General features: G+C 48.0%; 10 protein-coding genes and 3 long non-coding RNA genes across 35 annotated transcripts in view; 5 read left to right on the top strand and 8 right to left on the bottom strand.

The window, feature by feature from the left end:
* btbd11a (BTB (POZ) domain containing 11a) overlaps positions 1-57,925 on the bottom strand; it is a 69,585-nt gene extending 11,660 nt beyond the window's left edge. For 2 of the 3 annotated variants that reach the window (XM_029825763.1, XM_029825765.1), the window contains exons 1-3: positions 56,599-57,924; positions 10,336-10,485; positions 314-521 (exon numbers count right to left, since the gene is read on the bottom strand). In XM_029825763.1, the coding sequence (XP_029681623.1) occupies positions 314-521; positions 10,336-10,485; positions 56,599-57,466 (1,226 nt within the window). In that variant the 5' untranslated portion in view covers positions 57,467-57,924. Of the gene's footprint in view, positions 1-313; positions 522-10,335; positions 10,486-56,598 lie in introns of all 3 variants that reach the window. The other variant, XM_029825764.1, reaches the window with a different exon arrangement.
* Positions 57,926-59,914: 1,989 nt separating this feature from the next.
* On the top strand, positions 59,915-67,398 carry LOC101072059 (cryptochrome-1-like). Its single transcript, XM_011613243.2, has 14 exons — positions 59,915-60,808; positions 63,627-63,735; positions 63,810-63,952; positions 64,027-64,211; positions 64,387-64,475; positions 64,643-64,783; positions 64,856-65,167; positions 65,377-65,528; positions 65,614-65,816; positions 65,901-66,002; positions 66,086-66,181; positions 66,282-66,359; positions 66,452-66,556; positions 66,681-67,398. Exons 1-13 carry the CDS (start codon positions 60,651-60,653, stop codon positions 66,550-66,552), a joined length of 1,869 nt encoding a protein of 622 aa, XP_011611545.2. The 5' UTR covers positions 59,915-60,650; the 3' UTR covers positions 66,553-66,556; positions 66,681-67,398.
* A 4-nt stretch (positions 67,399-67,402) lies between these two features.
* Positions 67,403-69,595, bottom strand: LOC101071832 (transcription termination factor 2, mitochondrial-like). The gene is made up of 2 exons (XM_003972746.3): positions 69,044-69,595; positions 67,403-68,691 (listed from the first exon to the last, which is right to left on the bottom strand). Exon 2 carries the CDS (start codon positions 68,682-68,684, stop codon positions 67,566-67,568), a length of 1,119 nt encoding a protein of 372 aa, XP_003972795.2. The 5' UTR covers positions 68,685-68,691; positions 69,044-69,595; the 3' UTR covers positions 67,403-67,565.
* A 2,077-nt stretch (positions 69,596-71,672) lies between these two features.
* On the top strand, positions 71,673-72,798 carry LOC101079990 (troponin T, cardiac muscle isoforms). Its single transcript, XM_074084901.1, has one exon. It carries the CDS (start codon positions 71,765-71,767, stop codon positions 72,590-72,592), a length of 828 nt encoding a protein of 275 aa, XP_073941002.1. The 5' UTR covers positions 71,673-71,764; the 3' UTR covers positions 72,593-72,798.
* A 4,434-nt stretch (positions 72,799-77,232) lies between these two features.
* Positions 77,233-84,537, bottom strand: syt10 (synaptotagmin X). 3 transcript variants are annotated; one of them, XM_003972696.3, is made up of 7 exons: positions 84,232-84,537; positions 83,324-83,717; positions 81,013-81,571; positions 80,194-80,314; positions 79,846-80,017; positions 79,632-79,761; positions 77,233-78,918 (listed from the first exon to the last, which is right to left on the bottom strand). In XM_003972696.3, the coding sequence occupies exons 1-7, from the start codon at positions 84,431-84,433 to the stop codon at positions 78,847-78,849; spliced, it is 1,650 nt and encodes a 549-aa protein (XP_003972745.2). In that variant the 5' UTR covers positions 84,434-84,537; the 3' UTR covers positions 77,233-78,846. The 3 variants fall into 3 exon arrangements, with proteins under 3 accessions (XP_003972745.2, XP_029681626.1, XP_029681627.1); XM_029825766.1 differs by having other exon boundaries at positions 84,247-84,537; XM_029825767.1 differs by lacking the exon at positions 83,324-83,717 and having other exon boundaries at positions 84,232-84,534.
* Positions 84,538-105,989: 21,452 nt separating this feature from the next.
* On the top strand, positions 105,990-116,722 carry LOC101071611 (liprin-beta-1-like). Of its 5 annotated transcripts, XM_029825346.1 has the most exons (27): positions 106,002-106,139; positions 106,415-106,589; positions 106,682-107,600; positions 109,812-109,891; positions 110,677-110,882; positions 111,352-111,432; positions 111,567-111,680; positions 111,775-111,885; positions 112,539-112,631; positions 113,068-113,185; positions 113,512-113,573; positions 113,643-113,706; positions 113,773-113,888; positions 114,009-114,079; positions 114,156-114,192; positions 114,349-114,487; positions 114,577-114,712; positions 114,784-114,903; positions 114,975-115,125; positions 115,202-115,310; positions 115,386-115,474; positions 115,548-115,670; positions 115,742-115,867; positions 115,957-116,145; positions 116,207-116,359; positions 116,428-116,493; positions 116,561-116,722. In XM_029825346.1, exons 3-27 carry the CDS (start codon positions 107,437-107,439, stop codon positions 116,636-116,638), a joined length of 2,796 nt encoding a protein of 931 aa, XP_029681206.1. In that variant the 5' UTR covers positions 106,002-106,139; positions 106,415-106,589; positions 106,682-107,436; the 3' UTR covers positions 116,639-116,722. The 5 variants fall into 5 exon arrangements, with proteins under 5 accessions (XP_011611541.2, XP_029681206.1, XP_011611544.2 ...); XM_011613242.2 differs by lacking the exon at positions 106,682-107,600 and having other exon boundaries at positions 106,003-106,139; positions 106,535-106,589; XM_011613240.2 differs by lacking the exon at positions 106,682-107,600 and having other exon boundaries at positions 106,003-106,139.
* Positions 116,723-116,724: 2 nt separating this feature from the next.
* On the bottom strand, positions 116,725-120,266 carry LOC101071384 (NADH-cytochrome b5 reductase 3-like). The gene is made up of 9 exons (XM_003972744.3): positions 119,951-120,266; positions 119,561-119,686; positions 119,356-119,428; positions 118,781-118,887; positions 118,581-118,710; positions 118,432-118,515; positions 118,187-118,272; positions 118,017-118,116; positions 116,725-117,213 (listed from the first exon to the last, which is right to left on the bottom strand). The coding sequence occupies exons 1-9, from the start codon at positions 119,969-119,971 to the stop codon at positions 117,041-117,043; spliced, it is 900 nt and encodes a 299-aa protein (XP_003972793.1). The 5' UTR covers positions 119,972-120,266; the 3' UTR covers positions 116,725-117,040.
* Positions 120,267-120,830: 564 nt separating this feature from the next.
* On the bottom strand, positions 120,831-206,550 carry syt1a (synaptotagmin Ia). 5 transcript variants are annotated; one of them, XM_029825600.1, is made up of 12 exons: positions 206,406-206,550; positions 180,995-181,036; positions 171,570-171,634; positions 155,482-155,569; positions 142,223-142,426; positions 137,003-137,175; positions 134,396-134,521; positions 132,183-132,350; positions 131,335-131,502; positions 128,703-128,820; positions 125,046-125,179; positions 120,831-124,298 (listed from the first exon to the last, which is right to left on the bottom strand). In XM_029825600.1, the coding sequence occupies exons 5-12, from the start codon at positions 142,395-142,397 to the stop codon at positions 124,092-124,094; spliced, it is 1,269 nt and encodes a 422-aa protein (XP_029681460.1). In that variant the 5' UTR covers positions 142,398-142,426; positions 155,482-155,569; positions 171,570-171,634; positions 180,995-181,036; positions 206,406-206,550; the 3' UTR covers positions 120,831-124,091. The 5 variants fall into 5 exon arrangements, with proteins under 5 accessions (XP_029681460.1, XP_029681458.1, XP_029681459.1 ...); XM_029825598.1 differs by lacking the exon at positions 155,482-155,569 and adding an exon at positions 164,975-165,042 and having other exon boundaries at positions 206,406-206,548; XM_029825599.1 differs by lacking the exon at positions 155,482-155,569 and having other exon boundaries at positions 206,406-206,549.
* Positions 140,569-142,203, top strand: LOC105417737 (uncharacterized). Its single transcript, XR_965261.2, has 3 exons — positions 140,569-140,970; positions 141,035-141,217; positions 141,285-142,203. It is a non-coding gene; the product is annotated as an uncharacterized lncRNA (long non-coding RNA).
* Positions 206,551-217,550: 11,000 nt separating the features above from the next.
* On the bottom strand, positions 217,551-246,258 carry pawr (PRKC, apoptosis, WT1, regulator). Of its 2 annotated transcripts, none has more exons than XM_029825443.1 (7): positions 246,104-246,258; positions 245,267-245,888; positions 226,642-226,767; positions 223,600-223,634; positions 221,284-221,392; positions 219,777-219,881; positions 217,551-218,783 (listed from the first exon to the last, which is right to left on the bottom strand). In XM_029825443.1, exons 2-7 carry the CDS (start codon positions 245,789-245,791, stop codon positions 218,697-218,699), a joined length of 987 nt encoding a protein of 328 aa, XP_029681303.1. In that variant the 5' UTR covers positions 245,792-245,888; positions 246,104-246,258; the 3' UTR covers positions 217,551-218,696. The 2 variants fall into 2 exon arrangements, with proteins under 2 accessions (XP_029681303.1, XP_011611538.2); XM_011613236.2 differs by having other exon boundaries at positions 245,267-245,891; positions 246,104-246,234.
* Positions 246,259-249,461: 3,203 nt separating this feature from the next.
* On the bottom strand, positions 249,462-278,464 carry ppp1r12a (protein phosphatase 1, regulatory subunit 12A). 10 transcript variants are annotated; one of them, XM_029825340.1, is made up of 26 exons: positions 278,194-278,464; positions 267,243-267,373; positions 265,008-265,126; positions 261,853-262,012; positions 261,231-261,375; positions 261,073-261,147; positions 260,877-260,968; positions 260,608-260,765; positions 260,396-260,514; positions 258,684-258,908; positions 258,503-258,594; positions 258,209-258,322; positions 257,524-257,676; positions 257,107-257,268; positions 256,860-257,030; positions 255,996-256,086; positions 255,710-255,889; positions 255,445-255,619; positions 254,760-254,884; positions 254,615-254,680; positions 253,993-254,009; positions 253,780-253,897; positions 253,564-253,668; positions 253,438-253,485; positions 252,416-252,466; positions 249,462-251,036 (listed from the first exon to the last, which is right to left on the bottom strand). In XM_029825340.1, the coding sequence occupies exons 1-26, from the start codon at positions 278,428-278,430 to the stop codon at positions 250,950-250,952; spliced, it is 3,216 nt and encodes a 1,071-aa protein (XP_029681200.1). In that variant the 5' UTR covers positions 278,431-278,464; the 3' UTR covers positions 249,462-250,949. The 10 variants fall into 10 exon arrangements, with proteins under 10 accessions (XP_029681200.1, XP_029681204.1, XP_029681205.1 ...); XM_029825344.1 differs by having other exon boundaries at positions 254,760-254,881; XM_029825336.1 differs by lacking the exon at positions 249,462-251,036 and adding an exon at positions 251,048-252,113.
* On the top strand, positions 277,405-278,697 carry LOC115246548 (uncharacterized). The gene is made up of 2 exons (XR_003885674.1): positions 277,405-278,055; positions 278,347-278,697. It is a non-coding gene; the product is annotated as an uncharacterized lncRNA (long non-coding RNA).
* A 613-nt stretch (positions 278,698-279,310) lies between these two features.
* Positions 279,311-284,378, bottom strand: part of LOC115246586 (uncharacterized) — an 8,307-nt gene continuing 3,239 nt past the window's right edge. The window contains exon 2 of the long non-coding RNA XR_003885705.1: positions 279,311-279,562. This is a non-coding gene — a long non-coding RNA (uncharacterized lncRNA). The remainder of the gene's footprint in view (positions 279,563-284,378) is intronic.

Below are 284,378 nucleotides of genomic sequence, written 5' to 3'. Positions count from 1 at the left end.
AGCTCCTGAGCGCGGAGGAAAGATGTTGGAATCTGTCCATCCGTCCAACCAAGTGAAGTCCCTGTTGTTCCCATCAATCTGTTCAACGCCCGGGGACGTGTCAGCGTCGTCCAGCCCACGCTGCTTCTTAAAAAACACTCGCGGAGGGCGAATGGTTTGCACGAGGAAGCCAGAACACCTGGACTCACCAGGCTGAAGGCTCACGCAGGGCCTCACCTTGGCTCCGTCAATAATTCATGACCCCGACCAGGCGCGCGGACATGTCAAACACGGCGAGCTGATGTTATAACAAAAGAATAAACGGCAGCCTCACCTCTCAGTCTGTAAGGTGACCTTGGAGGGCTCAACGTTGGGGTTCTCCCACTCCATCTGCGGGCAGTGCATGAAGTAGCACAGGGTGTAGAGGGCTTCGGGCTCCCAGTGGACCGTGGTGCTGCTCTTCTGGTGGACCGGGGTGCCATTGCTGGGGTTCTTGATGTGCAGCGGTTGGAGGTGGTGCATGGCCCGGGACACCAGGTCACCTGAAGACAGTGGGTAGCGATAGGAAGCTATATATTAGCATTAGCTACTGATGTGATGGAACTTCCTGTTCTCCATATTCCTGCACTTCTCATTGGCTGAGCCAGACATCTCTTGGTCTTGCCTTCCCTTTCTCACTGAACTATTACATTTGCCATATTTACAAATTGGTCAAATTGGTATATTTAACCCAAATTTCACCATTTTCTTAGTAAGTGTGCAGGTCCACAAAACTTCCACTTAAATCAGTTCTTCATCCAGGACAGAAGCCGGCCGCAGGTTCCACCTACTTCCTCTCAAGCAGGTCAGAAACTGGTTAGCTTAGTATGAAAAACGCACATGGCCACAAAATACTCATACACAAGAGAAAATGAAAATGATAAATTAGTCAAAACGAAATGAATAATTAAACCAGTTCTGTTTTTTTTCTCCTGCGGAAAATCCCGTCCTTCTTCTTGTCACGAAGCTGCGTCTGAAAACGGTTCAGATCCAGCGAAGGTCAACCGCTCGACATTTGGACAAGTTGGCGGCAGATTATTAATGATGTCATTAGATGCACTAACGACGCTGCTCTGACAGGAAAACCCCCGCAGTGTTGATTTCTCTGAAAAAATAAGATTCCCGTGTGATGTAATCATTCACAAACTGGGCGCCAGGCATCTCTCATCTGGCTGGAGATTAGCCCGGCATGCACACGTGCGCCCTGAACGATCGCAGTGTCCCATCGGTTAACTAAATTAACCAAAACTCTGCTGCAGAAGTCTCTGCACAGAACTTTTTGAGGGCTCAGGGTGTCTCTGTGGGGGTCAGCGTGAGCTAAACGCTGCGCTGCTGCCCTGAATATAAAGCAGATAAATGAGCCATTAATAATGATGAAGACAGGAAAGCTAAATATGCAAATTCGCGACAAAACTCCCCAGTTAGACTGAAACTAAAGAAAGTGTAAAAGAGACATTAACTTCGGGAAGAGCCAGCGCTCCCCCCAGGTCTGCGGAACACGTTCATTAATAATAAAGCGGTTTTGTGCCGCCACAGACACCGTGGGCGCGGCTAAAATGCTGCTGATCCTCCGAACTCAGGTTAGACTGAGAACCCCCCGCCGTCATTAATTGTTAATTGTTCAGGTGGCTTTGGTTTGTCAGCAGCACAAGACTTGCTGTAATTAACTATCGCTTCTGTGGGCTTCCTCTGTCTGCTTTTATGAATTAATTACAGGAGGGCGGCTAATGACTTTATTTAGCTGAGCCAAGTTCTTTATTGCTACAGACCAAAGCTGGATTATCGATCCAAACTTCACTAAAAGTCCTGAACTCGTCTGTCTGATCTCCCAAACCTGAACTGACAGATTAATGGATAGACATTGTATTATATCCCTCACTTAAAATGCTTAAATAATGCTTGGGTAACGTTCACCAGTGGGTTAGCATGCTAAAATAGAGACATTAGCAACCAATCACAGACTATTTTAAAGGCGTTTGCTTCTAAATTGTTAGGCTTTTCCAAGGTAATTGTAGGATAAGTGATTAGAAATCCTTTCTAATGTCTTCCATAAGCTTAATTAGCATTTCCTCCCTAACTCAGAGCACAAAACATCTTTTAAAAAAAAACGAAACAACTTTCTATATTTTTTATAAAGCCGGTCTCATTTGGTAAATGAAGAGTTCCAGAATTATAGCAGTAGGAATAATTAATGGGACTCCTGACAGTGTCGGGCTGCAATGAATTCAGTCATCCTGAAGCTGCTCAGCGTGGAGGCTCCACTGGGAAGGAGAGCCGGAATCCATCAACTCCAGCTTAATGGTTCTGCGGTGGATGAGACCATCACTGGGAATAATTCCACCCTTTAACAGCATCCATCCATCCACCCATCATCCATCCATCCATCAACCCATCATCCATCCACCCATCATCCATCCATCCATCCATCAACCCATCATCCATCCATCCACCCATCATCCATCCATCCATCCATCAACCCATCATCCATCCATCCACCCATCATCCATCCACCCATCATCCATCCATCCATCCATCAACCCATCATCCATCCATCCACCCATCATCCATCCACCCATCATCCATCCATCCATCCATCAACCCATCATCCATCCACCCATCATCCATCCATCCATCCACCCATCATCCATCCATCATCCATCCATCCATCCACCCATCATCCATCCATCCATCCATCAACCCATCATCCATCCATCCACCCATCACCCATCACCCATCCACCCATCATCCATCCATCCATCCATCAACCCATCATCCATCCACCCATCATCCATCCATCCATCCACCCATCATCCATCCATCCATCCACCCATCATCCATCCATCCATCCACCCATCCATCCATCCATCCATCCATCCATCCATCCATCCATCCATCCATCCATCCATCCATCCATCCATCCACCCACCCATCCTTTCCTGCCACTTCCCCTCCACGATATCAGGAGCCCCCCCCCCACCCCATGTCGTGGAATATGTCTTTTAGATTTAAAGTTGGAATAAATCAGACAGGCAGAAGCTGCCAGGAACGCTACCAGCGTGTCTGACGCCATCTTTCCCGGCTGTGTCACCTCAGTGACGCTGACTGTTTCTTATTCATGCAAAATCTTAATGATGCTAAAACATTGTCGTACTTAAAAAAAAGCAGCTGTCTAAAATGATAATTCAGTCTGGAATAATTGGAATAACCTTTCTTTCTGTTTCCTGAGGAGAGGAGTTTGGGACACAGGCCTGTTTCAGTGATTTAACTCTCTAATAAACATGTTTAACTGTTTGCATGAGAACCTTTCATATCTCCTGACCAAAATTAGGCAGAATCCGAGGCTCGTTAAGACTGACTGGTATAAACAAAGACTAAAACACACTTCGGATGTGCTTTGGGAGCAGACTGCATCAGCCTGAGCACTAACTCATAATTCAACCTGACAAAGTGAACCCAGCTGACTTCTCTAACGCAAACCAAGACCACTGAAGTGAGACGATGTCCTCATGGCGGGGGCTGAGACGGACGACTCCTTTATTGTCCTCTGACGCACCGCCGTGGCCCTTCGTTCCCCCCCGGGGGTCCCGGCTCGGGCCATTTAATCATCGCTGGGTAATACGAGCGACTTGGCGCTCGGCCCTGGGGGGGGGCATTAGCAAGTCCGTGGCATCTATTAATCACGGTCAATTACAGCGCATGTCATCATCAACACACAAGTAGCCAATAATTTCACCGCTTGAGCGGCTAATAATCTCCCGTATAAAACATCGTTAAGGCCGCGCTAGCGTCTGTTGATTGAAAGGTCGCAGCAGACGGGCTCAGGTCAGACGCTGCACTATTAACGCCACCACAAATGACATTGCTAAAGGTGTCGGGCGGCTTATTTTAAATGACAGACCACTAACGGCCGGAGCGGCATCTGTTTCAGGCCCACGGCAACAGAATACAGACTCACCTGCTGAAATATTTAGCTTCGAATTACAAACGATCTGCTGGCGTCTGAAAGGAACATCGCATTAATCCTGAGGTACGTGATCGAGGCGAGCCCGCTTTATTATTTATGTGATTTTAATGGAAGGTCAAAAATGCAGGCCTGTTATTTTACCCGACATCCTCCCCTGAGGACGTTTAACTCGAGGTGGAGGTCCATGATGCAAGAAGCTGCAACTTGTTGTTAAGCTCGTCTTTAAGAGGACCTTGGTGGGATTTTCTGTCAAACCTGACAGGATCTGGATCTGAACAGCCCGGTGCACTGACCTTCCAAAGAGCTGCGGCGGCTCGTGCGAAGCCCCAGACTTGCCTCAAGAAAGTTTGCTCATTAACAGCTGTCATGAAACTGCAGAAAGTAACACAAAACCTTTCACGTTAATGAAGTTCCGAGGGCGTGAAGAGGCTGCAGAACCTCACATTTATCTGTTTCTTCGCAGTCATTTCAGATATTTCCCGTATTTCTGGCAAATACGGCCGGAGGCGATCACAGAAACTGTCGTTCTGTCCTCGTCATCCTTCTTCTAACGCACAGGAGGAGACTTTTAAATGGTTGCCACATTATCCCCGTTAATGGCTCTTCTGCGGGCTTCAATCTGTGGAGAACAGCCGAACGCTGCAGTTTAAAAACAAATAACTCGCATATGTGCGGTCAGGGACTTAAATGGTCTTTTTTTTATCGTCAAGATGTTTGTAAATGTGCTGCTCCTCCCTTTACTGGAGCACTACAAATGCCATCAGCAGAAATGTGACATTTAAGTAACATTCAGGGAACATATGAGTGTTGTTTACAACTGTTGTTTGCAGTGGCTGTTGTAACTAAAGAGCTGGAATGACAAATCATATTCATATTCTCTTGATAGAAAACCTTCATATATTCAATCCCAAAACAAGAAATTCATGGCAAAAATGTCCTTTGAACCCTTGATAAAGAATTAATGTCCAGTTCTTCACTCCAGCAAACCATCCCAGCAAACCAAAAACCTCATACTCTATTAAATTAAAAACATTAAATCTCACCAGTGTAAGAACTGGAGAAATACCAGCATGTGTAAAACTGCCAGTATTGCATAAATGAGTAATGAGCAATACTGGGATGGAGGGCTGTTGTCGTGTTTCCAGTGCTGCAGCTAACAGCCATCGGCCTGCGTCAGCTGTCCCGTCTCTTCATTTGTCACTGGGAACAGTGGAGTGAGAGCTGGAAGCAGCCTGTTCAATTCAACGCCCTATTACCCCAAAACCTCCATTAGCACTTCTGGGCTGCCTCCAAAACACTCAAACCGTCTGCTTTATCTCTGCTGCTTGGTGCGGCGGCGGCAGCCTCGGTGCAGCGGCGCTGTGTTGTAAACAGCACCTGTCAGTCAGACGCTGGTGTAATGAAGCCAGGGGGCAGGTGTGAGTTCCACGCTCACCTGTCTGGTTGTTGCTAATAATTAACAAACGACATCTGTCAGTGGCTGTTGTGCTCCTCTGAAGTGGTGCCACGCACTCGAATGCTTACACATGCTGCAGGCCTGTAGGGTGGCTCCAATTAAAAGCCGTCACTCGAGCCGTGTGGCATCTTGTAGCAACGGCACGATCGGATACGCTCATGGGCAACAGGTGGAGACAAAGGTTGCAGACTGGTTGCACATGGCCAGAATCCAGAAAAACTTCAGCAACTGATGAGGAGGAAGCCAGCTTTGGTAACTTGTAGGTGCTAATTAACGCTGGGAATCGGCTAGCTTTGTTATGCTGTCGTGTAGTAAGCTAGCTAGCCTCACAGCGGAGCTAACAGCTAAAGCACAGCTTTCTTCTCAATGTAGGAAAAATGGTTCCATTAAAAAACACGACATTATGTAACAACTACAACATTTGTGTGATATTTGCTAAGAGAAAACCTACATTTACACCATTTACATACCGGTATGTAAAATCTTCAGTTTTTGTGCCTATCTTTATTCTAAGCTACACTCAGAAGGGTTTAAAGTGACACTGCTACAGTTTTAAAGGCCACAGTTCCAAGTGTCTGCTTGTTTTAGCAGAAACATTATATTTATACCGTAATATTGACTGTTTTAATCTGCAGTGTCCCACTGCTGCATTCTCAAGTCTGTTTGAGTCTCTGTTTGGACGCGAGTCAATCTTGGCTCTCCTTCTGCTTTCTGACACATCCTGAGTTGGGAAGTAAACTTTTTATCCGCCGTCTGTCCTTGCGCTTCATTTGTGTTTAGACGGCGGTCTTTGAAATGATGTCAATGGATTTCAGAGTTTACAGGGATGCTGTTGAGGATCTAAGGTCAATAACAAGTCCGAGAATGCTCCTCTCAGATGATTCTCTGCCATTTAATCTCCACTGTGTGCATAGAATCCAGTGTATATTGGCAAAGATCTATTATATTGTAGAGTACAGTAAGTTTATTTAGTTAAGTGCAACCATGCTTAGCGGCATAGCTTAAGTCATTTGCATACTCCACACATTCCATTTAAAGTTTATCATCTTTTTCTCCTCAAATATTCTACAATAAAGCTGGTCTGACTGCATTACTAAAAGATCTTTAAATACAGTCAGTCAGATATGTGTGAAGCTAAAGTTTGGCTATCATCTGCATATAGGGGGAGTCACAGAACTGTCTTCATCCATTCAGACCCGACCTTGAAGTGAGAAAGTCCTCTAGCGTGTGATGATGCATATCACAGTGAACAAAAAGGCCTCAGACTGAGACAGACGCTTCGTGTCTGAGACCGAACCCGGAGAATCAGGTTATACATCTGCCTTTTCTTTTAAAAAAAAGATCTATGAGCTTTTTAATGATGCTCTCATCTCTGTGGTGTGGAGCGACTGGTCTCCGGCGGTGACTGTCGAGGGACATTAAACTGTTTAACCAGAGCCAGCCCACTCTGATTTAATGAATACAGAAAGCAGCGTTCAGAATTTTACAGCATGTTTTGAAGAGGCGCAAGTCTGGAGGCCTGTTTGTATCAGCCGAGAAGGAAAATGGGAGACAGACAACGTAAACCCAGGGTCGCCTTCAGATTTAATCACCGCGAAAGCATGAAAACTGGAAATATTGGGACACTTTTGCCATTATTCCATCATACTGCTTACAGGGATTAAAGTGTTCTGAGATGGGGATAATATATAGCCACGATTGATCGTGGCGGCGTTAATTTAAAGTTCGCCTGCATTAAAAGCACAGTATGTGGGAGGTTGATCCCAGAGTCAATCCCACAAACCAAATCAGCTGCGCTGTGCATTTTTTGTGCAAATGTGTGAATTCCCGGAGGAGGGGGGTTTTAGTTAAACTGGGATACCTTCCTCAGCGGCAGGAGAAGATCCATTTAATTCATCCTTTTCCTTCTTTGTGCGCTACGTCCGCCAGAGGCTCGTGAGAGGCGATGCAAAGGCAAAGAGGGAGAGGAATTTAATGAAAAACAAGAGCAGCGTGGATGGTCTTGAGATGAAACATGACACCTCAGCCCACATGGGCGCAGCTCATATTAGCTCATATTCACATAGTGAATGTGTGATAATGGAGCAAAGGCTGCGGGAAGACGGTGTGCGTTACAGCCTTTAGGATGGGATGCATTAATGAAACCCAGGGTGCTGAAGAGCAAGGCGTTGCAGGAATAACGCCTGTTGTTGGGCAGAAAGAGCAAGTCCAAAAAAAAAGGACAAGTTTTCCAGTGCGGAAGGAGAGAAATAACATCCCATTGCTGTGTAATTTCCTGCACAACCCCTGCTGCTCTGCATCCAGAGAGATTCTTCAATTTGAGGAAGGCACTCACCCCTGAAGAAGAAGCTCTCCCCCTCTCTGCCCCTGCACTGCAGAAAACACCATGACTCACGCCTCAAGCTGGTTATTGTGAGGAAGATGAGGTCCACGCACACGGGTGACGATAAACAGAACCTCCCCCCCCCTCCCCCGCCTCCCCAAAACTGCTTGGATTGAAGTTGTAATCTTGGTTGTTTAATCCCGCCATCAGTGTTTACTCGATGGACTCTGCAGCTCACTTCACATGGCATTGGTTCTTTACTGTGCCTCGGCATTCCGAGTCCACAGCTTTGAGTTTTCCACCCTCTGGAATGAGGGTGGGGGGCTCATTGAAGGGGGTATTTCATTACAGGGTTTATTTGCCCGGCGGCTGCACCCTGACCCACAGGACGGCCGCCACACTGTCACACCTATATGTCAGCGGAGCGCCTACAGGTCGACACGCCACACGCCAAGACGCCCAGGAAGAAGGGCTCGCTGTCACAGGAATGAAGGGGCGGCAAAACACGAGCGCCCGAAGCTGCTGGAGGCGGGCGTGAAAGACGAACGGCGAGCTAATGATGACCTCCGAAATAAAAGGCGGATTTTCTTCCCCTTCAGAGGGTGGCGTTGTGATGCGATGATGAACGTCTCTGCTCTTCTCTCAGCCGTGAATAAGCAGACGAGTCAGGTGTGAAATTGCCCTCGCAGCTTTTAAGTGTTGGTGTTTAGGCCTCCGATACTGAACTAATCGTTTCAAATGAATTCCCATTCAAACAGATTCATTATAAGCAGGATTTAAATGCTTCGTTTGGGGTCATTACGCCGACTTCCTAACATGAGCTCAAGGTGGTGCGCGTATTTTTGCTTTTGCTAACCGGAATAATTTGTTTTCATTGGCCTAATCAGCCACAAATGTAGCTAATTTTTAATCACCTAACTAATTAATACAATTTACCAACAAATTGATGTAAGAAGTGTAATGAAATAGTTTTAATGTGCGCTCTCGATATGCTTCATCATGCCTACGAAGCCTCTGTTTCTGAAGGGGGATTTATTTCTTAGAAATCAGAAAGTTTTCTTTCAAACGGTCCGTAAATGGGACAGATGACAGACTAATGACCCTGCGAGTTGCTCCATCTGCTTTTGAAATGCCGACTTTTGAGTTCCATCCTTCACAGCAACTCTGCTCCTTCGAGGTTCCCGGCGTAGGCAGATGGCGGCGCGCGCCGAACGCAGCCGCCTCGACGCGCTCATCATCGGCGCCCCGATAATCAGACTCGCTGGTGTTGATCAGTGTTTTGTAAACTGCTGATGAGTCTCTTCGCTCGGGAGGAGGCCGCCTCAACGAATCCGGCCAAAAATCAAAGCGGCGAGCAGCTGGCATCAACAAACTGCATAGTAACCCCTGGCAACCCCCGACCCCAGCCCAGCTGAGGCGGGACGGAGTCAAAGGCACGCTGCATTAAACCTGAATTAAAAAGCAGACGGCGCCGGTTTATCTGCTTCCTGTTCCAACTGCCCGGCATTGTGTTTCGTGCGTGCTGATCTCGGCGGTTAGCATCATCTGAGTTGGTGAACAATTTAGCACCAAACAGCAGGCGAAATCTGCAGAGCGCTGAGATTGAACAGATTAGCCAATAACCACGGGGGGGTATTCTGATATTCTGCAGTCAGCCACCAGGGGGCAACTGCTCCTACGTTTTCCTGAATTCCACTGGGATATATTTTTAAAAATATATTTAAATATATATTTTTATCGCTGAATAATTGCAGTTGAGAATTTAATTAGCGGATGTCGTTGGTTACTAACAGGAAGTAGAGCCACGGTATCTTTCTTGCCCCTGCGTTGGGGGCGGAGCTCGGCCGTCCATCACTATTTGAATAATAAGGTTTGTGATGTGCACAAACTGCTGATGAAACCAAAAAGCGGCGCTGGATGGATGGATGGACGATCTAGTAAGCACCAGTGGAGAGGAAGGAGCCGGGGGTGGAGGGAGTTAAAGGTGGAACTCTTCCCTTCGGGTGGGGGGGTCATTAGCCTCGAAAGAGGTGACCTTGAATTTAAAGGTCTCCGGGGCAGGCCTCATAAACAGGTGTTAGAACAGCTGTGATAGAACGGTTCCACCCTCAGAGGGTGGGCGGGGGGAGATGGGGCGGGGGGCAGGAGAGAAACAGCCGACCATCACAACAGCCCACGGCGACAGGGCGTGCACGTACCTTCATACTAATGGATCTGTTCTACCCATAGTTACGGAAAAAAGTCCCGGAGCTGCATTAATGTGCAGAACAGCTCGTCAAATGATTGAATTGATGATTTAAAGCAAATGGACAGTGAAAAAAAACACAATTTATAAAACAATTATGAGGAACATTTGGGTGAAGCGTGTGTCCCTCAGCGTGTCAGAGGTCTGAGGAACCTCTTAAAAATAAGGATTTCACACTTGAAAATAGGAAGAGCCTCAACTCCCCTCACTAATCATTTGTTTTTTAACCTTTCGGTGCTAAATTGCGAGTTCGGAAAACATGTTTCTTGTGCTTCGGGCATCAATAAATGATAGTTTTGCCTGTGAAGCTCAGCCGGAGGGTTACTCACTCAGCTCTGCGATGCTGCCCACCCGGGTGGCGAGCAGCGACTGCTCCAGCGTGCGCAGCTCAGCCTGGGTGTACCCCTGACACTCCCCGCCCCTCCCCGAGCGCTGCTGGTCCCGGTGCAGGTTCAGACTGTCGGGGAGGCTCAGGACGCCTGCAGACAGCAAAGAGAAGATCAGAAAACAAGAATTACAGCAAATCCGGAACCATGGAAACGACGTTAGAGGATTCAATGCGTCAGCTGTCAGTGCTTTTAGTTTTATAGCAAAATGAATTTAAGAACACCCTTGAGAGCGTTGGGGCCTAACGGGACTAAATGACACGTGGAGGAAGACAATGAGACCCTGTGGAACTCAGAAAAAAAATGGCAACTTCGCATTCAAATTGAATTCTCAGAGCTTCCAAATTAACCTTCTGTGCGGTTTACATCACTCTGATGGGTCCCAACGTTCCTCTGTCAGTCGCATAGAGTTTGAAAACTGCTCATTATTCCCGAGCAGCAGCACCTGCAGTAAAATAAGCATGACTGGTGAGGTTATTCTGGGTCTACCGGGACTCTCAGGGTGTGTTTGTGCATCGGATAATGTTGGCTCCACGTTTCAGTGTTGGGACTGAATTCAGGTCATGTGACGGATGGGATATTGTATTTTCTTGGACTAAAGGTGTAGGAGAGCAGCCCCCTGCAGAGTGCTAATCCTGCCGAAGCGGCGCAGAGGAACCGGTGTGCCATTCCTCACCAAAGTGTAATTACAGACGTGGTCGATCTGTCTGCGCGTGAGACAGCACATGAGACGAAAACCTGGCCGAGCAGCCGGTTCATCGTTCTCATTCCGGAGGAGGTTTCCCTGCAGATTCCTCCCACCAGTGTCCCACCCTTACATTCCAGTACTCCCCAGCCTCCATCTTCCCACAGCCTTCCCAGAGAGGTCAGCTTTATTTGGTGCTTCTAAATTACGAATTCTATTACTGTTCAGCCGCAGAGCAGCTTTGAGGGGACAGTTGGACGTATTCCACGGTGGCTGCTCAGCCCAGAACCGCTTGCAGGTCCAATCAGAGGTCCATGTTCCTGGAATATAACCCGATTCACCCCTTAGCTTCATCATTGGAAGAGCTAGCATAAAAAAAGATATTTCTGACAGGAAATCAATAACGTTATCATTAGATTTGATCGTGAAATTCATCAAAAACGGAGCTCTGGGCTACAACCATCGTCCCGGTGAGGAGGCGTGCGCTGCATTTCAAAGCCGCGGGCTCGAGCGGCCGATCGAGGAGTCACACCTGCTTTGACAGTGAGATGAGATGCTGTGATTGAGCTGCGCACGCCACGATCGATCCGCCCCATTGTGCATCTACTTAGTGGTAACAACCAAGCTAGAGCAGCAGGGGGTGAGGACACAGAGCTGATGAACCCTCCAGAGCAAATTTGAATATAAAATGAAGTCGAACGTCCACATTAGTCAACGTGTCTTCGTCACCACAGCTTCCTGCAGGTGAAGGAGGAAGAGGTCTTGAGTGGGACTGTACATAAAGGCCAGTTATAGTTCCAATGAGCAGGGATCTACGCTGTAAATCTGGGTGGAACCCAAAGTTTTTTGGGCTGTCTTTTGTCGGACCAAAACAGTGGGAAAACATCAAACCTTCCAGAAAAGAAGAAGCCTGATAAGGAGCAGAATACGGGGATCCGCCGGTCCGTGTTCATCTCCGGCCCCTCGGAGGAGCGCGCGGATCTCTTCATCTTCACGCAATCCCCAAAACCATATTGCCGTTCACGGTTGAGAAGTTTCCACCCCTGCGACTGCGTGTGGACGTGTGTGCGCCTGAATAATTCACTCTGTAATCAACCCGTCCCATCATCGCCATCACCCCCCCACCATCTACTTTTTTACTCTTCAGAATAATCCTGGGGTGTCAGAGGGGGGCTGTGCTGAATTATTCAACCATCAGATGAAGATGTATAAACAAGTCTGCCCCCCATCCCCCCCCGCTTGTTATCTCTGAGCAACACTCCTTCGGATGGAAAAATAATATTTGATCGGAGGAAGTCAGCCCGGCCCCTGTGAAGACAACAGAGGACGGTTCCGGATGCTGACACGACGTCTGTTTTCTAAAGACTGACAGTGACACACGCTGCAACCTGACATTTCCACGGCAACGGTGTCTCTCCCATGCGCGTACGCGGCCGCTGTTGATCAGCGGGGTCGGGGGAATAACCCCTCGCAGCTTGAAACAGAAGAAGGGAGAAGAAGGCTTCGGTGTCGCTGCTGTCATCTCTCAAGAGGTGCACGTACGACTTTTAGGGGCAAGCAAAAACCTACTTGTCCTGTTGGAATTCACCAGATTTTCCAGTCCTGAGGGTGCTCTCAATTTTGGAATCTCGACATTTGGAATTCAAGCGATGTTACCTGTGTAAGACACTTGTTGCTGAACACAAAAGCATCTGATATTTGCTCCTATAATAATAAATGAATGTTATTTCTTAGGGCTGTAATTCATCTTCCGCGCTGCTGTTAGAAAACGCTGATTAATAGAAGCAGCTGAAGGTTGAACTGAAATGTCCTACACCATCTAACATTCTCAGTCCTTTCAGCAGCCCGGTGATAATTTAACTGTCACACAAGCAAAGACAACACGAAGAGCCTCATAAACTGGTGAAGGTTCTGTCATGTTCCTGTAGAGGAAGAAAGGACAGACTGTCTGGATGTAGTGAGATGACAGACTTCACCATCGTTGATAGATGAAACTCTCCTCAAAGATCCAGAAAGATCGATCTCTTCGTCCCAAAGCCACCAATGGGAACTCTCACCTCGTCCAAGTGGGCGGGGCCTCTGCTCCGAAACAAGGTGAGTGGGAACACATTCCAGTGCTCCCAGTAAATGTGTCTATGGTGAGATGGTGGCACTCTGCTGTCAGCGCTGAAAAATCTGGGCCGGAATATTAACAGGTAGTTGCCACGGCAACAGGCGCCTGCTGACTAACAGCGTGTAGCGATCGCCCGGGTTAGAACAGAACCATTTCTTTGAACTTTGTTGTTTTTTTGCCTTTTTTTTGAAGGGAAGGAGAGTGAAACCAGTGCTGGGTGAGCAGAGGCAGTGGTGTAAATGTGGCATGTAGAGTACCACACAGACATTTATGCCCTCATTAAAAATGAATGAATGTACTTTGGACTCAGACATCCTGGGGAGCGAAACGGCCACTGATTAAACATCAGCCCAGCTGGCTAAACGCAAATGTCAAGCAGCAGATCGGCGCTGATCGCGGCGTGGCGTTGAAACCGGTCCCTAGTTCGCCCTTTCTTCCACGTTTGTAGGTTTCGGTCCAAAATCATGAACTGTGTCCAGTCAGACTGAACCACAAGCAGTCAAATGGAAATAAAATGAGAATTCACCTCGGAGTAAGTTCATCTACTGGTTCCCTGCTGTGCTGAACGACCTTGTGGGAATTACAAGGATGGAGTCCAGACGCCAAAAGAAATTAGCAGCTTCTACATTCACAGAACAATCTAAAATAATTTTTGGGAGAATTTGAGATGCTATCTAGGCTGATGTAGCGCGCTAGGCAGGGATTGGCCTGTGTCCTAACGGCAAACATGCTGAAGGCCAATGTTAGTGAATATTTCTGGTACAAGTAGATAGTACAGAAGGGCTAAATGGGAGGTTATGATGTGAAAGCTGCAGAATGAACTGGTTGCAGCAGGAGGGTGGAGGCTAAGTGGACTGGTCATATTCCAGCTGATGCTGTACTTAACATTCGACCTTGACTGTGACATCCACCCTACGGGCTTTGTTATCATAGCCCCGCCCCCGAAAGCGTGGTCAAGCACTCCGCGACCATCATATTCATAAAACGATTCCCTTTTACCTGAACCACCAGATGTGTAAACATAATTTCACATTAAAATGTTACTGTAATAAGCGTTTATTGTCTCCCAGGGCTCCTAACACGGCTTTATTGTTGTAGGATTCGTTAGTCTGTATTATTTACTTCCTTGTAACAAAAAAAAAAAGCCTGTTAGTGAAAACTGCCCTCCAGGCTAGAATATTCTAACAAGACGGGTCCTCGTTATATTGGATAAGTAGATGAATCCAACCATGTAATGGAAACACATCCACATTTGTTTACTGGCAACGACTTCCCAGCAAATGCTCATCCAGTCTGACTTGTTCCCATTATAATCAGATATTTCTCAGAAAGTTTGTTTTTGCCTACTGAAGTTACAGAGAAGCGAGGGATTCCGATTAAATGACCTCAACCTCCATCATTTCTGCACCTCCACTGTGCAGAATGATGCAGCTCAGAAGCTTTGCTGAGCCCCATTATGACAAAATGCAGAACTTAACTCCCGCAATTCTGCCCTGTCTGACCCTATTTCAGCCCCGGACTGGGCTCCGAGGTTCAGTATTCAGGTTCGTCCTCCCATCCAGCCACCTGAGTCATCGTAATCACCGAGGGCGAGAAATAACACAAACAGAGATGATACAAATACAGTCTGGGAGTAATGAAAGGGGACGAGGAAGACCACAGAGGGTCGGGAAAGTGGGCTGGAAAGCCACATGAATTAATGAAATCCATTTAATGTCTGTTTATTTAAGCGTGACTAATACTACCAGATAGTCATGAATGCAGCACAAACTGAAACGCTCGTTCGCCGTTATGCTACATGCTAGCTTACAGCAACCATCTGCAGACACAACAGATGCAGCTTTCAGGACACATTACAGGAATATAAGAGTCTAACAGCACCAAACCTCTTTTTTTCCCCAATTAAACTCTTCTCCAGGCCTGTTAAACCCACATCTGGCTGTGTTTCGCCGGCATAAGGGCGCCTATATGTGACGGTTAGGGTTCTGCTATATCAGAAAGCCGATTTTATCCCCACGTTACTTTTCACAAAACTCCAGATGTTGATGCGATCGCGCGTTTGGACGACTCCCCATCCAATGTGCTTTTAATTACCTCATACGTGTCTTTTCTGGTTGGATTTCACTCAATCCTGAAAGACTGAATGCCAAGTCACAAGCAGCTGTCACACACATGCCAGCTTTCATAATAACAGCTCGGAAATGGTTAAATACCGTTTTTCCATCATTAGAGGAGAATAAAAAACTGCAATTAGGTTTTTATGCTGCTCTCTTAAACAAACATAGACCGCCAACCACCCCCCCCCCCAAAAAAAAAACACCCACGTGGGGACTGGCAGCTCTACTTTGTGGCAAAGTGACTTATTCTTGACATTAAGGTTGCCGACACGGCTGCTGCGACCATGCGGCGTGCTCACAGGTCACTGAGCTGCGGGGCACGGCGGCCAGTCGTGGCAGGTTGGGAAGCGGTTGAGGCTACGCAGCTGTGACTGGCCAGAAACCCTGCAGCCAGCCGGTGGTGACCTCACATCCCAGCAGTAGCAGGGGGAAAAGGGCGACAGAGTGTGAAAGAGCGACGAAGACGGAGAAACCAAAAACGGAAAAGTGACCGCCGGTTGCGAGGAGAAAGATGTTTGTTTTCGCTCTCTGCTACCGTTGCTAATCCCAGATTACTCGCACTATCAGCTCTCTCTTCCCTCGTCCCCGGCTGAAGGAGTAAAAGTGACCTGCAGGTCCCAGAATATCAGCCAGCCACAGTGTTCTGACATCCCCGGGCTGGCCCAGATGGTCGCCATATGTCCGCTCACCACGTACAGCGAGCCGGGAACGGACGAGGACAGATGGGGCCAAGTATCTGCACCTTGTCAGCGCTACATTTAAAAAAAAGAAAGAAGCCACGCATCCCTCTGGTGTATTTCACGTGTCCATAGAAACGCTGTTGGATAATGGCAGGAAATATGTTACCGAGTGTCGCTGGAAGTTTATGTTTCATTTCAGTGGTGGTTCAGAGTCAGTTATAAGGTCTGATGGGGACTTTAATGGCTATCAAAGCTAAAGCACTTCAGTGCTCCAAAATGACCTTTACACACAGGACTAAAGACACTTTTAGATTAAAACAAAGAGGCCCTGATGAGTCAGGAATTACTCTAAAGTAACAGGAGAACTCGTCCAAATCACATCAGGGACAATGAGGTTAGCACTAAGCTAACAAGTGCGCGCCTTGCACAGCTTTTCCCCAGAGGCTCCTTGACAACAAGGGCAAGTTTGAGCAGGTACTGTTGTGTAAGACAGGAACAAAGCTGCAGAGACACATCAGGAGATGATGATGATGTTCAAAGGATAAAAGTAATCTTTGCTGTGTTGTTGCAGAACAATAAACCAAAGCGATCAAAATGGCGCCGTGGTGAGATCCACCACCATGCAAGTCCATCTTTATGCTCCGAGGACAGAGACGTGGCCACATCAGTACGCTTCACCTCCCGAAATGAGGGACCAAATGACGTAGTTTCAGACAGTTCTTGCTTCTGAAGTTTTCACCCTTTAATTGTGTTTTCATTTCAGCCAAACAGCTAATTGATAGATCTTTTATTTTGCCGACACGATGGATTTTTCTCAATTACTTTAATATGCACTGGGCTCTGATTGTAAACTGCAACAATATGAGCTTTGCGGAAGTTAAAATAAATGATGATTCACAAGGTGGCTGTCTGCTAATGAAACACTTTAATTGCTTGCTTCATCATTGAGGATTTATAAATGGTTTGATTTTCATTTTCTAGCAATGGTTATCATTTTGCCATTGAGAAAATCTAAATCAAACACCCTCTAAGGGGAACTTTCTGAAAAGGCGACGAGCTGAGCTTTAATATGAAGAACAAAAACAAGAGCTACAAGACCACCAATACGCTGTAGTGCACATGCTGGGCCAGTAGTTGGCGGTAATGACACATACGTGGGACGCTTATAAAAAAGCAAAACAGCGAACATTTTTGGCTCTACGGCCATTATAATGGTGAGCACCAAGTCTTCATGATGACCAAGTACTTACTTCTTATGAGCAACCCTGAACTATAAAACCTGGGGAGAACATGGAAGGTGAGAGTCATGTTATTTTTCCTCTACTGTCAAAGTTCTTCTTCTACACTCAGATATTGTCTACGGCTAATAACGTCTGTTGTGCGCATGTCCGAAATTGAAGGAAACGCTCCGGTTTTGCGTTTTCATTCCTTTTTGAGGCGTTCTAATAAAAAGGTTGAAGGGAACTGAAGTTTTGCGTCCTCAGAACTTGAGCTCCGTGCTGTAATTACACCCCACGAAGGCCAAAGTGCGTCTCCTCCAACCCCCCCACCCCCAACCTCTTGTTGGAGAATTAGCCGAACTGTGAGGAGACTCAGAAAAAGAGGGGAAATATTACCCAAGTGTGCATATCACATGTCAGATTAGCATAGACGGCAGAGAGGGGGATGATTTGGCATGAACGTTGCGCTTTGAAATCTGAAATCAGACGTTCGCTGGCTCCATGTTAGCTGCTCTGACAGCCGCCCTTGCTTGACTTTGCCACGATGACACGCTGCTCGCTGTCTGTTGCGAAGGAGATAAATTCAGGATGGGTGGCAGAAGAAGGAGCGATGAGCAGCTTAGCGGTGGGCTCCGATTAAGCCGCAGCGCTGGCGATAAGCTCTCGGTGAACACGATAGGTCTGTCGCAGTTACACGGCGACGATGGGCCCAGCTGACAGCTCAAGCCTGAGTCTGCAAAGGTGTTGCTAGGGAAGCCTTCTTGTTGCTATGCAAGAAAAGTTGGACTGATTGAAGCTAAATATTGCTGTTTTCGAGGTACTATACTGCTGCCGGCCACCAGGGGGCTGTGGGATTGCTTCAAATCAACTGTTTTAATATCAAGAGTGACTTGATCATTTATTGTGTTTCTATAGTGATATAAAATAATATTCTGATGTTGATAATTACCACCAATGACAAGGTGAAGTTTTGGACTGCAAATTAATTCCTGCGAGCTCATTTCAAATGATCAAAAAGTAAAGAGTTAAAAATATCCAAAATTCAGACTAATTCTGTGCCCAATCTTTTATTAATTAGACAGCAGACGGAAGGTTTAATGAATACCTCACAAAAAGTGGGAGAAATGTTTCAATGGAAACAAATGCTCCTGCTTTTCTTACACTCTAAACATAGAAATGACCCCCGCAAAAAAAGCTGATTTAAAGGTTTGGGAAGATTCGCTGTTGCCATGGCAACATCATAAGCCTCAAAAACCACATCGAGGCGCCCGTCAGGCTGACAGCAGCGGCTGACCCGGGGAGCGCCCGGGGGGGGCCTCCTGGGAAGAACCTGGGTCAGTCAAAGTTGTTAGCTGGGTGTCACATCCCACCATTCCTCCTGCTTGTCTCCTGCCACGGGGGACGGGTCGTGCTGTCAGACCGCCAGAAAAACAGCTGACACGTCACCTTTGACCTCCGCTGTCACCTCCTTAATGGAGGCTTCAGGTAAGATACACACACAGGTCTGACATGTGAGAAATGAGGCTACAGGTAAGGCAGGAAGTGTGTGTGTGTGTGTGTGTGTGTGTGTGTGTGTGTGCGCAAGTGCGCGAGAGAGAGAACCCCGCTGACATCAGGTCTGCGGCAAACGGCGCCAAATGAGAAAATTACCGTGCAGAAATGGCGGGCGGAGGCAGGTGCTTCAGCCGTCGACCGTGCAATCGGGAAATTAAGAAATCAATCAGCAACCTGACTTTCATTCTTCTTCATCTGTCTGTTTCTCTCCAGCTGCGGAGTAAAGCGCCCTGAACTGATGGCGTGATGTCGTTTATTGTCGGTTATTCAGCCATTAAAGTCCGACTGAATCTCAGTTCTAGCTGAGATTTAAAGGCCCGGCAATCAAAGGAGTTCCTGTCGGGCCACAAAGGGGAGCAGGTTGAGGACTGGCGAAGACTTCCTGAACTTTCCCGAACAGGAAGTGGAGCCTGACAGCTGGGATTGATTTGTACCTTTCACCCTCACAAGCTGTTTGGATGGCGGTGGGCCTCGTCAGATCAAACCGTGGCGCTTCCTGCGGCAGCTTCCCCTGGAGGAAGACGAGTCTGCTCCCAGCTTCCTCTAACCGATGCGCAGACGAGCTGGGTTAAAGGCGAGCAACAACAAAAAAAAACCCCAGAAGAGGCAGAAAACATCTGTAAAAAGTGCAGCACGTTAGCTGATTTACGAGGCGATCCCGCCGCCGCATATGGGCGGCTATTAAAAGCTGTGGGGGCGACGCTGCCGTTGATTAAAATTCATGGCTCTGACCTACAGTTGTGACGCCCCCGCTCCGCCGATCCGCAAACACGACGCGATTCATTCTCGTAAGTTTCATTAAAAACCCGAAACAGAAACTCTGCGGAGCGGCGCTGAAGCCGAGGACGCAACAAAACCTACTTCTTCAGGGTGGAGCTACAGGAAACCGTCAGCAGCGACTGGCCTGATGTTTGCAGATTACATAATAAAGATATTAATAACGCATTTTTGACGATGTACAGATAATTAACACTTGAATCTTTCAGCAAAATCTAATATTACATCTATCGAATCAGATAAATATCCAGGATGACGATGATGGATCCTATAAATCCCGAAAATCGGACTTATTTCCAGCTGAATTAAATTCAGACCCTATAGATTTCTCCATGAGTAGAATTCTTATTGGTGGAACTTTTTAAACATATTTTCTTCCCTTCCGAGTGAGTTTTCCGGTGCGTTTATCACTACTGATGGTGAGCCAACAGTCTCCGTGACCCAGTTTCCAGCAGAAACTCCCTCAGCTCCCCTCTTTTTTCATCCGTCTCCCGCACCATATGGCAGGCGGCCCGACTGTGGGAGTTGAGCTCTGGGACGGCCAAAAAACCTCAGACTGGCCGTGGAACCATGGAGGAGGGTATTCCCTCCCAAAGAGGGGGAAAAAAGACCGAGAAATCCATCGCTGACCCCTCGAAAGCCCCTTGGGTAACATCATGACACAACAGGAGAATCTCCTGAGTCCAAGTCGCATCCTCTGTGAATCCACCTCGGTCGACCGGCAGCGCGGTTGCCTAGTTACCTGGCTCTGAATAAGAGCACTGAAGCATTGCTGGCTAATGTGGGGACCACTTCACTACCCACACCTCCAGCGATACCACCAGGGAGTGTGTTAGCTTGTTTTCTTCTAACAGGATGGGAAAATGGAACATAAACATTGTGGTGAGCACTGGACGGATGTGAAATATAGATAAAATAAGATACTTTTGCCTTGACTTCAAATGTTCCTGTGATTATTTATGTCCATCTGGCGAGAACTGCTGGAAATCCTCACTTTATAGGTCATAAAGTTGAGTTTTATTGGATTGTCTTTAAGACTGTCAAGATAATGATGCGTTTAGGTGCAGTAAAGTGGAGGCACCAACTGATGTACAGCAACAAGCTGAGGAGAGAATAGCAGAAAAGTGAAGCAAATGTTCGACTGCGCCCCCTAGTGGTTGGAACTAACACAAGATATTGACTCCGCCGCTTGCAGGATTGCTGCTGGAGAGGTAGAGTTGGGTATCGTCTGCGTAACGGTGGAAGGGGGAAAAGTGCGCAGTCTTGAAGTAACCATAACTGAGACATGTAGTTCTGAGACTCCACTCTGTCTCTCAGCAGGGAACCGTCCTCGGAGCCCAGAATCGCTATTAAGCGCCAGCACCGAGCGTAGCTGCAGCTTTTCATTAGATTTAATACGACACCTCTGGAGGGATCCCATCTCCCCGCGCTGTTACGGCGTTCTGTTGTGATTATAAATCCTCTTGAGTTGTCTTCCCTCGCTTGTGTTTAAACAGACCCCCCCGGCGCGGTAATGTTCACAGGCTAATGCATCTCCCGCGGGCTTCATCGACGGCGGCTTCAATTGCTTCCAACACAGATTCCAAATGTGGCACGCGAGCGAGCGCCGCGCGTGGAGATCGATTTCACGCGTCGCTTTGTATGAAGCGAGCAAATTGAAAACACCTGCCGCAGAATCTGGCTTTGTTAGCGTACACGTCAAAACGTAGCCGCCGATCCAAGGTGTCCCAGAAAACCCCGCTTTAAATCCCGCCACGCCCGGAAGTTTCCCTTTCACAATTGAAAGGCAGGATTGATTTCACTGCGTTTTGAGTCGGTGGGAAGAAAAAGGATGTTGGAGTCTGATGAAATCGCTTCCCTCGTGCTGGATGAACATTCTGCTGACTGCGAGGGGGAAAAGAAATCCACTTCTTTCCGTCCGTCTCTAACTCAGGTGAGGACGGCGTTTATCGCTTGCCCTCATCAACTCCGGGGTCGTCAATAAAGCACCTTTAGCCGCGGTGCTCCACGCTCCTCTGTTATTACATTGTTGCTCCATGCGGAAGGGCCAGATGTGAAAATTGATGACCTTTCTCATTCCCCGTGTGTCCACAGCCGGCTCTGCTCTAAAAAAGTGACCTTTGACCTGCAGACTGTGGCTTCTGTCTGACGCAGGACCCTCAGTTGAGGCCGCCTGAATGTTCATGATCGGAAGGTATATCTGGACAACTTAGCCGAGCGGCGCCCTTCACTTGATTCTCATTAACTTCAGGGATCGTAGAGGAAAAGACGGAGGTCCAGGTTCTGTTAACAACAATAATACCACATATCAAAGCCATTGGCTTTCTCTCATCCCTGCTTTTATCCAGACTTTATAAGCCTCCAGGCTCCGTCTCCCTTTATTGTTATTTATCCATCACGCCGACGGTCTACGCGCTTGTTTCTCATCAGAGGGTGCGCTTCCCAGCGATGACTTCAAAGTCACGTAACGGATTAAGGAACTCAGGCGTCCCTCGGTAAGACGCCGCAGGAGTAAACGAACACTTACGGGGCTCTGCCGCCGCTGAGAGGAGCCGCGCAAGATGGGTATTTAGTCAAAGGCGCGGAGCTGAAAAAGCCTCTTATTTTCCTGAAACACCTGCACTGCAGCGGCAGATTTGCCAGAACTTTCCGGGCCCTTCTGTTCAAGCTGTAAATAACAAGAAGTAACAGACGGTTCTGTCACTCTAGGCTCCTGGCTGACTCATGCCGCTGATCCACTCATGACTCGACACGGTACGGTTTAGAGGCTTTTCCGCTAGGGGTACCACGGTGGGGTAGCTCCTTTCTGGGTAGATACTCTTGGTTTTCCGTGCCGACTAGGTCCTATTATGCCAATGACGGTCTCGGAACGCTGCGATCGTCCAGGGGATTGGCACCACTGAGGAGTCACGAGTGCAACGCGGTTCAGAAAAGTCATACCCGCCGTTTTTATAACCACGCCAGGCGATACACCGGTCCAACAGCGAGGTCTTTGTGAGCTGGGCAGCAGATGAGAGCTGATGGAGGGTTCACCCGATCTTTGGTGGACGCTCAGAGGATCCAGCGAGCGTGAACGCAACCTCGAGAAAAGCTCAAAAAGCCGAAGATGAAAGGAAGGACGCTGAGCAAATGGGAAGGACTGGAAGGTTTCTAAAGACACCGGAGGGGCTTTATCCAAACTGACGCTATTTACAGTACCGACCGGGAGAGTCGTCGCAAAGTTGTTGGAAATCAGTTGTTGATAAGCTAAACCAAGTTGTGTTTGTCGTGTGCGTATTCAAGCTAAACTCTTGCTACGGTTTGGATTTCGCACATCAGAAAGCCTCCGAATTTTGCTGTGATGAAGAATTTCATGTCAGGATTTCCGTCAAGACTCTGACCAGAAAAGAGCAAACTACAAAAGCACCATTTCTCCAGATCCAACACGACTGAGAGTCACGGAAAAACCAGCGCCAAACTCTTTGTATCATCGTTAATCGTGAGCGTTCAAAACAAAAGACGCTAAAAGATGCTGAGGTTGAATTCAGAGTTGCTCCGCTCTTTTTCTTTGAGCATCACGGCATCCGAGGAGCATTTTCCACCTCCAGCCCCGATAGAGGCTGTCATCAACACACCGAATGGTTCAAAGCTCCACACAAAGGTAACCACCAAAACCAAAGAAGAAAAGTGGTGGATTTCAGTATTTCCTGGCCGGATTTACTTCATTCTGGATGCAACGACTGCGTAGGAAGGTTTGCGTGTAATACAAATAAGCAAAAAAAAAAAAAAAAAAGCCCTCTTGTAAATGGAACAGGATGAACAAAGAGGCGCCTCATGCTGCTCCGTCTTGAGCACCCGGCACTTCCCAAAGCACAGCACATCACCTCACACTAAAATTAGCCCTGCGATGACTCTCCTGATAGCTTCTTATTAGCTGAGGCAGAAACAGGGGGAGCACATCTGTAGCTGCGAGGCTTGTGCAGACTGTTAAAGCTAACGAACCAGATTAAGAGACAACGTGAAAAAACAAAAACGGCAGAGCTGTGCTACTTAGAACTTCTTGTAAATTAATCTGCAAAATCCTGTGAAATGCTGGAAACGGGGTCTGCGGCGCCGACATCCACCCGCCGAGGGAAGCGCTGCCTGCTACCAATTAAAAGTGAGGCGCAGCCGAGCTTGCAATCCGTTTTTTTGGGTTTGTTTGTGGTTTTTATGAGTTAGTGTGAACACGGCGTCATTTGCGGAGGCTCTCCTCGTTAGTTTGGGGTCGCGGAATCGCCGATAAATCACCCGAATGGAGGCATTTCTCCCAGAGTGCGCAGTCGTGCGTGCAACATCGCCGCGTCCCGCCACAAGTGCGCCGGGGCAACTGGAGGGTCGGGATTACGTAACACCTTCCAATTAGGGAGCTGGAGGACCAGCCGAACGTGCGAACAGGCTTCCTCTCGGGACGAGACTGTTTTTATTGGCCCTTTTTGGGCTCTGGGAGCCCACTCAGACTTCCGGGATGACCCCACCGACAGGGTTAGCATCGAGTACACACGGATCATCTTTAAATAGATGCAGAAACAGAGTAAAACCACCGAGGAAGTGTAATCTGGAGGTGTCAGATCCCGTTAATCCCAGTGAAAGACACTGATTAAAGCCACTTTCCTTAATAATTGAGGTCAGCGGGCCTCCTTCATCAACAACAAACAGCTCTATTAAGGTTGCGGTCGGCCGCTCACCAGATGAGTTCACGGCTCATTGTTCAGCCCCGGGTGACCTGCAGACCTGCCTCAACATCTGCTCACAGGATCAAATCTCCCAAATCTAACCGAATCTGGACGGAGGGACCCGAGGGGCGAGGCGGGAAAACCGTCCGTTCGCCTCGCGTACGCTTCTCCGCTGGCGCTGCTTGAAATGATGCGGTACACTTTTGACTGAGGCTCCAGCAGCGCAGGAAAACAAACAGGGCGATGCGTCCTGGAGTGAGAACTATAAATATTTCAGTTTGGGGATCTCAGACTTTCACTTCTGGCCTAAATCCGCTGCTATTACTGATCTACGCTAACGCAGTCTGAGAGGGCGGATGCTTTACGTAACACACACACGCTCACACACGCGCACGTACTCATGCACCAAATGACCAAGTGGAGAACCCCCAACCCCCCTTTTGCTGGCAGCATTTACTACAGCACTTTTAAGGTTTATGAAAGAACAAATCCCTTTTCTTAAATTCCATCGCGGCTCCAATCTTCATTGCCGATGAGCACAGCGGCGTTTCTTTTATTTATTTAGGTCAATCTAAGTCAAAGCCGAATGGCACCGCGATAAAATGTCCCCCAAAAAGAGTTTTTTTCCCGGCGGACCGCTCCGGATGCTTGGCGTTAGCGTCGTTGTTTGTTTTAGTCCCACTGACGGGAGACATCGGTTTCACGAAGGGTTCCTGTAATCACAGGCTGGGAAGTGAAAACCTGCCTGCTCCGAGGTCGCTGACCACCATCAAGCGATCAACGATGCCCAATTAGAGATGCGCCACCCGCACGGTCTCATTTCTGTTGTCGCCTAATAATCTTTCTCCTGGGAGTTAGCATATGAAAGCTAATCGATGCTAGCTCTGCATTTTGTGAAAAGGATCAGGTCTGGGTGTCGTACTATTTCTTTCAGTGACCCAGACGACTTTGGGCTACGATTCAAACGAGGGATCAAAGGAGTGGCGAGATTAATTAAGACCAAAACCCAAATCAATGCAGATTAGCATGCGGCTGATTGAAATTCAGTCCTCTGATTCTCCTTTAGCAAAGTGAGCGAACGTGTTAATGAAAAAAAAGTTTCAGTGAATGTCAGCATTGATCAATCAATGGGAGGGAGGCTCCAAAAGCATGAAAGCATCAAAGGAAAAGGCTTTGATGGGAGCAGACGTCCGCGTGTAATTCCTCAAATAGATTATTAGATTTGTTGGGATCGATGCTAATCTTCATTAAATTGTCTCCCGTCAAAGCAGCCTTAAATGAAGCAACAGAAGTATTGACGTAGCTAGCACATCCTAATGTATGTGCACGTAGGTGTCAGTAGGGCCACATGGAGACCTGTGTTTCGCACGTATGACTCACATACGGGGAAAACATGTTACGCCACCTTGGGATGCTATTGTTAGCGTTTGTTTTTTATTACTTCTTTAGCATCTCGTGCCACAAGAACGTCTTTCAGGGAAACGGAAACTTTTATTTTTTTTTAAAAAGCTCATTTGTTTGTCCACGAATCAGCTAACAGCTTGACTCTGCTGTAGCTGAACTGCAGAAACGATCCTCTAGTTAAGAGGAACACATTTGCAACTCAGATGTGCTCTCTGCTTAGAGCTAAATGCAATGCTAGCTATTACGTAGCATAGCTTTTATAAAGGTTTTACTATACTGACTGGCAGTTTAGGGAGGTGTGCAGTAATTGGCAGCACATCGCAATCTTTTACATTGATTATATTGGTAGAGACATGCTAAAACCTAGCAAATTTCTCCTATTGAAGCTGTTTCTGACCTCTTGAACTGCAAGGAGTTTAGCGATAACGCCGATGCGCCAACAGTGCCAATCAAACAGGAACACGGGAGCGAAGCTAGCTTTCACAGAAATTCAAGAAGACTTTAAATAGTTTAACTCTGCTCGACCAGTCTCCCGAGTTCACATCTTTCAACTCCAGACGAGAAAAAGTTTGCTAATGACGGCTTTTGATCTGCTCGCGTGCACGTGGTTCAACGCTAAAACCTTTAAGCAGCCAAAAGCGGCTCATCTAAGCAGGAGCTGCAGAAGCCTCTCGACACTCCCGCCGCTCCATCACAGCGTGTGCGGTTTACTAAAAAAAGGTGTCAGATCACAGAATCAAAACGATGATCAAAACAGCTAGTGCGGCTGTGTCGTGAGAGCTGGTCTTAACACGCTAACACAGTCAAGGTCGCCGATTAAAAAATGGACTGGAAAAGAAAACCAAGTGTTGCCAGAAGAAACTAAGATATTCTCGGTAAACACCTGCCGACAAAAACAACAGTCACGTTCATCTTCGTGTTTGGGTTTGTGCGCTAGCATATTTTTCATTAGGTTTGCTCGTGAGCCAAGGCTTGCTTTGATTAAACTCATTCGTAAATTTATCATCCCAAACTCAAATGTACAGCTTTCATAACTACTATTCTAATTTCAGTGAATTCATAATTTCTTATCTAACTATTAAAATAATAAGCTCTTTTTATTTATCATTTATCTACTTGAATTAGTCAAAGTAAAGCTAACTTTCATGCTACTGTAGGCAATACTTATCAATGCTATGCTAACATATTAACGTTAGCATGACCTTGGACGCTGGATTATGACCCAGAAGTTTGATTTGAGGTTTAAAACAGCATCAAACTTTCACATTTAAAACCGAGTCCAGTTCCCCCGGTTGGAATTAGTCAGAAGAGTTTGGTAGGTAGTGATGCGTGTTATTACATTATAGAAATCGGGTTCATTCTTTTGCTAATTAAAGAACAATTCTGTTCCCTCCGTTCGGCTAACTGCAGAATTCTGCCGTGTCCCCGCTTCACTTTTGCGGTGAAAACTCCAACACGTCTCTTATGTAACACTGAGTGAGCTGTCAGGTGAATTACAGGCTGCCACTTGACGGGGAAAATGTTTTGCTACGCCTGGAACAGAAAACCCCCACGTGGACCCACAGAGGCCGCCTGCCCGGCCCGAGCATCCCCATCAGCAGATTTGGAGCGCTGCCACGGACAGGCTGGGTCGCGGCTCGGAGCGGGCCGACTTTAATCACAGGCGCGCTTCCTTCTCTTCACCAGCGGATTCATGTCGGGATGAAAAGGAAACACTGCGCCCAGCGGAGCTCCGTGGGACCGGAATGAAAGGCGGGATTGATCCGGCAGACGGGCCGATGATGATGTTCTGCTGCAGAGGCGTTTGGGCCCGCCTCGGCTTTCACGACCCGTTTCCTTTTCGTCCAGCCCGTTGACGACTTCAATCGCAGCGGATACGGAGCGGACTGATGCGCCGAGGCTGCCGGAATGAGCCTTTTCCTTCAGGGCTGCTGGGAACGTCCGTTAGCGTCTGTCAGGTCGGCGTTCCCGGAGCGCCCTGCACTGTCAGCACGCTCTTCCCTGCAGTGATATAAATCTGTACAGTCACTGTACGTTTCACCCATTTTACACAGGCACCCTCAGAGGCAGAGCGCTACACGCTAGTGTGGCTACGGTCGTGTTAGGGAAAAGCACCCGGCTGAGCCAAAACTTCCTGTTTGGGAAAGTTAAACCCCAGCAGACGATTCAGACCTGACAAGATCATCGATAGTAGTTCCATTTTCTGACTTCCTGTCGGCACCAAAACCAGAAATCCTTCTAAATGCCACTAGCTAGCATGAACACAAATGAGCTAGGAGATTAAAACAGGGAGCAAAACAGAGCTTTTGGACTTTTTATGCTAATATCAGTAATAATAATAAAGCTTTTATGCTGCCATTCTCATTAGACGGCGTCAATGTATACGATGATGTGACTGGATTTAATATAAAATCCTGCATCAGGATCAACGTTATTGTGCAGCTCCCGAGGCCTAATGAAGCCTGGGGCGTTTAGAGACGCTGGAGCTGCCGGAGGGTTCGAGGACAGCGTTTGAGGACGACGAGGACAGCTTCCTGAAACCGTCCTCTGGACTCGGTGGGACAGAAACAACAGCCCAGCTGATGGTTAATAGAGTATTGAATCCCGCCACAATCCTGCTAATTACCAACTTCGGGTTGGCGCCGGCGTGCTTTTGTATAATAATCCGATTAGGGGGGGCTTTTTCCCTCATCCTGTTACACAAAACGTGCACGCGCGCGCACAGCAAATACCCCAGGCTTAAAAAAACAACAAAAAAAACGAAAAAGCTCAGAGAAACCCCCCCCAAAAAAACTCGGGGGCTGAATTCCAGAGTGGTTAAAATGGGGTTTTAGCCTCCAAACCTGTGAGGGAGGTAAAAACCGGAGCGGCGTCGCTCGGCTCCGGGAGGCGGGACGCATCTTAATTGACAGCCGGCGCTGCGGCGAGGCTCCCGGTGATGTCACCCCCTGCAAAATGGCAGCGCTCGTATCCCAGAATTCACCGGGCCCGCGGAACTGGGGGGGGCATCCACCCGCCTTTCCTGGCGATGGGGAAGTCCTTTTTAGTGCACGTTCCTGCGCGTCAGGAGCCGTTTCACCACGGGGGGGGGACCAGAGGTCGAAAACGGGTCAGAGTGAGCCGACCAGCGCCGTTTATGGGGGGGTCCTTCTTTGATTGTGGCTCTTTAGCGGCCCCGGAATGTCCAAAAGATCCAGTCGGATTTGAATCGCGCCGCTCATCTAAGCGCCCCCACCAGTAAAGACCCCCCCCCCCCCCCCTTACTGTCCTGATGTCCGACGAGAGAATCCTGCTGCTGATGGACTCACAAGTGTTTGTGACAACAGCTGGATCGTTCCGCTGGATCGATACATGTTTCCTCTGGCCAGTGGCCACTCTGGCTGGATGCCCCCCCGCCCCCCCCACGATCATTTTTTGCCACAACGACCCTCCCGGGATCAATAACGGCTCCTCCGCCGTCACCGCCCCCGTCCGGCTCGTACGTGGCTCCTGATTATCAGGCGATGCGCCGGGTTGATGCAGGTTAATGACGGTTTAATGATGGTTTAACCAGCCGTCTATAGCGTTGTTATAACAGGCTTTATTACCATCCGAGGGTTAGCCAGCCAGATCTGAGGGGGGAAGCGTTCAAGACCTGGAGACTCCCGTGCATGGGCCCCGCCTGCAGCGTTTGTTGCCCCTCTGACTGCTGTGGTTACCTCAGTGACCTGAGTCACTCGCTGCGTGAGGTCACAGGTCACAGGAAGGTCAAACCAAAACCCTCCAGGAGCTCCTCAATGGTTCCGCCTCCACATTAAAGGTCCGTTTCTCCTGTCATTTCCCTCCCACAAGGACAGCCTGTCTAGTGGAGACCTTCAGGGCAAATCTGAATCCCTTTACACGACACCCCCCCCCACACACACACACACACACACACACACACACTCTTAATCCAAGGGTCAAGCAGCGGCTCCCACGATCAGCGTCAGAAACTTTTTGATCGATCCCCTCAAGGTGAGTCGATCCAGAACCCGGTGAAGCCTGCAGCAATGTCTGACTTAATGCTACAGAACCCACCCCCCCATCCCGTCCTTTCCACCCCCCATCTGAAGAAATAATGACACACATTACTGTGAACTGTTGGAGGAGCCGGCTGTCTTTGTTCCAGAATCTGCTGGTTTCGCACCAGTAACATAATAAAGAGGAGGGTGTGTGTGTGTGTGTGTGTGTGTGTGGGTGTGTGTGGGTGTGTGTGTGTGTGGGGGGGGGGGGGGGGGGGGGGCTGCGACAGATTCTAATTCAACCCTTGCTGCAGCGCTCCAACCCAGTCAATCTTTTGTCCCCCAGCTGCCGTATCTGCGGGATCGCTTGTCTCGGAGGCAAAGGAAGAGCGGCGCCGGCGAGCAGCGGGGAGAGACGAGCGGAACGCTTCCTGTCATCGCCACATCGGGACGGTCACCACGGTTTCAGCCCCCGCCGTCCCTCCGCCGGAGCTGCTAATGAAGCCGGCGTTCGAGATCCTCCCGTTTAAATCATAGCCGTCGAGTGGCATTTTACTGTTAGCGTCGCGCTAATGGGCACGGGCTGCTAACGGTTTAAGTGTTGACGTGTTTATGGGCTTTTAGAGGGAAACTGCCCTCATAAAAGCCCCCGCGTGTGAAAAGGAAGGTGGAGACGCCGCGAAAGGCCTTCGGAGGTTGCGTCACGGCAGAAAAAGACACTTTATCGAGGCGATGACACATCAAAAGTTATGACCTTTCGCCAGCCGCAGCCAAAAAAAGGGCGGTCCAGGACCGGCGTTGTCGGCCCGGTGTCGTTCTCCGTGCTACGGGACACGCCGCTGTGGTCGCCCAACACGCGTTAACCTGCTCCGGCGAGACGCACGGACAGTAAAGCCACGACCTTGTGGCTCGGGCAGCCTCACCCGGCTGATGTGAGGAGGGCTGACAGCCCGGCCCGATGCGAAGGAACGGCGAGGCCGCGGGGGCATCCTGGGAGGAGACAGAGCGCTTCCAGGCAACGCACGCCGACTCAGTGAGCTCCTTCCAGTCGGAAGGCTGAAATCAGACCAGCGACGCCGTTTTCGGGCTTGTTCAGCTTTGTAAGCGTGACTCCCGACAGGATCTAAATAACCACAAAAGGCAGCTGAATCGGATGGTGGGCGGAGTTTGACACGTCCGCCCGGGACACATGAAGGAACCGCATCTGACATCTGAGAGGGACGGCGGTGCTGGCTGACCTCCGGGAGACTTTCCTCAGGAATGTTTCTGTGACGCGCGGAGGCGTCCGGGAGCTTCGCAGCATCCAGAAGTGCTGTGAAACATTTAAAACGCCGCCCAGCCATGACAGCGCCGCCGCTCTAGCGTTACGCAGGCGTATGTACTGCCGAGGTGAAATGCATTGTGGGATACGTAGTTGTCCAACACCCACACGAGTTATGTCCCGCGCATACTTGATGCAATGGGCGGGGCAAACACAAAGTGGGCGGAGTACGCAGAAAATGGGCAGAGAACGCGGTCCAGCATTGCTCAATCCCAGCCCCCCCACCCCCACCCCGGGGGCCAACGTACCCGTGTCCTTCACCAGGAAAGGCGGCGGCAAACTTGCCATCATCGCTGCAACTTCGCAGACGCGGCTGAATTATTCAGATGCAGAATTCCGAAGCTTCCTGTTTCGCTCCGACGTGTTTAGCAGCGGAGGAAGTGCAGGCGAAGGTTGAGGGGACGTGAGGGTGGGCCGGAGGGGGGCCACAAAGGCTGGATGGGTAATGAATGCGCATTCCTGTCTGACTTCTAAAAACATCGATACCCGCGGAGCTAAATCATATTCGGTCTAAATGGAATTACCGGGCTGGTTGCAGCTTGTGTTTCGAACTCTGCATCAGGCTAACTGACCTGAGTCAAACACATTCCATTAGCTAATGACATGCTTTTAAACAACAAATGCCGCAGACAGACAGCATCGACGGCGTGAATGCTAACAGGACCTGACTCACACAACCTGAGAGCAAAAAGGTAAAACTGGATGGAAAGACAGTCAAATCAGAAACAAAGAAAAACCGGTGGGAAGGTGGTTTTAATGGTGCTGAACGCCACATAGACCGGCTTATTAGCCAAATTAGCCTTCTGATGTTTGACAAACATATTTTTTTGCGAGCACCTGACAAATAAACACGTTTCCTTTGGTTTCTTTCGGCTCCTGTGAGCCTCCATTCTAACTTAATAAAAAAGCTAAGCCAGTGGGTGGTGCCAGACAGAGTGCGATTGTTGGTTTATTTATGGCCATCAGCTTTAACGTTGTTACAGCAATCGAAGTACGATTTATCACCTCCTACTTCCGCCTCGTACGTCGGGGTTTTGAGAGCTCACTTTCTCTTTAAACCTGTTTTATCTACGTGTGGACAGTAAAATAACATATTTAGGGATGGTACAGGTTTTCTTGCAATCGGAGCTAGCTTAGCATTAGCAGCTTAATGCCGCCCTTTTCCGTCGATTTTTTTTTTCTTTACACAAGCTGGCCACAGATAATCAGTGACTATTATCAATAATTATTACCACCATTGTTATAATTAGCTTGTCTGAAGTGGTCAATTTCTGCAGGAGACATGTTAGCATGGCGAGCATTCTCCATGTCAGAGTATAAAAAGCACATTTTCTGGCTTTACCTGTCCACTAACATGAGAAAACTCAAAGCTGACTGGAGCGAAGATGAACGACAGGGAAAGGCTCAGCGGCAGGAAGTGAAATATTGAGGCTTTTCCCATCTTGGACGCGAGCAAACAGACTGGTAAGTACGCGATGATCAACACTCCTGCAGCATCCATCATGCTAATGTCGTTCACCCGAAGTTTAGAAGCCTCGCGTGGGGACCGACAGCCGGAGTCCTGGGCCCGAAATCACTAACTGATGTGGCAGCGGCAGGTAAATCCAGAGCTCAGCGGCACAGCTGGCCTCCGACAACACCCCTTCATTACTTTTGCAGTATTCCCCCTAAATCAGTCTTTCAGTGAGAGGGGAAAGATTTCACTTTCCCTATAAAAAATAATCCCAGCTGGTGAAAAGCATCTATTTCTACCTGGCTGCATTTCAAGCACCCTTCTAGATGTTCTCTCCATCTTATTTTATTTCCAACAAAGCCTCTTTTTTCCCCCGTTGTTTTGCATCAGCAGCTCAGTAAGTAATTATTTTGAACGGTGACCAGAGCACAAGTGCTGAAGGCACATCAAAGCCTCAAATTCCTCCTGGTAGACGGCTTAAAAAAAAATCTGAGCACACAAAAGCTGCGAGGGAATCCAGAGGGACTCCCGAGTGTGGTCTGACCAGGCTGCTGAACAAATGCGCTAACACACATGACAACATTGTTCGGCCCGAGCTGTTCTAACAGAGGATTTATCCTCACGCGAACGCAGCCTGCTGCCATTGAAGCTGCAGATTCATAGAAATAAAGTGACGGCGGATTGGTTGTAATGTCAGTAATGCTAGCTTGGCAGGTAAACAAATTGATGCTGTGTAAACTTTAGCAATGCTAGCATTAGCACATCCTCCAGGCGACCCTAACCCTCTGCGTTTGCGTGATTACCTGTAGATTTTGGCGACATTCCAAGCAAACAAAAGGGACACATAAGCTACATAAGCATTAGCTACACGGACGCTGCATATAGAGGTCAGCAGCTGCTCCGAATCTGACCCGGACCGCCGGCACCAACTAAAACGCACAGCCGGCCCGTTGACGCCGACCTCCATCGCTTTGTTGAAACGCACTCTCCTCACGACGGGCCGGTTCGAAATTGCTGTGATATGGATCAGGGAGCGACTCCCACGGGGAGCCGGTGCGGTTCTTTATCTGATGCGCTCCCCTGCGATAACGCTTGTTGAAACAGCGGAACTGCCTGACAAACAAAATAAGACGGAGGATTAAAAAGACAATAGGAAACAGACAAAAGGCTGCGGGTGAAGCGTGAGTGGAACGACGGCCCAATAAAGAGACGTCGGGTCGGCTGTTTCTGCAGCTCGGTACCCACAACGTTCCCTTCTAATGCTTCCCGCGTCAGAGCAGCACACGGTACGGCTGGAAAACCCCGAGATTCCGCTTTCACTACTTGTTAGCCAGCCTTAAATTGTTTTTCGTGCTTGGAAAAGGGCCCGAGACACTTAAGCTGCAGGTGAAGTGAGGAGGAAGCGTCTCAGGCTGGTGTTAGCGCCACAGAGTTAGCTTACCTGTGGGTGGACAACAGCAGGAGCCAGCACGGAGAGAAACAGTTATGTTAGCAGGGATTACATAAAACAAATCCAGGCCGGGATCGTTCCCAGCTGTAGTTCCGCATCGCTCCAGCAATCCATCACTGCTGATATTTTAACTTTGCATCTCTGACTCAGAAATGTCCTGGAGGCAATTATCTGTTCACTGATAGCATTAGCATTAGCGCGTGATGAATGCCTTGGTTTTTGTACTTGGGACCCTCGAGGAAGCCGTAATGGTTCGTAATCAGGACAGAGTCCTGGAACGGGCCGATAAATTATTCACGCTGTCTGCTGAGTTTTCGCCTGTTTGTTTTTAAAGCATGTAGAGTTCACCATCAATCACATCAAACACAATATTTGACAGTTATTGGCTTTCTGCTCATGCATCAGAATGATGAAGGAGGGGTTTTTGCTAGTTTTGGTCCCGTTCTTCTCCATTTGTTAGCAGGTTCTTTACAGTTTCATATTTTTGCGCATTTCACCTGAAATCAGCATGTTTTCATTTTGACGTGTTTGCTTGTTTGTGCTTCTTCTATAAAGTTATTGTGTTTTATCATCTGTGTTACAAAATAAGATGCTCCTTTAAAGTATATCTCGGGGGACGATCCATTCAGTGTATTCCATTCAAACGGTTCCATGACCTTGAATACATTTAGAGCGTCAGAGCCCATAAAAATTGAATAAGAATCATTTAAGGCCAGCAGGAGTCACTAAGTGTGTAAACAAGCCCGTTCAAAAGAAACCCACTAATAATAAAGGCCTGCTATGAACATCCAGTGATGGAGCTGATTTCGCGCCCAAGTCCCAAAGAGATGTTCATCCCTCCGCCTCAAATATTCATCAGCCCTGAATTTTAACGAGTCATTTGACTGAAAATAGGAGAAGAAATGAGACGTGTCAGACGGAACCGGCGGTTCTGGCGCGAACGGACGTTCGCCTGGACGCCGCCGCGCCGTTGGGGTGAAAAAAATCCTTCCTGTTATTCTCACCTGTCCAATTATCCCCTGCAGGGGGGAGGGGGGGGGGGGGGGGGGCATTTCTTCAACTCCCCACAGATGCAGAAAGTTCCCAAGGAGACGGGCCTGAAGGATGACGGGAATACCGAGTGCGGGAGGAAACGGAGGGAGAGGGAAGCTTCATAATTGAGCTGAAGGTCAACGATTTGCTTAAAGCAGCGCGGGTCAGGAGGTCCACTGAACCAGGACGAGGCTTGTAAAGACACTGGGATACATGTGGAGTGAGGAGGAAGGCTGCTCGGGTCCGTCCAGGGGGACCCCTGGCTGATAGAGACGGAACCGCGGCGTCTTCCCAGAATATCCCAGTGTACGAAACGTGTTCCCGTTCCGAGCTTTGGATGATTGCACAGGTGCTAATTAAGTGGGAAAGACCAGCTGGACCAGGACAGAACCGAGGCGTCAATCTGTCCCGACAGCTTGATCTACCATCCCGGAACCTTCCAAATAAGGAGCGAGGAGCGCAGGCCCGATGGGGGGAGGACGTCCAGGATTCTGGCCTCTGCGCGCACGTTTCGACCTTACTGAAACGCCGCCAGCTGCCAGAACGGCTCCAGCTGATGCGACACCCTCAGACAGCCGCAGCGCCGACTGAAACCAGCCTCCGACCGTTGATCTGACGGGGACGAGGACGAGGACGAGGACGGGGACGGGGACGGGGACGGGGACGGGGACGGGGACGGGGACGGGGACGGGGACGGGGACGTCCCCGCCCAGAGAGCAGACCAGATTAAATATAAGCTGACCAGCAGCGCTGAGGGAGGAGACGTCGACTCTGCATCTCGCTCTTCTGTCGTTCCGGCCCTCAAAGGTCAGTACATGGAAGCAGCAACCGGCTAATCGCCGTGACAACCAGACAAGCTTTGCTCCTGCGGCTCTTAGGTGTGTTTGGAAAAGCAAAGGGCCACACTCGTGTCTCCGGGGTCGCTGAAAACGAGCCTGTTAGCTGTTAGCTTGGAGGCAACGAAGACGGCGAAACCTGAGTACGATGCGTCTTAGCTGCTCGTATTGAAGGTGACATTAGCGCCGCGTTCCTCTGGGCGCCATTTTAACTGCCTTTATTATCGCCCCTTCTCCCCCTTGTTCTCCTCTCTGCCAGCGGCTCGCCGTCGCTGCCGAGGACACGTGCGAGAGGGAGATTCCGGCTACGCTGTTTCTCTCACGCGGCTGATCGATCGGCTCGCCGGGTCAGTGATACAGCGCGCAGAAAGGCTGCGGGGCGGCGCTTTGGTTAGCACCGCTGCTGCTGGAGCCCAGGATTCTGCAGCATTTACACCCAAATGCAACACTTACGCTTCATTACGGCGCCCCGGCGCTGCGGCGGCGCTCTAATGTACTCACAGGCTTTAATGGTAACTGATTTGTTGTCCGCCGGCGCCTCGCAGACCTGCTTCAAACCGCCTCCCTGATTACGGCAGCCTGAACACACAACAAACAACTGGATTTCTCCGTAAAAAAAAATAACAGCTTTAAGAATTTAACAGATCCTCTCTGTAGAATAAACCCAATCCTGCAACGCGTTTCCTGTAAAATGGCAGCTTTTGCTCCTACTCCCGTATATTCTGGCTACTGTCTTCCCCCCGAAGCTCCGTTTTAGCCTCTGAAGTGTTTTCCTGTTGACTTTGAGCCATCGTTTGAACACCAGCATGTCCAGGATTGGCCTCTTCAGTCAGAAAGAAACCACATAAACAGTTTTTACACCTCCTCGCCGACACCCCCTGCAGAGAGCGAGGGCCCGCTGAACCGGCTGACCTGCTGGTCTCGGCTGCTGGGAACCATAAATGTCAGTATAGAACTTCATGTCTCGAGAGGGGAAAAAACAGTCAGAAAGCAGCAAGAAACCAGCTTCAAATGTCAGCAGCAGCTCCAGAACCTGTGTGACCCCCCCCCCCCCCCCCCCCCCATCCCTCAAGAAAATCAATATGGTTCCCTCATAAAACCAAGGTTTAGCATAAGTCAGCAGGTCCAACAGCACGCCGACCTTCACCCCCACCCCCATGAAAACCTCCCAGAGTGGCGTCTTCCTCACCTTCTCACCGTGCTCCCTCCTCAGGGCGCACGGGCGCTCAAACAGTCGTCCTAATAAGTGCGAACTGGCCGAGGAGCTGTCCCCGCCGGGAGTCTCGCGCCGTCTCCTCCCGCATCAAATGGAGTGTGAGACGCTTTGTCCCTGCTGCTTAGTGCCCGTTTCACTATAGTGCAACAGCGCGTCTCAGCGAGCAGATCAATTCAAGGACTTATATCTCCTCAACGAATCCAGAGCCGCCAAGAGGGGAACAATTCACGTAGCGGTAGTTTGGAGCAGCTTGTTATTTGGTGATTTGTCATAAATCGCGGCGCTGTGCCAGATACAACTCCGCCAAATCATAAGAAGTTCCTTCTGAACCCTGGTTGGAAATGGTTTAACCCGATGAGTCCTTCACCTTTACCTGATCTGTCAACAAAAACCGATTAATATTCATCCAACGTGCACAAATAGAGATTTAATACATCGGGTTGGTTGAACGGCCCTGCAGTCGCCTCATAATTACCCACAATTCATCACTTGTGTGACTCATTTGATTATGATGGGTCGTCCCTTGCGGTGGTGCGTGCGCGGCCCTGCTCCGGCGGTATCCGTTCTGCCACATTAACGTGCGTATGGTGTCTCCTGCCTTGGTTTTTTGCCAGCGTGGGACCAAACGGAGGGGAAATTAATCTGGAGCTACAGCGTGTTTGGAAATAAGCCCGGCCGTTCCTGTGTTCAGCTTTAATTGCATGATGTAATGGGGACCGATGGGAAGATCTGAGCGCTCAGGGTCGCAGAGTGTGTGTCTTTGACTATTCCCGTCACCATTTTGACAGGCCTTCACAGGGAGAACACGTCTTTCCAAGGGCTCCCCGCTCACCACTCAGCTTTGCAAGATTTGCGTGCAACAGTCCAACATTTGATCTTTAGCGTCAAACTACGTTGAAACCAGCAACGTTAGCTTTCAAACTAGCGTTCCAAATTACTTAAATATCTGTTTTCACATCCTAGAAGATGAACGGTGATTCCACTCCTACGCCCGGTAATAAAGGTAATGCTCTCATAATTGATCTGAATCTTAGCACTGGTGTGGTTGCCATGCCGCCGATCAGCGCTGAACAAAGCTTTTTAAACTCACAACTCTGACAGTATTAGTTGCTGCTGAACTAAAACTCTCAATATACGGCAACTATGTCACCACTAAATCACAATAATGTGTTTTTTCCGTGAACTGTGTACTTAATATTATGGATTAAAAGGCTCTAAACTATCTCGCCATACTGCCAAAAGCACCTTTTAATCTCTGCCTCGACAGGAGAAGCTCCCTCTGCAACCTCAGAGTTTTTTCAACTTTCCGAGCAGACGAGCAGATCTAATCACGATGAGCAGCGACTGACGGTTTAGGGTCAGGGCCATGGCCCTTCGATCAGCAAACTGCCCCATAAATAGACATAAACCTACATAGTTACAGCAGGACAAGCAGGAGAGGCTGATTGTTGTTGTTGACTGCGCTAGGTTAACATCCGTGTTTGAGGCCTGTCTGGTCGCCATTACGTTGACCTCCAGCTGCAGTCACCCAGCAAGCGTGTCGCCTTGTGCTACTGCTGCATCGATCATGCAGCAAATACGGCAAATTGACCCGCCTTCGATCCAGAGCCCACCCAGCCGCACAGAACGCTGGCATGATTAATCTAGCATGTGGTGTAGGGAAGTACGGAGTCCTGGCTAATGAGTGAATCTCCTGGCACCACGGCCTTGATGCGTATTAGCAAGTTGCTATGGCAATATTTGCATACCAACATTATTTTTTTGTGTAAAAATGTGTTTTTAATTGGCTTAATATCAAACTGTGCAGCGGGGATGTAGTTTCTGTGCCCCCTCAGAACACCCTTGGCTCGGGTTCCAGTGAAAACATTCGACCCAGCGGCAGCTACAAATGCAGATAAGTGCTCTTGATGCCAAGTGTTTCACTGAAATCATGAATTTAAACGAAACAGTCCAATCCTGACAGACAGAGCGGCCCCATTCATTTCCATAACTCCTGCATCTCCAGCGCTAACGGGAGTTGGTGAGTGTCGGGCTTCTCCTCGAAATGATTCATTTAAAAACATCGAAGTTTAAAGAGCCCGGGCTTAATTAAACAGGCATCAGCATGCTGTCGTGGTGCTGTCCGGTACGGAGTGCTGAAGTTCTGCTAATTTAGTGTCCGACAATCATAAAGTAAATGTTTGAAAAGGCCGCACGAATGCCGGCGATGCTAAAGTTAGCCAGTTGCTCAGGCTACTGCAGTTACAGGCTAAAGCTCAGTAAATATAATTATTCGGCTACTTTTGTCGCAGGGACCCCTTGGTGAAGGTAATAGCTTCATCAGAGACGCTTCATCCTCCAGCCTCACATGGTCTAATTCCCACCTCTTTTACGCTTTTATTTCATTTCATATTCCATCCTTTTTCTCACCCAGTGAAAAATAGCAGAAAAGGGGTTTTCTTTCCTTCCGAGTTGCCATATTTTGAAAGAGGGCTTTTGGAGAGGGCTCAGCGCCACATAATAGCAGGGCTTTTTGGTGACTCGGTATGGAGCCTTCAAGATCACACACCTTCTCTTTTCTCTAACCAGAAGCACACATTTTCTCTGGATGAGGCAGCAAATTAATTTGAATTAGAAAAGAAATTAATTAATACCGTTGCGGCTTAAAAACCTTTTTTTCCCCCTAAACTTGTCCATCACTCTTTTCAACGAATTCATTGAAATGTCGTACAAAAAGTCAAAAAGCTGGCAGGATAAAGAGTCCAGACAAGATTTGTGTTGCTCCATTTTTTTGAACCATAGCTTGCCCCCTAGTGGATGGTTGCAAGAAGTGAGAACTCTCTCATATATTACACATTTAGACATATTTTTGGGCATGTATGGTCCCACACAAGTAGATGAATGACAGGCGGAGCCGTGCAAAGCTGCGGAGCACAATAACAGTCAGTCAATAAAGGACCACTGGGGAAATTACAGTGAGGAACCGTCTGGACCAGTGAAGTCCAACACCTCAGCAACTGTCCATCATGCTCCCCAATGCACCCCCACCCCCCACCCCCCACCCCCTCTGCTCCTCTGTGGACTCACCCTGTTCTCTGGAAGGCTAAAGCTACGTGGCGATAAGGGGAGTGGATATGTGCTGGTGTCATAGATCTAGTGCCTGGAGATAAGATGGACCTGAACAATAGAGGGGCCTCAGAGAGGGACCATAATGGCGCCACTGACCCCTGCAGACTACAAGAATGAGCCACTCGCCTCCTTCCTCTCTGCTTTCTTTCAGGGGGCTTATCTACCGGGAAGGGGAGGAGGGGGGGGAGTGGCGAGCAGCACGCCTATCGTACTGTACCAGCTTGGCGGCGTTCCTGCGGGCCGATGTCGGCCCCTGAGGGACCAAAGCCCCTGGTTCTGTTTGTGTGGAGAACATGTGCAGGGAAAAGATGGTGGAGATAATCCAGCACACGGCATCCGCTTAGCACCCGCGGAGCCGGGAATGAGAAGAACCGTACGCAGACTTCTGTTTCCCTTTCGAAAATCCCACAGCAGCAAACTACAGACCCGGATGCAAGAGGTGATTATACTCATGGTCAATTTCTTCTCTGCAGAGGACAGAGGAGCAACGTCGGGGGCTAATTTAGGGCTGCTTTCTGCTGGTTGGTCGATTAACACCCCACTGTGGACTGGATTCAAATAATTTGGTAATTACTGAATGGATTGTCCTTGAATTTGGAGACATTCGTGGTGCCCAGAGGAAGTATTCCAATGACTGGCCCCTATTTCCACACTGTGATGGTGTCGGGAGCTTTTAGCCCTCTGTCAAATACAGAGATTTAGAAGAAAAAAGGAAGAGATCCACAGCAAGTGTGCCTCCGAGCCCTCCGTCTGACACCACCTGGGATCTGCTGCGGCTTGACTGAAAACGTCTGGCTCATTTTAGCCACATTAATACAAATTTAACCCATCTGGAGGCAGTGAATCAGCCAGGGACGCCTCTAAAGGGACACGGCAGAGCGGTCTAATCACAAGCCCGAGGAACAATTCCCGACCACGAGGGGGAAAAACTGCTGAATGAGTGACCTTTCAGGCACTTGTTGTGTCTGTGAGAGCCGTTGTGCCGAGCCGTGCCGGAGATGCCGCGGCGTCATTGTTCTCTGCAGTAAATCTGGCAGATGACACGTTCGGCATACAGAGTGTCTCATTAGCCTGATTTGTGGCACAGCGCTGGAACGCCGCTTAATGCTACAGCTAACAGATCCCCGGCGATGAGGACGGACGGGGTGGGGGGGGGGTTTGTGAGGAGCAAAAACACAAGGGCATCATGTGCGGACGTGTGGGTCTCAGGTTTGACGGAGGGTGGATGCAGCTGGAAGCGCCGTTGTCTGAATGCGGCGTGCAAAATAACATCTGGGCGCCTTCAGCACCTTTAGGGGATCGTGGAGAGACGCGCGCGCACACGCTGCTAAGTTTAAACGGACAAACCAGACGAGCGCAGACAACACTCCCGCCGCCATGCTGTACCCAAATAAAATGTCACCCGGGTTGCTCCGGAAACCGCTCGGCGACATGTAAATGTCAGGGCGGGCTGTGAGCGGCCAGGCTTAAGAGCGGCGCTTATCCCTCTCGCTGAGGATCACACGCGCTTGATCAGGTGTCGTCGAACAAAGGGAGAGCCTCGTCTCAGGAGTTAACCTCGGGGGCCCGTGTTCTGGTCAATTAGAGTATTAGGAGTGTCAGCCGGGGTCGTCTCGCCGCGCATTTGGGCCACGGGGCCGCCGGCGGTGGCTGCTGCAGAATTTCGTCTCTCCTCCTTTAATTTGTTTTGCAGTGGAGCTGTCCTCTTTTCCCCGGGACTTCGTCTGGACGGGTAACACTTCAAAAGGATCCAGGACCTGGGAGTGTTAGCAGCTGCGCTTACTATTTGCAGCACTTTCCCTGAAGGGCAGCAGCCTCGTCTCTCCATAATTCAAGAGCTGACGTGGAACAAAAAATCTGTGACTCCTTCGCTTCAGAAGATGGAGATGGAGGCGAAGGGTGACGGAGCTTAAACAGGAGTCTCAGGCCACTTTTATCCACTAAAAGATCTTGTTGCGTGAAAAAAAGGGTAGATTTATGGTGTTTTCTGGATCTTTCTGGTTATCTAAGCAACAGATTTAACAGTGGAGTAAATCTGGTGGCAACTACTTGTGAATTTAGTAACATAAACTTTACTTTAACTAGAAATAATAAGCCAGAAACATAGGGATTTCAGCAATATAGGTAGCAACTGTGGGCACCCGGATCTGAATATGGTAGATCATTAGCTTGTAGTTTATACATCTTCTCTTACAGGAACTTTATCTGGAGATAAACTTTGTTAAAACCCATAAAAGATCCTTTTTGGGTCACGGGGCCTCCCAGCTGCATATGGGTGAAGCCAGGGTGATCGTGAGCATTTGGAGCTTGAATATGTTGCTCAAGGGTATCTCAGCAGTGTTCTGAAGGTGTCCTGGCACCTCCCCCTACTAACAGAACCCCTCCCAAGTTTTGCCCACACCGGGGCTTGAGCCAACAACCCTCTGCTTCTCAGCCCTAGAGACAAGCAAAGATGTCTCTCAGATATCGTTCTGGGACTATTTTCTTTTTTCTGATCCACTTCTCGCCGTCTGCTGCTCCCCATTTTGGCTCGACGGCTTTATTCATCAACTGCCGCTGTTCTCCCAGTGTGAACGGGACACCGGCGTTCCCGTCAGACCCGCGTGACTGTCTCGTGCCGGTTGCGGCTCGGAGCGCCTGTGAGCTGCGGCGTCCTGACCACAGGGTGACAGCATCCCCTGCGCTCCGTGCTGGAGCCGTCTCCATCTGCAGTCTGTTTCACGCTCGCTAATGACTCAACACACTTTGCACCCAAGACGAGCTGTATTTAATGACTCCCACACACACGGCAGCGCACACACATGTTCTGATAGCAGAATTTTACCATCTTTTACACACATTGGCGCATGCAGACGTCACCCAGCAACAAGAGTAGATGAATCATATCTGTGGACTGAGCAATAAGCTGTCCTCTGTGGCCGCTTGTGTTAATGTCTCACCTCTGTGCTCATGGTGCCAATTGGACCGGTCCTTCTCTTGTGTGTCCCTGTCAAAGCGTGTTTGACAGCGAGGGAGACGAGCAGCTAAGGTGTGACTGTTTTCCACGCGGTTAAATAAACAGCTTTTGGCAGCAGGACAGACAGGTTATAGATCAGAGGGGCTTTAAGCTCCTGTAGGAGGCATTTTTCATGTCGCGATGCCCAGATTGGCATTTATTAGACAGTTTATATGGTTCAAATTACCATCGGAGAGAAAGGGAATCTGAATTTATCAATGAAGATGTTTAATCTTTAAAGTCAGAGCAGCAAACCTGACTGTTCCACTCAGGGTAGCAACAGAACTGACTCTCAAACAGCTGGTAAAGTACTCCAGTAGTGATCCAAAAAGCCGAATTATCACAAAGCTTCTGCGTGCTCGACATGATTTTAAAGCAGCAGCACATATTTTAATGGACCTGGATGAAGAATATGTGTAAGTGTCAAAGAATTTTAAGCAGTAAATCTGGGTCATCCGCTGCCGCTCAGAGCTGCATTCATGTCACTCATTCATGAGCATCCGCTCGGAACCTCAGCTTTATGCAGGGTTGGCCTTTCAGAAGTGGGTCAGAAATCAGCATTTAGAGCAGGAGAATCCTACTTTCCTGACTTCCTGGTGGCGAGTGCTCCAAACTGACCATTAAAAACTGTGAGATTGGAGAAGGTATGAAGTGAGGTTTTAGAACCGCATCTGAGGTGTGCTGCTACGCTACGTGACCCACCCGATGCACAACGGCAGCACCTCAGCAGCTAAACTCAACTCTTTATTCCTGATGACATGTTTGTGTAACTTCAGCACAAACATGTCGCTCACATTCCTGCCCCTCCCAGACGCCACTACCACCACATCCACCGCTGACTTCCCCTGTATTTCCTGTTAAATATGGCCGCCTCTCGGACCACCTGCGGTCATGTGCTTTCACTTTTCACAGCCTTCACCTCACCTCTGTTGCCCCCCCCCCCCCCCCTCCCCCCCGGTCCCAGAGGAAGGTGCTCACTGTGTGCCGCCATCCATCAGACTTGTCATCGGCCGCTCCGGGGCGGTTGGCGAGGACTACGTGGGACTCGGCTCATTTCCCCGCTCTGATTATCCCGGTCTGCTCGGCAGGAGCCGGCCCCTGCCGCTCCGGCCTTCGCCGCCTCCTCTTCCACCTCTTTCCACACTTATTCTTTCTGTCTACACTGCCGGAGCGCTCCATTCCTCCCAGATCTCGTCTCTGGCAGCGCCGATCAGCGCGTATGACGTCTGTTGTGCCCATATGTGTGACCACACGAGCGTGGAGTCACCAAGCGTTCCCGCAGGCTCCGGAAAAGCTGAATTTTATGAGAGCAAATGCTTAATAAAGGAGCTGGGTTGTGTGGGACTCCCTGACTGGTATTCAGTATTGGCATCTCATCATTTAGGCTGTTAAAAATGGATTTTAGCAGGCAGAATAAGATAACTGCCTGTTCCCGCTATGACAGGCAGTAAAAATAAAGAATGACAGTCTTTTATTCGTGTGACACATCTGGATATGGAAATAGTAAATATGTCTCCCACATAACAGAACAGTTGTTCAGCCTTCCAGTTGTAATTAAAGGAAACAACTGGTGCTCTGCTAACCTCTATTTTTTAAAGAACTAATATTTACAGATGTCCTCTGAAGTTTCGTGTTTCATGTATCCCCTGAAGGAGCAAAGAATATGCAAAGTTTTAAGCTATCTCAGCACACAGGCCTGGAGAGCTATAAATGCTTTAATGGGTAATTTTACATTAACATTTACACGACAGACTACAGTGACTACAAAATCACTTCCAGCATCTTTTTCTTTATATCTTCATTATGTCTTTACTCTCCTGGGTCTTTGTCATTTATCTGTGGGTGAATTCTCTGCGTTTTCTTCCATTTTTCTCTCTGTCTAGACCTGTAAATTCCACCCGATGATCTTCTGCCCACATCGCTCCAGCCTGCCTGTCTTTAGGTGCCAATCGTCTATCAGATCAGTTATACTTACACGCCCCATCATCACCGATAAATGTTCCCATCAATCACCCGCCACCAGAGGATTCTGTCCTCTGTTTAAATGATTAATATTCACTTGGGTTTATTGAAGGGACCCAAATAAATGTTGTAAATATCACACAAAATCCATTAAAACAAAGACAAATGTAGCGCCCTGCGCTGTTGGCAAACTGTTTTTCCTTTTGCCGTCCCGGAGGCTGTTCCGAAACTGCCGCCTAACGCAGCTACCAACCAAGTTCTTTTGACATGTCTGCTCCCAGGCTGGAGCTGGCCTATTTTCAAGCCCAGACATGGAAGCCAGCGAGCTAAATGGGCTTGGCTTTTCTCCACCCTAGAGCCTGTGGCCACTCTCGCCATCTAGAAGACCCAGCGAGGAGCTGCATCATCTGAATGCCACACAGACACAGCAGGTGACGGCGATCATCTGGGGCATGTGTGTATCTGTAACATCTCTAATGAGCACTAAATGAGCACTGAGGGGAAACAGCAACATTTCTCACACTCCTCACAATATTTAGCAGTAATCACTGATATCGGAATAAAGACTGGCCCTACCAAGGACTGTATATAAAAGATGGACCAAGTCTGCCGGCTCAAAAGGTGAAGCCAATGCGTGGCTTTACGTGTATTACCACAGAGGTCCGCAGGGGGCCGGCTGCAATAAACCCTGGCTTCAAGCTACTCCCATTCATTTTCAATCATGAAATATTTATTCAAAAAACTTTTTTCACAACTTATAATGGTGGCAGCAGCTTCATTTCATCATCTTAAAATATGACCTGGTTGTGCATCTGGAATGATTTCCATACTGAATTAGATATTAATCCCTAAAAACTGGAGTCGGGGCTACTTGATTGACATGGCTGACTTACAATCAAGACTGTGGTTCCGCCCCTTACTGCTCCTCCAGCTCCGCCCTCTTCCCCAAATATGGTTACCTCTGGCTCCACTTGTTTCCCACATAATGTCAACCTTTTCATACAAATAATACTACAGCAGCAGCAGCATTGGTCTGTAGCCAGGACACACAGGCTGGTGTATGACAAGTAAAGTAAGTGGTTTCCAGTAAGAACCAGAGCACAGGATAGAAACTGAGTCCCTTTTATCACAGGGTGGATGAGATGTTATTAATTGATCTATGCGTGGCTGTGAATGTTGGAGAACACTGTCGGCAGTTGGAGGAAGTTGAATTAGGAAGAGACGAATGTCCGTGTCACAAACACAGCACGTCCTTAAATACCAGGACTCTTTTCCCTGCTGCCCGGTATTTCTTCACCGCACAGGTCAGATGACTCCAGGTCCGGTGTATTCATCCACCGCTGGAAGTAGTTCCTTCCTGACTTCAGCAATTTGCTCAAACCCACAAGCCGTGTGATATTTCGGGAAGTTCCGTGACACACGCAGGACTGTTTGGTCATGTGATCATGCTGGTGTCAGGCTGAAGATATCTTGTTGCTATGGCCGAGCTGTTGCAGATCTTCCACCGTTCCCTCCACGTGCTGCCGAACTGGACCTCAGAATAGTCTTTTCCCATCAGTCCTCTGCTGCAAATTACTTTTCATCAAAACGCTGACGGCAGAACCGCAGCGAGCAGCTGCAGACGCCTTCACACATTAGCCCTACACGACACAACGGGGTAGTTATTATGTTTTGAGCCGGTCGATCTCGGGGCGTCAGGTGGAGCGGTTGCACCCAATGACGGAGAACTATTAGTACTAAGGAGGGACAGGGCGTATATTCCTAAGAAAACACATCTGATTTGCTTTTTTACGTGAAAAGCCCTAACGCCACGTGCACTGAGTGGAAAGCAGGGATGCCGGCAGTTTCAAACCCTCGGCCCAGCAGTGTTTCTCCAGGCTGTAGGAGGAAGCAAAGGGACGACAAACACGAGGAAAACAACACATACTGTGAGACATTTTCCCATAATTAAAGCAGGTCTGGACCAGGAGCTGTGCTTAACATTATAGGAAAGGATTTTTCTTACTTCAACGCACCGATTCAATATGATGTTTCATTAATGCCGAACAGCTTTTTCTCCTCCAAACCTCATAGTTTTTTCCCTTCCATCCTTTAGTAAAATCTAATATTGTTTTTAAACTCCCATCTGTTTAAAGTTGCTAGCAAACTTCATACATATTCACAATGAAAATCCCCAGAAGCTAAAAACAGCCATTTTAGCTGGTGCTTACTCACACTGACATTGCCCAACACCCACAATAACTCAGTGGAGTAGAACATGATCCTCACACCAGCGTTCAAAGGTTAAATTCATCTGAGATCGGCTCGGCTGACAGGAACAGCTTTGATTTCTTCAATTAATCTGGCTCTTCTTTTCAGACCGCACCCCATGTTAGAGACAGGATATTTAATTCAATAAGGTATTATAACAGAACATAGCCAATGTTGTTCGATCATCACATTTTCAAGGACAAACAGACGACCTTGGACATTCATTTTCTGCCTTCCCAGCGGTTCCCTGATGTGGGCTTTAAAAATAAATAACTATTTGGCATCTAATCCATCTCCCAGCAGGGGAAATCTCCTCTCTATCTCCCCTGTAACACTGACTAACCTCTGGAACGAGATTTCCAAGCACATAAATACATCAGCGCCCGTGTGCTAAAACACTAGTCCTTCCCTTTGTATATATCAGCGCACTTTATCGGCTTTCCCCCGTGAGGTTGCAGGGATTGAGGCGCCAGAGGAGGAGCTGGAAATGACAGCAGCAGTTTTGAGAGTCAGCTGGAGGTACGAGTGGAGGTAGGACCATGGGGACAGCCTAGGAATCGCAGCTATGATTCCTTCCTGGGCAATTTAACAGGCCTCTACTTCCAACAGAAGGAGGTGAAGAAATAGACAGTTCAGGGCGGAGACACGGCTGAAGAATGAATGAAAGCCAACAGCATCGTATCATCTGCGTATGGGGGTCATGGAAGTCTGATGTAGAGCAAATTTTACCCCCTGGTGTCACATGACTGTGCTCTTTCTGTGAGGAACATAAAGAAACTCCATCAGGGAGAGCAATAGTTAGCTTATCGGGCTAATTTACCGTCACGGTGTAGAATTATGACACATAGATCTATTCTTCAACCTCCTCTTTCAGTGTGTACATGTCCGAGCAGGTCACATTCTCACCGCATAGTCGTGATCTACTCATGATACAGTTTCCTCTATTTTGTTTTGTTAGCAGCTTCCTTCTTTCTCACACATCTCTGCTGTCTATGTAGTGCTACATTCATTACATATAAACATCAAAAAGGTGTCTCATATCCTTCTTTTTTTTACTCAACTGAATATTTGTGGGTCAGACGTGAGCGATTGATTGGTAGAAACCACCCCCGGCTTTTATGCATAATCACCCTGACTCAGTCTGACTCACCCACCTACCCCCCCCTTAAATCAAGCTTTCACGCAACAAAAATGCAGGTCAGAGTAAGAAACGCTACCACCGCCACCCCGATGATGCATGCATGGTGGAAACGCGTGCCAAGAAACAAACTGTATACTGACGGTGGCGGCAGGCAGCCTGTGGGACACGGTGGTGGATTGTGGGCAGTGATGAGAGGGTAGAAAACAGATCTGCCACCGTGAAGCCTGGGGGAACTATTTGCACCATGTAGACAGTAAAGCTGCAACGTGTAGGTGTACATGAGCCTGAGCATGGAGTAGGTGGGTAGGTAGGTAGGTAGGTAGGTAGGTAGGTAGGTAGGTAGGTAGGTAGGTAGGTAGGTAGGTAGGTGGGTAGGTAGGTAGGTAGGTGGGTGGGTGGGTGGGTGGGTGGGTAGGTAGGTAGGTAGGTAGGTGGGTGGGTGGGTGGGTGGGTGGGTAGGTAGGTAGGTAGGTAGGTAGATAGGTAGGCTGGCTCTTGGTGTGCTAGCAGTAAGCTAGCTTTGTTTGTAACAACGGCTGTGGTGTAACTGGCTGGGCCTCAACTTGTTTGTCACAACAGCCACACGGTGCCTCAGACTGGCCCGACTGGACAGACCACATTGCAGCGGTGAGCCAGCAGAGGCTGCAGAAACAGACGGGACCAGGCTTGGTGGCAAGTTGGAAAACGATCACCACACTGGTTTTCTCTGCAAGGAAGATGGATTTCACTTTCAGTTTCACAAAAACATCATTTGGGGGCCTCTAAAGATGTCCATCTGAGGACATTTTACTCTTTAGTTCTCCGAAAGAACTCAAGATCTGCATGTAAAGAGCCCAGATGAGCCATTTAACCTGTCCATTAAAACACCACAGCACAGGAAACTGACCAGATGAACCCAGCATATCTTCGAACCCCCTTCACGTGATCAGCGAGCCACTCGTAGGATTTCTCCTGCGTTCTGTCCCTCCATGAGCTGTCACAAAGATAAAACGGTCGCAATAAAGTGTTCCGGGTTTTCCGCGCAGCAACTTCGAGCCCCACAAGTCGGTTCCCTATTTTTGATGCCTGTCTTGTTATTGTTATGAAATTCCCAGTGTGAGTGGGAGGACGAGCTCCTGCCCACACGGCAGCGGTCCACAAAACCGCTGCGTCCTCACATCGGTCGCGTTGTGAGTAACTCAAAAAATACCGAGCGACTGTTTCACTGTTACAGTTACATTGTGAGGAGTCATTGAGAAACATTAAACCCGACAAAAGGCCAGTTCTTCTCACCAGAAGCATCCCAGGTCGGAAACCGTCGGCCCGGTTTGTGTCCCTGCCGCACCAGATGGTTCTCCCCAGAGATCGGCGAACAATTTCCCATCGCCATCTGTGAACAGCTGGAAATGGATCCCGCTCACCCGTTATTAATTAAATGGTGCATTGGCACATGGACGAAGATGTCCTGTCCCACTGGGATGCATTAAAAGACCAAAACCCTGTAGAGGACGTGGACCTGCCACATTTTAAGATAGCTGTCGTAGGTTAGGCAGCGTATCTGTCTGCAAATGACTGCAAAAGCTGTTGTGGAGGAATACGAAGATGCCGAATCCTCTTTTTTAAAGTCAAACTTTACAACCAAGGTTGTTGTTCAAGAGACAGGAACCACTGAACGGGACACGGTTCTAGTCAGGAACCTGTCTGCCTTGACTGGTGGGTCCAATCAAGGTTTTCCTCCTCGCAAAATATCAGTAAATCATCACCTGAACTGAGGAAACAACCATTTTTTTGGTACCAGACCAGTTCGGGGTAGTGTCCTGATGTAAAACATACTGATGTAAACGGACCAAACTGCTGACTACAGACTAGAACCTGGAGGAGGAGGACTTTCTTGCTACTTTTAAATATTCCATAAGAATTACAGGATTGAGCAGGCTGACAAATGAAGCGACATCAAGGAGTTTTTAGAGGAGGCTACCAGCTGAAGGAGGTGAGGCGCTGTCGAGATCATCCATTCACATCTTTGAGTCCTTTTGTTGAAAATCCTCCGTCTTTTGCAGCCAAACGAACTGAATGTGTAAGAAAAAAAATAAGAAAAAACTTGTTGGCCCGAGCTTGTTTCGTATCAGATACGTGAGGAGCGAAATTAAAAAGGAATTTGAAGGGATTTGATCTTGTTTGGTTGTGAGCAACATGAGGGGATCTGAAATATGTTGATTCACGCAAAGCTTTTAATCACTTCTGCTAGAACACGAAGGACTGCGGACGCCAAGTAATCGTGTCGCAGTTGGTGATGAACGGTTTATAGAGGCTGCGGCGGGGGGGGGGGGGGGCTGGCTGACTGTCGATCCTCACGATGGCCAGACGTGTGACCTGCAGGCCTGTAAGGACCAGCTGAGGCGAGGAATCATCGAGGGGATGACGCGCAGCTGGTGCGTATTACGGTCTCTCCACGCAACAACTGAGGAAAACAGCAGCAGAAAACTGGTTAAAAGAACTGTTAGCCAACTTCTCCCCGATATAGCAAAAGCTTCTCGCATTTGGAAGATTCATTTCAGCACACCAGCTCTCTCAGGACCCTCTCCCTAGCTCCACCGTTAAGCTAGCAGCTGAACCGCTCCTGGTTTGTGTTAGCAGCTACTGACTTCACAGAGAGGTTAGCAGGCTCGCTAAACCAAACAGGATGCCCACTAGCCGAAGCATCATTGCTTCATCACCTACAAAAACTCCTGTGTTTTGAAATTCCGGTCTAGCGGAGGTAAAACGCCGACGTGGAGACGCGCAGCGCCCGTCAGTTCAGTCATCAAGCGTCGACACTCCTGCAGAGGGAGCCGAGCTGTCAAACCCTCCTGCCTTTAATGCCTTTAACTTTGCACAAGCACAAATAACAACAGCAGAGGGGCGATAATGAGCGAGGGAGGAGCTCTGAGCGATGGCTGAAGCTTCTAAAAGCCGCCGGTGTGATCCTGGAACAAAAACATCCGCCCGAGTGCTGCCGATGAAGCGATATTATCGCATCCTGGTGTGATTCCCACCACCAAAATCATTTGACGACTGCCTACGGGGACCCTTTGTGAGGCTGATTTTCTTCCTCTGTGAAACGCAGCCACTTCTCCATCCCAGAGCGATATTACAAGAATCATTTCACAACCGTGACTCAGAGCTGCTCCAAAACGCCGTCGTTATCTTTCGTCATAACGTTTTCCACAGAGGTCACGACATCAGCTGTGACTGGGGAGTTTCCCAGAATTCTACATTCCTGTAATTTAACGCCATTTATGCAACAATATGAAAGATTTATTTTTTACTTTTCCCGCTAAATATTCATTTCAACTGCGATTCGTTTAGCTGTAGCACATCTGAGGCGGATAAATCCTGATCAAAAGTGGAAGAAAACTTTCTTCCTTGTTTCTCAAGAGAGGTTGTGCCCCCCTCTAAAAAAATGCCTTAAATCAAAGCGCGAGAATAAGGACAACTGAGGCGCTTCATGTGTACCTCCGGGGTAACAGTTGAATTAACTTTACGTCGTGCTGACAGATAACATCAAACACCTCAGTATCGTCTGACAGGCGCCGCCACAGAAATGGTGTCAGCATCAAAAGAGCCCGTGAGTCTCCAGACTTCCAGGATGTGCTCATAATCTTGCATCAGCGGCGTTGGTTTTGTGGCATTTTTGGGTTATTTTGTCACGCTCACGTCGTTTCCACGGGTTTGTGCCGTTCCCGATGGGGTGCTAGCTAATGCTACTGACCCTGAGACCTGATGGCCACCTGCAGAACTGGTTTCCCACCAATCTCAGGAGGTCAAAGGGCAGCTGACTGAGCTGAGCCTGACCTCTGCGTCTTCATGCCTGTCTATTTCAACACATTGCCAACATTTCACTTTAGAAATGCTGCCTTGGTGTATCAATGACCATTAAAATGCAGAAGGATGTATTATAATGGCTAAATAAATCAAAGCTAGCAAACAATAGACCTTTTTCGTGGCATTCGGCTATGAAATCATATATATATAATGAGTAGATGAGTAGAATATATCTTTTTGTATGTAATATACTGTAAATCCCAGTGAAAATAACAGCATCATTAGCAGCAGATTTTAAAAATGCATCCTAATATATAACCCGCCATGGAAAGAATCTATATTTCACCCACTAACAAGCTAGTGCTGTAGCCTCAAGGGTAACAGCAGAGAAAGCTAATGAATGTACATTATGCCATATTTGGATCCACGTTTCAGCAACACACACAGTGAGAACAATTAATGGAAGATTTTGAACTCTTTAATGGCTCTGTGAAGAAAACATGCTTCTATGCTGACGGCTAACCGTAGTGGCTAAAGTCTTAGCTTGGCCGTCTGACTGAGCATATTTTTTCACATGAAGTCTCTTAAATATGCTTAAAATTTATTTACTAGTGCACATTAACTCACTCTGTGAATGTCCACTTCATGCTAGTGAGCCAGATCACTAAATCCAGGCATGAAGGACCTAGTTCCTATGACCCTAAATTAGCTTAAGTACTTAGCATCAGCATGTGTAGCATGTGTATGCTTGTTTGTTGCTCTTTTTGATGCTCTTTTCAATAAAGTACATTGTGTTTTTTATCTGTACCTGAGATTTTTTGGATAATTTTTTATTTGAATAAATTTAAATATAAATTTACTGACTTTGTAAATATTCATTCTTTTATTTTAATGCCCTATAAATTGAGCAATATATTTTTATTAATATAGGTATGTGACATATGTGAAATGCTTACATAACTTGCATAGGAATAAATTATTGTTAACCTCTTTAATTACTCAGTTTAATTATTCAGTAGTATCCACGATAACAAAAGGCTTGGACGTTAACGATGTTTTACCTCGACCACACGGGCCCAGGATCAGACGTACTGTATTGACAGGGACCCGTGTAACAGGTACCGAAAAGGACAGAGATGAATTACCGTCTTTGTTCCCTTCAGCTAGCGCCCCTTTGCTAATTCCAAATCTTAATGACTAGCAGATAAGCACAAGTGTTAATTAAAGAGCTGCATAATGATATCTCTGAGGAACCTGCCCCCCTCACAACCACCTCCTCCAGCTGACGCTCCGGCCTGGTTTCTCTTCCTACGCCTTACTCCCTCACAACTTCATGCTTTCCGCGCGCACGCCTCTCATTATCTCCTCATGACCTCGACGCGTTCACCTAGTTTCACAGGATGGAAATGGATCCACACTCCAGTGACACAGAAGTAATGAAACCAGCATTGTTGGGCCTGGCCTCATAACCTGAGCAGGCTTACGGGTGGTTTTGGGACAGAAGCGCAAATTAAAGTCAATATTTTTTTAAAAGGCAGCAACTTGGCGGCGAAGCGGCGGCGGACGCAGCTCATAAACTAGCGCCCGGCCCGGGAAGCGACTCCGCATGACTTCACACTCGCTGATCACTCCTGGAAACGGCGGGAGGGGAAACGGGCGCAGCTTTTGGTCTTATGAAATTACCGTGCCATAAAGATCCATCACAGCCGGCCGGCCCCGCTCGCGTCCTCGCTGGAATAATGGCGAGCTGTCAGCTCATCTGTGAGTTCACCCTAAGGAGGGGAAGTGCGGCAGGAAAATAATAACAAAATGGACAACAAAAGGCTCTGCCAGAATCCCGAGCTTATGAGTTGAGCTTATTAAAAACACACACACACACACACACACAATGGAAAATAAATATGCAAACGCCGCGTCCGCCCTCTTGCAGAAACACAAAAAAAAATATGGTGTGAAAGACTGAGCGTGAAGGAGGAGGGAGGACAGACACCCCGCTGCTGATTTAATAAACTGGCTGTAGCAGCGCCGCAGCTCCATTATGTTGTGTCATCTGTCCTGCGGAGGCTGGAGCGGTCCCTCCGGGAAAGGTCACAGCGGCTGACAGACGCAATCAGTCGCCATCGCCAGCCGTTCCAGAGCCCCGAATTTGAACGGATGCAGGACGCATCCGACCAATACAGCTTCGGAGAAGGTCCAGTTGGGCCGTGAATGCAGCATTTGCATGTGTCAATAGCTCCAAAACTCCAGGGGCAGCACGCACTAACAACACCCCGCAGCAATCTTGAGATGGGAAGTGATTAGTGAAGGCTAGGTCGGTTAGCATGTGAGCTAGCACCCTTTACGATTGCAACCAGAATGAGGATTTCTTAAGAAATATGCGAATGCCCGCCTTCTCCGCGAGCTAAAGCTTGTCTCACAGAGTCGCTGTGCAGCTCCTCTCACCAGGGTCCTAAAGAGGAAGTAGACATTTTCGCAACCACCGCACTTCCTGTCATTGCAGAAACACCTGAGACCAAATGTCTGCTTTGTTAGGGTTAGGATGGGGTTCGCAGGCTACGCTGCAGCCAAGCACCAGGGGGCACCAGCTAGCTGGTTAGCATCTTCGAACGAAAGTATCTCGGAGAAACTGCCGATGCTTATTGGGCCTCGAGCAATTTCTTCCGTCAAAAAGCTTCAATGCGTCCCTGTAACGGGGACAAGCTGAATTTGCTTCTTTTTTTGTGCGAAGATAGAAAAGAAGCGTCGCTACATCAGATAAATGGAAGTCATCACACAACTGGAGGTTCTGGGGGGGGGGGGCCACCGATTCAGCTCCGCTGTGCAGTTTTCATCAGCTCTCCTTCAGCCAAGCCAATCTCAGCAGAGACGCGAACATGTGAGTCACCACAAGACCGATCGAGAGCTGCAGCGGTAAAAATGCCATTTCTGTAGCGTTGGGGGGGGGGGCAGGTGGAATTTAAGGACGCCGCCCTGCTCGGCCTCGCAACCGCAGCTGACGTGCGGTTGAGGTTCGACCTCAAATATCTGCTCCCTCCTCTGCAGGTGGCAGTTGGAGGTGGTGTGTGTGTTTCTGTGTGTGTGTGTGTGTGTGTGTTTCTGTGTGTGTGTGTGTGGTGGGGGGGGGGGGGGTGCACATAGAGCTGCAGGGGGGGGTGTTTGTCTTTTATTAACCACTAATAAATAGGCCAAGAAATCAATCAGGTCACAAACGGGATCTGACAGCGAAACCACCAACCGATGTTCTGAAAGTTGCCTGAAACAGCTGCTTTCCTGTCAGGTCGCCGGAGCCGTTAAGGCGCACGAGCGGGCGGCACATTCGGCGACCCGCACGGCCTCTGGGGCGAAGGGAAGGAAGCGAGACGGGAAGCCTGGTCGCGTACAAGGTGACGCTGGTGACGCAGCGCAGGCCCCGATGGGGCAACTGTGCAAAGGAACACCAGCAAAGCCACTCCGCGGCGCTTTGATCTTTCCCTTTAATCTGAGGACATCCGTCCACACGTGTCCGACGGCGAACTCTCTCCCCTGCCAGAGATTCAGGTTGATGAAGAGAACCAAAGAGCCCCGTTTGAGCTCGCCGTTTGCGGCTATTGTTTCACCTGGCGGCGGCTGATCCCACGGGCTGCGCTCGGATCAGGGGTGAACGTCGCTGCCGAGGCGTCTCCCCGACCATCCGCAGATCACATGATCTTGTATTTGTTTGTCTCTTGTTGGCGCCGGGTGAAGGAATCACACTCTGAGCGCCTTCTGCTTTGGAGTGGGAGCCAGCTTGTGTGTGTGTGTGTGTGTGTGTGTGTGTGTGTGTGTGGAGGGGGGGCACTGACAGCTCCAACACCTTCTGGAGGAAGACATTAATGACATTATCAACACGGCCCGTGCACATAATAAACATGGGTCCAGCGTTTTCAGGATCACGTGACTCTGTCATTAACACTCTTCACCCTAATCACAATCACCTTAAATGCCTGCAGATTCAATTATTCTGGGGGGTGGGGGGGCACGTCCTCTTGTTTTGGGGGTGTAATCAGACCTGATAGACAGGAGGTATTCCCCAGCACGCTCTTGCACTGCGGCCCCGGGTGACGCGGTTCTTTTGTGAACGCGGGGAGATCAAGAGGACCGGAGGTCCGTGTCGACGTCAGCGGGAGCCGCCGGGGCCACGACTGTGGTCATTTACGGAAACTTTTTCCAGCTTCTAAAAATCAATGAGGGCAGTTTTCTGGAGTTCTGTGACTCCGGGATGTTGAAATGTAGGCTTGCGTGACACAGGTGATATCAGAGTGCATTTTTGCTCAATTTCCACTTTCCTTTTTTAAAACTTATAGTTGAAGATTTGCCTAAATTCACTTCCCCCCCCCCCCCCCGTGGGCACACACTCGTGGTTTTCCACGCACGGATGACAGGAGAGCGACGGAACATTCGGTGGCGCTGCTCTTACCGCTGGAGTTCTTGCCACAGATGAGGTGCTGGTAGGGCTGCAGAAGACCCCACACCTCCGAGTCGTTGCTGATGGCTTGTTCCAGCGCCTCCACGGTCAGCTTGGGGATGCCGTTGTCCCTCTCCAGCAGCGTGCTGCGCAGGACGCGGCCGAACACCTCTCTGAACAGGCTCTCCAAGCAGGCGGTCAGGTATATGGCGGCGTGCTCGTGGATCCTCAGCGCCACCCGGCTGTCCACCATCCACCTGAAGAACTTCCCCACGGAGAAGACCAGCCCGCAGCGCTCCGACTTGCCGCGGCTGAACTTGTCCCCGGTGCTCATGTTGTAGAGGGAGAGCGCGCTCACGGCCGCCGTGATGCAGTTCACCGAGATGGTCCAGGACAGCACCACCTTGATGGCGCTCTGGATCTCGTGCTTGGTGCATCTGGCGTAGCGCAGACTGAGCCGCTGCGCCTCCCGGGCCACCCGCACCAGAGCGCGGCTGATGAGAGCCGACAGCCTGGCCAGGACCTCCGGCGGCGGGCTGCCCAACATCAGGTCCTCGTCTTTGGCCAGCGCGCCCTCCACCTCGCCGAGGCTCCATGGCACGTCCTCCAGCTCGGGCAGCTTGGCGCACTGACCCGAGCACTCCAGGATCTCCGTGTCCTCCGCCAGGACGGTGTTGACTGTGTCCAAACTGTTCTGCCTGCTGTGCATGGATTCCGTCAGATGCCAGCAGTTGTTGCCCCCATGCGAGACGGACTGATGCGTGTCGGAGCAGCACAGCGACACGCTGGACGACCTGACCGAGTCCGCGGCTCCACCATAACCAGAATCAAGCGTTAAATCCTCCAGCGTCCTCACGACGGTCTTACCCTTGCCTGCCATAACTGCACCGCATACTGTTGGGTATGCGTGGTCTCCAATTAAAAGCCACAAAGTCGTCTCCCCCCTCAACGCGGGGAGCTGGTTGTATTTCCCGGCAGCAGAGACAACGATTGCGCCTCTACTTGTTCCTCCCCTCCTCCGGATGACCGTCTCCTCTTGTCCACAACTTCACAGGCGTAACCCGGGAGCGCACAGACCGACTGCAACAAGCGCAGCGCGGGCAGGACTCCGCTGGAGAGGTGGGGCCTGCAGCCCCGCGGCCTGGAGGAAGCCAATCCGCGTCTCCGTCAGCGCTGAGTGACGGAGGACCTGCCTGCCTGCCCGAGACAACCTGATGCTGCCGAGCACGACTGCAGAGATTTAGAAGCCACCTGTCAGATGCGTGTGGCCCCGAAGCTGCGGCCGGAGCCTCGAGCACCAAACATGTGGATCATTGTTAATTCATCAACTGTGCGCGTAAAAGCATCTTATGTCTGAAATCGCCGCGTTCCTTTAAAGGCGCGGCTCGCGTTACACCTGCTGTCTCGTTTCAGCTTTGTTGAGAAGATCCTGGGTTTTGTTCGGCGTCGTGCAACATTTCTGCTGGGCCAGGAAGATTAGAAGTGACAGGACGGAATTCTGGAGGGCGATTGAAAGGAACAGTTGGCAGAATAATGATTCATCCTTTGTGCTGAGGCTTCTGTCTGTCTGTCTGAGCTGGACCAACCATCTGTCCACACTGCTCGTCACGCCAGAGGCCCTTTTCATATTTTCTTAGCATGAAGCTGCTTCCACTGCAGAGCTCCATACACTGGAGAATGCAGCAGCATGACTCAACAAGGACAATATATCACCGTTTGGCTGACACGCAGCCTCTCTTTTGAGTCATTTTGTCGTTAAAACGGCCGGTTTTTGCAGGTTTGTGGTGGGGGGGGGACCCAGAACTTGCTGTTTTCACCAATCCTGAGTGTGACAAAGTTCTCAAATGAGCAGTGGATTCAATCAGATGGACTAACTGCGAGGGGAGCGTCTCGGAGTTGGGCATGCCAGCTGCTTCTCCACGCTCAGCGTGGTCTTTCTGAGGCAGTCCTCACACTTAAGTGTGGTTGCCAGGTAACAGCAAAATTATCATTATTTTCCCAGCATGCCTATAGGCGAAAGTATTTGGACTCAGATCTATCTATCTATCTATCTATCTATCTATCTATCTATCTATCTATCTATCTATCTATCTATCTATCTATCTATCTATCTATCTATGCAACTTATTCATCAACACATCTAAAATATCAATGAAATATTTACATCCAAAATCCAAATATGTAAATCACGAATTATAAATTTGCCACCCACATGCCAAGTGTTTGCTACTGACGTGATTAATAGTTTAAAAGATATTCGGAAAAGCCATATACTTTAAAAATGTCGTCATACTTGTTGTCATATTGTTATGCTGCCACCATGTGGAAGCTTCTGTGTATTACAGCTACCGCAACGCTTATCTTGCATAATTGAAAATAAATGTTTTATATAACACACGAAGATTAACCTGTCCGGTGTCCGGTGACACTAATGCTACTTAAAAACATTAAAATGGCATATATGAACATAGACACGTACTTTATTTTTATTTCTTTATAAAAAAAAATCCATTAGGTTATATTCCTCTGATGTTCTGATATGTTTTCGCCATTAAATAAACAAAAATGCGCACATCTTTTTTTCATTTCTTTTTATTTGCTTTTACATGCACACGAGCAGAGAAGAAATCTGAGATTTTGACGAATCCGTAAAAAACAGCCAGCAACAACTTCCCGAAAGAGGTTAAAGAATTCGTGTCTACGTAAGTTTTGTTTTACTCGCTATAAGCGTAACGCAGCACCACTCGTGAAACTGGATTCATTTGGAACGAGTGCCTGTTTAAATACGTAAGCGCTGCAAAATTACACACGCACGTTGACGCGTGACAGCCGTGCGCTCATGCCAGACTTCATGTGCTTATCCGGGTTCTTTTATGGTAAACAAGCCTGTAAAAAAAAAAAAAAAAGTCTGTAAAATGACGATAGGCTGATTCCTCTGAAAATGTGTCACTCCATTAATGTCTACCTGCCATATTCAACACATTGAGGCGTCTCTTGTATTTTATTTACAATTTTTAATTAAGTAGGTCAGCTGCCACAGGGGGGTAGCGCGGCGACAAGGTTCCTCGATCAGGTTCCTCTCAGCATCTAGCCACACTCAGCGAGCATTATGTGACTGTTGCGTCGGCTGGAAAGACGCCACAGCTCTGTAACGTGCAGGGGAGCCATTAAACGGAGCCCATGTGTTTATCTGCCTGTTACAGGGCCGAGGGAGCACGCTGCAGAAACGTGACCGCGCCAACCAGGGCTCCCAGCGGCCTCCGCCAATCACAGGGCGCGGAGCCGCCTGCGTCACGCGTGGGCGGAGCCACGCCTGTAGGTGCGGTGAGGAGCTTGAGCAGCCATTCGTTTACAGCGGAGACGAATATTGGACATAAATACTCCAAACGGCGCTCGGAATCGACGGAGACGACGCGTACGGGTCCGGGGAGGATTTGCAACCGATAAGTGTTTGTCTAGGCGACGTTCGAGTGGCGGGTTTTGACAGAATCGCCTCGGAACCTGTATTTACATAACCAGCTTTGGAGGCTTGTCGCCACCGCGTCTTGTGTGTCGTCGGCGGCAGCAACGGTCTCCAATCTCCGGCCCAAACAGCCGCCTGTCGCGTCGATTCGGTTCGATTAGGACTTTGTGAGTCGGCCTGATTCAACTTGTGTTTTTTCGCCGTTTTTGTCGTATTTTCATTATTCACGAAAACAAGTTATACAACAAGACGCGCTGAGCGGAGCAGGTCCTAGAGCCCGCCGGGTCACCGCTGCTTGTCTCCGGGCCAAATGCTTCAGCTGCCAACCCTTTCTAAATTTCTCGAAATTATGGAAAAGGTTCTGTTAGAGCAAGGCTAAACACCCAGCGGAGCTGCACCATTTCGCCACGCTTGTATGCTAAATTAGCATACACGCGCTTCTCTTGCGACGTTTGGAAATCTCGGCCTCGCTTCTTCTTTGGTTTTTCTTTTCTCTTGATCCGGGAAGTTTACACCTGAAAGCATCGGCAGGCGTGAAGCGAGCACAGAGGACCACTTCTCCATCCAGAAAGAGCACATAAAGGACTCATCCAGTTGAGTGATGGTCATTAATACGATCCACTGGTTCAGGAAGGGCTTGCGGCTCCACGACAACCCGTCGCTCAAGGACTCTCTGCTGGGTGCCGACAGCGTCCGCTGCGTCTACATCCTCGATCCCTGGTTCGCCGGATCTTCCAACGTTGGGATCAACAGGTGGAGGTGAGCCAACACTGATGCCCCTGTGGGTGGAGGGTGCAAGGGTTCGAGCCCTAATACTCGCTGATTTGCTGCGTGCAGGTGTTTCACCTGGAGTTTCTCTTTGCACGATGGCAACCTAGGAAAGGGAAGTGACGCTTCCAGCCATGCTGGGCACTTCCTGAGAGAGCTTTCGGGATCTGTCTGGTCCCCCACCATTCAGTAATCCGTAATCATCACAAATCCAAACATCGGTTGTGGTTTCAGGGTGAAGATGATGCTCAGCGAACACAGTCTGTGACATCACGGACGTGGCGGAGACTCGTGTCACACGACACGTAAACACGTAAACAGTATTTAGGCGTGTTAGCCTCAGGACAGGGCTGGAATTAGTGTCAGTGTTTTCAGTATTTTTATCAGGATCGGTTACTAGATGCTGACCATGTCAATAACCCCCCCCCCCCCCCCCCCCCTCCTCCGATGCATTGTGGGGAATTTTCCAGCGTGCCACCAGTCCGCCCAGTGACAAACGTCTGCGTCCAGCCTGGGCTGGCCGGGCCCCTCAGAGTTTCCAGACATGAAAGTAATGAATGAAAGCCTCTCGGCGGGCTGAAGGCGGGGGCGGAGCCTCCGTCCAGGATCGCCACCTTTTAATTCAATTCTAAAATTTTACATAACTGACATTTCCCTGACGCGCGTGTGCGCGCGCGTGTGCGAGCGAGACGGGAACAGGCTGTTGAATCCTGATGCCGCAAACATTTGAATGAGGGTTTATGGGATGTGATGGAATATTAAAGTTATTTTAAAGCCCCAGTGTGATGGTGGGGCTCACTGGGCCGGGGGAGAATTGTACTGTTAAAGCTAATTCTGCTTTATTTCATCCACGAGAGCCCCAGCTGTCAGAATAGATCTGAATAGATCTGATCGCTGTCACAAAACCAGTTTTCTAGGGATCAGTGTAGATGGTTTCATGGGTGGAATGATGTGAGGAACTTGGCTTTATTTAAATTAGCGTGTAGAAATCAGGTCACACAGACGGGGTTTGAAAAAAACACCTATGCAAATGAGGTCTTTATGACGTTTTCTTTAACATCTTGGCGATTTATCCCCACTTGTTATAGTGTTGTTCTCTAGATTTGTGTAAAATGCTGTAAAAAAAAGTGCCAATATGCCTCGAACGCGTGCGACCTTGAAACCAAGCCGAGATTTAAACCGTAGGAGCCGGGATCAGCGTTGCTCAGCCCCGCTGGCTCGGCGCTTATCTTTCAAAAGAAATCGACTTGGTGAGACACTCCCACGGTTTTAGCTGCGACACCAAAGGAAAAAGTGGTTCCTTCTGGGGCTGCTGGCAGCAGGAACGCACCAATGGACGTTTCAGCGGTCTGACATTGCATCGCTGGGAATTTGGTCTTGAATTAACAGGATTAAGGCCAGACGGCCTTTCCACCACGCAGACGCTGGCACCGTTACCCACACCCACACCGTTGCTGTGGAATTGGCTTTCATTTAAGCCGTGCTGCTAAATGTTCAGTAGCAGTTGTTGCCTCCACTTTCTGATGAGAAGATAAAGCGCACAAAGGTTTCATTTTGAATCAGCCGTTTGGGTTTATGGCAGCGTTGTTGATGAACTGTGACACTGCTGGAATGTATATGTGTAACTAATGGAGGTCCCTTATTTAACCTTTTAGACTCCGTTGCCTATCATTTTCTACCAAAACATAAACTCTGCTATTTCAGTGGAGTCGCCATGACATCATTAAGTAGTGAATTGTGTGCATGTGGCGCCGCTCGTCGTGCCCTGCAGCCTCTGTAATTACCGCCAGCGCAGGTTTAGAATCCAAACAGCAGCAATCAGCTGCGTCCTTGAAGCCCTCAACCAAACAGGCCATTTCCAGATGACATAATCATAATAACCGTTGCCCCCCCCCCCCACCAGCGCGACCACGCACGGCTTAAAGTAGGTCAGTGTGTTAGTAGTGAGCGCTCCACCCTTCCTCGCCCTACTTCTATAAGAAAAGGCGAACCCCTCGGACGGGCTGCAGGTCCAGAGCGTCGCTTCCCGAAAATCCAACTTTAAAAAATGGAAAATGTGTCGGCCCGGGGCGATTTTTGGGCGCTGCGGCGGCACACGCAGGTCCCGGTGACCGTGGCTCGCATCTGTCATATCCCTCCTCCGTGGTCAGGACCTGGCCGCGGCAGATGAATGGGAGCGGGCGCGCCAACGATAAGCCTGCGGTGGCGACCGGCTGCAGATGCAGATGTTTAACCGAATCATATTTATTCAAAAGCGCCTCTTCTAGGTCGGGGGCGTTTGCTGACCTCACTCACAGCGGAGGATCAGCATTCATACGAATGCAGGTCAGGTGACTCATCTTCTGCCTGCGTGTGATGAGGAGCGTCCTCCAGGGGCTCAAAAAGGAAAGTGGATACTCGGTGACCCGCTGGAGCGCGGCGGCCGGGCCCTCCAACCTGGAGGCTCAAAACAGTGATGAGGAGGAGGATTTTTCTCCTCTCTCCTGGTAGATTTTGGCGGGAAGAGTCGATTCACTCATCAGAACACGAGCGATTTGAAATCAAGTCGCAGATTCTAGAGAAGCAAAGCGGAACACTGAGGAGCTGCGAGTGTTTCTTCTTCCACTGTAACGCTCCACGCCGTTTGGTGCGTTTCATGGCTGTGTATTTGGGCCGTTGGCTCACTTTTCTCACCCTCTGACTCATCGAGTCCATTTGATCAAATTTGGAGTTCGGAGCTCCAGAACCTTCACATCATTCTTAGACTTTGCTCAGCATTAACAGCACGCTCACACTTAAGTTTTTTGCTTGTTCCCGTGTCGTCCTTCAGGTTCTTACTGCAGAGTCTTGAGGATTTGGACTCCAGCCTGCGGAAGCTTAACTCCCGGCTGTTTGTGATCCGGGGCCAGCCGACCGATGTCTTTCCCAGGCTCTTCAAGGTAGCGTCTCCATCAATCGCACGGCCGTACGTTCCTTCTGAGTGCCTCCATCAAACCCCGCCTTTGTTGTCCAGGAATGGAATATTTCCCGTCTGTCTTACGAGTACGACTCTGAGCCGTTTGGGAAGGAGCGCGATGCAGCCATCAAGAAGCTGGCGTCCGAGGCCGGCGTGGAGGTGACGGTGTGCATCTCCCACACGCTCTACGATCTGGACAAGTGAGTTTCGCCTGAGTCTGCGCGCTCCTTCGCCGTGCCTCCAACACGTCTTTAAGTCTCTCTGTCCTCTGCAGGATCATAGAGTTAAATGGGGGTCAATCGCCGCTCACCTACAAGCGGTTCCAGACCCTCATCAGTCGCATGGACCCGGTGGAGGTTCCTGCCGAGTCCATAACGGCCGAAATCATGGGGAAATGCACAACACCACTGTCCGACGACCATGATGACAAGTACGGGGTTCCCTCCTTGGAGGAGCTGGGTGAGTGGAAGCAAAATCAGGGCTTAAACAGTCTCTGTCGCCACCTGGTGGTGAAATAAAATAATACACAACCTCCTTTTAAAAAAATCTTGGATATTTGATTCTGTAAAAAAAAAAAAGAAAGTTGAAAGTGTTTCTGATGAAGGTGAAAGCAATTGCTTGATGTTCTCCGCAGGCTTCGATACCGAGGGTCTGTCCTCAGCTGTGTGGCCAGGGGGAGAGACTGAAGCTCTCACAAGACTGGAGAGACATTTGGAGAGGAAGGTCAGTAAATCCAGACACAAGCCGGAAGAATGGGAGGAAATTAGAAATGTCTACTATAAGATTGTCTGCCATAAACTCTCATTAAGCCAGATTCTTCATTTTATTCTTGGTTTGGCACCTTTCTGCACATTTGCTAACAAAAACAACCCCATGTGACTTGTGAACAGGCATGGGTGGCCAACTTTGAGCGTCCCAGAATGAACGCCAACTCGCTGCTCGCCAGCCCGACAGGCCTCAGCCCATACCTGCGCTTTGGCTGCCTCTCCTGTCGCCTCTTTTACTTTAAACTCACCGACCTGTACAGGAAGGTAAAGACGAGCCTCTCGTTCGGACTCATTCCCCCCAGTTTCCCAGATGCTAACCTCTGTCTGTTCCACCAGGTGAAGAAGAACAGCTCCCCGCCACTGTCGCTCTACGGCCAGCTGCTGTGGCGCGAGTTCTTCTACACAGCCGCAACCAACAACCCCTGCTTTGACAAGATGGAGAACAACCCCATCTGCGTGCAGATCCCATGGGACCGCAACCCGGAGGCGCTGGCCAAGTGGGCGGAGGGCCGGACAGGCTTCCCCTGGATCGACGCCATCATGACCCAGCTGAGGCAGGAGGGGTGGATCCATCACCTGGCCCGGCACGCCGTGGCCTGCTTCCTGACCAGAGGAGACCTGTGGATTGGCTGGGAGGAGGGCATGAAGGTGAAGGAACAGTAGCATGATGGGATTGTTCTTTTCTTTCGTTTTCCCTGTCGGTCCGGTTTATGCTGCCCATTAAACGCGACTGGAACTGCACTTTTATCTGCTAGCGTCTACAACCGATGATCCAGGACCTCGCTTTTTAAAGATATTGTTGCACGACATCATTTCCTGCCTGCTCCTCAGCTAACAGCCGCGTTGTGTGTCCGCAGGTGTTTGAGGAGCTGCTGCTGGATGCAGACTGGAGCGTGAACGCCGGCAGCTGGATGTGGCTCTCCTGCAGCTCTTTCTTCCAGCAGTTCTTCCACTGTTACTGCCCCGTCGGCTTCGGCCGCCGCACGGACCCCAACGGAGATTACATACGGTACGGAGGAGCTTGTTACGCTTGTACGGTACGGAGGAGCTTGTTGTCTCCGTGTGGTGTGCTCACCGAGCGCTTCCTCTTGCAGGCGTTACCTGCCCATCCTGAGGGGTTTCCCAGCCAAATACATTTACGACCCCTGGAACGCTCCTGAGAGCGTGCAGAAGGCAGCCAAATGCATGATCGGTGTTCACTACCCCAAACCCATGGTGAACCACGCCGAGGCCAGCCGCCTCAACATCGAGCGGATGAAGCAGATCTACCAGCAGCTCTCCTGCTACAGAGGCCTCGGTGAGGAGGCGGGGAAATCCAGCTGTAAAGTGCTCCCGGTTAGCAAAGGAAAAGCTCTGATTCCTGGGTTTGCTCTGTCTTCAGGGCTTTTGGCTACAGTTCCCTCCAACTCCAACGGCAACAGGAACAGCAACAATGAGACGTGTTTCCCAGTGGAAGCTTCACACGATCCCAGCGCTCCGTCCGGTAAGCAGAGCGAAACCATGTCGGCGCCGCGTGCGTATGCCGGGGAAGCGGCGTTCCTAAACAGGAAGCATCTTGCCTTGCAGGTTATCAGGTGCCCGTTCACACGCAGGGAGACTGGCAAAGCGGCGTCATGATGTACATGCAGGACCCCCAAAGCGGCATGGGAGCACACCAGCAGGGTGAGTTTAACACCTCAGGAACAGCCGTCACACACTGACAGCAGAGCTGCTTCACGGTCTGTTATGTGTCTGTAATTCCATAAATGTTCCTGAATTCCAGGCTATGCAGGCACCAGCTCCGGGGTCATGTGTTACACTCAGAACACGCAGCAGATTCCCGGTCCATCCACTCAAAAAGGTGAGAACGCGACATCCAACCTCGACGACCAGGGCGCTGAAGCTGCCTTCAGGGGCATTTGTAAAAAAAAAAACGGCGTTTGTGTTTTCCAGGACTGGAGCGCCACGGGGGCATTCAGACGACCGGGAAGCGCCACAACGAGGACTCTGGGAACGGCAAAAGTTCCAAAGTCCAGAGACAGAGCAACCACTAGACAGGTGAGGCAGTAGAGGAATGTTTTTGGAAAATGCAATTTATATTTTGGTTGGGCTGTCCTTTTAATTTGACTGAAGTGCGTCATTTGGAGCGTTTTCTGACGTGCACGTGTCCTTGTTCTTGCAGGAGAGCGTGCAGATGTGTGAACAGCCCAAGACAAAACCGATGTTTTTGGGTTTTTTTGGTTTTGACATTGCACCGTTGCATGAACACACCCTCTGAAAGAGAGAACGACCCCACCCTCAAACACACCTTTGGTTGGTTTTTTATTTTTCTTTGGGACTGTATATTGACTGTGCAGCGGCCCGGTCCAGTGCTCGCATCCCTGGAGCGGCTGTTACTGTGCTGGTGTTTGGGTTGCCGGGACAACAAAAAGTCCTCCTGTATATAGTTTCAACTCACATACAACTTGTACATATTTGGATATTGTATGTGTGTTTCTCTCTTGTGTAGCCATAGACCCATTGATATATTTTTGATATGAGAAATCATTGTGGATGGAGCTCGTCTTTTTTGGAAACTTTTCAATAAAAACCCATTTGTAGGCCGTCCATTCCATAGAAGACCAGGGTGAAAAATCTGGGATGGATTCTGACACCAGCGCCTACCCTCATTTATTTGACTCCCAAGCCCCGCCCCCTTTTGTCAGCCATCCAGCGTATCTATCAAAAGCGTGTTTCCATCATTTCTGTCGTAGTGCTCGCCGTTTTATTCCACTGTAGAAACACTGTCGGGTTGAAGTAAATGCAGAAAAGCGACAGACGTGCAGAATCTTCATATCATGGTGACCCCCTGCTGTATATCACACCCCCCCCCCAATAAATGTACCACTGGAGAGAAAGAAGTGCTTCACTTGCTTCCTGTTTCTTTATTGTGCTTGTTTAATTAATTAAAACTGGATTAAATATTTTAAAAAAATGCATCTGGCTGTTCTTTCAAGCTGGAAGGTGTAGTTGGAGAACAGCGCCCCCCCTCGGAGGCTGGCGGTTCTGCTGATACCTGCGAGCGGCGTCACAGAGGAGCTGCGGGGTTGAAGAGCGGGCGCTGCTGCCGGAGCTGCAACTTCCCGTAACTCATCTCAAAGTCCTTCTTGGTTCCCACGATGACGCCCAGGCTGCCGGAGCGCACGTCGTAGCCGTAGGACGCCAGCTTGTCCATCCGATAGAGAACAATTTGGGTGGTGAGCTCGAGGACGTTCGGGGACTCCTTCACCTGCTCCGCGCTCAACCCGGCATCCATCAGTCCTTGGTAACGGCCCATCAGGGTCGGCAGGGAGTAGTACAGCACGGCCGGGCAGCGGATCACCGTCTGCTTCAGTTCCTCCGCGGAGCAGGAGAAGGTCTCCTGGATGTACGCCAGCGCCAGCTGCATGGCGGCAGGATGCAGCTCGGCGATGGACGCCCGGAGGTTGGAGACCAGGCTGAGGAGCTCCTCGGTGCTGAAGCCCTGCTCCCTCAGGAAGCCCACGCTGTCCCTCCAGGCTTGAGCCGGCCTCAAGAGGATGTAAGGGTTCTGGATGAGGAGCTTCTGGAGCCAGACCCGCACGTTGCCCTCATCCCCACCCAGGTCCAGGTAAGTTTCCCTCAGGGTGTGGACGACCTCTTGATTCTGCTCCACGGGCCAGCTGAAGCTCTGGGGGGCGCTGGCCATCATCTTGCTGATGATCCTCTTGCTCAGGCGCAGGCTTAGGAAGTAGAGGATGTTGGCGCGCTGGTGGCTGTGCCGAGTCAGCGCGAAAAACGAAGCTGGGAATTTCTCAACGATGCTCATCAGTTCTTTTTTGCGTGGACACACGGACTCCCAGAGTTCCCTCTGGGTCGCCACCTCCTCCGGGGGGCACAGGACGGCTTCGGGGTGAGTCTCAAGGATGCGAGAGATCGCCGCCGCGTCCGCACCCATGTCCCTCAGCAGGTCGGCGGTCTCGGACACGTAAGCCGTGCTCTCGGTCAGAATCCAGCCCTTCAACTTCCTTATTTTCCGGACGTCGACTGAGAGGTCATAGAGGGAGTTCACTGTGTGCTCGTTTTCAGGTTTTTTGATGGGATGAGTGGAAGAAGACGCCGATGGGGGCACAAGGAGTCTCACCCTGTGGCAGGAAAGGCAGAAGGTGGAGGTGGTGACGCGGAGCATGGTGGATCTGCAGCAGAAAGCGCATGTCAGTGGACTTACGTGCACCTTTTAACTTCATCAACAGACGCAACTCTGATTCATTTCACATTGTGTGTCGGCTAAATCAGGGGGAATGTGCTGTAAAGTTGTTGCTAATGCTAAACTGTTGCTCTGAGCTGAAGGGGACGGGAGAACATTTGCTCCGACGGTTAAGTAACACAGTCTGACACGTAAGTTGCCGGGCGTGGATCCAATAACCTGCATGTTTTCAGTCAAACTAGCTTCCAAAGCTACATTAGCGCACACGTTTAAAGTGGTAAAGGGTAGCAAAGACATGCACAGGCTTAAATAAACGACAGAAATACGGACGGATTATTTACCAGCTTGCAACAATATCCCAGCACAGCTTTCATAAGGGCTGAGCCGAGGAGGAGGAGCCGTGCGGGGACGCTCAAAGCCGGGGACGGAGCGGCGCTCGGCGGGGCTGGGGCCGGATGTTCTCTCTCCGCCGCCAGGGCGGCGTTTGTCCTCCAGCACCGCCTTTTGGACCGCTTACGGCGGCTTTATTACCGCCGACCCGCCCTGACACCGCCTACCCGAGGTGGTTCGATTATAGCTGGTTATTTTTGACCCTTTGACCTTTGCGCAAATAGGAAACAACACCCAAGCTAATGTCAAAGCTAACGCTAACAGCCACGAAACTCCCGTTATAAATGCAAGCAGCTCTAATAAAGCTGTTTAGTGGGGTGGACAATCTATAAAACGACGTTAGAAGCAAATAAATGATTAATGTGTGTGAGGGTAACAGGTTTGTACGTAATTGCACCCATGTTAGCATCACCAGCTAATTAGCCTTCCTCCCAGGTCAAGCGTTAAAAGCTAAAATTAAATTTAAAATATTCTGTCGTTTATTGCTTCATAAATGTTACCCATAAATGCTTTATTTATCTTCCAACACTTGCTTGTAAATACAGCACGTAAAATATGAAGTCAAGTTTAGTGAACAGGCCAGCGCTTTATCTTTAAATTAAACTCGTTTTAAGTTTTAAGGAAGTGTCTTGTAAAGGACACAAAAATATTTCCTTCATTTTTATACCAATAAACAAATGTAATCGTTGTCAACACAGGAATCTAAATGAAACGGCATCTGGAGACTTGAAATAAGTTCCTGGCTTATTGTGATTGATAAGTCTTTATTCTTTAACACGTTTTGATTTTAAAAGCAGCACATCTGTCAAAGCTTATGAATATTTTGTGACTAAACTTACATTAAACATCACTTCCATCACTTGATGACCACTTTACTGGGATAATTCTGGGAATACTGGGATGAAACTGGTTGTTGTGCACCTTGAACCAGATAAAATATCACGTACAAACAAGTAAATGAGGACTCGTTGTACATAATTTAATCGAATTACTAATTTGTAAACTTTAAATTTGTATATTTTGGTTGTAATTATCATATATGACCAGTAGGGGGCACTCTTGTATCTGTCCTTAAGCAGTACGTAGGTATTTCTTTGCGGAGAAAAGTTTAATTTATCATTAAATCTGTGTTGGGCCGATGTATATCTAATAAATATCTGCTTATCTTTAATTCTGGCTCGGTAGTTATTATAAAAGTTAGGAGTGAGTAAATTGCCTCCCCCTCTTCTTCTTCTGCTCTTTTTTATGGTGTCAGTTGAGTTGGAAGATGCCGGAAATCTCCACAGTTTGAAGTGCTTTTAACGACAGACGCTGCAGGGACTATTTATAGGCATCATTTGTTGCCTTCCTCTGCTGATGGACACAGTTGTCCTTCAGCAGGGTGGCTTCATCCGGAGCCACCTGCTGCTCTCGTGTCGTCCAGTGACGTGGTTTAGGGCCGCTCAGTCCTCTCTGGGATGACTCCGGCTATGGACATTGTCCGGGGCATTATGGTTTGCTTTGTGGTGACTCTAAGTCTGTCTTCACCCGCTCTGAGCGCCAGCAGATTTATGCAAGGGAAATTTAAGTCCCTGAGATAACTGCACAGCAGAATCAAACCTTGACTTGATCGCTGTGATTGGAATTCTCAGACGTGGCCGAACAGCTGCCTCTCCCTGTCTCCCCTAACCCTAACCCTGTCAAGAGTTGGAAAACTTTTGGCTTTTTCCAACGATTTGTTCCACAGCACAGCATTTACGCATGGAAGCACAGGAGCAATTCCGCCGTCATCCTCCCGGCGATGAAAGCAGAAGCTTCCACAAGCAAGAATGTTTTAATTACATTCCAGAGTGGAGACGATGCTGGAGCGGAACAGCTCCTCTTAAATGTCCTATGTTCTTTTAGAAAACCTTTTGTCGCTCTAAAAAGGTTCGCGTGACATTTTACTGCAGAATGAAACCTGTAATTCCAAGAAGAAAATGCACCATTGGGCTTCATCCATCCAAACATTACAGAGTCTTAGTTTGCATTTAGATGCCCAAAGATGTTGAATCTTCTGAAGCAAAATGGCAGCCTGGTGTTGAACTAACTGGGATTTCTCTGCCGTTTCACTTTGTTCTTTATCGGCGTCCTGTTTCCTGGGGATGTTTTTATCATCTTCAAGGAGACGAGGGGGAAAAAAGCCCCTTTTTCTAACCCCGAAGCCGCATCTTTGTGCTGGGGAAAAGAGCTTTTGTCTGCAGCTCTTCTGTTTACGTGTGTTAGCGTCGGTGGGTTTTAAAAAAGTATGGCTGTTATTTGTTCAGGAGCGATGCCAAGCGCAAGTATGCGCGTGCATCTGTTGTGCATCTGAAATAGTCCCTCATCTTGTCCTTACAAAGGAATGAGGAGTGCTGCGGGGTCAACAGAGTGGGCTGTCAGGGTGGGGGGGGGGGGGGGGGGGGGGGGTAGTCTTTTGGGGATAAGTGGGTGGGTGTGTGGCTGTCAAGACTCGGTGAGGAGAAAATAGATTATTCCATCTGTCTCGAAATCCGTCCCTCCGCTGACCTGCACCCTGGAGACTTGGTTGGGCTTTGGTCACATGGTCACTCGCCTTAAATACGCCCCAGCCGCCACACTGGAGACCCCAGTCGTCTCCTGTCTCTGAGGCTGTGGTGACCCCCCTGCTGTCTCTCCACCAGAAGAGCACCATCATGTCAGACTCTGAGGAAATTGTGGAAGAGTATGAGGAGGAGGAGGAGGAGGAGGAGGAAGAAGAGGGGTATGAGGAGGAAGAGGAGGATGTAGCTGAAAAGGAAGAGGCTGAGAAGAAAGAGGAGCACGAGGAGTCCAGACCACGGCCGAAGGCCACATACGTACCAAATATGGCTCCTCCGAAGCTCCCCGATGGAGAGAAGGTGGATTTTGATGACCTGCATCGTAAGAGGCTGGAGAAGGACTACAACGACCTCCAGACGCTGATCGAGCTGCATTTCACCACCCGGCAGAAGGAGGAAGAGGAGCTGATCGCCTTACGAACGCGCATAGAGCGTCGCCGGGCTGACCGGGCAGAGCAGCAGCGCATTCGCACCGAGCAGGAGCGCGAGCGCCAGACCCGCCTGGCCGGGGAGAAGGCGAGGCGCGAAGAGGAGGCGGCGAAACTGCGCGCCGAGGAGGAGGCCAAGAAGAAGAAGATCTTCACCAATAAGTCGTTCGGTGGCTACCTGCAGAAGGTGGATCAGAAGAAGGGCAAGAAGCTGACTGCCAGAGAGGAGAAGAAGAAGATCCTGATGGATCGGCGGAAGCCCCTGAACATTGACCACCTGAACCAGGAGAAGCTGGAGGAGAAGGCGCAGGACCTGTGGCAGTGGCTCCACCAGCTGCACGCCGAGAAGTTTGAGCTGGCGGAGAAGCTGAAGAGGCAGAAGTACGACATCTACGTGCTGCGCAACCGAGTCAGCGACCACCAGAGGGGCTCCAAGGCGTCTAAGGCGTCCAAAGCATCCCGCGGGGCCAAAGGCAAGGCTGGCTCCCTGAAGTGAGGGGCCACAGCCCACCGCTGGGATGGTTCTCTTTGTTTGGGTTTCTGGACAATTTGTCATAAAAAGTGTCCCGGAGATCGCGTTTGTATAAAGATTTTCTGCATCCACAGGCTGGTTTTTCACGTCCTTTTAACAATTTAAGATGATTGTCTTCTACAATGTGCTGCCATGTTTTCATTTCTGTCCAATAAATCATATTTCATTATTTCCCGGTGTTTGTATCGGACTCTTCCTGGGATTTGGGACAAACAAATGGTGTCATCTCGTGCAGGTCTCAGTCTGAGCGGCTGTCTGAAGATCTGACAAATGGAGAACAGCTGACTTTTTAAGGAGCTGATTTGGACTCAGCTTCCAGAGTTTTTAATCAAAAAAGACCCAACTGTTGTCTCAGAGAAGCAACTCAGGGGGACGTTTGTTGTCTAGCTAGAACCAACGAGCCCTATAATGCGAAAATCAAATCAATTCCAATAATAATAACTTTTAAAAAGTGCACATAAAAAATAAAGTGTTGGGGGCGTTTTTCTAGTCCACCGCTAGGGGGCGACAGAGCCGCAGGCTGTGGTGCACAAACCTCTGAGGAGAGTTGCGTAACTAAATGCAGGTGATCCAGAACAAAATTGATTTCATAAAGTGTTTTATGTGATTGCATTTAATTTGGCACTAATAGGATGATTCATACAGCAACCGCCAGTTATCATCACCATTATTATTACTATTGTTATTAGCAGAATTACCACTCAATTAACTGATTGCCCGTGATCATGTTTATTCATCCACCGGGATTTTAATACCAGATTTTATTTATTTATTTATTTATACCTGCGAAACTGTCATATCGGGAGGAACACTTCTCACCCTCTTAGACTTTTCTTTTTAAGCTTTGAGCTCATAAATGCTATACATCTGCCAACAACGCAGCAGTATCCCAAGAGGTTACCATAGAGACTGCGATAGGATCCTCATTATCGCCCCGCAGCCTCAATGCACTCAAACGGACCGACGTGGAAAACATCTGGCTGGACGGACGCGCTGCTGCAGCGGCGTGTGCACTGGGAATCGGTGGGAAAATGCGAGACACCTGTGTTCTAATTAACATGCAACCAGTGTTAGGCCTAAAAATAAAAGCAGCACTCATAGTTCTGCAGGGGGGAAACAAACGTGGCTGCAGCAGCTTGAGTTTTCAGATATGCTAATTGAATATCTGTGCTTTTTTTTTTTCTTTTTTAAACATATTACACTCCAAAGCTGTTTTAGAATGTTAGAGAGTTTGTCCTTTGAACCAGTGCTCCCACCTGCGGGTGATGGCGACCGTCCCGATCTGTGTTTTCCCTGCAAAAACAGTTCCCGTAAACATGCGAGCCAGTCACTTTAGAAAGCCAGGCGAGCCACGTTGGCTTTGTTTGAAGTGATTTATCACCGTGGGCAGGGGTTCACAACAACAACACGGCTGGAAACATTTGTTTTCCCAGTCAGCGACAATTTATGGAACAAAAAATAAAGCAAGTTAATAAATAAGAGCTCCTACATAGAGGTTAAGACTTTTAGAATGAAGCAAAAACAATAAAGCACTAAACAGATGAATTTGCCTGACACATAAAGAAGGTTGTAGGTTCAAATCCCAGCTTCACGATTGACTTTGCCGTTGCAGAATCCTCTGGTGTGTCTTTATGTCAGACATATGTAGTTTTTGCCCACTTTTATGGCTGTAAACACATGTTGCTCAGTGGGGGCTTCCTCCCCAGCTGCCACAAAATGCTGCGTAAATTAGCCCTCACTGGAGACCGGGGTCTTTGGACTCTCCAGTCTCCATCAAATTGAGGAGGGAGTTGGGAGCATCCAGGGGTATAAAGGAGATTGCCTGTCCGACAGGGCATTAATCTCATCGTGTCCTCGGCATCCTGCCACATTTGGACCCCCCCACCCCCCCCGGGTCCCCCTGGCCTTGTAAAGATTTTACATCCACACATATCCCGTCAGATCCTCGTTGCGGGCTTTCGAAATTGAGTTCTTGAGTAAATAGTTTGAATGTCTCTGTGTGAATGTGTGTCAGCCTGCTCTGAGCTGGAACAGCACAGCCTTTAATTACCCTGAGTCTCACCTCTTTAGCTCCCGACCTGTCATCGGACCTCACCCTCGCTCTGGTTACTGCTGCATGTGTGTTCAGCTCGTAAAGGACGCATCTGTCTGTCCATTAAAATGAAGTAAAAACCCAAATGAACTCAGTCCAGGTGTAAAATGATGCAACAGGTGCGGCTGCAGTGGTCGGGACCTCCCGAGTGGCAGCAGTCTGACGGGCTCGTGTGTCAGGGACAGAAACCTGAATCAAGGAACCAGCCAGATTTATTTAACACCAGACTCATTTAATCAGACACTGGAGAGGAAATGTGGAGACAGTTTCATGTGCTTCATCACGTCGGAGCAAACAAAAATAGAACTGTAGGAGGGAACACTAACTGTGTGTGTGTGTGTGTGTGTGTGTGTGTGTGTGTGTGTGTGTGTGTGTGTGTGTGTGTGTGTGTGTTGATTTTCACACATCCCAGGGAATCCCTATTAAAACGTTTCACTGGGTTATCAAAAGGCTCCCTGGTGGCACCCAAAGGTGCATCCGGAGGACAAGAGACTGAAGTATGACACCAGTGGGGGACACAGGAGCTCCGGGGGATCGTTCACAGAAGCGGAGCTCATTCCCGACTTCACACGTCTGCCAACCGCAGTCGCAGATGCGCTTCGTCGGCGTGTTTGTTTCCCTCTGTGAAATTCCATCCCTGGGTGCCGTCACCTGCCCGTTCTGTCCGATTTGTGCACCTTTGACGGAATTAACTACTTTGGATTCAAGCTCACATCCTCCTTCTCTGGGGTGATTCACGCCGTCCCCTCCACCTCTGCTCGCCTTATAAATCATCGAAAGCGGCTGGAGCGGCCCCCTTCAGCCGCTCATTAGTGACAGGATGATGTTCTGCTGCCCACACCTGTTGCCCCCCCCTCCACCACCATGCTCACGATGCCTTAATTACAGCCGTCAGACTCATTTGGAGTCTGAGTCAGAGGCTATCGACAGCAGACGGCATTAGCATTTGTCTAAGCTGAAAAGGGCTAACTGACTGCTCTAGATGTTCAACATTGTGGAAGGTCAGGAGGTCACGAGGTCCAAACGCATGTCTACACGGGCTCGTTACGAGGAGTTAGCGGTTTCTGTCAAGACAATCCAATGAAGCGGGGAGAATAATGAGAGAAGGTTCCTGCGCTCGTACCCATGGGGTAAAACATCTATTTATAGCCCCCGACGTCAATATCCTTTATGTTCCTTCATGCTTTCAGCACCTCTGCGCGTGTGTGTGGAGACCTGCCGAGCACCGGCCTCATTCAGGGTGGCTAATTCTCATATTTTAAATGTTTGAGCAGGTTAGCCGGGGGGGAACCACATTTCTCCGCCATCGCACCGCCGAAACAACCGAGGACCGCTAACGAGGCATCCTACCAGGATGGATGCTAGCAGGGAATTAAGCATGCGGGTGACCTTTGTCATCTCTCTCGTGTCTCCATTGTTGTGGCTTTTTGTCATGGAAATCTTTTGACGCGTGCCGCAAAAGAACTGGACGGATGAATGACAGAAGTCTGAGCCTGGAGCTGATGGAGGAAAGGGCGGCGGCATCGCGGAGCGGTCTCGTTTTCACCTCTACTGACTGAAATATAAATAGAACCCGGCGGCGCTCACACACTTAATGTGGTGACCTTTGACCCTCTGACTCCCACTGTGAGAGCGGAATGACACTTCAGCTCTCTGTGTTTGTAGCAGGAGCTTGAAGAGATGGCTGGGTGGATATCTGAGGGTGTATTCTTAATTAACGATTGGGTTATCGGGTCAATCCCAGCTTCATTGGAGCCTTTCTCGCTGAACTAATTAAAAAAGTTGGACGATTGCTGCGTAACAGGGGCCGATCCTGCAGGTGTGGCGCTGACGTTGGCCTCAGCACCAGTCCAAACTCCTCCAATACCCAGCAGAAAATAAGCCTTAATGATATGCAATTAGACTTCCCAAACCAGAAATACAACTCCACTCTAAATACAGGCTTAGCTCTAAGCGGCATTCATCGCCAGGGATACTAATGCACCCCCCCCCCCCCCCCCCCCCAAGCCTTTCCTGCTTTGTTTCATCCAATATTGTGGATCAAAAGCAAAGCGTGCTGCATGATCAAAATGTTCTCTTCATGTTTCACCTTCAAAAAAAAGATGCCCGCAGGGGAAGGCAGAACCATTCAGCTTTTTATTTTATTTTGCCCATCTTGAAGGTCTTAAAAACATCCCAGACAGAAAGGATTGGGGGGTGGGGGGGTGGGGGTGGGGTTAGATTAATGTCGCGCTTCAGAGCGAGTGTTGCAGGAAACCTCAGACTCTTACTGGCATCACAATTAAATCCCTTTCATACTGGTTTATATGGTGCATTTAGAAATTAGGACTGGGTTTAGCGACTGTTATCCTGCAAAAAGCCACATTTTAATGCAAGTCTGTCACATTTGGCCGCTCGGGGCTTCCGTAGAAACGTGGCGGAGCCACAGTGCATCGATTACTGATTAAGTATTGAGTGATTATCAAGTTATTGGTATGCTGAGCTATAAAGAGACACAGCCTGGCTCATTTTTTCAAATTTATTTTGTTAAAATACATATGAAACGGATACCATAAATCATATTCCAAATGTTTACTTTAAATTGTTACAAAAGTTATCACAAACTGTACACATCAGGACAGCTAATGCAGTTGTTTCTTGCTCGATATCGATTCAATGCAAACAATCAAAGCTCTAATCTCCTAAACACTGAAGAAGTTGAGAAGTGGCTTTACTGGGACTCCAGTTAGGGCGAAATGCTCACTACTATTACAGAACATGTTTAAGTTTCACTCGACTACACGTCGGAGCTGTTCAAATTATCACCAAACAACAGAAATACTTTGCGATGTCTCTTATTTCCATAGGCTTTTTTACGATAAGTTTTGAATTTCCACTTTTAAATATATACAGTGCCATCGACGAGTACGGGATACAGTACATACAGATGTAAACAGAAAGTTTAAACTCAGATTCTTACGTCTTTCCTTTACTCTTTAAATGCTTAGTACATCAAAAGTGGCGATTGCATGCTACGAATAAAAATATTTCTATTTGTGGGCGGCGGGAGGAGAGAAGCATCTTCATATGTATGTGCAAGAGAGTTAACAGTTCATAGCCTTTTTCTATTTGCTGTGTTGGTTTCATATTAGCTTCTCACTCATATTACAGTAGAGACTGAGTCACTGAGTTGATGCATTGAACAGAATTTCATATGGCTTAATGTAAAAAACTAAAAACAAACACTAGATTAAAGTTGCAAACGTGTTTAATGGATAATAATTCCCTGATTTCTTGGACTGGTTATGTCCTGCTATGTTTTGTCATTCGATTTAAACAACAGCGTTTCTTAATAACCTTTTATCGCCTTATATTCACATGCGATGATGCGGATGCATCTTATGGTATGTTTGTGTCTTTGACTCTGCAGGTCCGTCATCAATAAATGCATACAGTGGTTTTTAAAATGATAAATAATGGTGCAAGAATCTATGAATTTAATGCTCATCTATGATTTAGGTTGCAATATGATGGAGATTGTTGTCTATATATTGTATAAGCTAGTGTAATGAATGTTAGCTGGGCTAGCTGGACTGGCTAATGTAGTTGCTTATTAGCATAAATTCACTTTAGAGATCCTTTCAGCATAAGTGCAGACTATTGAATGAATTAGAACAACCTCTTTAAATTCAACCTTGTATGATGGTTATAAAACCAGTGTGATTTATAAACATATGGCGATTTCACTCTTTTCTACATGTTTTCGCTACATTTTTTTTTCGCCCAATGAATTTAAACAACAAATCATTGACAATTGTGAATGATTAATTTACCCAAATATGTTCATTTTTTAATTTAGTTGTAGCAAAGCCGGGCTGTAACGTAAAGTGCTGACTCTCCAGAGAAAACCCAAAATGTCCAAAGGGCTGCCGTTAAATCTCTGAGAAGGTGTTGCTGCTCCTTCTGTCCACATGCTCCGAGCAAATTCACCAGGAGACGAACTCATGGAGAGAATGACAGCGAGTGCTGTGCATAGCTAACTCTGTAGAGCACTCGGAAAACGTAACATTGAACATTTTCTTACCACACCACCACAAAATTCGTCATATCTCCTCTCTTGTTACGTAGCCGAGGCCGCGTCTGAGCTTCACGGCGTCTGTGAGTGCTTGGGTGACGGGCACGAGCCTTGGCTCTCGAAGCTCGCCGCTCTTTCAGGCCACTGTGGGCAACACAGCACAACAAGATTTCATTTTATATCACCGAGGCTCATTCAGCGTCTTATTTGTCCTCAGTTGTCCCCTGCTGCATGTTAATGGAGTTGGAACAGACTCTGTAAGAGCGACCGCGCAGCACGCTTGGTGTTCAGGCTCAATGCAACAAAAAGCTCAAACTATTACCATAACAAACACGTCTTTTTGTCATTTCCACTACAGGGAACCTACTCCGCTCACCCCGGCTCTCAGAGCCTCTAAGAGCCTTTTCAGGTTGTGGTTGGTTGTTATAGCGACGTTGCCAAACGGCAGCGGCGGGACAAAAACCGGAGAGGACTGAGTGTGTTTCACTGTTGGTATGTGGCTGTTAGCCATATTGGGGATACTAACTGGTTTTAGGTTGGTGGAAAAAACAGGGGATTGTGGTAAATGAGGGCTTTTGATGACTGTAAGTTGCTACGAGTATTATGGTATTCCCAGAGCAGAAAAATTCATTCTCTCCTTCATGCTGTGACTCATCGTATCATTAAATATAGTGTATTCCTCTATGATTACAGTTTTTACTAAACTGAAGAGTTTTGCTACTAAAAATAAGCCTCCCATCTGTCAGATGCAAAGTGAGTGTTGCGCAACTGCAGCCAAAGCGGAGAATAATAGAAAATGCGTCACTTTCAGGGATTAAAGACACCGTCTGAAAAGATTTGTTAATGTAGATGTGTACCTCTCCCAGCGCGTGCCAGTGTGTAATGGGTTTCCGTGGGTAAGCTAGCATCTCGTTCCAGTGGTCCCGTCCCAGACCCTCAGCGTCGGGCCCGGCGCGACACACGCCGATGACCTCATTGTGTCCGACCCTGTGGGCAGTCAAGTGCCAAAACGGTGAAATGAAATTCCCCATTTGTCTTTTCTTTTTCCTTTTTTTGCAGTCCTGAACTCACCGGTCGTAGTCCATCACCATGATGGACAGGCTGACTTGTTCCACGTTCTCGGGGGGGATGTCAAAGATGATGGCCTCGTTGTACGTCGGGTTGAGAGTGCTTTTCTTGGTGGTAGTCTTTCGCTTCTTCAACCTCCGTCCAGCGCACACCATGTAAACCTTCACATACGGGTCTGGAAAGCAGAGGGGCTGTTACCGTTTTGCCTGTACACGTCTAGACGCTAGAACCAAAAATGGTGGCCTTCTCCCCGACGGGAGAGGGTGTTTTTAATGTTTTAATCCGACAGTTCCTTTGAAAGAGGCCTCCAGCCGTCACATCGGAGCTGCGAGCAGAATCCGAGGTGGTTACCTGAGGAGCCTGTGATGTCCATGGCTTTGAGGTTTCTGCATTTGATGACCGTCAGGGTCATCCTCCCCGCGGTGGGCAGGTAGCACAGCGAGTACATGATCTCTCCCAGGTCCACGCTTTCCTGGAGGACAAAGAGGGGAGCCGGCGTTATCTCCACTTTAACCATGTTCTGCCCTTCAAAACGTTGAAGTCAACTGGTAAATGGCTCTTCGCCGTATCGGCGGGTTCATTTTTATTGTGGCGCCGCGGGCTGTCGTAGGTGGCAAAGGAAAATATGAAATAACAATTAAGAAGATTAAATTAGGCGATGTCAGAGGCTTCTTGTAAAATGCGTTCGTATTTTCTTGACCTTGGAGCTGAGAGCTGTTGATGTCATGTGTTTCTGGGATCACATGATGACGTCACTGCGTGACATCTTCAGATTGTGGCCTCATCACAACAGAGTGAAAGAAAAGAATCACAAAGGTTTTCCCTTCTTCCACGCTGAGGTTATTCTCTATCCAACATCTCAACCTTTGGGTCCAGGAAAATTAAAAAAAAAAGTTCTGTTATCTTTGCTCGGACAAAATTCAATTTGTAGCTCTACAGAACAGGAGGCCGCTCGGTATTTATCACAGCTAAGACGTCCATAAATAAAGCAGAAGCTCTTCGGACAATGATGATGAATGTTAATAAAGCATCATTTTAGTCTCCGCATCTACAGAGTTCTCCTGAGGACGCGCCGAGGTTGCGTTTGAGGGCGCGTGGAAACGCCAGCGATTTCTGTGTGGAGTCTTTAGATCACAGTGTGTCGGCTCGATAAGGCGGCGGAGGACTCACCGTGGTGGCCGCGTGAATGTCCTTCCACACGACGGCCTCCCTGGACAGATCAGAGAGTTCAAAGAGGTTGTCCACCACCACCTCGCCGATCATGTCGTGGCTGGTGAAGCGGTCAAAGTCGTAGACGCTGAAGTGCAGCTTGCGGTTGCACAGCTCGTCGTACGCCACGGCGAAGCAGAAGGCCTCGTCGAAGGTGGGGTTCAGGTTCTTGCGGTGCACGCGCGTCTGGAACTTCTTCTTCCTCTCTGGTAGCAGGTAGATCTTGACGTAGGGGTCGGAGGTTCCTGTGAAGTCTTTGGCGGGCAGGTCCAGAGCCTTGAGGATCCTCACCACCAGCGCTTGCTCCTCGTAGTCGTACCGTAAGGAGAAGCTGAGCTTCCCGCAGGACTCCACGGGCTCCCTGGCCTCCTCCGCATCCACAGATTTCTGCTTATAGAGTTCAGGCTTTATCCGCCCGATGCTGGCCGTGGATGACTGACGGAGGGGCATGGCGTCCATGCTGAAGTCGAAGCTGGTGACGTTCATCTGCCGAGGCAGGTGGCGCCGGAACGAGTTGTGCCTGATGCAAAGGTTAAAGGTCAGAGGAATCGCAGTGTTATTATTACTGCCCCAGGTTTTCTCCATCAGGCACCAAAAACACTCCCTACAAATGAACTAAACACTGCTAATTTTTGTTTTTTAGCATTTGATATATTATTAAGAATGAAGAGGAAAAAGCTGCCATGTTTGACTCACCAAACTTGTTACCTAGCAACTGGCCCACCTCCTTTCTCAGACAATTACAGCAATCTGACAAGCTGTAGAACAAATGATATGGCACGGGAAGGACAGCTGAGGACTACGCTCATACGGAGGAGACGACTGGAGCCTGGAACCGAAGCACGCTGTAAAACGCCGCCTTTTCACCACGTGATGTCCCGCCGCACAACCATGACAAACATTCAATCCAGCGGGGATTACACCAAATCCAGCGCTAACACCAGAGATATTGCATTCAATTTCAGATTTCAGGATGACGGCACACACACACGCGCACAAAAAAAAAAAGTCCCAATCATCTGATGTTGCTCGGTCCCGATCCTGTCAATCCTTGACAGGGTTTATCCCTCTGTCAGAGAGAATATCTAAAAGGAGCCTTTATGAATGACGCCATAACACGTTCTCACGGGTTGACCCTTTGGCCCCGCGTTAAATCTTCACATGCGAAACAGCAATCTGAAGGCATATCTGTGGGCTGGCCGCACCCGCCACCAACACTTCCATAACTCGGACGTTTTATGAAGCAATCAGTGGACGGACAATTAAAAAGAAGCATCGGCTGCGACTTAGTCGCCGGTTTAATTGCCCCGTTGGTAAATGTGGCGCATAGAAAACACATTAGTGCGACTATGGTTTCTCTGGGTCCTGGAGTGGCTAATAAATATTTCACCAGGCTCTGCAGAGGCAGGCTGATAATGTCAGCAGCGTATTCCTGAGTTAAACATCAGGGGTTATTACTTTCACCTCGACTGGTCCTAAATCAGCATTTGGTGCTGATTAGAGTTTACGGCATCGCGTCAATATTAGTGGGTTGAAAGGTTCGAGCGGTGGGTGTTGTCGCCTTCGCCCTGCTGTCTCTGCATCCCCGGTGGGTGGATAACTCATGACGGGCCTCCATCTTGATGTAACTTAATTAACGAGCCTGACGACAGACAAAGGCAGTTGTCAATAGCGGCTCCCTGTGAGAAACCGAGCCCAGCTGCCTGTCGCCACCCAACAGAAACCGAGCGTCCGCCGTGACAGCTCCCACCCTGCAGCACTGCTAATTATGGATGTTGTAGAGTCAACACGGTGCTGCAAAACAAAGGGGAGTGAGAGCTGCTTAGTTAATTACTGGGGTTGCTTCCCGCTGGTGCCATAACAGCTTGACTTGTATGTAAAGGAGATTATAGGGTTTGGACTGGTGCAGGGAGGTATGTGGCAGCTCTGAGTGATGAGGCTAAAGGAAGTGAGGCTTTTTCAATCCCCGGTAGGGCAGTGCAGGAGATTGAGCGTGTGCAACAGCACATCAAGGTCAGCATCCAGCCCTTGACACGTGCCAAACCTAACGGGCAGTGGCCATTGTGTCACGGACTGTCACGCTTTTACAGCCTTTTCGAAGCAGCAATTTTTTTTGTGCGCTAACGTGGATGGAGCAAACAAAAGCAGGCTCGAGAAGGCGGACTTTGTCCGGTCTGTGTGTAACACTTCAGATTCAAGGGTATTAACGGCTGCCATTACGCGTCCTCGGTGGTGAAAGGCCTTGCGCCTGCAGTGGGTTCATGTCAGGTACCTGGAGGAGGACGTCGGCTCCGTGGTCTGTCTCTGGATCTTAGCCTGCGGTTTGAGCTTCCCCCTCAGGGCTGTTTGCACCTCAGCCGGAATGTCTGGAGACGTCTGGCTGATCTTCATGGCCGCTTCCTGGAGCTTGACGGAGTTCCGGCCGTTCACCTTCACTTCCAGCGGATACTTCTTCTCCACCTCCCCCACTTTGCAGTCCGCGGCCAGCAGAGAGTTGGACTGAGGCGCCTCGGGGAAACCCACACGGAGGCCATTTTCCACATGAGCTGAAAGAGCTTTGCTCCTCCAAATGGGCCAACACAGCTTCCAAAAGACAAACAGAGAGACTACCAAAAGGGCGAGGCCACAGAAACCCACGACCACAGCTAGGAGACTTATAGAGATGTCTACATGTTACCCATACAGGTGTCATAACAGGAGGCAATGCGTGGGACAAAATGTGACAGACAAACATGCAAAGGAGAAAAAGAGGGAGAGAAATCGAGCCGTAAGAAAGAAGGGGCAGAATATGCACTTGTTCGATAAAGCAGGCTCATTTTTTAAAATCATATAAAACCTCCGCAGCATCCAGGATTCAGTGAGTAGCAAGATTTTGTCTTTAACCCGAGACCGTCCATCATTTGTTGAATCAGACAGTCACCTCAGCTGCTGCACTAGAGCACACCACCTGTTGCTGCGCTCATCCGTCTGGAATGTCCTTCAGCCAGATGTAACAGGTGCAGAAACGCTTCCACAACACTTATCTGCCATTAAACACGCAGCCAAGCGACTCGCTAAAGTTTACAGGAAGGAGAGCTCTCATCTTTCTAACTTCGCTACAACCGCTCGACTTTGCGTGCGTAATTGTGCAATCTTTGGTGAAAAAAATCATATTTAGAAAAAGGCCTTTGGTCTATTTACCTGCATATCCTTTACCTGGTATACTGCTCTCCAGGGCGAATATATCCGAACATTTTTCCCGGTCTACGTGTCCCGTGAGACAAAGTTCCGTAACGATCTGGAGAGCCCTTTTGCACAAGGCAATGCTGTCCTCCGTCCGAAAACTCATGTCTCTTCTGTTAAGCCATTGCACGCCAGACGAGCCGGGAGGGTGGCGATTCATTTGGGCACCCGATTATGCGCCGCGGAGTGCAGCCGGTCCGCGGGAGAGAGCGGGGAGGCGCGCCGCGTCCTGATCCATATCCAGTGCGCAAAGAGGGACGAGCGCGCTCGTTGCGCAGCAATAACAGGCGGCGGTGCTGGGGTCCAACCCTCAGCGCGTCCAATAGCAACGCGCCTGTCTGCGGGCGGCTGCAACTTCTGTCTATCTATCTATCTATCTATCTATCTATCTATCTATCTATCTATCTATCTATCTATCTATCTATCTATCTATCTATCTATCTATCTATCTATCTATCTATCTATCTTCTTTATTGTTATCTATGTCTGTCTGTCTGTCCATATTAAAATAACTGCATATCTGTTGCTGTGTCCTCAATGATGCTAACAAGTGTCAGTAGCAAACAGTCATTCACAAAGGCTATTAGGCTTCCTTTTTAGAGCGCTTGCATCCCTTCATATGTTTTAACTGGGACTGTTCCACAAAATAAGGAAGCCAGGAGACTGTTACTGTTACTGTTGTTGCTGTTGGAGGATTTTTCGGTGTAATAGAGGGTCTTGCTGCAGCCGGAATCCTATTTCTAAACTCCGATATGAAAGCGTGCCCACACAATACACCAAAAAAAAGCACATTTGCATATGTTGCATGCATATAACACACGCTCCACAATGATCTGCATTATTTAGAAGCTGGAGTCATTTGGGTGTTTGGTGTTTTTGCACACTAGTGTTTTTCTTGACGGCTGGAGTGTGGCGTCACCCAGCATCTCTGGCTGAGGCAGAGCTGACAGGATGGGCGTCTGCAGGGCACACTGCCAGTGGCCTCTTGTGCTGTTTATATTTTATTGCTTCATTTGTACTTATACTCCCAGGCTATTTATGCTCATAACCAACCCCAGAAAGCAGGAACAGCCATTGCTATTCATGCTTTTCTGTCTCAGATCCACTTTGATTTCTCGCTTATAAATCATAAATAAATCTAATGTCAACTTGTGGATTAACCTACTGAATGGAAACGCTCAATGTTTCATGCATAATATTTAAAAAACAATCTAACGCTTGAAGGTCAGGAGCCCGGTTGACACCGTTGCGTTCACCTGCTGTGAACTCCTTTTACATGCGCTGATTGCGAGGTCTTTGCGATGCCTCTGACCATAAACTCACTCACATCAGAGGACGTGAGTGGAGGAACTGACGGTTTTCTATTATCAGGTTATTTAAGTGGCTCTCCATGGCGATGAGCTCGTCAGCTCGCTGGACCAGAATGAAGCCTCTCATCCATCATTGGTGCAGATGTTCATGCTCCCCTGAATATGTACCCTAATGTTGATGAAGCCCTGACGGGAGACCACAAGGTTGAGATTTGTGATGTGTAAAATCTCCAAAGAGCTTGATTATTTAGCTTTAAACCTTTTATTCAGATTTATGGTGCTCCTACGGGCAGTTTAGCTTCCCCGCTCTAAAGCTGTTTTTAGCTTGGTGCTGATATTTATCATGTTTTGGGTTCTTTTTTGTTTTCTTCTTAGCCATCTGTCTTAATTCCACGAGCTTGTTTGTTTTTATTAAAATTTGGACCCCTCTTTTTAGGAAAAGGCCCAGAACCCTCCAGTGTTCCTGAGCTGATGACGGTGCATTTTGGTAGCACAAATGGACAATTAGGGTGAGTTTGCACTAATGGATAACTGTCCAACGACTGTAAAAGCTTCTGTAATATCTTTCCAAACAAAACCGCCACGTTCACTGGTTCAGTTGCGACTAAAACCCCTCAGGACTTATTTGTAAGAGTCCACTGAACCACCCAGGAGATTGCTTTTGTCTCTCAGTTTACGTCCTCCATTATTTAAAAGTAAAATTCTGCAAACGGGCAGCATTTATCCTCAGGTTGCCCTTGCTGGAAAATTACGTCCACTTTAAAATGCATTTAAAACTGCAGTTCAAAGTTGCTAATCTGAGCTCCGAGGCGAAAAGAGCGTAGCATGCCATTAGTCCGATGCTAACGTGCAAAAACAAAGGAAATTGTTATTTTCTCCTCAGCAGAAATGATAAAAATGAAACTCTTATCGACTTGACGCGTTCTAATCATGGCGGCACAGCAGTGCAGTTTGGCACGAGGCAATACTCGGTTTGACTCCGTAAATCAAAGATAAGCATAAGTGTTTGCCTTCATCAGCATTCATTTTGTTTGGTAGTTCTTGTAGGGAAGGCTTTTAAAGTGCCTGTTGGTCAACAGGAATTATCAGCTGACAAGAAGAAAGAAAACCCCGACAAGCCTTGGCACAGTAGCGCTGCTAGCTTGCGCTTGTGAGTAAAACTGTTGGAGAAAAGGTTACTGTTGCTCCGAACGTCGGCGGTGACTCCCTCTGTTGGTTTTCGTGTCAAATGTCACGATAAATGTCAGCAGAGTGGCTGCTAAGATGGCTTTGTGAGCGTGTTCATACCTCTGACAGGGAAAACAACATGTTCACCTCCTTAAAAGCAAAGGGCCTTTGATAGCCAATTGTTAAAGCGTCAGCGGGAGTTTCTCTAGGCCGAAGCGTCTGATTCAAAGGCGAAATTCTCCAGCAGTTTTTCATGGTCATGGGACGAGGAGCTGATGAGTCCTGTGGTGAAGGCATGCTTGGATTCTTACGCCCCTCGGCCGACATTAAAGGGTGCTGTGAATCTGAAACGATTTCCTCATTAGCGTTCAGAACTCAGCCAGTGCGGCAGAAATGACAGCAGTAATGATGATTTCGGAGGGGACTCCAAACGCAGCGGCAGAGTTCCGGGTCCAGTGAGTGAGACTCTGAATGTCAAGAGGCCTGTTTTTTGCAAATTACGGATAAACGAAGAATGTTTTGGGGGAGCTTGCGTCGTCCTCGTGGCTGTTTTGATTGAAGTCATTACTGTAGCGGCGTTCACCCTCATGTCAAAGACACCGCTGCGCCATGCAAGGCCTGAAATTAACAGTTTAGCGAGGCCCCGCCTGCGTCTGCGGCACCTTCCGAAAGAAAAAGCTGTTTCATGTTGATTATTCTCACAACACTTGGGGCTGGGAGTCGAGTGGCTTTAAAAGCATCAGCGGCAGCATGACGGGGATTATTGTCCTGTGTTTACCGTCTCCAGAGAGTGACAGCGCCATCCTCGGTATATAGCGTTTGGAATGAGCTCTTTAACAATGGGCCTCGTGATCCTTACCGGAAAATGAAAAACCGTAACTTAAGACTTCCCAGGAGTATGGAAGGGGAAAATTCTTTGGTGTCAGTTGAAGATAAAGGATCTAATTACATTTAACTGTCATCAATTTCTTCAATTATTCAGGGGATGCGACGCATAAAGCAGCAGCGGCGGTGTTAGCACCTACCTGCTGCATACCGCATACTGGTGGGTGATAAACAGCAGCCTAGCCGCAGGTCGCCAGGGTAGCCGTGATAGCATTCATCCAGTCAGCTAACGGCTAAAGAAATGTGACACCGGATGAAAACCCAGTTACTAAAACAGCTTCACCTGTAAATACTGGCATCTTCCACAGCTGCAAATATGCTTTTGTATAGTGGAAACCTAATAATAATGGTTTGGGCTGCATGTGGGGAGTCATTCCCTCATACTGCAGAGTTCATCACGATGCATGGGGGTGAGATTTCTCCACTTAAAGGAGAATGGGATACATTAAACAGCCTGAGATTTCGATTGAACCTCCTAAAAAAGACATTTTTCATTCCCCTCGTGGAGCAGGTCTGATTTAATCACAGTTTTCCTAATGGCTCAGTGGTTTAATTAGGCCATTTAAAGGTTAACTGCCAGGTCTGCACCCGTGTGATCGGGCTGGGTCTCTGTAACGCTACTTGCCTGTGGAACATTCTGTGTTCCTCCTGTTCTCATCTGGATAATTTTATGCCATATCCCACATATGCGACGCTTCCCAGCATGGATGCTCCCGATCCTGCCTGCCTAGTAATACCCGCCGTCTCATTTGTCACAGTGGGGTTAAAATAAATTCTCGCATCTTTGTGCCCCCCCCCCCCAACACACACACACACCATCACAGTAAAAATCTGAAATCCAAATACACTTTTACATAAATAAAATATGACTAAATATTCAAATCAGTGTGTGTAAAAAGTCCCCTGCTTTTTAAATTATGAATGCTGTCCATATATCCTGCTGCTTTCTGTGTTTTACTCATGCTAGCTGCGTGGTGTTTTGCATTAATGTCCAATTTTCCATTTTTGAATGTCTGTATTTAGTTTTAAACATTGCTTTTCACTCACTATATAACAGGAAAAACATAAGTAATTATTGGGAAACGACAAACGACATTTGTGTACATTTATATCGGCTTCGGTGGGAAATCTTGCAGCTTAGCATGCAGCCGTTTAGCCTCACATCTGTACTTTGTCATTGATGCTGTTAGTTTTCTTTAAGACTGCCACTTTTCTGCCAAAGTTACCATTCATTAAAGCGTCCCGAGCTTTAACGAAGCCCAGTTTGAAGTGGCACGTCGGGCTCACCCACTCTTCCCCTGTGTTTCACACGGTAAAGCGGCGGCTGATCACGCTGTGAAAGTATCACTGGGATGTTCAGAAAGATCACCTCTGCCTCACTGCCACTCGGAACCCCTCAGGCGAAGTCATTACCTTAACCAGAGGCTGCGCACCACGGTCACAATTAATTCACATTAACTGGGCCGCCGGGGGCCGTCTGGACGCAGGCCGCCAATTATATTCATTACTGAAACACCGAATTTGGGATTTCTCACAACGCAACCCGGGAGGATTTATAGTTAAGGGTTCGTACATGGAAGTGATAGAAGTGCTGAGGACATTATGATGATATTAGCTCCAGGATAACCATGTCTTTGTAGTAAAGTTGTACGTTCTATTCAAAACTCTGCCAATTATTGCAGAATTGAACGTCCTATAGCCGGAGCAGCCATCGTGGCTCAGGGGTTCGCGTGTGACCTTGCAGGGTTACCTTTATTGATTCATTTCAATTGATTAATCTATAAAATTGCTCGAAGAGATGGATAAAACGACCGTATTTGAAGGTTTCTGCATCTTGATTAGTCCTATTAGCATTGATAGCCATGCTAAGTTGGCGGTTTAAAGTTTCAAGCTTTTCATTTGCGTTCTTCAACATCCTGCGTGCTGCATTTAATGCGTTCCCTTTTAGATCACCTGATCAATACTCCGGCGTTCCCGACTTCGCTCCTACCAGCAGATGCACGCAGATAATTGATGACATTTAATTTTCATCATCTCACTATTGTGTCACCCTCGGCTGGCTCCAAATATGACCCCAGTGAAACCAAGCTTGTGTGTTTGCATGAATTATTAATTTAAAGCAATAAAAGCGTCACTTTTTTTCCCTACTTGAATAGGGCGCCGCATGCTTTTACCTTCATGTTCTTTCTGGGGGAAGCCACCCCTCACGTTGCTCTCACCCCCTTTGTCCAGACATCCACGACTCCACTCCATTCCACACTGTTGTCATGGTAACCTGAATGTACCGGGCTTGGATGGGAGAGCCTCTCCCCACGTCTTCCACAGCTATAATTAAATGCAATTTAGAGCAAACTGCAGCTTTAATCTCCCTCGACCAGGGGAAGCGCTGGTTGTGGATATTGCAGGGACGTCTCCCAGCCAAGCTGACAGACTCCAATGGGATGAAAACATGATTACAGCCTTGATTTTTTCTTTAAAAAAGCTTTTATTTTATTCTCTGGTCTTGCATGAGCATGTTACCTTGACTAATAAAACCAGATATTTAATTTACTGAGGAGGAAACAATGGACACACATTTCAGATGATCAAGAATTTGTCCTAATAAACCCAGATGAAAGTGCCAGAACGGATGAAGAAGTTCTGAGATCCTTCAGTGTTTGTCCATTATGACTGGAAAAAAAAAAGTTTTCATAAGATCATGAACAAATAGACCTGACCTCAGGTGGTAGTTATAAAAGAGCCACCGGCACGGTTAGATAAGCAAAGATAGGTGCCGTGTTATATAATCCCTGTTGCGCAGCTCCTGCTGGGATGGATGTGGCATCACCTTTTCACTCATGGGCGCCGGCAATAAACAGAGTCCTGGTTGGTTCTTAAAAGCTTCGGGTGGAACCGGAATGGTCACGCGAGAGATATGGATGGATGGATGGATGGATGGATGGATGGATGGATGGATGGATGGATGGATGGATGGATGGATGGATGGATGGATGGATGGATGGATGGGTGGATGGATGGATGGATGGATGATGGATGGATGGATGGATGGATGGATGGGTGCGTGGGTGGGTGGGTGGGTGGATGGATGGATGGATGGATGGATGGATGGATGGATGGATGGATGGATGGATGGGTGCGTGGGTGGGTGGGTGGGTGGATGGATGGATGGATGGATGGATGGATGGATGGATGGGTGGGTGGGTGGGTGGATGGATGGATGGATGGATGGATGGATGGATGGATGGATGGATGGATGGATGGGTGGATGGATGGATGGATGGATGGATGGATGATGGATGGATGGATGGATGGGTGGATGGATGGATGGATGGATGGATGGATGATGGATGGATGGATGGATGGACAGAGGTGACTTCCCTTTCATCAAATTCTTCGATCCTATGGACCCTCTGATTGGTCACCGTTTCAAAACCCCAGCATCCTACATTAGATTTAATAAATATATACCGGATGTTCTCAGGTGAATCGCCTTTTTTAATGCTGTAAAACGTCAGCTTTAGCGAGGGAAAAACCTGCTTTTCACTCCCTGCCTCTTGGTTGACGGTTTTCCTCTGCCCTCCTGTTTTAAATGGACGAGTCAAGGAGATAGCATGCCCATAGGTAGTGTCCTATACGCTCATCACCTGTGGACAAAAGGCCGAAGGAAGGATAACAGCGGTGTAATCACAGGGTGCGGAGACGCTGCTTCAGCCGCGGTCTATCTCCCTCTTATCACAGCAGATTATCAGAGTGGTGGTAATGGTTTGGTGGAACCGAGGGGGCAGGTGCGGAAAGGCAGCTAGTCTGGCTCGTCAGGCTCTTGTTTACTCGAGGCGTTTAGAGGTGCGGAGGTTGGAGAAGTGGGGAGATAAAAATAGAAAGGGCACAAAGGGGGTGGACGGGAGAGAACGTCTGATAACGCGCTAAATTATTTGACATTCTAAAATTCCTACGTGTCCAAGGCAGCAACAGCTCATCCAATTTAAGGCTCCACAAGCAGAAGAACATCCACAAAGTGGAATCTTCGATGCGTCTGGGCTTCTTGCTCTCCTCCCGTCTCTGTTTACCCAGAAAATTGTTTTGCCATATGTGCAGTGAGCTTTTCTCTTTGCAATAAAAGATGATTAGCTTTGGATTTATCCTTCATACCATCAATCTAAACTCATCAAAAGCATCTGCTTCCATCTCTAATTGTCCTCCGCACCCTCTGTTGTCATATCCACTATCTCTCGAGTGTCCTGTCTTCATTCCTGACTTAACAGTGCCTAATCAGTACTGTTTGAGGAATTGGGGCCATCTCTGTTGTTAAATATGTTTGGGTCTCAAGGTGGTTCCGTCTGTGCTGCAGGAATAAGGATCTCACATAAATGCTTTCTCCAAATTTGCCTCAATTTTCCACACCTCAAAACCTCCGGAGCGTCTCTACAATATGTGTCGTCTCCAGAAAGACCGTTCCAATTACTTTCCTCTGCCATCGGTGGAAAATCGGAACAATTTTGTTCGCAGAGGTGCGCAGATCTGCCAGTTAAAAATCTCGTTAAATATTTTAATGTGGAAATATGAATCCGCCGAGGATCCGGACATTAACTCACCTCATTACCTGTGGAAATTTCTGGATTCCACAGCCGGACCTGGAAATAGAAACATCATGGAAAGACACCTTTATCATTTAAAAATGACTCTGGCAGTGCTGCATGTTTCGTTAAGTTCCAGGAAAACACAAGTGTTTGCACCAGGAGCTGGTCAGCACATGAAAAACTGCAGTGGAATATAAATGGATGCATAATATTGCTGATATCTAATAAACAAACAAGCTAGTCAACCTGAATAAATCCATAAATTACATTATTCTATAGCCTCAGATAAAATGCCAATAATTTATTTGAACTGCACCATTGGACTCGAATAACTTCTGATGTGTGCTTCTGGCTCACCGGCAACTACTGTGAAGGGAGCAGCTGAGTCCAGGGAAAAGGAGCACAAAAGGAGCAGGGGTGGCGGGGTGGGGGCAGTTACCCAGTCCACATATCCAGGCTGTGGAACTGGACAACCAAATTAAACAACAGGAAGGAAACGCTCCAGTGGTCCTCCAAGAGGCAGGACGAAAGATGGACCAACAGACGGTGCTGCTGTGGATGGAGTAAAACAACAACTTGCCACGGTCTGCACACCCACCTGGGGAAGGTAAAGGTGTGGGCAACAGGCAGCCACAGGGTTGCACTGCGTCAGCGGGTCAGACGGAGGTAGAGGTTGAGCACCACGGTGCTGGCCATCCCAACATTTCGGTTTGAACATTCTCCCAGCAGCAGCAGCAGCAGCAGAACTCCCCACAGAAACACCACAACAGAGCAGCGGACGTCCCAGCTGAGCCTCCCGCAGCAAGCGAGTACCACCCAAAGTCATGTGGCCATCTCATCCACGAGGAAGGGACAATCCCATTTTGGGGACGAGCCCGTGTTGTTGGTTCGCCCCGAACAAAGCTGAGAGCGCGAAAAGGAAATTTTCTAGTTGGTAGAAGAGCGACGCCTTCTAAGGAAAGCATGGAGCAGCACTGAGGCAGATCAAGGAAAGAAGAGCTGAAAGGACCAAGAAGTGAAGAAACGACAGGGAGGAGGCAAAGAAATGCTTCTTTCAGGACTCTGTCAAGTATGTTTGCAGCCTCCGGGAGGAGAAGAAGTTTGGGACACTGCAAACTACCAAACAGGAGCTGGAACAGTAAATCAAAGGCCAGCTGAGTGAACAGAATTCACCCAGGTGGTCAGAGGTCCAACAACCTGGCACTTGCAGGGGTGGCGTCAACGCCTGGGTCAGAGTGCCACACGAGGTGTTCGATAGCTGTCAATGTGGTGCAAACTGTGGGCAACGTGCTCACAAGAGAGGAGAGCATTCACTTTCCCAGAGGAGGTTGGGTGTAGAGGCTTCATGGGGGTGTCCAAACTGGCTCCCCAAAACCCTCAGAGACACAAGCTCAACAGGAAATGAGCTTGCTATGGAGGCTGAGCAATGGACATCCTGGTTCTGGTTCCGAACAAAAGACAAGGAAGTGACGGACCTTCGGTAGATCTTCTCTGCCGTGACACCTCGACCTTGAGATGTTCTAGGGCTTTATGGAGCAAAACCTGGATGGAGGTTGATGACCTTATCAGAAACCCCCCCCCCTAAGAGTGTTAAAATGGCCTGCAGCTGGAGCCCTGGAGCCAGCCACTACAACAGGTTCATTGACTAGTCCAGCATTTGCTCATCATCTTCATTCTAACAATTGAAAATTGCAGACGGTAACGCCACTCTCCAGTCGCTGTTTCAAGTTCACTCTAAGATTTCCCCATTTTTGAAAGCCATAACTCTGATCACTGAACAAAGAGCAATGCGAGTGATTTCTTTTTTTCCCACCCACTCGTTATCGTTTCCAGGGACAGTTTCTGCCCCTCGCTTAAATAAAAGCAGTTTGCTCTGCAGCCGTTCTTTGTTGGGGGTTGAACCACCGAGGTGTTGCCCCTCTGTTGCAGTAACAGCGTTAGCACTCCTGCAGCCTCCACTCTGGTCTGTTTGGACATGAAAAATGACTGCAGCCGCACCGATGGAGTGAGAAATTACCCAGGGCCGCCGCTCCGGACTCGCTAGTTCCAGATTTGCTAAGATCCCAGGAAGAGTCAGTGGAGTTAAGTGTGGGAAGGTGCCAACCTGAGCGAGCTCCGGTCTGTTTTCTGCTCTTCTTCACTGCAGATGTGCACTAACCTTTAAACACAGATGCAGGTTGCATCCCTGCAGGCGGTCTCAGGGCTCCTCCCGCTGCCTTAAAGGTTAATAGATCCGCCGCCCGCCTTGTGCAGTGATGCGCACCGGGATGGCAGCCACGGCCGTGTTGTGTGCGCCTCACATCTGTCCATTTGTCATGCGGAGTGTAAGCAGGCTGACGTGCAGTTGACAGTGATTCGTTCTGCCCCCCCTCCCGCTTTCCATCTTCACGCCTATGTCGCTAATCCAGAAGAATTCTCCCCGATCTTTGCCACATTATTCGGAAAAAGTCGGCGCGTTTGTGCTTAGAAACCCAAAAGCATTGTCCGACTTTTTTTTTCTTTTCTCGCTTTTTTTTTTTGTCTCCGAGCGTCGTGTTTCACAAAAAATAACCTTCAAGCCCGGGTTCAAGGCCGCCTTCGGTAGCCGCGACTGCGATGCTGCTGATGCTGCTCCGTGATACACAAAGACAACGCTGAACGCAGGAGAAAGGACTGGAAAGGCCAAGCCGGGGAAACAATAGAGCGGACAGATTATTCGGAGGAAGACAACAGCGCTGATGAGCAGGCGTCCAATGCTGGGTTACATAAGCGTCTTCCACAGCTGAGGGGGATGGCGAGTAAACAGGGCGTAATTGCAAACGCAAGCAACCAGTAGTGACAGGGCGGGAGAGGTGGAGGCCACGGGGAATCTGGGAGAAAACCAGACCCACAATTGGAAAATCGCCAGAGAATTCAGTTCTCGTTTCTTTGATATTGCCTTTTAATCCACGTGTTTCCATTGGAACCCAGTCTAAGGGAGCTTCGTTTGAGTGGAAACTGATTTTTCTCCCCCATGTGACAGGATGAGCATTGATTCATGGAAGTTCTCTGCTAGCAATAATGCACCGCTCCTCTCAAATCCACTACAAAGCCATTCATTAGCCGTGGAGGTGTCCACACTGTCTGGGCTGGCGGCGGCGTGATTAGAATCCTGGCTCCATGCTCTCCTACCTTCACGGTCAGGTTAACCAATCAAAGGCGATCCCTCAAAGTCAGCTAAAAGCATCTATTTTCACCTCGTCTCCTGATGTTGTCAGCTGCTTTCTGGACTTTTTACAGAACAATGTCAATCATCAGAGCTTAGGTTATAGAAAGTAGCGGCAATTTATAGCACAACCAGAACGATCTGAGTTGTTCTGTAAGCTATTCTGACAGCTTGTTGAGTTGCATAATTGAAGTAAGATGTTGAACTGTGAGGAATTAAGGAGGCTCCTGCATTCCTGGGGACAGGAATCTTCTGTGCAAACCATATTCCTATCTCCAGGAAGAAATAAGGTACTGGAAATTAGCAATGGCAACCTGTTGACAACCACTTTAATAATGTGCACTGTCATTTGTTGCTAGATCCTACGAGTAGAGGTACTTCTATAAATAATCCTAGGAGAGGTGTAGTTCTTCCAGAAGGCCTGTTGTGGAGGTGGAGTTTCTCATTTTGATAGCAGTTAGCTTCTTAAATAAAATAATGTTTTAACATGCCATCGTGCTATAATTAGGGCCGTGATTTATTCTTATTCTGACTCAGAAGACTTCAGCAGTTTTAACAAAAACTCTATTAGAGCATTTTCAAACAAACGTAGCATTTGTGATCCCAAAAATGGATCTATTCCTGTCGCAGGATCACAGGTTTGAAGGTTAGCGCGACCTGTTTGTGGAGTTGAGTCCTTAGATGTTACTTTTTCCTCCAAGACCTATAAATTTAACAACTTTTGGCATCATAAGGTGATGGAAAATGACACCTCTCTAGTAGCTGGTTGACGATTGGTGGACATGTTTGCTACGTGTTTCCTTTGGTGCAAAAGAGGCTACATCCTGAACAAACCAGCCTGCCAACCTCACTGGCAACACAATTACTGGATCCTCCATTTCCCGTTTTGTCCTTCCAAAGTCCATTGTGTCCTGTACCTCACAAACCTTTCGTCAGACCTGAGAGCGCATTTGGATGGACACTCTGCCAGTTGTCAAGCTAATAAGAATGTCTGTGTGCTGCTGTCCACGTGATGATGAATCCGTGAAGGGAAATAATAAGCCAAGTCTCGTCTGTGACCCTCGACTAATGCTGCCCGCTGCAGTCTGCGTGTCCTTTCACACGAGCGTCAATGTCAACAAACAACTTCCCGCAAAAACAACTTCACTCGCCGTTTCTCCTAATGTATAATTGCTAGCTCAGTAGCTATGGCGATTCCTCGGTCGTCCCTGTAAGCCTACATGATTGAGGTTAGAGGCTAATTGCTAGCAAGCTGAAATATGACTGTGTACACGCATAGGCGCGGCAGATTGTGATTAATGGTGACTTACTTCGAACTTTACTGACAAGTCTGACACATCCTGTAGCTGAGGTGGGACATGAAGCTATTTACGGAGTTTGCTCCCAGCTAAATCAGTTAATTATCGGAAAAATAAATACATACTGCAGAAATCAGAAGGACACATTGTACTTGAGGACTTGCTAACAGAACACAAACAAAGAGCAGTGGCATTTATGAGAACATGCTGTGGTAAAAGTAACTCAGACAACCTTTTGGTTCCTGCGAGGAGACGGATTACAGATCAGACGAATATAGAGCAGACAGCTAAATACGGACCCAGGCTCAGAGGCAAAATCCAGAGAGTGCAGAAAACTGTGGGTACAGAATTCAGACGTCAGTGTGTTTGACTGATTTTAAGCCCGTGCGTGCGTGCGTGCGTGCGTGCGTGCGTGCGTGCGTGCGTGCGTGCGTGCGTGCGTGCGTGCGTGCGTGCGTGCGTGCGTGCGTGTGTGTGTGTGTCATACACCCCAGAAACAAGTATTCTGGGACTGAACTTTAAAGGTGTCTGCTAAATGTCCTCAGCATCAGTGCTGCCGTTCATACAGCACCGCCTCATTTCCAGCGGGTAGAGACCACTATGATATTTATTTGATATTATCCTTAAACCTTTGTCCTTGTCCTCTGTAAAGTCAAACAATCCTATAGTAAATGCCACGTGAGTTTTCCTTTAGAAGACAAAAGGTTCCAAAATAATGCGCACAGCAAAAGTAAAATCAGATTTTTTTAGACTTTAGCATAACATCTGATGATTTAAGGTTAGCTAACCCTTGTTAGCTGCAGTTTTGTCCGTGCGTGCCATCTTCACCATCCTTTGAGCATTTCAGGGTCAAAGGGAATGATGGAGCTGGCCTGAGTGGGAACTGGCCCCCAGTCTGGTTTCCAGCCGTGTTCAGCAGATCCTTTACCCTTGGCCCAGTTCACACCAATAAACTTTGGCACTAGCTGCACTGATATCTAAAGTTTTAAGGTAATTTAATAGCCCAGAATAGCTGCGGTGACAGCAGTCAAACTTGTGATGCATTCAAGAACTCTAAAAACCCTGCCATCTCAGTCAGCCGCTATAAAGGGAAAAGCCAAAGGGGGCTTTCGTAAGCATTGACAGGCTGCCACTGGACTGATGCGGTTTACCAGAGGATGAACCTTTGAGGCATGAAACCATGAAAGCTTCACTGACTTAAAGGTTCATGTCAGACTCTGCTGCTGCTGCTGCTGCCGCTGCTGCTGGCTGTAACAGTAAAACGGAAGGTCGTGTACCCCGGGCTTTTGAGATGCAGACTGCTGCTGAGAAAAAAACCTCCATTAGCAAATTATGGGCCACAGCCAACCTCCCCTTATTGACTCAATTACTGGAGCACCTGCAGAGGTGAAGCCTGTAAATATTCATCTCTATGCTGATGACACACAGCTGGACCTAGCTACAAAGCCAGAACAGCCCAGAGCAGATCTGGAAGAGACAGCTGCCTTTGTGACTCTTTCTGCAGGTGTCCTGAGGACTAGTATCAAGAACTCCTGTTTAAGTCTTGAAGTGTCTCTCCAGAGCCACCGCTCATTACTGACGCTAACCCAGTGACACAGATCTTGACTGACAAAAGCATTTACGCTTCCCAGCAGCCAGGGCGAGGTGCCAACTGGGATCGGCCCTTGAGAGACCATTTAGAATCTCCAAGGTGGACTGAGAGACGTGTCCCCACGAGGGACTCTCCCCAGTTTATGCTTGACTCGGATTTGACCTGTTTCCAAGCATCCAGCCCATCTAAATTTGGCCGATAGCTAAAATTACACCTGCCACAAGGAGGTATCAGCGGGGATCTTGCAGTCAGGTGTACGGAGCAGGAGCTGTCTAGACGATGGCTGACCTTTCAGCTGCGACCAGAATTTCAGTGGATTTCAAGGCTTTGCAACTGTTTACGCATCAGGTAACAAACTGTGACCTTTTTAGTTTCACATACAACATTATACACCGCTAAATCTGAGCTCGTGAATGGGGAGCGAAAGCACTTTTATCCTGTTTTTGTGAGAGACTTTGGTCATTTCCTCTCAGGTTTCATGAATTATGAGGCATAAAACAGACCTCGGCCGAAGAAAACTTAAAGGCTACGGCAAATGCTGCGTGTTTAAGATGAAACGCAGCCATAAAACTTTCTACATCTGCCCTTCTTTGGTGTTATTGGCTTCACTCTTTTAGTCCAGATTGATGAATCCCTGTTAATGCACGCCATCAATTACGCAATCACCACTTCCTGGACAACAGCAAGCTAACACCTTTAATCTCCTCAAAGCTAATATGAGCTCCCCTCCACTCTGGCGAAGATGTAATATGTCACTGAAAGGCGGAGGCGGTGTGTACAGTAAACAAGAATTTATCTATCATTCTGAGAGGGCTTATAGCCGGCAGGAGATTTGAAAGAGGCAGGGACCCGGAGGAGCAGCCGCGCTTAATCAGTCGCCTAAATCTGGGGATTTTACGGCGCAGCCGAACACGCTGCGTTTTCAAACGGAGCCTTCGCCAACCCGAGTCGGGAGAACATCCGCAGTGATTTTACTGTACAATAAAACAAAATTACCTCTGTGTTAAAGCCTTGTGAACTATTTCACTCACAAATATCTACTCTCAGGGTTTTAACACCTTTTTCTTAAACTTGAAATCTTTAAAGGCTAAATTTTGATATGAGTAAAAGTTCACAAAACAGTGAACAAAATGCTGCGGTCTGAGCCGCTGTCTAGAGGTGTGGGGGCGGGGGGTGTCTTTATTTTTTGATGGTATCAATTTTCATATCTCTTTTCATGTCTTTCCTGTGGTTTGGAACTAACGCTGGAATTCTTACTGGGGAGTCACATGAACAAGGACTCAAGTTGAATTCCTGGACGTTGTTGTCATGAACCTCATCACCTATTCAGCAGGCAGACAGCAACACAGCAACACAACTTATCTCTCCATTCCATTTGTGTTTCTGGAAACCTGGTCAATTCGGTTCCTGCTTTCTCTCCTGCTGATAAAGATCTGCCGGGCCTAAAGCAGCGTCTGTTCTTTTCGGCCTTTTCCGAAGGCGTTGCGTCGAAATGATTGCCAGCCCCGACGCCGTTGTTGTTTTTGAACTTTTAGAGATGATTAGCTGCCGCGCCATGCATCAGCATCGACGCACACGTCTTTGGGTTGGAGGCGGACGATGTTTCTGTTAGCTGTGTGTCAGCTCGGCGGAAACTTCATCGCATTAGCGACAGAAATCTGCACGTCCCGTCAGTCAGACGGAGGAAGGCTGCGTCTCTCCGGCGTGGAGAGGGGATATCAATTCACCCACTTTCAGCATATTAGGCCGCGATCGAATTAATTGGATGGGGCTCCGACGCCGTGCGCCTCCTCCGCGTCGCCCACTTACAGCCTCATCTGTAATCCTTCGATGATTCTCATGCAAGACTTTTCATCGCCTCTTTACTCACATCCACATTAGTGATTCGATTCAAACAGGCTTGTTGAACGGCCTTAAATGGACTGCAGGATTCTCTCAATGGTCCCTTCATTCTACACCCTTCTGGCACATTCTGACGGCCTCGGATGATTCCTGGCCCCAATCCAAAGCCAACGAGGGTGTTTTTAAACTGGGATCACAAAATAGAACAAAAATAGGCCGGACCTACGTCTTACCTTGACATTCTGATTTGAAACTGTAGGTTGGTGCACCGAACATCTCCCAGGCAGTTTTATTAGATGTCTAATCAACGAGATGGAGGTGGACGCGGTGGAAGTTGATAAAGGGCGCCGACAAAACACTCCAAAAGCAACCAATCAGCAACATCAGGAATAATCAATAATCAACAATTCTCAGATCTGCCACACGGCAGTTCTGGGTTCGGATCCAGCCACCCGGGGTTTGCATGTTCTCCCGCAGCAGGTATGCGTGTAATTACTGTTCATTCCTCTTCATACAGCGCTCGCATCAGGATAAATCACGTGCTAATGGCTAATTAGTGGTCCATGAAGTGTGGGCGTGACTCCGCCTCCTTCCCTGGCCACCACTACTTTGCTAAGGCCTGGTTTGTAGAGTGGAGACGCAATTGCATTCACGCTGTTGCATTAAATGCGGTCACAGTGCGTCTCTGACCGCTTTCAGACGCTCTTAGACAAATTGAATCGCGGCGCTGCCTCAGTGTGTGTAAATGGGCCCCCCTAGCGTGCGTGCGTGCTGCTGAAACACTAAATAAAGACATTTACTTGATTGTTCCTCTTGTGGAAAATGCTGTAATAATCATAAACCATACTTAAGGAAAGTTCACTGCCATTATACGTTTGGAATTTCACAACTTGTGCGTTTAAATGTCAGATTGCGTTGCTGCGATTTCGTGCTGCCAACATGCAGCTTTGCAGATGTAACCATGACAGGATGAGGCAGCAGTCCAGGCCCCAAACATGACCCCTCAGAGAGGGCACCCAAGGGAACAGTCAGTCATCCCCTGCGACCAAGGCACAATCTCCCAGCAAAACAGGCAGGATTACATTAGGACAGGATTAGAAAACAAATATAGCCCAAAACTGTGGCAATCTGTGCCTAATTAATTGTCCTTTTGTGGCATTAAATGGAGCTCAGCGGCATCCCTTTAAACGCCGTTGCTCCTCATCTTGCCAAGAAGCTCCAGTGGGCACTCTCGGTTATCTGCAGCTGTCCAGGTTACTGAGCAATAAAAGCTGGGAGCTGCCTTTGACTGATGCGTGTTCATTTCAAGCACAAAGGGACACAGATGAATCATGCCTGCTTTTCTTTTGGACTCTAACCCACACAGTGTCGCGCAAACTTGCACGGCTTTGGAGACAATAGCCAAAACACGTGCACACGTGGTCTGTTGTGTCTTAGTGGCGTGTGTCGGGGTCGACGTGCCGTGCAACGTGCTTCTCGCGGAACAGCGCGTCCTGCCTCCCCGGCCGGCGCGTCCGCGTCGGTTCTCTCGTTGGAGTGTGTGATCGGAGTGCAGAGGAGCAGGAGCTGCAGCGCGTTGCTAGGTTTCCCCGCGCTCCACCTGGCAGGAGAGGAAGCAAGGCGATGATTTGGTCTCAGGAAACCATCAGCGTGCTGATGGTGCTGCTGCAGATCAACACAAATGATGAGATTGAGTGAGTTTTTAAATGAGAGGATCGCTCCTCTGCTTCTGGCTTCTCACCTGAAGCCTTCGTTCCCTTCCAGCGGTGCTCATTTAATACCAGATATGATTCCTTTCACACTGGGCTCATCATTTACTGCTGTCCTGAATAAATCAAGAGCTTTTAGGAGCAAAAATTTAACCCTAAAACAGACGCCCCTCGTATGATATAAAGCAGTATAAAGTTCAGTATTTGGTCCTGGGGGGCCAGGTCAGATGGGCTTAATCCGGCTCCTGATACAGTAGCAGGAGGGAGAGAAGAAGAAGGGGGAATGAAAGGAACAGGCACATATGTCAACTGCCAGAGGACATTAAAAGGTAAATAATAGTATTAAAAGTGTTCATAAATTTGCATTGTTCCAGTGGTGTGTCCCTGAGCAGCCTGGCTCCCCTCTGCTCCCCTCTGCTCCCCTCTGCTCCCGTAATCCCCTTGTTTTCTGTCTGACCTTGTCTACCTGCTCCCCACCTGGCTTTGCCCGTCCGATCTCTTGTACTCGGATTTACTGACCGTGTGGTTTACCACAAACTGGATTATGTGGAATCATTTCTGCTTGTGTGCACTTACTTTTTGCTGTGGGTTGCCTATAAATCGAAGCTGCTGTTTTTTTTCTTCTTGTCAATCACATTTCAGTTGCTGCATTTGTCTCCTGTCTCCAGCTCTTAGGACGACTATTAATCACAGTGTTTAAAATGTCTGGATGTACATCGCCTGAACGTCGTTGTTGTTCAGTGGGTCGATTAGCCGTCCACCTCTATTTGGCGTCACTACACCATCTTGGTCCTCCACAACTTTATTATTACCCTCTGAGATCGGGGAATAATTACAGCATGTCAGGGAGTTGCAACGTGTGATGGACACAGCTATTTCCACCCTGTTCCTGGACTGGGGTCCTTCCAGCCAGTATCCGGCTACGGCGTTTGCCTTTGTTTTCCTGTGACTTTATCTCACTTCTTGAAAGAACTCTGATTTCTCCTGAGAGACGCTCTCTTTTGTGTATTGTTTAGTCCCCCCCCATGCCTCCTCTCCCATCGCTCCGATGGCGGCCTCCTCTTCCTCCTCACCTGTCCCTCATCCTCTGCCCCTCCTTCAGGTGTGAGAGCACTGCTGTCCCTCCACCCTGTCAGAAGCCTTTGTTCCGGTCACCCCCACCACCACCAGTGTGTTTGTTCGTCTGCATAGCAGGGGAGCTGAAATGCGGCGCTCCGCGCCTGCAGGCGGTTGCTAGCGTCATCTACAAATATGAAAATCTGCTGGCACAAGAGATTAGCCGTGCGAATCCCAGCCCACAGAGGCAGCACTGGATGCTCGCCAGAGGAATGTCCACAGAGACAGTTATCTGCCAAACCGGCCGCTCGTTGTGTTTGGAGAATGGTGATGATGGATGAAATTCCTTCCAGATGCTGTGAAATGCCAGGGTGAAGCTGCCGTCACCAACATTAGAATGCAGAGTGGAACCTGTCACCAAGGGGAGGCCTGGGTCCCTCAGGAGACCCTGCAGCTCCCAGCTCATTAATTATCACCCTGTAGGTTCTGACACATGAAGGTATTATAATGGAATCTGGCCTCATCAGCCGGGAACAACGGAATAAAGGCGCCGCAGCCGCCTCAACTGTTGCCCAACGCGCCGCCGTCTCACGGCAAATCTCGACAAACCTCGCGTGCTGAAATTCATCCCTGTCGCTTTTTGTTTTCTGCACGGCCATTTAACATTTCAGCTCCCTTCGCCGCCTTTCCATCAAAGTTAAATGGGTTGAACCGAATGTTCTTACACTTCACAACACTTTTGCTCCCTTTCTCATCAACAGCATCCGTGCTAATCTGTCATCTCCAGAAAGAGAGCGTGCGCAATATATTAGTTTTAGCATTAGTATGCAGAATAAATCTGATTCCATGTATTCAGGCAGGCCTCTCTATCCTAGGTCCTCTTGTAGAGTCTACCATGCTAAATTAATTTAGTTCTATAATTGCTTTTATCTAACCAGGTAGTTCCAGCATCTAATGTGTAATTAGTGAGACTAATAAGCTCCGTCTGCTCAACTCAAACTAGATTTAGCTAAGCTAAGCTAATTGGTTCCGGACTGAAGCTACCACGCTACTACCTGTTGAGCTCAAATCAGACTGGTATTTGTGTACACTCAAACTAACCTAACTCAATTACTGAAGCTATTTTATAGCTGTTGACTTCAGCAACACTGTGTGTGTCATGGGGAACTGTTCTTATTTATGACAGTCCTCAGAGAAAAAAACTGCTGTAAAAAAAACGTGGGAAACGGGAGGATTTTTAGTGGATGCGTTTGTTTTTTTGTTTTGTTTTTCTGTTGTATTTATTGTATTAGCCATTGTTGTATAAAACCTGTAACACACTCGGGTCAGGTCGAGTACACAATGGTACACTCCGCATGTCCTCGGGAAACATTGATTGCTGTGTGTGTGTTTATGTGTGTTTGTCCCTAACATTTATCTAACACTATGTCTGCCGGAGCTCAAATCCTATAGGCTGATGTTTGTGATTGCTTATTGATTGTCAGACACTCTGTTCATCGTGTAAAAGTGAAGTCAACTGGAAAAAAATGTGAGCCCAATGTGAGCTCAATTCCTCGCCAACCGTCAACTACGACTGGGCGCCGAGGAGCAGCAGGTGACTTGGAGAGGACTTATTGGTTTCTACTTGCAGCGCTGGATATTTACTCCAGTACGTCCACCTCCATTAACATGCAGGAGGAGGTGGGCTTGACCTCAGCTCAAACAGAACCACTTGACATCACTTCAGCCATGTTGGACCCACTTCTGGTTTTCCCAAAACACCAATGGATCAAATCTGAGAAACAACAATGATACAAACTATGGACAGATGATGGAAAGAATCTATAGAACCATGTGGGCAAACACTGAAAAGAAAGAGTGGGGGAGAGTGGCATCTGCAGAAGGTGTGTATTAGCTAGCTGCAAAGAGTTTTTACCAGGGGGGCTAGAATGACGTGGCATAAGCAAATCAGCTGTTAAGGGTTTCATCAACCATGAGTGCACTTGAAAAATCAAAAGAATAAAAATCAGAAGTGGCAAAAGTACCAATTACTTTCACGGCTGCGGTTTGATGAAGAGCACTGGGACACCTCAGACCGAAGCTCAGAGGAATCTGTGGCTCCAGAGTCATTTGTTTGGATTTAGCAGATGCACTGATGGAGGCTCACAGGGGAAGCACGGAGGCTGCAAAGAAGAGGGGAAAGAAAAACCCAGCGGGAGTCTTCGTGTCCCGTCAAATCCACCTGCAAATGTCAGATTAGAGTGCAAAAACTTCAAAAACTAACAAAAGTCTTCACATCTGGAAACAGAAATGAACTCCATTGTCTGCAGCATATCTGCATAAATAGGACGTGTTTGGCAGAAGAACATCACAAATCTGAAAAGACTTGATATGCATGCGAATCCTTCAACCCTTCAGAGCAGTCGGGGAAACAATTAGCTCTCATTTATTTCTTTAGGGACACCCTTTGCAACGCTGCCGCTTGACTTCTGATCAAAACACCATTAAAAACACCTCTCACTCCATCTACTGGCCGAACAAACCCTCTGTCGCAACACAGATGAGTATTCCCTGTCTTTGTCTCAGTGATGGGGTTCTAATTTACTCTCAGGGTGCATTTTTCTTTCAGGAAGTTTAAACACACAACTGCCACAAAATAACTGTTTGAACTTAACTTAAACTTAACTGTTGGAACAAGTTAATTTTCATGTGAAGGGAGCGTTTTGTCCTTGTCTTTACATGCTTATTTAGTGTAAGACTCTGAGAATTTAATAATTCAGAAAAATTGTATGGAATGTAAGGATAACTTTTTTTTCTAATAATTTTTAATCTCTTTGTTTAATATAACTTGGCTCTAAAACGCATGCGCAGCTTCGGTTGCGACGTGGATTTTCACAATAATGGGGAACAATGTCGCATTCTGCAGTTTTGTGTGTGTACGTCCGCCTGATGTGATCATCCATAGTTAGTGTGTACCTGACCACGTTAAATATTAAAGTCAAGTTAAATCTATTGCTGGTGTTTAACAAGACTTCCTGTTATGGACCGATCTGCTAACCATGCTTTTATTGTCCCAGTTCCGGTTGATGCCGTCAGTTTAACTTGACGCCGCTGGAAGAGCTCCGATGAAAAGTTGCGTTGAGGGAGAACTTCAATGGGAACGTGAACTCTGACCATGAAGCTGCTGTGACCAAAAGTGTCCAGGAGTTGGGATTAAAACTCAGAGATACGGCGGAATCCGGATTTTAACAATACTCCGGCAGAAACGGTAAATTTTAACACGCGTTTTCAACGCTGCTTGGATTTAATCGTTTTTGGCTTGATCCCTTTGCTAACTTAATTACTGCAATCCTAACCCCCCCAAAAATGCTTGATTTGTCACTTATTTCACGTTTAACAATGCAAACTTTGCCATTGTTAATGTAACTAACAACGCTAAGGTTTAAAGAGGACTTGCATATAAATTTTCATTCATTTTCCTTTGAATGTATGTATTTCGTGGTCGTAATGTTATTTCATTTTAATTCCCGGTTTATTCATCAGATACAATCAACTGTGCAGTTTTTCTGTGTGGAAATAGTAATTTTAAAGGCAGAAGTAGCCGAAAAGCTGCGCGAACAGCTGCATCATCGGCGCTCTAATTAGCGCTGGAATCATTAACAGCTGCGTCACAACGTCGGGATTAAAACCACAGAAGAAGAAGAAGCCGCGGGAGAAAGTAAGCAGTGTGTAAATGTGCGCGTTGTGGCTTAAATGTGCGCGTTGTGGCTTGGCCTGCATTACAGTTGCTTTGTGTGCACTTTTAACCAGAGCTCGTCTGTGATGTGCAAGTCAAAGGCGGCTCATAAATCACGGCGGTGACGCTCCAGTCGGACTGAAGCTGCTGCGGGTCCAGCCTCGCTGTCACACTTTGCAGCCTTTGTTTGTGGAAATCTCTGCACAGTACAGTTTCTCAGGAAAAGCCCCCCCGCCTCCTATCCGGGGCTCTGCGTGACCTGCTGGCAGCCCTGCGCTCCACGCACGTCTGCTGATGTCTTTGGCCTGAATGCATAACAAAGGAGCCCATTTCCTCCTCTGACAATAACCAGATTTTTCTGTCCTCCCAGCACGCTCCTGCAGCTAACTGCTCTGGAACAGAGTCCTGCATGGCCTCACAGGAACGTGCAATAAAAGTTGCGTTTATAAATGTTTACAGTGGGTTTATTAGATTGATGTTTTTCCTGAATCTGTCAGGGCAGTCAACAGAGCTGATCTGATTTTCCCTCGACATTCCTGCCATTCTTGGTGGTGTATCTTGCAAGAAGGAGGCGCCCGTATTTGATTTCTGTGACAGAATAATTGCATATTCAAGCCCTTCTAATGTTGAATTAGGTTTTAAAAGGCGTGTGTCGCCGCGGTCAGGGCTAAGGTTTGGGGGAAACAGCCGTTTGTGACTAAGGAGAGGAAGACATTTCTCCAGGATGTGCCAGGAAAGGCTTCCTGACAGGGCTGAGTTAATCTCAGTTGGAGGCCTGTTTATGGTTTGATTCTCTTCACCTCTGATATTTTGCCCTAAATAAGACTTCATGCCACTGGGTGCTTCTGAGACCGACAACACCGGCACCAAAGGAGAGTTTTTCTTGGCTCTGCGATCTCCTACTCAGTTGTCCCGACTCCTCTTTCTGAATTCCCCCTCCTTAGATTTCCGACGGCGGTGCCTGTCCTCGGATCAGCACAGCCGTGCAGTCATGTGAGTGCGTGACACAAGGAGCTTCTCTGCACTAATGAAGTTGTCGTTTAAAGTCTGCAGGGTTGTTTTTGTGAGACGGTCTGACCTCATCAGCAGCCTGAACTGCAGTCCACTCAACCATCTTATCAGGGGGAGAGTAAATAAGCCTGCTACTAGATTTCATGTGTGGTGGTCCAGGAGGTCATCGGACTTCCAGCTGTTCATTATTTTCAGGCCTGTGCAGTTTCTTTGGTTCTGCCTCTCAGCCAAGTGCTTCACCAGATGAAGCCATGCGCTCTTCCTGCTCATTAGCAAGGATGATGACTTTGTTGCTGAATAACAGACCTCTTTCTGGAGATTTGATCAATCGGGGTCTGTTTTCATTCATATGTGTCTGAATTATCGGCCTAATGTCAAAAAGTTGTGGCCTAATCCAACTAGTAGTTCAAAAATGTTAACGCTAATCCTGTTTTTGTTACGGTAGGATGGCTAAATCTGCTTTATTCGCTCTGAAATACACATCTGAACCACAGCTGGTGTTGCACTCAGTGTGTGTGTGTGTGTGTGAGTGTGTATGTGTGTGTGTGTGTGTGTGTGTGTGTGTGTGTGTGTGTGTGTTTCAGACTGATCACTCAGAAAATGGTCCAGCAATCACAGCTCACTTTCTTTCCAAATGCATCCCTCCCCCATAGATCTTTCTTTCCATCTGGTTTATGTTAAAGCCACCATGCAGTGATAGAAAACTCAGCTTTTTGTCTAAAACCCACTCAGTTATGGTTCCTGCAGCTGTATTTCCTGTTGAATAATTCATGCTTTTGTCGATTTCTTAATGAAAGTGGAAAACACATCCTGTGTTGGTATTGACGTGGCACATTGAGGTGTCTGTATGTGACCCCTGTGACCTTGAATATATGACGGTGGTCTTATCAGCCACATCTTAGGAGGGGGTGCAGGGGTCAGCCGGGATGTCGGTGCCAGCCTTCAGTGTTTGGATATCGGGAGTAATAACCTGCTTAGGAATGTGTGTAGCCGGCACTCCGACGCTGTGGCGTTATCCATCATAGGTGCAGACCCCTCCTCACACACCCCCGGCCCGCCTTAGCTCAGAACATTAAAAGGGAGATTTTGGACCGCGCCAGTGATGTTCTGCTGAATTTCCTTATATAGACCTTTTGTGGAGCCAATAGCGCCCAGTTGGATGTGGTTTTAATCACAAGATGGCAGAGAAGCGATGCTGCTAACACTCCTTTATTGTTTAGGGAATCATCTGACTGAAGTTACTGCTAAATCTTTATTTTCTGCTCCTTATTTCCAAGAGACGCTTTTAAATGTCTTTGCCTCTGGTCGAACACCTAAACCAAACTTACGTTCTCTTCCTGCAGCCATCACCGGAGGGCGCCAGCCTGGGTTTCCCCCCCATGGAGTTCATTTCAGAGAGCTCTAGAAATAAATCCTATCCTGCAAATGAATCATTTGATACGATGTGGCATGAACGGCTGAACGTTTCCTCTCTGAAGAATCTTAGAAGTGCCCATAAATTGAGCTCTCGATGTCCAGTTTTCTCCCATGTGGTGACACAAGCAGCCGGCCAAAGGGAAACACAGCCGGCTCTAACATTTACACCAGAATCCCACCAGAGATAAAGGGCTTCTGTCGCTAGTGAAGCCGCTGAATTAGAAGCTGTGGGAAACCGAGCAGACCCCCCCCCCCCCCTTTATTGATATTTGTGTTTCATTACAGTCTGAATGTCCATGTTTTGCCCTGCTGGGTGGGACAGAGAGAGGAAATGAAGTAAGCCCCACTGTGCCGACCCCCGGCCCACCATGGAAACAAAACAGCCTCTGTTTTTTGTTGTTGTTTCCCCCCCAGCTTTAACTGCTCTTCCCTCTTCCTGGATGCTCTCTAACCCCCAGTAAGGTTTGAGTCATGTGACTTGATGGTGGAAGTTTGGGATGTCAAACATACCAAGGAGACCCCTAAAAGAAGAGTTCTTCCATCTCGTATAGGATCCAATCATTAGGTTTATCAAAGTTATTGATGAACCTGCACCTGATTAATCCAGGCCAATAAAGGCCTGATGAATCATCTCCGTTTGTCTAAAACACTGGATTTAATCTCCCTTTTTAATGTGAGTCGAATGTTATATTTGTAACGGGGGCAGTAATTGTTTGTTTTGTTTGTTGAGGCAGCCCAGTGGAGCACATTGATGATGTCATTCCTGGATTGTTTCAGATTAACCGGCCACAAGATGATGTCGGACGCCAGTGAGATGTTGGCGGCGGCCCTGGAGCAGATGGACGGGATCATAGCAGGTAACCACAGTGGGCCTATAAGTGGGCATGGCGCTGCGCGGCAGCTGCCCACATCTGGAACCATTTAAGTTGCACGCTGGGAACTGTACGTGCACAAAGCTTCATTCTTCTCCTGCTGTAGCGCAAAGCTTCTCTCCATCTTCCTGAATAGAAATTTAAATAAGGAAGAATGGTGCAGTTGTTGCCAGTTCCACCGGTCTTTACTGGTTCTGCTGCGTTCCTCTGTCATGAGAAACCGAAGTTTCCATCTGAAAAATGATTTTTCCGGCTGTGAGTGTTTGGAAACAGACGAGCAGAGCAGCCTCCAGTTCAGGGTCTCCACTTTTCCACTCAACTGTGTAATTATAGCATTGACCTTTCCAATGGGTGGGGGGGGGATCACATGACTCCTTCCCCCGTTGCTGCAGAAACCACAGCCATCATCACCACTTATGATTTACTGTAGCAGAGTGGAGACTTTGTTTGTTTGATGAGTCTGACATCTTCATCATGGCTGACATTTCAGAAGGGTGATGGACAGCAAGGAGTCGGAACATCAGTCGGGTTCAGTCAGCTGCTGTGATACCGGCCAGTATCGCCCAGTGGATAAAGCTGCTTCTTTTATTAACCCTCCTGCTCAGTTTACCACTTTCTGAACCCAGATGAGACCTGATTTCATTGTGTTGTCCCACCTCTGCAGTGAGACGTGGGTGATTTTAGGAGGAATTAATCCGTTCCTGTGACAGTCAGAACCTGCTGCTCTATTTCCTGGCCAGTCTTTCATCCAGCCCCCCTCCTGTCTGCAGGCTCCAAAGCGATGGATTACTCCAACGGGCTCTTTGACTGCCAGTCGCCCACCTCGCCGTTCCTGGGCGGCCTCCGGGTGCTGCACCTGCTGGAGGACCTGCGGGGAGCACTGGAGCTCATGGACAATGACGAGAGGGACAACCTCAGGTGTCAGATCCCCGACTCCACTGCAGAAGGGGTGGCAGAGTGGCTGCATGGACGACTGGTGTGTGTGTTGGGTGTAGCCTTGATTTCAGTCATTTTCCTCCTGATTTTCCCACTATCGGCCTCTCGCTGGCTGTTTATTGTACGAGCGCTGTTCTGACACGCTGGCTGAACAATGGCGTATCTGTGAGTCCTGCTGGGAAGAGTTTCCACCGTCCAGGGTTGTGTTGGTTCAGGACCAGCCTCTTGTTTTTCTTCCCTTGCAGCTTCGTCTCTCCAGCTGTGATATTGTAAACAAGCGTTTGATTTAATTTTCAACTTCGCCTGCGCTCTCTTGTCCCCATTCTGGAAGAAGAAATAGCCTCAGACGCTCCAGAGACGTCTCAAGGCTTCAGCTTGAGCCGTAACTTAACGTGACAGCTGAAGGCTGCCTCCGTCCTTCTTCACTCGTTCTAAAGAAAGCAAACGTTGCATAACTGCTGCAGCTGTGCTGTTTGTTTATAAAATTACGGCCTTTTCCCTCTTTCCAGACAAATGGTCACAGCTCAGAGGCCGTCTACCAAGAACGTCTGTCACGACTGGAGAATGACAAAGAGTGTCTCATCCTCCAGGTCTGTCAGTGCTGACGTTTGTTCCAAACTGAACACCCCTGATTTCTGTCGCTCACAACTAGTTGAGTGTGTATAAATGCAGGCACACCTGAACACACGTGCTGAGGCAGAATCTATGTGTCACCATGTTCCAGGTTAGTGTGCTCACAGACCAGGTGGAGGTACAAGGTGAGAAGATCCGGGACCTGGAAACCTGCCTTGAGCATCACCAGGAGAAGCTGAATGCCACAGAGGACCTGCTGCAGCAGGTAACGCTTCAGTCATTCTGAGCTTGGGTCCAGGCCTGACCTCTGACCTCTGCGCCTGTGATTCAAGCACAGTTTAACTAAAGGTATCCCTCAGGAGCTGATGAACCGCGGCGCTCTGGAGACCCAGAAGCTGGAGCTGATGACCGAGGTGTCCAACCTGAAGCTGAAGCTGACGGCCGTAGGCGGAGATCACAGGGACGGCGAGGTGAGCTGCACCTGCTCCATGTCCGCTGTGGCGTGACGGGATCCTGGCGGCCGCTCGCACATTGTTTGACAGTCACAAAGGTCGTTCACAGCCGGCTGGAGCGCTCAGTCAGGTGCTGCAGCTTGGACTTCTCCAAGGTTTACAAAAGAAGCTTGAACCCTTCTCATGCTCCAGCAGCTGTTTCCTGCCAGGATCCCCCCACCCCCACATACCTCACCTCCTCCCCCCTCTGGGACCAAAAGGCCGCCAGTGTTATAGCGTCCATACGGCCAGTCTGTTATGTTTTGGCATTTCCAGACAATGAAAGCCTGGAGGAGGTCGACTGAATCAGTCCTAATTGAATGTTTGTTTTTGTTTCCGTTTTTAACCTCAGCTACTCATCACTTCATAAAAAGTCCCATCTAAGCAGTGCTGCACTGGATTCTGGGACATATTTCATCCCTTTGCTGTCACAGATGTTCTATCATTGGACTTAAATCCAGTGTACAGAAGGAAGCTAACTTATACCGTGCTGCTAAATATTTGAGTGTTGTTGATGGATTACTCAGAATGCCATGCAGAGAATAATCTGAGTGAAGTGTGGACTGTTCCTCCCCCCACCCCCACACTCCACCTCCAGGTTGTAACAGTAATGTGAGTCCTCCTCTCCTCAGGGATGGTACCAGGAAGTGAATGACCTGCGGTTCAGGGTGAACGATGCAGAAAATGAAAGACTTCAGTATGAGAAGCAGCTCAAAGTTACTAAAGTGAGCACACAGATTCCCCACCAGATCTGTTTGGTTTTTTACATCTTCTCTCTTCAACCTTTCCTGTATTAAACCTTCTCCCTCCCCTTTTTCTCCTGCCATTTGTAACGTCTGCCTGTTACTTGCTAAACCCTCAAGCGTCTCAAGGCGAACACAGAGCGTTTCACTGGAGTCGAGGTGAAAGACTTTAATCTGCAGCCTGTGCTCTTCTCCTTTCTGCTTCTTAAGATGCTTTAAAGCTGCTTCTCCTCCACTGCTGCACTTCTTTCCTGAATTCCACCACCCTCGTAAGTGCTTGTGTTCCACACACGTGTGTTGTGCCGTGGCACGTTGAGTCATGTTGGCGTCCCGTCTAAGGAGACAATTTAGATGCTGTTCGTCCGTTGATGTTGAATTTTGTGAGTCGGACGTTGATCTGTGCACTGCTGTCAAACAGGAGGAGCTGCAGCTTCTGCAGAGGCAGCTGGGGGAGCGCGAGGCGGAGCTGAGGAGGCTGAAGGAGGAGAGCAGACCCAGGCTGGAGTGCCAGAGCAGAGCTGAGAGTGGAGACAGAGGTGAATGGTCTGGAATTAGCAGAGAAGACTTTGAGGATTAGACATGGGGCATTCATCATATCCCCCCCCCCCCCCCCCCCCCCCCCCCCAGAGGACAGAGAGGTTGCTCATTTGTTATTCCTCCACAGTCTGAACTCTAATGAGGCGATTTAAGTTCTTATCTGTCTGGCTGGAGTCTCCATACCAAACATATCTGACTGTCTTCCTCCTGCAGGAGCATCTCAGCAGAACGTTGGAAAACTGAAGCAGAATAGATGCTAACTAGCATTAACTATCGGAAGCTACTTCAAAATTCCCTCACAGAAAATGCCTTTTGTCCACTTCAGATGCAGAGGTGTTGAAGATGAAGATGGTGCTGGAGTCACTGGCTTCATCCAATGATGAGAAGGTAACGCAGAGCGTCACGCCCAAGCAGACAAGGCAGGGGGCAAATTAACCTTGTGTGTGTCTTCCACAGGAACAAAGGATAAAAGAGCTGGAGGCATCTCTCAACAAGTGCCAGAATGTGCAGCAGGTCAAAGGTTACAACCATTCATCAGAACGCATAATCACATCTGTGTTCCTTTAGTTGAAACAAACTTTCTCAGAAAAGTTACAGGAAGGCGACTATGACGACATTGCAGATGATCCTTCACTTCCTGCGCCCTCGGAGGAGGGTCGGGTCACAGCGTTGGTGGGGGAGGCAGGAAGGAGTCCTGGCGAGGTAAACATGTCCAAAGAGCATTCACACAGGATGAACTCCAGACTTCCTGAGAAAATCTCAGTTTTCAGCCCACTCACAGGTCGCCCTGACCAGGAAAATGTTGATACGCCTGGTTTTCAGTCTGTTCCAGGTATCGGTGCTCTCTCAGAAACTAATGAGCTGGACAGAAGACAGGCGGAGGCAGCTCAAAGGTAGAACTGGAGCCGGATGGTTTCAACCAGTGAGCATTAAAACAAACAAGTATTTTAATGTCTCTTCTTGTTTCAGTTCAGCTGATGTGCTACAGACTGACGGGTCTGACCAGGTGAGCTGCAGCCCATCACATAAAGCTCATCTTAACACTTTACACCAGTTTCTTTACCCGTTTAAACGAACTCACTGCTGCACTGACCCCTAGTGGCGACCACCCGGTACTACAGCTCGCCGATTTTAATGCGCTTCTGTTCCTCATCCTGTACAGACTAAAAACAAGTCAGGATCTGGTTCCTCGCCTCCCTCCATCAATGACAGTTTTGGTACTAAGAAGGCTCGTTCATCTTTCGGCCGTGGATTTTTCAAGCTACGTGGAGGAAAACAGGGAGCCAGCTCTCCGAACCTAGGTAGCAGCTTCTTTAAACCTTTCTGTAGAGTTATTTTTCCACATTTATGGGAGTGTGTAAACTTAGTTTAATTGGTATATTTTTCTTAGCCGAGAGGGACCGTAAGGCCGCGGAGCACCTGGACTTGGCCGGTGTCCCCCTGCAAAGATCCCGGGAAGCAGCTCCTCTCCCGTCCTCTCCTGAAACCAAGAAGAAGTCCAAAGGTTTCAGGAAGTTCTTTGGCAGGTGAGGCGTGACAGCGACCGCTGTTGACATTAAGGGTTTGCTGTTGAAATCCTGCTCTTGTGGTTCTGCAGACTGAAGCGGAGCCACTCCACCTCCTTCAACCTGGACGATGCAGACGTGGAGTTCAGGAGGGGCGGAGTCAGAGCCACGGCCGGCCCCCGACTCGGCTGGTCCCGTGAACCCAAACACAGGTGCGTCCCGCTGCTCTATTGGTCACGTCTGGAAGAACCCGCGATCGACCGCCCTCTGTGTGTCCCATCAGCGCCGCGGATGTTCCGTTCTCACGCTGGAGTAAGGACGAGGTGTGCGCCTGGCTCCAGGAGCAGGGTCTGGGCCTGTATGTGGCCCAGGGTCAGATCTGGGTCAAGTCCGGACAGACGCTCCTGCAGGCGTCGCAGCACGACCTGGAGAAGGTGAGACCACCCTCGCCTCTGCATTGGCAGCACTGGAGCAATTATTATTAAGGGAAGCGTTTGATCCGACCCCCAGGAGCTGAGCATGAGACAGCCGCTCCACAGGAAGAAGCTGCAGCTGGCGCTGCAGGCGCTCGGCTCCAACGACGACCCGAAAGGCAAACTGGATCACAACTGGGCCACAAGTGAGTGCTGCCACCGCAACTGTGGTTCTCCAAAGCAGCTTTGATGCGCGGTTTAACGCTCCGATGCTGTTCCAGGGTGGCTGGACGACATCGGCCTCCCGCAGTACAAGAGCCACTTTGATGAGGCTCGTGTGGACGGACGCATGCTGCACTACATGACCGTGGTGAGTCACTGTGACCTCACTTCCTGTTTTATTCTGTGTGATGAAATGACTCACCTGTTGGCCGTTCTCCCAGGAGGACCTGCTGTCTCTGAAGGTGGGCAGTGTTCTCCATCACCTCAGCATCAAGAGGGCCATTCAGGTCCTCCGCATCAACTCCTTCGCCCCCAACTGTCTGCGGCGGCGTCCTTCTGATGAGGTATCACACAGGAGGGCGTGGCCTTTCCTCTTCACTTCCTTCCCTTTACAGATGTTTATGCCCGCCTGCAGAGCAACATGGCGCCAGCGGCCATCTGCCAGTGGACCAATCACAGAGTGATGGAGTGGCTGCGCTCGGTGGACCTGGCAGAGTACGCTCCCAATCTGAGGGGGAGTGGTGTCCACGGAGGGCTGATGGTGAGGGGGCGGGGCCAGAGAAGCTGCTCACCTGTAGCTACGGGGGAGACGCTCCACTTGTCGGCTCACCTGACCCGTTTCTTCTGCAGGTCTTGGAGCCGCGCTTCAACGTGGAAGCTCTGGCCCTGCTGCTCAACATCCCGCCCAACAAGACCCTGCTGAGACGCCATCTGGCCACACACTTCCACCTGCTTGTCGGCGCCGAGGCCCAGCGCCTCAAACAAGAGTATCTGGAAAACCCCGACTACAGCGTCCTCACGGCCACCGCCAGGGTCAAGGTACTGCTCCTCACCAGGGTCTCCTCACTGCTGAAGGTCTGATTGTTGCCGTCTTTCACAGCCGAGGCGTCTGTCGTTCGGCGGCTTTGGCAGTTTGAGGCGGAAGCGCCATGACGACGGCGAGGACTACGTCTGCCCCATGAACGTGGACATGCCTAAGAGCAGCAGCTTCCAGAGGGGGCAGGTCCACGTTTACGAGGAGGATCTGGACCAGGTGTGGACAAACCTCTGACTTTTGACTTGATTGCTCGTTTTAAACCCATTTGCTCGTCCCGTTGACAGATGGACGTCTCGGAGGGGACGGTGAGACAGATCGAAGTGTTTTCTGAAGAAATCAACAATCTGACGGTGAGAATCTGACCCGTTGGGTCTTCGGGGACCCGGAATCTGTGCATTGACGCCTCCTGTGTTGCAGAGCATGCTGAAGGACGACCTGTTTCAGACATCACCGCCAGGGGGCGCCACACTGGAAACCCGCGAGGCCGGTGTCTGACGCAGCTGCAACCTGTATTTATACTGTTAAAGCCCCAGCTGTCATTTTAAAGCATTTTGTAATAAACACACCTTAAATCCAGAAGCTACTGTTGCATTTCTTTATAGCCGTCACCGACCTGCTGCATCATGTTTGACATTGCAACACAAACAACTCAGTGCAACACAAACGCAGCCGTGAGGATTAAGTGCTCATTTCTTTAGTGCATAAAAAAAAGTTAAAGCCTTGCAGGAATAAGGCACTCGTGACAGACGGCAAGTCTCAGCGGCTCCAACTTCACTTTCAAACGCGCTACGACGTCCCACATTTGGTCCGAGCTGTGAACCCCCCCACACCATCTTGATAATGCGGCATGAATAATGCAAGAGTGCCATCGTTTTTCAGGGTAGAACATCAACACGCTTAAAAATTGAACCTGCGGCTGGCGGCGTGGCCCACTTTGTCCAAGTTGGGGTTGCAGGCAAACTGGATCATGGGTGGGGGTCCACACATGAGGATGAGGGTGTCGTCGCCAGGGGGCGGCAGGTGGTCTCTGACCATGTCCTCGCTGATGAAGCCCTGACTGTACTCCCACCCTGAAACAGACAGGAACATGTCAAGAGGTGGCTTTAAACAGAATAAAACCCCTCACATTTGATGGCATCTTCTAAACTATTTGAAAATATTGAATTTATCTGCAAAAAGATTCATGTGTCCATCTGCTACAGTCACACCCTCGAACATGAAGATTTACTCCCAGTTATATCCAAGTAATGTACAGAAATATGGAGGCTCGAAAACAGCGACACCTGCTGGCGACGCTCAAGAAGTGCACACAACAGAAGCGTTTATATATTTTCCTTCACATCCCGAGTAAAAACTAAATAAGGTGGTTTTACTGTTCATGTTGTTTTTTTTTGTTTTTTTTTTAAAAACAAGCCATTTCCTTATCTTAATCTGCAGACACAGCAGTAACAAAACTGGGCGTGTTGATATTATATAATATTAAAGCCTAAAGTTACATACCTCACACTCCAAACAAATGCTCCATATTTCATTTCAGAATCAGAAGCAGATTTATTGCCATTGTTCATGTAATACACAGTATTACACAAACTAGGAATTTGTCTTGGTGAGACGCTGCGACATTCAACATAAAGAAGACCACACTAGAATACGAGTTTGTGTAATATCAAAATGCATAATCTCAGTCCGTGTCTACACCTTTCATTTAAAATGAGCTCCAGTATAATTCAGAATCACAGGAAACACTGATTAGCAGGTTTCTCCATCAAACAGTTCTCACATCAACTGATTGATTATTTTGTTTGGCATTTGACCAGATTGAGGTAATTTACTAACTTGTACTGTAAATCATTTGTGAAGTTTGTCGTCTTACCTTCGGGCGCTCTGTCCAGAGTGAACCACAGCTTGAAGCGGTCTGGGTGCCGCACCTGGATTTCCTCCAGTTCTTCCCTCAGCAGGATGTCTTTCTCAGACTGGTGGGACAGAAACCTTCAGGACTTGGTTCAGACACCCGAACCAGAGAATAATGTGAAGGAACCTGACCTGGTTGGCAAAGAGGAGGTGACAAACTGTCTGATCTTTAGGATCCTTCATGATGGCTGTGACGATCTGCAGCATGGGAGTGATTCCTGCGTGGACGGGAGTTCACATGTTTGCTCAATAAAATCAGAAAAAACTGCTTCAATTTAAAATAAAAGATTTTGTTTGGGACTGATTTACATCTATTATATATGCAAAAACAGGGTACATTGCTGGAATAATTGATCCTTTAATGGATTTAATCTCACCTGTCCCTCCTGCGATCATGCCCAGGTGTTTGGCCGTCTTAGTCTCAGCTGGAGACTTCTTATCCTCCTGAATGGCAAAAACACCTGAGCAGAAAATTATGATCAGGCATCAGATCAGGCAGCTAAGCCCAGCCATCACTGCTGCTGACCTTTGCCCTTATACACCAGGAGCCCGCTGGGTCCTCTGAAGTCGATGAAATCGCCAATCTTCAGGCTCTCCAGGTACTGGCTCATCTTCCCGCCCTCGGGGAATTTTGGGTGAACATCTTTGAAATAAACCTGCCAATAAGACGGGACCTCTTTAGAAACCCAAACCAGGCCCACAGATCGTTGAATCCTCAGCCGTTACCTTCACCACCAAATCCACGAAGCCTTTGTCGTCGTCGCTGGACACCGGCGTGTACGGACGCACCACCAAGTTCCCACTAATTCTGGCCGTCAAGTAGATGTGTTGCCCTGGAAACACAGAGAGAAACCGAGTTCTGACAGACAGACTGCGGCAATGATTAATCTAATATTGAATTTACGGTCAAACATTCATCATCAGTAAAGCAGGACTTGATCCTCGGCCTGGAACCGTTTTATCTGATTAGTCTGGCAACACTCAGTGGGGGGCGGTGCAGGTGTGGGAGGTGTGACTGGGAACACCTGGGGCCAGTAACCAACCCTCCTAAACACCTCTCTGCCTCCAATCAAGAGAGCTTGTTGTTCTTTACAATCATTAAACACTTAAAGTTAAAAACTGCCAAGTGTTAATAACTGCCGAGGGTGACGACTGTTGTTAATTAGCACTAGAACAAAGAATATTGGAGAGAGCACAGACCAATAAATAGAGCAACTACAAGCCATCGTGCCAGGAGACAAACAGGATGTCACATGACCTCCTGGGTGGAGGTAAACTCAGGTGCGAGTGTTGGTACCAACCGATGGGGAGGCCCAGGACGTGTTCAGGGGACGGGAGAGCAAAGCGGAACTTTCTGGTGTCGTGACTGACGATCTGAAACAGGCAACACAAACAGCGTCTCAGACAAGACGGGCGCTGAGAAATCCCGCAGCGCAGCGGCCAGTGAACGCAACTGCTGCGTTTGCGGTCGCAGGACACGCTCGGGTCGGGTGCTGGGGCGCTCACCTGCTTGTCCAACAGCCGCAGGGCGTATTTGATGTTTGGGTCCTGTAAGGTGATGGCAGGTCTCCTCTTGGAGAAGAACAGTCTGAAGATCAGGTTAATGATGCCGTCAAAGCCGCCTCGGATCAGCTGTGGGGCCACATAAACAGAGACTGACTCAGACCACCAGCCAATTGCTACCAAAGCACTTATAAACCCTCCGGGCGTTGTCCGACATTGTTTTGGATTCCACAACAGGAGAAATGAGTCACAGCTCCTACTGCGGGCCCGTCACAGCCCCCGAAATAAACTCGGGACAAGAAAACTAGGCATAAACTGACATTAGCCCGAGGTGACGCAGATAGTTATTAAATACAATACGCGTGGGTGTATTTAGCTGCGAAGAATACTCACGCCGATGATGTAGGACAGCATTTTCGTTCAGTCTGGAGAGCTGCGAGGTCGTTTGTTCTCTGCAAACGGCACCAATGTGGTTGAGCGCAGCTGTATCTGCTGCGCAATTTACAGCTAGCTAACAGCTAATCTACACATCCGGTTAGGTGTCTAGAAAATAAAAGCATGAAATGGCAGCAAGGCTTGATGTATTTAACTGCGCTATTCTAAGCGGGTTATCAACTGTCGAGGCTCACAAATGAGCTGCTAACTAACGCAAACTACTTTCCGTCGCCAATAGCGGCTACCGCCAGCTACCGTTGGGCAGGTCTGGCGTCACTTCCACATCCGGCAGATTTCAAAATACAGCTTCACACTCAATAAAGGAAATGCGTGTGCCTTTCAGAATAAAATTCGCCAAAGTGGGTATTCCCAGTTGTTTCCAATTGTAACGTGCGCCCCCCCCCCCCAAGACATTTTACTTGTACCTTTAAACAATTTGTCAGGTAGACTTTTATGTTTATTAAATCTCGGTACGCCATCAAGCGACACAAGCGCCCATTGGCTGTATTATGATCACCTGACTACAGCTGGAAATCAATCTGCCGATTTGAAATTCACAAAAACAGATCTACAGTATTGATTGACGTTGTTTCATAGAGGTTTATGCTGTGCTGTCCTCAACATCCTGTAGGTGGCAGTAGTGGACTTGTTATCAGGCCGCTGTGGGGGATTAAAAATCCCATGAAATTGGAATTTACATGGAGAAACATTTGTGTTTGATGTCGTGGAGCCGTGAATCACACTTCAGTGGTGCACAAACACTGTAGTACTACGGAAGGCTGTTTATGCGGCTTTTAGGAGGTCGTTCTGAAGGAAAATACGACATTAAGGCCCTCTGTATCAACAGGAAATAAAACATTTTTATTGATCATTTGTGTATATGAAGTTATATAACAACAGTCAGAAAACTCCACAGCGTGAATCACTACACAAAGTGAAACAAAACTGTAAAACACCTCGTCAAAAAATGAAGGTCTACACGGCAAATATAACTGTCAGCAGCCCGCCGCCTCCTGCGAGCGATATGGCAGGAAAAAAAACCCTGAACAGTTTCTACGAGATTACAGAGAAAAGTTTCCACGCACAAAATACTCAAGCAGGCAGTTGATACACACAAAGGCAACTAGGATCTTTCTACAGCATCAGATTCTTATACTTTACACAGCTTTGATTCCCAAAGGTCGGTGTGGCTTCGTCGGTGTTGCTGCAGACAATCTCGTTGCACAGAGAGCTCAAGGTTGAGGGTTCGATTCCGCGCGTACGCTTTGGCAGGAAATCCGTGGAGGAGCGGCACCGTGCTGCAGGAGATGGCTTTTAACAATCTAGACAGGCACCACGGTGCTGCACCTTCCTCAATTTACCTGCTTTTTACTCTGATTAGTCGCTCGATTCGCCTTTAAAACTGTTCAGGCCACGTTTGTGATGTTCTCCCTAGAATCCATGTTCTTTTAAATCTGAAGCTGTACTGGAATGCACGAATCCACGTATGTCAAACATCAAATAAAAGGAGCCCCCTCGTGTTCCGGAGGGGCCTGGAATGCAGCAGCGTTGAAGCTGTGAGATTGGAATGCTCTATCGACGGAAAGGTTCATGGAATAAAGTCAAAACAGCAGGAAAATAATCCCAACAAAGGTGCAAAGTACATCAAATCTCACAGTTAAAGTACACGACACAGTCCATACTGTACATTCAGACTTTTCATCTCAAATATAAAAGGGGGTTCTGAATGAATGGAGCCGTTTATAGAAAACTATAATTAAAGTTACATGATGATGATATGTGGAAAAATGATCTAAGCGGCTAAATAATCATATTCATACCACTTTATATATTTATTCTAGATATACAGTTTTAACACGATTATGTTGATATATACATGGCGTTTTTAAGGGGACATTGAAATGCAGAATCTGGTTTGGTATTTAACGAACACTCCCTGAAACTTCTGATGCTGGAACTGTGTGCAAGAGAAAAACCAACCTGCGGAAAAGGGACGAAACCCTCGGCGGAGGTGTCAAAGCTGATTCTACGTGTGCTGTGTCCTAACCGCTTCACTGGAAAGGATGAATACGCCTCCCTGCGCTGGAATCATTCGCTGGATTGTTTTTTCCCCTGTCGGGCAGCGCTGCCCACGCTATGGGATGGACATACAAGTATTGCACAGTGCTCAACAAAATGCTATGTGAAGCGACCCCGCTCGCGCATTGGTCTTTTTTTAATATCTCAGGTCAACGCCGCGGCGCCCTCTCGCTTTCTCTGCGCGTAGAAGAAGCAAAATGGCATTAAAACGCTACGACATCACTACGGAACAAACCGGTTTGGCTATTTACTGAGAAGTCTACATGTCTACGCACACACGACAGTCACAGTGATACACAAAGCAGTCCTCGGAGACTTATATGGAATGACGAGTAGCTTTTTCATAATAGTGCTATCAACTACACAATAACATTGAAAACATTTATAAAGTCCTCCTGAAGCTAGCGTCGAGTATATGCAAGAGGCTCCTCTAAGATAAGAGTTTTTCGTGGTTTTTAATGGATTCGAACTTATTCCCTTTGCTAATCGGACCCGTAGTAAAGGACATGACGGTCTGTTAGCCTACGCAGACCATTAACTTTACGGTTATTCCTCTCCAGGTGTCGTCCCGCGCCAACGCCAGAAAGAAACGATGCATGTGCTGTTGGCTGAAACGTGATTTCCCGGGCCAAAACGAAGCCAGCAAACAACTGTCCGAAAAATGTCCCGCCAAAGACAACAAGCTAGTCCAGAGACATCCAGTGCAAAAACAGCAGCCACGTAAAAGGTAAAATTGGCAGTAAAACATGGCTAACTCTATTGTCACTGTGAGAAGGCAACGCAAAGCAAAGACTGCCAGCAGGGGGCGCCGTCGCAGCCAAAGACATTGTTCCCGGTGAACCGACGCTACTGCCACCAGGAAGTGGGAGTGTGCACGTGGAGAGGGTCTCTACGCAGGTCACCTCCCCGAAAATGGCAGTGTTTAAAACTCGCTTGGGGAAAACATCCCCTTTGATTTACTCCTCTCCTCTGATTGAAGGCGAGGGGACGAGACGGCCCCTCCTCCCTGGCCTCGAGTAAAGATCGTAAAAAAAAATCATGCAGTTTACGAGAAAAAAAAACCTCAACGCAATATACCTCAACGACGACGCCTGGCCGGAGACAGGCGTCAACGAATATCGATAAGGACACGACGGCGACAGCTTGGTGCTTTTTTTTTTTAAATCTCAGCTTTCTGGGTGGGAAATACTCAGAACACGAGGACCTTTTCCCAAATATGGACAACCCAAATGCTAACCGCTAAACGCCCGCTAACGTGTAGGTCCACTGATTGATAAATACAAAAACCTTTTAAGAAATCATGTGCTTGTTTGATTTCCAGCAGCATATTTGAATCCGTCAGAACCATACCAGTTAATGGCCGTGTATTTTGGACTTTTTCAGTGTGTGTTTGCGCGTATGCATGTGTGTGTTTATCGTGATCGTCCTTCCAGCCAGACAGCGTCCTTTACGATGTGACCTTACTTCTGCTCGTCTCGCTGTTTGGAATTAGTTGCAGAACGCAACAAGGTAGGAAGGTAGAATTTTGAAATCCTGGGATATATAATATTGGCTTTCCTCTATATCTGCATTTACATCATTTAAAATAGAACATCTTATTAAAAACATCGAGATATACACAGATTAGGAAACGAGTAACAACATACAAACACAGAAACTAGAAATCATTTTTGTCTGCGTACTTGTATGTACAACTGTGGTACAGGAAACTCTTCCAGTCATGCTCTATCTATACAGATCATATTGCTTAAAAGAAGGGGGCATTTGGGCATTTGGTCGGGGCAGTTAAGGGCACAGACACGGAAAACTGCTGACTCAGAGGGCAGGAACTAAAACAGAGAAAGCGAGAGAAGTTGGTAGTAAAAAAACAGAGTTTTGGTGATTTTTGAGAATTTGGATTGTTTGTGAAGCTCGTCTAAACCGAGGAGGGGGGGGTAACATTTATGGACCCATATATCACTGAGGTATTTACACATACTGGCTAAAGAGTACTACAAGGCAGGAGCTGAAAGGGCGCCGCCTATTTCTTAACGGAGAGCTGAGCCTCCACCTCCTCCTCGGGCTTCAGCACGTGCCACTGGGCGATGGGTCTCCTGGGGTTGGCCAGCATGTCGGACCAGTGGCGCAGCTCCGTCCCCGAGCTGTTCAGGCCTACAAAGACCTTGCCGATGGCATCGTTCTTCCCGATCTTGTCATAGTCCAGAACAGTTATAACAACTTGCACTTTCTGTAGAGTGTGAAAGAGGCCACAATGTCAGTGGAAAACAAGGCGTCGTCTGCGTATAGACGGAGCTGCGGTGAGCCTGGAGCTTCCAAGCATAGCTAGCGCTGTAGCATTTCCACATGCATGCTAACGCCCTGCAATACCTGAACTGCGTGATGTACAAGTGTGTGGCTCGCATGAAACATCTGGTAGCAAACTTTGCTACATGTGGACGTGTTGGGCTCACACTGGGCTGTAGCAGAAAGTGCTTTAGCTGAATAAATTAGCTTGTTGGCATGAAAGGTCATTAATTAATGAGAAAATAGCAAACAGAATGTCTGCTTACTCAGAGCTGCTCTGATCTCATTATTTAAATGAAGCAGTCCTGATCAAGTTTAAATCTGCAATTGTGCTTAAAAGCCTCCTGATGAACCAAAAACTAATCAGCTGCAGATCATTTTCAGGCGTCCCTGCATCATTACAATATAATTATTCTGTTATTTATCTGTATCTTAGATCAGACTGACATTAAAACAATGTTATGAATCTGAATTTTGTCCTTCAGAGGTTCACAATCTAATCAACAATTAATTAAAGATCGGCCTGACTGCTGAAAGGAACACACTGGTAAGAACTGGATCTGGACTGGGCTGACTGGGATGAACACAGGCCAACGTTGAATGTGGAGCTGGATTTATTAATTGGACTGTTTGAGGAGATAATGGCGCCCGTTGATGTTCCCTTCCCTTGTGTTACATAAGCTGCATTTACCTGGATCTGCTCAAACGGGACCTCGAAGCTGAAGGACTCGTTGTAATAAGGGTTGAGGGTGTTCTTCTTGATTGTCGTCTTCTTCTTCTTCAGCCTCTTTCCATTCTGCATCAGGTGGATCTTCACGTACGGATCTGTGGGGACACATTGACACTGTTTCGAGCCTGTTTTCCAACTCTCCGGCCCTCAGATATCAGAGAGACTCGACTCCACCACAGTTGTGTTTACATCAATCAGCGAACCTTCCTCCTTCAAGAGCCTCAAACACCGTCTGGAGAGGTTCCTGAGTGGTCTGCACCCTCCGTCCTCAGCCTCTCTCTGGCAATCACAGCACGCCGCCGCTCACCCTCCTCCAGCTTTGTTGGTGATCAACAAAAACTTCCAAAAATACCAAAAAAAACTCAAAACACCACGAGTGCCGGGTTGTGATTTTCGGAGGCAGGAGGAGTGACGCCTCGTTAGTTACTCATTAAAGTTGCTGTTCATCCTCATTTTTCCTGACTGAATTTAATTCACTCTGCAGCTGGAGTCAGTCGTGGAGGAGGGAGTCATGGGGAACGCTGGAATCGAGACGTCAAAACCACCACGGGAACAGCTGGATTTGAAAGGCTTTGTTTACTCCACAGCTGGATTTCGAGCGACTACGTTCATGACGAGATGGAGAAAAGAACCATTAAGGGGCGTTTCTGTCCAATATCTTATCGTTTCTGATAACAGCTGAACCGGTTTAGGAGGAGGAGGAGCCGAAGAGTCCACCCACACGAGGAAGAGGGAGACTGTGGGGGGGGGGGTGAAGGCAGGGAACAGCTAATGGAGTGAGTGTCCGTTATTACTCTCCTGCTGGGAAGAGCCGGAGGCACCTCCACATTCTCAAGGCTATCAGCTCAAATCAGACTTTTGTCCTGTCTGGGCCTGGGGTGTGTGTGTGTGTGTGTGTGGGGGGGGGGGGGGGGGGGGGGGGGTCAGCATCTGTAGGTGCAGGAGAGCGACCACGCCTGCATCATACGCCTCCTTTCATATTGGCAACTGTGCTTGAATAAACACAATAGAGCAGCTGAATGGGATTATAGCCGATACCCTTATCTGAGGGGGCGGGGGCACACCTGTGGCGCCGCAACATGCTGATCCAGACGGGTCTTATCTTACAGCTCAGCAGATGACGCTTTGGCGTTATTGAGTTTTGGAGGCCGCCGTACCGCATATCCGGCCCAATTGACCATCTCAGCCCAGACGGGTGTAATCTCCCGTTTCAGGGATGAGCGGCGGCGGCGCTGCGGCACTCGAGCCCCCCCCCCCCGCGATCAGGTGTGTTTCAGAGAACGGGCCGTTTCTGGCTGAACGGAGCCACTGGGTCGAAGCTGTAAACCCACAACAGAGTGAGGTGCGGCGCTGGTGGCCTGTGCCAAATGAACACCGATACGGGCCCGGTTAAATATAGCCTGGCTGTCATCTTAGCTTTCCTCCCATCATGCTGGATTTGCCAGTTGCTGCGCCCTGGGGGAGGACTGTCGCTTCACTTCTCCACATGATGAGAGACGCACACTCGCACACAAACATGAACATCGGGGCTGACGGCGCCGCAGCCTCACCGGAACCGCCCGAAACTCTAAAAACGGGCCGTGATCGCAGCACATCGTCCTCTAAGCTCTTCCCTTGAGGCCGGTTCCTCGTCTCAACGAGCTTTCTGTCCTGTTGCTTCACTGACTGGGGAAAAAGCTCAGTTCAACAGGCCCGATCGACTAAACAAATACATCCAGCAGCGGCGGGGCTCCAAGGTCCAAGCGGTTCGGCTTAATTACCGCCGACGCACTGCCTGCGTGCTTTGATAACCTCCCTCACTGCGAGCGATTACCTGGTTATGTGTCGCCTCCCACCCCCGTGCGAAGTCTAGAAAGGTACAAAAGAAAGGACGAAACACTTTGGCTACTCACTTCTGACTCACCATTGATTCTGCCCCACACCAGCACATTATAGCAGCTTGAAAAACCAGAGTTTTACTGCAACTGCACACAAAAAAGACACTGAATCTGCAAGAGCAGCTCTCATAACCGGCTGTAAATCGCTCCCATCATCTCAAGTCTATACCTTCCTGCTAACAGCTAACCCTACTGGAACCATGCTAACGTCGATCGAGCCAGAGATCCGTAAAAGCCTGACTGCCTCTTGGCAAAATAGCTACCGAATGAAAAATTAGCGATCCGAAACGTGGAGGAGGCGACAATGAGATGATGCTTTGAACAAACGCGACTAGACGGTGAAAACAAACCAAAACTCGGTGTCAGGCCGGCAAATATGAGCAGAGGATGTCACACAAAAATGAAAAGGAAGCGTGCGGCGGTGGAGAAGAGTGAGCGTTCCTGCACGGAGGCTGGATTATTTAAAGACGACAGCTAAAGAACATGCTGCTCCATACGTCACCGGCATTGAGCAGTGTGGATCCAGAGGGCCGCCGGAGGCCAACCTGCTCTTGAAAAGATGGTTTGAGATGGAGTTTTGAAGGAGAAGCAGCTGATGCAGAGTGATGCAGCATGAGGAGCTAATCAAAAGAATTATTTTTGATTACATATTGGTTAATGAAAATACCCACGTCTCCTTGTGTGAGCCATAATTAGGCAAGTAAACAGGACAATAGAGGAGAAGGCTGATCCCAGGCCATCAATTACTTGTCCACCTCCTTCAGCTTCAGCTGAGCCGTTCTTAGAATGGAGGCTGATTATTGTTATTACGGACCTGCGCATTATTTCATCCATCTGCTGCACTTTTAAAGCTATTCTTTGTGCAGAAAGGATGCAGGAACTTGTAGCAACGAAAGCTCAGAGCGCCAGTTAAAGCGTATTCTTGCTATATGTAATTAAAGACATGTACTGTGTCATTACTGTAACTCACAGTCCTTCCTGTTAAACACAAATCCAGCCCTCTGTGCTGCACAAACGGGGCCTGTGGAGCCGGCCATGGGGACACTGGGACGTCAGCATGGAGGAGGTGGACCCAGAACCATAAAGTTACACTCATTTATCCTGGAAAAATTCGACAAACGAGTGGATTCTGACTTTCCACAGTTTCAGTGCCATAACGTTAAAGATCCATCTGGGATTTAAAGCTGCGATCTGCTCACATCTGGCTCAGTTCTGCACCTCTGGCCACATCACCGAGCCATTCCCAGAGACAATTACACACAGTTTTGTGGAATAGAGGTGTGATTCATCTGCGCTTCAAAGCACAACAATCAGACTTTTACGGGGGGGAAATGTCTCCCTTTACGAGCGATCGGCCCCTTTTTGACTGAGGGAAACACAATTCTGTCATTTCTGGTGCCGTAGCCGTGAAGGACGACCACGATGGGCTCTTTGCTGATGACCTCCTTGGACACTGGGTGTGAGGACATGGGTCCTGACCTTGGCTGGTTTCAGAGCTGCGGCAGGAAAACATCTGCACACATGTGATGCTGCGCTTTGTCAGGTCCATTCACGCCTGAAGGGTTATTCTGATATATTTTTAGAGGGAAAGGCTCAGGCAGTGGTCTATTTTAATAAATAGGCTGGGGGGCAGCTCTGTGTTTGGGTGGCCGTTAGCAACAGGTGTGCTGCGATTCATGAATAATCAAAGAAACACGCACACACAAACACACACACACATTCACATTTTGAGTCGCCTCACCTGACAAGCCGCCCACGTCCATTTTCTTTAGGTTTTTGGCCTCCAGGACGACCACGGTCAGCTTGCCGGCGGTGGGGACGTATCGCAGGGAGAAGCAGATATCGCCCAGCTTCTCTTGCTGCCAGACAGCAGAGACGTGGAGGTGAGAAACACTTTGGCCCTAAACTCACCTATAAGCCACATGAGCGCAGCAGATGCTCGCAGAGAGGGGAGAACAACTCATGAGTTCCCCTCCAGAGTGCACGAGAAATCACCCAGCGAACCGAGGCCGAAGCTCTGGGTTCTGGTGGTTTATTGCTGCTCAGAGGATTTCAACAAAAACTGACAATAAAAGACAGAAAATAAACCAACACAGGCTCAGAAAAGTCACAAACAGAAGAATCAGAAGAACATGCATTTGTTACGTCCAGGCTGGACTATTGTAACTCTTTATTATCAGGGTGTCCAAACAACTCTTTAAGAAGCCCTAGTTCTGACAGGTATTGACAAAGGAGATCACATAACTCCTGTAATGGCGACTCTTCATTGGCTGCCCATTAAATTTAGAATCATTTTTAAAACCCTTCTTTTGACCTACAAGGTCCTCAGAGGCCTAGCTCCATCCTACCTGGAGGGGCTAGTGATACCTTACCAGCCCAATAGACCGCTCCGCTCTCAGAATGCTGGTCTACTTGTGGTTCCCAAAATCTCTAGGAGTAGAATGGGGGGCCGAGCATTTAGCTACCCGGCCCCCCTGCTATGGAACCAGCTCCCTGTCCAGGTACGGGAGGCTGACTCCATCTCTACTTAAAACCTTCCTCTTTGAAAAAGCTTATTGTTGTTAATTCAGTAGTTCCAGTTACTATCATAGACAGACAAATTATCATACTTAGGGGGTCGTCTAATCGTTAGGTCACATCTTAGCTATGCTGCTATAGGCCAAAGTTGCCGGGGTCCAGAAATATGATCACCTGACAGGCCTCTGTCACCCCACTGGGTCATGGTTTCCTCCCCTCTCCTCTCCTCTCCTCTCCTCTCCTCTCCTCTCCTCTCCTCTCCTCTCCTCTCCTCTCCTCTCCTCTCCTCTCCTCTCCTCTCCTCTCCTCTCCCCTGCTCTCCTCTCCTCTCCTCTCCTCTCCTCTCCTCTCCTCTCCTCTCCTCTCCTCTCCTCTCCTCTCCTCTCCCCTCCCCTCCCCTCCTCTCCCCTCCCCTCCCCTCCTCTCCCCTCCCCTGCTCTCCTCTCCTCTCCTCTCCTCTCCTCTCCTCTCCTCTCCTCTCCTCTCCTCTCCTCTCCTCTCCTCCAATTTGGATTGTAACAGACAGCACATAAATAAAGATTGATTTAATTTTTATTTGATTTGAACTATATAAATCTGCTGATCTTTGCAATATGGTGCTAAATAAATCGGATAGAAAAGAGCCTTCAAGGTAACATTTTGGGTAAAAGAAATGGACATGAGCCTCTAAATGTCAGATGAGTATTTCTGTTGAATCACAGATAATCAATTGTACAAACACCTTCACGCAACATTCGATCCTCCACTATTGATTTTTCCATCTCCACATTTGACTTAAGCGCTGACTAATATCAGCTTTATTTTGTCCGACCGGGACCGATTTTCAAATCGACGAGTTGCTTCCTGTTGATCACCTGATGATTTCAGATTCAGACGAATAAATTAAAAAGTAATCAGGCAGAAGAATTTCTCCAGGGCACCCCGGGAGTCCAGGAAACAAACTCATTACCACGTTCTTAAAAACACATTTATATGTTTTTCCTCCCTTCTTGTATCTCATTAATCGTCCTCCTAAAACCATCATCGTTGACGGGAATCAATAAATAATGAAAATTCTGAGATCCTCGCAGCTGATGTCTGAGACGTCGGCGTACAAAGGAGCTGATGCTAATGTTGGTGTTTGAAAGCTTGAATTATTTTCCGCAGATCAATAACAGATCTGCTCTACGCCGATCGACCTGTTGGACCTTTTTTATCCTGGAGCAGACAAATCCGATCTGCCAGAGCTAATCTGCAGCCACTGGAGCGCACGCACCATCTTTCTGTTTCCCGTTTCCACTTCAGCTGCATTTCAAATATCGGTTAAGCGGCGCCGCGTGATGGCAGCCCCGGAATAATAAAACTGTCATCTGCGTGTAAACACGTCGTGTAACGCGTCACTTAAATCTGGTCTCAAACCGCCGCGTGCAGGCCGAACGCAGCGACGCCCTTCAACTCCAACAACAGCAGCGCCGCGCTGTTATAATTAACCTTTAAATCAAGCTGCCATAATGCTAAAAATGAGGTTCCTGTGGCAACATGTGCTATATGGCGTGACATTTACCATGAAAATTGAATCTCCTGAACTGTTGCCTGGAAAGTCACACTTCTAGTAATTGAAGGGGAAGTGTGAACATCTGATTTAGTGACATTTGCAGGAGCGACGGATTATTTCAGCCGCAGCATCAAATTTGTGCTCAATGTATATAATCACATCGCTTATATAAGCGTCAATAACAATGCTCCTATAACCGAAGCAGCAGCCGCCAGATGTTCCATTTTGAGCTCCGACAGGTCGACGGCTGTCACGCTGTTTCCAAACCCACGCAGTTCCTGTTTTAGCACGTGTCTGCCCACACGGGTTTTATAAGCCTCACCTCCTCCTTCTCGGCGCTCTGCAGGTCCCGCCACTCCTCCGTTATGTGGCTGAAGTCCACCTTGTTCATGGGCACCTTGATGTCGCCGATGGCGTCGTGTTTGGAGAAGCGGTCGAAATCATACACGGTCATCACCAGCGTCTTTCCACCGAGCTCCACGTAGGGGACCTGAGAGGGAGGGTAACGGTGATCAGAGGGAACACTGGGCAAACAAAGGAAAAAAGCGTTATATATGCTAAGCTAATTAGCTTTTTAGCATTTTCTGTGTGCAGCTGCTGCTCTTTTTTAGATTAAATATTAATCTTTTGATGGTCCTGCACAAATCAGCTGTCATCAGAGATAAGATGTGTGTTTTTGCAGTCTGTAGACGGAGATGCCCTCCAGCCCCCGCGCTGACAGGTAGTGTTATCAGACCGATGGCTGGGTAGAAGAACGGTGGGTGGGTTGGTCTTTGTGGGTGCTGCTGTCTTCAAAGTAAGAAGTGGAAATGAGTCAGAGAGAGAGTCTGCAGTTTATCACCGTCACCCGAAACTGTCTGGACCGGGTTTATGATCGCCTGTCCCGACGTTTCTCTTCGCATGCTCAACGCTTGCTGATCAACCTGTGATGGTTATCACATCACATTACGCCTCCCTGGCACCAAACACCTGCGCTCTTCCGTCTCGGATGAGCGGCAGAACCCTCCCCGCTGCTGAGCAGCAGCAGAGGAGGCCAGAGCTGCATCTGTCTGTGTCCAACTTGAACGCAACGCCCCTCCGCGGGCGTCTCGGGAGCTCGTTAATGCACCAGCTGCTCGCTGTCTCCACACCTACCCAGAATTTAAAGGGCCGAGATGGCAGAATCTTTACCTTGAAGGTGAACTGCTCGTTAAAAACGGGATTGAGGGTCTTCCTGTGGACCTTGGTTTCAAACTTCTTCTTCTTGTCAGGCAGCAGGTAGACCTTCACGTAGGGATCAGACGTGCCGCCCATGTCCATGGCGGGCAGCTCTGCAGCCTGGATGATCCCCACGATGAGCTGACAGAGGAGCAGGAAGTGGAAAGAAGACAAAGTCAGACGAGTTCCTGGAAAAAACACATCTCGGTCGAAGTTGGTCAAAGTTTTAGGCGCGTCTCGCTCTATAATGATGCCTTTTGTAACCATTCCATTTTCTTTTGACACTGTGGCAGATTATAAGGTAATTTTAGCCATCGCAAAGGTCACAAGGTGTCAGAATAGGAAGGAGTTGAAGGTTTCTTTTCATGTGAGGCTGATAATTGATAACCACTGTTGGGTGCCCGGGAGGCTGATTGACCTGCCAGTTACAGCCTGGACTCAAAGTGACTCTCAGGAGGCCCACGAGTCAGTCAATCAGCTTCCTATCAGGCCGCCATCAAGCAGCAATCTGGAGGCTGACCAGGGCACTCAGCCACTGAGCCATACAGCTGTTAGGCCACGCAGCGGGGTTACCGTGGGGTGCCAGAGTGACCAGGAACCAATGTGTAATCATCCCAAAAAAATAACCTGGCCAACCCAAAAGGACTTAACCAATAGGAATCACAATCAATTTTAAGATTATAAATGGTTTCTTATGTGTAATTAGATGCTATTGTCAGACAAAAAACTGTCAAACCAAAAGATGCTAGCAGAAACTAGCATAGCCGATATCCTGATCCTTTTGTCTCGCCCGTGCATTTGACTGGTTCTTTAGAGATGGGCTGACAGAATTGTAAACTCCTGATGAGTTCAACAGGTTCTGGCCGGGCACGGTGCAGAAAATAGCAGCATAGATGAAGGTCTAAATGACGTTCTAATTCCTCCCCTGCTGAGCTGAGAGGCCTGTGTGAGCTTCATCTGCTGTGTTTCTGCTTGATGAAGCTGCGCTGATGCTCCCTGAGTGATTTGGATCCTTTTACAAATCCTTTCCATCTAATTAATGTAGAAAAACCAAAATTGGCATCATTTGTGACAGTTAGCAGAGCTGATGTTCTGCAACAACGTGACCTCGCACTCACAAAATGAAGATCTTTAAACCCAGAAGCTTGTGAGATTCATATGTCTAATTAGGGAATGTTCAGTCCCTAAATCAGGGTTTTTTTTCCTCTTATTTAGGTGAGGACAGATGTGTTTAAACTGCTCAGATGCTATTTTTTGCCGGTCTATCTTCTGTTTTAGCCAGACTTTGGTGCTCACGCTCATTGCGCGTTAAAAACTTAAATTCTGGAGTTTGTCAGAGAGCTGAAAGTGGGTCAGATGAAGCCGTGCCTGCCAGGATTTTTGACTCTTCTTGAGTGGAGATGAGCTGCTTTCTCATCAGTCAATAAAATGTGGAGCTTATTACCAAGGTAACCACGGAGCTCCTGCAGAAATATGTCACCTGATGAGTCTGCCTGTCGAAAAATTATGGCTTTAAATCTGTTTATTGGTAAATTAAGGAGTTCCTGCAGAAATTCTTGCCGTCTCATCTCAGGTTGTCAGTTCTGTTTATAATGGGGAGTTAGCGGGCGCTGAGGGACCGAACTGTGTTCGCGCACCGCATCTATTATCTGTCACGCCACATCTGGTGCCAGGAAGCCGACGCGCTCCCTCGTTTTGAGTTTTAAAGCTCAGTCACTGGAAAAAAGACAGCAGATGGAGTTCTGCAGGGGCTGTTTTCAATCAAGTAGAAAAAGGGAAGCCAATTCGGAAGAGAAGTAAATCCCCCTGCACCTGTGAGGAGACAAACACGCTCGGCCACCGTGACGTCCCTGCGAGGGTCCTCTCAGTGACCAAACTGTTCTCGCCAGTGCTTGTGCATCAAAAGGAAAGTGTTTTGAATAACCCCGGTTATTCTGCTCGCCTCAGCTCTGCACGACTACATTTTCTCTCATTACAAGCGGTTCAATATCACAGGTTGCTATTTTTATTGTGACTGCTGGAACAATGAGAAAACAGAGGAAATATGACTTCTTGATGGTAAAACGGGGCTACGCTAACATTAGCACACAGCTCAGTGACTGTAGTTGGTAGCTGGATTTGTGTACGAGACAGGGTTGAGTCTGCGTGACCCGGGCCTCGACGATCAGGTCAGAGGTCACCCTTACCGTATTCTCTGTGAAATTGTAATCCAGGGAGTACTGCAGCTTGCCCAGTTTCTGGTCCTCCTTGGGCTCGGCCTCTTTCTCGGTTTCAGTCAGCCCTGTCTCCGCATCCTCCTCATCCTTCAAGGCCTGAAGGAGACACCCACCAAGAGTCAGTGTCGCCTGTTTGTTGCTGCTGCTAGCACCCAGCCAGCTGTTCCCCGCCCAGGTCCTGCCAGCGGACCTTCTCCTGTAAAAGCTGCTACTTTACGGTTCGTAAGGGGGGGGGGCAAGGGGTGAGCAAGCACTAAAACACCATAGCAGTTAACATCAGGGCATGCTCTGTGATGCACTAATGCCCCAGGCCTGGTCCCCTCGTCATCCCTCCCTATCAATCTTTCTGCAAGGAGGAACGCTTAATGATGGCGCCAAAGATGAGAGCAATGGGCAGGCATGGGGGGGGGGGACAAGAAGAGAGTGCAGAAAGGAGGGAGAAAGAGATTCTTCCAGAGAAGATAGACATTTCCCCTAAGTTATTTCAGGGAAATCTGGTCTCAGAAACACATCAACTGGGAAATGTGTGGGCCTGTTGCTAGCCTGGCACTGGGGTTAGAGGAGCAGGTGGTGGCACTGGGTGGAGGGGACGAGTTTGCTAAAAGAACCAACATGCGTTTGAAGAGGCAACAGACTGGATCTCAGGGTCATTCATTCATCAAAAATGGCCTGTCCAAGAAGTCTCTGGTTTGGCATGCAGAGCATTCTGTGGCACAAACTGCTGCTCCCGTGTGATGTGCCCCATTCCCGGGCCTGCGTATGCCCTCAGTCATACAACCACGATGCCTAAAGGGTTCAGGTCGTCCTGTAAATGCCGACGGTAGCTAGAAGCATCATGCCAGTGCTGGGTGCCGTTTAAAAGGTCGTGATGTAAAACAGAGCCTGTTACTGTGTGTCGGTTACATGTGGGAAAGCGAAAGGCTGAACAACACCGACGGCTTTTAAAAATACTCCTCTCTGCCTTTTCGGAGCCAAACCCAAATGGAGTGGTCGTTACGTTCTATTTAAGGCCTTAAAGTGCGGAGCAGATAAAATGATTGAGGAAATAAAATCCCCTAATTTATCTCCGACATGACTTCCTAATCCGCCCATTGTGCTCCTGGAGAGGTCGGATTTATTTCACCGAGTCGACGGCAGTGAATGCAAATGCCACCGCCTGTCGAAAGCCTTCGTTTCATCAGCTGTTTCAAAAGAACAGTTGCTTGTAGAGCCTCTCAATCATTCTACATTTGCTCGGCGCCACTCGTTTGAAATGGAAATGCGAGCTTCAAAAGGCAGGAGACTTTAGCCAGGCGCAGAAATCAGCGTGGTTCAACCTTGTCAGTGTCTCTCTTACACATATATATGTGCATATACAGGTGCTAAGCACATATATACACTAGATATACATGTATTGTATGTATAGTTACATATATTTGCTTCTACAGAAGTACACTGTTATTAAGAGGCTACATAAAAAACAAAATAAAAAACACCAGAGCAGCAGGCTTAAGAAGATCCAACAGCGATTGAGAACCTACCGCCAGTGACCATCCCGAACAGTCATCAGACACAACACAGATAAGGAGGACATAAAAGGAAGAAGCACAAATTAAAACAACCACACACAGGAGTCAACACAGTCTGGGCACACCTGGAGAAATGACAGTTTGGCTTCCAGTGATGAACGACTGGAGCGTGAAGCTGCAGAGGGATTCTGGGTAATGGAAATGAAAGGAACCTCATCCCCAAAGTTGCCAAATGTTCTGAGTCTTTAACACATAATTTGCGCCGTCTTCTGCGGTGGGTAAGTCGGACGAACAACGAAAACAGTCAGGGGGTTTCTCTCCGCCGCTCATTTCCTCCACTGATGGGGGAGATGTTAAGGCAAATTAAAGCCTTCTTTCTACGTGTTTCCACTGCGGATGGAGGTGTAATGATGGTGCAATTACCGCGCCAACTCTGACTGAAGTGCCAAGCACTTTTTTTTTTCTGCTGTTCGATACCGTTGAAGGGTAGATTTCAGTCAGGGTCCCTCCCCCTGGTTTATGGAATGGTGATGTCATTTCTCTGGGTGGATACCGTTTCATTGCAGGGCAAACGTTACTCACACGCTTCAGCTCCTCATTTGACAAAAAAGAAACTCACAGGAACCAAAAAGAAAAAAAGGAGAGACTGAAATACTCTCTCTTCATTCAGATGCCATTTAAATGGCTTCCATTAACTCTCCTGTAATTAGATTTGAGTTTTTTTTTTTTTATTAAACGATGAAATATCAGTAAATTATACTGCATAAGTCTGATTAGAAACATTAAATGCAGAACAACATCAGAAACAACATCAGTTTAAGGTCAACAAATTAAATATGCAGGATTTTGACCGGTCAGTGTTGGTGCAGTTTGTTAGCATTTAGCACTAAAAGCAGCTCATGAAAGAGAGAGCAAGCCAAACACAGCAAAAAAAAACAAAGATGTTTCTACACAAATACATTCTAAATTATAGATCATGCGCAGAAATACTGTATTTGTCATGTTTTAAAGAAAAAGGCTGTAGTGTTAAGTGAGCATGTATTAGCCTGCGAGGGGGGAAAGTGTCTACCTCAGGTTTGCCTCCATCAATGACATCCTTCATATTGATGGCGTTTTTGCCCTTGTCTTTGCCCTTCTTCTTGTTTTTCTTCTTGAATATCCATTTTTTGCAGATGCAGAAGCAGCACGCCAACACCAGGATGATAGCCACAAATGCAATAGACACGATGGCCCATGACGGCACTGAAGAAAGAAAAGAGGAAATGTTTGGGAGGAATCAAATGTTGGGAGCAAACAAAGCAACATTTGGCTGAACCGGGCCAAAGCGGCTTCTAAATTTAGCTTCCAGAAAGTGATTAGACCACCTGACAGGTAAGATAAAGGTTGGAAAATGTGTGTGCCGGCAAAACTGGCAGAGCGGGCTCACGCTGTCGCCAGTTCCCGGATCTATCAAGAACCGGCAGACTTCTAACGATCGGACGAGCAGGACAAGACAGGACTGAACAGCTTCAGCCAATTTGCTGGAAGTAACAGATGTTGGCATTTTCCACTTCCCATTTAAAAAGAAAGATTCCCAGACAGCTGAAACTTTCTCGGCGTCACCTGCGATCCAGAACCTGCTACGACTGAGCGGGGGGAGCTCATTTGCAGGGTTGGCCTGAGAGGCGCTGACAATGGCGCGACCACGACAAGGCAATGAGAATGAAATGAGGGAGTAATGAGGTCACGGGAAGAGAGGCGCTCACTGTCCGTCTGCACTCGGCTGAGGACTGTAAATGACTGAGATTTAAGACTGTGGGTGAAACGAAACCAGAGGCTGCTCACAGAAGTCTGAGGTCAAAGGTCAGGAGCCAGAGGGACGGTGAGATGAGGATCACTCAGCCGAGCCTGGGTATAAAACCACCCATTAACAGCCGCTGAAGAAGGCGTTTACCATTAGCTCCTGCACAGAGACTCAGGACAGCCCCCCCCCGTCACAGGCCGACGGCCCTCTGACGCCCTTCCCCGCAACAGCCACCCCTCCCCTCCCCTCCCCGGTGCACCTGTGTGCCACGCAAACAGTGCCGGTTTGTTGTTGGCGCTGCGGAGGCAACATTGGGTCCAGATGTGCTGAAAATAATGAGAGACCTCGCAACAGATTTCTCCCTTCAGCAATTATAAACAGCGCCGCTTCATTTCCAGCAGAGAGCAAACACCTGGCAGCCCACCCACCATTTTATTACAGCAGAAACAGAAGAGCCAGCCAGTTTTTCCGGCGCATGTTTGCTCACCGCTCTGAAAACCAAAGGCGCCGTATCTGATTAATATGCAGTAATGGGGGATTCTAATGCACAAAAATCCAACACTGAGACGACAGTTCGTCGCTCCTGCTGCAGTTTCCGAGGGCGGAGAGAGATGGAGGGAGGAGAAACACAAATCAATGATCTGCTGACAAAATCAATAAGCACCCTCCTGCGAGGAAAAGCAGAAAGCGATGCTCTGAAATAACTTTAGGGTCTCCAGCTTCGGCCCGGGCCTCAGAACGCCGCCGTACTGGAGCTGTCGCTGGATCGGACTTGTTTAAATCGAACCAGGCCAAAGCGACCCCAAGCGATGTAAACAGCTTAATTGGCCGGCTCAGCGGGAGGAATGAAAGGATGGAACATTGTGAAAATCCTACTTTGATGATCCAGCATTTCAAGGCCGCCTGGAATGTCATTTTAGCCAGTTACAGTAGGACTGAAACCACGGACGGAGCCCTTATCTTGGGTGTCGAGAGTGCGTCTCCCATTGAAAGGCACCTCCATGTTCCTTAATTAAAGGAACCCGAGTCCCAGAAAGCAATAAAAGCATCCCCTAATTAACTACATTGTGCGAGTGTCGTTTCTCGAGAGAGAAACGGAGCGGGTAAGTAAAATAAAGAGACGGCGAGAGGCTGCATTGTCCGCGTGCACGTGGCACTTCAACTCACTTATCTGGCGTTCCGCCGTGAGACGCGGTGTGGAAAATGGAGTTTCTCTAATGGATGGGCCACGCATGATGAAATCCGTGTTTGCTGCTCCGCCGGGCTCACATCACTTTTCAGCCCTTTTATTGAAATTGTAGGGCAGGAAGGGAAAACAGAGAGAAACTTCCAGAAGACTCCGGGTGGACCGGGACTTTCAGACGCATCACCTCCTCACGGGCTGTAATTTCACGTGTTCTCGCGTCCATAAGTTTGTTTTCGCTCCTGTCGGATCAAAGATGACTTCATGATTGGAGGTTTTTATCTTCTGTGGATCCGCGTGTCAGAGAACGAGCCTCGTAAATGTCAGGCTGACGGTTCTCATGTGTTCGGAGGGAGAACGCTTGTTTTTACCCTCTGATGGAGCACTCAAACAATCAGCAAGTGAGGATTCTGCCGGGAGGACTAATCCATCTCTCACACACACACACACACACCTAACACAATCAACACCATCAGAAGCTCGGCACGCAGGGTGAAGATAGATGGAATAAAACAGATCATCGGCCGTGTCTTTGGCGGGTAATGCCAGGTTAGAAACCCTTTCGACCCTTTCATCATGATAACATCATTTAAAACCTTATTTAAGATTAGACAAAGATTAAGTTTAGGAATACTGTACTTATTTAGGGCCACTGTAGATAAGTTTGAGTTTTTATTTAAGATTTTATGGATATACCGGACTTTGTTACCTTAGCACGCCACTAGGGGAGCACCTCATCGTCTCCATGCTCAACTTTGGACATACAAGTTTAACTGGCTGATACCGAGACAGAGGTTTGGAGCCGTCTCTATAATTGGAGAACAGGAGCAGGAAATCTGATGGAGCCCAGGATTCTGGCTCAGACGCACCGTCACGCTGGGTCCGGATACCTGAACAGCTTACAAAGTTTCAGCTGAGGGTGAAGAGAAGCAACCTCAGCAGAAAGCACAATGCTGAGTCTTTCTCAAAGTCACCTTAGACGCCCAGCAGCCGTCAGTGTGAAACATAAAGCTTATGGCATCGCAGTAAATGTCCTTAAATCCTGCCACGATAGGCAGATTTTAGTAATATTTATCTTTGACACTTAATATTTCGCATGCTTGAAGTTCCTGATGTCAACTAAATCACACAGAACGTCTCTAATAACATCTCTGATTTGGTTTTACAAAGTCAACCGCGACCACCCGTCTAAGCTGCCAGCTCTTCTGCTGCTTCTGATAAAACTTCCTTAAATCCATTTCCACCTTAAAACCCCAATGTTTTTGACCTCATCAAGAAGGTCAGAGCAGAGCTGCAACTTTTATTTTAAATAATTTGTTATTCTTGTGATTCCGGTTCCACTAAAGTCTCTTTATAATTCAGATGAAGTGGAAAAACGCAGCTCTTAAAATGGCACTAATCCAGTACGACAGAATATTTCCCGTTATGCTCACAAGACTGATGGTTGTTGCAGAAAGAAGGTAATAAATGTAAAAAAAAATCTTTTAGCAGCAGCTGTTCAAAGAATAATGGACCAATAACTGTGCTAATCCACCATCATAATCCTTTTTAATAAACTCTAAACTCTGCTAACTGTCGCTAAACAGTCCACAAATTCAAAAAAGTCAAACGAAAACTTCTTCTATTTCTCTTCACGCCGCCTTCGTGTCGCATAATGTGCCGGTAATGGTGGCAGGTCCAAGATAAGAGAACAAATACCACATTTAGTGGGAGTTTTTTGGAGCGGAAGTAAGAGCTAAACAATTGATGTCAAGTCCCAGTCAGCACCTGTCAGGGTTCAATTAACGTCACAGCAGTCAGTTCAAACACGCATGAGTACGTGCACAGGCGGGTTAGAACATTATTATTTTTTTAAAATCAGCGACCGGTTAAATTTTTCACTTTTGCTGCTGTGGTGTCTTATTTCTGTGGTGGTTTTTAGATGTTCTTGTGTCGGTGAAATGGCTGTTTTGGGCTGCTGCTTTGAGAGTTTGGATTGATCCTCCGACCACTAGGTGGCAGCAGACATCCCGTCATCTGTGGCTCTTTCCTCAACTCTCACCATAAAGGAGAACTTGGCCTTTGGTGCAATGTGAGTCCTCATTATTGAATCCAAACAGCACCCAAATCTGATTGAATATGTCTGTTAAAAACAGTGACTGTCCTGAAAGGGTTTACGCCCCGAGGAAGAGCTTCTGCTGCAGCTTCTCCACACTCCTTGTTAAGTCTGCTAGCTGACTCTGCAGACAGTATTGATATTCCAGCGGGTAAACAAGGCTCGGAGACATCCATCATCAGCCTGGCAACAGTGGGGAGCAAAGTCACGGCTTTTGATTGAGGTGATGGAGTGAGAAAACAGTAATTTAGAATCTCTATAAATGCCCTGTTCTGTTTTTTTCCTCTCAGATAAGCGAAGAAGCCGCAAAGGCAGCGAGGAATCGGCTACTTTAGCTCCCTGAGGTGGTAACAATGCATGGACAGACATCCAATAATAAGCCTGGGGAGGGGCGTCAACCTGAGCAGCTCCAGATTGGATGCACCGTGCTGAACACTGGGTCGTACGGGTTTCTGCTCTCAGCCTGCCTCCCTGCTAGCGTCAACGAAAACGTCGTGTTGGATCCCACGCGGACGCTGGAGAGGAACCAAGACTTACCTGAATATAAATGGGCTCTTTTATTTTGGAAGGATTGTCGTGTTTTACCGCAGAGACCGCAGTCACAGTTCCCTCTCTCCGTTTTCAGAGCAATTTTCACGCCAGCCTGCGGTGACATCTATATTTCAGCTTCTGCTGCTGAACAGGAATAAAATGCTGCCGGAGCTTTGGGATGTATCTTCTGTGGAACTGTTCCGGTGGACGGTTGTGGACGGTTAGGAGAAAGGAGCAGGAGACTTTCTATTAGGTAGAAGAGCCTTACCAGGAAGGAAAAACTGAAAATCCAACCGCAATTAATAAAGGCTGTCGCAGCTTATTTACCACTTTATCACGTCAACAGTTTGAAAGATTGTCGCCAGATGTTTACCCCCTAAATCAAATCTGATTACTGCTCTGGTAGCGTGATTTAGCGAGCCGTGGCTGTCTGAGCGCTGCAGTCTGGCAGAAAGCGAATGGAGAAATTTAAGAACACGAGTGCCTCTGACTCGGAGAACGTCATTGCCAGCTGCACGGCTGAAGTTCTGCAATCAAACAATTCAAGTTCACAGCAGATGATTCAGTTCAGCGGAGGAGACCTGCTGCATCACCGCCCTCTGCTGATCAATCACACCTGTAATTATTGATCCTTCAGGATATTCTAAACCTTTCTGACCTGTTAAAAGTCTAATAAATCAATAGTGAAAACACTTACAGGGGATTTTGTCCAGCTGATTCATGAACTTGTCCTTCAGTTTGGAAAAGGCCTCGTCCTTCTCGCCGGTGCCCGGGCCAGCGATGTTGGTGGTGTTGGAGCCTGGCACGGCTGAGGAGGCGGTGGCGGACTCAGGCGCCGCCGCCGCCAGTGCTTCCCTTCGGCTCTCACTCATTGTGGCGACGCTGGGAAGCCAGGCAGATGCTGCAAAAGACAACAGAGGAGAACCAAACGGGTTAGGAAATCTACTGTTACTAATTAATGTCAACTGTTCTATAGTAACAATCAAAACTCCAACAAGGATCTGTGAGCGTCTCTGCAGGCACGCTGCAGCAGCACCGCCAGACGGGAAATATTTATGGTCTTCTCCTGTGCAGGTGGTAATCTGGCTGTTGCCATCGCAATCAGGGGGATAATGGCACACAAGTTGTGGAAGTTTGTTCTGTGGTGCTCGGGGAAGGTTAATTCCCCCCATTTACAGCAGCACAAAGCTCATTTAGCTGTTATTTTCTTTTTATTAGCCACACCATTGAAATGGTGCTGCCAGGAGAATGTTGAAAGGTTTGTGTGGGATAACACTGAGATAAGAACATAAAACAGCCCAATTCCCAACATTTAATCCCTGTACATTTTAAAGTAACGATCATTTCTGGGAGGAAAACCTCTGGCATCTGCTCCAGACTTCACATTCTACAGCTATTAGGGGAATTAAACTGGCAACTTTCAAGACAAGCGGCATCTGGAAAATCTAGGTTACGTCTCCCACCCTCGACACTGTTTGGGGGTGTAACCACTGGGGGGGGGGGGTTAACACAGCACAGCATCTGAGGAAAATCAATGGGAAGATGCACATACTGATAGCTATTGATCCAGCCATAAAAGGACGTTCATTTAATGAATAATTCTGATTAGTTACTTAAAATGTATGATGTGAATTTAAGTCTAATAAAAGCCACAAAATAAACTAGCAAGGACAAAGTAAAAAAAAAAGTTTTTAAAAAGGTTAGAGCAAATCAAATGTCTTCAGAAGGTGTAGATTTTATCTGACTGTTCATTTCTGATTTATAGACGACAAGAAACTCAGAAAGGTTTTACAAAAGCATCACAATACATGCGCGGCAAATGCACGCAATTACCGAACCGACGAGACTTAATGGAACTGGCTTCATTTTTCTATCGTTTTCTATCAAAGAGCAGAATAAAAGCTTGACTGCACACCAGAGGAAAACAACCTGAGATCTGTTCTGTACATCAAACACAGGAATCACAGTGAAATTCCCTTAAATTACAGCTGAGAACAGTGTCACATCCACTGTACATGTTCAACACAGGCAGGATTAGACAAAGTCTACAGGGAGATCAGGCCACCAGCACATAAGACCCAGCAGTGGCTTATTAAGCTAGGCTAATTAAGCTAGCCAAGCTCTAGCCGAGAAGATTAACATCAGAAACGTCAAGAGTACGAAGCCCTGTAGGTGCAGCAGACCCCAGCCAGCCTATATACTGGGAAATCCAATAAAAAATCACGTCTTTCAACTGTCAAGTGAATCTGATAAGTTAGCAAAGGCTCCTCACGGAGCTGAGAGAAGAATTCTAAGATGTAGTTCATCGTGAGGGATCGGGTCTGACTGGCTGACAAAAGTGTTTTTGTTTTCAGCGGTTTTCATGGCAGTTCATGCGGAGTGTGCTGCCCTTGCTAATATCAGCAGGAGCAAACTGCAGACCAGTATGTAGCTCAGTAAAGGATAAGTGGAATCATAGATCGATCCATCGAGAGTGGAGAGGAAACAGGGGTTTGTGTTTTTTATAGCAAAAATCCCAATAAATGTAAGCACGACAGCAGCACTTGGTTTGGTTTGTTCAATTCCAAAAGGGCAGTGGGATGGGCCACCTCACAACTGAAGTAGGCTTCCAAATCACAGGCTGAAGAAGACGTGCCTGTGAGTTTTCATTAGAAAAAGAACCCGCAGTTTGAAAAAAGAGCCCTGGAATCACTGAAACTGATCCGTTTCAGCAGGACTGGCTGCAGCCACGAGGTAAAGAAGCATCACTGTTCGTTAGCATTAGCCAGAAAAATTTATAAAATTGGCAGATTTCCATTGCAGATTGACTCCCTCCAGTTCATCTACGATTAGGCTGCTTTGGAACGGCTGTGTAGGAGGACACAAGTAGGACTGCACAGAAAAAACATGGAGAGAGGAACAAACAATCATGATTACAACTGTAAAGTTCACTGTACCCCCTGTGTTCAATCATGGAGTTCACGATGAAGAGTTTGTGCTCCACTGTCTGTGATAAGCCGCTGCTACAGTAACGGTAGCTAGGTAGCAACACAGACAGTTTGAATCACCACATTAGTTTTACTGCAGCACAAAAAGACAATTGTCGCATAAAAAGGACCAATATAAGGAGCATTTCAGGGAGTAAGATGGATTTTTGCATATTGCGTCTTTTATTGACCCTCGGTTCATTCGTTTTTAATTTAAAACAAAGCTGCCCTTCGTCGTTTCTGCTTATTACGTTAGGCGGAGCATCAGTTTAGACTGCAGACAGTTTTGTAAAACTCTTGATTCTTGCCAGCTGCTGCCTCCAAACACACTGTGAAATCTCTGCACGCTCCAGTAGTGATTTTAACACCCTGCTAACACTTAACACTTCGCCACATCTCTCAGATGTGTCGCTGCAGAGGAAGCGAAAAACTTCCAATCAACGCAACTCATTAAAGGTGAACTCAGGAGAAGAGAAGCGCCGGCCCGCGTGAGCCCGTGGGCCAGCGGTCACCTCAGCCTCTGCTGCGGGGACGCCTACGCATCGCCACGTTCTTTCAGCCTCCCTTTGCTCTCCCTTTCAGATGCTGCAAGGTTAGTGTGGGGGCTGAAGCATTGAGAGGCACACTTGGCAATGACAGGGATACTTCAACACAGGCGAGAACTTTCGGGGGAACACAATGATACTCCACGGAGTGCCAGTGGGAGGAAGAACAAACATCGATCCGTCCCTGGGCTGCACACAGGCTTCCATTCAATATTTCCGACACGGCCCTAACATGTAGGCCCAACATTTAGGCTTTCATTAATCGTCCTACAATCAGCGGTGCTTCATTTTTCCTGCTAATATAAGCTGGATTCTTCTCTCCGGCAGGAACTGTGTAATGAAAACCCCCCAAATATGTTAATTACAGACGGAGGGCCACCTGTGGGGCATGTTATTAATTCAGTTTATATTTAAGCTATAATGACCACTCGTCTATTAAAGACAAGATGACGACTTTGGCGTCGCCCTCATTGTCTTCCTGCCGCCTGTCGAGGAGCCTTTCTCGCTTCGAGTGGATCTCACATTATCGCTAAGATCTGAGTGCTGGTTGACCTTTTTCTCTTTATGAGGGGGTCCTTTTCTGCCGAACAGCCAGCGTAATACAAAGCCTGATCAGAAATTCTCATTTCTGGTAGGCGTCACCATCGAGGCTAATCCCCCCGTCCCTCTCTCTCTCTCCCTCACACAAATACATTAGCTTGCGTATGACGCTATTTTAATGACATAAATAACAAGGCAGGAGCCATTTTTAAACAAAAATGTGGCCATCTTTCCCATCAGCACGTCACTTATTTGCCTTCATTTGCTCCAATCATCTCTCAGGAGTTGTGTGGTTCAGGTGTAAAAGCCCAACCCAATTACCGGCCCACCAGATGGCCCAGCAGGTCCCCAACCCCGGCGAGGACGCTGGCGCATGCCTGCCTCCTCACCGCTCTCTCCATCACTCATCCACCCTCTCTAACTGGGTCAGCTCCTGAGCTCCCAGCCTCCCCGCCATCTCCTCCATCAGCCTCGCCAACAGACTCACCAAAACAAAAGCTTGGAGGAAGAGAAGACGCCTCCAGTTGGGATTCCGGGAAGCGCGTGGCTTCTCAGCGTGTGACCGCTCGTGCTGTTTGAGGAAGGGCTGCCAGGTTCATCCCAGAGCAGGACCGATGTTGCTCCCGGGATGGCACTTTGCCAATATCCCCTCTTGTTTCATGAGGTAATCACCCAGTAAATCAACGATTCACCCCTTTTTTAATCATTAATTATCTGCTAATCATTGCTAACCAGTTTGGCAGTTGTAATGTGTTAGCCTGATTTACAAGAACTGACTAGACGAGTGCACAAAGCACGGACAGTAGGGAGGAAGAGTCGATGTGGGAGGTCTCCGCATCTGCCTGCGCAGAATGGTTAAAAACATGTCTTCCACTTAATTGGAATTGTTAGGCCTCAAGCTTATTGAAATGAAGATCAAACAGATGCAAACCTTTAATGGTTTTAAGCCTTTTCCCAGCTAATTTTATCCCTACGGTGACAGTTTTAATGCAAACATATTTGGCTTTTCTGTATATTACCGACACGGTTGAAAGGCTGGAATTTAAACCTCCGGCTAAAGCGTACGCAGCTCGAAAAGAAGAGATTTACGCAATAAATGTTATGTCAAAGGAAATTAAAAGCAGCAGGAGTCTCCAACTGTAAGCGTTGCCTTAGATCAAGCGTTGAGAACCAACAAGCAAATAAGGACTTTTCAAGTCTAATAATGGGCAGTTGGACAACAGATGTGGCGCGTTCATCTCCTCCACTTTGATCGGTCACCGTGGCCAGCTGAGGAGAGCTCTTCCGATCAGGATGAAGCCATTATCGTAACCAGAACACTTTCGCGACTCGCGCGGGAGCACTAACACTGTAATTGCAATAAATGACGCCGAGGAAAAAAACATCTGTTAATTAAAGCAGCTTGTGATGTGCATGCATAATAAAGTGCTGCGATAAACAACACATTATTCGGCAGCGGAGAGATTCTGCAAATAAACTTTATTTATTTATTTATTTATTTAAAGTAATTTCATGCTTTACGGAGCATTTAATCATCTAACAGTTACGACTCGGCTCTGCTAATTGAATATTCTGGCATCAGTATTAAATATGGAAGAAGAAAATGCCGCTCGGTTGTGACCTTCATCGTGATTGTCATCTAACAGCATTGTTATGAAGAGTATGTTATTAGCTGTTAGCTTTTCTCCTTTATTCTCTCTTCTTCAGGATAGAGTTCTTACTGACGATGGAAAACAAATCAATGAAAACAAGTTACAGCAACTTCAGACAGCAGCTCATCGGTGTTTCCCTTGAAATAACGCTAGAAAAAGGAGTTTAAAACAGTTATCGCTTTGATCTCAGTATTAAATAAAGAACTAGGTTTTTTTTATTGGTAAGCAGGTGTAAACACAACTAAAATCAAATCACCAGGGAGTTTTTGTGTCCATTCTAACAGAAAAATCAACCCATGCACAAAACCTGAAGCCCAGCAGCTCCTACTGAGCTCCCACGTCACCTCTCTCCTCCCTTCCCATCAGAGAAGGACGCCTCACCAGGAGTCAACTGCTGTCAAAGTGCTTCAGAGTAACAACAGCAACTGGTCAAATATGCAGCACATCAAATCCTAGTGGACCCATCGAGGCGGCTGGAAAACCCAGACAAGCGGGAAAACTTTGGGAAGGCGAATGAGAAGGACACGAACTAGTGAAGCAACACATTAATTATAAGCTGCCGGTTGAGCTTCCTCCACACACGGACACAGGTGCGCACGTGACTGCAGGGTCTCATGGATAAAATAAGTCATGTAAATGAGTGTGTTCGGCTGTCTGCTGTGAGGAGGGATAAGAGGGAGCCGAGAAGACCCCTTGGTCACTTCCCCTTGTCCGGCGTAGCCTCTTTACTCACCTGAAGCCAATCTCAGGGGGTAATGGAACTGGGAAAAGTTATTAACCCCGCTTTGCAGCGAGGGCAGGACGGCTCTATTAAGGCAGTGCAGAAAGATTCCTCCATTTTCAATTACTGCTTCAAAAGCAGGGAGGAATGTCAGAAAGAGCAGGCTTGTTGTCTTCAAAACAGAAGAATCCAGGGGGCCTGGATCCCTTATTGCTGTTCCCCGTACACGCTCCCCCAGTTGTTGCTGGATACGTTCAGTCTATTTATATGGAAAAAGCTGCAAGGCGACACACCCCCCTGGAAAATAGGTCTGTCAGCGAGGGGCTAAATGAGTCAAGGGAGACAGGAGCCGAGTGCAGCGGAGAGAAAATCACACATTTAGATGCTGAAGCTGGCATTAACCGTTGTTGATGTTGGAATCAATACCAAGACTCTATCAGAAAGCCGGCGGAGGGGCAAACACTCCCGAGGCTGATATTAGGAGAGGCTTTCCTTTTTATCCGACATTCAAAGTGGCTTTCAAACGATGTGATCTGCATAACGAGCAAGGAAACTACAGCTGATATTCAGGCAAACGCCCCAATGCCGTTTTCACGGGACTTAATAGATTGTAATGAGATTTTATCAAAGTGTGAATGACTTCCGCCCGATCGTTCACTGGTGCTGATAATGGCAGCTAAAGCATCGTTTCACCGCGGGTTCTGCCAGTTCTTGCTAACATTAGCTGAGCTGGGAGGTCATGTTGTTAACGTTGCTGCTTTCTATGACTATTCAGAGGGAGGGCAGCAAAGCCTGCTGGCTGGGGTTACTCCACTTTACCTGCTCATCACGGCTGCTTAAAAGCTCCATTACCTTTGAATTACTCACACATAAACTGTCAGGGGGCTATTGTGACCTGCCCCCCTGCTCAGCTGACCTGCGCCGTTTTCTCTAACCGCCTCCCACACTTGCAGACCCTTCGCCCTGGTTGCGTGGGAGGCTGGAGGGGGCAGCAGGGGTTGGTTTCAGGAACGGGGCTAATGTAGCGGCGCCCCGGGAAACGTGTCTGTTGGAATCAGGCTGATGTCCTGCAAGGCGGGGGGGGGAATACTGGTGGGCGACTCCGCCGGATAAAGGGCAGCTAGTTGCTCCATCAATGCCCACTTCCAAGTGGATCCTTCAGGGGAATCTGCTTAGCTACCGGTGGTGTTGTTAAGGATGGAAAGAGAGGGATGGAAATTTAATGTGAATTACCGGCACCATCAGCCAGTTAGGAGATTCTACAAGAGTGTGCTGTACATGTGGTCATGTGAATGACCATGTCCATTACAAGGCATGAACAGACGTGCTTTATACGAATCATGGTGCATTTGTCAACGGGCGCAGGAGGAAAAACTTCCACTTTGACATTTCGCAAGTCTCTGTTCAAAGTGGCATGACCAATTAGAGGTGTCACTCAGCGGAGAAACAAATAAATAAATAAATATTTCTCCCTCCGGTATTGATTTTACTTAGCTTCCACCCTCTTGATTCTCTTCCTCCTCTTCTACCCACCCACTCGTTCAATCCTCCCTTGGTGACAACCTGCCTCTGCGACGTAGGAGACAATTCTCTGTCATTCTGCAAATTGCTGCATATCGTCATATTTCATCATTAAAAAATTAGGTATTGTAAAGTTAAGGACCAGAAAAATGCCCATAAACCCCTCCACTCACGGGGGAGTGCTCTGTTTTGAACTCTTGCACTTGCTTGTTTGCTGCCGCCGTCAATTTCCATGATGTCGGAGACAGGAAGACACGTCCCAGGCGTTCCTAAAGTCCTCCAACAGATGGATTTTCAAGTGCTCTTCAACTGCTGCTGCCCATTGACCTTTTAATTCAGCACCGACTGCGTGCTGTACGCAGATGATGTCGACGCCGTCGGGATGGAACAAGTGGTACGACACTCGGAAACAAACAAAAAAGACGCAGGCAAACATCAGCAAGCAGTGGATCATCCCAGGCTGGAATCCGAAAACCTACAGCCTGAGTCTCATTTCCACTTGCGACAGATTGCAGGTCTCATTTCTCGTTTGAGTCACAGGATCTCTGAGCCCCCTTCTCTTTGATGGGGGTGCTGACAGGTTGCTGAAGCGTCGGGGGCATCGCGGAGTGATCGGACAGCGTGATCAGAAGGTGAGAGATGATTAAACTTCGGAATTGGGGGGTTCGAGTGTCGCAGATCTGCCCTTTCCAGCAGATTTCGCGCCAGCAAAATGGGCAAAAGGCTGATGCTGATTATCACATTCTATGCTGGCATTTCTGTATCTTTCTATTTCTATGTGTATAATTTCTCCTCCTCCTCCTCCCCCAAAGTGTTTCCCTCCTGGGCATCCTTTCCTGTGCCCACAGCCTCTCACAACGTTTCACCTACGCGCCTTGTTTCTGAAACAACAGGGCTGAAAAAGTCCAATAACCTCAATAATTGTGGCAAAATTCTAATTATTTTGTCTCCTCAGACAAAATAATGACACCAACAGTGCTCAGGCGGAATACTGAACAAATGGGACTGTGATCTTTCTGAGGGGAAGTGAAGAGACAGAAAATTCCATCTTCCACCCCTCAGTACTCGAAAGAGCCATCAGATTGGATCTCAGCGGCACCATCATTTAAAACAACAGCCTCACTAAATCATACTCCACGGTGCCAGGGTGGCGTGAGGAGTGAGATTGAACTCATTGGCAGTGGTGGCAGCTTGACAGATAACATTGGGAGGGTGACATTGACATAAACAGCCGCTGTGGCCAACCATCTTTCAGCTCATTGTTTGCCAGCAGGCATCTCTGACCTCGCTCGAGGATGACTTTTGATTTCTCATTTAGAAGAAGTTCCCTCATGTACACATCATACAGTGACGTGTGCTGCATTGATCCCAACACCTTTCTCTGAGCTCCTGCATCTCCAGGTGTGTAATCTTAATGTTCCCCCTACTGGTCAGCCAGACTCCAACATCTGCTGTATCAGTACCTCCAGGCAACTACCGAGAACCCTCCCCATCTCCCACAGCACAATTATCACTGCCGACTGTGGCCGAGCCGGCAGTGGAACATCCACGCTGCCACGCTTGACTGAACGTTGAAGGCTGAATGGCCCTGTGATTAAAATAAATGAGGTCTAAGGGGATGTGTGTTATTTCAAATTGGGACTTCCTCTTATTAAATGCACTGAATAAAATTTTTAAAAAGCTTGTTTCATAAAAACAGGAAGAGCTACATCACACCTAAGGTAAGGTGAAGCAAGCTGCTGCTAATTGATGCTAATTAGCATTTAAGTTTGAACTGTTTGTTTTTTCCTTTACGTTGCGGGTGCCATCTTGCACAAAGTAGTGACTTATTTTGTCTCTCACAGTTAGACAACACGTCAGATTATTTCTGCCTCCAGACAAGTCCTGTCATGGAATCTGTGTCCAATCTGCCTTTACTTTACGGAAAAGTGCATCTGACACACCAATGCTGTCAGAGTGCATCAGGCCCGAAACCAAACCCCGGTGCACATCCCATTTCCTTGCACATCTTAATTCCAAGTGGGCTTTGGACCTCTCACTTCATGTAAACCACTCTGTCATGGCTTCTTGTGAGTCACTGAGCCTTCTGACTTCACTGAGACTCCGTTTTTAGCCACAACATTAACACTTAAAGAAGCAAGAAGAGAAGAGGAAGCGTGAATATTCTGCATGGAGATGAGGCGTTTGTTCATTCAGTGCAAATGCATTCACAGATGACTATGACTCAAGCTATGAGATGCTAACAGATGCAGCCAACGCTGTAGCCTCTTCTTCATTCTGAAAACCTAAATCAGCAATACGGGCTGCCGAGTAAAAGAGTCCGGATGAATGTTTGTGGATCTCCGATGAGGAGATGAGGCTGACCACAACGGTGCAGCTGGAAACATCGGCATTGATGCAATTTCGATAGACCTGGTTGTCATCTCAGTCGAGTGGATCGGAGGAGAGTGCCCCCTGAGGGATACAAGCAGAACTGCACCACACCATGACGTCACCAGTGTCAAAGGAAACAGAGCAGAAAGAAACCTGCCCTGTAGGGGACCATCCACAGAGTTCTGAACCTGGGCCTGATCTTTTCCTGACATTTGGTCATTTAAATGAGGAGTGACATTGTGAAGGAGGTTGTGCTGCTGGTATAATTCCAATTTTTGGTAAACAGCAGGAGAGCTGTGGGGTGGAGGAGCATTTTCTCTGTGTAACATCTCAGCAGTGGACCTGTCTGGCACAAGCAGAATACCGGACGGCTTCCAACAGGCGCCAGAAACCAGTCGTGTCATTGAAATGTGGCCCAATCCGATTGGACAGGGAAAAGGCCAGCGGAGCGCTGCGGAGCCACAGAGGGAGAATGTCCAAACCCCCACCGTTGTTCCCCATCTGACAGGGTTCCTGTGGCTTTGGCGAGGGACTAAAAGATGTCAGTTCCAGTCAAGCATCCACTAGAATCAAAATGTGACGATGAATCCCGCAACAATTAGACAAAGTTAGAGGTTGAAAAAGCAGAAGTCTCACTTTCATGCAGCTCTCCTTCATTTAGGAACGCAACATTTTTCTGTGCCATTTCATTCAGCTTAAATAAAGATCAAACGAATAAACAGATAGTGACTAATAACACAGCAGCACGGTTCGTCGTCGCTACACACTCGGGCATTGTAGAAATTGATTTGCAGCACATCAGCCCAGCCTGCCCTAGTTTTGTTATGAAGCGTGCTGATGGTATCTGCTGCTTTTTATGCATCTGTATGTTACAAGTGGATAGACTTGAACCCTTCAGCAGAGCGGCCCAAGGAGAAATACAAGACACATAAATAAATAATAGCATCCAGTATATATTATAAAGCATGACCTAATATTAGAGAATATTTTACACTGATTAACGAAGCAGAACCACAGGTCAATTACGACCTTTTTTAAAATTCATTTAGGGTCTGTTGAGGTTTGAATAAGTAAATGCCTGTAAGCTGAGAAAATGTAAAAATCCATCATTTCTATCGGCGCAGTAGCCAAACCACATTATTTTTACACTATTCCCAGAGGGTTCGGTGCAGCAATTTCAAAGCCATTTTCCCAGCGTTTCTTTTAAAACCAACAACACAGCTTCTCATCCCCCTGCCACGCTCTGAATCCCAGGCTACACTCCTCTTTTGTCCTCCTCCTCTCTGCTCTCCCTGTGTGCACCCGGATGGAGCAATGCTTATTACCTCAGATCTCACTGTGATTGGACCTGGACGGCTCCACCAGGGGGATTCAAGTACTGTAGGCGAGGGGCCGGCTTCTCTAAATAAGCCCCTGTGACCTTGGAGTGAGGTGCAGAGCCACAGGAGCCGGCTGAACGAACAATATGAGACGGGGAGGCAGCCGGGCATACAAACAGTCCATTACCATCCATAATATGAGCTCACCGCCGTGCCCATCCTGAAACCTCATGGCTTCGCCATCTTTCAGTCTGCCAGGGAGGGGTCTATCCTCCTGTAGCTCTCTGTCTGTCTGCACAATTTGGCCAAAGAGGAAGAGTCCAGTGCATAAGAATAAAGGAACCGGTTTGCTCCAGGCACGGCTGAAATTGGTCCATTACGAGAAGCTCTATCTCAGATAAACGTGGGTGGGAGTGGCGAGGAGGCACTGAGGGTTTTCCCTCTATCACTTACTTTTCTCTGTGCCCTTTGTAATCTGGGTAGTAGAGGTCACAAAGAGAAGGCTGAGGTTTTTTAAGAAGATTGGAATGATAAATCATTGTATCGCGGTGCCGTTCTGCTATAATATCCTCTTTAAACACCCACATTCAGCCATGTAGGACAATGCTGTTTGATATGTCCAATCACTTCAATTTCTTCAACTAAAAAAAGCAATGTGGTGAGTTATTAGCTCAAATTGAATACATGATGGTAGATTCAGCTCAGACTAGCCATGACTACATGGATGGATCACCTCCCATTCGGAGCTACGTTCTTATTTCATTACTGCAGCTGCAGCATGAAAGCATAGCTCATCCAGCTTTTTTCATGTGCACAAAAGCCCAGAGAATCTCTCATAATGCCTAATCAAAGCTGTCAAAAGACCTTTATTTAATCGCTCAAAATGGCACATAAGGGTGCTGACACAAAAGCAGAGAAGGTGAATGATGAACAGAGAAGTTTGGACTGATGATGAAGTAAAGCCAGCCTTGCACAATCTTGCTGTGGCCTAGTCTGAGGGCCATACAATCAGGCAGCATTGTGGTTGGAGAGGGACCCTCGAGCGTGATTATTAGGCTGAGGGAGACGTGGCGGACTCCGTTTATATGCCTTTAATTCTTCTTAAAACAGTTCGCCAGGTCTACATGTATCCTACCAAGACAATATGGCTCAAATACTTTCATACAAATTTACCAACACGAATGCAGATGAATGCCAAACGGTACAGAAGAAATCCAGTGAGAGGAGAGAAGTCCACCTGTCGGTGCTAAAACAGTGATTACTGGATAGCCTGATCTGGGCCCCCTGCAGGTTGAGGTTGAGCTGACTGGTGATTTATAAAGACCATTAATAAAGAGGGAAGGCCCACCACCCCATTACAGGAGTTATATGGTTCACAGCTGGTATAGAGGCCCTGTCATTGGTGTTACCAAGCAGAACGTCAACTTCTTTGAGGATATGGTAAAAAAAAAGAGGGACGGATTATGAAATGGCAATACTACATCAATCTATGATGCTGCAGCAGATAGCCGCCCCCATGTTTGATCATGTTTATTGTCTTCAGCCATCTGCAGCTGACAACCCTTGACTGAACAAGCTGTCTGCTATGCCACGAGGGAGCGAGGAGGAATGTCCACACTTGTTCATAAATGACACTCTGGTACGAACGCGTGGTTGCAGGCTACCCAATGGAGAGAGGGGAAGCGTTCAAATCACGATGTCCAGGAAGCAATCCTGCAGCGCACTCATACAGGAAACACACCGTCACAGTTGCTGATCCTGATGTACTGTCTCTCTGGATCCGATCAACAGCATAAAATATATAGCAGCTAAAGAAAAATAGCATTGCCGGGTTTTAAACTGTTGCTCCGTTCAGCAGTGGCTGACTACGCTCCTGTGACATTTAAGGGAATTAGGTGGTGTTAAGAATAATGACAACCGCTTTGTCTCTGTTAAAGAGCTTAGCCACGACACAGAGAACAGTTCTGCGTCGCTCTTTAAAGCACAAAGGGAAAATCTTTGCCTGTCTGGCGACACTTGAGTGAACCACTTTGCTGGGGTGAAAACATGACTCCAGCCTGTTGTCAAGTTCATAAAAATGCTAAACTGAATGCTCGATGATAAACCACCCAGCTAAGACATACTGCAGTATTCTACATGACTGAATCACTCTTCAAATACAGAGGTCAAAGTCATACAAACAGGAACTGCCTAAATTGGTTTTATATACTTCAGCTATTCTTTTTTTTACTGCTTTGGTGAAATACTCTACAGGTTTCTGATGGTTCTCCTAAACTGGAATGAATTTTCACAAATGAGGGTGTGTGCATGAGTTCTGACCTTCAGCTGTGGGCCAACAGTCAGCGCTCTTTACGCAAAAGGTACCCGCCTGTCAGCCTGACTCCGTCCACAGTCAGACGTTGACAACCTGAATAAACATCAAAAGTAAAGCGTGGCTCACCTGAGGGCCAGAAGACACAATAAATGATCTCAAAATTCAGAAGAGGCGGTCTGACGGGACAAATCTGTGGTAGGTTGGATTTTAGAGGGTCACCGATGTGACCTCTGTTCGTCGCTAACATTAGCGACACAGACTTGTGAACTGACCTGGATCCGGTGTTTGTGTTAGCTTCGAGAAGAACAACTGTAATCAGAGGTGAGACGCCAACGCAACACAAGGCAGAAACAAACCGCTGTAAACAGACAGCAGATCAATCTGGTTTCCTTTTGATCCAAAAACACAGCTAAAAAAAGCAAATCTACTATTGTGGTGTTTTTAAAGTAGGAGATCTGGGACATGGGAAAATGGTTCTTAGAATTGTTTGTTTTTGATTTTTTTAAGCAGACATCCTTTATCTTTCCCAGCAGTCTATTTGATTTAATCTATATCCTCTCATTAGGATGTCTAATTTATTCCAGGTTCCCTGCTCCGGTGGAATCCATTTTTATTTATTTTTTATCTGTAATCTTGACATAACTCTCCCAGTTGAGTGTGATCAGTCTATTAGCTTATCAGTCATGCTACTAAGGCCTGTCATTATGAGTCAGGCATGATGGTTTCTGATTGAACGCTGATGCCTGTTAAGATCATTAGATCTTACTGGCCTCAGCAGAAATATCCAGGTCCCATCAATGAGCTCAACTTTCTAAAAGGACTAAAACTGTGACCTTTAGAGCAGAGGGGTCAATGTGATGCAACCCTCCTTTTAAATTGCCTGAGACTGATGTTAACAGAGCATGGCGCTGTCACCTGCTATCAAACGCTGTTGATCTTTGCCCTGCTTCCCATCATCAAACACCCGCTGACATGTTCTGAAGACGCAGCAGCTTTCATATGCGTGACTGAGAAGGATGATTCCTTTGCATCCCGTCTAGCGATCAGACGGACGCTAATTTCCAGCAAGGGAGAATAATGTGTGTCTTGGCCATATCTGCTGACCTTTTAGTGCCATGGCAACAGCAGAGGTAAAGCTCAGACATACACTCGAACTCTAATGTTTCCTCCAAGCGAACCTTGATCAGCATTCAGAAAACTTTATTATGCTGAAACAAACGTGTCCTCAACAGCAGACTTTGGCCTCCAAAGAGGTTGCCTGGGTGGAATTAAATTATCTGGAACCCGATAGTTATTTGTGGGTCCGGGCGAGCGAGTTTTGGTCTGTAAAATGTGTTGCTGATGCTCCTCTGCGATCTGAATTTCCTCAGAAGCCTTTCTGGGCGTACCTGACGCGATTTAAACGATCCCCTGAGCTAAAAGGGTCATTTGTCTTGTGCCAAGAAGACAGAATCTATAGCAGCACTTTGAGCGTGAGATAAATGTGAGACCGTTAAATGAATGAACGCTGGCAGTGCTTTCAGTTATGTGAAAGAAATATACACCAAAATATAAAAGGAGAGCATTAAAACTGCAGATACATTACTTACAGCCGTTATTGATCATCTAGACACAGCGGTCTTGCTTCACAGCTCATGTAAATCAATAACTAATCTTTTGGTGCTGTTTATTCCTTGTTTTGATTTGTGTAAGATTTCAACCAGACTGTATGTGTGAAAACACCTGACGTTACGGAGAGAGAACGGCAGGAAAAGACAGCATCAATCAATGGATAATAAACGCCCATTCTAAAAAAGTCAATACCATCACCATCATCGTTGTTATCAAAGGGTTCATCTCCGGAACATGCCGGATCTATCCCAGCTGACCCTCCCTGCAACGGTCCAGTTCATGGTCACGCACTCCAGGGACTCACGGCGCCATTTCCTGCTCTAATTTTCTTAAAGAAGCAGAGGTTTTCACAGCTATAGCAGCAATCCGATTATCATAGTGGGATCAGTCGTCATGGAAACCAGGGACGGCGCGTGGCGTTAAGCCATCCCTTACACATCCCGAAACATCAAGAACTAGTGTGAAAATGTAGCCTCCCTCAAAATAAAGACATGACACACTCCGGCTGACGTATGAGGCACATTCCCAAACACATGAGCACATTTCTGACGCCGCGTGTGACCATCTCCAGCTGATAAAATATGGACTCTGAGTTTCAGGGTAACATGCAACAGCTAAAAATCCACTGCTGATCCTTGATGAGCCAGAATCTCAGAGTGTCTGATTCAGGAAATTAGCTTTGCTGGACAGATTTGGCTTCCATTGCACCGTAAATGCAGTTTGATGCGGCCAAAAAAATCACGCAAATATTGCAAAAACATGACAGGATATTGTGTTGAGCCTGTAAACAGAGAAGGCTGACGTTCCACGTCAGAATTCCCTCTGACAGAGTACAGGTGGAGGAGAGATTAATCAAAGGAGGGGGAAACAATGCTGTGAAACGGAGGCAAATAAAGCCAGAAATTCTTGGCCACACGTGGAGATGACAGCCATCTGTGAGCTCCTGCTCCAAAAATCTTATTACCAAACCTCCCGCTGAGTGAAAACTTTGTTTCCCACCTGTCTGCCATGCATGGTTTTAATCCCGTCAGCGCTTCATTCCAGCGTTTCCATCTCAAAGACGTGTAACCTCCTAACCCGGCAGGTCAGGTCATGCTATTTATGGTCTGTTATCCCTGGTTCGCAAAGAATATAAAGTGTCTGGAAAGTTTAAATTAAATTTACATGCTGCTTCAATTAAATACAGCATTTTGCATATTTATGAAAAATAGTGAACTGTGTTAAAAAGAGTCACAAACCCCCCCTCCCAGTTGTTCAGGTATGACTTTAGGTAATGCACCAGGAAAGCTCAAGCATCAGGAGGCTGGAATACAACATATAATAAAGCATAAAACAAACACCGTTACCGAGTCTGTCAGGACATTTGGTGTTTCTATTGATTGAAGGCTGGTCGCCAACGTTTGAGAGCATTACCTGGTGAACTAATGTGTTTTTGTTGGAAAGTGACTCATTAAGGTGTGTGTACAAGGTTAAAGCTGTAACCGTCACTTCACCATCACGCTGATGAACGCACAAATATTACAGGATATATATCTTTATGCTTGGGGACCAACAGCCGAGCAGCAGCTGAACATAATCAATGCTTCAATCAACACTGGTGAGCAGTGAGAGCGCACGAGCCGGGCGTTTGAGGAATGACCTGAGCATTGTCCTCCAACCAGCAGAAGTGACCGACCTAACAATAGCCAGCCCTGGGAAAGACAGCAATGATCTTCTTATCTTCTCTTCAATATATTGATGCGTTTGCCAGGTGAGAACCATTTGGACCAGAGAGGTGTGGATATGCATGTTTATGAACTGGTTACCACCACACAGGGCGCTCTAAGGCTCCTTAGTGCCAGTCAAGCTTACTCAAGCGTGGTGCGGGCTGAACTGATTGATGGACGAGAGCGGAAAAGGCAGGTGGGGTAAGAGACACGGGCTGAGGAGAACCTGAGGTTAGGCTGCTGTCACTGATCTAATTGGTGCATTCAGGCCAGGGAAATGCGGGGCCTCGTGGGTGCAGTTCAGCTCACTAAAAGCTCTTAAACCATCAGGTCCACAACATTTGTTTGTCTGGTCCAGACAGGAAACACTGAAAGAATGACTGGCATCACATTTTCTTTCCAATTACAGAGCTGTTGTAAACACTCTGACCTCCATTTTTCCCCTTGTCTGCGTCTGTGTTGTATTAATTTTTGCCTCTGTCACTTATGATACATTCACATTTTCAATGACTGTTTGCAAAACAAATTTACAGAATGTAATTACATGTAAATCAGCATTCAGCACCTTGTAACAATTTCCATCTTCTGGCCCATTACAACTCAGACATGAGACATAACAATTTGTGCTGTAAGGATATAAAAAAAATCCATAAAAATAATATAAGTGTAAGAAACTGGGAGAAATATTTCATTACAGGCACTGTTAAAAGATACATTTGTTAAAACAGGTGTACACTGTAATTATTAAGCCAAGAGGAACAACTAGGGAACTATTTTAAGCTGCGGATGAACACGCATTTGCTGTACGATGGTTGATGTGAGATTCACATCCCACTGATGCATCCGGCTGCACAAGAATAAACGTCAACCTGTTTTCCAATCATTCATAAACTCAATACTGAGCTGGATATGAGATGAGTCTGTTTAAAACTTTAAATGAACTAAAACCGATGCTTAAACAGTAATAGACAGGAAGGCCGTGCACGGAGGTCACGTGCACTGACTCCTGAGACACATTTCTGAGTCCTGGGAGGGAACTCATGCAGCAACTGTGTGTGGAAATGTTAACTTGGTAAGAGCAGGTAATTCGGTGCATGTCAAAGTCAAGCCACCATGATCCAGCAGCTCTGTGTGAACTGCGCTCCCTCGGTGCATGCTGGGTAATTTGTACCTCCTCAGGGTTTAGCATATCAGGAGGCGGAGAGGTTATTAATACTGACAATTGTGGCACACTGGAAGGGAACGAGACTGGGAGCGAGGTTTGGCGAGAAGAGACAGGGGAAGAATCTAAATGACACCGAGGATAAATCATCACGCCGTTATTGGCTTTTTAAACTTTAAAAGTCGCATTGCTGGAAAAAACCTCCTTCAGTGGTGCCAAAAGTCTTTCTGTCAGTTTAAAAATAAGCCGCTGGGCCTCTGGGGGTGAAGACAGGAGCTGTTTATCCTGAGGTCTGTGGTTTTCGAGCCAAGGCGGCGTCATGTAAAAGTAGAAATGCTGATTTTGTCTGTTTGGCTTTGACAAAGAGTTCCAACCAAAACAACACTGTCACCAACTTTTGACAGAGGGTGAGGGTGACGGCAGATGAATAATGCACGAGCTCCTGCACCACCTCAACGTTTGCCTTTCATTATTCTGCTCACTTTGTCCTCGCTTACTGAAATTCATTACCGCACGCGCTCTGATGATTGGTGGGAGAGCGCGCGCTCGGAGAGGAAACCTAAAGCTACTGATTGCATTTTTGCCAAACGTGACTCTTTGGGCACATTCTTGCTAAATGAATGGAGGGGAAGAGGTCAGTGCACATGCACGCCAACACTGCGCATCTCTCGTCAACAGGTTGAAGCGGGTCCAAAGTGATGCCGTTTGCTGTCACAGAGATCGTTAGCATCAGTGTGGATTCATTAGAATGCTTCAGCCCTGTGAGACACAACTGTAATGGAATCTGTATCTCTTGTAGTGGACGTTTTCGATAGGGGACGCTGATAACGGAGTCCCAGGTGGAAGGACCAGCTCAGTGATTACCCTCCATCCACTGCATGCTGATCTCCTTCAGAGCTTGTCGATACGTTTAAGGACACGGTTCTGAGAAAATGTCTGATTTTTCGATAACCCCCTGGCTTTTAACTCTCTGTGTCGTCCCTTTGACCTGACAGATCCTTTAAACAGAATCAAATGATGGCTTCAAAAAGCGGGGTGGAATTAAGATTGAAATTGTAAATAAAAACATAGTATAGTGCTCAAAGAATCTGAGTTTTGTCTCTCTTTTGTCTGTCTGGACTGCAGAAAAGGATTCTTTTTTTTTGTCTTTGCGGCCTTCGGAGATGAAAGAGAAACTCAAAACTGTCTGTCCTTTCCTTTCCGACGGCAGTGGTCTGATTAAGACGACACGGAGACCGCTGCAGCGTGCCCAGATGGAAAATGTATCCTCTTTCTAGCCCCGCAGTCACCCTCTGCGCCCCTCATTCTTTTTTTCACTTTGAGCCAAATTCACCTGGAATGTCTTTCCATGCCCCCTCATGCTTCTATTTAGGCTTCTGTGGGGAAGAGGAGGGTTTATTACTGGCAGCGGAAGACTGAGACTACTACCTGTGGTCGGGTCAGGAGCCCCATTTTTCACACAGCTATGGCTACAGTTTATTAGCTACAGTCGACACACAGCTTCAGAATCAAGGACATCCCAGGAGACAAAGAAAAGAATAATACGGCCACACCTTAATTTCATGGCGTTGACAGATGACGAGGAGACGAAGAGAGGCGGGTCAAAGGGGAGGAGGCTGAACAGATGAATGCCTCTCACTTCATCGCAGCGCTGAGGCGAATAAACACAGCCGTCTGTGTACTGGCCTCTTTTCCGAAGCGCGTTATTAACACACCACTGGAAAACACTTAACTCATGCCTATTCAATTATGCTAATACACACATATACAAATGACCCCGGTTAGTTATTAGCTGTCCTAATTAGGGGACACGTGTATGAGGGTCCGGCAGAGAGAAGTGAGGGAGAGGGAGGCGTGACAGCGTCTTGCTATCTGCTGATGATAATGGAAGCCTCAGGGCAGGGCTTGGGCAGCTCACATCGTGTCTGTCTGGACGAGTCCGTGCTGGTGTTGGTGACAGCGGCCAGACTTTTGTTTGCACTTAGCGGACATGCAATCAACCACAAAATCCATAGTCAGCATATGGACGGGTGTGCACGCCCATGAACTGATGTACAGTATCAGTTTAGGCCCGGGAAGTCCTGTGTGACCTCCAGGGCAGAAGACAGCAAGGTTTCATTTCACCGAAACAGATTTAGATTTAATAATAAATCTGAAACGTGAGGCTCAGTTTTAAGATGATCTGCATGTACCAGCATGGCATTTAAGTAAAAAGCTGCTGTGAACGTGCGCGCTGCATGAATGACAACCCGGCAGATGAATCAGAATGCTTCGTTGCACGGAAAGAAGAAGAGAGCGCACTAAAGAAAAGGAGCGATGGGTGGGCATGATCTTTGCTGACGAAATGTCAGGTTCTAACTCCAGACTGGGGAACACAAAAGATTAGGATTCTTATGATCACAAGGTAAAATAATCGAATCTATTTGTGGAAGGTAATTAGCATCAATCCCAGCTCCTTCTTTGCTTCTGTCGGGGAGCGGCGGATTCTCCATGATTCTGCTCTGATTATCAGTGCTGGAACCAGAAAGCCACGTGGAAGGGGCTCTCTTTATTTCCCTGATATTCAACTAAATTCTAATCATTTGATATCTTTCATTAAAGGGGGGACACAAAGCCCATAGAGTAACCCAGTCTGAAAGCCAAGTGGGATTTAACGCTCCAGCGAGCTACGTGCACTGTGGCAAACAAGCACTTGTGAGCTCTGCTTATTTGAAAAGAGTTTATTTACCTGGTCTACCTGGTTTAGTCCACCTGTGGACTCAGTCACTGTTAGCCCAAAGAGCTTAAAGGTGGCAAATATTCCAATTGGATCTTTACTTTCTCCTCCCACAGTAACAGGAATACCCGCTACACCGAGCAGGGTCATGCTCCGCAGGAAGTTCTACACAGGAGCGCTGGATCAGCGCTGCTCGGCCTCAGTGTGATGCTCCTAATAAAACATGGTTTAAGGTGTCTGTGTGCAGCAGGTCTTTCTGTAGGGGGCAAACAGGACACGGGCAGCTCCGCGCCCTGTTGGCCTCACAACTGCCACATCTGACAGCATCATCGACACACAGAGGAGATGGCTGGAGGCCCCCGATGCATCGCTGTGATGGAGGAAAAGCTGACCGGAGTGCGTCCAGTCTGCACGTATTCAGCTAATAAACAGAATGAGCAACATGTTTTCTTTAACTTTCCAATCAAATATCACTCTTGTCAGACACCGCGTAAAAAGAACCGCTCGTTGGAGGCCGACCCCACTCCGTCCCATCTTTCCCTGGAGCGAAAAAGCTGGCCAATCAGAGAGCACGAGAGCAATGAGTCACAGGGAGCGTGGATTGCAGCTCCGCTGGAGCGAAAGGAGGTGCGTGCCGCTCTGGGCTTGAAAGCTGTAAAGTCCAGGCATGAGTGATCTGGTCTGAACACAGAGCAACACCCACACATGACACGCTGGGAGACCTACAGACGCCGCCACAAAGCAGAAAAATTTAACTCCAAACATATTAGAGGTGTGTATATTAGAGTCTGTGCTCCTTTAGTGCGCGTCTCTCTTCCTCTTTTAGAAGATTTAATCAATGCTCAATCGGACATGTTGCCACCCCTTATTTACAAGCCCACTCTGCAAGGTTAGCTGAAGGTCAGCATGATGCCTAATCCAAATCTAAGTCAGCCTGAACTGTGTTTAATATGGGACTGTTCAGCAGTGTGAATGGACTCATTAACTATTGATGCAGTGGTGAGATCTCACAGCAGACACACTAAATAGTTGTGAAATAAAACGAGCCTGTCAGCAGGAGCGACATTTTATGAGAAAAAGCATTCAATTGCCGTCCAATCGAGAGAGTCACAATGGACTGTCTCCATAAGCGAGTCCAGATTTAACACATATTGTACGTCTAATAGCAACAATGGTGTGATTATGAGAAATGAGCAGACTGTTCAGGTCCACTCTGGGACACGCATATCCATTTTCCAAGGAGTCAGTGCGGCCCAGTTGATGTGAATAGAGCATACTGAATGCTGGGGAAGAATAAAAGAAATGAAAGGTGGTGGAAAAATGAAGTTGAAATTGAGGCAAAATCCTGAAGCCGAGTCGGCTTTACGTCTGAAAGGATGCGTGTGTGCTGGTCTTTCATGGTTTCAATGGAATCAAATAGAGAGAGGGGGCTTATTTGAAGCCCCTCGATGCAACCTTCACCTCTTTCATGTTGGAAAATGAGAGCAGAAAAAAAAAAAAACGCCAAGAAAGAGAAAAGCTTTGCTGAGCCTCCGGCCCAGTAGCCCATCTTTGTTTAATAGTCTACTGTACATCAGCATGCTTGGATGGAGGGAAGGACGGGAAGGAGAGATGGACTAGTTGGTTTCAACAGAATCTGGGATAATGAGGACGGAGAGACAGAGATAAGAAATGACAAAGGGGAAATGACAAACAGCGGGGAAGGCAACGCAGTGATCCGATTACAGTCTCATTAAATGACAAAGCAACCAGAGTTAAGAAGCCAGCGCGCAGCTTCAGCCCCTTTTATCTCCTCTGAATAACCGTCACCTCTGACCACACCACGAGTACCAGACCCTCGTCTCAGGGCTGACCCTCTCCCAGGGTCCGCTTATCTCCTCCTGCCGCCACAGCTGCATGCAAAAATGCAAACAAATAATTCCCCAGATTATTCATGAGAAATGTTGCCTGCCAGAGTCAACTTTGATCTCTACTTAACAGCAAAAGCTAAAAGATTCTCCCCGCTCCTTCCAGTCCCCCCCCCAACAGTTTGTTTTTTCCTTTGGAGTAATCTCCATCCTTGTAAATCTGACACCCCTGACACCTGTCATCTTGCATGAGCCGCCTGCTCCTCCTCATCCTCCTCCTCATCCTCTCCCTCTACATGACCCGATTCTCCCAGTCACAATTACAGTAGTGCTGCCCCGCCAGTCACGCTTGCACATGCATGTTCACAACTGTTGTTTTAAGCCCCTGTCCTCCCTGCGCGGCACCCGGGACCCCCTCACGCTGTTTCACAAGTGTGCCGTCCAATCCTCTCTTACCTGGCAGCACGCTGTCTTTCCCGGGTCCTCTTAAAAATCCCAGAAAGGGCTTCAGACGAGATGCGGCGCTTGAGGAAAAAGAAAAGACAAAGACTCAAAAAGCACCCTTCCTCCTGTGTGTTTTTTTTGTTTGTTTCACAGAATGGCTTAAGAAGCACTCACGATCACACACTCGAACACCGAGTCAACGGCTCCGGCAAGAGAGCAGCTCGCTGTTCTCCCTCTCTCCATCCGTGACACCCGCCTCTTCTCTTCCCGCCCACCTACTCCGGCTCCCTCCCCCCCCTTCCCTCTCTCCCTCTACTCCCGCTCGCTCTCTCCATCAGACAAAATGCAAACATCCCCTTTACCTTCCAGCTCCGCTCACTATTTTCAGACATTTTCCAGAGCCGCTCACACCTTTTGTGAAAACAAATGTCAGCTGCGGGTCCTCCGAGCTGAGCATTTCCACACAAAAGCATTTCGGGCGGTTTGCTGTGCTGGAAAAAGACAAAAGTATTGGCGAAAGCCTAATACATCTAAAACCTTAGATGCCGTGGCTAATGAATAATGCTAATGAGGCATTCAGCACAGGCTCCCTCTTCAAAGCTTTAACCGCTGCTTATTCACGCTCATTCTTCTTCATTCCCATCTTTCTGTATCGCTCCGTGTTTGCCCTCCTCTGGGTTCTGCGGGTGTGTTTGACGCCGTTTCGCAGCCATTCTTCAGAACGTCACGACAAGGGCATTCCCAGAGTAAGTGTATGCTAATTCTCATCCTCCAAGAGCCGCCCGCATCCCTTCTTCTCTCATCCTGCCCAGATGTGGCACTGTGGGCTCCGGGGGGCAACTAAGAGCAGTCTCATTTGACCACCCGCCTGGACACAACAAGGCCCTGGGAACCCAATTTAATGGAAGTGTGGATGTTTAATGGTGCTTTCTTGGCATCAAACACAAAAGTCCTGCAGCCAAGAGATGGAAAAATAACCAAAAACAGCCTTTCGCTGCATCTAATGAGAAGGAAACATAGCAGCATTAGAGATAGATGGACTGGCGGTGTTTGTTCATTTATTGACTAGTTTACGCCTCAGTCTCAGGCAGTCTTATTCTTGTTGAAACCTTTCTTTTCAAAATGGTGAATCCCTAACCATGTTAGGTAACCATGCCAACGCGTACATGTTGACATTTTAGCACGTAGTTTACATGTAGTTAAAGCCTGTACATATGAATAACACATGACTAATCAAATCACCATCCCATTCATAAGTCTCTGCACTAAACACTTGTTTATCCCTAAATAAATAAATCAGTTTGTGGTGTTGCAGCCCCCCCGTGGCCACGCCCCCCCTGGTGTTTCCTGTCTGCCCTTTGAGCCAAACGCTTGAATGGGTCATCTTGCATCTAATCAATTGTCTCCCCGGGACATCCTTGAATTTACCTCCCAAGTTTGCTTGTTTGCTCTGCAGATTAATTGCGTGTTGTTTTCTCCCAGACGACACATCTGTTTTTTCCGCTCATCTGCGGGCTGTGCGGCCTGCACGCTCAGTCGTGACTGAAACCAGCCGGATGTGCACATGTATGTGCCCGGCCAGTAAATAAGGTGCACAGGCTGATAAAACACAGCGAGGTGCACTGCTCTGTTGACAAAATGTATAAAAGCTAACAGATAACCAGCTCTGACAGAAAGCAAACAGGGAGGCTGTTAATGATTAGCAGCTAACACCCTGCCTGGACACTAGACGGCCTGCTTCTCTCTATAAGCTTTGGTTAACTGGCTGTGTGCGTGTGTTTTGTCTCGCCGTGGCCGTAGGGGGATCGATTATGGGGTAAGGCAATGTGCACGCTGCAGTTTTGTTGCCCAGCGGGCTTGTAGTTCAAAACTAATGAGCAAGGGACAAAGTGCATCCATGCTGTGCAGTGCTGGCCATCTCCAATGGAGAAATTCCCAACAATCTTCAGAAAAATGTCATTTCCAGCATGGCATAAAGCCTCCCTAGTGGCAGCGGCCATGAAAACTGCTCACCTCCAATAGATTATCTTGCTCTGAAACTGGCTGGCAGATAAGCACAATTGTAGAGAAAAAAGAACACATCTATCGAACACCTCTATCAGGCTCTCTATAGAGGAAAAATGCAATGGTTAATGTATCTGCTGGGAGTTTTGTGCCCTTTTTAGGTGTCAGCGAGTGTTTCAGGTTCAGCATTTAAAAACGAGGGGCAAAAAGACATTAAATAATGAAATAAAATGGTTTTTTTTCCTGTCAACAGCCAGTGTTCTCTCGGAAAGAACGATCCAACAAAGAGGGCTGTTATACCCTCTGCTACGACGGTGGACTCTGTCCTCTGGGGCGGGACACGCCCTGTGGGAAGCATGTGGGAATACTCAGAAGATGGGAGAATGGATGGTGAGATGGAATAATGATCTGGTGAACCACATCTGGTGAAGAGATGAACTTTCTAGTCACCTCCATCAATGGTTCCAACCTCATTTATCCACCAATGAGTGGATATGATGAGGCCATTAAAAGTCTGGCGCTGTTAGCTGTTTCCTGGTGAAAACAACAGCAACAAAGTCTGAAAAGCCGATTTAAGAAGCACTTTGTCACTCGAAAAGAAGCTACAGCGGAAGCTCTTAGAATTCAGGTGTCCTCCAGAGGTCGATCTGGAAGGAGGAGGACAGGAAACAAGAGGAACACAAAGGTGTTATTTGAAAGAAAAGGGCAACAACGGCATTCAGAAAAAAAATTAAATGAATGGAAAGCCTTGGACTCTGGTCTCAATCATGAATGAGAACGGCTCCCGGTCGATTTTTAAAATAAAATATTTTTGTGCTTCGGATTCAATCCAAAATATTCCCAATTTAATTTTTGAATTAAATGAATTAAACCGAAGTCCCTCAACTCAACCATCTTTGAATTGGTCTCACTGAAACAAACATATATTTAGGCAATTGTAGAGCCACTGGACTACATAATTAAATTATACATTAGCCGTTATAAAAGTTCAGGGCGTCTTTGTGGACGAGATGTGTTCTCCTGATAAGATCAGCTCCGTGGACATAAAAAAAGTGACCAGAATAACTTTGGTCGGTCCGAACTGCAGGACACTCAATGTCCCATTAAAAAAAAGATGTGTCAGTCAATCTTTAGCGAGCAAGCTTGTTTGTATCGTGGTTATTTATTATTTTAATAGCAAACTATGCATTTGAGGTACGTAATGGAACTTACTCATAAAAATAGCTTGTCTGTTGTCAGGACTGGCATCAGTATCTGCAGATATTAGAGCCTTTCCGGTGTTGTATATTGCCTTTTTTGTTGAAAATGTATTGCTCTGGCTCTGATTCTTATTTAATGTGACTCCCGTCACTCTCTGACTTCCCCATGTCCCCCACTGGCAGGAAGCTGTCACAAATGACTTACAGCATCATCAGGGGGGTAAGTGGCTGTTCAAATATGGAGCTATTCAGAGGATTCTTTTCAAAGCAGGCAGATGCTCTTTTCACCCCCCTCCTGCCTCACTGCAGATACTGTACACACTGAGTCCACAGCACCCCCACAGCACCTGCTCGGGTCGGGCCACTTTCTGCTGATGTCACACAGATGTTTGGCTGCCACTTGGGCTTATGAAGGCCAGAGACGCAGCAAAATAGATACTGTGGGGTCGGAGGGAGCTTGAGGTTAAAAGGTTAGTCTGGAGAAACCTTCATTAGCATGCTCAGTAGCTTCCATCTGCTCACTGCAGCCACTGGTGCCACATCTTTTTATCCCAGTGGTGATAATTACCACATTCTTATAGAGAGATAAGTGGCCCTTTTGACCCAAGAGTCCCCCCTGACTCATGCGTAGACACAACGTGAGGAGAAAGACAACCGCGCCTGTGAAAAGAAGGTGGACCACACAGACCAGTGAACCTGTTGGAGAACCCTGAACTGGGACGGGATTGTGTACACAGCACTGCCTCTTGGAGTACCCCGGGCCAAGTCTGTGTAGTGGACTCAGAAGGGGGATTAGCGAGGATTTAGAGAGCAGTAATTACCCTTGCCCATTGACTGTCTGGTAATTAAATTACCTTAGCAACCCCCGTTACTGCGCAACACACAGATGCTCCAAGGTCAGCGAGATGTCACTTTCACAACACGCAAAAACCTAAAATATCAAAGACATATCCGCCATAAACATCATGGCAAACACACTACGTTCAACATGACAGTCAGAGGAACTCTGCTTTGCTACTGTAAGAAGATGAGAGTCCTAAAGCAAAAGGGTCATACCTATAATTTAACCCAATCATATGAATTAATCTCATCCACTGTGATACTTATGTGTTATTTACTGCTGAATGCACCCAGGACAGCTTACTCATGGCTGATTCATTTCACGTGTAGTTATGATGGAAGACGCTTATAGCCAAGTGAGGTCTGAGCTGAGGTTAAAGCACGGCGGGTTTGGAGAGAGAGGATAGCGATATCAGCAGCAGCACCCCCACATAGGAAGCAAAGCCCCGATCATCACCCATTCAGCTGGGGCAGAAAGGGAACTTTCAGCTCACATGAACAACAAACTATGATATCATGAAAAAGCACAATATTTTATTAGAATTTACCCAGCAAAAGCCAATTAAGATTAATCTGGATGCATCAAAAGCTGAGGATTTATCAGTAGCTATTTTAAATTCAGTCATTAACTTGCAAACTTGTGCAGCCTTACAGTGGCACTATGTTAAACTGCATCGCTGCCACTTCAATGCATCCATAAGCTGCAGTGGGAAGATAAGAGTCCGAAGCTACCTACACGTGCTGACGCAAGCGCTCGCTGGCACGTGGACGGCAATTCATGGAAGGACTTCACACACTCAACAAATATCAAGTTACTGTTTCTGATTTCCTTTGAGAAACCACCTCCACCACAAAATTCCAGACCTTTGCATGAGTTTATCTTGACCACAACGCTAACAGGACGTGTAAAAGCAGCTGACATTTGAAACAAATGCTCACACGTGGCATTCAAGTCTCGCACGAGAAAAAAAACGACCTGTGCCCATAAACTGGGTGGGTGTGTACGTACTCTGTGTGCATGCTAATGGAAACAGTCTGCAGCACAATTGCTCATTAAGCAGAATTGACTCTTCCTGTCAAATGTGTGTTTGCGAAGGGGGACGAGGCGTCCAGACATGGGAGTTGTGGGACTGCATGAGATGATTGATGCCCTTGTTGTTCCTGGGATGTTAGAAATACAGGACAGCCACAATTTTTTCAATTCCCAACCTTCGAGGGAGGTATAAATGGAAAAAGGTGGGCAGCTCTTCAGGAACAAGTCGATCAAGACACATATATCCCTTTAGATTGCCACTAGCATCCGTCGCTGCCTGATGGAACATTTAAGGGACACGAACAGCTGGTGTCACACACACTCCGCAACACCTGACGGGCGAGATGTTATCGGCATGGCAGAATTAAGCCAATAATTACAAGGCCAGATCTTAATCTGAGGCTCCAGGATGAAAGCAGCAGAAAAGTGAGGCAGGAATCATCTCTGAGGAACCTTTCCCAGTCACGTAGGCTGCCCCCCCCCCCCCCCAACCTGGGATCCCACCTGCTATAGGCTGCCCCAGAAGTCACCTTGACAGCACCCTCCATCACTGCGGCGCCCAGCAGCGTGTGACAGAACTGATCTCTGCTCAATGCAGGATTCCTGAAAGGTGTGTGGCACACCAGAGACAATAAAAACACCTCTGATGAGCAAAGCCGTACTTGCGAGTTGGGGCGTGAATTTAAAAGAGAAGATAAACAAGTAATCACATAAAAAAAAAATTGAATCCGCCATTTGATTATTAATCTGCACAAAGCCGTCTTGATAAAAATGAAGTGAATCATTCCTACCAAAATCACTTTAGAAAATTAAACACGCACACACGCGTGATTAGAACAACAGATGATTTGAGGAAAATAGATTGAGGATGAGTCTGGTGCAATTTAGATTTGAGCTGTTACAGTGTTGGTGCTGCAGTTTTATCAGCCCCATTAAACCAACATCACAGTTAAACCCTAATACACATGTTATCCTCAGCCCAAACTGCCACCTAAAAACAGGTTGCAAGCAGCAGTGTGTTACCGAGGCAGCAACCTGCGGCTCCAATTTAACCTTGTCTGCCCTGATGAACACTGGTGAATTGTTTTGTTTCAGCTAAGAAAATTGGGACCTTGCTCAGAACCCCAGAAGATGGACACTCTGACTCCACCTGAGCGGCGGGCTCCTCACTTTCCCTGCCTCTCTCAGCGGGCCGCACTGGGCCATTTGGATGTGTCACGGGCAATAAGGAAGAAAAATTAGACCACTCTTTGGGTCCACGCTCAGCAGGCCCGATTCCTCCGCCACCTTCCTGAGCCGGGGGGAGGCTGAGCTGCTCGCATACGAAACAAAATAGGATTTAAAAAGGCCAGAATCAGCCAGAGTGGCTCCTAAATAACCCCCGACCCCACCTGCACCTGCACCGGAGTTATTGATGGGCGGCGTAACAAAAATGACCACATTTTAAACACAAAAACCTACACTTAGAAGTGGAATGAGCTGCATCCTCTGTGAGTTGTCTTTTATTGGGTAGGACTGAGCATTGACTCACCTTTAACTCGACACCGCAGGTCCTCTTTAAACACTTCCTCCACTCTCAGCAGTGTTCAATCGGCTCTACAGAAGACAAGAAGAAAAAGGAAAAAGAAAATGCGTTTAAAGCGTAGAACTCCCGCCGATACATGCGAAAACCACGTGCTTTACATTTGGAAGAATCAGATGGTGTGTGGTTGGTTCCGTCCGGCTCCCTTCTGCTCCGGGGTCGCGGATACGAGCGGATGTCTGTTCTGTGCTTTCACACGCTGCTTCATGTTAATCACAGACCCAGAGCAAAGCCTGCGCCAAGCCCCCGATTTCAAATGCACCGCTAAATATGCACTCCTAACAAATACCATGACTGGAACATCATGAGCATGGCGTGATATCAGAGGCTCCACGCTCGCATCCTCCTTTGTGGCCATCTGCACCGGCTCTTTTGTGAGGCTTGGTGGTTCGTGGCTCATGTCTCCCGTTACCTTTTCCCATGTTCAGTCCTTCTCGTCAATTCCTGACCCATTTTTTGGACTAGCCTTCACACTATCATGCTGTTTAAAGGTTTCTGACCACCCTCATGTCTGAAGCGTAGATCATTTAAATTGAACAATCTGGGATGAATATCTGAGGCTGTAATCATGTAATTACCAGCTCCACTAGCAGATATATGATTTTCTCATCTGCTGGTGGGGCCAATGCAGCAAGCCCCTCTATCTCCATGTTCAACAACCTGTGCAGTAGCGAACGCAGCGGCGTGATGAAATCTGTACATCTGACTGTAGACTGAGAGCCGTTCTGGCCGGGGATGAGAAACACTTGACATGAGAGATATTACCGGCGTAATCTACGCCGAGAGGTTGCGTTTCAGAGCGCGCTGACCTTTCAGGGTTGAACCTGTCAATCACTGGAGTGTTTCTACTCGCCTGGCACGAAGAAAAGGCCCGCATATGTAAGCCAGACGATGAAATCAACTAGTTTCTGCTGTGACATTATTGTTCCTTCTGGTCTCTGCATCTGTAAACAACAGAGCTGCCCCTGTTTTTACAGACATACTCAGGTTTCATCCCGTTGTGTTTTACATTCCATTTTGAGGGTAAAGGGTGTTAAATATTTTGCTATAATATTTTGAGATCAGAGGAGTCTTCCATAAAATGAATTCCACTGAGCTTCCCAACACCCCTGATAAGGGCCAGGCTTCCACTGTGCCATCCATCCACATACGGTTCATCTCTCTATGCATGGCTCTCCACCATCTGCTCCATCCCTCCCATCAGAATCATAGTGAGGAAGGCCTGCGTCAGCCATCACCATTTATAGTAATTTATGGTGTTCTTGCACAGCTTCTTGGGATGCTGCTGAGAAATATCATCAATATCAGTACATGACCTGACTTCTCTGTTCTTGCGACGGTCTTTCCCCTTCTGCCGATACCTTTGATTGACAGCCTGCAGTGGAACTTCTGTCATACACGTCTGCCAGTAAAGCTTAAACTCGGCACTCGTGTCATCATTTTTAGGTCCTATTTCTGCTCTGGTGGAGGGACCCTGCAAGCTGCTAAAACACAGAATCTGGAGTGGCGGCGATACGGCGAGTTAGTCTGTTGTGACACAGCTGCGCTCCTCTCTTCTTGCTTTGATGGCTGCTCGCTGAGAGCCTAATTGCGAACCCCAGAGATCGCTTTGAATGTTAAACGCCCTTCAGTCGTCTCAAACAACAGTCGCAGATGAGTTTTTCATGGAGGTGTAACCAAATCTCACATCCATGAAACATATACCTTTTTTTTTAACATCAAGGCTTTTTTAAGCTCTGAACCGAGCAGGACGCAGAATGGAGCCGTTTTATTAACACTGCGACTTTGCTGATTTCCCGTCAGCTCCAGTGAGCCGTCACATGTAAGGTATGGAAGCAGGGATCACAGTATCTCCGGAGTGGGTCCTTATCCCCGTGGCAGCGTGCTGTCCTGCGCAGAAGCTGCCCTCTGAGCAAACAAGATTACACTGATGAACAGAGGCGGCCGTGTTTACTCCCTGAGTCAAGGTACTTTGGGGGTGACTGACTGTCAGAAACGGGGAGAACTTTGGAGACGAGATGTGACTCTGAGATATCCAGAAGGGTGAACTGAAAAAAGAAAATCCAATCAGGGAGTCTGTGAACCTAAAGGTCACTGCGGGTGAAACAAGCGGGATTCAGAGTTTAACTCTATATCTTCCTAAAACACATGTGATAGGTTTTCGGAAGCAAAATAACTGCTGTTTGCAGACGACCTTGTTGGATTTGATGACTTGTTCTGACCTTGAACTGCGCACATTTGACATCTTAGAAACACAAACACTTACATATATTATTATTTTGACAAAAACATTTCGCTAGGAATGGCTGTCTGTGTGTTCACGTTTAAAGTCAAGCCCGCTTCAAATTCACGCTGGTGACTCTACTGAAGCACAGCTCATGGATCTGACCGGTTTAGGTCGCGCTTGGCTGTGATGCACGTTGACATATATCTGGTCGGTAACACTGAGGCGCTAAGGCGTGACAGACATCTGTGCGTCCGGGCGGCAGATTGCCATTTCTGAAATGGTTTCCATCTTGGCGGAGGATGCGTGATTCCTATCGCCGCTGTCATTTCCTGCAATGGTTTATCTGTCCACTAGAGGCGATTTGAGATCGCTACCTGAGGCGATGGCATTGTTATTCACACACATGCCTGCAGCAGCCTACAGTGGCCAGAGACCCTAAATGGTCAGTGCATGTGTAAGGAAGGTGACTGTATGGTAAACAGAGGATGTGGAGCACACGTGAGCTCCACCACTGTCATCATGACGCTCGGCTTCTGTAACCAGAGAACACAGAGGACGCCGACATGAAACATAGTCAGTGACCTATAAATGCTTCCTCAGCTATACCGAGGATTTGTATGCAGTGTGCATGTAAGCTGGGGGTGAAGACATGTCATTGATGGAGGAAAAACAGAAGCTAGGTTTCATTTTAGGCTCAAGAAAATTAGGGATAAACAGTCTTAGATTTATACAAAAATAAACAGCATTTAAAAGCCCGGTCCAGTATGACACAGAGCATTTTCCATAACTATGAATGAACACATTTTGCATCGTGCTTTTATTCACTACATTACAGATGAGAATGATATCGTGAAAACTGGCGTTTCGGAGAGCAAGGAAACTAAACTGGGCCAGAGGGGGGTCGTATCCATGGCGACTGCAGCAAAAGAGCCAGAAAACACATATAAGGCTACTTTAAATCGTGCGACGTATGAGGAAAACAGTGATCCTTGTTTCAGAGACAACACAGTTCAACATATTCTCTTTCATTGCTGACATTTCTACAAACGTGCATAAAGGAGCTATTTCTCCATATTCTCTTTCAAGGTGTCTACTCCATCCCACCTTCATGTTTTATGAGTCAACTAGAGTCAACATGAAGGTAGTAGGTGGACTGCCAGCGTTGAGAAGGTCACTATAGGTACAGGCTCTGTTAATAATGACCTTTGGGGTTATGAATAAAGGGCTGCATCATATGGGAGCTAAACATACCATTCTGCATGTGCTTCTTCATCATCTAATGGAGAAACAAAACTAATTCCATGTCCAACAGTCATAGAAGGACATGCAAATCAGACAGAATGACCTTGGAAGTGCTGTTCCTGTGCATATTATTATTTGTTTTTTTTAGTTGAGAAGGGAAAGGTCACTAATCTTTTATTTCTTGAATATCACAGAGCTCATATTTAATTCAGTCTGCGTGTGGAATACAAAGTATTGTCCTTCAAAAAGTTTGAAAGGAGCCTTTCTGTTCAGATGCCACTCATGTATAAATTTATGACATTTGCGTTAATATAAGCAATGCACTGAGGTCACATAATGCTGATGATCAAAGCTGGTCCAAGCCAGTAAAAAGCTTCACTCCGGGGGCAAAAAGCTCCTATTGACGACAGCTGCTCTCCCCTGGCTCTGAGGCTTTTACTAGCTCCCACCGCCTCGCCGCTGTTACAAAGACGGGCTGCCCTGAAAGGTGCCTGATGCTTTTTGGCCTTAGTAGATGGAGCCAAGGTGCTCCGTTTTAGCACTTGCCACATCATTTTCAAATGATGTAGAAGGTTTTTTAAAAAGTCTGGATGCAGACAGGCACAGGATTCAGTGTTAACCTGACATCTGCTGGAACAATTACACCATGGGGGGCACATGGTGCTCCAGTGTGTTTATATTCTGGACAGAAAAGCACTCAGGGACTCTGCTTACATCCCTGCATGACTCCGTTCTTGCGCTGCTGCATCCCGTCCAACAAATTCAAGTGTCACTTCTGTTCACTGGAGTCAGATTAGAATTGCATATGCATAAGCAGACAGAGGTGTGAAGAAGGAGCTTAAAACAAGGTGAGGAAATGGCCATTTGTTTCTTAAAATTTAAGCACTTTGGACTTTATTTTGCTCCTCAGTTCATCTGTGTAAGGCAGCGGCTCGTGAGCTTTTCTATTCTTAGAGGAGTGAAAAACCTGACGTAGTTTTCAGAAATAACTGCACACTCTTAGGAGGCGTTGGGTTACCTAGCAACACGACAGCAAACCGACTTTACATGTTAACTAAAGAGAATTTGTGACATGGAACCAGCAATCCCTGCTCAGCATCACGGCACAGAAGAAGAATCCTTCAGCCTCGGAAACAGACGGAATCCATGATCTCCTCTGAAGGCAGGGGACGACTGGTGAAGCTCGGTGGGCAGAAGGTCCACCGGTGTTCCTACGCTCAAAACAGACACTTAGAATTATGCTCCCATGTTCAATTTACAAGCCACTGCAAGCCAGCGCAGCATTAAACAAGCATCTGGGTGTTTTGGCTCAGGCTACATTCAGCTGAGCAGAGAATTCTGCTCTCAGCTCCGCACCGAGGTGCAGCTACGACTGACACCGCCTCATTTCATGTCAGAACCAGACATCTTTATCCATTTGCTTGTTATAGCTTCGTTAGAGAAATGAATTTTACTTAGTGGTGTTGTAAATGTTTACAGCAGTCAAAGATATAAGGAATTATTATTATGACTTCATGCCACATAAACTCACGGCAGCGCAGCCTTGTGAGCAGCAGTTACTGAGCGTGAGCAAAGCCTCCCGACATGAGGGCAAATCAAAGAAAATTACAGCCCAAAGACGACACGCTGCTAGAAATGATTTTCATTCATCGCCTTAAGCCATCGGCTTGGCCTGGTGAGCTCTCGTATGCAACGTCACGATCAGAACAAGCATCATCAGAGGGATGAGTTGCCCCTTGTGGAATCTACAAATATTTTCCCGCCTGATGATATTTGCTAAACACACAAATGCGGGCAATTAGGACACGTTACAGTCGGCATGTGGCAGTTAAGAGGGAGCGCGGACGCCGAGGTGGAGTCGCCCAATCAATCACTCTCCTACGAAATAATTGACTGGAGTTAGCTGTGAAGTCAACCTCAAATAACGGCTTCAAAACTAAATCATACAAATAAAAACAATGCTGAGGCTAAATAGCTGTTTGTTCTTCGGCTGCGAGCCTTCTTTATGCCGTCTTTGGATATTTACCGAGCCACGGCTTAATCCCACATGAAGGGATGAAAAAAGCACCACCCACACACTCAGAGGACTGGAAAGAGGGATTAGAACCACGGTCTATATTTCACACCCACACACACCCGCATCCGCCCATGCAAACTGTATTATTGTTTCCTCCAAACTGGGATGTTTCAGAATCAAACGCACAAACATTCGGGACTGAAACTGAGCGGTCTTGAAAGGGCCCAGGGCTCCGGCGTCGCGATGAATCACAAGAAGCTCGTCTAAAGCTGGTTTGAGGAGCTGGCCTGCCCCAGATATTTCACATAGCTGAGGAGCAGATGAGATGTCAGCGGATCTGATCCTGTTAATATGATGTCAGCCATCTTTGCTACAGACTATTTGTTGCTTCCTGTCAATAATAGCAATGCCTTTAATGTCACATTGAAAGAAAACCAAGCTATATTATTATATCAGCTATATTAATTGAAGCCATACGTCGGTGACCTGAATAGAGTGTTTGAATATGTGAGGATACACATAGAAAAGTATGTAAACCTTAGCTTTGAGCTCTTGCACAGACAGACGGGATGTGTCTTTCATCGTGTTGTCATAGTTAGAGGAATATTTGTAGAATCTAACAGCTGAACAAAAGAATTATGACCTACGTCATCTCTCAGGTCAGGTCAACTTCAAGAGCAAGAAAACTTGCTTTTCGATTTTCTACACACCAGCAGCCGTTCCTTCTTTTGTACACCTGCCTGAGAAGAAAATGGAAAAACTGAAAAGTTCGAGGTCTGTGTGTGAAGCTAAAATACATCTGTCCATGCAGCGGGGGAAGAGTAACTCCACTCTGTTCCCTGAGTACTTTATTTTATTTTTGTTGCATTGCATACAAGCAAGCTTAATGAACGGATCATGATAATAATAACATATGAGTGTATTTTGGATTAAAGTGACATTACCCTTCCCTGCTTTGCGAATAAAACCTGCTGATTGGTAAGAATAAATAAGTTCAGACAAGCTCCTAAACACTAAAAGGAGGTGGAGCTCGGTTTTAGAGGGCTTTGGGGGGTTTTCCTCTCAATAGAACGCAACAGGAAAGGTTGTTTTTTTATTTGTCATATCTCCTGCAGCCCACCGTGACCGCAATGTGTCTCAAACACTCTGGCTCACAAAGGACGGATCGACACCGGGGATCCAGAGGAATTGGGGCATTGTGGGAAATGTCCTCCCCGTGGCTATTTCCAACACACCAGGCCATCTTTCCACATGTGTCTTCTTCTCTTAAGCTGCCCCAGAGGGAGATTTTTTCCATCTCTCTATCTCACGATGTAAGGATCATTGAGTTGCAGTGACAGAGACGGACCACCCCATCGGACAGTTACTGACCAGAGCGGCGCAGCCTTGAGCTGGCGATTCGCACCCAGATATGCTCCTGCTAACAGCTGAACGCACGCGTCATGCATAAAAGCTGCACTTTTGGTACTCCAACTTTAGTTTAAAGCTCTGAAACCTACAAAAATACTCTGATTGACACTGTCCTCACTAAAAAGGAAGTTTTTTAGTTCATCTTGTTTCAACCTGAAAATAAAAACGGCCACCAAAAGCAACTATAATGTCGCTATCACCCATTTAACACCGAGGAAACGGAGCGCAGGGAAGGTTCCAGGATTAAAGTGCAGTCCTGCCGTGATGGAGCCACGATGTTCCGGTTCTGTTCATCCGTTCTATTTCCATCATCGGCTCCGTATTAAGAGTCAAACCCAAAATTGCAATTAGCGCTTGTTTAAAATAAGACATCATCTGCATGCAATAATCTGCTGTTTTCTGTTGCCAGAAAAACAAAACAAGCAAACTTGTCTTTTGGCAAAGTGAAAGGTGTAAAGAGCCAATTTCCAACCGCTAAAAAAAAAATTTGCTTAACAACCCTCGGCAACAGCGTTTACAGGAGATCCTGTTGTTGGAACATCCCAAGTCCTGTAACTCTGTTTTGGGACTGGATCTTATCGCCGGGTCAGCCTCTGCTGTTTAACTGACATGTAACCTCTGTTGGTCCTGCTAGCATGTTCTCTCAGTGTAAAGCTCTTAGCTGGTGTCGTGCTGCTGAGTGCTGGATCGAGATGAAGATGCAGACACCGTCTTCGAAGGCATCACTCAGCGCAAACTATAAACTGAAATAATTCTGTCGTTATATTAATTTAAAAAGCCTAAAGGGGAAAAGTGGCCAGAATGAGTGTTTTTCTCTGAACAGATACCCACAGTTGTCATTTATCCAGCGGACAGACGACAGGAACAATTTTTAGTCACAGGGAAAAAAACAATCTGTATTCATGAGTGCATAAAAATATTCAATTATAACCTCGACGTGCTCCTACACCCAAATACATATTCTTACTGTTACTTTCAGGATTCAGTGTAATGTATGCATTACTTTATGTCTGTTTTCGGCTACATAATCATTTTCCAGCACGCGCGCTCTCGGATAAGTGATGGCTTATATGTATATTGAAAGAGAAGGTTGTCAGCTGATATTCCTCACTTTCCTAAGTATGAGGGTAATAACATGAGGAAAGCATATTTGCCTTTCTTGAATATATGTGAGCCAAGAGAAGAATAACAACAAACTCTGAGCCGAGTAGCACTTGGATTTTTAACCCAATCACCCAGCATGAAGGGTGATTAATATGCCCACTAACGGCTGAAGAATCTCCGGATGTAAGATCAGGTATGTGCGTAAACGGCATTGGAGGTAGGAAGTGCTCAGTTCATCCATCACTAGTGACAGCTGGGACAGGAGAAGGGAGCTTCATCATCCTTGAGAGGAGTGGGTGCTCCGCTACATCAAATCAGACTGAGATAATGAGTCATCTTTGCAAATCTATTCCTGCGAGCAGCAACCAAACAAAGCCTCACCGGTGACCTTGCAGGAAAACGACAACGTGAAGCTTTCTTTCAGCTGCCGAACCACAAATGCTTCTACCCTGAAACCCAGACTTGGCAGATAAGGCTGTCGCGTCTGGGTTCTAGTTTGAATTTGCTGTGGATTTGGGAAGGTAAAATTTTTCTGATCAGATTTTGGGGGTCGCTGGTGCAAATATAAGCTGTACATGGACTGAAGCGACACAGTTCAGTATCTAATGGAACACCTTGATCTGGCTGCTATTTCCGCTGCAGGCTGTTTAGATCAGATGGTAAATCTGCGACTGCAACTGAACAGCGTGACAGGTAACCAATAAATTAGCTGGAATCAGGCTAAATCTCTCAGCACCAAGTCAACACAGCTGTTTTCTGGTGTGAAATTTGAACAAATCTGAAAATTGCAGCGTGTCAGGCTTCAGCTGGCCTCGTTTAAAACTTAAACTTTGATCTGTAAATACAGAAATGGTGCCATTTACACAGTTTGCTCATTTTATTCACAAGTGAATAAGGAGCAGAGACAAATAAGTAGATCAGGTATTGGAAAGGCTCATGTCATCCTATTGACTGAATGACCACTGAACCTTCTGATCACAGCTGACTTCAGTCCATTGAATTAGCACACAGCCTCCTGTTACAGGCTCAGGGGCCATGTTGGAGCCTCAGTGGTGAATATTAGATTGCACGCCTCCAGATCCAATTAAAGGAAGCAACAGGACAATGTCTGCATCTCAAATGAGACCAGAAGCCATCAGGCATCCTGACTCCCTGTAGGATCCACTGATTTGATTGATACTGTGCGCCTGTGTCAGGGTGTAACACATGAGGGCAAAATGGCCTCTGCAGTCAACACAATTAGGCCATTATAACAAATAAGACAGTTGGGAGAAATTTAAATTTCAGATTTTATCCACAAAATGGACATACTGGAATACAGGGACAAACCAACCATAATATCACATGTGTGAGGGATTGAATAAGCGTACTTACGGCTTCTTCAGTGGTTTCGTCCAATCTTCCTTTAACAGAAATCTGAAAAGAAATATCAAACTCTCAGTGTTCATAAGTATTAAAATGCCTGGCTTTAAGCTCAACACTAAGAGACAAAATCATCAGACATTAAAGCCATTCAGCCCACACATTCCAGTCCCACAGCTTGATAAAATGTGATGAAATGTGTCAAGTAAGTCCATGAAGATTAAAACATCCCAGAAAATTAATTTAATGGGTCAATTCACAAATGGTAACAAAGATGTCCAGCACTAATGTGCCTGTGGCAGAACTTTAGCAGTGCTTAATCAGCAGCCTTAATAACAGTTCAGTACCAGGAAAATGATAAATCAAAGGTTGGAGCTAATAGGATGCAGAGTGCAGCCTTCTAATGTCACTGAAAAGGAATTATTTTAGACACATTTAGACTGTCCTGAACTACTTCTCCCAGTAACAGGTGACAGAAATCCCAGTGTGGGTTACAGGCAGTAAATATGGGGAGCATCAGTAATAGCCAAGAATGGGATAACCTTTGACCTTTCTTTCCATTCAAGCAAATCTGAAGATACCAGAAATGCAAACAAGCGTCAACTCTAATTTTAAGGTCATATACCATCAACAGGCCAGTTCTGATGTGAAGGGAGTCAGACAGGAGCCCGACGGCGGGAGGAGGTGTTGCCTCTTAATTTACAGAGAGGAGCCCAATATCACACCCCAGCAGGGGGGTCGTGGCCACTGCTGCAATGTGACGAGGAAACTACACCACAAACCCCAAATATGGCCTCGCTTTAATAAAAATTAAATTCACCGGATGAGATGCGGCCAAAAATACCACCAGGCAGGATTGATTCTCGTATCACCGAGCAGAAACGTACAGGTGGAGGGAGAAAGGACACAGAACTCTGCGTCCGTCGATTCCCGACGGCACAAAATCAGTAGTGGAGTCGAGCGGCTGCCTTCCAAAAGATGACGCTGCAAAAGATATAAACAGCCACTAATTAGAGCTGATATTTACCAGCAGACAGCAGGAGGGCTTTGAAAGCCAACTCTCAGCTTCCACTGCAAAGGTTTTTCATGAATGTGCAACATTCACGCGGGGTTTAAAAAAACACCTCAGCGCCTGGCCGTCAGGGTGTGTGCCGCTAAAATAGTCCCCGAGTTGGTGAGCGGTTGACACCCATCACATGAGGTGGAACGGGTCTAAAGGTAGAGATTTAGCAGGTAATCTAGTGAAACTTACAGGAAATAACCCTCCTAAACATCTGCGAGGTCTGAAAGGATCCTGATTTAATCTGTGCGTTTTCCCTTATTCCGAAAGCTCTCGTATTCAGCAGGAGCCAGCTACCATCGCTTTAATATTCCTCGCAAACGTCCATCCGGGAAGCCGGACGGAGGTGAGCTCGGACGTTATTATCATGGCAGTTTCATCGCTCTCCTGCGGGCCAGAGTCCTCCGTCTGGCCGGGCCTGTCAAATTATATCCTCTGTGGTTGCAATCAGAAAAGTTTGAGCAATATCTGAAGTTCAATTAGTGTCATTTATGATCGACCCTGAAATGGCCCCCTCCAACAGTTCAAATGCCCCCCGTTCCCATTGAATTTCACCATCTAACCATCACTGTGGTTGGAGTAACTACAGGCTCAGCACCATGATGGTATCATCCTTAATAACAACTGAGTGTCCCGCCGTTGCTTTATCTCTCCCGTAGAAAAGCCATCCAAAATTCTTCCAGCGAGACTCATATGGACCCGGAAATACAGCGCCGTGAAAAAACTGACATGATATTAAAGTCATATTGATGTTTGGATCTCAATATCTGTTCAATTAGAGGCTGAAGGGACCCATGTATGGGGAACAATGTGCAGCAGCAGGGCCACGCAGTCAAATATCCGGTCCAGAGATATTACCCCTGGGAAGCAGGAGCTGTCCTTGTTCCCCACAGGAGCCGCAGACACGACGGCCATTGTCTCCGTCCTACCAGGCAGCCTTGACGACGGCCAGTTCTGAGGCGCGCTTGATTTTTGGCTTCAAGAATTTGGCAGAAGGATGCCAGACGGGTGGGAAGGAAACGGCCAAAAGATGAATACACCTCTGCTCTGCCAAGCCAGGACGATTGTTGTTTTAGGGAGGAAACCGCTAAATTTGTGGAACATTTTAATTGGTTAGGCAACTTGCTGCCAGCGATGAACACACAATTATAAATAAGTCCTGTTCACGGAGGTGTCCTCGTCTTTTGCTCTTTCGATAACCCGTCTGGCCCACGCGGAGATTTTCAGGGTTTAACGAGTCGCACGAATGGACCAGAACTTCACATCACTTGAAATTCTGAATCTCAAGCAGCGCTGCGGGGCAAGATGGACGAATATTTCAAAGGTTAAAATTAAAGTTAGCGGAGCGACGAGGTCTCCTGGTGCTCGTGAGCAGAAGCCCGGGGGAGCCGTCTAATGAGACGAGTTCTCCTCCAAGCATTTAAAGGTTTAAACTCTGCAAACCTGCAGAAGACAGGAGATTGGACAGTGTTTGAAGGATGTTCCTGATGCTGGAAAACAGCCAATTTTATAGATTCCCCTGATAAACAAACCTCTGTCACCGAGTCTTATCATTCAATTAGCTTTTTTTTGTTCTAGGCTTAGACGCTTCCCCCCTTTTTGATGGTTTAAATCCCCATCTCAGTGGAAATGGCCCAAACAAACGGGCCTTTCCACATCACTTGTGTCTGCTGCAGCTGAGACGAATAATGAAATGTTTTGTGTCTTTTTTTTTTTCGGTCTCTGCTGTCAGTTTCTGCATGATCTGTTGCTCCAGTACGGCCACGCCCGTCAGTCAACATTTCTCTCCCTTGACATCAAAACATTTGATAACCAATCCACTACAGAAGCCTGAAAAGGGGAGAGGAAGGCTAGCGTGCTCAACCTACTAATTATGCTGCCTGCAATGCTTCTTTGTCATTGGACTAAATTGCATGGCATTTAACAATAAACTCGGGGTTTTTTTGCCAGTTTTGTTAGCCGAGCAGTGGAGGGAAAACGAAACTTTGGCGTGCGGACGTGACTCATGCGTTTCCAGCGCGGTGGGATGGGCTTTTGTTTGCGTTTGTTTAGCGGGAGATCATAAGAAATGGACTTGTCACTTATGCAGATACATTTCTGGCATAAACATAAATATGTTTGAATCAAGGCTGCTACAGCCATTATTGGCGTCGTTATCATCACACGGGCATCCGCAAATCAAATCTGCCTCCGTGAAGAATTTACATACGATTCCGTGTGCAGATGCTCTGATTGCTCGCGAGGGCCCAGATTTGCTTAGAAGCACTAAAGTGGCCGTTTTAGATGTTTTTCCGAGATAGCAACAGAAAAGTGTGTTTACCTTGGAGCTGCAGACGTCCCCTCATGAGCATTTCTAAAGCTCAGCAGAGTGGAGCGGAAAGTGAGCGGTCATCATTAAATAAATGAACTAAACCCATTACGGCCAGAGTCAACCGTGTGTGCGTGCGTCTGACTGTGGCACAACGTCCGTACAAAAGTTCAGAAACTCAATAGCACATCCTTGAAGCTAGCTCTCAAATCAGTCATCTTAATAACGCTGGGATGGTCTCCCATGGTGATGATGGTGCAGCCCTGCCTCTCCACAGCTCCCTCCTTTACTTTTAAAGCCTTTGCGGGTAGTTCTACTCCGGTCGTAGCCTATTTGTGCTCAGCAGATGCAGTGAAATTCATTATTCCTGCATTCATGATGGCACCTGAGAAACACCGCTCACTCCTGCAGGACCTGCGAGGCAGGCAGGCGCTGCATGACGTGAAGCCTCGTGTGTTTTATTGGAGGAGACAACCATGACCGTGAGCGGCACGCTGCCAGGGCTGGCTGGTCACCTCTGGTCAGGATGACCCACTTAGAGCCCAACATCCATCAAACGCCGTTAACTCTGAAATGGACCATCTTAACTCTCAGCCGGTCTCCGGATATCTCCAGCAGGGCTCAGATATAAGAGACAATCTGCCTGCGAGATGCAGCGAGCTAGACCCACTTCACTGATTATATGCTTAATGGCGTCTCGGAATCTGAACCAATCCAGAAAGTGGATCTTTGAAAGTTCTCAACCCTCCCGCTCGGTCCTCTCGTGTCACACAATCAGAGTGAATGACGGCACTCGGAGTCTGCACTCTGGATAATCATGCAATCAGATCGCATTATTTGGCTTCCGCAGGTGCAAAGCGCCTGTGGAGCATTTGGTATCAGCGCTAATTTGAGTCATATTTGGCTCATGTGCTTCAGCATTTCTTTTTTCTAATACAAATACTTGTTTGATGCCTAGTTGGATGTGGGAGCTGATGTCAGTTGCAAATGTGTTAAACCAGCTAAAACTGCTTGAAAACTTTCCTTTGCGCAGACAGACACATTGATCATGTGTCACTGCCGCCACATCATCCATGTTGTGGCATTAAAGGTCTTTTGGATTTTGGAGCTGCGGTTAAAAAAAAAGAAGAAAAAAGTCATTTTGTTTCTGCAAACAAGAAACGCTTTCTGACGTAGAGAACATGGGCATTGTGAGCGCACGCAGATGGCACATGAATATCAAGTTGAGAGGGAGAAAAAAAGACCTCGCTGAGTCTTTTTGGCCGGTGCCTTCACCGGCCCCGTTTCAACGGTTGCTTGGCAACACTCGTTGAAGCTCTCTGCCGATCCAGTCAGATAAATGGGAAGTAAACTTAGTTTTGCTCAAAGGCAATTAGACCTCTTTAAGACGAGTTGGATGACAAATGCCAACATCAGACACACCCCACTTGATTTTCACACGCATGTTGGCGTGGGTTTACAGCGCCCCCTAGAGCTGCTCCAGAGGGCGCGTGACTGCGAAGGGTCTTGACTGGTCAAAAATGATGAGTGCAAATGTGGCTACAGCACTCTAATCGACGCAGATCCTCTCTCCCTCTCCATTATTTACATCTACACTTCCAATGATAATTAGATAGTCTTCTCATTTGAAGGCTGGGGGGGGGAGTAAATGGCCAATAATCCTTTAAGGGCGTGTTCGTCCCTGTTAAATGTTGGATCACGACCACAGCTGTAGGTCGAATCCATGGATGGAGTTCTGGGTGTCCTGCAGCGAAGACGGAGGGAAAAACTCATTTGATTTCCAGATTTCTTTACTCTACGGGCTGGTTTAATGAGCCCATACGCAATTTCTACACAATATCAGTTGTTGCATGTGGATTAGCTGCTTTCTGCTTGATTTGTATATATTTTCCCACAAGATATGACAGAAATGGACAGTACATAACAATTATATAATCAATATTCTTCACCAGCAACGTTATTTTTATGTGTGTTCTCCACCTTAGAACCTTCTCAGCAACATTAAACCCTCCAGACGAGGTCGAGGGTGTTTATGTGCTGCTTGTCTGAGCATCGTCTGTGCACATTCATGTCTCATGTTTGATCCCGCAGTGAGCTGGAGAAGGTTTTGATCAATAAACCGAATGCTCCCTTCTGTGACAGAGCTTAATACTCAGAATCCATGTCTGCATTAGTATTAGCATCTCCTTTTGTGCAACTCTTTCCCTCGAATTGCTCAGCTGAACAGTTTTTTTTCACATATTTTGTGAGCAGACAGCGACGGTGCTTTCGTCATCCTGACTAATTTTTGCTCTGCCGTCAGTATGAAAACTGATAAACACGGGTCCTCTTGTACGTCAAGACATCAAGCCAGAAACACATGCGTGGAAAAACAACATCATCGAGCAGACCCATGAATTACGCTGTTTTAATTGAGTTTGTCTGATGAGAGCATGGTTTGAAAGGGACATGTAGCTGGTAGCAAAAGACAACGGAATTAAATTAACCCACTCAAAGACAGTAATCCGTCCCTAAAAATGAGTTGCTGTAACAAATGTGACAATCTGCCTTCAGAAAATGTCCCTCATGGACGTTCCAATTTGATAAAAACAAAAAAACTAAAGTCTACAAAGGGGATTAATTAAAAAATGAGCCTGCCTAAAACACTGGAGGAAAATACAGAGATTCTACTGCAAACAAAACTCATTCAAAGACACTCTTGCTAGCTTCATACAGACATTTTTCCTAATAATTGAGAGACGTTATGGTTAGTGCCCTAAAAAAATAAATAAAGCTTTTTATTAGAGAGTGACGGGCTTTATCGTAGCTAACCGGGGCGATAGCATCTTTCTAAACAGTTCGCCACATAGCCACATTCTCTGTTCTGACACGCCTTTTGTACCCTTTAATGTTCCATCAGAAATCAAAGCACCTGGCAAATCAAAAGTAACAGAATGTCTGAGAACCCCGAAAGCTCCGGAGACGTTTCAAACATCCTGGGAAAGATCGGTGTTAAACGTGAATGACCTGAGTTACGGCTTAATGAGATGAAATCAATGTCAGCGCTGTATCAATGGATGCCTTTTGATGTGTTTTGATGTATGAAAAGAGCAGTACTCTGAATCATCAAGACAAAGCTGTCACTTCAGACAGAAATCTAAACATTATAAAAAAAACAGAGTCATGGATATCTAATGGATGTCTTGGCTAAACAAAGCATCACCTCCGTGATATCTCCGGTAAAGGCAGTCAAATGGGCTGGACTGCTGTCACACTGCGTGTTCCGTGAGCTGACTTGTTTTTGTTGTAGCAGGAGAGAGTTGAGCCCTCCAGCTCATATCCATTAGCCATAATTAACAGTGCAAAAGCACATAGGCAGAGCCTTTGGAACGCAGACTGGGTCACATTAACTACTCTCCCGTCAAGCCGATTTTAAGGACAGGAGGATGAAAAGAAGACAGCAATGCTACAGTTTATGGTGCGAACAAACCCACCAGTGCTTCTTTTTCTTCTAATGCTGGTGTTTCATCGCATTCGTGATTTGCAACTTCCTAATAATAACGCAGCCAATCAAAACCTGTAAATAACCACATTAAAGTAATCAGCTGCCATTCAGCAGTGGAAAATATTGATTAGCAAAGCCTCTTGGAAGCCCAAAGTTAATTCAGTGATTCTATTCTCCTTTGAACAGAAATTGCGCAAGCACTTGCTAACAAACATGGTGATTAAATCGTTATATTATATAACAGCGAAATGAAATGTCAACCATCTGTCACGATAAAAGCTCTCAAAGACGTAGATGGGTGTTTGACCTTCAGGCTCCAGCAGAGATGCAACAGAAGTTTGTTATAAGAAACACAAACCATTTATATCATTTCAAAACCTGTATTCTAGCTAGTATAACTCCAGAACCATAATAATGACATTTAACACCAGAGTTTAATGACATTTTTGTCTTTTAAGTCCAAATTGTGTTGTTGTTTCACACTTAAATGATGAACAAATGCCTGTTTATTGCTATAACAACTTGCTAACTTATTTATTTCAATATATTATGATCATATCTTTTAAGTATCGACAGACTCTAACACATAAACAAAGAAAAACACATTGTGAATGACACAATGGGGGATCTAGATTTGTTAGATGACAAAAATGCGCTGGCTTTATTATCATGGCCGGTATATTTAGATGCTAATTTAGCAGTAGGATATTGGATTGCATCTGCTTGGGTGTCATATTGTGCATATCATCAATGTCAATCCTTTCACTTCTGGATGCTCAATTTCCCATTTTAATTAGAAGTTAATGTCCATAGGAAAAGTGAGGACTGTAATTTCCCTGTGCAACTCCACATTCATTAGGATGCACAGTAAACAAGGACTTCCATTACTAAAGCGCTCGGTCTCAGTCCAGTACGTTTGGAACTGATCTTATTTATACTGCGTTTCTCAGTATTATAAGAAGCAATTACAAATGCTCTCATGGAAAATCATATATCCATACTAATTAGTGTCTAATGAAACTGTAACTAGCCACTGATAGGAAGTCCAATTACTCTTCTGATTATAATTTCCACATGCATATTGATAACCTGAGTCAAGAGGAAAAGGGGTGATAAACTCTGTGGGCGGGGACATTCCCACACGACTGTCTTCTCATGTGGTTCTTCTGCTCCAGTTCCTGCAGAGATGTGTGTTATATAAGTGGTCTGTCGCATCATGTGATCCAGCCAGTGCTGTGACACACAGGATTTACATGTTTTAATGATCTCAAACTAAGAGAGGTGGCATTTACGAGGAAGGGGGGGGGTGCATATTTTATATGTTTTGTCTGGACGATTCACATGAAATGACTGGAAGAACAGCATTCCCCTTCAGGTCATTTATCCTGAGCGGAAAGGTCAGGGAGGTCAAACACGTCTCTGACTGACATCCAATTTTGAGTGTGAAACAGTGAAGTCCAGATCTTTGAGGGTGGTCTGGAGGCCACGCCTGGGCAGTAAAAAATGTGTCACAGCTAATGTAAAGAATTTGAAATGGAAAATTAAACATTTCGCTTGGAAATGAGCCCAAAGGTCTAGTTGACCTGACTATCTGATTATCCTCCATCTGCATCACTGCACAACCATTACCCCATCAACCTGCAAGTGCAGGGCACTCTGTCCAGATATTCTTGCTCCCGCTACAGTCAGGGAAAATCATTTTAACGCCCTTCTTGTAAAAGGCCACAGCATTCTGGGACACGTCCTGAAAGTCACCCCACCAGAGAACAAACACTACGTATTTTGGAGCGGAGTTTAGAGAGACCCGAGTGTCTTCGTGTTCCTCTCACGACTCCCGCTGCGCTCGTGTTCTCTTCCAATCATATGCAGATGTTATTTTTGGACGGATCAACTGGCCACCCGCCTCCCAGGTTATTAGCATGTGAAGATTTTGAGAAGATGTGATGAGGAGAGGGGGAAGTGAGAGTGTGAAGGAGCATTATGTGCCTGAAAGGGAATTCATATTCATCAGTTTTGCTGTGAGGGGTGTGGGGGACACCACAGAATGCACATTAGCCAGACACACACACACACACACACCCCAGAGAGGCTTTTATAATACCTGTGGCTGTGTGCACTAACAGGCAGAGGCTGCATTTTCAAAGGAGGTCAAACAGGGGTTATCCTTCCAAACACGTACCACTGAGATATAACCAACATCCTACCACTGAGCGTCCATTTCAGACTTTAGATTGTCAATAACCAACTTCCCTTAAATCCTAATGCGGCCGTTCCTTGTATGGATTGAGACATTGAGCATGTCAACCGTTTGACTCCAGACTCATTGATCAGCTGCAAAGAAATCAAGTGTCACAGAGCAGGTAATTGGCCTTAGAAAAGCTGCTTTTCAAGGTAAAAGACACTGTAGTCTCCAGATAATCTGCCAACGTTCTTTTTTTCTACACAAAAACACATAAGTCAGATGCAAAGACACCTATCGGAGGGTTTTAAAGCCGGTGGTCAACGCTTTGAGCCCGAGGGTGGTTTAAGTAGCGGCTAATGTTCGTTGCATCCTCTGCCCTGCACCCTTCAATGTTAACATAAGGCAGGAAATGTAAAGTGACAGCGCTTTAAAGGTTTTCTTCCTTCAGGCGGTCCAGCCCGCCTCGGTTGGAAATAACCAGACCTCACCCTCAGAGGCCACTGGCGAGAACAGAGGGACTGTCCTTTAAATAACAAGGTCTCGATGTACCAAAAGAGAAAATATTACTTTCTTCATTCTCTGTGAGGCTGAAAGAATCAGTGATGGATGGACGAGTCCCATCCAGGCTGGGGGGGAAAAAGGCAGATGACGAATAACCGGCGGTGGTGATCAATAGAGAGAAAATGACAGCAGTCAGACAAACAGAGCTCATACTGGGCTGGTTTTCTCACACCAGTCAAGACTGGACAGGAGGCAATGTGTCATTTCAAGTGACGGAAAAGAATAAAGTGCGACCAACTGACTAAAACTGGATATTTCAAAGCGAGGCGCCATCTTTCCAGACAAGAAAGTAGTAGAGACGGAGAGGTGATGAGACAGAGTCGAGCCTCGTGCTGCCTCTGTGCTCTCCAGATGAGCGCCCATCTGATTACCACCTATACGGGGCCCGCTGGGCACCACACAACAGCTGGCAGCAACAACCTCTTTATTACCTATAGATTTCACACAACTACGGGCCTTTGTGGGGGGGGCTGTCACACTGAGAGGAACCTCTGAAGGTGTGCCGCCATCTTGAGTCAGCACGACTACCCTCGCTCGCTGAGAGTTGTGTTTATATTTAGATTTGGCAGAGAGGAGGGGGGTAAATAGGGGAATAAAGCACATCACCTTCCCCTGTGGAAGAATTTCGCTGTGGGAGAGAGAATATTGGTGTGTCACTGTCTGACCTAGAAGTGTTCGGACCAATCAGAACAGTTGGTGGCAGTTGGGCAACACGCAGCAGCGTGGAAATAACCAGTCGCAGACGTAATTACCGAGCAGAGCAGGGAAAGATTAAAAATGATAAACGGCGGGGGGGGGGGTGCGGGATGGACGCTGTGCGGTCCTGTGCAGTAGGTGGGGCGACAGTGTTTCAGAGATATGCCCTCTAAAGGAGGAGGACACAAATATCCTGGCCTGGAAAACACGACAGGCGGGAGAAAGGGAGAGATGGAGAAGATAAAGAGAGCAGGGTGACATGGCTAATGAAAACAGGACACAATAAGAGCAGTACTCCAGAGCTAATTCATCTATTTTTCATGGTCCAGTGATAGAAAATGTAATCCCAATGCGAGCCGAGGGACTTAATGGATGCTGTATTCAGCCGAGGCTGTGTTAGAGGAAGATTTTGAGATTTCAGAGGAGGGGCCGAGCCGGAGTGTAGGTCAGCGGTGAGCGCGAATAAAACAGGAGGCAGCAGAGAAAAGTCTCTCTTTGACCTTTTACTGCTGTTTTAAGAGTCAAAAATATGAGCAGGGGGCTGCTGGATGGAGCTCCCGCCTGCAGTGAGCCGGAAACACCTCAGACTGACAGGCTGGCTCAAAGACGGCGAAAAATACAAATTACCGTAACTCACTTTCACGCACAAATCCAGCTTAATTTCCCCTTATGTGTTGCAGCAGGGGAGAAACAAATAGACCATTAAATAACATTAAACAGGTGGGGATCATTCAGATTCTTCTGTACTAAACAAGAAGCAACAACAGAAGCAACGTGCAGGTGCACCTCCAACCTTGTCCACACCTCAGGACTGTACTAGTGGGGTCCATCGTGGGGTCTGGCACACAAAAGATGATTAAATAACAGCAATAACACCGACAGCGTCAGAGAAAGACCGCCACAACGGTCTCGTTATGGTTTTAATTCAACAACTGATTTGTAAATGGCATCGAGAGTAAAAAACAATTAGCATTCTAGAGTCATCGAATCCTCAGGTTGGATTATGTAATGTTGTTTGTTGCTGGTGCGTGTCGCTCAGAAACATTAATGGACACACTTCTGTTCTTTCTATAGTGGGAAACTATTGTCAGCAATGAATGCCATTTCAGCAACAATACCGTCATTATTTGTTATTTATTAGAGAATCCATTTATAAATGTAGAACGTGAAAATACGTACGTGTGAAGGAATCAAGAGGCAGCCACCATCCTTCCCCTGCAGGAATGTCGTACCAAAAGAACAATATGCACTGGTTTAATTTAATTTGTCTTTTTCCTATGGTCACAGCAGTGGAAGTGCAACAAAAGGAGTAATTAGGCACTGCATCTAGTCCTGCACTTATGTTTGCAGTTATGAATGTGGTTATCCCAGAGTTTGTCAACAACAAGCTGCCTGATGAATATGAAATCCCATTATTATATCACGTGTCAAGGGGTCCTGTGACAGCACGGCAAACCCCAGATGCAGGTTAGAAGTGAAAACTGTCCGGGATCGGGATGAAATCCCATCATGTAAATTCTTCTGGGCGGGCCTGTCCAGAGTTTCAAGCTACAATTGAATAGGTATTACAAACCAGGACACTTAAACCGCGTTATGAATACAGAAATGCTCTGTTTAGTGCTCATTAGGATGGTGGACCAATCTCCAAACAGACTGGAAAACCAGAAGAGCCTCATCTTCACCCACCCTGACATAAATAAGGACAAAGCAAACCTGCTGAAGACTCAGATTGTGGGACAGATTTAGGTAAATGAGCTGAAAACTGAACTGCGGGTGTCTGTTCTGATGCAAATCGTAGTTAAAAAAAAAGCTGCAGATACTCCTTGATGGTGATGAAGGGCAGAGAAACAAGAAAGGAGAGTTCGGCTGTTATTTCACTGGTGCGTGGATTCGAACACTCCAATTAGGTGATAAGATGGTGTCAGGCAGACTTTTATGGAGTTGATGGGTCTGTCCTGGTCTGTGCAGCAGATGCAGTTTACATGTTAGCCATTAATTTCAGCTGGACAAACACAGCTGCTGCTCAGGCTGGAATGGTAAATACTGTCAATGGGACCCTCTCAGCTCTATATACAGGATGTTTCCTAAATGGGGAAAAGGTATTCAGTCTGATCACGAGACAGGAACCCCCAGATTTTAGACCGCAGCTGCCTCAGATGTGTTTGTCATTTCACAATCTCTAATATCCTCTCTGGAAAATATGCAGCTAATGTGGCAAAAGTCAGGCGGCACAGATAGACAAACGGTATCATGTTTCATGTCTCAATGAACAAAAAAAAGATCATTTTGATATATTAGCGTGGCAGTTAGCATCCAGCGGGGTTATGAAGTAGCAGCGCTAGCGCTTTGACTGATAATTCAGCAGTTCGAGAGACTCCAGCAGGACTGAATCTCATTTACTGGGAAGTTCTGAGCACCTTTTCAGCAATGAAACAACAAGAGAAACAACTGTGGCCAAATTCCCTGCTACAATCCACGCCTGTGTGAGCTTTACTTAATCACACCCACAGGCCACAGACTCCGGAGAGAGGACCGACGCCAACTTATCTGGAGTCAACACTTGCACGGTTTACATGCCTCGCTCCCTGTATCATCTCTGAACCACACTTTTCTTTGGATTTCTTTTTTAAAGATACAGAAAACCTGCATTTAAAAGGTTCTCTCACTGTTCAATCAAAGGTTAATCCTGCCTATTTATGTGTTCCTGCACTTTGTAAATATCATCAATCCATATTCGTTCATCCAGAAATGTGAGCCATTTGGTTTGTCATCCTATGAATCTATGCAGATTGATGAGGCCCGTGCACTGACTCTCATCAAAGCCCATTAGATGCTGATTCCCATTTTGGACATACGAGGCTTTATTAGGCATGGCTCTTTAGCTCTGGCCCGTGTTTGGACCACACTAGCTTGTTGTTCAATACAGGGCATTAGCTCAAAGTGAACGAAGGATGCTGACAGGCTGCAGACGCATGCATACGCAGGGCGAGGTGGGTCTCCTGCAGCACAGCTGGATTCCACAGTAACTCTGCTTCGCTCCCCGTCGTTTGATTAGAGCTCTTCAGAGTTACAATTGCACAAATGTTTGGTTGTTAGCTACGGCAGAAATATGGAAACACTATTGACACTGCAATTTCCTTCCTGTTCCCAGTTTAGTGGGGAGCTGCAATGCTGATATACTGTAAAAAACAAAACAACATTCTCTCAATACTCCTTTTAATAGTTACAATACTGCCACCTCTGATATTGACCTGATGCCCCGCAGTTTAAAACACTGCAGCGCCGGCCGTCGTGGACGTTCTGCATGCGTCATTAGAAGCAAATGGACCACTGGCTCTTCCTGGTTAGAGGTGGTGATCTCCTCCTACACCTGCGTGATCAGGAACACACCTCCTAACGGATATAAGCTTCTTTAAATTGACTGCAGGTGGGTTAAATTCAGCATAAATCCTGCCTCAGGTTTCAATCAGAATATTGTGACATTCACTCATAGTTAATCAAAAGCTGCTTTATTCAATTCCAAAGGGACTTCTCAACCAAGATTCTCTATTTTATGTGTAATTATATCTGTCAGTTATTTCTGGCACGCTGTAAATAAGCCGTAGGTGTTCCAGACGGTATGGAAGGAAGCTTTTTTTCTATTTAGCCTCCTCAATGTGACCTTGAAACCTAAAGAAAATCCATGGCAGAGTTGGAGTGCTTCTCTTCATGGTCGCAAAGATAACACTTGTCCACGGTGGGAGTAAACGCAGGATCGATACTGGTCCTGCACATCGATTTACGGATTATTACATCACCCAGACCCGCCCATTTCCTCGCCATGTCGGACGGCTGCAAATATCTCGAAAAACTTCAATCTAGGAGAGGAAGTACGCAGAGATAAAGTTCAGTTAAAGAGAGCAGTTCCGCCTTTGCTTGCTTTCATTGGGCTGCAAACAAACACCGTGTCAGCTCTTTCCAGCCCATCAGTCTGGGTTTATCCACCAAACTCCTGTGAGCAGATAAAAAACTAATCAAACCCGCCGCCGCCTCCTTCATCACCGGCCGCTCATGAGCACTATCTTCCATTCTTTCCTTTACCACCTTTGGCAGAGCCTCCGTTGCTCTCCCGTGGACACAGACATACCGGCGCTGACAAGCTAACAAACAAACTATTGTAGCTATTAAAGGCCGTGTTAAGATTGGATACTTTATCATTGTCATCGTTGTGGATTTTTCATAGTTACTGTACGTCTGATCTTTTCCGGTTACTTTTATACTCAAAGATGTATCCTTGGGTGTAGTGTTTATGCTTCCTGTCCAACATTCACACACCACAGTCGACTGAGAGGAAAGACACTCTCCCCCCTCTCCTGACCTGTGGTCCCACATGACTGAATCTGTCAACAATCTGACAAATTTGCTTGATTTTTTTTCTATTGCTTGACATCTTGAGTACCAAAATCTGAAAGCATTGGTCCTTGTAACAACCTCACGTCAGTGATTTAAAAGGAAAACTCTGCCTGATTTGGTTCCGTATTGATTAAATTTACCAAAGGTTACAGGTTTGGATGGATGGATGGATGGAATGTGGGTGGGTGGATGGATGGATGGATTAATGGATGGGTGGATAGACAGATAGATAGATAGATAGATAGATAGATAGATAGATAGATAGATAGATAGATAGATAGATAGATAGATAGATAGATAGATAGATAGATAGATAGATAGATAGATAGATAGATAGATAGATAGATAGATAGATAGATCTGCCCATCTGAGAGGATGAATCTGACCTCTGTTTTCCTATTCAGAAACAGGTGGGGCAGGAACACAAATGTGTTCTCCACCAGATTAAAAAGGATGACCTAATGAACGTGAACGGCACGCTTCACAGGCCAGAAACAGTGTTTTCACACTCTGATGAGGGAGCAATCCATCGCCACTGATGTGGGTTCAGGGTAAAAGAGGCAGGGCTCGGGGATACTGAAGGTTGCACAGCAGCACTGGTGCAATCCCATCACAGCCACTGGATGAATTAGACCTGAGCCAGGCATTCATATCGACGGGGCCAAAGGTGGCACACGGCAGTAAATCACTCAGTTTGCATTCATGCCTAATGAATATTTGCAGTGCAGCGGCTGCTAACCTAGAGGAAGACTCCAAGAGGCCGGGGCAAAATCATTTTACGGTGAATTAGAGGGAGAGGGGACATGTTCTGTTCTGGCCGGCGAGGGCTCGCCTGATGTGAGGCCATTTCATGGTGTGTTGTCTTTGCTCAATTTTCTACTCCGGCGATGCTCTTAAAGGAACACGTCGTCTGTGGACTAAAAGCTCCCTTTTTTCCTGCACATCACCTCTGATTGAGCAGAACTATCTTTGGTTATTAATTTTTAAACAGCAGGGTGGGTCGATTGGGGTTTTTTCTTGAATTTATATGATGCATTTGCTGAAAGCGTTCTTACCAATTATAACTGTCCACTTTTTGATCTTAAGTGGAAAAGCTATTCAAGGGAATATAAGATGAAAAGGTGCGGATTGCCATACTTTCTGACGGAGGAGGGGGGTGCTGAATGTAACCACTGTCTCTTTGTGTGACAACATGGAAATTTTGACATTTCTGTGATTTGGAATTCAGAGCGTGAGGGTGACAGACAGGGCCAAACTAAAAATATCCCCCACAGAATGCAGCTGAATATTATACATCACAACAACGCTGAATATTTTATGGTTGTTTAAAGGAGGGCAGCAATTGAATATCTGTTTTTGTCATCTATCAGATTGTAAAGCTGATCTGAATCGGTAACATACAGTAATAAACAACAACACGTTCAATGATTGTTTTCCAGCTTCGTAATATTAAACTGTTGATTGCAAAATTGTTTTTGAGCAACTAATTAGTCTTGACACCTGAAGTATTATGGGTTTTTTCAATGTTTCTTTTTAGAGTTTACTCTTTAAAAGCAGAACCACTGTGGGACTGTGATTACATTAAGGACCGTTGGTTCTGCTGCTGCTTGATGAGCTTTACAGGGTTTTTCATGATTAAAGCTCCTGTCCCACCTTTTTAAACCCCCAGTCGTCTCAAACGTTCAATAACTTTGTCAGGCTTGTAAAAAGTGCTCTTTTTTCTGCCGCCATCACGCTAAATCCCTTTTGGTTTTCAAAAAATAAAGGAGAGAAGTGAAACGCAACAACTTTATAGAAATAAACCACCAATGAGACAAGCCGGGAGGCACTTTCTTCAATCTATCCAAATGAAGAACATGAATGAAAACAAAGCCATGATCTTTATTTACATTACAAACAACATTAATAAAACTAGGCAGAAATTGAGAAAAGGAGCATAAATATTAATCCTCTCTTGGGGAGGATATGTGGATTCTGAAATAAAAGCTGTTACCACGAAAATAGGTCTGAACCCAAAACCATCTTTGATCTCAGTCCAAATCCCGACTTTCATCTGAGCGCAGCTTGAACACGGAAGTAGTTTAGAAGCAGGTGTTCCGGTTGTTTGATGTTTGCCTGCGGTCTTCCAGCAGGTTACGAAAACATGAAGCAAATCTTGACCCCATTCCGGAGACCTCTGATACACACTCTGCCCTCCTTTTTTTCACTGTGGAGGCAGCCAGGTGGCAAACATCCATGCAGATGGGCTGAATAAAACAGGTCGACTGATGGCGGGAGGGAAGGCGCCTCCCGGGGGCAGGGAGGACATGGCCTGTATCTGCCCAAGTTAACGAGGAAGTCTGCATGAATTGGGCTGCTGCAGGAGGAGATGGCTGTACGAACTCTGCTCCTCAAACGATGAGCCACAGAGCGTTGATCTCCCCTGATGCTAGGATGACCATCATTAACTTTTAGGCCTTATACTATCTTTACACTAATGTCAGAAGAAAGCAGAGCCTTCTTCACCTTCTCCTACTCTCACTTGACCAATCAGTGAGCTTTTTATGCCACCAGCGGCTCCAGTCGGACGCCTCTTTAACACGTAACAAATGTAAGAGTGAAACACGATCCACTGTCAATAACAGAGACGCGCTTTCACTACGTGACAGACGGCGTGTCCAGACCGGTGGTCAGCCGTGTGGGAGGTGTGAGAGCGGCGCCATCCCTTTAAGGTTGAGAGCAGCGTAAATGAAAAAGATTGGAGAGGATTTGATGCACGGCCTGGCACACCTCCAAACCTGGGAGTATTGATTCAGCATTTAAAAGACTAGTTCACTGGCTGCATCAGATTACCAGTGCAACTGCCCCTTTAAGCCTCTGAACAACACCAGATCCTGTTTTAAATTACAGATAAACTGGGCTTAGGTGCTTCCTTAATGAAGATCCTGAACACAGTAATCAGGAGAACATCAACACAAGTCTCCACCGGCTCGACCGGTGATCCAAATTCAGCTGTTGAGTTATGTTAATGAGCCATTCTGGACAGTCAACCGTGGTCAGAGGTGGATCAAATTCCACAGAACACTTGGAGAATGATTTTCATGACATTTCAAACAGGAATCTAGTATCTACTGTAGTATCTAAACATCCAGCCAATTCCATGAAGCAGCCAGTGCCCCGTGGCTGTGTGTTTTCTAACAAAAAAAAGCTGATAACCCAGAGAGAGATAATGGTGGATGTGGTGGGAGACAGCATCGAGGAGGCAGACGAAGGGAAAACAGAGAGACAGTCAAGTATGGAGTGACCTCAAAGATAAAGACGCCCTCACCAGTCAGCGTTTACTGTCTGAGAGGGACATCATTTACTGTTGCACCTCGGAATCAATCAGCAGCTACTGATTTACTGTAGGAGGTCAAGAAAAGGGGGAAGGGGGTTGTCCCTCCTCCTCCTAGAAGCCACATGAACACCAATCAAGAAAGAGCCAAACAAGAAAGCTTTCAAGGAAGCTCTCCAAAATAAGATTCCTGGCAAATCTAATTAATTTTCCCCTGCTCCGCTGGTTAGGAGTGCAGTTCCAATTAAAGAACTGCGTCTTTATTTTCACTTTTCAAATTAGAAAACAATCTGCATTGGCAACACTGAAATCAGTGAGCACTAATGTGGAACTGAGGGCAATTAAAAGATGTTAACAGGTTGTATAGAAATAAATGGCTCTGGCTGATGTGTTCTTAAGCACTTTAAAACCCAGAGATGTTTCATGACTAAATTAATGTCTTGCGTCAACACTAAATGTGTAAAAATGAGCACGCTGGGGTGGGGGGGGGGGGTTATGACGCAGCTTCATCTCTGAAGGTCTGATCCTTGGGTGTTTGCAGATGAACAGATGAAGGTGTTGTTCCTATTACATAACGCTGCCTCGCCTCTCTGTGGCAACTGTCACGTCTCGCTCTCACCAGGGACTGCTAGATTCAGGGTGTAGCAGTATCTAGTGGCTGTGACGCTTCACTGCACCCTTGCACACCGATCTTCATGGCAAACACCCCCCCCGGGTTGATTGTGAGTGTGGCTCTCTGTGATGGGAGATGTTTTAAAAGCAGCACTTGTGGACGCAAGCAGTCCAGAGGCGACGGACGAGGATCCGCCTGGGGGCTCTTTTCTGAGGTTGGCCAGGCGGGTTGGGATGCAGGATCCAGAGGTATCGATTGCAGCTCTTCAAAATCAGTCTTTGGGTCCAGAGGGGCCACAGGGCCGAGCAAGACGACCGGATTTACATGAAGGAGACTGTGATAGATGATGGTCAGTGAATAATGCAAAGTTCTTTCTGAGGTGCGGGAAAACTGGTTCATTACAGGTTTGCCTGATTTTGAAATCCCATCAAAACTGCTGAACTGTATTAATAATTGAGGAATTCTACTGTAACAAGGCTTCTAAATCCTAATTTTTTCCCCCAACTATGGTGATGCGAAGTTCCTGCTTTGCTGATGGATTAAACTCTATATTCCAATTACACCCCCAACGTACTAAGTATATCAGGATCAGTGGTTGTTGTAATTCTCCAGAAATAAGACTAAGCTACAGAAGCCCGGGTAGCAACTCAAAGTTGCAAAAACCTCAACAATTAAAACGTGAAACGCCTAAACTGAAGATGAGCAACAACCAGCAAGACTTAAGTTTGGGATTCCTCTCAGTGGAGTTTGTTTTCTGATACAGAAGACTCGCTGCCTCTCCATCAACAACTGTTTCAAAAGGAATGCGAGGAAATCCGGCGATATCGCAACTCGCAATCACTAAACCCTACAGCAAGCGTAGACCATAATCTTAGACAATTTGCATGTGCAATTAGCATAAGCTTCAAGGAAAGATGTGACCGACAGGACGGTAATGTTTGCCTTGTTGGTTTGATGGAATCCTATTTGTTAGAACTTTTTGTCTGTTCTCTGCCATGGCAGGTAAAATTACACGACTAAAATCTAATGACGAATCAGTTTGATGAATCACTTCATTTCAGAGCTGACACAGATATGGACACAGGATGCGTTATCTGCCTCCTTGCTCATTGCTTTTGCCTCCCTTCTCAAGGTTAACCAGCTGGCCGCGAAGCCAAAAATCAATGGCGAGATGGAGGCGGTGTGAGCCGCAGTCTCGTCCAACAGGCGACACGTGAAGGGACGGTCATGTTTCATTACAAATTCAAAAGCACCTCGTTCCCAGGAAGGGGAAGCTGCACATCGAGTAATGAGTTAATTTAGGAGATAAGGAACAGCAAATGCAATCTCAGATATTTCACCAGCAGCTAAATGGAACCTTGAGCCTTCATCCCATCCCAACAGGCCGAGTTGCGCATTATCAGGACCGTGTGGGTTCTCCATTCTGAAGGGTGGAGTAAATAAGGCTAATCCTCCTCTATAAATATGGTAAAGTTTCGCCAGAGGCCTCCCTGTAAAGAACCCATTAAAGCCTGTGTTGTGACCTGCAGAGCTGGTTTGCTTCAAACATTTCAGGTTACTCTTGACTACAGGAGTCAGACAGCCTATGCAAGTGTGATGGTTTCTACCCCAGACCCCAGACTTGCCAACATGCCATTATATCAAATTTAAGCAGATGCCTAGTTATTATCCCATGTTGGCCCCTCAGTGCTGTGGTAATGAGTGTTTTTTCAACTGGCTGGGTGGACATGTTTTGGAAGAAAGACTTCCGTCTGCCCCCAACGTGCTTCCCTCTGAGAATGAACTTAGCACAGCATGGGCCCCCATTTGCATTATCCTTTCTGGGAGCCCCAAACATGTCACACAGCTCAATTTCTAAGGGTTAATAGAAGCAGGAGGACAAAAACTGCCTCTCACTTCATCTCATCTTCTGAGTTCTTCCTGGCCGGTGCTATTATTTTGTGCCGGTCGGTGGTGCGACCAAATAAGCACATTCCTGTAGCTGGCACTACAACACCATTCCCTGTTTCTCTATTTCCCTGTGCTAAAAAGGGGACCATCTCCTGAGGGAGAGCAGGGCAAGACCATCGCGAATGATAAGCAGACAGATCTCAGACAGTGATGGGGAGCACTTACAAATGTCATTTACAGTACAGTGCTAATGGGTGAGGAAGAGCAAGGGGGAGGTGGCTGGCATGACAACCTACAGCAGGCAGGAGACTTGGTTGCCATGGCGACAAACGGGGATGATTGCATCACGGGCAAATCTCAGCGGTCGGCAGCGGAGGGCATGCATGCCGTTCCACTAACAGTAATGGAGATTTGTCGGGGCCAGGGATGAGAGAAGAGGAGGTTTAACTCCTCCTCCTTTACAAGGTCCTGACAGGGCAGGAGGAACACTGTCCGACTGTCCCTTCTGACAGGTTCACTAGAATTCAGCAGTTTACGAGGTTCTGCCTTCGGAGAAAAACATAAACTCTGATATATAAATGGAGCTGTACAGTTACTCTGTTTAACATGTGGGGAAATCCATGAGACGCTGTGACCTTGATCCGTAGGAATACAAACAGTTCAGGCTCCTTGACAGAATGTCATACATCTCCATCCCTGCAGATGTTGAAATTCATGCCATCTATTCTAAATTTAACAAGGTCGTTTGTGTCATAAAGATGGGGGTGCTGCGTGACACTGATTTTAATTGCTTTTTTTATCCCATTGTCCCACCGTATCTCACACACGCTGCTGAGTGTCATGTTGCTTTATGACTCATGCACCCCCCAGGGGGACACAGAACCCTCCAGTGAGTTGCAGCAGGGGCCAAGAGGCAACTTATTGGACATTCTAACATGCTGTCATACTGTAGCTTCCAGCATGTACAGAAAAACTATGGAAGAAATGTAGATGTTTCTATAAAAATCAGAAAGACGGAGTCGGAAAATGTGCAATCATGAAAAAAAAAAGAGCATTGTGACAAAGTCTGGGTGTTTAATTGCTCCTAAAAAGGGCAGATGTTGAACATGAGTGGGAAATAAAGAGCAGACACTGGCAATTTGGAAGCCAGGCTCATGTAACCGCTGACACTTACACCGTCAATACAGCGTGGCTCAGCAACAAGGGAGCAGAGTCAAGCACCTCTAATCTAATCTCATTTCAGACAAAAAACATGAACAACCAGAGCCAAAAAGACTATTACACGGAGAATGACGGTCAGTTAGGATATTAGAGACATTACCCAGGAGGTAATGTGACACTTCCTTGTCTATTTTCTCTTCCATCAAGCTCGCTGTTTTAATATCAACTACCATGGGATGTACTTATTCATCTTTCAGAGCTCAGCGGAGGCAAACGCCACTATTGGCTGAGCGAAGTGGCCTCTTTTCAAAACAAACCAGCGCTTTACTACATTTATTAAACTTCACGCGGCAATAATTCCTCTATGCCTTTGACCACAATGCCCAGTGAGTCTGAGGACTGAGGAGGCCAGGAGCACACGGGACTCCGACCCTGTCCCTCGACAGTCACGCCAACAGTATTAATCTCAATTAATTCCCCACAAAGCACCTTTAGAAAAATTGCTATGCCTTTGACTACCACAAAGTATGAATCAGGATATTAAAAAGGTGCAGGGGGGCAAAAGCAATTTCCCTTAGAGGAGATTTTAGAATGACATAAATTGCGATGGAGCCATTTTCTCATCATTTTACCTACATACCCCCAACTACAGTCTTGTTAAACACAGTTTGTAGGCTTATTGCGCAATTACAACAGGCAGCTATGAATGGATTCAGATTGTGATTAATGTCAGGGGAACCTCATTTTCAAGACAAACCCTGCACCTACTCAATGCAGCATTAACTTACTCCATTTTACTCGGCTCGCTCGGCGTATTCAATTAGGCGGATTTCTGTTGAGTCCTGCAAACAGCGGCGCATGTATCCAATACGGGCTTATGTTTTTAATAGACAATGTTCAGGCTGTGGAGCTGATCCGTTCTGCCTCGCTGCAACTTGACGCAAATGATTTGGACCACGCTGAGGCTGATTAATGTGAATTTAAATGCAGTTGTGTGCGAATGGAAGAATGAGCTTTTGTCGCGGGGCGAAACAAAGCAAATGAAAACGCGTCTACGAGCCTTGTGTTGTGGGAAGAGGTGGCACTCGTACTCTGCTGAATTCCCGCGCTGCCAAAGTTGCTGCATGGCAGAGTGAGCCGAGTCAAATTAAACTGTAATTCATGAGATTCCTTTAGTATTTCAGGGAGAGTTTGGGGGGGGACAAACGCAAAATGTGCTGCACATTCACATGGGTGGAAACTTGGTGGAAATGGTGTTTTGCAGTGTATGCTGGAAAATTCCCATTAGCATTTAAATAACATGTATCTCTCTCCATTTAGCTCTGTCAACAGAAAGCACTGGTGTGTATTTGCAGGAGCGTGTTTGGGGATTGATCGTGTAATCCGAGTCTTATCTCGGTGGGTCTGCGGAGATCGCGCGGTCCGGAACTCTGCGCACCTTGTCAAGTCGTACGGGTTTACGCCTGCAAGAGTCTGTCCAGAAATGCCACAGCAACGACAGCTGTTACGAATGCGTTGAGGAAAAACCCTGACGACAGAGACAAACAGAGCAACAACTGCGCCCACGAGCACTTTCCTTTTGAAAAAGCAGATTAATAAGCGTTTCTATTAATCATGGCTTATTTAATAAGCTGCCTATTCAGAGGTTGTTTGCACTCTTTTTTGGCTGCCTTGCTAAACACCCAGACCTCAAGAGCTGTCTTAGGGTTGATCACTTGGCAGGAAGTACCTCTGAAACAAGCTGGATGTTTTATAAATACAAAGTACTGTTCTTTTTTGCTGCAAAATTAGTTTCATCATTAAATATTGCAAAATAAGCCTTGCTTTCTCAGAGGAAAGCAATCAGAATAATTTCATTTGTTTTGACTGTTATTAAGATTTAATGGAACAACAGAACATTAAGAGCATGTACGCTAATGCACAGGCTCAAAGAGAGAGGGGCACATGAGACAATCTTCCAGTGTAAATGCATTTACAGAATGATATGGAAGAAAATTATCTCGCTCTCTGATGACATCCCGGCTCAGTAATTGGCTATTTTACTTCCATGAGGAAAACGCATTTAAAGGAAAACTGTGGACAGAAACTGTTGATAAGTGATTGAAGAGGAAAAAAGAAGATTTTGGAAGAGAAAACTCCTCGGTCCAGGGAACAGTGATGACATTTTATATCTTCATGTCCTCCATTTTGTACTGGAAAAACAGAAACAAGAGTAGTTGTCTGGCGTGAAACTATTCTTGTGCTTCTGTTAGTTGATGTCATTACTGAGAATAGGCAACGGTGCCCTTCGGATCTAAAAGAGTTCTTTCAGAAAAGTCCAGTCCAGATAATCTGAGTCCAGTTAAAAGGTGAGCACTGCTTCTGCCTTTCTCAGGAAAGCTCCTTAATGGGCTTGATAAAATAGCCAAGTAGCCTCTTGATTCGTTTTGGTACTGACGCCTGACTCTGCACAACCAAGACACTTACGCTGTCAGGTGACCTTGAAAGCCTCTGAAACCAGACATATCTGCACGTGGTTTCCAGGAGGCGCATCGGCGCGGCCGCATCCTCGGCTTGATTCACTTAGTGCTTATGAAATGGAGCATCTGCAAAGCTCCCAGAGAGTGTGTAAACATAAGCTCTGCCCTGGGAAATGAGCTGAGGGGTCATTTGGATTTGGGCGAGGGCGGGAGGATGGAAAGCCCCTGCCGCACGCTCACTCTGTCACCAGGTAACAGTTTGACACATGGGAGCCTCACAGCCTAATGTATTCCAAACGCTAGGCTAAGCAGCAACACCTGAGCAACCCCTGACTCCCTTCATCTGCTTTTTATCTTCTGCCATTTCAGTGGCCGGTTCTGCCCTCAGAGATGTTAGGTAATCGGACAGCAGGAAAGAGGTGATAGGCCGCTCACCTTTTAACAAAGCTCACTACGACTGCTGTGGGTATGCCTGACGTGCTAGCAAGAGGAAAAGAACGCACACGCATGTGTCAAGTCCTCCATTAGTTAGCCTGTGGAAAGTGATAAGCCTCCATTCCCCGCCAATCAGAGAGGCCCGGCAACCTGGACCTGAAGTGGCCCGTCAATTACATGCACTCGGTTATTGTGAAGACTCCCGCTGTGAACAGGAATTTATCATAGGGTGAGTTTGACAATCAGCATAAGGTGTAAGAACAAAAGGTAGCGGGAGGAAAAGTCAATCCCAGAGGGTTGTCTTCTTTTCTTTTCAAATGACATCATTTCAATCAATAGCCTCCCTCTTTGCTCCCTGCTAAAGATAAACCCATCACAATTGAAGAATGGAGAGAAGAGACAAGGCACCACAACCACAGCTGCTCCGGTTTATCTGATGGACCGAGCTGAACAAACGGAGGGATTAGCTTCCGTGAGATGAAAGCAGCTGCTCATCTTCCATCTCCGTCCCCTCCCCTTCTCTACTCATCTCTCCATCCGCCCACACATCCACACCGTGGTCTCCCCTCGCAACCAGAATGTGTTCTACACAGTCTGCTCGGGAGGCAGCTCCAACTCTACCCTCCACCTAAAGCAGTTTTCTCCTGCACGAGGACGACGGTATGAACGCCCGGGGAAAGGGAGAAAGAACTGGTGATTACAGCAAGAGTACTTCCCACAAGACTCTTTCAAAGTGCCCAGCCCACCTGATGATGTCACCTAGACACAACATCACAATTGCGCCCATGCTGCCCATACATACACTCACAAAGCAACTACAGCTTCTTTATAAGTTCTGGAGCGGCCCAAAGTGAAACGTGCGGTCATACCTGGTAACAACGGCACACCTTCAGGTTCCAATCTGCTCGCCCTGTTGGAGAGACACGCTCATCTGGAGTAGGAGAGGCTCAAAGAGAGGGAGGGAGAGAGAGGGAGGGAGAGAGGGAGGTGGAGCCTGGTTTGGAGAAGTGAGGGAGGACTCTGGATGGATGGTGCTAGATCATGCTCTGTTCAAACATGTGGAAATTACACCTCACAAAAGGCTGAGAGAAAAAGAGGGGAGGGGAGGGGGAGGCTTCTTTAAGCCAGCATCGTCACGCGGCAGTTCCAAGGAATCCCTCCAGTAAGAGGGACGCGGCATCACTCAGTCCTTGGCTGCGATTGGCTGGATGGTGGGGAGATGCCAACGATGATGGGCAACACCATGTAACCCGAGATGACCCCGTCGGCACATATTGGAATAACCTGAGCGTGATGCTAGCCGTCACCTTCAAGGGCAAATCTCTTCCCGAAGGATGCTGGCATCTTCAGCGGCGGGAGCGTGTGTGGGCGCGTGTGTGCTAAACCACTGCCTGTCCTTGCACGTACATAACACACACACATGCACACGCACTCAGAAGCCAACAGGAACGTGAAGGGAGGATGATTTCCCTTGAGGACAGCTGAGACTGTCAATCAAAATGCCACAGAAACACCTGCAAGGACAATCCCTCATTACAGGGATAGAACAATGTCACAGTAGTTCATCTCCAAAAACCACCTTAGTTTAGCTTTAAAGCCTCACGTCACCGTTGATCGGTATATTACTGAGTTATTTTAATAAACCCACCTTGTGGAAAGGCTTCAAACTTAACAGGGGTAACAGAGAGCATCACCTTGTCTTAAATAAAAAAATTGGCATGCTGTTCTTTGCTAGCCCAGACAACAAACCTGGTCCTGCTAACAGCACAAGAAGCATCATAAAGATCTGGGCCCATATTCACAAAGAATCCTAAGACTAAAAGTAGCTCTTAGGAATCCTTAAATATTAAGGTTTTTCTTAGAACTTTCCCTTGGCGAGATAAAAAGTTACAAATATATGTGGCCTTACGGAAGCTCCCAGAGGAGTGGAGGACATTTAAGAAGCCTCAGAGTGTCTTAACCAGAGAAGATAAAGGCAACAGAGGAAGGAGACGTACTCTCCGCATACGGAACGACGGATTGATTTGTTGGGCGAAGCGCTCCCAAGTCTGCCTTTTGAGCTGTGATCACCAGACCCAATTCCCTCTTTTGTTCTCCTCCCTGAGCTATGACAACGCCAGCTCTGCTCTTATGTCCAGTTTGACTTTTTCCTTTTTTTCTCCCCTTTTTCTAAATTTTTTGGTCATTCTGCCAAATCAAACGGCTTTTAACAAGGTTGTCGGTAATCACAGTAATTGCCGTGCCCACCATCAATATCAAAGAGGTGAAGTAGTAAAATTAGCAGCAAAATTAGCAAATCAACAATAATCACCATGTGAAGGAGGTATGTTTAAACATTTCTCCGTCCAGTCATCGCTATGGCGCAGTTGCTTTGGTTTTCTTTCCTTTTCTAACAACCAGTCACAGCTTTTAGAGGACTGTGTCACCTAGCAACGGGGTCAACAGCATCTCCTCACTAGGATAGAAGTTTTTGTCCCCACCTCACTTAGAGTTGCTGCCAAAAACACCCTCACTGACTCTCAAACTAAGATTCCTTGCTAGGAATTTTTTAAGGGAGCTGACTGACAGGTCTCAGAATCTAAATATGGCCCCGATCCACCAGAAAATTACTGGCACAAACATATTGAAAACCTTTAAAGGTTTGAACATCAATATAGCTTGTTTGTTTGTGCTGACTGGTGTTCTTAGTGTGACCTTTTCTGTGACAGTTGTCTTTATGTGCGCTGCAATAAAGAAAGAAAGAGTAATAACCATCATGTTCCAGCTGCAGGGGCACTCAGCACAATGTTGCGGGTTTGGGTCCCTAAGGGCCGGATGCAAAGCGAGATGTGGACTCAGTCTAACAGGCTAAGTAGAGATACGTCACAGTGAAATGCTTTTATAGTCCTTGGTGTCGGTCTGTCTCGCTATAAAGGAGCTGGCGGGTTCTGGAGGGGCTCCACTGGCATCAGCAGCAGAAGCAGCAGCTGCATCCTCCCTGGTCCTGTTCAGAAATAACTTGGCCCTGGCTCTGGCAGGCAGTGAGCCCAGCTCCACAGGCTTGGCTCCGAGTCCTCCTGGATGGAAGGACACCTCCGAGGTGTCAGTGAGGCCCAGGAACAAGGGAAGAAGCTGTGTCCTCTGTCAGAGTCAGAGCGCCTCTGATTTAATGCTTTAAAGATGAATCAAAGCGACAATATTAATCATGTGATGGAGGGAATAATTAGAGAAGCGAGCCTCTCCCTCCAATGTCCTGCATCTGTCAAATGACTGATGGCTGCCCTCATCGGTGAGAGATCAAACAGCCCGGAAGGTTCTGAAGGTGGCCTACATCTCTCCACACACAGCTGAGAACGTTATACTGCTAGGCTAAATCCATCAGTGCAATCGGGATGCTCAAAGCTTTCTTTCTCCAGTCCAAAATGTCAGGTTGGTCCGTTGTTTTCTCCAACAGCATCCGTCACACAAAAGTCCAATTTTGGGTCATATCCTCCCCCTAAGATGGGTGATTCGGGGGGGGGGGGGTCGCTACGCCCCAGTTGTCTGCACGCACCCCGCCCCAGGAAGTCTGGTGTCTCCCCCGCTTGTTTACAGCATGGGAGCCTGGGAGACGCTGGGTGACAGACTGACGGATGAGGCGACACTCATCTTTCATTGTGTCATCCCTACATCACCCAGTCTGGCCCCACCCACGAGCAAATGCCGCCTGGGGCGAGGATGGGACGCGCTCACCAATGCGTGTCAAGCTCCTTCTGCGGACCCTGCATATGTGCTTACCGGCTCCCCTGAGGGGATGGAGAGCTCAGGTAAAGGGGTGCAGACCACAACCTGAGCAGAACCCACCAGATCTTTTGGGAATGGCCGAACTACAGCCGCTCTGGGGGAGGCTGTTGTCGTCTGCAGCAATGTCTGGCAGTACTGACGGTCAACAAACCACCATTCGGCTCAAATCTGAGGGTAGTTAGTGTAAAAGAAGGGTAAATTGTTATTTACCGTCACTCAAAACCCTTTAAAGGTATATTTGCAGCTCAGATTTCTCAGAGGTTTCTTCTCTTGCAGTGGTTCAAGGCAAACCTTCAATCACAGGAGCGGGGAAAATTGATTATGTTGGCACAAACACGCTACGGCCAACATTCTGCAGCTAACACCTCACTCTTCACTGCATTTGTGGGGACCAACCTGTTGGAACATATGAATTATAGCGCAGAAGCAGCAGTTTGAGCACTTACTGTAGTAATCCAAGAATCAAGACGGAAGGAAAAAGAATCCTGTAACATTTTCACCACCGTTGAGTCTGCTAATGGTTTCTATTGTAATGAAAGATTGAGTTCTGGAGATCAGCTTCAGGCTGAGACACGGTGAGGCGATTCTATAAATACACTGAACGCATCATTGACTAAATGGTAAGCAGCGGTCGTATCTTGTCTGTCAAAGCTGACAGGGGCAAATATCCATAAAGATGGCAGGAAATGTAACCTGCAGGAATATTAAACATTGTCCTTCAGCTGGAACGCCCTGATCCTCACAGGGGTCATCTAAGAAGAAGGCAAGATGCTCTCTTATCAGAGCATCCAGACCCACACAGGGATTTATTGGTAGATTTGCCCTGGAGATGTTTGGGCCTGCCACGCAACAACACCTCCACATGATAACACCTATGATGGTATGATCATACATCGACCCATCTGCCGCTCCACTCATTTTCAGACGTGTTCTGAATGGAACCGGTATGTTGGCCCGAGAGCTTGTGATCTCGTTATAGGAACCAAAATGGCCGCCCGTCTGCCTTCCTGTGACAGCACAATCACACCTCCTGCCTTAAAGGTAACCTATTACCTGGCTGTCCGATGCTCTGAGAGGCTGCGATTCCCAATCTCACATGAAATGACACAAGACGCACAAAAGCACCTGAAGTTAAAAACATCGGCTCAGCAACAAAATGGCTGCACAGCCGAGTGGACGTCCACTAAAGAATAATCTAAATCTGACCGCTCAGAGCTTCGCTGTCGATACGTCGGCCTGTTCCCAGCTTCATTACACACGTGCGCTGCACTGTCAACCGCTGACAACAGCGCACGCCGCGATAACCCGCCTTGTTTACACAGCTCGCCGAGGTTACAGCCAGATTCGTTTTCCAACAATCCGTGAGTCAATTAGCGACGTGTTCACCTGACAGATATTGAGCAGAAGCTCTGCAGAGCAAACGATTGTGTCACGGCCCCTCACTGATATCTCATTGTTTCAAGGCCGGATTATTAAAGCGTTCCCCGTTGCATCCGACGGATGATTTACTGTCATCTGGGTTCTATCCAGGGGGCCTATTCTTAGCGTGGGCATCATCCTCGTCATGTGCTGCCGAGAGAATTATTTTTACCCAGGCGTTCACGTGATGGCAGCTTGTGAGCTGACAGCACAACAGGACCGGGGGCTGACGAGCAGCCTCATATTCCCTCAGGTGTTCCAAAGTCGGAGCCCGATCACAGCGTCCTACTCTACAATTAATGTTTGGACGGTCGGCACCTGCGTGCTAAATGAAAGCAGCCAGAACAAAGAGGAATGCTCCATGCCCGCTGAGATCAAAGCCAGCATTGTTTGTAGAACAAGTGAGCAGAGGGAGGTTAGGAAGGGCTGTGGGGGAGGGCTGACACCTTCCATCACAATCGTCTGTAATTTAGCTACTCAGAACACTGGGAGCGGCTCCTTTTTATTCTGTTTTCTATGAAAGATGAGGTTTAGTCATACCTTCATCACGTTGCGACAGCTGCTTATTCTGCACTGTAATTTTCCTCCCGGATCAGCTCCGATCAACAGATGCACTTAGCTCCCCCGCCTCACAGAAAATAGTTCAGGTGGCTCTACAGAGAAAAAGAAAAGAGAGGAGGCGGAACCACCAGTGAGAGCCGCTTTGGTCCAGGCGAGGGCTGTAATCAAAATCTTTTCTTTCTGGAAAGTTTTGCAGCACGAGGCAAAGGACCAGGAGAGGGCAGCTAATGTTTCAGGACTGGTCAGAGAAGAGTCGGAGGTTTGGCTACCAACATCGCCTTCAAACAGCCCAGTAATAAATGGATGAGGCATTGGGATACTTGCACGTGCATCTTTAAGTTCAGGTAATTGAGCGATTTGTTAAGGTTCAGTAGCTGTTGAGCAGCTCATGTTAGCATTGAGCTAACAAATGAACAGATTTTTTTTTTTTCTTCAATGAGTAAAATATTCCCTTATTTCCAAAGGCACTCACCTTCATAACGACTAAAACCACCCAGAAACAGAAGCAGCTGTCTTCTACTCGGCTAAACGCTGCATTTGTTCCGTGCTGTTCTGTCACGCGTGTTCCCAGCACAAGCTGCAACCACGCGTGAAGGATTTATTTCCGTTTAAGACGCCTTCTCCTGCAGATGATAACGTGCATATCTGATGGTTCACGTGGACAGCAGGCTGGCATTCGCCTCAGCTGTAATTCACCCATCACTGCCCTGGCGTGGACCTGTCAGAACAGGGGGGGCTGATTGCTGCTCATCATCCTGTCAGCAGGAAGCTCCAGCTGAACGCCGGTCACAGCCGAGCGACTTTCCCCGCTGCTGCTCCGCCGCCGTCACTTGACTACAAATCAAACGGTTGTTGTTTTCCTCTTTAGATCGGCCGGACTGCGGAAAGAGAAGGGAAGGTTCATTTGGGGACTGTTTCCACACCGCACAGGAGGCTGAGACGTTTGTCATCAGAAAGGCAGATGAATCCTCCCTGCTGAGGCCGCACCACGTGATGGTGGCTCTCTCTATCATGCACCTGCAGCCGACGTCGGCGCCATCGTGCCCCCCAACCGCAGCTGAGCCTCCGCTCCACTTCTCTCAGCCTATAGGAAGATCTCCACCGTGCAAATCTGGCTGCTTAACGCCATTTAAAGTGACTGAAGTCCCATCAGTCTGCAGCCTCCTCCACACCGTTTGAAACTGGAGGACTCCATCTTTTCTCCTGGGGCCCGTTCGTGATGGCTGCAGCTGCGCAGAATGCAAGTTAGAAACAAAAAGCAGGATTTGATGATTGTAAAACACAGACTTTTATTCAAAAGGGAGCAAATCACTGGTGTGGCGACATGAAAAGACAGGCTAATTTAGTTCTCCAGATGTGCTAGAGATGCATATTTGTCCATCAAAGCCTGAAATCGACACACCCTGAACCGTTAGCGTTAGCTGTGTAGCCGCTAGCTGAATAATGCTGGAACTTTTAGATGGGATTTTTTTATTTTTTTTATTTTTTAAAGCAGAGTTTGGACCGGTTGACTTTTAAAACAAACGTTTATCAGAACTGAAAAATGCGTTGCAGAGAAGAGAAATCAAACAGTAGAGTTCATTTCAGCACAAGTGCGTCATCATTTAAAAGAAAGAAAAAAAACACTTTTGAGTCAAGCTGCCAAAGCTGTTTTTGTCCCTCAAAAAGGCATTTAATGTTTCATAAACGGCACAAGCTGATGAGCTGGAATGGAAATTTTGCTCCCTAATCACCTTGTATGAGCATTTGGACCGTTTGTGCGGTGTTCAGGTGTTTTTCCACTGAACAACATCCATCATAAACACGCCTGGATGCACCAATATCCGCAACGGGGCTCAATTTATCTCACTAGTCATTTATTAAGGCTTAAACATAGGCACTAAAACCTAGAAGACAAAATACTGCTACTCAAAGTAAATTACATTTTGAATAAACTACAGCGTCACCAAAAGTAATGACGCCATGACATTTGACTGTTTATTGGTACAAAAAGGCCTTCGTTTCATAATAACAGAGGGTTATATTAAACAACCAGCACTGGCGCTTTTAAACATGAATTCATAATTAACAGGTGTGGTATCAATTAAAAAGGGTACCGAAGACGTTAGCTAGCTGCTAACGCTAGCCGCGAAGCTAAGCGGAAGTTGACTTTTTGCTGTGAAATGCGTTGCATTTTTATATTGCCATGTATGTTAAACGTAAAAGATCGACGAATTGTTCCGTTTATTCAGTAAAATCCCTCTTTTATTGACATAAAAATCCAGCTTTTTGAACAAAATTCCACGGGCAACATCACAATTTATTCAACTATATGTTATTTAAAAACAGTGATTTTTTTTTTCCATGTCAGTGGGTGCATTTGAATCTCTTGATGAGTCTTTTATTCCATACCAATAAGGTCTGATCAAAGCAGACAGGTGTCCTTGCAGGTGGACGAGTGGCCATAGTGCCTGTAAATGTGGAATAATGCTCACAACAAAAGCCTTGTGAGGCTCTCGCCGCCTTTCATCAGGCCGAGGCGAGAGGGGCCACGGCGGAGAGCGTCGTTACAAATCCATCTACATCCTCCATCTAATCACTAATGGCTTTGAAGAGGAGTTCTTAACCATCAACTCTGCCGTTTCACAATATTCACCCATTATGTAAACTAGAGCAGAAAATATGCCGCTCCTGTCCTCGCTCTCGCCCCGTCTCTGCTGTGGCCGTATGTCGCAGCCACGATGACCTTTTTGCTGGCGAGCGACGCCAAAGTGCAGCCATCTCTTGTGAATGCGATGTGACAGTGCGATCCTCCGATTATTCACAAAGGACATCAAGAACCTGTCAAGCGACGCGCCGCTGCGCAGCCCCCGCCGAACCACAACAATACACATTTAGGGAACGCAGGCCGCCGATTCTTGGTAAAGGTCAGTCCTTCACGCCTTCCTTCAGGATCGTTTTCGGCAGCCAGGTCCTGATTTTCCTGGATGTACAGCGTCACGCTCACAGCAGATGGTTCCTGGGATCATGCATGGCGCCATGTGGGGAGTGACCTTTTCCGCCATGTGTCTGTCGCCCAGCAGCAGCAGCGGGAGGTGTCGCAGTGGAACGACTCAGACCAGCACCAGATCTTTAAATTACCACAACACGTCCTCTTATTTCCAAGTCTTTAATCACGCCTGTGTGAGCGCCGCCCACGTGCATCTGTAAATACGCACGGTAATGAGCGAGGGGGCGTGTCCGTTTCAGTCCGGCCCCTCCTCCTGCTGGAGTCACATCAATCCCAACAGGGATAATTGGCTTGTTTAGGTTTCCCGTGAGGAGAGGTGATCGGTGAGCCGCTGTAGGAACGATCATGCATTTATGGATGAACCCCGCACCAGATACCACCTGAGCGCCGCCTGCCGATGCGGGTAGCCCCGGGGGGGGCTGCTGGGTGAAAGGAAGTGGCGGTTAGCAGCCATTTTTCAGGAAGTAGCTGTAGATGACGGGTGAAAGATGAAGACAGAATTTACTGCCGTGTTGCCGTGACGTTCGTGTTCCTCTGGGAGAGCTCGGAATGAGACTCCGCTCGGGGCCGAACATGCACTGCCGCACGTATCCCGCTGACAAGGGGGAGGCACGTTGTTTTTACTCTAAGCAACCCCCTCCCCTGCAGTCCCATGGCAGAAAACACAACTTCTCCAGGGGATGCTGGCAGTTGTCATGGTAACGGCGTAGAGTGACCTCAGATCAGAAACCGCAGGTGCTCCTTCCGCATGACTTTCTCTTTCGAGTCACAAGCAACATTCAAACATGCACGCTCGGTCTTGGCTGCGGGAACAGGGAAGTGGCAACATCAGGGTTACCATGGCGACGGGTCAACAACAAACCAGGCAGAAGCGAAGATGGGATGGAACAGTGAATGTTAGCAACCACTTTCCAGCTTCTTCTTGTGCTTGTGTTGCTCAAGGCTGAATCAAGAGAGATCCGGGTTCATTGCAACTGTTAGAAACAATAGAAGCATGTCAAGTTTCGGATCTGCCCTAGCTGGGAACAGCGCCACCCTCTGGCGGGGAACGGGAGGTGCACGTAGACGGGCTCCATCCTGTCTGGGACTGAAGTACATTTGTTAATTCAGTTCAATCTTTTTTTTTCCTCCTAAGATTAATTTACATATCCTCTGAAGTGTGACAGGTAAAGTGGACTTTGAAAAAAAAACAACCAAGATTTGGAATAGACATGAAAATCTGTTTCCATGGGAACCCCCCAGGGGTACTGCAGAAGTGATGACTTAAATTCCCAACAGAGAAACAAGACACCAAAGTAAAGCTGTCAGCATCTGTTGTAAGGGGACTTACAGCTGTGCATGTTTGTGTGTGTTTTTGTGTGTGTGTGTGTGTGTGTGTGTGTGTGTGTGTGTGTGGACACGAGGAAGCCAGGACTGGTTTTGTTTCAACAAATTTCAAAGAAATTCTCATTGGGTTTTTCCTCTTTCAGTCCCTGAACGCATCGTCTCAGAACCGCTCGGATTACTGACGCCGGCAGTGAAGAGGATGAAGGTCTGCTCGCCCTCTTCACCCCTGCAAATCAGCTTTTACTGCGTCTTAGTAGGACGACGTGAGCCTCCATCTCACCTGAAGGAGCTGTGAAGATGAGGAACAGGCAGAGGAAGAACCCTTCAGAACCAGAGCTGGACTGAAACACCTCTGCAGAGATCAGACGAATATTAGAGGCCCTGAAAGCCTTAAAGTGGCTCTTTAAAAAAAAAAAAAAGAAATAGCTCAGTTTTAGCTATTTTAAAGGAATAATTTCAGATGCTTTTGTGGTCTGAAATGCCAAAAACAGAATCTTTCTCAGGGTAAATGAAGCAATTTGGAAAATGTCACACATCCAGGCGGCCATTAGTCGAATCTGTGAACTTCCATGAAGGCCACGACCACCTGCAGTCCAGGTGAAGAGCCTGTAACGGGGGGCCGGGAAGCAGCGACTTCAAAAGCAGCTCGGTGACGGACATATCTGGCCAGCTTGAAAGGGATTGTTGATTCAGCTGGAAGTGCGGCGTGACATTCTAAAAGGTCTGAACGGGACTATTTTCCCGTCACCGAGGACGCTTTAATCTGAAACCTGCCTTTAATGTCCCACAGCGCTCCTGAGATCTCCACATTTAAAAGGTGCGTGCCATTTTCAGGCTGCTGGAGGAGGAAAAGGGCTGCTCTGATAAAGAAGAGCAGGAGGCAGAGGTGGGAGAAATTGCACAAATATGCCATCTTATCGTCCTCTGCATCCATTCCGGCTCTTTCTGGCATCCTGACCCCTGACATCCTCTGCCTGGACGAGTGCTTCCACGCACCAGGGAGCCTGGAGATTGAGGAGATTGTCCGGAGAAGCAGGAGCATGAAACCAACAGATAATGAAATATGGCTGGGTTTCTACAAGGACGAGATAAGGTCTGCTTCTCATCTCCGCGGCGACTATCGGCCTCTCGGGATCTAACATGCGCTGCGGAGGCAGACGCCGCACATACAAACAAAGCGGATCGGACACGAGATTGTTTCAAGATGATGTATCGTGAACGGTGGGCAACGATTGAGCAAAGCATGCTGGGACGTTGTGTTAATTTGGTGGGCGTGGTCAGGAAGGAGTTGAGTTCGCCAGTTTGCTAGCTTGGCAACGATTTACCACGATTTACCTTTTAATTAAGCAACCCTAAACGCGCGGATGTGCTTTTAATAGTGCACAGTCATGTCCTCCTCCGTGAAGGCTAGAGCTACTCTGCCCCATTTCTAATGAAAGTTGAGTTTTATTCTCATATCTTGTCCACTAGAGGTCAGCAACTCCCACACCCTGGGCCTATAAACGCAAAAGTCACCAGTTTTGTTCATCAGAATCTGTATTCATGATCCTTTTCGTGCACACAAAGTCGGCTCACGTGTATTAAAACCTTGAGCTGCCGTCACTGACGGTCCAAATTTACCTCGCCCCCCCCCCACATGACAGACGGCTCATTTTCATAAAAATGCTAATGGGAATTATAGAAGGAGCCCTCCAGCATTTCTGATGGGCTCCAAGAGGCTATTGTCTGGAAATTGAGTTGACATTAGTGCTGATATTCTGCATATATAAATTTTTCCCTCAACACTGTCACTAGGTGAGCGAATTAGCACGTTTCCATGGCGTAATGGAGGTTCGGCTGGGTTGACAGAGGCTTTTATGTCCCAGGAGGATGATTGGCATCACCGATCCTCATGACCACCCCCCTCCCACCTCATAACAGCATCAAAATTAGCCTTAATGAAGAGAAGCGAGTCGACTGAGGAGAGACAATCAAACCTTTATTAAATGTTTTAATCTCCTGTACACGTGTACGGTAATGAGAGATGGATCCGTGTTTGCGACGGGGCGGTCTTCACCCCAAAGTGCGTGGCTGCGCGTGGAAGCAACGTGATCTACCAACGCCCTAAAATCTATAGGTTAGCTTACTGAGCAACTCCTCGGGTAAATAAAATGACAGAAATAGTAAAATTCCACTACCATCCAAGTCTGTTCCCTTGAGTAAACAAAAGAGATGTATTTCAAACCTTCCTTCTTTTTCGTTTGGTTATCATACAAAAAAAAAAGCACTGTAGCTCGATCCAAAGCTAAACGTCTAGCACTTGTAAACAAATTACAAAAAGGCATCTTAAAACAATCCACGTTTACTACGGAAGGGTTTAACGCTGAAACACTTCATCGAGGGCAGATACAATCCTCGGATATTTCCACTGAAATTAATAAAAGCCGCAAATGAAAGGCACAGTTTTCTTCATTTGTGTCTGGTGCAGCTCTGATGGTCAGACCGTTAGAACCTGGCGTCGGTATTCAGGAATAAATAGAAATACTGAGCTAGCTTAGCCGCTAACTCACAGAGGCACTTTTTCTTAATTTAAACCTGGAAAAAAGCAACAGAGCGATGATTAATTAACCTAATTGAACTGAAGAATTGTGACACCCTGATGACTAAAGTGCCACGTCGTCGTTTCTTATAAAATCACGGAGACAGTGGAAGGGCCTGAGCTCACTTTGGCTGATGATCATCTCTAAATTTGGTCCAAGTCTTCCTCCACAAGAGCTCGCCCATGAGCCTGACCTGGGGTGGCTGGTGCGTGCACAGACGTGGCCGTGCGCGCTTGTGTGTGCACATACATTCATTTTAGGTTTGCCTTTTAAGACCTTATCAAGGAAAAATCAAAAGAACCCACAATCTATGTGGCCTATATACATGACATTTACATTAAATACAGAAAGGACGACAAACAAAGGTCGAGAAGATGTTAAGCCGCGGCGTTTGCTCCTCTGACACCGGACAGTTTAACCTTCAACACGGGGGAGACGTGAAGAAGGAGCCAAGCTGCTGGACTGGGCCCAGGGCAGGAGGTCAGGGCAGAACAGGGGGAGGCGGCGGGGCCGTTGGTGTGGTTCTACCTCGTTAGCTGACCCACCACCTTCAGCAGAGTCTTGTTCTCCTGTTTCAGCTGCTCGTTCTCGTCCTCAATGTCATCCAGGTCCTGCCGAGACAGCAGAAGAGCAGCTCAGGACGGGAACATTCAGCACGCGGCCGAGCTAAAGGGAGCTTCACTCCCCACAGCCGGGCGGCAACAAATTAGACGTTAACAGCCTCGATTAGTGGCTGATGATGAGAGAGGCTCTCAGCTGCCACGGCGCGCTCGTCTAAACGACGCCTCTCGTTCTGGAGTCGGTCCATCACCGAGTGCATTCACCAGAGCCGTACGAGGGAGGTGGCAGGGTCGTCCCAGCCACAAAGGGATTATTTACCCTACGTGTGTTCTTAAAGGTCGAGCCGTGCCACTGCTGAGATCTGACCCCGGCTTCTTCTGCACAATAAACTTCTGCAGCCACTGAAGGTTTAATCTTCCTCCGCGCAGACTGGATCAGACCTTATCTCCTGCCTTCCCATCAGGCTTTGCAACAGTCTATCTCAGGCAGGTCTCTGATGCTATCTCGGCGCCGCCCGCCGCAGCGTGAAGCGTGTCTTTTAGGACCAGATTCCTGTCCGTGTGATGCTATCACTGCGAGGACCCTAATGCAGTGGCGACGCGACTCCGGCGTCCACCATGACGAGCCAACTCCTTCTGTTCCAGCGTGACATCTGTCATCGGGGTGAAGCGAAACGAGCTGCAGTACACCAGCCACGCCAGCAGGTGGCAGGGTGACTCAAGCGTATGCACTATCCCAAAAAACACAAATTAGTCCGTCTCAAGGAAGCAGAATCTCTTGTTTAAGGTTCCATATTTAAGTCGTGGTGCTGTGGACTGATTTTCAAGTTAGCGGTGTTCTAAACACAGCTCGATCCTGCTTTTCTTTGTGGCTTCATCATGAGGAACCCAAGAGGCAGGTGAGATTGTGGGGGTGAATCAAAAATGAGATGTTTTCAGTTGCACCCAAACACCCTGAGAGGAAGCCTGAGGAGCTCTCCACTGAGATGAAACGGGCGAAATCCAGGCAGGCAGCACGACAGAGCTGGATCACGTTGGACTCACCCTGTTCAGCAGGTCGACCTCCTCCTTCAGCTTCCCGATGAGGTCGTCTTTGTCCTGGTGGGCTTTCAGCAGCCTCAAGTTCTCCTGACGTTCTCTGGCCAGCTCCTGAAACACAGATCCCACCAAGAGTAACCTCACGCTTGACCTGAGAAGTTCTCCCCAAATCCGGTCTGAAATATGGAGCCTCGTGTAAACACCCGCGTAGATTTCCTTCTGGTGATGGGGAACAGGTGAAGGAACACAAGTGTTGCACGTTGACGGACGTGTTTGGGTTAATCCGTTACACGTGTAGGGGCAGACAGGTGTGAAGGGATTCTCTGAGGAGCTCCAGATGCTGGATTTCTCCTTTCTTTGGAGAGAAACTGGGTGTTTAGAAGGTTTGTGATGCCCCAGCTCAGAGAGTCCTCTAAGGCAGGAGGTCAGCCACATCCATAGCTTCTCAAAAACTGCTTAAAAGCCGCCGCGCGGCTTTTGTTGATGGGGTCGAGTGTCAATTCAGCCTCGATTCCTCCAGGTAGAAAATCAGAACTCGCCCGAATAAAGTGCTTGGCCAAAAGAGTTCTGCTCGGGCTCAGAGACTCTTTACACATTTACAGGATTTAACCGTGAGAGCAGAGGTCAGCCATGAAGTCTGCCAGTTTACATTTTCATGGATGGGTCCATTTATAGAGAGGTGGAGGATGGAAACCAGGCAGAAAAAAGCACGTTAGAAGAAGAAACGGGCAAGTTTGGGTTCAAACGAGGCCAAGCGTGACCACCCAGGCCACCAAATTCCTGGTTTTTTACGTTAAAATTAAGATTTACTAAAAAACGGTAAAATGTCGCAGCTGGACTCTTGAGTTAGGGCAAAAATACGTGGTAACGCCGTCAAACTGTCAGGAAGTTTAATAAATAAATCCTGCAGCTGTGACATTAAATGACAGAACAAGAAAAAGAAACTTTGTAATTAAACTTTGTCAACACCATATTGGGGGTTTGACATTTCGCTGCCGGGAGTTTATTCTAAGTCTAAAGGCCAATTACAGCAGCTAAACGTTAAAAATGTCGTTCGTTTCGCTTCGTTTTGGTCGTGATGACCACAGATCATTCAAAGCCACTCTTTAACCTTTGACCTTTACACAAGGAGTTCCGCCTCGGCAGCTGTTTGGCTTTGGCTTCCGTCCACGCACGGCTGGAAACTGATTACGTCAGACGGAGCTGATCTGGGAGGACGTTTTGAGACTCTCCCGCCCGTCTGAGCCTGACTAACTAACCTCAGACGTCAGAAGTGGGATTTGACCCTCAGGTCAGGTCGCTGCAGGTATGCTTGCGTAATAACCTGGAAGAGCAGGATGTGGCATCAATAAACGGCTTTTATTGATGTCATGCTGCTCATTGTTGACAGAACAGAGTCGTATAAATAGTATCGGTGCAGCCGTGTTGGAATGTCACCTGCAGGTTCCTCTGACGTGGCCAAGGAGCCCGTTTCATTATTAGGACTGGTCCGTGAAAAGAGTCATGCTTTTACCTTCTCCAGCTCATCTATCCTTCTCTCCAGACTTCCAGGAGCTGGGTCTCTGGCGTGGCGGTTGTGGCGCTGCCTGTTCCCTCCCACCTCCTCCTCTGTTCCCACAGAGCTGTGGCACCAAAGCAGGAGGAGAAAAACAAGAGAACATGATGACAAAGAGCTTTAAAAACCTGATGTGGATTTTTCAGATTCTTCCCCCGACAAACACTTGAGCTGAATCATACCCGGGTTAGTGGACCTGAACAGATGACACATCCAGAATGAAAGGAACTGCTGGGAACGTGTTCCTTTTTCTGTCCTCTCACTCAGGTGTGCATTACTAACACCGCTCTGCTTTATAGTCCATTAATGGAGAAAAGGCCGTCAAGGATTCACCACACTGGTGCAAAAAGGCTTCTGGTTCTAAAAAACCACATTACAATTACAATTTCCACATCACAACTTCAAACAGGCTGAAGACCGATCTGCTTTCCTACTGCTGGTGGGGGGGGGGGACGGTTTTAATTAGCTTTCATGTCTCCTTTTAGCAGCGCATCACCTCCAGGCTGGGAAGAGTCTGTAGGTGTGAGAAACTGTTTTCCCTAGAGGCAGTTTTATCCAGAACTGGTTCTTCTCTGGGGACGGAGACCAGACTAGAGGGGACGGAGACCAGACTAGAGGGGGGACGGAGACCAGACTAGAGGGGACGGAGACCAGACTAGAGGGGGGACGGAGACCAGACTAGAGGGGACGGAGACCAGACTAGAGGGGACAGAGACCAGAATAGAGGGGGGACGGAGACCAGACTAGAGGGGGGACGGAGACCAGACTAGAGGGGGACGGAGACCAGACTAGAGGGGACGGAGACCAGACTAGAGGGGACAGAGACCAGACTAGAGGGGACGGAGACCAGACTAGAGGGGACAGAGACCAGACTAGAGGGGACAGAGACCAGAATAGAGGGGGGACGGAGACCAGACTAGAGGGGGGACGGAGACCAGACTAGAGGGGGGACGGAGACCAGACTAGAGGGGACGGAGACCAGACTAGAGGGGACAGAGACCAGACTAGAGGGGGGACGGAGACCAGACTAGAGGGGGGACGGAGACCAGACTAGAGGGGGGACGGAGACCAGACTAGAGGGGGGACGGAGACCAGACTAGAGGGGGGACGGAGACCAGACTAGAGGGGACGGAGACCAGACTAGAGGGGACGGAGACCAGACTAGAGGGGGGACGGAGACCAGACTAGAGGGGACGGAGACCAGACTAGAGGGGACGGAGACCAGACTAGAGGGGGGACGGAGACCAGACTAGAGGGGACGGAGACCAGACTAGAGGGGACAGAGACCAGACTAGAGGGGGGACGGAGACCAGACTAGAGGGGACGGAGACCAGACTAGAGGGGACAGAGACCAGACTAGAGGGGGGACGGAGACCAGACTAGAGGGGGGACGGAGACCAGACTAGAGGGGGGACGGAGACCAGACTAGAGGGGGGACGGAGACCAGACTAGAGGGGACGGAGACCAGACTAGAGGGGACGGAGACCAGACTAGAGGGGGGACGGAGACCAGACTAGAGGGGACGGAGACCAGACTAGAGGGGACGGAGACCAGACTAGAGGGGGGACGGAGACCAGACTAGAGGGGACGGAGACCAGACTAGAGGGGACAGAGACCAGACTAGAGGGGGGACGGAGACCAGACTAGAGGGGACGGAGACCAGACTAGAGGGGGGACGGAGACCAGACTAGAGGGGACGGAGACCAGACTAGAGGGGACGGAGACCAGACTAGAGGGGACAGAGACCAGACTAGAGGGGGGACGGAGACCAGACTAGAGGGGACGGAGACCAGACTAGAGGGGACGGAGACCAGACTAGAGGGGGGATGGAGACCAGACTAGAGGGGGGATGGAGACCAGACCAGGTGGAGTTCTCATCTCAAAGAGGAAGTGTGTTATTTGTCTGAATATTCTGATTAAAGCTGCTCCCCTGTGCACCCACACAGACGCTTCACCCTGTTCCAACAACACTCAAGTATGTAATTGTATTTTTAGAGACGTGTCCTTGGCAGCACTGACGACAGACGCAGCACAAACCTCTGCGGTGCTCAGCGGGTCCTGAAGCCGAGCCTAAACACTGACTCCCTCCATACTAAACATCACAGTGTGGCCCATTAGCACCCTGCAGGGTGAGGTCTCAGGGAGCCTGGGGGGGGGGAACCAATCACACACCCTCGGGAGCATCGGCAGGTGGGAAATGGAGCCGGGAGTCAATAACAGCAGCCGCAGGAACGACAACGCTTTGAATGCAGGATAACGCTGATGAAGCCTCACCTCTTGTGACGGCCGCTCCCAGATCTGGGGGTGTCCTGAAACAAAGTGGGAGGAGGGGGGAAATCAGTTCAGACCAAAATCAATCCAATCATCATGTGTGATTTCAGAGAAGCAGATATCAGGGTGAGATTTTGTCGGGCCACAGTTGCGATCCTCGGCCCAGGGGGGTGTCGCCGCCCCAGAGAGGGGCAGGAACACGACCATCCAATCTGGAGAATAACAAATCTATCAAGAGAAGCATTTATAGAAAGCCTCTAGGTTGCATAGGAAGCCTCTGAACTGATATATAGATGAACTCTGCTGCGTCTAATGGCTCAGCAGGAGCCCCCCAGCCCCGAGGTGTGGAAGGCAATCTCGCTTTGCAACACGGAGGTGCGTGCTTATCTCCTTTTCCCATTATTCCTTAATCTAAAGGTTGTTTAGATCTGTACGCTCCAATAAAGTCGCCCTCGGTAGCTCCTCGCTCTAAAACCGAGGTGTGCGTCACGGGCGCTCGGAGACAAATGCTCGTCTCCTCTCCTCGGAGGTCATGTGCAGTGGAGAGTCTCAGGTTTCTGCTGCCATCTATCTGTCAAGGTCAGCGTCGCCCCCATCCTCTGTCACATGTCATCTATTAGCCCTGAGATGAAATCCCAGCCTTCATCTCCTCCCCGACTCCCGCCTGGGTGGACTTGCTGAAGATGGAGGACAGCGGCGAGGGCGGCGTGCAGCTGCAGAGGGCGAGACACTCCAGAATACTTCCCGTCTACATAAAAATCCGCCACACTTTGATGAAGTTTGTCTCAGAAACCAACATCTCGTCCAGTTCCATTTCAGACTTGAGAGATGTGAAACCGGGATACTTGACTCTGATAATGATGAGCAAGTCCGGTCCGTTACAGCTCATAAACCGTCTGATTTGGTCTGACCTGCTGTGAACCCTCATTACACCAATCAAAGCCGCCGACGCTGGACTTTCCAAACGCGGCCGTCCGAGGAGACGCAAAAGCAAACTATTTATTTCCTATTTTGCTCGTTTCCTGTGGGCGTCCTGCAGACAGACCTTCAGGTCATATTGGATATTCAGAGGATCCATCTGGTCGCTCCAGGACTCACATTTACATTTAAAGAGCGTTTCAGCGGAACAATCGCTGACCAAACTAAAGGGACCATCTTATTGTCCTGTTTTTCCTGCTAATTAAAACCGTAAACCTAATTACTGACTGGCAGTTTTTATACAACAACTGTCGCCCCAGATGCATGTTTTTATTTAACTGCATGTTAAACAGGAGCTTGAAGGCAACTGTTTGGTTTAATACAGGGAGGATGGACTGATGATCAGCCGGCCTCTGTGGGAGAAAGAACAGTTTTATCTGCGACGCTGTTGCGGCGCCTTGGCGGCGTTTGACAGCGGCGTGCGGGATTATGAATCAAGGTTAGCCTAATTCACGCAGGACTCGGCGGCTCGCGCTGCAACTTTATTTATCATGCTTGAGCGGAGCTGACAGCTCCCGCAAGAGCCGCCGCAGAGCCCAGAGCAGCTGGGAAACCAGAGAAAACAAACAACCATAACACGTGCACTATATCACTCAGCGTGCACTCCAGGATTGATTGAGCGCTTCACAAACTGGCGGCGGCGCCGCGAGTCGACATTGATGACCCTGAACTCAAATATGGGCTCAAAACTGAGATTTTCAAACTGGGGTTATGTGCATTTGAATGTTCAGGTCTAAAGAATAAAAGAGCTAAAGGGATTGTTGGTGGCCATCCTGTCAGATTTACCACAGCTAACATGACTGCTGGATGGAAACACCAGTTCTCCCTGCTGTTCAGTGAAAATGTTCTGCACCAGTAGATTTTTTTTCCTGTCAAGGTGCTAATTAAAAATGCAAATGAGGTTCGTTAGACAAACCTTCAAGCTGATGGTTAGAGGGAGCCACATATAACCTGCTTTGTTTGACTCCACATTCAATGCATTTCAGGAATGTTCCATATGGCCTCGAACGTTCCCTCCCTGAAATCATCTGTCCTTGTTGGACGAGAGGCAAGAACCGATGTTCCTACTGGGAGGAAACAGGCTCACATGTTAGCTTAACACGCATGTTCAGCGTTACCTACGAGCAAAACAAGCAATTCAAGATATTTTATGGTTTCAGTTTGGACTAAACACCACCTACCATTAGGTGATCGTGATGTAACTACAGTCAGCCAATAGGGGGCAGTATGACGACCATGGAGGCGCTTCCACTGTTTATTAAAACGTAAATGTTGTTGACAATCCGTCGCCGCACAGCAAAGCTGATGAAGATGAAAGACTTGAGGAAGTAGTTGACAGTTTGTAACGTCCGATGACCAGACAGGACTGAAGATCCTGACGCAGCGTTTGTCAGCACATTCCTGAAACGCCGACCAAACCCAATCCGACAGCTCTGCGTCGTCCCTTCATCAAAATTGTTGCTGAGCAGAATGTGAATCCCGGGATATCGGAATAGTTTGATCTGCGTCGGCCGTCGTGCTCAACAAGTGTCATTTATTTGCCCCGGCTGACGGGTGGCGGGAGATTGATCCAGGAAAGTGGCTGTTTGTTTCGAGCGCCTCTCGTCGACGCCAACAGCGGTTTTTAATTTTTCCCTCCGTGCGGCGTCTCAGCAGGTGCTGTCACAGTCGCCCTGTTAGCCGCACATTTGTGTGCGCACTCCTCGGGTCTCATTAACAGCCCTGAACAAAAATCCGCCTGCTGACGCCCAACAGCTGATCCACCTGGAAGGTGACTTTTAACGGCGTTCACATCGGCACTCGCGCGCGGCCGTTTCAACCCATCCTGTTTTAGTGTCGTTACCCAGCTGGAGATGCTCCCCGACGTTCACAAGCGCCGCCGCACTGCAAGGCGAGCGCGTCGTTTTGGATTTTTCCATTTATTCCCACCCTCCTGCTACAGACTTCACAGGTCGCGTTAATTAAATGAACCCGAAATGATGAACAGGCTCATTTGGACATCAAACAGCTGCCAATCACACCGTTCCGCACGTCAATTAACATCAACGGATAATTCAGTCACCGTACCAGTAAGTGGCCAGAGTTGGCGTCGGCCGTCATGGCCTCGTTCTGGTAAGTGTTGGCCTGGACCAGCGCCTCCTCCTCCCGCCGCTCCTTCTCCCCGGGGTCGTCGTCGTCCAGCTCATCCAGGCTCTGAGGACCCGAGAACAGGTGTAGAATCAGTTATCAATAAACACCCAGAACAGGTCAGATCAGGTCCCAACAGCGACATTTCTCACCCATCACTGCTTATTCAGCTTAAAGACCATGAGGCTGCATCAGACGAGTCGTATCATTTCTGTTCCACCTCAAACGTGCTAACAAAGCAGAAGCCTTCGTATGAAGCGGAACATGCGCGGCTGCATTTAAACGGCAGAACTACAGCATTATCTCTTCTCCTCCTCCGCCGTGTCAACAGCACGCTCACGATATTCATTTCCCAACGCGATTAGAAAAGGACACTGTGGGAATGTAAATGCTGACAGACTAATTATACTGAGGCCGCCGCCGCTGTCAGGATGTTTCCCGTCAAAGCCGGGTCCTGCTGCTGCCTCACCGCCGTCTCTGAGACGTTGAATTATTTTCAAAATGGAGTTATTGCTGAACGGAAAAAGCAGCTCTCTCCTGAGGGGCTGGAGGCCTTTTGGTTTGTTTTTTTTTTAAAAATCAATCTGGTTCCTGTGAAGAACAGCAGAAGCCGACAGTAACGCGGTTCCGCCGCTGCATGGTGATGTGGCGACGACCTCGGCCTGAACGCATCCAAGGTCTCCTTTTAATCCTCCGAGGACACAAACACGTCCAGGAAACCCCCCCAAAGGCTCCCTGCGGGGCCAAACGAAGACGTTTGATTGGACTTTTCCTCCCAAACGTCCTTTGGAATTGTACTAAACGTCACGTACGACAACACAGAGCAGAAACCCTTGTCGGTATTTGACTCACGCTCGCCATTAAACGTGCGTGGCCTCAGACGTACAGCCAGGCTGTTGCGGCCAGAACCGCAGCTCCCGATCGGCGGCTCTTTACTGGTAAAAATAACCGTACAAGGGTTGTGAGGAATGCAGTCATTTGCGAGGCCTTTCCTGCCAAAGGCTTTATCAGCTCTCCTCTGGGAACAGCAGCAGCCCCGTTCCATGGAACGCTCTGCAGCTTGATGCGTCTGCATGCACGCCGTCCCCGTCTCGCCGTCCCAACAGCAGGGGACACGATAACGGAGCACCTACTGTAGCTGTCACCGGTTTATACCAGGGAGATTCCATGGAAATGATCTTTCCCGATAGCAACGTATGTTGGATGCACAGTGAGGTCGGCGGTGACTAACCGCTCTGCTATGCTCCGTGTTGTCTGAAATATGGAACCAGGAATCTCCCAAGTTTACTTTGGATCAAAACGCAGCCCATTTTGCCCTCCAGTATTCCAAGTTGCATTTCTTCGGTTCCAAATAAAGGGGAAAAGGGGGCTCTGGGTGTAACCATATAAGGGATTTCTCCTCTCAGAATCAGCCTGTGGCCAATTTCTTGTACCTTGGAACGCAGAGAGGAGTACAGAAGGTGCTCACGGTTGAATTAGTGATGCTTTCATTGATGTTATGACTTCCACTGAGCCCCAGTCATCTCATCAGGTGGCAAAGAATATGGACTCGGATGAAGGAATGAGCACTGATCACTGAAGTGCTAACTTAGATAGGTAATAATAGAAGACGCTAATGTTTTATTAAGCCTAATCTTTGAACATCGGGCTCTTTGTTCGCTGGATTAAACTGTCTTTGATAATAGTCAATTAACATAAACACCATTAACATGAAAGCTGTCAAACTGCCAAAAAGCACAAGTAGATCCCTAAAAGCCTCTCTGCCTCTTGTTTATGGCAGCAGCCGCGGCAGAACCTGCATGCCCTCCGCTCCAGCCTCAGCGGCCACGGCCGTCAATCCGCATGTTATGAGTTTAAGAAGCTCCATCTGGAGCGGAGCTGGTGATCCGCTGGAATGTCTGTTGGGCTTGGAAACTGTTTGTGCAGAAAAACCCATCAGTCATCAGTACTTTTGTTCTGCACACCCGCTGCCTTCTGGTCCAGATATTATGGCCAAGTTCTGCGTTAGATTATGCCCAAATATCACTTGACTTTTAGATGAAATTCAATCAACGACCACGGCAACCACCGAAAGGACAGCAGACGAGCTAAATTTCCATTCTAACGGCATAATCTTATTACGTTTATGTTGTTAAATGAACCACATTCAGTCCAGTTTCGTCCACCAACGATGGAAAGGACTGCTGAAACCTGACTTTAAAAACCATCATCATTTTAAAAGAATCTACATTTATTGTTCCACGATCGCATCTCATGTATGGGAATCCATTTTAGCCCCGCCCACTCTGGAGTGTTGAACTAGCATCCGTCAGGACTAACTTAGCGTCGCATATCTGAACAGTTGAACCTGGTCCCACCTTTGAGCTGAACTGGTAGTCTGAGACCGTTTAAGCTACCGTTAGCAACGAGCTAACTGCAGGGAGGAAGGGACAGAATCTGCCAACCAGCGACAGACTCTAAGAAGTATTTCTGAGTTTATTGTCTGAATTTAAAATAATAATGAAGCGGCGTCCCCCCACTGTTGTAATTTTCTGCCTGAGAAGAGCTCCTGGCCGCCGTTGCTGGACCGGAGAAACGCATTAGACGAGTCCGATTTCCAGCCCAGACCAAAATATTCCCTCCTGCCCTCAGAGCTGGTTCAGTTTGGAGATGTGGCCGGGCCGTCGCCGTGCCAGCGTCCTGTCCGGTTAGCTGGCAGATTTATCTCTAAACAAGCAGAGGGCACCTCCGCCCGAGGCGCAGGCCGGTACACCCGGTTTAATGATCTCTGCGCATTAATCACCTGCCACACGCCGCGGCGTGCTGATTTCATTAAGATGATCTATTAGAGGAGCGGGACGCCAGAACGCTGGCGTCTTTTAATCAGGACTGGCGGTCAGCTGGGGCTGGCAGCGGCTCAGGTAGACCGACGCCGGGATGTTCACCTCGGAGCTGCCGGATGATTAACATGACGCTACACCCTGCCAAGGTCGCCGTCGGGTCACGGCGAGGCGCGCCGAAGCACGACTGTGAAAAAATGAGTGCCGTCAAAGCCCCCCACGTGGTGAGAAAGGAACATAAAAGTCCCCACGAAAACTAAAAGCGGAGACTGCGATGATCTACTGCCACTGCGGAACAATTCCACACTTCCTCAATCTGATGCTTCTCCGGTGACTTGATTCCCAAACTTGCACAAAGGACTATTTTCTGAGTAAAAGGGCCGTTCGGGGACAGACGGGAGTCAAACGGCGTGCAAAACATTCTCAAGGACCAGAGCTTTTGTTCGCCGCAAAAGCCTCAGGTTGCTTTCTTTAAAACGGAGTGTTTATCGCCAGGAGCCCTGCGCTGTTTTTTGGGAACTTCCAAGTTTGCCCGAAGGGTAATTTCGCCTCTTTGAGACTATAACATTTAATCAGCGCTCAGCCAGACCTCAGACTTCTGAACACACACGTTCTGACAGACAAACAAGGACCCAGCAGGGGGTCTGGCTGCGCTTGTGCAGGCCGAGATAGCGGCATTCCTCCGCATGTGGCAGACGGGGCCGAGGCCCGAGGGCAGGTCAGGCGCGCTCAGCGGGGCTGGGCCGAGTTCTCCGACCGTCTGAACAGGCTTGTGGGAAACAGCCGACGGCACTTTTCAGTGTGCCAAACTGGTTCCATGGTCTGTGACCTACACACAAGTTGGAACAGAGCTGAGTTTAAACTGGGACAGCCTGAGTGAGGAGGTGTCTGTGTGGGGATGAGCGAGGGGGCGGGGTCCAAATGAAAGGTCAGGAGGTCGACGATGGGGCATTTTATGGGACATTGCGCCTCGTGTTCGACATCCATTACCGCTAACATCCAAACGAGCTCATTAGTGGCATTAAAATGAAACACCTAAGCAAAACAAAAGGTGAATTGAATTCATTAAATGTCAGGAAGGTGTTTGGGATGGTAAAATATTTTAAATGACACGCTATTCGCAGCCATTTCCTGGTAAGAATTAAGCTGGTAATTCTGTTTGCACAGCTGTAGATGAGGGGAGATTTAAATGTCAGCTTTGTTGATCTTTCCAGGGGATTAACGACGCCGATTCCACCGACACATACATCAGGATCTGGGCCGAATCGGAATATTTCGGGTATCTCTAAACATCTGGATCACAGGTACACATTCGTCACAGCTCTGCGTAGGAAATAAAGCCGTTAACGCTGGAAATCAGGCATTTGGGTTTCTGGTCCATCACAACTCAGCGCCACCGTTTGTTGAGTTTTTCACTCCATTTCCTCAGACGCAAAAACTTTGGAGCGCTGAGGTCTTGTAACGTTTCACTGTCCATTATCTAACTTCCCTCTTGATCTTATGCTTTGCTGAGTTTAAAATAAACACTTAATAGGACTTTCTTTGGTTCACACAAATCCAAAGGGGAACAACTAATTCCCGTAGGAAATTTGCCTGGTCACATGATTAGAATCTGTGTTCAGTTTTCTGGCTCCGGACAGTGATGGATGCAAGTGTGCGTCAGCAGACACGCTCAATTTCACCCCATTCCTGGCACAAAGCAGGAAGCGCGAGCCTCAAACCTTCGGAACCTGCAGGAAAAGATATGAATTTCTCCTTTAATCAGGATGTTTGTGAGAAAAAAAACATGACACAGCAGGAAAGGGGAAAAAAAGGGAAAAATCAAAATCACACACACACTTGCTGGTGAAACTGCTTCACATGTGCTTCATATTAGGCCTGAAATCTTGTAATCTACTGGGATGTGTTTGGATACATTTCTCATTCTGTTCCAGCTCCCAACTGGTTTCCATTGCTGGGGTGAGTACCTACTGGTTGACAGGAGAATTTGGAGAGCTGTGCACGTCTGCGTGCACCTTCTTAAATTTGCCATTATGTGTGGAGACTTTCCTTCCAGTGGTGTGTGCACAAATAAAGCAGATAATGTGTGGAGAGCGTGCGGAGCCGAGCTGGCGGCTGGAGGCGGCAGGGCCGCGCTGTGCCAGCCTTGATCCCAGCAGCCTCTCCTCAATCCCCCCTCTCTCACAAACCAGCAGTAATAACGGGGTGTTGCACACACGCTGCACCGTGTTTTGTCTAACTCCTAATCTTGTTTCTGGTCTGCTGCTGGCGTGAGCACTTCTTCTTCCTTCCTGTCCTGATGGGTTTTTGTACAGCGTGGCACAGGAGCATAAAGCCAACTACGCTGCATATTTGTAACCGGAAGACCGGCCAAAAGGTACAGGAATACAAAAATCAGCAGCCTGTCGTCGTTACGGTAAAACAGGAAGTTGATCAAAATCGACATGAATCAAAGGTGGCCGAAGAGAAGTATGCATCAGACTGGTGCGGGCTTAGGACAGCTAGGTATCCCACAATGCATTTCTCCTCAGCCAGCGACAGCAGCAGTGGGGGAAATAGCTAATGTTTAGTGGTATAACTCGGTTGTTTGGGAGAGCAGCTTCACGTCTGCGTCGCGTGGAGCTGAGCAGCGTCCTGCACCTGTGAACAGGTATTCCAACCCCAGACAATTTAACTATATTCCACTATTTATCTTGTTTTGTCTCAGAAACAGCTTTTTAAAATATCAACCCACATGTTTTCTATTGGTTTAAGGTCTGGGGACTGGTCCGGCCCCTCTATAACATTAATCCTGTCGGTCTGGAATCAAAGTGCTGCTCCCTTACTGGCGTGTTCGGGGCCATTTTTCTTGTTGAAACACCCATTACGACATTTCCTTTTCGTAATAACTATATGACCCCTTCAGGTGTTTTTATCTATCCAAATTGATCCTTGATCCTGGTTTACAGGCTCAACACAACAGTATGAGAAATCGTGAGGCGTCTGACGCCAGGCTCCACATCCTTCACAGCGTGCTGTGCCTTCAATTCAGCGTTTGAGGGCCATCTGACAAACTGAGGCCCCTTGACCCAAAATGAGCAATTTCGTTTCATCAGTCCACAAAACGTTGCCACGTCTCCCTCAGCCAGTCGATGCGTTTTTCTGCAGATTGTAACCTGTCCAGCAAACGTCTTTTTTCCCTCCAACAATGGAGGAGCACTTTTGACTGACAGCTTATCTTCAGATAAGGGGTTTGTCTACGCTACTCAGAAGACACGTTAGACCTGCTTTGATTACCCAGGAGCAGATAATCGGCTCAGTCTTGGCTATTTGGGCTATTACTCAACCCTATTCTTCCATTTTTGCCCACATCTTTCTGGTTTTGGGTGCCATGTTGAAGCCTTTCATAGAGTTACTCATTAAGCCCTCACCCTTTATTTTGAAAAACATAATATCTGTCTCAACTTTTCTGTACAACCAAAAAAAAATGTATTTTTGGTTTTGGAAAAGTATATGCAGTGCTCCAAATGCATGCTCATGTGTGGATTTAGCAACGACCACGATTTTAATCTTTAATCACTTTTTTTAAAACCCATTTTGAACACAACTATTCTCGGGAGACTACAACGTGACCCCTGACCCCAGTGCAGGAAATCGTCTTCCTCGGAATGACTGGTATCTCAGCGAGTCTCTGCTCGACCTCGATGTGGACAGGGATTGTTTGACATGTGCCACGGCAGAACGCTGTTGACTTTTACTACACAAACCCTCCCCGAACACATCCTGACCAGGACTGAACTCCTCCAGGATGTAGAGGAAAAACAAACTGACCTGCCTCACGAAGGACACTCGGAGAGGATGCGTCTATTCCTCCGCTGACGTTTGAGGAGATGGTTGCAGCACCACTCGCCGCTCTGATTGAGCTGGTTTTCTTGGACTATTCTGATGTCAGAGAGCCAACAGCCCCCACAGACAGATTATCTCCTCAAAACTGGGTGACAAATGTACCAAATCCAGGAAATAAAGAGTATCTATAAGGTTCCTGGTTTATTCTGCAGGTTGAAGTACAGCAGACGTGTAATTACTTCCTGAGCTGCTGGATGAGGGAACGTGGGCTCCGAGTCTGAGGAAAAAGCCCAGAGTTGCCCATTTTCAGCCAGCGTTTGATTATGTCTGTATTCCTTTAATTTGGTTTTGGGAATCTGCCCGTGGTGACTCATGTTTCTAGTTCAGTTCCCCACAGGATACCAGTTTAAATTCACCACTTCCTGCTCCTCTGCTCGTACACGTTAATGCTGATAAAAATGCACTCAAACACTGAGGTACAACTTTATTATACACACTATATAAACTGTATTATTACTTGACATTACTGGTGTGACATTGATATCGCGTGTCACTGGCAGCCTGATGGCCGTGGTTAACCAACCAGTTAGACGACCTGCGTATTAAAACCAAACAGCTGATAATGACATCTTTCACATCTCCTGATAAACACAGGTGCTGCAATCATGGTGCCTTCCAAAAACCACCTGGATAAAGGTGTGGCAGTCCTGAAAACATGCCACTAGAGACAGTTAGGCTTAAAAATGTATGTAATAGGTGGTCTAATTGATCAAACACACGTCGGTGAACAGTTACTGACGGTGATGAGTACAGGTACATGGTCAATGAGGAAAGTTTCCACGCTTCTGTTCTGTCTAAGGTTCGGTGTTTGGACTTAAATAAATAACCAGCTAATTATGAAAATAATCGACTATAGGAGGACAAATAAGTCAGGAATGCAGCAGGGCCCGCAGCTGAAGATTAGCCACAGACATTGTCTTCAGGGGTTTGACAGGGAAATGATGACCTTTGTTTATAATGAGACTGTTTTGGGGAAAAACTGTTTATTTCCTTGTTCTCCCAACTGTTCCATCTCTGTCACCCCTGGAGGCCAATTCTGGATCAGAAATATCTCCTTGACTATGAAACACTTGCTCTTTAAAAATGACTGAAAAATAATCCAATCATTTTAAATATAATGTCCTAAAATTGTTTATTTATATAGTGACTGAAGTCGATGCTTAATTTTCAGCTCAAATGTGAAATAATTGCATGTTTCAGTGTCTTTCTGCACTGTCCTGATGTGACAGACTGTATTAAACCCCATTCAGTGGGAGATTTGATCTTGCAGAGGCGGTTTAAACCCTTTTGTTGGAGCGCTTTGCAGAAAAGCTGCGTTCCCCAGCAGCAAATATCAAACCCATGTGGTCAAAGGCAGAGATACGTTTGATATTTAATTGCATTACAGACGATGCCAGATTTGTAATGCCTCTTATATCCGCACCTATTCTTGCCTGAAGTTGTGTAACAACCTGCCTAGCTGAAGCCATATGTGGAATTTACGGAGCTGAAGCCCCAACGAGGAGCTCTTTCAAACAAACACATGACGGAGTGCCATCTACCTACCGCACAGCGCGGCAGGAGGGGGCCTGTGGGACCGCTGGAGCTGTGACTGACGCGGCTTAAAGAGGGGAAAACAATGAAAAACACCGGGAATGTTGCTATTTAAAGCCCACCTCTGCCAGCCCGCTTTCAATCCTATTCATAACGAAAGCTGTTGACAGAGGCACCATTCCAGATGAGAGACGGGGGGGATGGATGAAGGGCGCAGCCAGACACGACAATCATCATGAACAGGGGCGACACCCTCGCTTTCCAACTCGACGGGCGATAAAGACCGCCGTGACCGAGTCGGCACGCTTTGGTCTCTGTTTATTTACACCTTTTCAGGCACACTTTTAATTAACCGACGTCGGACTGTTGACAGAGGTCAAGGTGGTTAAATGAGACTGGAGCCAGAGGGGACGGGCGTTCGGCCCACTTCAACAGGTCCTGTCGCAATTAAGGCCTTCGCTGAGCTGTGGACGCAAACTGCTGCTGAATCCCAGTCGATCAGACTGAATGACCTCTGACCCCAGCGATGAATGAGCAAAATTAGGGTGAACAGTCCCTGTAAACTGTGTCAGCTGGTACGTATGCCACCGTTCCTAAGTCCGTCTTTGGGATTGTGGCGAGCTCGGATGAAATCCTCTTAAAACCCCAGTTAGGAAATTAGGTCTTTTCCCAAAACAAGCTACTTAACAAGGTTCGTTTCTTAATCCCACTGCTGATAAAGGATTAAATTTCTCATTTACATGAAGGGAAAAAAAACAAAACAAATGCAAAGCCGACAAAAAGGAGGTTGTTTGAGTTCATGACTGAGCAGAGGAGCGGAATGAGGGCTGACAGCTAAATAATCGGCCCTCCGAGCCTCCAGACTTTGGCAGGAAGGCAGAGGAAGAGGTTAAACCTCTGCGTTGGGAGGAAGGTAACCGGAACAAAAGGCCCAGAGCCTGAGAAACGAGCCGGGTTCCAATATCAGAAGAATTTGGGCGAGCTGCGAGTTGATCCCAGCAGCGGCGGCCGGTCGGGTTTCTGCGGGTTTGCTGGGGCAGGTTGCTCTGCTCTTATCTCCAGAGTCCCATCAGCTCGCCAGCAGAGAGGATCAGCAGACACTCAGAACCACCCCCCACCCCCCCCCACCGCTGCTGAACGTGAACATCACAGAGGAAACGGTGAGAGTTCCAACCGAACCGGTGCTGCAGACGTGCAGGATACAAATGATGTGTGGTGATGCCATGGTGTCGCTCACGCAGCTGTGGAATGCAACCCTCAACGCACACACTGGTGTCGGGCCCTCGGGCTGCACACACACCACTGTTTTATAATCACTTTTGTCTGCCGTTGTTGTTTGATGATCTGGTCTTCATCCTGCTTAGAAACCCTACGATTGGAAGTGGGACACTTAAAAATAAACATGTGGCACAGCATTACTGGGAGCTCTTCAACAATGAGTTGGGGGGGGGTTGATAAAAGCAGCGTGTGCCGCCTGAGATTACATTATGTAATTTCCACCGGAGGCAACAATGGTCGGCCTCCCGCAGCCCTCTAACTCCTCATACGATTGCATCCTTCCTGGAGGTAATGGGGTCAAAACCTAGCCTTATCCTTTTGAGGCTCGGGTCTGGTTTCCAAAGATGGATGACATCTCCCGTGTTCTCCTTTAAAAACAGGCTGAAGGAACTCCCAGCTACCATCTGCTGTCCTCACACAGCCATCGACGCTGCGCTTCCCACCATAAAACGGTGGTTAACTGGAATTCCCTCCAGAAACAAATGAACGTTGAACAGCCATCCGGCTGACTACATCTCCCAGCATGCCTGGTGGAATAATTAGTAGAGACTGAAATAATGTGCTTGCACCTTAATTATTTTCACACAAAGTCCCACATCTCCTAAATCATATGGACGCAGATGGGCAGTTAGCATTTAATGCTAACAATAGGGCTACTTCCTGTTCTAGTGGGTTTAAACCAGGAGGAGAAAAAAAGAAATTGTGCAGCAGGTCATCTTTATCGTGTGTGCATGTTAACACACGTGCACATCCTGTCCAGACTTGCTTCATGATGTCAGAGCCTGAACGTGAAGTTTACCTGTCAGTTATTTCAAGAACTACATGAAATCCAGCTTCATTTAAAAAGATAAAAACAAAACTTGTAATCTCCTCTCGGTACCTGCAGTAATCTGCCTTGACAATGATCTGCTGTAAGTAGGAGAGGGAAGTGGACCCGGGGCGGCTCATCACGCACAGATCTTTGATCAGCATCAGAGGGGCTCAGGCCGTGTCACTGCAGCCCAGACATCCCTTCTCCTGAAAAATCATCATTCCAGAAGCTGAAGCTGGCTTTGCTGATGGCACTAATTGGCTGTTGGAGGATTTTAGTCGCGGCTGCGTCAGAACGACAATTATGAGACTCAGCTAAAGTGGGTTTTTTTCCATTTCTGTCCTGCAGGAAGGTAAAGCACAGCATAACTGGTTTGATGCCGCAGCTCAGAGGAAATCTCTCTGCTATGCGAGGCATTCGGGCCCGCGCGGATTCTGGAGTTTTTTTTCTTTCCAAAACCAGGAAAGGGGCAAACAACAACAGCCGCAGTGTGTGAGGAAACCCAACATCATTAAGGGCGGATGAAGGATGGCGGCGCTGGACAGTTTAGGTGAAAGGCTGAGCGGGAGTAAACACTGAATACCAGCTATTGTTTTCCACGGAACGCTTCGACCCGGGTTACTTTGCGTGTGGCAGAATTCCTCACAAAGACGAAGATGGGATGAGGAAGTGATGGGGGGGGGGGGCTTCTGCTGTTCCTGCTAGAGAAAAAGATTAAGATTCTTCAGACCGACACTCCTGCAACCTGAATCTGTGGCGGAAAGAGGAACCTCAGCGGGCTTTTTTGTGTTGGTTCACTCTCCAAGTGCAGACAAAAGGCGGTTTGGCTGGCGAGGGCAGGGCGGCTGCATGATTAGTGCATTCCTGTGTTCCAGCCCAGCCCTCGCAGCACGGCAGGAGCGGCGCAGCTCTGGACAACGCCAATACTTCCCCCCTGCATTTCCTCCAAACTACACAACTTTTTTGGTTTTTAAATCCACTGAACAAAAATATAAGCTTTGATTTCGGCTCCCATTTTCCAAAGACCTCAGAGATCTGAGACGTTTTGACGCACATAAAAAGCCAATTTGCGTCAGTGTGCACGAGATAATCCGTCCACCTCTCAGGTGTGACGTACCACCTGTAATGACCACGTGTAACCACGCCACATCATGGCGCCGTGCGGGTGAGCGGTGTGTTGAGAGGCCAAAGGTGGAGTTATGGTATGGACAGGCCTATGTTATGGACAAGGAACGCATTCTGAATGCACGGCGTTGCCGTGAGGAGATCCCGCCGCACGCTGTGGCGCCCTTCACCTCAAGCTGCAGCGCCATAATCCACAACCCCGCGCTGCACAATTCCTGGAAGCTGAAAACATCCCAGGTCTTGCAAGGCCGGGTGAATGGGGTCTACGGGAGGGAGATGTGTCGAGACAAATGTCGCTCGCACCAGAAGCAGAGCGGATTGGGAGGCGGGACAAGACGGGATGTGAGAGATTGAGTGGGGGAATTAGTTCAGCGTTTGGATAATGGATATCCCTGGAAGAAGCCCAGCCACTCATCAGGGCCCGGGGGGGGGCGAGGGGGGGCGACACAGGGAAAAGGCTGCCGAGCGACTGAATGCACATTAGCCCAGATCTGAAATGAATAAAGCGTTTCAACGCACCCTCGGCCGCTTTCAAAGTTCTAGGACCTCCGTCAGGGTCGTTCATTTATCTGTCCCATCAGCTGGGAAGTTGGGGGGGTCTCTGAGCTGGAAGAGAGCGGCAGCTTTGCATGCAAATGAGCTGCTGGAAACACGTGCGCAGTAATTGAATGTTTTCAGAACAGCAGGTCCATCAACATTCATGACGGCTGCTGGAAAAATAATTGACCCAGCTCGGGGCAATTCCTGACAACATTTTAAAGTGGATGGAGGAGGAACGGGATGGTTCCTCTGCAGCGTTGCATAAGAAGGGTGCGGGGGGTGGGGGGTGGGGGTGTTACGTAACTGCTCTGAGGGGCATTTCAATCCCGATTATAAATCAATCTCTGCTCAGGTCACGATTTACTCCTGTTTTCATGGCTGGAGAGAAGGCCGCCACCCCAGGGTCACGCCTTGCCTCCCCCCACAGTATCCCAGTTAAACAGCCCCCCCCCCACTAACCCTGAATGAGTGGGAGAATGCCGAGCCTGCGGATGACCATTTAAAGGTGGGCAACCGCCACCGGCGCTCGTTACTCAGCAGTATTCAACTCACCAGGATTTAACACTTGTAAAAAATCGTCAGGAAAGCGGGAAAAAAAAGACCTGGTTCCAAGATGAAAACCTGCCCCCGGCGAGCCGTCTTTATGAGGAAAGTTAACGTGGCGACGCAAGCCCCTGGGCGGAGGGCGCACCTCTGCCAAGTAACACAAGCCGCAGCATCGGAAACGGTTGGAAGCGTGTTTGGCGTTCCAGCAGGAGAGGCAGCGGGGCCATTGTGTACAGAGGCCATTGTGTTGGAGCGCTGGCAGACGCCGAACTAGACCGTGAGTCATGCTAAGCTCAGTCTGACCCCCCCCCTCACACACACGGCAGCAGGGAAAGGTCTGCTCGCCGCCCGCTCGCCATGTAGACCTTCAATCAAGCCTGGTTGTGTGTCAGGGAAAGCTGCAACAGTCCCTGTCCGTCCTCCAGATAAGCACTCTACACCCGATTCCTGTGACCTTCCAGCCTGGTGGACAGATAGAGACGGGGACACGGGGCCATTCGTCCCGACCTGGACAGCCTCACACACAAGCACCCCTGATGTTTAATCATGAGTCTAAAAGCAAACGTCTTCGCTTCGGGTCGAGGACCGATTTGCTAATGAGACGTCTGAGGACACCTCTGAGGACGGGAGGATTTCTTCTAAAAGTCAGAGGACAAACAAAGAGAAGCGAGCAGGTAAAGACACAGAGGCCTCTGTGACTTTGGGTGGCATCAGAGGGGCATGAAAGTCCAATCTGTCACGCTGAACGGACGCGTTTCTTTGGCCATGAATCTTTCAGGAGGCCACAGGCGAAGGTTGAGACCACGGAGGAGAGGGAGGGAGCTACGAGACACGGCCATGCTGAAGGTCTCTCCTCCTCCGAGCGTGACGCTGCCGCCCAGACGTCTCCAGGGATTTAGCGTCTCCCTCTGGCCGGCAGAGCCACGGGTGAAGCTGCCCCAACGTCACGACAAAGGAGAGGAGAGCATCAAGATGCTCAATTAAGCAGCATTAGCATTAGCGGAGCTGCAGCCGTCAGACAGGATTAAAAGTTCTGAAATTCTGAAAATTGAGACCAAAAAAAGCCACTTTATGTTGGAGCTGATGGGGGAAATTAGTACCCATTAAATGCTGAATCAAAACAGATGCTTCTATACAAAGCAAAAACAATGCAAAGACACATGGTTAAACATGGTTAAGCTGCATCTGCCACAGGTGCAGGCGCCTGCGTGCCCACGCATGTTCTAGGCCGTCATTAAATGCACAAAAGCACCAAGTGAGTGAGAGATTTGCATTAGCATGCTAACAGACGTAGCATGGCCAAAGGTGTAAACAAGCCGTCTGGCCAGTGACATTTGGTGACTGATTAAAGGATCTACAGCTTTTATTTAAGAGCTCTTCAGCTTCGTGTGTGTGTGTGTGTGTGTGTGTGTGTGTGTGTGTGTGGTCAGCTAGATCACATATTTGTTCTAGTTCCCCACATTCTTGCGCTCCTTTACCGAGCCGTTTTCTCTTCGCTGTCCTTTTGTAGTGCTGCTATGCTAAATGTTAACACCCAAAGGAGGAGGATGGGGGGGGGGGGGGGGGGCAGAAAGACCTGCCAGTCTGCTGCTGCTGAAAATATTTTCATTCAGCTTAAATCAGCGCCTGGATCCTCATCTGTCCCGCTTTAATAAATGCGATTTGTTTTGGTTCGAGGGCGACCTGAGCCCAGAGCGTCGCTCCAGTCCGGAGGAGGTTTGTTCTGCTCATATTTCTGATGATCAACCTCACTCGTTGGAAGAAAGGGCCAAACCAAATACCCTCTGAGTGGGAACAGGAAGTCTGATCCAGGCTTGCTGGTGTGAATGTGACAGGAAGGATCTGTGGCCATACAACACACGGGGGGGGGGGGGGGGGGGCCTGCAGACAGGAATCATACTGTTGGTGTTCATCCACTCATACAGACAACTGAGGCGTATTGTTATTGTCCCTGCAGCATTAAAGCAGCAGAGCGAGCGCAGCACGTTGTTTTGATTGATTTAGCACCGGCAATGGGGCCGGGGCTCCAGCTCGGGAGCGTTCCTGCTGCGGCTCCTCTCCATGACAAAGACGGCAGCGATCGGATGTCTGGGAGTCCTCCTATAAACGGAGGGAATATCCCTTTAAGAAGGGCGCCTGGAACCCAAATTCCATCTATATTTTAAGTAGATTTGGGTCTCCGGCGACTCCCAACAGCCTGATCCCGCACCAGAGGCTTGATGTAAACTGACTCCCAGAATTCCCCGCAGTCGTCAGCAAACGTGAGGAACGTCCAACAGGTTACACACCGCGGCAGGCAGAAAAATCACCCCCCCCAGCTCCCTTAAAGACCCCCTGCTGAGCCTGGCGTGTTGTCGGATTAAGACGGCCGGGAGCTGCGAACGGAAAGTTCCCAAACGACCGCACAGCGGGGGGGAATTTATTGCTAAAAGTGAGCATGAAAGAGGTTAGCGCCCCACGCTTCCGAAAACTATTAGGATTAAAATCCCGAGCGGCGTGTCGGTAACCCAGCACAAAGAACGCTGGGAATGAGGAGGGAAAAGGCAACAAGGGGGGGGGGTCATCCCGTCCGAGGGGTCAAAGGTCGGCCGACGGCGGGGTCGTTCACTCGGACCTGTGGAGCGACGCTGGTTACACATTCACAGGCGGCGGCCCGAATGATGCAGAATTCCGCCCCCTCCGCTAAAGGTTAGCAACGGAGACGGCTAACTGGGCCACTCGGGCAGCAGCGGTGGAGTCGGTGACAGGTTTTCAGGAATCATTTACCGGCTGCTCCGCGGCGTCCTCCAGCCGCCATAGCTGAGGACCAACGGCCTGGAAAATAAGACGCTCCCACCTTCGCAGGGCGGAGAGAAAAGGTCCAAACTCACGATCCGACCCCGAATCCCACCACAAACGAATAAATAGCTGTACCCCCCCCACTAAGCTTCCACTGGTCTGTCGTCCGACAGCATCCCGGTCCTGCCGAGGTCACATTACCGGGACGTCCACTTTTTGTATCATTCCGAAACTGTGACAGAGCGAAGGAAGGCGGTTCGTTAGGCGGCCGCTGCCCGTTGTGATGAAGTGCTGAGAGACGCAGAAAACAACACTTCCTGTTTCCTTCGCTCGAGTTGCCTGAAATCTCAACTGGGAATGTTCCTCCCATTAGTCACCCCGTTGTTCCGACATCTTCTGTAAACAGCCGGGAGTTCATCCCAACACTGGTCGGCCGCGCTGGGTCGTCCTGCTGGGAACGGCTTCTTCTTGGATCATGGGAATTCACAGGGAGAAACGGGGGGGGGGGGGGGGCTTAATTAAGGAGTTTAGCATTCCTGATGTTCAGCTAAAGGGTGAAAAGAAGGAAAACAAACAGCCTGACCAAACAGCCGGCTCACCAGAGTCCATGATTAAATCTGGGTGGTATTTAAGGAGATGATGTCCTTGTTTGGAGAAGGATTTAACAGCGAGCAAAATGCACCCCGAGCTAATTAGCATGCACGCATTCTTCTGCGCACACGTGCACCGGGGGGCTGTTTAGAGGGAATAAACAAACAACTGTAAAGATTTAACTGGGCGGCCATTAAAAACTGCTCCGTACGTGGCGGAGCAGAGGACTGGGCGACGGATTTCATCATTTTATTGCAACACAGAAAGAATCGAATTAAAGTGAACGCTCGGCGGCTGCGGCAGGGAAAAGCAGCCGCCAATGCTGCTTCAGCGCCGCCTTTGTCCAAACACACTTCACCCTCCACTGAACTTGACCAGAGGATAAAACGGAGCAGAAGCTAATCTGGCCGCAAACAAAAGGCCTCGGTGTTAATGTCAGTAAAGGCAGTTTAAAGACGGCAGATTAAACACCGTAAAAGCTCGACGAGCCACGCCGACGGCTGACGCGGCGCCCTGCTACCACCCGTTAGCTTAAAAAAATGGGAAAAACAGTGTATTAGAATTAAAGCCACCCTGTGTGGCTGCTAGCGCAATGCTCGGGCTAGCGTGGAGACGAGAGGCTTTACAACCATCTCGCGTGCTGCACCTGCTCGGCCCAGCTTTAAGTGACCAGCGCTGCTTCGGAGGCTAACGCCTTATGTTTACCAAAAGCCACCGGCGGCGTGCTAACGTTGAACCCGCCGACCTCGCTGCAGCGAAAAGCTCCGCATTCCTCAGCAGCAGTTGCTTTTGTGGCACACTTCCAGCCTCCGCGTCAAACAAAAACCCCACACCCGCCGCCCGAGACGTCCAACCGCGGCCTCGTAGTTCACCGCTGCCGCCGCGCGATTGGCGTCGGGCCTCGTAAACCAGCCCGACGTCACAAACCTGAAGGGAAAGTGGCGGCGGGGCAGATCTCTAAGCAAACACGCGCTGTCCTTTCGCATTCCTGTGTTGCGTAAGCAGGACCTGAGCGGGTCAAAGGTCAGCACTGACGACAATCCCCTGCGTGCTGAGGGGTGGGAGAAAGGAGACACCTCAGAGGTGGCGTATTGATTGATGCTGGGAAGACGCGTCTATTCTCCAGCGGAGCCTGGAGCCTTTGTCAGGCCATTCCAGCCTCGGCGGACAGAAGATTGGGTTCCCCCGGCGCGGTTCTGAGGCTATTGTGCAGAGAACGGGCAGAGGGGATGTTCCCCGGCGTCTCTGTTCACACCTGTCCCCTCACATAGTCCCGCCACAAAGGGGAGTTTGTGTGACCCACTTCATTTGCATAGTTCGGGGGGGGGATTCTGGGGGAAATCTATCGTGCTAGCTTTTCCCGTCAGGCTGGGATAAATAATCCTGCTTCCTTTTGGACTGGGTCAAACTCCATTCATTCATTCATTCATTCATACAGGAAGTGGGGAATTCATTATGGCTACATTAGGGTTAGCCTAAATGAAGGCTTTGTTAGCCACCAGGTATCGTTCAACTTCCACCTGCTGATGCGTTAGCCATGTACCAGCTAACAATGCTAACAACAAACTCAGTGGAGACGGTTAAATTCACGGTCATGCTGAAGTTTAGCAGCTGGGGAATAAATCTAGCTCAGCGTATCATGTATTTATGCTAAAAGAATAGAGAAGATGCCTCGCATACCACGAAAACATCATTCACAGGAGACAGTTAGCTTGTAACCGCGCGACCTCGCTGACCCCGAGAACAGGATCCATAAAACCATCAAATCATCAAAGGACCAAAGAGGTTCTAAATCTGGGAGAGGTATTAACGCGTCGGTAAACAGGCCAAGATTCTTCACAGATGTGTTAATCAACCCACAAACTGGTCGACCTCCGAGCTGTAGCGCCGTGACGCTCCAGGCGTGACAACGGGGACGGGATTCAGCGCGCCACCGCCACTTCGGAACACTTTTTACAGCGTGTGGGTCTAAAACTGGCGGTGGCGCTGCTAGCTGGCCGAGAGTCACAGCAGTCCAGACCACAGGGATTAAGAAAGAGTGTGACATGATTCTAAACACAACAATGAACACACACACACACACACACACACACACACACACACACACACACACCACCTCCCTCTCTTACAACACTGGGCTGATGAAACCAGACATTATTTTTTAATCAGCATTTTTGTGTCAAAACCAGAGAAACCGACGGCAGCGCAAGCTAGCTGAGGAGTGTCGAAAACGTACGAATCCGAAGCTTGCCCCAAGGTCGACCTCTGACCTGACCCTCGGGGCCCTGGTGGGTCACGCGCGCAACCTTTTCCGATTCCACGACCACGTGGGGCGAAAATTATCCATCGCAACAAGAATCCCGAGGTGAAATTCCCTTTTTGCCGCACCAGATTACAGTCAGAGTTCGCAAAACGGTGAAATGGAGCTAAAGTGCACGGATCCAAACCGGATTTGAATCGGATCAGCTTTCTTCTGGAAAAGAACCCAAAAACCTGCCAGAAATTTGACTTTTCCCCCCCTGAGAGTAGATTATCTGGGTTTAACAGATTTTTCTGCAACTGCTGTTGCAACTCCTGAGGCGTCACCACAGAAGAGGCCCGGTGTAACCCCCCCCCCCCCCCCGAACCGGGACCCCCCCCCCCCAGGGTGAGGACTCACCTCGTTGGATGGTATGCTGACAACACCTGTGGATCTCCTCTTTTCCCTCAGCTTCCTCTTCTCGATCTGCCCTTTCCCCTTCCTGGCGCTGGGCCCGGAGCTGTTCTTCTCCTTGGCCTTGCTGGGTGACGGGCTCTCCTCGTCCATGTCGTGGGCGGCCGCGGAGCTGGGGTCCGGGGACCCGCACTGAGCCCTCTCCGGCTGCGACGGGGCTTTCTTCGGGTTGCTCCCCGCGGGGGCGCCCGCATGGTGCGTCTCCTCCTTCAGAGCGGTGCCGGAGGAGGACCGAGCCACCGGGTAGGAGGGGGGGAGGCAGTTGGCGCTTCGCTCCGGGCCGGTGGGGAGCTCGGCGGCGGCCGGCGGGGCGGCGTGGCGGCCGCTGCTGTTCGCGGCGCTGGTCGCCAGAGGGGCCCCGGACACCGCCGCAATTTCCCCCAGCATTTTGGCTCTCATCTTCTCCCGCTTCGCCTTCCATTCCTCCAGGAAATCCGTGGTGGCGTTCGGCTTGAACCCGCCCGTGGCCATGATTCCCTTTTTGACAAGTCGCTCCAGAAAGTTGGCGTTTGAAAGTCTCGGCTCCGGTCCTAATGGCCCCGCATTCCTTCAGCGATTAACCCGGGAGCTGCTGGCAGGTAGGAGGAAATAAAGTCAGGCTAGAAACGGACCGCTTCCCTTTAAAAGTCCTCTTTGGACGCTTCTCGCGCAGAGGCGCGAGGACGCGACAGGTTGCTGAGGAACGCGGTTCTAATAACGACGCAAAAGATTCTTTTCCCGCTGTTAAAAGTAAACGAAAGTGGGCCAAAGTGGGCAGGAGTTCGGTTACGGGTGAAGACTCACCTGTGTGGAGCGGTTTCGGCCGCTGAAGAGCTTCAGTGGGTCGGACCAGGTGTGCCCGCGGTCCGCGCTGATGAATGGCGCAGCGTTCAAGCGTCGAGAGCCGCTCTGCCCCCCCCCCCCGGGGTCCGCCGGGCGAGCCCGATGATACCCGAACACCTCCGGAAATACACGAGTAATCGCTGCCGTTTCTGCCGAGTCACCGCACGTTGATTTTCAATTTCTACAGGCGCTTTAGGGCCCGCAATTACGGTAATTCCCAGAAAGTTTGACTTTAATGTCCCATAATTCCAAATTCATGCTGCCAAATCCCCCTCAGACCTTTTGTTGGACGCTACAACACTTTTCCACCAGAGTCAAGCTGTCCCCGGAGTGCTGGATGAGAAATGATCTCGCAGGTCTTTGTCTTCACGTCGACTCCAGCTCAAAGGGAGACAGAAGATATTTCACTAATGCGAGACTGAAATCTTCTGCAACTCTTTTCTGTAATTTCAGACAACAACGATGAGAGAAAAACATGTTTATGTCCAATCCAAGGACATTTTCTGGTTTTTAAAATCACCCCATTAGAAATTCAATTAAATGTCTTTAAAAAAGGGCCCCTGCGACAGCTGAATCATTAAAGTATAATAAAATAAAATTCAGCAGTTGTACAGCTCAGGCTAGGGAAGCTAGCTTCAAAAATGCTGCGCCTTTGCGAGGCAGCACGGTCCAGTTCGGCACGGGACGGTACGGCTCCAACACACAGCTTGTTGTTTGTCTCTCTCCCCAATCCGAGTTTCACTTATTTAAGCGCTGCTGCGGTTAAAAAACACATTTAATGGATTGTTAGCTTAGCATGGTATGCTAAGGTGTTGTCAAATGTCAAATGAGACAGCAGCCATTATCGCTGCATGAGCCAACACACTAACAGATACCGTAATGACAAAAACCGGGTGGAGAACCAGGAGGGAACGGCCCCGTCCTAAAAATAAACCCTAAACTGCGGACTCACAGGTCACAGGGCTGCATGTTTGGCATTTTTGCCCCCTGCTGAGGAGGAGGGAAAAGGGAGGAATTACAGTTTCCTGCTTTAAAACATTTAACCTGACCTCATTTTCAGTGACAATTCTGCTGAGATCACCTTTAATCATCCGCATTCCAGAGGAAACGATCAGCCATTCAAACATAATGTGCAGGTCAGGCCAGGCCGGCATTCACCAGTTATAATTTATTTGACAGGAAACTTTAATTTAGGGGGGGGGGGGGGCATTAGCTGGAGGTGGCGAGCTAACGGCGAGGAGCTCAGGCCTCCATGAAGTCGTTTATGTGAGTATTTCAGTTCCTGGGTGTGGACGATGAACCTGGACGATAAACCCAGAGATGGAATCATCTTTTCCTCTTCCCCTTAGTTCGATAATGGTCAAAACTAGTTTTCATTCATCTCTATTTCAAGTCAAGAACAATTCTTTCCAGTTCAGAAAAGAAACTTTCCAGGAATTTCACGAGTTCTCACAGGTACCGTCGACCCACCTCATAATTTATTGCACTTCGCTAATCCCAGATTTGAACTGCTGAACTTCCTGTCCGCCTCAGTCTGACGGGAAGGTCAGAGGTCAACGGGGAGTATTCAGGTGACATATTTCCTGTTAAAGTCAAGCGTGTGGGAGCGTCACCGTTCCCTCAATGTTAGTACCAAATCCCACCGAAAGCAGAGCTTTAGTTCAGAACTATATTTTAAGCACGTCTGTTGACGGCGATGATGGCAACATGGTTACCACAACAACGGTTTCATTTTCCTGGATCATGAGTCTTAAACAATCAGACTGTTCTTGTATAACCATATGGTGAAATTTAGGTTTGGAATCAGGGGATTAAAGTGACAATTCAGAGGAAAACAAAAAAAGAATAGGAAATTTTAGAAACTGAGCTCATTACACTTGAACCCTTGTGTGGTGTTGGGGTCTGTGGGACCCGTTTTCACTTTTTATTAAAAGAAAAATGATAAAATTAATTAATTTTATCAAGACAATTATTTAATGTTATCATTTTTCTTGATAAAATTAATTAATTTTATCATTTTTCTTTTAATAATAAGTGAAAACGGGTCCCACAGACCCCAACACCACACAAGGGTCCAATAATCCTGCTAAAACTGTATTTCTTTTACTGAGGGCTGACTCTGATTGAGCCGAAAGGATCCTTTTAATCCCATCTGAAGAGGAAGTGCATCTGCAGGGCACTTTAAACAAGAACCAGAGCTCTTAACCACGCTGAGGTCATGGCAAACCTTTTCTCTGGTGCCTCTGCAATTACGTCACACACCACAGCTTAATCCTAAACTTAATCTGAAGATTGAAGATCACAGATTGACAGAGCGGGTCCCACCCTGAACAGGACCTGCAGCTTTTCCTAAAGTTCCCACAGTCACAGCTGAATAAACAAAAACAATAATCAGCATAATTGCAGTTATTATCAAAACTGCAGTGTAATAACTACATTTCAGATCAGACTAATACAGGTTTTAAATTAGAGAATCTTTATTTGCTGATGGATAACATTTTGCATGTCTCAAATATGTGGAACCAGATAAATTAAATTTAAAAACATTTTTTTTCTCTGCAGCTGTGTTGAAGTGGAGGCGAACGTGCGCCCTCTACTGTTAATGAGCAGTAACGCAGCTATCGATCTCCAAATAAAAATATATTTTTAGAGACAAGATAAAGGTTAAATTCATTAAATTAACTTCTTTAAGTCATATTTCTTGGGTGATCCTATTGACAGCAAAGTGTCAAAAAATATAGACAAAAATGCAACTTAAGTCAAAACAAATAGACCTTAAAGAGCCATTTAAATTAGATTTAAAAAATAAATTAAAAAAACCCCTTAAAACTTCATTAAATTTTACAACATATGAAACGAAGTCAACTGAATTAAAAAATCCAATGCAGCTGATTAACTTAAAATATTTATTTCTCAAAACTTAAATTTTAGAAGTATTTAAAATAGCCCTGTTTAAAGATGACACGGACTGTAGCGTTTGGCATAAACAGCGCCCCCTGCTGCTCGTTAACAGGTGCTGCAGTCGAAGCGCAACAAACAATTCGTCCCTCGCCGTTATAAAATCATGAATTTTAAGCATTTTTAAGCATCTAATGGAATGAATTAAAAAGGGATACATTGGAAAAAGCCGTTTTCTCTTTGCATTCCTATATATAACTGTATGATTATGTATAAGTGAGTATGTTTGCGTATGTTGGATGAACGTCGTACTCCCGAAAGGTGCTGATGAATTGCAAACATGGAGCGGCCATGGAGGGGCACCTTGGCCAATAGTGAGCTCAAGTTATTTAATGGTGGAGTCAGAAAGCAGGAGACATGGAACCTTTACAATGTACAAGTTTATTTTTAATGAACTCTTCAGTGGTTGGTAGTCACAGCACAGCTTGCATGTATTAAGCCACACACCTATTTTACAAATGACGGGGAGAAGGGGGGGGGGCGGGGGGAAGTCTAAACCAGAGGAGACGGCCATCAGTCCATCTGCAGTGACTTCCTCTTTTATTAAAATATCCTTAAAAAGGCCACTGAAATGCATAAAATGTTTTTTTTCCTTTTTAAATGTGTGAAGGAATTCAGGGTGGTGATTTTAACCTGACATCAAGACTCCTCACATGGCATTTCCAACAGTGCATGTAGACATGGTAAAAGGGTTAGAGATACCTAAAGGTCATTTTTAGTGACAACACCTTGGCTATAATACTACAGCTTAAAAAAAAAAAAGAAAAAAAAAAAGGAGAAAATTAACAGCACTCCTCCAACATACTGAATACAACGAAAGTGAAATGTCGTGAAGCTTTTCTGTCTTTAAAAAAAACTCACAAACATGTGAATAATTATATTTAAACTGGGAAAAGAAAAAAAAAAAAAGCACTGAACAAGTGGGTGGAGGGGGCTCCACGGCGCCGTGTTCAATGTCTATAAAAGAAAATGTCATTAAAACACACCTTTTTGTCCTCTGGAATTTTTGTTATAGTTTTTAATAGTAACAGACGGGAACCATAAACGCATGCCATGTGCTGGTCTCAAACAAATACATACAGGTATATACAGCATCACTCAGTACCTGCTAAAACAAGGTGAGAAATACAGGATAAACTGACTACACTACAAACTTAAAAGGAAAAAAAAAAAAAAAAACAGCCACAAGGAGGGTGAGCGGTGGAAGAGTGGGGGAAAATATCCTATCTGTGATGGATTAAAGCGATAAAAAATGCATATTGCACATACAGTGAAAGCTTAAACTCCACCAGGTCCGCCTCGTTTCGCTAAAGCGAGGAAAAGAAGAGAAGATCCTTCTTGGAGGAAGATGGGTAAAAAAAAAAAGAGAAGTGTGCATCGGTGGTGTGGGTAGGAGGCGGGGCCACGAGGGAGGACAGGAAGTGGCACTTTGAGAGAAGGATGGAGGAGGAAACCGCACGGCACACGACGAGGAGCGAGGGGGGCGTGGCCCGATAAAATCAGGAGTGGTAAAATCTGAGAAAGAGGGATTGATGCTTTTTTCTCTTATGTACATCTAAGGCTTATTGGTTAAATAGTGTTCAGGACGCCCCGCCCACATTGCGTTAAACATGCTCGCCACACCCTTTTTGACCCCTCCTTTTTGCTCGGCAGCCTCGGCGACTCTAAAGGGAGCGGCGGGTGCACGCCCGAGCGGGGATGGATGGATGGAAGGTGCGGTGGAGCAAAAAGAAAAGGAAAAAGAGAAGGAGTCTCGTCTGATGTCTGTTGCAATTAATTTCTAAATGTGCAATTCCATTAGTCAATGCCACAAGGGTGGGGGTGGGGGTGGGTCGGGGGGGTGCCTGCTCTACTTGGAAAGCTTGCTAATGACTCGAATGAGCGCTCCGTTCTCATCTTTTAGTCTCTGGTTGTCTGCTTTCAAGTCTGGGAGCATCTGCAAGACAAGAGAGAGGAGGAGGAGGTTTAGACGAGTGGAGGAGAAAGCCCGACATCTCGCTCCGACACAACGGGCAACGAGAGTTAAACCAGGCCTGGAGTCACACGGCAGCAGCTCCACGCCTTTCTTTATTCCAGGAATAAGGAAAGGCGAAAACATGACACACATACAGAAAATCTGACGTCATCCTTAGCATTAGCATCAAGCTAACAGGGCCGTTTTGCTTTTATGCTCCAGAAATAATCCCGAAACGCTAATTCGGACTTTGAACAACCGTCAACTCGACATGTTTGAATCTTTTTTTGTTAGTTTAATTCCGACGGATCCCATCTGTCACATGCAGCTAAATTATCCATCAGTTCCTCCAGAATTCTTGCACAGAAGCCGCAGCGCCAAGTTCAAACTGTGACGGGTCGCAGCCAACTGGGACGACTGGTCCAAATGGAGGCGGTGAAACGTGCACTGTAACTCGTGGAGGGACCGATGTGATGATGTCATCGGTCTAAATTAAGACCTGGGAGGGGTAAAAGGTGGAGGAGGCCGTCACTGGGACGGACAGGTCATGCAGAAGGAGGAGCCAAAACAAAGCAGACGGCGCTCCGACTGACGGAGGCACCACAAACGCCATCAGGACACTTTCCCCTCACAGGACACGGCGCGTTGGAGGACTCAACCAAGGGGGGGTTGTCTACTGTGAAAGGAGAGTGTCCTTTCAAAAGTCCCTCCCCAATGTGAACACCAAAAGCTCTGGGGAGGCGGGTTTGGGGGGGGTAGAAGGTTGGGCGGTGGGCACCTGCCTGGCTACGGAGGTGGTCAGAGCACGAATGGAGCATGAGAAGAATTGGGAAGGGGGGTGGGGGTGGGGTGACGATGAAGGGAGAGATGAGGAAGAGGAAGAGGAGGAAGAGGAAGCGGTGGCGGACAGACGGACGTGGCTCAGAGGTCGACGGGGGGCGGCGGGCTGCAGGCGGACTGCGAGAGTCTGGCCACCACCCGGGACAGGGCCCGGTTCTCAGCCTGCAGCCGCTCCTTAACCTGCCGCAGGGCCTGAACCTGCTTTACCTGGGGGAGGTTCTGCGGGAGAGGAGAGGGAGGGAGGGGAGGGGGGGGGGCAGAGAAAAACAAGACCAGAGGAGGGGATGTGGCGGGAGGGTTAATGAAAGACGGGAGGACAGAAATTAATAGAAGAGGGACCGACAGGAGGAAGAGAGGGAGAACAGAGAGAAGACTGTTAGAAAATGAGGAGAGAATCTGGAGCTGAAGGAATGATTCAGTTCTGCTGCTGCTGGTGGACGGGATGGAAAAATGACAGTGAGAACGCCGGCCTGCTGCCTGCTGTGGTGCGCGTGCGTGCGTGTGTGTGTGCGTGCACGTACTTTAAGTTCCTCCTCCATCTCAGAAATCTTCCTTTCTAGAGCTCTTCTTTCCTGCGGAGGCAAAGTTAGTCGATCAACTCAGAAACGCAACAGTTCACACAGAAAAACGGACAGAAAACACTCGGGTGCAAGTTGGACACACTTCAAAACAACTATCAGGTGATGAGCGTGTAGCGCGCGCACACACACACACACACGCTTCGACAGTTTGTGAGGCCTCTGCAAGCAACAGCCAGTCACAGGTTTGAATATTCAGTGATATGGTGGATAGATCCTGAATATCTGACACGATCGAGTCATTTTAAGATGGACTTCATGGAGATGAACCAGGAATTACCATTCATGTGCACTCTAAGGATTATTTTAACCACTAAATTGTTGGTTGGGCTGCAAACGTTTAAAACAGAAGCTCTCAAATTCAGCCAACGAGCTTCAATTGCTGAGCTAATTGGAAGATAAGGCAGAAATATTAGATCATTTAATATGCGAAAGGATTAATTACTAAGAATGGATTGTTAATGGAATATTAATAACAGTCGGTTTGTGCAGAATGTGATTTAGAATGAGACAAAAAAAACAGATGTTTGACACAACGTTTCCAGATGTACGGAGACACACGTGAACAGGTTCTGAAGGCAAACATTGGAACTCCGGCATGAAACCGAGACACAAACTCGACATCAATCAGGAGGAGAGGTGACCACACGCTCTTTCTAAGGTTAACAAAACAAAGGGTGAGAGGAAGGTGGAAAGTGTTCCGGGTGGAGGGGGGGGGGCAGGAAGTGCCCTTCTGACCCCGGCTGAAAGGGCATGTGTGAGAGAGCAGCAGCAGAGAGGAGACTGGTACAAAAACTCAAATCATACCACCACCCAGAGGGTACTGGGGCCTGCTCGTCACCTTCAGACATAAACCCAGTGGGGGTGTTACCGACAAGTAGGGATGGAGCATCACACACACACACACACACACAGGTTACACATGTTCCAGTACAGCTAGACTCAGGTGAGCCAACTCTCTTTACCCTTTTCTCCATCTCCAGCTGAGATCGGTCAGCGTAGCGTTCCTGCCTCTGAAACGACAGCAGAGGACAAAGGTCAGGGATCTCCTCCCCGATGATGGCGGCGGCGGCGCGGCGAGCTGCCCGTACCTGCGTGGCCTTCTCTAACTGGAGCTTCAAGTCGGCCAGTTCCAGATCGGTGTCGCGTAACTGGGCCTTCAACTTCTCGTTCTCAGCCAGGATCTGCTCGTAGAGCTGCGCGGAGCCGCAAACACACGGGACAGTTAAAGGCTTGGACTCAACCCAGAGCGGACGTGTCGTCTGTTGCCGTGGCGACCGGGGTTTCCTCCCCCGTGCGTCACACACCTTCTTATAGTCTGTGGTGTCGTCCCTGTCCAGGCGGCTGGAGTATATCCTCCGGCTCTCTCCGTAGCTACGGCTGGAGAGCGTGTCGTTGCGGTCCGAGGAGGACGTGAGCTCATTCCTGCAGTGGCAAAATAAACGCGTTTAAAAAAAAATAGCCGATTTTAAAAGGATTCAGAGGAAACGGCGCTTAAAAATGGTAGAGGGGGATCATACCTGGACAATCTGTCGCTCTGTGAGAAAGCAGAGGGAGAAGAGAGATCATGAATGTGCAGATACCAGAAAACAAACCGACTCTGCAGCCCGACTCCGCGCGACCTTTGACCCTTCGGGGTCGGACTGCATCCGTTTAAACGTCACATTTCACGTGGTCCTACAGGAGGAGCAGAAGCCGCCCCGCTGGAAGCGTCTCCTCTCTCTGCTGGTTCGACTAACGACCACAGTCACAGGAAGTTCATCCAGCCGGCAGTGTTTCCACAACACAAACTTTTCTCCGTCAGAATGCGTTTAATCGGATTTGAGAGCACGTTCCAAAGTGGAGAAACACTCTCATTGTCTTTTCCCTCACGAGTGTGCTCCGACCCCGCTGATCCCCACCTTCCGTCCAAATGTTTAAGCCTGTTTTTGAAATTTGTCAGACTACTAAAACAGACCGCTTTTCTTCAAGGTCGCCGTAGCAACCAGACAATCCCAAGAGGGCGAAAGGGAAAGGAGCACAGGAGGGGAGGAACCGGAGAAAGATTAGAGGATATCAAAGGCTCGTGAGAGGAGACGGGAGAGCAGAAATCAAACAGAAGGTGGTCATATTTGACAGGAAGGCTCAGGATTGGACGGGTACCTGTGGCTCCCCCTTGTTGCTGCCCTCCTCAGAATCCGACTGCTGGTCCGGGTCGTTCTCCTCCCCCTTTTAACGAATGAAAACAAAGCACGATGCTTTACACACTATTACAGGCATTTATCCGGTTCAAGTTCAAGTCTCTCACGTCCTGGGTCCAGAAGGAGACCCCGGTGGAGCGTCTCTTCTCGCGGGGCCGCCTGCGATCCCGTATGGAGCGGGGCTGAGACTTGTCCTCTCCCTCCTTCTCCTCCTCCTTTCTGTCGGTTTCTGCTGGGCAGGAAGAAGAAATAACTCTCAGTGTGTTGCAGCGAAAACATCATGACGTGCGCCGTCTTTACTCTAAATCACCGAGCCCCTAAAACACTCGGACGGGCCCTTGTCTGAGCGGACGGCCGAGGGACGGAGGGACCGGGCAATAATTCCTGAGGCTGGATCGGGAAAATAACTTGGAGGGAATCCATTGAGGAGACGGCAGCCTTGGTCGGGGGAGAACAAAGACGCCTGTGTTTCCTTCCTTTTGTTGAACAGACTAAAGCCGCCTTAAATTTTCCCAGAGATGCTTCACAGGCTCATTGGTGAAGAGAAGAGCTACTTAATTTAGAAGCCAATCCAATTCCTTTTCTGTCTCTTTGCCCTTAAGCAGCGTCTGGCTCGGTGCCCGTGTGAACGCGGACCTGAGGCAGAACTCAGACGCGTCTCTTGTCTGACAGGCGGGACAGAGCAGATGCTATTTTAGTTCTAGTAGGATCATGGAGACACGTGGTTCATGGGACGACCATTGCGGGTTTAGGGGAAGCGGAAACAACGTGCACCAGTTCACGTTGGCCAACCTTTTTCTGTATCTCTGGAGGAGCGGCTGTAGGAGGACGTGATGCCTGTCAGACTGTTCGGCCTGTTCAGGGAGCTGGAGGACAAGGTGCTGCTGGAGTAGGACGGGGTGGAGGCAGTGCTGGCTGTGGAAATGGCAGAAGTCGAGGTGGACGACGAAGACAGAGGCCTGTAGCGCTGAGGGGGGGGGGTGGGAGAAGAGCAGAGGGGTGAGCTGGAGGCCTTCAACGTGTCCGGCGGAAACAACAATGGCGTGGAAAGACGTACCTCTTCAAAGCTGCGATACTTCGATCGATAATCCTCCTCCTTGGTCTCCGTCTCCTTCCTCTCCTCCTGCTTCTCTTTGTCCTGCTTCTCCCTCTCTTCCTTTTCCTCCTCGCGGGTTTTTGTGGGGCGACCCCTGCCGATCGTCTTCTCTGCCTCTTGGAGATCGGTCAGGGTCACGCCCTGGTGGAAAAGAGCAATAAAATCAGCCCTGCCGTCTGCGTTGCTCGGGTCAACGTTTGACATTTTGATGACACAGATGCTAGCATGCGGGATATGATCTGCTAACCTGGGTGGACCTCCTCGACTGTCGAGCCTGCCTGGAGCGAGCTTTCCTTTGGGACTCTGACTCCTCATCTCGCACTGGAGTCAGATATGACCTGACGCACCCAAACACCCAGAGTTAATCCAGCATAAAGACAGATTTTCTTCCTCGGCACCAATTAACCTTAATACTACACGCATACACAACCAAACCCAACATGAGTGGGCCAAAATAGCAGTAATGACTTATGGATAACCCTTCCCTAAAGTTAGAAAAGGTGTTTAAAGAGCCTAAAACCTAATATGTCGGCCTGTATGTAGATAATTCTTTGCCTGTGTGATGCAACCACATTGCTAACAGCAATAGCTCCTATAGTAGATCTATGAGAAATTTGATCGTGAAAAGATGACGCTTAATGCTGTTGGCGACAATTAAAATCATTCTGGAAAGTTAGCACAGCCATTCCGGCCACACAGATCCGCTCAGTGCAGCTCTGGCCCTGAGGAAAAGCGAGGGCTTCCTTAAAAGGGAAACTTGCTGAGAAACGGGGCCTGCTCCACTCCCACCATGACAGGTGGCTCGTTTCAGCAGCACGGGGGATGCACACTTGAACCCATTTAAACACGCGCGTGCAAACACACTCCACACAAATCACTCGTGTGTACGGCGATGAAAGACGCATACACCCACCCTGTTCCCAAACAGGAAATGCATCCGGATTAGTTTGACCGATGGAAGCTGTTGGGTCCCTTTAAACCACCATAAAAAACTCCCAGGACTAAAACTCATCGTGCGGTTGATTCCCACCAACTCGACACTAAACCATCCTTTTTTTTTGTGTCTTTCCAGTTTTAGAAAACGCATGGAATGCTGCGGCTGGTGTGTTACCTGCGTCGCTCTGGGCCTGTGACAGCGCCGGTGGTGAGAGTGGTAGATATGGCTGTTGAAGTAGTGGTAGATGTGGTGGTTGTAGTAGAGCCAGTGTTTATAGTGGGGATGACAGCAGCAGACTCCTTCTCCTTCTCCTTTTCCCTCTCTGCACTCTCCTCTGACCAGTACCTGCTGGCACAGACTCACGGTGGTAAACACAGGACAGGCGCTGCTGATGGCCGGCCAACGGGTCCCGTTCACGCACCTGCTGGTGAGACTGGTGGAGCCAGTGCGGGTGGAGGAGCCCAGGCCACGGAGGCCTGTGGTTGAGGTAACGGATGAAGAGGTGGTGGTCGTCGTAGAGGAGGGTGATGAGGTGGTGACTGTGGAGGAACTCAGGTCCTCGTGCCTTCTGCCAAAAGAGCTGCTGAAGAAGAAGAGTCACCAGAGGTGAATGCCACCCCAATCTCAGACCCTCAGAGATAATTAGCAGATACTGTAAGTAGATCACTGGCAGCTAATTTTGGCTTTATACACCAGAGCACTTGAACATGTTAAATATTCAGTCCATCGTTTGCACCCTGGCTTCATCCATGTCATGGTGAACAGTCGAGCAGCGAGATGGTCGAGAGGACAGACGAGTGTGTGAGAGGCGGTGGTGCCTGTGGTGAGGCTGGTATACCTGCGATAAATGCTGTAAGACTGGTAGTGGGTGGAGGGCGGCTGCCAGGGTTTAGTGTTACAGGTGTTAGGGTCCAAGCTGGAAGTGGACGAAGACTTGGCCGGCACGTCCCGCGTGCTGCCACTCCGCCCTAGTGCTAGTGTGTGGGACGTGCTGGCGTGTTGGCAGGCGAGTGGGTGAGAGAGGCAGATTAGCAGTGGAGGCGTACACACAGATACAACCACAGAAACATATCTGATCTCTGCACACTGTTGCTGCATACGTGTCACATGGGGTTGGAAGAAGAGTGGAGGGTTTCAAATGGACCGGATTTGACTCCGGAAATGTTTGAGTTTGGTTCCAATTTATGAAGGAAAATGTTCCCATCTGACATGCATGCAGAAGAAGTCCATGCCTGTTTCATAGCGGGAATATACATAATTTGGGTTTAAATGAAAATAAAAACACATTTTTCTTGGAACCAACTATAACAGCAGGACTACAATTACATGACAGACTGAGGCAGTGATGTGGAAAAGCTGTCGGGCTGCTTTGCAAGGCTTTCTCAGGAGCTTTCCTGACATCGATGCCGTCTGTTAGGCCATGCAAAACCAACCCGGCGTGGACAAAACTCTGTCAGATCAGATGGAGCAGGAATCTGAAGATGAGGGATGGAAGTTTGGAACAGCAGAGTAAAGCAGCCAACCTGCGCTGGTAGCTGGAGGTTCGGTTGGTGGAGGCGCTTCCTTCGCTGTTCTTCAGGTCGTCATCCCAGCGTCGCCGGGTGTATGAGCCACTACGTATCAGTGCAGTAGAGTCCCTGAGGAACAAGACACAAGACACAATAGCCCTCGGAGCACCACAGACGAGGTGAATCCTGGAATGTAACATTTTGTGCTAGCTGCTAATGGGGCTAACAGGGATGTTCAGGAAGTGTTTCCAATATTAGAATAGGGCAACTTCACTGCTACTGCTGAAGAGTGTTAGCACAGAGGCTCACCTGTTTTCCTTCTCATCAATGTCTGAAGTACTGGCCAGTCTCCTGGGGATGGTGGGGGCCACATAGGCAAGCCGGGTCCCTTTGTCTTTTTCCTGAGGTTGGACAGGATGGACGATGTTAGCTGCACATGTTAGCACAGCGGTTCATGGAAGCATGAAGTTGAAAGGAAGTAAATGTTGACCTTCTCTTTGTCTTTGTTGTCCAGGGAGGAAGAGAGGCGCGGGCTCGAGGCAGAGCGCATGACTCCGCTCGTGTCCTTCTCCCTCTGGGCCTCCTTGGTGGCCGTGATCTCTGCCAGCGCGCCATAGCTGCCCGTCTTTCTCAGCCCGAGCCGCCAGGATGCCGGAGATTCATCCTTCCGGTCTTCCTCCACTTTAGCCGCCGCCTTCCCGGCTGGCTGAGTGGCCTGAGAGGGTGGAAAGGACGGCACTTCAGCACAAAGTATTCAGCAATTCATTCATTTCATATAATTATGGGTGAATTTTGGCCAGTTACAAATGTCAGTTGGTCAAAAAACTGTTTTGGATTAATACCCAAGAAGCATGATTTGGAAATAAGGGGACATCTTTAGGGAATGACATGCCAGTTAAGAGGTGGGAACCATTCCAGCGTTCACTAAATCATTCCGGAGTCAAGGTTCTTTTACATTATCAATGTTGAAAGGATAAACAAGGCTGCTGGGATTTTAATGTACGTTTTTGGTCTGTCACAAAATGGGAAGCAACTAAAGAAAACACAGGAGCCACACACACACACACACACACGGTGAAAGGATGAACGAGAGGGTGCAGCTGGCAAATACACGTGAGCACAGAACCATGTAGGGTGGATGTGTGAAAGTCAGCGAGCGGTACGTTCAGTTGGCATCGCCTGGGTCAGACCAGGGTTGTTAGGGAGGGGGTGCCGAGTACTGTCAGTGCACAGGTGCATGTCAGATGAGAGAACAAAGTTGGTGCACACCAATGCCTCACCATAAGCTTTTTGGGCACTAGAGAAATGCCAGTTTTGCGCAAGCCTTGACGCCACAATGCAGGACAGCCTGGCTCCGCCACAGGCATGAGAGGAGTAATACAATCAAACTACAGCAAATCAAGACAGGAACCCGGATTTTTCAAACAGTCAAGGGGGGAAAGGGACAGAGAAGAGCCAAAATGTGAGAGAGAAGCAACAGCAAAAGAAACACTGTAACGAGAGGACGGTTTAAGGCCTAGTCACACCACACAATGCTTACTGCCAAAGCAGGGAGGCGGACAGCGGGGGGGGGGACAATTATTGCTGTAGGCTGGAATAATAGGCAGATCCAACGTCTGATTGTATCTTCTTAACCTTTGTTAATGTTTTGTTAGACGGCAAACATTGTGATGTGTGAGAGCTAGGCTTCAAAAACAGAAATCATTGCAAGAACGGAAGCAGAAGAGCAGCCAACGACATTCAGGAAGTCACAAGACCGCTGATGGGACGTTCACAGGTAGATGGAACACATCAATAGGCTGCATTCAGAAATGGTGACATCTTTTGACAACATCACGGGGGTTCTTAAATCCCGCTGCTGGCTCAAAACACAAAATGACTTGCTTGCCTTCAACCTGCCAGCAGAGGGCAGCAGCCCCAAAAGCAGGAAAAAACTTCCAAAGACGTCAAGGACCACTAGAAGTTGCCGCATCTGTTACAACAACACAAAAAACTGCCACCGGGCAGACCCACGGTTGCCCTTCTTGGCCCCTGAGATATTCGGCAAGCGTGTCCTTATGGAGAAACATACAGCCAGCAATATCTGAGAAGGGTTTATGGGCATAAAGGCCACCCCAGTTCTGAGGATACAGTCTAAGGATTAATCATATTTTTGCTACAGCGCTGGCTGTGGACGGCTCATTTCTGCCATCTGGGCCGTACCTTCTTAATCGGAGAAGTGGGGCTCGTCACCTGGTTCGTGGGGCTTGTTGGAGGAGACACTGTGCTGCTCGAGGTGGTCGTCGTGCTGTTGCTCACAGATGCTGACGGCTTGGTTTTGTCTAAGACATCATCAAAAGACAACAATGAACAACTTTTCCACCATCCCCCGACCTTTCTGCTAGCTGGTTAGCCGCGGTGCACGCAGGCAGTACCTGCTTCAGTCTCCGATTCGGAATCTTCGTCCTCCTCCTCTTCGCTGGAGCAGCTTGATTCATCCTTCTTCCCCTCATCTTCCTCATCCACCTTCTCTGGCTCCAAGGTCTCGATGCGTGGGGTGCTCTTCTCTGGCTCCAGGAGCAGCGTTTCTTTGCTGAAACAGAAATACAACATTTATGTAACATCAGCGAATTCAACATCTGACAGATTGGAACTATTGAATAATGTCTGAGCTGTAGGCCGGGACACATTTAGCCTTGCGAACCTCTTGAGGAGTTTCAGTGACTGGTTGTTATCCCCGGTGGTTGTCGTCTCAATCAAAGGAGATTTCTTAACATCTTTCTTGCTGCTCATGAGCTGTAAACAAAAACACAGCCTCCATCACATGCTCGGGCGACCCTAATGCAATCACCATTATACCAGCAAACTGAATTATTCTCAGCTCCAACACGGTGACTCACCAGATTTTGCTTCTTTTGTAGTTCTTCTAAGTAGCCCAGAACATCTTCGTCTGCTACATCAAAAGCAGTCTGGCCCTGAGGGGTTCGTGACAAAACGGTAAAAATTATGGATTTTGCTGCACTTCCTGCCAGAGTGCTCGACTGTTGCGAAGCCTCACCATTTTGTTAATCAGGTCCATGTCACACAGATTCTCCACCAGGACTCTACACGCTTCCTCTTTGCCCCAGTGTGCCGCCGCGTGAAGAGGAGTCCAGCCGTCATAGTCCTTAATATTTACATCATACCCTGCTTGGATTAAAAGCCTGCGTGCGCATGAGAGAGAGAGAAAACAAACATTTTTGGTTCGGTCAGGTTGCAATCGGATCCACCACCCAAAGAGCCGAACGGAGTTTTTAAACTCAAATAACGCAGCCCATAATTCTGCCACAACGAGGGGGAAGACGTATTTAAAACTATCTACGTCAGTGCAGCGTTTGGCTGGCTTCCCGGAGCAGATGGACAGAAGACTCCTGCCCCGGAGCAGACGCGCTAACAGCCTACGGCGAGGATGTCGGAACAAGGCACCGACGAGTCGCAGACGCCGAGATATATTTGGCATGAGCACAGAAAAACGACAGCGCTCGGCCGCGGCCTTGGCTATAAACAGTATTTATGTGAAGCAGAGGAAAGAATTTATGCAATAGCAATAAATGAGGTGGCCATTGCATTTTTGTCCCAACATGGAAAGACGTTAGCTTCATTCTCTCTCGGCTACCTGTGAAATCAAGACCACGGCTTACTTTAAAACCTCCACGTATCCCTTTGCGGCAGCAACGTGGAGCGAGGTTCCTCCGGACTTGGCGTGCCGGATGTCCTGGATCTGGCCGCTGTTGAGCCACTGGCGGGCGTCTCTCAGCATGACCCGCTCCTCTTCTTTGCGTGCTGCCTCGATGTCCACCCCTGGGGATCGACAGAGCAGACCGACGCTGTCAGAGTGGCCGGATTAGCCGCTACTTAGCAAACAACCGTTTTAACACTGAACCACACAGATGAGAGGGGGGGTTTAATTCTGAACACATTTACCATGTCTTACAGCTACGAAAAAGCACGTGAATGATTAATCACGTTCATTTCTGACTGCTGATCGTAGGATGACGCGACCACTAGGACAGAACTCCAGCAGTAACTTTATTCAGCCAACCTCTCTAAACACTGGAGGATGTCATGAAGCAGTTGTTTTGTTTTAGCAAACAGGATTGTGCCAATTTTCCTTCAGTTTGACAATGAGCGAACGGCTGCAAACACACAGGCCTCAGCCGGTTTAAGTGGGTCAATATGTCTGAGCTGTAAGGGTACAAGTGGTGCAGCAGTGAAAACGGGCCTGTGCCGTCTTGTTGACACCTGGCTGGAACACAAGGCGGTCTGAAAATGTGTGGCCGCGTGAGCTGTGGATTTGCCAGCTGAGCATTAACCGTGCTGAACGCCACAAATGTCAGGCCAACGGCCTCTCTGCAGCGGAGGCCAGAACTTCAGCGGATCTTTCCGGGCTCTGTTCTCCTCCCCTGCACACATCAGCACTTATTTCCAGAATGCTCAGAAAGTTTGACGATAGCCTCAAAAACAATGAGAGCAGACATCTGCGCCCTAGCGTTCGCTCAATCTACCTGGCGACAGCTGGAGCGAATGGATTCGCTTTCAGCGTGAACCAAACATCTCATTTTGTCCAAGAATCAAACAGCATTTCGGGAATTTGTGTAAGCGTTGTGTCACTTCAAATGTGGCCCAGTGACTCACTGTTGGGAGTTGAAGGCGCTTGTTTCTGGGAAGTTTTACTATAGTCTGAAGCAACAAATAGCAGCTGTGCTAAAAAATCTTTCATCTTAAAATCTAAAAAAAACAAACCACATATCCCACTTTTATAGCTATGAATAATATCCATCCATTTTAAACCTTAGATGAGCAGGAGAAATGTAAGGAGATGATACAGTTAACCGAGTAAAAGCACCCTTGAGTATGACCGATAATTCTATTTCAACATGTAACGTTAAAATTAACTCGGTGCTCCTGAGTGCAGGTCATAGAACATCAACTCAGGGATCTGGCAGGATAACGCCACGTCCCGTGATGTTGAGAGGTAGCCCACGCCGTGTCTATAAAAAGCAAGAATCCTAATGGCCTCTAAGCAGGACTACAGAAGAAGAGGCAAGTGGAAAAACTGGCAGCTGTTCAAAGATGACTTTTTACAAGAGAACAGCACATCTTGTATCTGAGCATTGAGGAGATAAAGGGAAAATCCAATCGACCAAAAAAGGACCTGCCAGCCTTTAGCGTGCCGACAGTGTACCTACAATATGTCTGCTGATGCTAATGCTAAACTGAATTGAGATAATCTAAATTGAGATAATTACACAGATGTGTCTTAGTTTTCCAGGGATGTTCTGATTGATTTAAAGGCCAAGTGAAGTGGCTGAAAGATCCAAACTATGCATGGAGGGTAAACGTCAGGACTCTGGGTGGATATGATGGAGGGAGCCGTTTGACCGGGACAAGCATCTGGAGCCAGGGGAAACCGTGACCGCCCGCTAACAGGTTTAACCCAATGATTGGAGATTCTTTGAGGGGAGGAAAATCACATTACAAACATAGAGAGGTGTTACACAAGCCGTTGCATAATGCTGCCTGCTACCTCTCCAACGGAGGACTGAGCTGTGGATTGTCTGCAGCTGCCCTGAGGCCAGGAGCACCGAGCACTCATTTGGGCTTTTTCCAGCAAGTAGGCAGCATTACGCAGAAATCTGTCAGACCTGGATTAAAAAGAAAGGGCCAATAAAAGCATTTTAGGCTTTATGGAGGCAACGAGGTGGTAATTTAATGATGTATGTTTGATTTAGTCTAAAACAGCCGGCTCATCTATGGTGCAGCTGGAAATCAAACCTGACAGCTGCTGCTGCCTGAGATGCTTCAGGTTCAGGTGGGTGCACATCTCCCGCTCTTATATAATATCACCAAGAGCGTGGGCGAGTGTGTAACCTGTAAATGGCACATTGGATGTAATCACCCGAGGACTTTGTGAGCTTTCGGACAGTTTGCATTTAAATTGAGGCACTTTTAAAGGGACAAAAAGCGAACGGAATGCCCACGTGTTAGCATCCGCGTGGCTTTAATATGTATTATACATTAAGAGAGAAGTGTAGGTATTTTTGTCAGCAAGCTGCATATATGACTTTCAGCTGTCAATCGGGACTATTTAGCTTCTTCTTTTTTTGCCTTTGTGCAGTAAACACAGTCCAGGAGGAGACGTGGGGGGAAACAGAGAAGACTTTACGAGTGAATATGAGCCGAGGAGCACCCCTCTGGCCCCGGGCCAGTCAACACGTCAGTGTGTGGCCTCTCACCGTAGGAGAGGGCCTTTCATCATCTCAAGAATGCCCTGGCCAAAAATAGAAAAGACTGGCCTTTTCGGTTTCTGATGGTGCGCGCCACACAGCTGGATCGTCTTTACAGGGCTAGCCAAGGCCTCCTCGAGCGAGCGAGTAAAAAAACACAGCAGGTAGCACCATCGCAGATAAAATAGGAGAAAAAAAACACCCTGAAATATAACCCGTCAGCCTGACAGGACGCACGATAATCCACAGAGCACTTTGTACGCCGTTTCGAGCAGGAAATGGTTCTTTCAACAGCCCTGCACAGGAAGGAAATGTACATCCACTAATGAAGGAGCCTCGTCCACACTTGAGAAAAGGCAGACGGCTCAGCAGGCAGTTCAGACACACACCAAACTGTCAGCTGTGGGTTCCGAGTGTTTGGATAACGTCAGGGCAGGAATTGTACCCAGCAGAGCGAGCCCTGACCTTGACCACGGCGTCGAAAATTCCCTCTTTTCATGCACCTACATAAATTAGCTGCAGTTTGTTCCTGAGTAAATGTGAGAACACACAAATATAGATGGGGGTACCTTGTCTGTTGATCTCATTCTGCAGTAGCTCCTCCATTGCCTCCTCTTCAGCTATGTCCAGAGGTGTTTCGCCTTCACTGTTCACGCCTCCTACATTGGCGCCCTGGCTGATCAAATACCTGCAACAAAAACAGCATTTATTGTTTACAGGATCCAGATATTTGTGTTTAGGATGATGTTTCGGAGTCGCTGTGTGACAGAGTTTGCTGAAGGTTCGTCAAACACTGCGTGACAACTGCAAATAACCACGCTTGTGTGTTCAAATAAGGAGGACGATGACGGCAGAGGTTCGAGGTGTTTAAATGGCAGAGGGTCGCCTGCTGACTGAGCAAACAAAGCCAACGCGCCGCGCCCGGATGACAGTCAGAGTGGAGGTAGAGCACAGTGACAGAGTCACATCGATGGTTTCCCCACTCAAGGATTTAATTTAAGTAAACTGTAGATAGTATAGATTGGACCTTCTGTCTTCTGCCCCTGACCCCAGGGGCTTTAAAAACACGCTTAGTCGCCCTGAGTCGCGATAGCATCATGTGCCGCCCAGCTAGCTCCTGCGTTCAGCTCCATTTTCAGCTCGTCTCTGGCACGGTCCAGTGCCCGTGCCTCGTCCGTGCAACCCATCATCATCCCCGTCCCCAAGAAGCCGAGCCCCGAGGAACTGGCCGTCCTTTCCCCTTTGGGTGTTACTTCCGTGGTAATTAAGTGTCGTAAGAGACGTATCAAGAAATTCTGCTGTGCATCATTACCTGTTTTAATCGACTCCCTATCGCCCAAACAGGACTCCTGGAGATGCCCTCACCCACTTGGACAGTGTGGAAATATGTGTGGCTGCCGTTCATTGACTACAGCTCTGACTACACCTTGGCTCCTCCCAAGCTGGGTGATTTTGGGAATTGTGCCTCCAGGCCACAGGTGTGCCAGAACACTCGCTCCTCCAACATCATTGTGAAGTTTGCGGATGATAGAGCGGTTTAGGCAACACTTGGGAGAAAGCCTCTCTAGAGGAGGTGGACGAGCTGTCGCCATGGTGCAGAGACCAGAACCTGAATGTTCCAAAAACTAAGGAGGTGTCATTACACACCTCTCAGGATTTACAGGACCCCTGTGGAGAGAGTCAGCATCTTCAGGTACCTCGAGGTCCACATCACCATAGAAGGTGAGCAGGCGCTTGCCTGAGGAAGATCTCCGCGACTCTGCAATGAGCTTTCCAAACCCCAGCCACTGAGCCGGGGTTCATCAGGAGCAGCGCCGCCTGCTATGGACAGAAACGCTCCGCACTGAACGATCAGGACATCATTGCCCTGTCTGAAGGTCATCTACACCCGAGCCAGGAAAATGATCAAGGACTTCTGTCACCCTGGTAACAGACTGCTCAGGCGGTTGCCACCTGAACCTAAAAAGATTGTGTTTTGTGTATATTGGTGGCTGTGAATCATTTTCTTTTTGCACAGTGGGGGCCTGTCACAGCTCCCCTTTCACTACCATTGTCAGTGTGACAAATGGAGATTCTCAATTCTTGATCTCCATGAGTCACCAGAACCAGGCGGACCACTTGACCTTTCCACCATTATCTGGTAACAAAAATAAATCTTGTTTTCTGTCATAGAAGCTCAGCCGCTGCTGTGTTCATGAGGCATAATGGACACAAGACGTGCTGGATCTGAACAGAGGCCTTCGATCGTGAGTCACTTCTTTATTTCAATCAAGAAAGAATCTTAATATTTAGAAAATGGATTGGCTTTTTTCCTTTTAGAATGATCCATTTTCCATTTCCACCCCATTCGAAATGGGGCTAAACCTGAAAACTGTAATGAAACTGGAGTAAAGCGGGTCAGGGGCCCTGTTTAAACACCTTCTGATAACATCAGTATTGTCTTCAATGAGCAGCCTTTCTTCCTGAAAAGATCCAGCAGCAATAAAACACAGCACAGACTGTAGAGGGCAACCCTACAGCTAGATTCCAGAAATAGCTATTGACAATCGCCTCCAAATATTTGATGACATCACTCGAACGATGCTTGTTCGAGTTATCCGTCGAATATGTGTGCGGAACTGTGTGCGGCTTAAAAATAGCTGCCCGTTTTCCAAACACGCCGAGATAAGGCGTCCAGGCCAGGAGGGACAACTGCAAATATCACAATAAAGATTTTAAAAAGAACTGAAAAGGGAAGTAAATGATGAGCGTCGGAGAAGAGACGCGCTGCTCCTGAGAAAAAGGCCTCGGGCGTCAGCACTCACGCAGCTATGTCGAGGTATCCGCAGGAGGACGCGGCGTGAAGGGGGAGCCAGCCCTCGTTGTCGGGCTGGTCGATGCTGGCTCCGTGCTCCACCAGGAAAGTCACCATGTCGACGTTGTCGTCGATGCACGCCTGAGGAGAGAGACGGGAGAGATGGAATGTAAGAACGGCGCAGAGATGCTGCTGCACACGTGCACATGAGCTCACGTCGGCGTGATTCTTGGCGTTATAGTTCCAGAAAAGAGCCCTGCAACGCAGCTGACAGACTGCCATGTGGTTTCAGAGTTGTTGGGAATTTTGGCAGCCGGAGCGATCCCTAATCACTTGCACATAGCAGGGGTGCTTCAAATACCACGCAGCATAGTACTGCCGACGAAGGGAGCGGGCGCGGGCGCGCTGCCTATAGGCTGCTGCTTCGTGCAGAGTGAGGTTCAAATCAAGCCACGTCGAGGATTAATCGCCCGCGTCATCTCCCGTCTGCGGAGTGACGAGAGGAAATCGACTTTATCTCGAAGTGCAGCAGCAAACTAGCAGAACACAGAAAAAAACCCTCTGAAAGTGAGACCAAGTCCCATGTTGCTGGACCGTGTAGGAATAAATAGCTGCATGTAGAGCTTTAACATGGTCTGACTCATGCGGTGGGTGGTTTTAGCCACATTATGGGCATTAACGTCTTTAACTTTGCATCGAAATCACGCTAAAAAAAATGACCTCCTGCTTTAAGGCTATTTTTCGGTTATGTTAATGACATCCCGTGGTGAAGATAATACCAACACAACAGCTTGACCTTGAAACCTGCAATAAAAAAATGAAAATATTTAGAACTAAAGTGTGGAGTCATAAACAAACTGCTGCCGCGCAGACTTGGATTCGCACTCGATTACCGTTTAGAAACGGAGCTCCTGCCACCGCAACCCCCCTCCGCTGAACACTGCGCCTGGACTGTCTCGCTGTCTTTCCCGGGGTTGCTATGGCAACCGCAGCGTTGACAGGGGAAACAGATACACATGAACACACTGCGGCTTCACGTTCAGGGCACACGACTATCTGGCTGGAATCCTTGTCCAAATTTGGACCGTTTGGGATGCCGTACATGGCCAGAGCTGAGGAGAGCCTGAAGAGGCCTCGCCGAGCTTATCTCCCTCTCTCTCTTTTAACGTACGTGCGTCTCATTAGCTTGCGCGTTGACGCTGCAGCGCGGTCCGATCCGACGGGTTTTGCTGTGGCCGTAACATGAATTGTAGGATATAACGTGGAAGCCCGGCAGCATGGACGTCCACGTACTGATGGGTCCGGTCGTCGCTCTCCTGAAGCTGCAGTCAGCATTTTTCTGGGATTTCAGCTCATTCTATAACTCATTTTCTTGTTGATGAGAAAGACACAAAGGGAAACCTTTGTTTTGTGTATTCAAGCGCGGCAGTAGTATTCAAACGGGCACGGCCGACTGGAGCATACTTGTTTTGAAGGGTGATATGGAGGAATAATGCATGAATAAACCTCCTCCTTAGCCACTACCCACAGTTACCCTCTCTTCAAAGCCTTCTCCTTCTCTAATAATGGAAACAAGCCCCTTAAGGCGAACGCCGCGAAGGCAGCGCCTTCCCATTCCAGTACGTCACCTTCCTGCACAGGCTCCGCCCACCGGCTACTGAAGCCCAACAAAGGTAATCCCTTAACGACTGTAATTGTGTGTTGCTGGCAGGTGCCAGCACGAGGCGCGTGCGTCGCCCGTGATGTGCTGCAGCAGCTGGAGGGTACGGCGAGGGCGAAGCCAATGTAGCGCTCTGCTTTAATGTCCGTAACCACCAAAGACAAACACTAACAATGACTCGTGTTTACGGCGGCAGGTGAGTCGGAGTGGTTCCAGAGGCGATAAGTTTCATTGGAGTTATACTGACAAATAAAGGCAGATGAATTCTCTCTCGTATCGGCTGTGACAGACCTGTAAGAACACGCGACTCGCTCTTCCACACGCTGCCATTTAAACCTGTTTGGCCGGTGACTTGGCAATGTTGCACGTGATGCAACAAGGCGGATCGTAGAATGTCGCGAAGACAGAGGACAATGTGTTCGCCAACACACGCCAAAGATTTCACGAGAGCATCCTTTCAATATTCCAATTAGGCTTTTGGCTACGTCAGAGTTACTAAATGGTCTCCAAACACGCCACCGTAATAAAGCTGCACCCCAGCCTCAGACCTGTTGATGATCTCCTGCATTTTTAGCAGAATTCCTGCTCTAATTCTGTTCACACAGCAAAGGCAATGTTTCTTCTGCACGGATGCATCTACTCCCTATGGCTGTGAGTCAGTACACGCCAACGCTAACAAATTAAAACCTGACATCAGAGACAAAGTGGTGATTAAAAAATATTCATTGTTTTAATATAGCAAACCTGCCTGACCACCTAACTATTATATAAAACACACACACACACACACACACACACACACACACACACACACACACACACACACACACACACACACACACACACACACACACACACACACACACACACACCATCCTCCAAACTGGATCATACCATTTGCATAGGCAAACAATGACTTGTCATCAGACTTAACCTTGTTAGATAAACACCAGTCATAAACCGTGTATGCAAATATGGAGGCCGACTCGTTACATTAGGCTAAAGAATCAACCAGCAGACCTCTGGAACAGATAAGTAAAGACCTCCAGTACCACCAGCGCTAAACACAGGCTCCTTTATTAAATCTTCTTAAGCCGGCGTGGATAAATTTGGATAAGATTAGGACAGAAACAATGCAACATCCATCATTTACCACAGTCTAATCCTGAAATATGATAGAGGAATTCAAGCCCCTCCTCCCCCACAACCAGCACCTCAAAGAAGATGGGCTGAGCCCTTCTGAGCTGGCCCAAAAATGTACCCATGACAGGCACCTCAGGAAAGAGGCTGCTCTGTTCCCATGACAACAAAGCCAGAAGGGGAACATGGGTTCAGAGCTCATCAAGTTTCTGCAAGAAACACAAATAAAGAGAGAAAATTATTAATTTGGAAGCACACGCCAGCGCTCAGACGGCCCCTGAAGGCAGTTCAAAGAGCAAACCGCTGAGAGACAACATCAGACGTGCCTGGAGATACCTGAAAGAACGGCTTCTGTTAATCCCATGACCATTTATGGCCAGAAATATGCTCCTATATTTGTCCAGACGTGACAGCCGGTAGAGGGCTCTTGGAAACATGACAATATATGGTCCGACACACCCCAGCGAGGGTCACCTGGGCGGCCAGCGCTGATACGCACGCTGAAAGTAGTTTACTGCCATCGCAGCTGCACAATCGGTTACCTGGAGACAAGTTTTTACTGTTGCCGGCGTGTTCAAGGTGACTCACCGGATTACACAAGAGCCACCACGGCGGCTGGTGCTGCCGTCGGCTGTTCAGGCCGCTGCATCAAAGAATCACGTTTCCATCTTGGCAAAAATAAAAGACCAGGTTGCAGCACCAGCCTGAAACCCCACTCAGGGGGGTACGACCTCCACGTGCACAGGAGGGCAGCTTTGTTATCTTCTAGGTCACTGTGCAGGAGAGCGGAGCGCTTAATTTAGCCCCACTCAACATCAAGGAGACACTTAAACACCCGTCCCCTTCTTGACTCCCTGCAGCATCCTCAGGTGGCCGACTCAAGCACGTCAGAGGACGGGGGGGCACAGCCGAGAGCAGTGTCAGGGGGACCAGGATCGACGTGGACTTCAGCACATAATGCGCTCAAAACTGATCAAAAACATTAAATTACCCATCGCATCATCAAATGAATATTTGGGAGTGCGGCCAGCTCCAACCCTGTCTGCAGTCGTCTGTCCACCACTGTATTTTCCAACGGAGGTGAATCAGAGGACGCTGTCACACTCACAGAGACCTGTGTTTTCAGAAACAATGACCAGATTCTTGAGGATAATCTGCTGACCTCAGTGTCAACAGGGTTTTTTTTTTTTTGAGACGACCGAACTGTCGGCTGGAAAAAAAAAAAAAAAAAAGCGGGCTCCGTGAACGCCTGGGCGGCTCTACGCTGGCCAACTGTGAAGCTAACACCAGGAACGCCGGGAGCAAAAGCAGAGACTATTTCAGATACTGCTGGGTTGAGCGCTGGGCTCTAAAACAGCTGTTCAAATCCTCAAACCACAGCAGAGTTCCGCCACCTTTACGTGGAGTGTAATCAGGAGTTAAAGCACAAAGGGAAAACCAAGAACATGAACCGACTTCTCAAAAGGGAAGGCGACGTTTTATCAGGATGACAGGGAACACACAAACTAGCCTCTCTCCAACCACTGAGCCGCTAAGCAGCTGGGACATGGGCTAGCACTAGCATAGCAGTGGAGAAATTCCCAGATAAGTAATGCTTCCAGGCTTCAAACACCAGCACACTGGCCACTCCCCACAGGCTACGTCACTGGCTCAAAGGCACGCAGCCACTTCCACAAAAGGAATTCCTTCCAACTGCCTGCATGGAAGCACAGGCACGCTGTGTGTCCGTGTCTGCATGTGTACATTTGTGATACAGATCTGCACTGACAATTAAAGGAGCGGGCTGTGACTAAAGAATTATATACCTGAATGTTCTCCAAGGTGCACGCGCGTTTGTGCGTGCGTCTGGGACAAAGAACAGCCAGCTCCTGTCTGCTATTGGCCCGGTTCATAAGGCCAGAGGGTACGAGGGGGAGGGTTAGAGCACCGTAGGGCAACCAGCTGGGTCCCTCCAACAGATCAGCCCTGCTGGGAGCTGGAGGAAAGCTACACACACTTCCAGCCCGTAGCGCTGTAGCTGCCGCTGTAGCCGAGGACAACCATATATGGCTCTGGGATTCCCGTGGAAAAAGAAGACCAGGATTGAGGAAGGGGGGGGGAATGCCGGCGAGATTGTGGCTGTATGTTTCACTTGGGCTTTCGCTCGGCAGCCAAAACAATAGCCGCGCTTGAGAGCCAAATTAGTTTCCATGTGAGGGGGGTCAAAGGCAAGTGGGGGCAGATGGCGATGCAGAAAGGGCCCAATGCAGCCCTGTTGATATTTCTATATAATGGAGCCCTTATGTGAAGGGCGAAGATGGTGGACAGCCCTGTCAGCAGCTCTGAAGACAAGAGGGCCCAGCTAAAGGACAGCTAACGTTAGCATTCGCACTTGTGGCCACATTTCTTTGATTATTAATGCAAACTATTGCATCAAACTTTGAGTCTTTGAAACAAAACGATTCTTCCATTTCAAAACGATTCTTCTAACATTTAAGAATGGATTTAAAGTTATTAACGCAAACTAAGCAGCCGATTGTTCACGGAGGCCCAAATCTGCCAGGTAAAGTTTTATTATACTGGTAAAATTCTAAAATGATGAACACTTAATGGGCAGAGCTCAGCCATCAAATCAGGTAACTCATTGACTCATTTTGAGGTTTAAAAGGAAAGTTTGTGCTTCAAAGCGAGGACCTGTGTCTCTGCTGGCCGAGAGGGTGGAAGCAGCGGCAGACTCGCTAGTGGAGCCTCAAAGAGGAAATGAGGAAAATAAACAGCCACTTCCTGTTCCTCAAGGGTCTGAAATCTCTCCCCCCCCCACCCCACTACCACCATCACCACCTTGGTGAGGGAAGATGAGCACCAACGTTTGGATCCTCCTGAAGTTCTGGGCCAGGCATCAAATATTAAAGACACTTCCAGAGACGATGATAGATTCTATAGTTTAGATATATTTGATGTCCAATATTAACTGGTAATGACGTTAAACATTGATTAACAGTTTAATTACCACTGTAAGGATTTTTTTTTCTTAAATTTAGTATTTGTTTTGTGGATTAACGTCTTGAATAGTAATGTTTTTACAGCCGCCTGAGTGGGCTCATTTAATAATTCATCTTAAAACGCCGAGTCGATGTTTGAACTCCATAAAACACACATGCAAAATTCCCTTTTAATGGACGCTCAGTCCACATCCACCGTCACTATTCCTTATGTCACAGCAAAAGATGCAAAAAGAATAAATGCAAAGAACGCAACCTCGCCCGTCGTGCAGACAACACACACACTCGCTGCCGGAATCGTACTCGCAGCTCGCCGAGGCGAGTCCAGGTGTTCAGTTCAAAAACAGACCGTTAAGAACGCTCACGGCGTGAAGTGTGCGTCCCCCCCAAGACGGAGGACCTCAGACAGGGACAATGTGCCACAGGGTTGGGGGTTGGGGGGCACGGGCTGAAGTGTGTGTGTGATTCCTGGTTTTATTGGAATATTTAGGATGACAGAATTCAGTTGTCAAACCGTGCTTGGATGTGACTGTGGGCTCAATAATTGACCAGTTAGCTGCAGCGTGGGCTAATGATCAACCCCAGGCGGCCTCGATCCTCTCAAACAGCCAGTCAGACGCGCCGACTCGTATCCGCGGCAGCAGGTTTACTGGGCTAAGGAATCCTCCCTAAGACCCCAGGTGAACCAGTTCCAACCTGCACCTGGAATACTTGAGAAACCCTCCAGCTCCTCTGCTCGGCTCCCCCCCCCCGAAGTCATACGTGTTCTCATGACAGAGTGTGTGAAGGAAACACGTGACGTGTTACAATCAGCGGATGATCTGGGGCTCCAACGTCACGCGGACTTCCTGCTGATAACGGGTTGGACAGGATGGATGAAGCCAGCCTGACGAGGCCATACCTGCCAATTATGCACAGGTAAAGTATACCTGTTCGGGCCATTCTGTTACCAATGCTAATGTTAGCGCAGCTCGGCGGTGAGTCACGGCTGCCTGGAACGCGACGGTGCGCTTCGGCTGAATCCAGCGGCGTGCACCGCAGCACCCAGGGGAGCCCAGAGGGGTCATGGGAACTGGAGTTGGGTGCCGATTCAGAAATACTTCTCATTCAAGAGCTCCAAACGCCGGCGCGGCCACAGCTGGAGCTTACCTCCGTGGGTTGGAGGGTTTTTTTGTGAACAAACTCAGCCAATTACTTCAGAGGGAGAAACGGCTCCGGGGCCAGACAAAGAAGTCAAATCAAATCTGTCTGGATGATGAATTATTCAGTTCTGCATCGTATGAGATATACATGAGCGGCTGCTGCACAGGACAAAGACCTCAGAGGCCTCGTGCAACCTGCAGGAACGTGATGCGGGGTGGTCAGGTCGCTACGACTGGGCTCCTTACAGCCGTGACGCTGAGCTCAGCTAACGCGTCGAGCAAATATTGAGGGAAGTTTCTGCTTTTAAAGTGTGAATTTGAAGCTTATCTGTCCACCAACGCCTGTTATGCTGTGGGAGCAGCAGCCAGGAGAGCGGTTCCCTGTGCGAGTCCGACAGAACAAACAGACCTGCTGGGTTTACGGCTCCGCGCGCCGGAGCAACCTGGTGCCGTGCACCGCAATATCAGGCTCCGCCGCTCACGTAACTCAACAGGTCTCCGTCTGGAGAAGTCAGCTGCGTGGTTGCTATGAACCAGATGTCAAATTCTGGGGCCGTCCTGATTCTTAATTTAGGAAAATTGCTCGATACCCGACGCCGGGATCGTTAATTCCACAGGGAACCATTAAAATCATTGTTTGAAACAGAAAAACTTGATTAAGGTGAGGGCGGACCACCATGAGGCCGACTTTGAATGAGGAAGTTCTTGAATCCCTTTTTGAAAAGCAAAGCGTCACAGAAGCCTCCAATGATGAATTAAATCTAAATTTGGAAGTGACATTTTCTCTGAAAACACAGCCGAAACGCTTCGATCCGCTCCGCGAAGCTTCTTTTGGAGCTTATGCGGCTAGAAAAGCTGCAAAAGGCGTAATCTGAGTCACGAGTGGTGGAGCAGGCAGGTGAGGACAGAGCGGACGACAGAAGAGTCCCAGACCAAACCCTGGAGCACAACAGAGAAACGGCCCGTTTTCCTGCTCAAATTCCAGTTTCATCAGGGTCAGAAGTCTCTTTTCTGCTGCCCTCGCTGGACAAATGTGGGCTCCGGGCGCAGCTCTGGGCCGGGGGGGGGGGGGTGTCGGGAGACCCAATCAGCAATTATGTAACGTGTTAAAGCCGGCGACGCTGGTGCGGAGGAGCAGCAGCCATCTTCCGCCGCGCGCTCCGGTTTTCTTCCATTACGAGAGCCGCCGATTTCATCCCCGGTTGAAACTGGCGGGCGCCGCCAACAAAACGCCTTCGCCCGGTTATGCAACTCGCACTCCGCAAACCCGCCGACGCGGGCCTCCTTTCGCGCGTGGTCGTCATGGAAACCGTGGAAGATGATGTTCAAGGCCACGGTGACGGGGTGGGACGCCAACAGAGCGGACTCAAGTCAAGCTGCGGGGGTCAGGGGTCAGGAGAGGAGTTGAGGTGCAGGTCCCGGCGGAACGGGCCCAGGTTCCCTCCGTCCTCGCCGCCCGCCACGACGGAACTAGTCAGGGGAAAGAGGGAGGTTCGGGGAGGGGTTGAGGTGACAGCTGAGGAATGCCTGCTCATCTCTCTTCGCCATGGTTTCCAGCGACTGTCATGCGAGGAATGCTCCGGCCGGGACAACAGGACTTGGAATGTTTCCCTCTGTGACAAGTTTAGCCGGCGACATCTTGAATCGCCGCTCCTCTTCTGGGTCCCTTGTTCACCTCCGCTTCCTCCACGAGCCTCTGACCTCGGTCGGTCACGCAACGTGAAAATTCCAGGACTGTTGAAACTATACTGGGTCTAAAGGAAGAGTCACGAACTAGAGACACAACCTCTCACCTAAATGTGCGATTGAAGCAGGCGCGGGTGATAACGTGGCGCCGCACCAGTACCGGGACTGGGACTGCTGCCCAGGGAAGGGTCATGGACCGACAACGCACTTGACAACACAGGCAGAAGTCAGTAGGTTAAAAACTTGATCAAGTGACCCCGTTCACCTCTTTGAACTCAGTCAGCAATAAAGAAATGTCCTCGGTGCTTTTACAAACCCCCCCCAAAATCCTCAGGATTATGCGTCGCCGCGCACACACGCGCGCTCTCACACGGCGTCTCGTCTCCAGAGATGGTTAGATCTGGAGCGCGGCAATCACTTGAGCTCATCACTGGACATCGGCCCAAAAAAAGGCAACATTTCCACCCAACGAGTTTGCACAGGGGCCGCGCTAAATCCGGGATTAACGACAAAAGGCTGACCACAAGGAAAGCCTTTTAAAACAGCCAAATCTTACAGAAACACACGAAAACCCTCCAATCCAAGCTAATGACCTTGGGAAAAGCTGTTAAAATTTTAATAGGTATAAAAGCTTGGGAAACAAACACCTTCATGTAGCATTACTCAGGCTAAAAAAGCCATGTGGGCGCCAGTAATGAGGTGACATCACTGCAAATCTATGATACCATTGAAAACCTGATGAGGAATCCTGTCATTAAGCCTGAGATCACTGAAATGACCCAAACAAATTAATAATAAAAAAGCCAAAATCAAACCCACGGAGCGGGTTTTGATCCTGGCATCCCGGAGTCCATCACACAATCAAACACTTCGAGTTTGATTCACTTTGATTCCCAAAGTGAGATTAATCTGCATGGATCCTCTATCATCTCCCGTTAACAGCAATAATAACCTACAAGTTCATTATCAGCTGATTCTATCGACTGGTTAATATATATTAGACATTTCATGGGCATTATAGCACAATGAGGCCACATCTCGTCATTTAGGACACACTCCACGACTGGGATCAATAGAGGCGCCTATAAAAGGGTATAAAAGTGCTTTATTGTAGCAGATATTTACTGTCTGTACAGTTGAATCAGCCTCAACACATCAGGGCGCTCCTGGCGGCGGCGAGCGCGTCTCGGTCCCGCGGTAACTAGACGAGGATTTTTAACAAATTTAACCCCACATTACGCCTCGCTTTTATTCAAGAGGCATTTGGGGGAGTTTAGCGTTTTCATGACCGCACAGCTCCAGTAAAAACACGCTCCTCTTTTCGTTCTTTGACGCCCGAACTACCCGGGCTAGTATGGGCAGCTAACGCAGAGTAGCGGGCAAGGGATTAGCTTAGCATTGCTCAAATTCCAGACAAACGGAACAATATTTGGGACATATGATCCTCATTATAATCGAAAAGTCAAAAGTCACGCAACATTAAATGAGGAGATATTGCGAGAGCAGCTGGCAGGAATGAATTAACCCACAGATAAACGCCCAAAACAACTACGTTCGGCTAGCTTGACCTGCTAACGGAGCGTCCAGTCAGCCTGGCTAATAGTGCACTAAAATAGCTGCCTAGTATTTACAACTAAATGGCACTTTAACTACTGTGCAGATCGCTGCCGAGCACACCGAGAAGACTGTAAATACAGTAGACATGGAGGTGGTGAAACGTTCCTGCACTGACGTTGGCAGACGGAAGCTAGCTAGCTTCCCCTCCAGACGCTAGTCGCGGTCGAGGCGGAGGGTTTATCAACAAAACGACTTTTCCTGCTAGCCGGGAACCAGCCATTGCTGTGGAATTCATCCCGTCTGCACCAACCATACTCGGGATAAACTCTTGACGTTCGATGATCCGACTAGCATAAATTAGCCCGGTCCAACTGCACCGCCCTCGGTTGTCCCTTTACTCCAAATCTACATAAATAAAAAGGAAAAGGCGACCCAGTTTTACAGGCTGGGATACAGCAATTAGACTGCACCCACTGAGAGAAGGGACACAGCCAGGCTAGTTTTGCGGGGTGAAAAGTAGCCCCGAATGATGAAATTTCAACTTTGTAAGGTGGACTGCATGGATGATCAGCAGTTTCGGTGTTCTAGGGGCCCCATAACCGAGCTCCGAGGCACCGGTGGTCCAACACGGTGTGTGGAAAAGGACGGGAGTGCTAGGTAAGTAAACAACGGGATGAGAATGGCTTCCATTTGACAGGTGTTCCACGGCCAGCAGTTGCTAGCAGCCAGCCGACGTTCGTGCCTCGCCAAGCCGACACGGCCGGTGACCGCCTAAGAGAAGGGGGGGCAACAAACCTGGTGGAGAGCCGTGAGACCGTCCACATTGGCGTAGTTGATGTCAGCGCCGTGGTCGAGCATTCGGAGCACCTCCTCGGTATCGCCGCTCGAGCAGGCGGCCAGAAACACGGCGCCATCATCGAACTTCACCTTCGTCTTCTTCTTTTTCAGAATAGGAGGCTCCAGGTCCGTCTCCGAGCCCATCCATCGCTTTAGCTGCTCGTTCCTCTTCTGTTTGGCGTCCGCCATCTTCATCCCCCTCCAGTCTCGGGCTTCTTATCGTTCTCCGAGAGAGGATATACTTTATAGTGCCACTATCCCACAGCGCACTGGGGCGTGGGAAGGGAGGGCTGGAGAGGAGGGGGCACCGACGGAGGAAGAGAGAGAGGGCGGCGGGATTGTCGGGCGAACTCTCGCGAGATCTCGGCGCCGCGGTATGACGTCACCGCCAGCGGATTATGAGCAGGCTAATCCGCGATCGAGTGTGTACACCAAATAAGACAAGAGTGCTTGAAAATATTACATAACGGCCTCCCCGCTGCAGACAGGCTCCGCTGCGCGCACCCCCAGTGTTTATTCCATCTTTTCTCTGCCCCCACGTCACTTTTTTTTTTTTTGCACTGTAAATTCAGCTGCACTATCCACTATAGATCTTTATCATGCAGCTAATGATGGGACGACATGTTAACTGCATCTGCTGATGTAATCCACTGACTTTACATGAACTTGATTCCTGTGGGGCAAAACACAGGCTTTATAACTGGGCAGAGAGGAGAAATGAACTGGTTATACAGGGAGGGAGAGGACAAACCAACTGGCTGTACTCACGGTGAGATAATAAATGGACTCATTACATTGGGAGAGGATAAATAGACTGGTTGAACTGGGTAAAAGGATAAATGGGCTGGTTACAGTGGGACGTGTCAATCTTCACCTGTTTAACAATGGCCTGACAGGTTGGTCCAGCCCGGCTCTGGTATGCAGGTCCATTTTATTGATGGAAACATGAGGACTGGGGGTAAACCAGTGAGGGTACCAGCAGCTGATATCTGATCCCAAATGTGACAGAACTGTCATGGGAAGCGACTGGTTCAGCGATACGGAGGATAATGGAGGATATTCAACAGGTTTCCTTCTGATAAAACTGCTTTAATGGTCAGATATCAGAGAAATGAATCATGTTTGAAGGCTTCCAACAGGCGTGCATCTTTAAACTTGCAAGCCTCTCGTGCTCGTTTAAAATTCTCCAAGGCGGAGGCGTGGAAACACGTCAAGTTATGTCCACACGTGCCACGACGAAGTGGAGCTTCCAGCAGAGCATCCTGTTTACGTAGCGTCGCTCAGCAGCTGCGTCTGAAGCCATGTTGTCAGCGAGGACGTGCAGGACCTGCCGGGATATCAATATTTGACAGAAATGACTGGAAATCCACCCCAAAACATGGTCACAGAAGCAGCAGCCAGTTAGCTTAGCTTAAAGACTAGAAATAATTAGCAGTGTAGGGTAGTCTGCTGTCTAGGCTTCCTCCTATTCTGAAGCTAAGCTATGCTAGCAGAATGTCAGAAAATGTCACTCTAGTCTGGAAGCACCTCCAGGCTACCGCTTGTTTACACCCTTGGTTCTAAGATTTCTGGCTCCTGCCTGTAGAACAACCGGTTAGCTCATCTGGGTACTCAGGCTATCCATCTGTCCAGCTGTTATTAGCTAAAAAAAGCCCCTGATACTCATTAGCCTCCTGTAGCTGCCGTATACAGCATCCGTCAGCATCCATCAGTGTGTATTTACAGGTGACCCAGATGGGCAGCACTCCGGGGGGGGGTGACCGCTGAAGTGTGGACAAGTCAGGCCCATCCGAGAGACTCCAGACGGCCCGCTCCCACGCCCCCCTGTCACCCAGTCCCTGTTATTGGCGGCCGTCACGCCGACACACTCATCTCCTCCCTGTTCTGTGGTTCCAGACAGCGCCACTATCGAGCGGATGGAAATAGTCCCGCTTTGATGTTATCAGAGGAAGTTTAAAAAGTGATCTGGTGCAAAGGCGGCGACGGTGCTGGCTCAGCCCTCCAGACCCGTCCAATTAGTCGGTGGAGGACCGGGAGGCTCGGTGGGGCCGCCAGTATCAGGTGAGAGTTAACAGAAATGCACCGGCGAAGCGGTGTCTTTTTTTTTTTTTGGTGAGATTGGCGTTCTGTTGGACGACATGTTAAACAGGGCAGAACGTCACCTACTGTCAAACATCAGAACCCTGACCGGGACGAGGACGTCAACCCTGAGCTAATCTGAGACTATTCCCAGGGAAATGGAAAGAGAAAGGGGAGAAGGACGATTATAGCACTGGGAGGGGGGGGGGCAGGGACATGTGTTCTGTCCCCTTTACATGCTTGGGTCTGTTAATCCCTCCAAGTCCCTTAATTATCAGGAAATAATATGTTTTTATTCCATTTACCACGTGGTTAGCATGTTAGCACCCGGGACTGCTAATCCAGGTGGTACAACTGGCCTGCTGGGAGAGCTAAACTGTGATTATGGTGGGAAAAGAGAACAAACTAACTGGTCTAATGGGGACGTGTATGCACTGATACAATGTGGGCGGAGCCAGAGTCATGTGGTCCCACGATTGACAAGAATTAGCAGATACCTCGCCGCACTAGGTAGCGAGCTGTTTGCGTTAGCGATGGCAGGACAGATGGTGAACGGTTGGGGGACGTTCGGGAGGTGATCTACACCCAGACAACAGCTGAGCCCCCTCCAGACAGAAATAGGGCAGCGGGCCTCACTTGCAGGACCTCTGCAGCTGGAGCATCACTCCGTTCTGCCCCTCTATCCCAGCCCATTACCCCGGTATGACAACAACAGTCGTTCAGCCATCATGTCAGGTATGCGCAAATAAACACGGGAGCGAGCGCAGGACGTGGACACGTTGGAATCTGGGACGTGTTTCTTTAAAGCCAAATGAGCAGCGACAGCCTCATAAGACTGAGTGACCTTGTTTCTGAGAGGAAAACGGGATAATAATAGGCCGAAATCTGGAGCTGCTGCCGTGGGCTGGTGCGAAGAGCCGCGAAGAGATGGTGAATCATCCCAAACCGCGCAAACAAGACCGTCGTCATTATTTGCTGGTAAATTATAAATACTGGCCTCCAGCCAGATGATGACGCTTTGGCCAGATCTAGCAGAAAACAGAGTATTCTGGGGTCGAAAGCCTCTCCGCTAGCAGCATTAGCGTGGGCTGCAGAGATACCTTGTGTTAGCATACAGCTGCTATCAGCATCACCAATTCAACAACATGAAGCGGATTATGTCACAACTTCCCGGTCGTTATTGCACCGCAAATGTCATCATCAAAACAAGATGGCAGCACCCGTGAGGCGTCTGCCTCAGAGCTAATGACACCCACAACTAAGTTTGTTCCTTTTATCTTTTCAAATCTTTGGTCTGTCTGCTTCAGTGTTCCTGATTTAGCGCCCCCTTCCCCTCCTCCACCTCCCTCATTATTTCCATTCGCCTTGATGAAAAGAAGCATAGGCGGAAAAACAGAGCCGCGCTCAGCATTTAAAGCCTCTCGGCCATATCAGGTTTAAATACCACTCGCACACTGTGAACTCAACTCAACCCCACAGTCGGCGATCACGGGGTGCGAGCCCGGTGGCTGCATTCTCTTGGGTCAAAGGTCACGCGGGCCGTCTCATCTAACACGGGCAGCTCGTCGCCTCACGTTTCCGTTAACAGGTGTGATTTATTTTGCTTCCCGGTGCTCGTCTCTCGCGACTTGGCTAATCCTTAAATCTGCCGCTGGTTACAACAGACGCCTTGTTTGCTATTGTTGCTCTAAATTAGCCTGAGAACGTTTACGAAGCGAGTCCGGTAAGGTGGGCGCTGCCATTTTCCCTTGACTAGATTAGCCCTTGATCTCCAGCTGAGGACACGTCCTGAATAGAGAATGAAAAGACAATTTGACAGTGATCACCGTTAGCCATGCTAGTTTAGTCCAACATCAATGGTGCTTGCTAGCATCAGCCCAAGATGTTTGCTCACTGACGGGACGTGCAGAGTTAGTTGCATTGAAATGATGTTGATCCAGCCACACACACTTCACAGAGGAAGCGATGGCTAAAAATAGATACCACAAGTGTCACTTGTGCTGCTGGCCCCCTTCAATCCCGCATACGTTGTTCAGGAACATGTGACGTTGCCGTCATTGCTAACTTCTGCAACATAAAGAAGCAGGAGAAAGTCTTTATCTACCTTTTCCACATGAGAGCAGATATAACACGCCGTTCACCCGTCCAAAACGCTGCCGCATCAAAGCATTTCACAAAGAAGAAGGTCCGTAAACATGTTTCCAGCAGGCTGAAGTGCAGCTGAGCCGAAATGAGCCGCTAAAAGGAATCGGCCCCCCAAAAAACAGCTGGTTCGATACACGAATAAACACAAACAAACACAACATGAATAGAGAGCAGGAATAAACACAGATTTATTTTCAAAGCCCCCCTGACATCATTATTATAACAACCTCCAGCGGCGCTAAAAATAGCAAAGACGTCAACGTCCTGGGACATATATGTCCATGAAGCGCGTGAAGAACGTTCCCCAGATAACGGCAGATGACTCAGAGATCGGGGCGAGGTGGCGTCGCCTTCTGGAGGCTCACCTGGAACACGCCAGCGCCGCCGCGGTCAGGCGGGGCGCGGCGGTCTGCTTTGGACTAAAGTGCATTGTGTACATAAAGTGGTTCTTGACCTTTCGATGGAAAAACACAGTCAGACTTGCTGCAACAGCCAGGAGACGCTCGCTCTCTGACGTGTTTGGGACGCTCCGATTGGTCGGACGGGGCAGCGAAACTTGCAAAACATCACTTCTGCTTCTCTGTCGTGTCACTGGTGTCGCATCTCCTCCTCATTTCTGCTTTTGGTTCATAAATAAAAGGGAACTTGTCTCACAGGATGTAGCATTAGCGTGACAAACTGGCTCGCTAGCTAACCCCTAAACACGTACTTCCTGGCTAACAGCTGCTAATAAGCGGGACAACTGTTCATTATTTACAGGATATGAATAAATATCTTTAAATATATGTTTGAGTGCAGAAACTTTTGCTTATTCCAGGAGCTGACTTTCACTTTACCGACGTAATTCTCAGCGTGACATCTTTACTCTTACTCCACTTTGAGTTGTGGGTGCTTTTACAACACTGTTTATAACGCTGTAAAACCTGACGGACTACTTCAGCTCGGGCGGCCTCGGCCACTGCAGCAAAGCACTCTGGGAAATTCGGTCTTTCGTTACGGGTCTTCCCAGATTCGGATGGATGGAGGCCTTATTTCAGCCGGGTGAAGTCATCACTGTCGCGCGTTTGATGTGCACGATGGCTTCCACCAAAGCTGCTGCCGGGCTTCTGGAAGGAGGGGAAAAACATAACGGCGGTGGAGGGGGGGAGGAAAAGAGCCGACGACATCATCTCTCCAGGCCTTTTAAGGAGCTCTCCAGTGGAGGGCTGAGAGCGCTGGCCCACTTTCCCATCACAGCTCCCATCTTCTCTCACCCCTGAGAGCCTGGAACGCTCGCAGACACCCCGGGAAAGACGTCCGGGACATCATCTGCGTTTAAAACCCCCACCGCGCTCCCAGAGAGTGATGCTAGCGCTAAACGCAAGACAACGAGCCAATCAGCCACGTCGGAAAGGTCACATTTCATCCCGTACTTGACATTTTAGCGTGTGTGCAGGCACAAGCAGAGTGTGTGTGTGCGTGGGTGGGTGTGTGTGTGTGTGTGTAGGGGGGCATTCGTTTCTATGTCACATCTTCCACAGGAGAGATGAATAAAGGAGGCTTTGGTGTGATGGTGACGCTGAGGCGCTATTGGTGCCCCTCCCTCGCCCCACCGCCCCCGTCCAAGACGCCCGTGAACCTTAACCCGCATCGCACGTGCAAGCGGGCCGGCGGGTGAGTGGAGCCGATCCCGTGGGCGGGCCGAGAGAGGTGATTGAGAGGACGTATCGCAGCGTGGGTGATGGCGAGGACGAATGAACCCAACGCGAGGCCGACGTGTTGGCGAGTTCGACGCGGCGCCGCCGCCAGATTAGCTGAGCTAACAAATCGCCGCTCCGAGACCTCAGATTAGAGACGTTTTAAGGGCGGCCAGTTAAAATAACGGCTTCTTCTCCTGCTGAATGTTGTAAATCAAATAAAAAAGTCAAATCAAAGGGCAG

The sequence above is a fragment of the Takifugu rubripes genome, chromosome 18 (assembly GCF_901000725.2).
Source record: "Takifugu rubripes chromosome 18, fTakRub1.2, whole genome shotgun sequence".
Lineage (NCBI taxonomy): Eukaryota > Metazoa > Chordata > Actinopteri > Tetraodontiformes > Tetraodontidae > Takifugu > Takifugu rubripes.
Note: the sequence above shows the minus strand (reverse complement) of the source record. Positions and strands in the feature narration are given on the sequence as shown.

What these genes read in the sequence shown, in the direction of transcription:
- LOC101072059 (XM_011613243.2), top strand. Translation starts at nt 60,651, where the DNA reads ATGGTCATTAATACGATCCACTGGTTCAGGAAGGGCTTGCGGCTCCAC. An exon ending in TCTTTCCCAGGCTCTTCAAG is followed by an intron (nt 63,736 to 63,809) that starts GTAGCGTCTCCA and finishes TTTGTTGTCCAG; the next exon opens with GAATGGAATATTTCCCGTCT. An exon ending in CATGGGAGCACACCAGCAGG is followed by an intron (nt 66,182 to 66,281) that starts GTGAGTTTAACA and finishes CCTGAATTCCAG; the next exon opens with GCTATGCAGGCACCAGCTCC.
- pawr (XM_029825443.1), bottom strand. Translation starts at nt 245,791, where the DNA reads ATGGCCACGGGCGGGTTCAAGCCGAACGCCACCACGGATTTCCTGGAG. An exon ending in GGATAGATGAGCTGGAGAAG is followed by an intron (nt 219,882 to 221,283) that starts GTAAAAGCATGA and finishes TCTGTGTTTCAG; the next exon opens with GAGCTGGCCAGAGAACGTCA. An exon ending in AGGTCGACCTGCTGAACAGG is followed by an intron (nt 218,784 to 219,776) that starts GTGAGTCCAACG and finishes CTGTCTCGGCAG; the next exon opens with GACCTGGATGACATTGAGGA.
- syt10 (XM_003972696.3), bottom strand. Translation starts at nt 84,433, where the DNA reads ATGAATCGCCACCCTCCCGGCTCGTCTGGCGTGCAATGGCTTAACAGA. An exon ending in GGACATCACAGGCTCCTCAG is followed by an intron (nt 80,018 to 80,193) that starts GTAACCACCTCG and finishes TCTGCTTTCCAG; the next exon opens with ACCCGTATGTGAAGGTTTAC. An exon ending in ACTGGCACGCGCTGGGAGAG is followed by an intron (nt 78,919 to 79,631) that starts GTACACATCTAC and finishes TGTTGCCCACAG; the next exon opens with TGGCCTGAAAGAGCGGCGAG.
- LOC101071611 (XM_029825346.1), top strand. Translation starts at nt 107,437, where the DNA reads ATGCCACTGGGTGCTTCTGAGACCGACAACACCGGCACCAAAGGAGAG. An exon ending in GATGGACGGGATCATAGCAG is followed by an intron (nt 109,892 to 110,676) that starts GTAACCACAGTG and finishes TCCTGTCTGCAG; the next exon opens with GCTCCAAAGCGATGGATTAC. An exon ending in TTCAGGAAGTTCTTTGGCAG is followed by an intron (nt 114,713 to 114,783) that starts GTGAGGCGTGAC and finishes GTGGTTCTGCAG; the next exon opens with ACTGAAGCGGAGCCACTCCA.
- syt1a (XM_029825600.1), bottom strand. Translation starts at nt 142,397, where the DNA reads ATGAGTGAGAGCCGAAGGGAAGCACTGGCGGCGGCGGCGCCTGAGTCC. An exon ending in AGAGCGCCGAGAAGGAGGAG is followed by an intron (nt 128,821 to 131,334) that starts GTGAGGCTTATA and finishes GCTGTCTGGCAG; the next exon opens with CAAGAGAAGCTGGGCGATAT. An exon ending in TCCCGTTTGAGCAGATCCAG is followed by an intron (nt 124,299 to 125,045) that starts GTAAATGCAGCT and finishes CACACTCTACAG; the next exon opens with AAAGTGCAAGTTGTTATAAC.
- LOC101071384 (XM_003972744.3), bottom strand. Translation starts at nt 119,971, where the DNA reads ATGCTGTCCTACATCATCGGC. An exon ending in ACCTCCTCTTTGCCAACCAG is followed by an intron (nt 118,117 to 118,186) that starts GTCAGGTTCCTT and finishes CTGTCCCACCAG; the next exon opens with TCTGAGAAAGACATCCTGCT. An exon ending in TCTGGACAGAGCGCCCGAAG is followed by an intron (nt 117,214 to 118,016) that starts GTAAGACGACAA and finishes TGTCTGTTTCAG; the next exon opens with GGTGGGAGTACAGTCAGGGC.
- LOC101071832 (XM_003972746.3), bottom strand. Translation starts at nt 68,684, where the DNA reads ATGCTCCGCGTCACCACCTCCACCTTCTGCCTTTCCTGCCACAGGGTG.
- ppp1r12a (XM_029825336.1), bottom strand. Translation starts at nt 278,430, where the DNA reads ATGAAGATGGCGGACGCCAAACAGAAGAGGAACGAGCAGCTAAAGCGA. An exon ending in TCACTGAAACTCCTCAAGAG is followed by an intron (nt 260,766 to 260,876) that starts GTTCGCAAGGCT and finishes TTTCTGTTTCAG; the next exon opens with CAAAGAAACGCTGCTCCTGG. An exon ending in ATTGATGAGAAGGAAAACAG is followed by an intron (nt 258,323 to 258,502) that starts GTGAGCCTCTGT and finishes CTTGTTCCTCAG; the next exon opens with GGACTCTACTGCACTGATAC.
- LOC101079990 (XM_074084901.1), top strand. Translation starts at nt 71,765, where the DNA reads ATGTCAGACTCTGAGGAAATTGTGGAAGAGTATGAGGAGGAGGAGGAG.